The sequence below is a fragment of the Hippocampus guttulatus genome, chromosome 12 (assembly GCF_054856545.1).
Source record: "Hippocampus guttulatus isolate MCC_2025c chromosome 12, RoL_Hgut_1.0, whole genome shotgun sequence".
NCBI lineage: Eukaryota > Metazoa > Chordata > Actinopteri > Syngnathiformes > Syngnathidae > Hippocampus > Hippocampus guttulatus.
In genome coordinates this window covers 10,516,654-10,786,513 of record NC_141272.1, presented here as the reverse complement: position 1 = coordinate 10,786,513, position 269,860 = coordinate 10,516,654, and the positions used below count along the sequence as shown (strand labels likewise).

General features: G+C 42.1%; 11 protein-coding genes across 20 annotated transcripts; 7 read left to right on the top strand and 4 right to left on the bottom strand.

Annotated features, from left to right (window-relative positions):
* The first annotated feature begins 45,440 nt into the window (after positions 1-45,440).
* Positions 45,441-95,991, top strand: npas1 (neuronal PAS domain protein 1). Of its 2 annotated transcripts, none has more exons than XM_086126236.1 (12): positions 45,441-45,541; positions 58,442-58,618; positions 61,820-62,058; positions 73,167-73,234; positions 75,991-76,080; positions 85,132-85,312; positions 85,383-85,495; positions 87,245-87,441; positions 88,076-88,182; positions 89,771-89,918; positions 91,999-92,111; positions 93,284-95,991. In XM_086126236.1, exons 2-12 carry the CDS (start codon positions 58,524-58,526, stop codon positions 94,336-94,338), a joined length of 2,406 nt encoding a protein of 801 aa, XP_085982362.1. In that variant the 5' UTR covers positions 45,441-45,541; positions 58,442-58,523; the 3' UTR covers positions 94,339-95,991. The 2 variants fall into 2 exon arrangements, with proteins under 2 accessions (XP_085982362.1, XP_085982361.1); XM_086126235.1 differs by having other exon boundaries at positions 85,380-85,495.
* A 9,017-nt stretch (positions 95,992-105,008) lies between these two features.
* tmem160 (transmembrane protein 160) lies at positions 105,009-108,638 on the bottom strand. The gene is made up of 4 exons (XM_086126347.1): positions 108,322-108,638; positions 108,212-108,236; positions 107,232-107,324; positions 105,009-106,809 (listed from the first exon to the last, which is right to left on the bottom strand). The coding sequence occupies exons 1-4, from the start codon at positions 108,535-108,537 to the stop codon at positions 106,487-106,489; spliced, it is 657 nt and encodes a 218-aa protein (XP_085982473.1). The 5' UTR covers positions 108,538-108,638; the 3' UTR covers positions 105,009-106,486.
* Positions 108,639-112,740: 4,102 nt separating this feature from the next.
* Positions 112,741-126,418, top strand: egln2 (egl-9 family hypoxia-inducible factor 2). 2 transcript variants are annotated; one of them, XM_086125486.1, is made up of 6 exons: positions 112,741-113,019; positions 113,501-114,928; positions 122,212-122,331; positions 123,124-123,260; positions 124,338-124,405; positions 124,520-126,418. In XM_086125486.1, exons 2-6 carry the CDS (start codon positions 113,729-113,731, stop codon positions 124,570-124,572), a joined length of 1,578 nt encoding a protein of 525 aa, XP_085981612.1. In that variant the 5' UTR covers positions 112,741-113,019; positions 113,501-113,728; the 3' UTR covers positions 124,573-126,418. The 2 variants fall into 2 exon arrangements, with proteins under 2 accessions (XP_085981612.1, XP_085981613.1); XM_086125487.1 differs by lacking the exon at positions 112,741-113,019 and having other exon boundaries at positions 113,026-114,928.
* Positions 126,419-141,973: 15,555 nt separating this feature from the next.
* Positions 141,974-151,782, top strand: slc1a5 (solute carrier family 1 member 5). Its single transcript, XM_086124887.1, has 8 exons — positions 141,974-142,636; positions 144,607-144,649; positions 144,744-144,812; positions 144,900-145,066; positions 145,262-145,495; positions 145,876-146,070; positions 146,156-146,290; positions 148,073-151,782. Exons 1-8 carry the CDS (start codon positions 142,122-142,124, stop codon positions 148,287-148,289), a joined length of 1,575 nt encoding a protein of 524 aa, XP_085981013.1. The 5' UTR covers positions 141,974-142,121; the 3' UTR covers positions 148,290-151,782.
* A 388-nt stretch (positions 151,783-152,170) lies between these two features.
* fkrp (fukutin related protein) lies at positions 152,171-157,067 on the bottom strand. The gene is made up of 2 exons (XM_086124886.1): positions 156,474-157,067; positions 152,171-155,481 (listed from the first exon to the last, which is right to left on the bottom strand). Exon 2 carries the CDS (start codon positions 155,415-155,417, stop codon positions 153,819-153,821), a length of 1,599 nt encoding a protein of 532 aa, XP_085981012.1. The 5' UTR covers positions 155,418-155,481; positions 156,474-157,067; the 3' UTR covers positions 152,171-153,818.
* A 274-nt stretch (positions 157,068-157,341) lies between these two features.
* strn4 (striatin, calmodulin binding protein 4) lies at positions 157,342-181,154 on the top strand. The gene is made up of 18 exons (XM_086125327.1): positions 157,342-157,826; positions 166,650-166,753; positions 166,899-166,975; positions 167,110-167,188; positions 168,573-168,755; positions 169,003-169,180; positions 170,929-171,085; positions 171,593-171,688; positions 171,951-172,069; positions 172,178-172,353; positions 173,395-173,442; positions 174,205-174,326; positions 174,411-174,578; positions 174,654-174,794; positions 174,882-174,980; positions 175,061-175,147; positions 175,966-176,155; positions 176,928-181,154. Exons 1-17 carry the CDS (start codon positions 157,506-157,508, stop codon positions 176,133-176,135), a joined length of 2,325 nt encoding a protein of 774 aa, XP_085981453.1. The 5' UTR covers positions 157,342-157,505; the 3' UTR covers positions 176,136-176,155; positions 176,928-181,154.
* Positions 181,155-182,250: 1,096 nt separating this feature from the next.
* On the top strand, positions 182,251-223,657 carry prkd2 (protein kinase D2). Of its 6 annotated transcripts, XR_015102439.1 has the most exons (20): positions 182,251-183,070; positions 201,082-201,220; positions 201,295-201,426; positions 201,543-201,739; positions 202,678-202,861; positions 203,733-203,804; positions 204,089-204,248; positions 204,334-204,445; positions 204,990-205,067; positions 205,156-205,462; positions 206,361-206,413; positions 206,549-206,621; positions 206,818-206,924; positions 207,639-207,800; positions 207,957-208,055; positions 210,184-210,451; positions 210,536-210,621; positions 211,529-211,764; positions 215,304-215,364; positions 223,535-223,657. XR_015102439.1 is itself a non-coding variant. In XM_086125270.1 (19 exons), the coding sequence occupies exons 4-19, from the start codon at positions 201,387-201,389 to the stop codon at positions 211,751-211,753; spliced, it is 2,223 nt and encodes a 740-aa protein (XP_085981396.1). In that variant the 5' UTR covers positions 182,951-183,070; positions 187,298-187,468; positions 201,082-201,220; positions 201,295-201,386; the 3' UTR covers positions 211,754-213,887. The 6 variants fall into 6 exon arrangements, 5 of the variants coding, with proteins under 5 accessions (XP_085981392.1, XP_085981391.1, XP_085981393.1 ...); XM_086125270.1 differs by lacking the exons at positions 215,304-215,364; positions 223,535-223,657 and adding an exon at positions 187,298-187,468 and having other exon boundaries at positions 182,951-183,070; positions 211,529-213,887; XM_086125266.1 differs by lacking the exons at positions 215,304-215,364; positions 223,535-223,657 and having other exon boundaries at positions 201,543-201,718; positions 211,529-213,887.
* On the top strand, positions 215,324-225,908 carry gpr184 (G protein-coupled receptor 184). Its single transcript, XM_086125271.1, has 2 exons — positions 215,324-215,364; positions 223,535-225,908. The coding sequence occupies exons 1-2, from the start codon at positions 215,337-215,339 to the stop codon at positions 224,545-224,547; spliced, it is 1,041 nt and encodes a 346-aa protein (XP_085981397.1). The 5' UTR covers positions 215,324-215,336; the 3' UTR covers positions 224,548-225,908.
* Positions 225,909-229,353: 3,445 nt separating this feature from the next.
* LOC147197342 (prolactin-releasing peptide receptor) lies at positions 229,354-235,725 on the bottom strand. Its single transcript, XM_086126398.1, has 3 exons — positions 235,263-235,725; positions 233,277-233,674; positions 229,354-232,063 (listed from the first exon to the last, which is right to left on the bottom strand). Exons 1-3 carry the CDS (start codon positions 235,723-235,725, stop codon positions 231,842-231,844), a joined length of 1,083 nt encoding a protein of 360 aa, XP_085982524.1. The 3' UTR covers positions 229,354-231,841.
* On the top strand, positions 233,651-256,042 carry LOC147197340 (uncharacterized). Of its 2 annotated transcripts, none has more exons than XM_086126400.1 (5): positions 233,651-233,669; positions 249,281-249,409; positions 250,657-250,770; positions 253,219-253,261; positions 253,337-256,042. In XM_086126400.1, the coding sequence occupies exons 2-5, from the start codon at positions 249,356-249,358 to the stop codon at positions 253,486-253,488; spliced, it is 363 nt and encodes a 120-aa protein (XP_085982526.1). In that variant the 5' UTR covers positions 233,651-233,669; positions 249,281-249,355; the 3' UTR covers positions 253,489-256,042. The 2 variants fall into 2 exon arrangements, with proteins under 2 accessions (XP_085982526.1, XP_085982525.1); XM_086126399.1 differs by lacking the exon at positions 233,651-233,669 and adding an exon at positions 247,131-247,218.
* gvin1l2 (GTPase, very large interferon inducible 1-like 2) lies at positions 238,688-247,749 on the bottom strand. 2 transcript variants are annotated; one of them, XM_086126397.1, is made up of 5 exons: positions 247,595-247,749; positions 247,362-247,490; positions 240,979-246,940; positions 240,733-240,890; positions 238,688-240,647 (listed from the first exon to the last, which is right to left on the bottom strand). In XM_086126397.1, the coding sequence occupies exons 2-4, from the start codon at positions 247,402-247,404 to the stop codon at positions 240,746-240,748; spliced, it is 6,150 nt and encodes a 2,049-aa protein (XP_085982523.1). In that variant the 5' UTR covers positions 247,405-247,490; positions 247,595-247,749; the 3' UTR covers positions 238,688-240,647; positions 240,733-240,745. The 2 variants fall into 2 exon arrangements, with proteins under 2 accessions (XP_085982523.1, XP_085982522.1); XM_086126396.1 differs by having other exon boundaries at positions 238,688-240,890.
* Positions 256,043-269,860: the final 13,818 nt, after the last annotated feature.

The window sequence follows — 269,860 nt, the reverse complement described above, 5'->3', positions numbered from 1 at the left end:
GCTTCGAATTGTCAAGAATTAAGAGAGTGTTGTATCGTTGTGCTTCTTAGAAATGAGTTGTATGTAAGAGCCTTTGATCAGCGAAATCAGTGCAAAATGGAGATGTATCGGTAGACTATGAGATAGTCCACAAGCAAAGAAAAAAACATGATCAACTAAATTTAGATCAGCAAAACATTGCTTATGTTATGAGTGTGTCAGGCAAATTTTCTGCATATGTGTGCATTTTTCACTTACTTCAATTTACAACGTTGGTACAGATTTTAGCGACAACCATGTGCCCCGTCTGGCCCCCAGCCCTTGAGTTTGATCAAGTTCAGCAAATAAAGTTTCCCACATAAACATATTGGTCAAGGAAATGGCAGTGTCAGTGAGTGTCTCTCAGGGAAAGAGTTTTGTGTGGTGCCAAATAGACGTCTTAGGTGGGAAAATTAAGGACGTGACTTCAATGAGTTGACGCAAAAAAAAAAAGGAAATGACCTTTTGTTCTCCGTACAGAAGCAAAGGCAGAATGATATTAACATTTAAATCAGGTCAGCCTGGAAAATGTGCCACAAGGTTGCATGACAATCAGCATCGTTTGTCAGTCAAGAGTTTGCAGATCGATACTTTGATAAAAGCGCCGGGCTATAACCTGCAAGTATCCTGCCTTGTCTTAGCTGCTGCCGCTACTTTTTTTTTGGGGGGGGGGTGGGGGTCTTGAATTCTCTTTATTTTAAAGTGGTTAGTATGTCCCCTCATTGTCTGAAGTGCACACGCTGCATAATGCGCAACAACTCCGTCGAGAGCTCCGAGTTGTGAACCCAATTTTCGTGACATCCTAATTTAAAGGACAAGGAGACAACAATGAGATTCGGCGGGATTTAAAAAATAAATAAACAAAGAGCCCAACTGCTCCCACCCCCACCTTCGCGCTTGTAGGGTCACTGCTTTGAGACGGGGACATGGGCTGGAGGTCAATGCGGCGCGGATCAGGGGTGCCAACATATACACGTGCTGATTACCTCCCCTCAAGTGGAAAAAAAAAATGCAAATAATAAATGTATGAGCAACGTGCTTGTTTTTGTGCTTGATTAATTATGCCGTTTAATTCCACATCCACCATGCTGCTCCTCCATATAATTTCCCAGTGGTCTCGGCTGTTTCTTCTCTCACTCTCTGCTCTTTCTCCCCCCCCGTTTTCATTGCAAAATGAATCATGGATCCGACTATGTGCACCCGTGGGAGTGCGGTTAGCCGGCGCGCAGGCTGACCAATCGTGGTCACTGACGGCAGAATCGCCAATGGAGGGAGTGTCCTTATCAGGTGAAAGTGTTTATGCGCTTTTTAACATCTTGTCTGAAAAGTGATAAACCTCCCATGACGAGAATGAGATTGACACGCGATATACTTTTTTTGCGTCAATGTTGCATGCATGTTGAAACTTGAAGTTGACTAATTGTTCATCGTGTGATTTTGACGTTTCATATTCCAATCGGCTAATTTAAAAAGGACTTTGGACTTGCTCGTTTGCTGCCGTCGCCGGACTATACCGCTTTGTGGGACAAGGAAAAGTCCGGCCAACGAGGCAATGCAGTCATCATCCAGCTACGTCAGTGGTTCTCAACCTGGGTTCGATCGAACCCCAGGGGTTCGGTGAATCGGTCTCATGGGTTCGACGGAGCCTCACCATGTCAATTAGTTATGACACGCCCGCTGCACATGATCACATTACATTGCTTGTCCAATCAGTGCTGCGGGAAATTTAGTTTGTTCAGTCGTCAACGTGTGACTGTCGTGATAGCACATTGTGTGATTTGTTTTTTAAAGAATGTTTTAATACATGCTAACCATGTCGAGCAAAAAAACAAAAAAAAAACAAAGCGGTCGGACGAATATGTCCAACATGGATTCACATGCATCACGGAAAGTGATGAGACTCATCGTCCTATCTGCAAGATTTGTCGTGGCAAGTTGAGCAACTGAAAACTGAAGGAACACTTCTTGAATCATATTTTTATGTTTCACTAATGAAGGGATCCGTGAATGTGCATATGAACTGGTTGGGTTCGGTACCTCCCACAAAGTTAAGAACCACTGAGCTACGTGTATCTGAGAGTTTGAAATGAAGATAGGGTGGATGGGAATAGCGGTTAGACTTGTTAGCTTTGGCTATTGCGATCAAAACTAGTCTCCAAAAATCCGGCAAGACCACGGGACTGGCGGCAGGTAACAAAGGTAGCACTCGCCCAAATGTTAGGGCCAATGCGATCTGAGTTGTGTTATTAATCAATTGTTTTAGTTGTTGCTATGCCGGCCCGTCGAAATCTCTAGAAGTCTTTAGGTGAAACTAGTCCATGTCGCAAAAAAAAGTTGGAATCAGTTTAATCGGCCGATTTGAGCTCTTTAATAATCAATTGATATACAGTCAAACCTCGGTTTTCGTCCATAATCCGTTCCAGAAGGCTGTTCGAAAACCGAAATTGTTCGAAAACCGAAACCACGCTCTTTTTAGAATAAAAATGTTTCCTGAACACGTCTGCTCACAATGGAAAGCAACATGAGGAAGCGTCACTTCCTCGTGTAAGGAAGGCGAGAGGAGTCAAATGGTGCATTCAAGTGTGCTCAGTTTGTTCGAGAACTGAAATTTGTTCGTCATCCAAGGCATAAAAAACTCAAGATTTTTGGTCGAAAACCGATTTGGTCGAGAACCGAGACGTTCGAAAACCGAGGTTTGACTGTATATTTTTTTCCAACATAAGACAGAGATATTCATTCAACCCCCCTCAACCCAAAAATGACCCAAATTTTCTAATGTTTCTCTTTTTTATTTTATTTTATATAATAATATTTTGTTCCACCGCTTTTCAGTTGATGTGTTTTTTGCGGGAATCCCGATGGGACCCTGACGGCGCTCCTCTTCCCAGCCCGGCCGACCTCCTCCTCAGCCTTTTGACAGCTCCAGGTTAGAGCCTCTATCCACTTCCCCCCTTGGCCCTCTTCTTCTCTGCCCTCCCGCTTTCCTCTCCGAACCTCCCGTAGGGGCCCCCGTAGAGACCGCCGCTCAGATCCACAGCCCCTCGCCAAAGCCCACCCTAATCCTCCCCATCGATCGCCCTGAGAATTTCCCTTCCCGGCGCAGCGGGCGCCGCTCGCCGCCATTCGCACGCCTCAACGGTGAGCAGCCTGCTCTTTTCATTTGGAGACAAAATGGGTGCAGGGCACATTACCTGCGTCCTCTCTCATCTTCTTCACGCTGCTTAACGAGGTGGTTTTAGCGGGGGGGGGGGGGGTGTTTTGCTCGGCTCTTCTTTCAATTCAGTTGTACGTGCCTAGTCTTTCTGTAAACGGATTTCTCTTCACACCATTGACACCACAACACAGGGATCTGTTGTATAATGTACACAGTGGCGTTCCGCAGGGCCAGCAAGGCCTTCTCTGCTGGCCTAAACATTCTCCAAATTTTTTAAATGTACTTTTCTGAGAATAACATAAATTTAATTTACTTTATTTTTATAAATATGTAAACAAAAGTATTCTCTGTATTCTTTACGTCATATTATTTCCACTTAGTCGAGTGGCTTATTTTAAATAACATTGAAAGCCACTCGATAAATAATTTATTTATTATGGTAGAGTTTTTAACCAATCATATTTCAGATAGCTTGTGTTGCTAGGTAAATTAAACTTGCTCGGGGCCATCAGATTAAATATAGCAGGCCAGTGTGCGCTGTAAATGAACGGGCACAGTCAACTTCCAACAGCCAATCAGATCAGGAGTCTGCGTACCAGGGTTTGCGAGAAGGGCTGACGTCGACACTGGACGCAATGACGTGCGCGTTCGGTGATTGGATTAGCGCCTGCTAGAGGGAGCTGTGGCTGCATTTTGACCCAAAATGACCGAAGGAGAAGACGTTGATCTGGTTGCAGGACTACTTTCCACACAATTTTCAAGACGGACCTTCCACTGGATTTACCAATTTAAGTTGTTTTACCAAGGCAGCAAGGAAAGGAGCACGGCTGGGCACTTACAAGCTACGGTGCGTTTAAAAACGTTTGGGGACACTCGCGTAGATCTGCAGCTCAGTGAACAGGCACTACATTGATGAGTAAATGAATTTTATTTTGCATTTCTTCTTATTTTATTTCGTTAGTATTAATAGTCACGAAATAAAAAGTTCAAAGATACAAAAATGTATCAAATAAATCAGCTCACCTGCAATTTATAATGGCGCATTGTAGTCAGCTTCGTGCACTAAAATTCGTTCAATCTCAGCTGCTCAACATTTTCAGTTATTTGCTGTTGTATTGCCTATTCTCAAAATGCAAATGATCTGTTAATTTTATTTTCAAAGAATAGTTTGTTATTGTGTGGTTGGTGTCTTATATGAAACTGCGACATTGCGCAATTTATTGGACAGACTGGTTTATGATCACACAGCGTAATTTGGGTGGCATTTTATTTTGTATTTTTTAAATCTTTTTATTTTTGACAATATCTGTACATTTAGTTTCCTGCTCTTAATTGTGAATGCATACTTGATGGTTTTAAATGCTCCTGAAATTAAGTGCTGCCTAACGAGCCTATATTGTGTTAATGTATGTGACGTCACTGAAGGCCGAAGGTTGAAATGCACGGCCCGCCACTGAATGTACACCAATCCAAATGACAGAAAATTGCACAATTAGGTACAGTGCCGTGTTGGTGCTTCCACTGTCAAGGGGACTAAATTAAGTGATGCAAAATATTCTTTTTTTCTTAATTTTCTAATCAACAAAGGCACAGGTTTAAATGGTATGGCGCCTCCAAGGAGCAGTTGTGAGCACTTCTGCCTCACAGTTACTTTTAGGGTTCAAAACCTGGGCCTTTATGCTTGATTCGCTTTCTAATTTTGTATTGCAAGCTGTTTTTTTTTCCAGGTAAAACATTTCAAGAATGCGGTTGATTTTCAGTTTTGCAATTCCGTGTGTTTTGATGAGGCGGAAAATGCTAACGTGAAAGCGGCTATTTCGAGCCTTGCGTACGCGTGTGCGTGAATAGTTGTTTGCCGATTTGTGACTCCTGATTTCATGTGAAATGAAATAATTGTCCAACTCGCTCCCTGAAAGTCTCCAATATGGTGGAGTTGAAGCAATTCTGCGAAGAAGAGTGGGCCAAAATGCTCAAACATGAATCACCAATGATCACAAACGCTTCATTTCAGTTATTGCTGCCAAGGGTGGCACAACCCAATATTAGGTTCAGGGGGCAATTACTTTTTCAGATAGAGACAGGTAGGTTTGGATTTTTGGGGGGGCCTTAATAACTTCAATTGGCATTTTAAAATGGCATTACAGTGATCCCTCGCTATTTCGCGGTTCGTTTATCGCGGCTTCAGTGCATCGCGGATTTTTTCAAACATTCATAATTTTTTTTTAAAATCATATACAGTACATGGAGTACAGTACTGTATATGTTGCTCTGTGTGACTCGCTGTTGTTTTATGGACTTTCACTGCTTCTCGTCGACCGTTTGCGGACTTTTTTAAAAAAATATGTTTATTGGTCGCTACTTCGCGGATTTTTGTTTATCGCGGGTCCCCTGCCCTGCGATTGGCTGGCAACCGGTTCAGGGTGTCCCCCGCCTACTGCCCGAAGATGGCTGGGATAGGCTCCAGCACCCCCTGCGACCCTTGTGAGGATGAGGCGGTTTGGGAGATGAATGAATGAATGGTTTTGGTCCCCATTAACCGTGATAAACGAGGGATTACTGTATGTATTTCCTCGGGTTGTCTCTGTGTGACACTAAAAAGTTGTTGGATGAACTGAAATCTTTGTGTGTGATAAATATGCAAAGAACACAGAAATCAGGAAGGGGCAACTACTTTTTCACCGCACTGTATTATGTTCAGCATTTTGTTACACCTGCCATTTTTTAAAAAGTGCCCTATAAATAAATTTGAGTTTTGTTGTCGTAGGAGTATGAATGTGCAGCTGAGCCCCAAGTTGCGCACGTATCATTACCAGAGTACACCTGGGAAAACCCCTCAACTAACAGTCTATCCTGTGTAACATTCCGGTACTTGGTCATCATTTATTTACAAGGCAAACTCACCCGCCTCTCTTTTGTGCGCGTGCATGTGTGTGTCTTTTACCACCAGTGTGGATGTGTTTCCTCCCTCCATTTTTGCCGTCTGTTTATGAACAAGTATCGGGCACAATAGATGATTAAACCTCATTCTTTATTAACACGTTGGCTGTGCTGCCAGCATGCTAAGAAACTGTCGGAGTTCATCCCAGGCAGAGATTACCGGTATACATTAGAGTGGGGCCTCGGAACAACTTGGAGCTCGTAAAAATGTGGAATTTGACCAGAATTTTTGCCTAACATGTTTACATTTTGGAGCTCATGCTGGCATCAGCGCACATCACGAGGCCTCATTTTTACAAACGCTGACAGATGCCCATGAATGTCTCATCAATGCAAATTTCATAAGATTTATTATTAAACTCTCTCGCTCGCTCTCTCGCTCGCTCTCTTTAAAAACATTTTTTAAACATATCCTGTAAATGTATTTTAACACAGAAAAAACCCCAGCAAGCATAAAATGTCTAAGAAATACTGCAGAGTTTTCGTGTCTGTATGGGCCTTTGAAAACAGCTTGGCGGGGTGGCGTGTTACCTCTTTGAAACCCTGTGTGAGTGTCTTGTTGTGAGCTGCGGCTGACAGAAGCACTTGTGTGCCGAAATGTGTGAAGTGCTTTGGCGACGTACGTTTACTATAAAAGCCATTAAAAAATAAGAACTGCCAGTCACAAGGCACACACACACACACACGCGCGAAACAACCATTCACACCGTCAGAGAGTGAGAACCGATCCCACGCTGCCCACACACAAGTCAGGCAAGGGTAGCACGTCACCATCAGCGTCTGACAAAGAGAGATGTTCCAACAAAATCAGTCAATGTCACGGGGCCGTGGTAGGTGAACTGCAATCCAGCTGGTAACAGCGTAATGCAAAAATGTTGTTTTGAAGGTCAAGCAAATCAATAGTAAATCTATGTGCAAAAAGATCTTTATGAATTAGCCCAAGCGTTGGAAAGTTTTTGTTTGTTTGTTTGTTTGTTGGTTTTTAAATCCAACCAAGCCCACCCAGCTATAGCTCTGCAGTCCATCTTCATGTGCCCTTCGTTTATTTTTTGCCTGAAGTAAACACACAGTCGGCCGCGCAGCTTTCATCCCCTCACTGCTAGCCCTCCATACTTCACTGCTCTTTTGCTCAATACTCCCCTCCCTTTCCCCCCCTTCACCCAACTCTCTGTTCCCCTCCTCTCGCGTCCGCTACCGCCACCCCCAGCCCTCTGCCCCCTCCCTCCTCTGCTGCTTTCTCTTTATTAATTTATTGGGTTGTTATTCTCCTTGGCTGGCTTCGCTAATGAAGGCGGGATGCAGATGAGGGCGAAGGTCGTCTCCGTAGCGATCGACCCCGTCGCCCCGCAGCATGGCACTCTGACTGGCATGGGTCAGTGGCAGCTGTCAATCAAAAGATACACGCACGCGCGCACACACTTGAGCATGCATATGTGCATTTTGTGGTCAGCCTCAGTATGTATGTGCCATCACTTTCTGATCCCTAAAACAAAGCAGACTTGCTGTTGTTGTAACCTAAGCAGAAAAAGAGGTTTTCTTTCAGGCTGGATTACATTGCAGGTTCAAGTCCCCAACTCCGCTTCATTTCAAATGACACATATCCGATATGGAGTCATGTACACTAGGAATGTACCAAAACGAATTCAAGTTTCCCGAATAGCTCGTCCTTTTCTTGCCTGTCGAACAACCACCCCCAGCCCGCTCCAGCCAAGTCCTACCCCCACCCTCATCGACGAATGGGTTTCATCGCCACCGAACCCCACGGTCGACAAATATTCCAGGGACGAAAATACATCCCCAGCCAATATTGTACGTATATACACATACCAGGACTCGAAAAAGTACTCCGATACTACACACAGATACCACAGACTCGAAAATCCTCTGCACAATTGTCGAAGAACTCCAATGATAATGATTAAAATAGAACACATTTTCACCATGATTGCAAGATACCTTGAAGAGGATCGGTCATTTTTAGTGCTGGTAATGATGCTTTTTCACATCCCTTGTATGTCGGCGTTCTTTGGATTCACATAATATTTGGCAAAAAGGAGCGTTGTATTTCCGGCGGTTTAGAGAGAGTCAATGACTCACTGCAATTTCTCACTTATTCAGTAGACTACTCATTAAATTTCAAAGTGATGTGCAAAAAAAAAATTTTAAAAAAGAATAGTAATAAGCCAGACCTGACAGCTGTACCACTCTGTTTGAAAACACAGAATTATGTTTTGACCTTTTCGAAGCAGCTCTTTAAGCTCCGCCGGCGTCAGTGAGATTTTGATCTTGGGATATTTGACAGTGCACTCCTCATAGATTTAGCACATGAACCAAAATTAATTCTATGTTACAAAACAAATTAAATTGAAAAAAAAATGGTCACTCTTCACGATGCTCTGCCTCCTCCGTCTCCCCTGACCATATGCAGGACCTGAAAATATTCAAGACCTTTTAGTTCTTTTTCAATTTCCAGAGCCCTCATGTTGTCGGTTTCACAACTGTACCAAGTGAATCAGTGTTCGATTTTGTTGTCCACTAAAAAGTGGGGAACCATTTCTTCAAATCAGATGCACATCCGTGTCGTCCAAGGTCAGATTCTGGGTTTACCATCCTTACTTTTTTCTAGCACATCAGGTTTTGGAGATATTTTCATTTTGCTTTGAAAGTTGACCTATGAAAGCTTGCACAACATAAATTTCACCTTTTTTTTACCCCACCTGTTGCTGAACCTAACCCTTAATTCATAAATATGACTAAATATACTGCTATAATTAGATACTCTATTATATTATTGTTGTTATCATTTTATACAAGATAAGATGTGCGAGAAAAAAAAATCCAAGGGCAGATTCGGAATCAGCGCACATAATTAGAAAAGTTGACTAGCATCTCTGATGAGAAAAATTTGACCAAAATTGTTTAGCGGGGTAATCAGTATTGTCATTTTACGCTTTTATCTCTTTGATTGTTGTTCGATGGTAAGATTTTATTTTGGTTTTCATCTTTTCATCTAATCATGTTTTTGGTCATTATTTATCACCGAGTGATACTTCCACCTCCAATGTAGCATTCAGTGCTGCCTTGCGGGACGAGTGACTTTACTTGACGAGTTTTGTTTGGATATTTTATTGTGCCCCCACCTACCCATTTACACTGCCATGACTCAAAGTCACATTGTGTCACTTGAACCATGGAATGGGAATCCGCCGTCACTTTCTGAAAAATGACTTTTAGAGGTCGGAAAGTTTCAAATCATCAATTTTTTGACATCATACACTAGTCTGTCGTCTGTCAATACAACATGATACAAGACGGCAGCTATGAAGTCAATTCTCATAAAATATCTTCACATAAAACATTTAGTACATCCATCAAGGAAGGATCCATCATCTTGCCGGTTGCATTGGTTTAATTAATAAAGTGGCCACATTTTCTTTTTTTCTTACAAAGCTTGGTGACGAGGCGTCTTTATGGTTAGCTGTTTCATGTTGTTTTTTTCATTATTATGTGAATTGTACTGACACTACTGGATCCGTGACTTTGATTCTAGGCCACCAACAGGCCAAATCTCTTAGTAATCCTCAGAATTTATCTATTTATTTTATTTTCACTATTGAATATATTTCTTGTTGAAAGACACACAGTTGACAAGATTAAGATTTCAAATGTTGGAAAGGTTTTTGTTTGAAATAACTCTAGGGGGGGAAAAAATTACCTGTGCTTCATTTTGGATGTAAAAGAAGAGATGTTAGCATACAAAGTTTTGTTAAAGAAGAGCATAAGAGTGTTTAGCATCCATCCATCCATTTTCTAATGTGCTTATCCGCACGAGGGTCGCGGGCGTGCTGGAGCCTATCCCATCTATCTTTGGACGGTGGGCTGGGTACACTCAGGACGCGAACAATCATTCGCGCGAACAATCACACTTCGGGACAATTCCATGAGCCTGCCATGTATGTTTTTGGAATGTGGAAGGAAACCGGAGTACCTGGAGAAAACCCACGCAGGCACAGGGCAAACATGCAAACTCCACACAGGAAGGCCACAGCTGGAATCGAACCCTGCACCTCTGTACGTTGAGGCAGACATGCTAACCAGTCGTCCACTGTGCCGCCCGAATGTTTAGCATTTAGCTCAAAAGTCTCCCAACACAGAATAACAGACTAGATCAAATACCATCGTTGTCTCTGTCTTTTTGTCCACCTGTCTGTCTTGTCTGCTGGCTAAAATACTTTTCTCTCCAGTAAGATAGCAACTTCATCTATTGTGGTCTCTGTTGGAGCTAATGCCGTAGTTCTCCGCTGCTTCGTCGCTCAGTCTTTCTGTATGCACTGTCCTGACTGTTAGTCGCATGCTAGCTCGCTCCGAGTCATTTTGTATGTCTGTTTGTCTCCCTGCTCAAATTCAGAGTTTTGTGGGATAAAAAACGGGATTACCATAAATCAGTTGAGTTTACTGTAACCCAATTATTTTCAAAAGTAAAGCCAATGGGCACCATAAAAGAGCTTTTTTTTTGCGCTAACACTGCTAATTCAGAATGCTTACACAGTACTCTAGCACATTTTGGGTCAGCTGAGATTAAGTACGTTTGCTAACAGGCCGCATATGCGTTCAATGTGCACGGGCCATCATAACTTTGTGGGTCAGGTTTAGGTCAATGTAATTATTTTGTAGGGTCGTGATATCTTAGCACTGGTGGGTCAAGAATTAGGATCTTTATGTTGCTTTGACGCGCGGACTGTTGTTTAGCGTATTCGTGCTCTCACCACCTGATTCATCTTCATACCTATCGCTGTGTGTGTGTGTGTGTGTGTGTGTGTGTGTGTGTGTGTGTATTTACAAAACATGTATCCATGTTGCGCCTTGTGTACATGTCAGTATTGCTTACAGTTTATTGTGCTGGATGTATTTATGGACTCTGACATGTTCATGAGTCTTCTCACCTGCGCGCGCGCGCACACACACACGTCTCTCTATTAGCAGTTTCATAGTGTTAACAGTGTGATGCCATGCGTGAACCTTCCCACCTTTGCCTCATATCTATGCAAAGCTGGGGTCTTGTCAATCAGTCACCTTGGTGACACGGAGCCCCACCTCCCCAATTAGAGCTGACAGGGCAGGATTAGGAGGGGGGCGGGCCCCCGCCGACCTGCCTACGTGTCAATCATGAGCCGGGCATCAGCGCGCCTGTTTACTGTCAGATCCCATCTCCGTCTGTCAGACTGCTGGCAAGCGTCGCCCAGGGAAGTGAGGCGGCGGCGGCGGCGGAAGGGCGGTCGTGGGGAGGAGGTGGAGGATATCTGATCGGAATTAACTATGCCTCTCCCCACAGAGCGGCCGTACTTTTAATTCATGAAAGGCACGAGAGGGAGAGTGGTAGAGGGAGGAGAGCGTTTAAAACCCAGAGCAGGGCCTTCTTTAGAAGTTTTCACACTGATGTTCCATCTCTCCTTGACAATCACTTTTGTGCGCTCGCTGACTCTGCCTCCCGTTGTTCTGCTTCGACATCCCTTTCTCTCTTTTCCACGACCTGCTTCCCACACGCCTTACACTCGCTAGCATCATCAAACCTCCCTCTGAACTTGTTATTCCTCTCTATTTATTTTTTTCTGTTTAACTCTCGCCAAGTCGGAAAGTGTTCAGGCGAGATGCGGCATCATCATTTGCTTACTAGGATTACGCAAAAAAAAACAAGTACCGAGTGATTTCATAAAACATTGGGGAGAAGTTTCATTAAGTTACATTTACCCATTTAGATTTTTGGAATTTACAAGACAAATATACAAAATATACCGTGGTAGATAAAAAAAGAGAATATAACATCTCACAACTGTGAGATGCTGATTATTAAACGTACTAATTTTTCACAGGTCGCTGCAGGTGTCTTTTGCAAGTCAAATTTGGCTGGAACAAATTTTGCTCTGACCAACCCATCACGGGACATAAAATCTGCTGAAAAATCATCAAGGGGATGAAGTTGAAATTTGTTGTTGGTTCAAGAAACGGTCCCCCCAGCTAATTTCGATTACGTGAGCCAGCACTGCTGATTCTGAAGGGCCTTGGCAGATTCGATTAATTTGGCCACATATGAAATGAAATCTGATTGGACATTACAATACATAGACTCGAGTCATTGATATGAATCGGTCAAAACGACACGATGCTTTTGAGCTTCAAGCCTACATTGATGCTAAGCTCACCGTGCTTCCGTTCAATTTTACGGGACTCGCTTCCCTGCCAACATGGATGCTATGAATATTCATACATTCCTTGTAAGGGAAAAGGCGCCCCTGCCAACATGGCCGCCACATTGGCGCCCTTTCGATACCGCTCTAGTCTTGCAGCCAATTGTGGCTAATTCTGAAACCAACAGACTTTGAAAGGTTCTGGACAAAGGAGTATTTGGACTGGACACCGTTTTCTGATTGTTAAATCTGTGGTCAGTTGGTTCCAGGCCCGTTAAATTGAGGTTCCTCATTAGTTTGTAGATGTAGGATAGTGTTTCTGATCATGTTTAGAACATTTTTGGTGAACAGTAAGTTGTCTGCTAATGTATGGACAGGCAAACATTTTTATATTTTTACTTTTGTTAGAGGAATTGATGTTCTGTTTTTCGCCAAATACACAGTCCAGATAACCGATATCCTCCGTGAACCCCGAAATGGCCTGTTAACATTCGGACAGACAAAAAAATAATAATAATAATAAGGTAAATGCTATATTTTTTCCCCCCCATTTTTGTTTGCAGTTCAACCTTGGTGGAGGTCTGCATGCTATCGAGTGTTGTTATACTTTTAAATTGCACTAATTTGTATTTGTCACATTGTTAAGGTCAGTGTTTATTTGTGCACGTCTCCGTCTGTGTTTCGGTACGTGTCTGGAGAAGAGGTTAGTGTGTCCGCATACAGTGTGTGAATACATAATGCTGTTTAGTCCTCTGTCTGTGTCATGTGTCCAGGGTTCACACAATGTGCGTGTGTGTGTGTGTGTGTGTGTGTGTGTGTGTGCGTGTGTGTGTGTGCGCGTGTGTGTGCGTGTGTGTGTGTGTGTGTGTGTGTGTGTGTGTGTGTGTGTGAGCGTGCGTGTATCCCCGGCCCTGAGCTCCCTGGCGTGTTTGCATTTCTTCTCTTTTGGGGTCTGTGGCACCGGCCTCACTTTGACCCTGGTGCCCCCACTCTAATCCTTGAGCAAATTAGGGGTTGTGTGTTTCTGAGGGGGGTGTTTGGGGTCCGGGCCAAGCCACGGCTCTGGGATTAGAGGAGTGAAGGTCTCAGGCTTGTGGAGGATGAAGTGCAAGGCAACAAAGGATAGTGGTGGATGGAGAAATGAACGGTATTGTCAGCATTCTGCGGGGCGCCAATGTTCATGTGGGATGTCTTCTTAAATCGAGCAAGAGGTTCAGTCCTTTATGTTTGCAGGATCAAAATCCAATGAAGAGATGTCAGAAAGGGCAAACGTATTTTTTCTATAAATGGTGGTCACTACTTCTACGATAGTTAATTGGGTTGAAAATTAATGTTAGCTGTTTCTGCTGTGTATTGTGCATATTCAATGTTGATCATGTTGCAAAGCGTTGCGATTGGAAAGCCAATCAATGCATACAAACAATGCAAAACACCATAGAAAAGTTAATGAACAGCAGTGTCACGGTGTTGTAACCATTTAAGCAATAGTTATTTGTACATAAATAATGGAGCAACACATGTAGACAGACAGCATCGCAATACTCACAGGCATATACTCCTTATGCTCTGCGAAAAATGACAATTATACTGCGGCTTACTGAAAAGCTGTGGCCGTCTTCGTTTGTGTCTTTATTACATTGCGCCCCCAGGTGGCCATGGTTTGCTCACCAGTTTTAGATTTTAAAATGGCCGTTTAGTCGGGCAGGCCCAAACTTATACAACGTGCCCATGTGGTTGTGTGAATTAGCACGCTTTTACTCTTTTTTTTTTTTTTTAACTCCATGGATTATTTCAAATTGTTAATTCCAAATTGTGCAGTTGTGAATAATGACTGCTGTTTTGCATTCTACTCTTCATAACTGATTAGCAGCACCTGCATTATATTAATTGTATGACTCATGTTTCCGAATGATTGTACCTGTACATGACTGAGTGTGCCATAGAGTGAGCTGTGGATTATTATTATATATTTTTTAATCTGTGGATTACAGTGTGGCCTTGAGATATGAGTGACTCCGCTTCACGTTATTTATTTATTTATTCATTTTTTGCTTTGACTTGAAAGTGCTGTATGGTGGCGTTGAACAGAACACGGCTCAATTCACTTGACAAGTTTGCCAAATAGTGAACAATTATTCCAAAATGAGGCTTGCCACTTCCAGTTGAAGTCTATTCAATGATGATATTCCTGTTCATTTTTATGAAGTACAATATTATGTGGTGCTATTTGTCCTTAAAATACACATCACATCATGCTTTATTGTTTCTCTGTCACTCTTGGGATGACATTTTATTGATGAATTTTTCCACCTTTGAATTCGTACTAGGCGGCCTGGTGGACGACTAGTTAGCCCGCCGGTCTCACAGTGCAGAGGTGCAAGGTTCGATTCCGGCTCCGGCCTTCCTGTGCGGCGTTTGTATGTTCTCCCTATGTGTGGGTTTTCTCCAGGTACTCGGCGGGTTTCCTCCCACATTCCAAAAACATGCACCATAAATTAATGGAGCACTCTAAATTGGGCCGAATATAAGACGTGTTTTTTTTTGCATTGAAATAAGACTGAAAAAGTGGCGGTCGTCTTATATTCGGGGTCTAGACATTTTACCCTTTCACGACGCTAGATGGCGCCAGATATCAATGAAGCGAATGCTGAACTTGACTCCTCAGGCCAAAGTGAACCCCTGCCATGAAGAATAAAAATAAAAATAGCGGTAGCACGAAGAAGAAAAATAAAAAATAGCGGTAAGAAGGAAAAGAGAAGAAAATAATAGAAGGGATAACAGAAAATGGAGAAACGTAGCGACAATGTGGAGAAAAGTGGGTCAACGATTGGCCAGGTTAACTGGCAGCTGAGGAGAAGTTATGATGTAATTTACATTTCAAAAACCAGAAGCGATTCATTTACGAATGTGATTGCACTTTAGATTTGAATGAGGCAAAATAGCATGCTTTTCCTCTCAAATATATTGTCATCATTCAATCATTTGTTTCAGATGTACTGTAATTATTTTCTGTATAAAAATTAATTTGGTGTTCAAAAAGTCTTTTTTCAAACTTGAGTCTTGAAAAAGAGGGGGTCGTCTTATAATCAGGGCCGTCTTATATTCGGGCCAATACGGTAGTCCCTAGGTTGGATTGTGACTGCGAATGTTCATCTATGTGTGCCCTGCGATTGGCTGGCAACCAGTTCAGGGTGTCCCCCGCCTACTGCTGAAGACAGCTGGGAAAGGCTCCAGCACGCCCGCGACCCTCGCGAGGATAAGCGAGTTGGAACACGTACGGGTGGTTGGTTGAATTACTACTCCGCAGCGTTATTGGATCCACGTGAGCGTCACGGTTGTGAAAGCAATTTATTTGGAATAACCCAGTGAGCATTTTTCCTCGGCCATATGCGCCGCTGACAAGCTGAACACGCATGCCGTCACGTCGGCTCGTTGCCGCGCGTTTGCAGCAGGTGTCGGTTGCCGGGGAAATGTGGGCGGAACATGTTTGCGCGTGTTTGCATTAGAGATGCATGGCGTGTTTGTTGTCTGAGAGGCGGCTCAGGTGTCTGTTAATGTCTGCTGAACGACCTCGCTGCAGGGAACGGGCGATCAGGCTGAGAGGGAGCCTATCATGTTAATTACTTTACACACCCCCCCGACAACTACACACAGGCGCGCACGCGCGGCGAGAAATCACTCATCTTTCTTTCATTTTGTCATTCCTCCGCATTCTCTCTGTTTGAAGGTCTCGCACGTCAATTCCCCTCTGCGTTCTGGAGAGATTGTTTTATATTCTAATCAATTCAAGTCGGTCCTGTGAAATTAATTGACATTCATTCAGTGATTCCAGATTCCTCCGAGGCTGCTTTTGTTTCCGCCTGTCAGCGAGCTGCAAGTGAGATTGGGCTAAATGTTTTGTCATCTGGCACTCCCGGGTAAGCCCACTCCAAAGCGTGAGCCCGAGGTCAGCTTAACCTCCTCACAATCCTGTCTTTACCACTCATGATCGAGAGAAGGTAAGAGGCGGGGAGCGAACGTCCTGGGCCAAGATCATTCCTCTGTGACGGCCTTTTAATGTCTCTGAAACCAAGATATTCAGAGATATTCAAACCGGCTAAAAGTCATCCAGTATGGGCTCTTTTTTTGCTTTTTTCTTCAAAAGTAAAATAAATCAATCAATCAATAAATAAATTTAAAAAAAACGCAGACTTCTACTGCAGTTTATTTTCGTTCGGCGCATTTGTTCTCATCAAAGGGGGTCAAAACGCGCTACATGTACCGTGTTGCATTTAAGTCAGTTTTGCGATAAATTGTACTTGTCAGCTTAATTTCAATGGAACACACTACGGAAACGGTACTTTTACTCCATTACGTTGAGCTACAATTCACTCACTACTTTTATTTTCTTGATCGGTTATTGGTTGTGTGATGTTTGAATTTTTTTTTTATGATTTCAGTTCAAGCAGTGGTCTCAAACTGGTGGCCCAGGAGCCATTCGTGGTCCACTCGATTACATTTTGCAGCCCCCCTACTTGACATCAAAGTGTAATGTCAGTGCGGCCCCTACCATCTTTGCCGTGACATTGCCCTGGGTGCTTTTTTTTTCTTCACTTATAAGCTGTCATATCTCAGGTTCATGACAGCTTTCAGCAAAAAAATCTGAAATGACACCAAATGCAAGGAAAAGATATCCTGCCCCCCCCCCCGTCCCAGTTATCTCTTTTTCCAAACCTGTTGTCAGGAGAAAGGTTGCCGATGAAAGCTAATTTCAAGGCCGAATGTTTTATTTATTTATTTATTCGTGATTTTATTTATTTTTATTTTTTTCAGCACGTGGCACGCCGACATGTTGCGCTGCTCAAGAAATCCGACGTCATTATCAATCCCCGAGACATGCTGAGGAGTATGCAAAGTGCCAGAGAGATGAGAGAGCGGACCGGGTGACTAATCCTGTTCACCTTCTGAAGAACGGTTCATGTTCTGATCCATTCTTCTTCTTTTCTAAGACTGAGAAAATTGAATCCGTTGTGCTTTTTTGGAATACTTAAATCCGTTTTGGGGGGGATACTTGATGCGGCCAAAAACACGCCGACCAAATCTCCAGCAGCACCCACAGTTAGTTGAGTTTGAGACTCCTGATTTAAAGTGATATTATTTGGGCAATACCTGAATGTGGATGTTAACCATTTTATATTTTTGTCTTGTTGACAGTCATTTTGGAATACGCATTTAAATTGAGGCTTATTAGAATATTGTTTTAAAAATAACGCTACTCATTATTGACCACAGATGAGGAGCAGTGATGGCAAACAGGAAAAGTGTAATGAAAAATGTCTGTACGTTCTCTTAACTGACCATTACTGCTTGGTCATCGGTAAAATCCACCCAACAGGATTTATCTGTTGTTTTCCGCGACGCTTTTTGCACAAGCCTGCGGTAGCTTTGGACAGTTTTTAACCTGTTGCAAAGGGAGTTTTGCCATTTGCTTGGTTACATGGGTTGTGTGGCTGCAGTCTGTTCCACCCGTCTCGGACGCAGGTCGGCCAGAAATGAGTGGTGTCTTTAAATGCTGAGTAGTTTTGCTTTATTTTAGTTTTATTCGATCGTGATTAACATCTCATTATGTGATTGTTCAAAATGTTCCACTGTGTTTTTGTTTTAAATGTGTGGATCCAGGTAGAAAGATGATGCGGTGTTGGGTGGGGGTGGGGGGGGGGGGTTGCTACTGGCCAGGGCAGGTAGATGCTGTTAGTTAAATGATGCTGGCGTGCACAAGAGGAATTGCTTTGGGAAGTCGTCATCCATCATGGTTTTAGAATGACTCAAAGCAGCACTCTGCTTGGAGGGTTATGGTCTGGGATCCATGATTGATGCGAGCTGGATGGGTGTTTTGCAGGCGAGAGTGCGAAAGAGATTGCGCGTGTGTGTGTGTGTGTGTGTGTGTGTGTGAGCCAATGATATGAGCTGGTTGTTAGTGTTGTTTTGGGAGCTTCTTAAAGTGACTCTAATCTGATGACAACAACCGTTTCTACCGAGGAAAAATATCTGGACTCATTTCCATGTAGTGGCCAGTCCATTAGGTACACATGCACGGTCCAAAATCAGCCGTGCCGTGTGAGGAATTCCTTTTTTTGTTGTTTAAAGACAATAATACTCAGTTTTAATTGAATGTCATCGGGGTAGTCATGTACAGTAACTATGGTTGTGTTTAAGGTTTTCAAAGTGTAGACCTCCATTGCCTCATACTTTGAGGTGATTCTTTTGTTTTGGTTTTCTCATTTAGATCCATGGAAGTACTATTCGGCTATTCGGGGAGGTCTTTATTTTATAAGTCGTGGGAAGTGACGTAAACGTGGGGAAATCACGTAAATTCCACCCAAGAGGATGGATTCGTACCCATAACCTGAGAACTGTGAGGCAGAGGTGCCAACCACGAGGTCACCAAGCTGCCCTGGATCAAATTTTACAGTAAAATTCTTTCAGCCACCTTGTGAAACCACCTGAATGTGTTTATTTGAGATGCGGCCCTTGTTTCAGTAGGAATGACACCCCGATGACTAACTGAGGGCGGAAATACTATTTAACGTGCCTAATGAAGTGTCAGTGAGTGTACCTCGTAATTCATTCTAATGACAACCATGGCAAAAAGCAAGGCAAGGCAGTTTTAGTCACGTAACGTGCTATATTCACATGGTAACACAAAGTGAAACAAAACAACAACAACAAAAAAAAGAGTTGCAGACATTTAAAGCAAAGAGATCAAACCTAAGTAGCTTACTAAAATGACAAACGTACAATGCAAGAACGTGATTTTGGAGATAATCATTTTAAAAGACTTTAATCATTGAGATATGGGGCGGGGATGTTTAAATGCATTTAAAAGCATTTAAACTTCTGACTTTTTTTGGCAGCTAATACCATTTGTGTGCAGCAGAACAACTGAATGTGGCTTCACCATATTTGCTTTGAACATTTGCTCAGTTTTGTGCAGGCGTACCTAATATAGTGGCTGAGTGTGTGCCTTAAATCCGCGTTTCCCATATCGTTACTGAGCCAAGGCATACACAGTCAAACCGCATGACAACCTACCTGGAGGGAAGATAACGAATGTGTACGTTGTAAAAGTAGTTTGTTATAACAATTGCCAATAAAATGCCTGCCAACTACGATGTCTCACACAGTATGAATATTTATAGATGTATAAACATGAACATGCAAAACAATGTAAACACGTCCATTACAAATGCGTGCAAAATAACATGCTTTTTCTCTCAACTATATTGTTATAATCATTTGTTTCAGATGTAATGTAATTATTTTCTTGAAAAACAGGGGATCGTCTTATAATCAGGGCCGTCTTATATTCGGGCCAATACGGTAGTTATTCTGCTATCAAATGGAAGTTCCTGTCACTGTACATCACTGGCGTAGATATAATGTTTGTAAATACATTTTCAGACCGATCAAGTAAAATTGGATCGCTCCTGTGTACACCTGATGACCTCTCATTGCAAACTGGTTGGGATTCTCTGACTTAAATTAAGCACTTGGGCACGCAAATGCAAAGAAAAGTGCCCGGACGTCCCGTATTGTATTTCTTTAAGCTGAGGCATTTAGTGTGCCTTCGCCTCTCTCATTCATCCATTTTCCTTGCGCACGCTTCACCTCAGTTCATTCTCAAGTTAGCCTGATCCCAATATTCAGGAAAGATCATGGAGAGGACCCAATACCGATCGATGTCCAATTAGTAAGACGCTACAGCCCGGAGTGTGGAGAGACGGGGCTAACGGGAGGTGAAGTTTAGAAGAGGAAAGAAGGGAAGAGGAAGCGAGGCGATAAAGAGGGTGGAAAAATGCAATGTCTGTGAGTGGGTGTGGGCAAAGGGTGGGTGAGGAGGGGGTGTCGTGGTCCGAGGAGGTGGGGGTGTTAGATGCTCAATCAAGCCGCGCGAGGACAGTGTAATTAATCCATTGAAGATGTCTGATTGCAGATGACTTTGGGAATACCAGAATGGTGTGGCTGGGCCGGAGGAAGGCGGGAACAAGATGGATGCACGGGTGCGGGGGGAGGAAACGCGGAAGGGCAAACAGAGGGAGAGGCGAAGATGAATTGAGACAAGGGGAGATACAGTAGCTTTTAAATGAGAAGGATGAGTTTCAGCCACAATGAAACAAAAATAGTTGATTATGTCCAGGTTAAGTCCGACCATCGCTCACGCTGCTGAAGGAGATAAAAAACCTCCTCCTGATATCTCATTTACATGAAGAGAAAAAGCTTTGTTGGCCAAAACAATCCCATTAGATGAACACGTTGTCTGCTGCTGACTCTACATTAGGGGCAAGCAAGGAAGTGCCCCACCCAATCCAGCAGACAGATTTTTTTTTTTTTGTTCTTTCCAAAATTCATTTGATCACAGGTGGGGCACTCGAGTCGACTCGAATCACTGATTTGATGACTTCGAGACGAGCTTTGCAAAACCTCTTGAATGACTCGTTTTACGTTAGTTCATCTGCGTAGCATGCTTTTTACTGCCCCCCCCTCCCCTGTCCGACCCCCCCCCCCCCCCCCCCCCACACTCCCGCCTCTCACGCTTCATCCATCCTAAGCCGGTATAATCTAATTAGAATTAATAAAGCAGCAGTCATCAAAGCATTATGTTGATACCCATCATGCTTACTTGCTGAGTTTGTTCGATGGCGATTCAGTGATGTCAGAAAGCGTTTCGTGGCGTGCGCGCGTGATTTGCTTTGAGGCCAACAGACAGCGAATTAAATGTGGTCAAGGCGGTAATGTGTGCGCGTGTGTTCACAGGCGTCAACTGGCAAAGTGCTGACAAAGGTTGAATCCTCTGCATGATTGACTTCTTTCATGGTAGAGAAGACAGACTGGACTTGACACGCCGGAAAAGCGTTTGTGGCTCAAAGCTGAGCGGCGGGGGGAAGGGGGGGGAGTCAAAGTGCCTGTGCATGAAGTCTGAAAGTAGTGGGGACACTTTTGTAGTCTTTACCCTTTTTTGGTTTCGGTTTTAAGCATAGCACTGCTACTTCTCTTTGTCTTCTTCTTCTTCTTCAAAAAAAATTATTGTTGATGGGTTTTTTTTGTCAATGATCACTGAAGCATGAAATCACGTTTGCTTGCGCAGTCTTAACGTTGCAGCACTTTGTAACAAACAGTCTGCTGCGTGATGTCACAAATCATACGAGTGGAGTTAACAGAACAGAGAGTCACACTCAAATTTTTACATCTGCCGAACCCCAGACACTGGCTCGTTGGACCTGGGTTCAATCGAACTAAATCTAAAACCGCACAGGTATTTCAGTTATCATTGCACATGATATAGGACACACAGATAAAGACAAAGTCGAACGGTTCAAATGAATGACAATTATAAGACCGTAATACCCCGTGTGTAATATTCAGAGGTCAGTAGACACTTGGGATCTTCTCTGTTGAGGCCTCCCCTGGCCTCTCACCTGAAACTATAAAATGGTGATTATTCTGGAGAGCCTGACCCTCATATGGATATAAAGTCAGTTTAAGTCTGAAGGTCATATTGGAAAGGGTTGATATTCATTTCCAGTCTGGAGGATGGAACCAAATTTGTGCCTTTTCACAGGGACTGGAGCACCGATGGAGCTAAATTCATAGTCAAAGTTATTGGATTTCATAAGGTAGTGCTTGGGTACCTAATAGAGTGACCAAGTGTAATTAGAGGTTCCGCACTCCAATTTCTGGGACTCTGTATAAAAGCATTTCATTACATTTAATGCACTGAATAAGTCACCGAAAGTGAACACCGTGCTTATGAATAAGGACTTCATAAATCCATAATATGCTGGTAATGGCTTATTAAAATCACCATGGTAACGGCTTCATTTGAGTCAGCCCACGACGTTTTTTCATATATATACAGTATATATATATATATATATATATATATAAAAAACCAAAGAAATAACTACAGTACATTGTCATTATGATGATATTTATGACATGATCTTTATCAATAATTATTCATTTTAATAATAATAATACTTGCTCTCAATTCCCGTATCAATATGTGTTTTTATACTGATAGTGGAAATGCACTGTATCATACTGATACAAGTGCATAATAAATAATCACACGCCGCATGCAAAGACGGGAGGCTGTCTGTCATCCATTCAAATATGTAAATATCCGAGTCCCGATGCCACAATGTGCCCTGTGATTGGCTGGTGACCAATTCAGGGTCTACCCCGCCTACTGCCCGAAGTTCAGACAATGAATGGAGTGATACCACATTCGCGGCCATCTAACCAGCCGGTTGGATCCCGGAATGTTGCGCTGTTAGATGAGGAAGAAGGCGGCGCTAATGCGCTCTCTCGTGTCTTGCCTGTATCACCTACAAAGACCACACACAAAATGATACCAGACCAGATATTTATTTAAACTTTACTAGATACAGGAGCTCTGTTTCCCCATAAAAACCTCAGCGAAGGAAATTATACTTTGTGTCATTAAAACAGACAAATAGCTTTACTTTGATAATGTCCATTTCGCTGAATGATAGCAAAAGATGCAAAATGCCATAGTCCGGCTAACGAATAGCGTTGGTATTAAATTGTTATAACCCTTTAAGCAACAGGCATTTGAACTCAAATGGTGTAGCAACACATGAAAACAGACAATATAACAACAACAGTATAACAATAACTGACAGCAAGATATTGTTTATCCTTTGCCAAAACTGACAAATATTGAGAAAAAATTGACTAATATTACAGTAGCTTATTCAATAATAATGCAACATAATGTATTTTGTTGTATTACTTTAAAAAAATATTTTTTGTATTCATATTTTTTCTTTTCTTTGGACTTTTATCTTCATTTGTAGTTTCAATTTTGTTAACTTTAGTTAATGTCATATTTTGCAGACATGCCTGATTTTCACATTCACGCGCGCGCGCGCACCCACCCACACACACACACAGACGTCACACACTTTTAACTCCCATGTCTTAAAGAGTTTCTCTCTATCGTCCAGCATCACCTGTTCATGCTTGGCCCTGTAGGTGTGTGTGTGTGTGGGGGGGGGGGGGGGGTGGTATTGTCCTAATGAAAAAAAATGGCAGCACAGTAGAAAATTAGTGGCGGGACCGATAAACAAGTAAGATGCCGCTCTGACAGCGAGATGGTGGAGATACAAGAGGAAAATGTCCCGGGTGGAGAAAAACGGTGACAGGCGGCGGCAGTGAAAGGGGGCCGGCGAGACTGGGCGGGGGAGCTTTGCTGTTGGATGTCGACCGGGCGAGCGCAAAGTGAGAGCGAGACAGGCAGAGACAGACAGAGCGAGAGATAGACAGTGACAGAAGGAGAGATAGACGAGCTGCGTGAGGATGCAGAGAGTGTCCCCCCTCTGTCGGCTGCTGCCAGAGGCAAACAGACAGCCTTTCTGCTGGTGGAATGCTAATGCAACAAGCTGCTCCTCGCGCTTCTTCTTTACCTGCCTTTAAGGCCCCCCCCCCTCCCCAAGCCACCCCTCTTTGCTGCAACTTTGCACACAAGACTCGTATGGAAGCTTCACTTTAATAATGGAGTGTCGGTCCCATCTGAGGAGATGCGGTCGCCGCAAATTAAAAAGTACGGGACAAAAAGTCCTACTTTGCCATGAGGGTTGGTGTTTTCGCAATTCTGATAAAGTCAGCCCTCACTGTGCGACAAACTCTAATCACTTCAAATGATCTTTAATCAGCTCTCCCCATTGAAATGAATAGAAATGCCATTCATTCATTCCAGCCCTATTTAAAAACATTTTCTTAACTCTTTCAATGTTAGCCATCTTCAAAATAGACAACCTCTTGAGGGCGAGCCAATTTCAAACATTCTGACTGGTCTATCAAGGCTCACAATATATTGTGTTTCATGCCGACTGAATGTAAGCACAGAAACCACCAAATGAAAGATTAGACCAGGGGTGTCAAACTCATTTTTGTCGCGGGCCACTTTGGAATGACATCTTCCCTCGGAGGGCCGTTACGATATTATACTTTTTAATCACCTTCAATGTACGTGTGCTGCTGCCCGTCTTGGCCACTTGCGCGATGTAAATATCAGACAGCCAGACATACTGTACATGGACCTATGTGCAGGTTCCTCAACACCTTTCAGCTCCGAATAGAGGATAAAGAATATATGACTGAGTACTATTATTTTGAATGCCTAAATGTTGCTGCACTGTGTTTGAGTTCATATATCAATTGCAGAAGGATTACACTAGTCTGTAATCCCCCCCCCCCACTCCCCAAATAAATAAACCAGCATAAACAAAGTGGCCAACAAAATTGTCTAGAGCAGATTCAGATGTCGAATCCAAATATTTAATATGTGTGTTTCTATATTTTCCCTATAGATTTGAACATTTGAACACCTCAGAACTATGAAGCTGACTTTCTAACCACTAGCTTCTTGTGCTGCTAAATGCTATAATGGTTATTATTTCAATAGTACCTTATTTGCCTTTGAGTATTCAGTGCTGTGACCTCTCCTCAGCACCTTCCTCAAGTCCAACAGTGACATTATGTTTGAGTGTCGCTCAGTAGCTATGGCAACTAGGATCACCATGATGAGGAGGGAACGTCAGGGGACCAATCGCGGGTCATTCAGCGGACCTTTCGCTGACTATCTTGCAGTCCTGATGGCCCTTGACCCCATCGGCGGAACCGCAACGCGACACTTGGTCGCAGACAATAAATGTCTCCCTCTTTATCGCGCGGCAGGCTTGTTAACTTCCCTCACGTTCAGACGCTCGCTGTGTGAGCGCTACCGTTGTTTTTGCCTCCTGGTGCCCATCATCCCTTCTCTGCTTCAGACAGGACGTAGCTTTGGTGCTACCCGTGAAATCGTCATCAATCCCGTCATCCGCCTAACCATCCATCCAACCATCCTTCTTTCCATCTATATCTGTCTGTCTGCACTGAGACGGCAGACTGTGAGAAATGGTGGCCCACTCTGAAGAAGTGTGATCCATTTAGATAGGGGTAAGGCTCCCCCCCCACCGACACACACACACACACACACACACACACACACACACACACACACACACGTGAAACACACATAACCCAGTAGAGACGCGGGCATGCTCACAACCATACATGTGCAGAAACTAAACGCTCTTCTTTCTGAACGCACACACACACACATACACAGACAGAAGCACATACGTGCACAGTCGCTTTCTGCAGTCTCTTGACATGCACTCGCTTGGCTTGACAAGTCATCTCAGATAAGCTTGAGTGACAGGTCGGGAATGTTGACTCCGCTTGATATCTCTGTCTTCTCCTTATTGCGTCGTATTTGTTTAATCAGATTTATATCGCTCCCTCTCTAAAACATAGACAATTGCTTCCGAAAGGGGCCGATTTGTTTCCCCCCCACTTTTATTTCCCCCCCCCCAACCATTCATCTTGACATTTCTTCCCTTTGTGTCATTGCGCTTGTTAATTTCCCCGCCACTTCTTCTATCTGCGTTCAAACACATTGCAGCGCCTCCGCTCCGTCATCTTGTGGGAATCTTGTCGTGCTTTTTTGGCAGCGGATGTATGCTCAAGCTATATTTTGAGGATTCAGGCCTTGTATACTCTCTCATTTACAACCCGCCGCCTCCACTAACCCCCCCCCCCCCTCACCCCCACCCCCCAACACCACATCATCCCCATCCCCTGGCCTTCCTGCGCTCCATTCCTCTTATTTCTTATCTACTTTCTTCTCCCACTTGCACCTCGATGTCATTGCAAAATCTCTCCTGTCTTGTTCTCCCTCACTCTGGTGTCTGTGTCTGTTTCTTTTCGCTCTCGGCTCTCTATCCGCCTCGCTATTCCCCTCAACCCCCTCCCCTTGTGGTGCACCGTGTCGTGTCCCTAATTTATTTATAATTAGTGCTCTTTGTCGGGATGCGCGGGGAATGTTAAAGTACACGCCACCTCACTCTGGGTACAAATGGGCTGGTGTTCTTCCATCCTTCACGCCTATAGCACCCCACGCACCCCTCCGCACCCCCGCCCCAGCCCGCCCCCGACCGACACGGCCGCTGGGATGGACGAGCCCTACGACTGCAATCCCGCACAAAGAGCCGGCTTGTTTACATTGTAAAAAGCTCCTAAAAGTCTCGGAATTCCTTGATAAAACAAGCTGCAAGCGGATTCTTCCCCTTTTCATAATTCGACGCAAATTAGTGTCTGCGCTTGCTGAATAATTCATACTTTCTGAAAAATTAAGACTTAAACTACACTGGGGCATCCCGACCGACTCTAACACAATCTGTTCTGTGACTCCTGCTACACTTCCAATTTGTTCTAATTTCACCACGCATTTTCCCTTAGGGATCAATTATAATTGAAATCATCGGTTCCAAAGTCAAACCGTGACCATCGAAAATCTTTATCAACTGTGCAGCCGATGTTTTAAATACAAGGGGCGCCTACGTTTAAGATTGAGCTCTGGTTCGACAAAAAGTATGTAACGCCATTTCGTATATGAAATGGAGCATTGCTAGCCGTTACTGTATTACTATCCTATGCTAACGGTCGAAGAGCATAATTATATTCAATATTTGTGTAGAAAGAAAAATAAATAAAAGAAAAAGAATTATTCCTACCTTTCCTCGTGTTGTTGACTTGCACACTGGAAAGGGGTCAAGTGCGGGCTGACGACATTATACGTAAAAATCAACAACGGAAATATGGTGGTTGACTAAGTACAGGAGTTTCTGTATGTTTGGCGCAAACGTAACACTCACTGCTCATCACCCAAAAATACCGTAGCTGCGGTGTAGCATCATGGTGATAGCATCATGATCAAACTCTGAGGCTTCTGCGAAGAAGCAAAAAAAAAAAAAAAAAAGTCAGGAAAAGCCTACTAGAACATCTCAAAGTGATTACAGGTTAATCCGTGGCAGATAAAATGGTGGCAGGTGTGTGCTGACTTCTCTTTAACACGGGTTTGAATGTGATTGGTTGAATCTGAACATAGCCACAGCCTACTTTGAAGAGCGTGTGCAAACTTGCGTGACCACAATATCTCGGTTGTTTGTTTTCAATCATCGGAATTTCAACAGTTTCCAGGGGTTGTATCGATTTTGTGAGCAATTTCACAAAGTTTTGCAAATGTTCAGGTTTGCCTATTTATCTTTTTTGCCTTTCGTGCCATGTCCAAATCTACTTTCATTGGGTGTATTTTTGTTGAATTTCGGCAAAAAATGCTCACTGCACATTCTTGTTTGATTGCCTGGTCTTGGAGCATTGTTGAATCTTAAAAGGCAAAGAAAACGTTAACTGAAAGCTAACGTTGACGTTTTGTTTGTTTTTACACATCCCGTTGAAATTTGACATCATTTGAGAAAGAATGGGCTACGTCACACTTTTTGGCAACATACAGTAGGTGTGAGTGTGAGCGCGGATGGTTGTTCGTCTGTGTGTGCCCTGCGATTGGCTGGCAACCGGTTCAGGGTGTCCCCCGCCTAATGCCCGAAGACAGCTGGGATAGGCTCCAGCACCCCCCGCGACCCTTGTGAGGATAAAGCGGACCGGAAAACGGATGGATGGATGAATGTCATATTCCTCATAAGAGCCAGCATTGAATTTCGTAAATTCCTGCTTTATTTGAACTGAATACTGGCGTCCAACAGGGAGATATCCTGTCACCTTTCCTTTCCCTTCTGGTTGTTGGTTTTGGAATGAGCCTACTGGACATAGAAGGGTTTGGAAACATCTGTGGAACCAGGAAATTGTTTGACCGGGACTTGGCTGATGGCGCTGCTTTATTTGCTAAAGACCCACAAAGTCTTGGAAGACGTGCAGACGTAGGCTAGTCATAAGTAATGAGTAAAATGCAATGAAGGTTGAATGGCGGCATGCTTCCAGTTTTTGCAATACAAATTTCCCCCCCCCCCCCCCAAATTTTTTTTTTGACTGCTTCAACTTTGAAGAAAGACAAATAGCAAGAAACCCCACAAAATAATGAGGTAACCGCTTAATAGATGAAGTTATGGTCACAAATGAATACCCAGCGAGTGATTGAAGCTGCAATACTTGAATGGAACACTGTATTCTAGAAGGAAATTTGCTGTCTAAAGTCAGTAAGCTTGGTCACAGTCATGGGTCTTGCAACAGGATAATGGCCCAAAAAGCACAGTTAAAAAAAAAAAAAGAGCCTATTTTAATGGGTATGAGAGCAGCTGCTTCAACTGGTGGTGAATCAAGTCAGTTCTGTTCATGCCCACAACAGCGCAAAATGCCTGTCTTTTTTGTTTGTTTTTTCAAACAACGCTAATCTGTCTGTGTCTTCAAAAATATCAAAACACAGTCTAGCCTGCCCCAGCACAGATTTGGACTGTGACTCATGCCAGATTTGTGTTTGTCACAAAAAATGGACCCCCAAAATGGGACAATGTTTATGGTGCTCCAAATTTGAAATTATTTCACTCTTTTAATCCATCCATCCATCCATCAAGTCAAGAACAACTTTATTGTCCAAACATTTTAGCACCAATCCCTGCTGACGTTGTACATGGGACCAAGTACACCCAGGACCGGTTGGCATCCAATCACATTCCCTCTTATTGATGGGGAGTTTGTAACACCCTGACTGACACTTGCTGAGATGCAGATTCACACGTTTTCAGCTGTGCTCACGTGGAGCGCCTGAATGCAAAACAAAACAAGACGGGACGACACGACACGTAATCTGAAAGTGTAATTTAGGAAGCATCCTGTTGAATTTACAGTCCCCCCTCCTCCAAAATTATATGTGTGAATGTGTATGTATGTGTGTGTGTGTGTGTGTATATATATATACAATTTTTTTATTTTTATTTTTGCCAGAGAGTAAATAAAAATAAAAAGACACTATCCTTATTTTTCCTTATTACACCACCTTAATGTCAGTGTGTGTGTGTGTGTGTGTGTGTGTGTGTGTGCATGTGAGATCAGCGATGAAGAGCTTTTGTCCTTGTGCTTGAGAGGGCACCTGGCTCCTCTTTCCCGAGCTTTGTGATCTTCGGGTTGCGTCTCTATCCCTTCTCTATCTGTCTCTTCCTCTTCTCCTCTCAACTCGGATCCCTTCATCCACCCTCCCCTTCCAAAATCCACCTCGCCGCCTCCCCACCCAGCTCACGTTCTCCCTCTCCTCTGCCCAAGGCGATGCCGTCCTGCAGGCTTTGATCAGGAGGCCAGGGACGAGAGAGGAAGTGGGTCAGAAAGTTGTGTTGGAGACTGCAGGAGAACAAGGCTGGAATATCGAGTAGGTGAGGATGGGAGCGGGTGCGAGAGATGGGGTAATATACAGCAGGAAAGGGGGTGAGATAGTTTGTTGGGGGGGCGTTCAAAAAAATACTGAGGGGTGGGGAGCGAGTAAAGAGGAAGGGAGGTGAAACAAGGCGACGGGAGCTGGCTGAACTAAACGAGCAGAAGAAGATAAAAAGAAAGTGAAGAGAGCAACAGGATGAGATAGAGGAGAAGGACGTGGGAAAGGAGAAGCGTCTTCATTTGGCGAGCAGGAGGAGGAGAAGAGAAGGCATTTGTCTTCAACGCGACGCTCGGCATTTAAACAGCGGGTCGGAGGATAAGGCCTCGTTTTAACTATGCTGCACAATGCGCGACGCATCGTGTCTATCGGAGTGTGTGCATATGCGCCTGTGTGTGTGTGTGTGTGTGTGTGTGTGCGTGTGTGTGTCCCAGCAGTATCGCGTTTTATTGAAGCTCTTTGTTTTTTTTTGTTTTTTTTAAAGATCATTAAGATGCATAGTTTATTAATATTCAGATCAAACCATTAATATTCACCGGGTGTTTTGGCTCTCCTTGTGTCGTCAGCTCACCTGGGACTGGGAAGGGCAGGTGGGGGTATAGTGGGAAGAATGGGAAAAAAAAAGGGGGGGGGGGCGGCGAAGGATGAGTTTAGGGGGCAAATGAAGGAGGGAAAAGACACGATGAAGGGAGGTGAGCGACAAAGTGGGAACAATGGAGACAATTTGGAGGTGTGAGGGGGGACGCAGGGAGCGGGAGAGACAGTGGAGGTCTAAGGAAGGGTTTGGGAATGGGGGGGGGCGCAACGGTGTGTATTGTGATCTGGCTTAAGTGGGTGATGGAAGTGGGGGGTGTCCCACCGTTGGGACTGCAGGGGTGAGTCGGGTGAGGGTTTTCTTGTCTGTTTTTTTTCTTTTTTTGCTAAAGGATGCAGGGAAGCAGACGAGCTTTGGTTGTGGAATAATTGGACCAATGGGAGGCTAGACATAAACACACACGCAGTCGCACACGCACTAAGTACAACAAATAATATAGTACACACACTCTCATATAAGCACTCATTTGCATTGCTATTTGGGAATACATTTGCAAATTTGGAGACAAAAGTTAAAGTAATATCGCATATTAGACAGCGACATGCATGTTAATTGTACTATCTGTCTGTGCGTGAGTGTATCATTCAAGGATGCACTATACATGCAACACGCACACCTCCCTTCGCATACACTTTTTATGTACCTTCACACGAAATACATTCGACTTACATTTACCGTTAACCTGCTCATCGAATTAATCAAACACATTTCCCTCCGTGCAACAAAAGGAATCCTATTATTCAAATTAAAAAGGCTTTAATACCATGTGATTTCTCCAGTCGGTCAGTGAGGAAAGGTAATCGTACAGGAAATATAATTATATTATGTAGATTCATCAGTTCATTTTTCGTAATAGTCACGTCAATAATTGAAATGGCGGAAATTTGTTGCAGTAGGAAAAAAAAATCTCATTTTGTCATTCCCTAAGGTCAAGGCTAAATCAAATATTGTCACTTAAATCATCAAAACAACCCATCAAAATTATAAGCACAATATGATTCAATTAAGACATTTCATTAGTCTTTCGAATTGGCTTGGTGGAAGTTGTGTCTGTATTTTACGCAGTGTAACAGTTCGATATTTTTGTTGTTGTTGTTCAAACTAATCTATACTCAATGTTGTGCGGTGAGGTCCTTCCAGGCCTCCTCTGCTGACCTAAACATCAAAAGCACTGACCTCTTTTTCCACCTTTCCAGCAGTCTATTAGCTTCAATTCATTGTGTGTCTTATCTGCTGAGCTTCCAGTAGTGTTATTTATTTATTTTGGGGGGATCCAATCCGAACTCGGCTTCTATGTGTTGCCATGTCAATAGAATCTGCCCGTGGCCCTCAGTGCCGAGAATGGTGGCCCCATGACACATACGCAATAATAATAAGAAATTATTATTTTTTTGGTTTGTTTGTTTTGTTTTCTGACAAATCAGAATCCAGATTCTCCAAACAGCGGCTCAAGGTGACGTCGGCATTTTCCGTCGTCTTATTGGTTGTGCTAAATAGAGAACTCCTCTGATTGGTCGAGCTAAATGGTCTCACCTTAACGGTGTGTACATCAAAATTCAACGCCAACAGTCATCGGCTTGGTGTGTTCGCAAGTTCTTGAAGGGGGGACGAAATATCGGACATGATGATAAATACATTTTCAAGAAAAATGTTACTTATTTAAGGCGGCCCGGTAGTCCAGTGGTTAGCACGTCGACTTCACAGTGCAGAGGTACCGGGTTCAATTCCAGCTCCGGCCTCCCTGTGTGGAGTTTGCATGTTCTCCCCAGGCCTGCGTGGGTTTTCTCCGGGTACTCCGGTTTCCTCCCACATTCCAAAAACATGCATGGCAGGCTGATTGAACGCTCTAAATTGTCCCTAGGTGTGAATGTGAGCGTGGATGGTTGTTCGTCTCTGTGTGCCCTGCGATTGGCTGGCAACCGATTCAGGGTGTCCCCCGCCTACTGCCCGAAGACAGCTGGGATAGGCTCCAGCACCCCCCGCGACCCGAGTGAGGATCAAGCGGTTCGGAAAATGGATGGATGGATGGATGTTACTTATTTATTCAGCACTTTCAGAGCAGGTCCTATTAGAGCTCCAGCAAGCTTACAGGTTGGAGCAAAGAAAGAGGGCGGCTTTGATCCATGAATAAATCAGCATCTCTGGGAAGTACGATGTATTTTATTTCAAGGTTTTATGTTTCTATTCGGAGGTGGCGAGTAATGCACCACATTTACGCCATTACATTTGCTAAAGCAGGGGTGCCCAAACTTTTTGGACCGAAGATCTATTTTTCGATCAACTAACCCAGTAGTGCGCAAACTACGGCCCGCGGGCCGGATCCGGCCCGTTGGTCTTTTTAATCCGGCCCGCCGAAGGTTGGTACACAATTAAGGTTCGATGTAAATGATTGCATTCATTTAATTTGGACTTGTAATGACAGGCATTTCAACGCCAGGTGGCATAGTTACTTGAAGTTGCAGAGCACAGGGAGGGAGGTGGAGACGACACGGAAGCCCGCAGTAGCGCCAACTCAAGCAACTCCCGCTCGATACGACGGAATAAGTGTGTCTGGCTGTCCGCGCCGCTATTTCTATCATTGGATCCAAAACAGCGACAGGAAGTGACTCTTTATTGCAGTGAGTTTTACTGGAATTGCGAACATTTTTACGTCCTGTAGATCATGGCATCCAAACAAAGAGGAACAGTCATGGCCGCGGAAGAGAAAGTGAAGTGTATCTCATTAAACGAAGCAGGTTACAAAGTACGAAACATTCAGGAGATGTTTGGAGTCTCAAATCTACGAGACTTTGAAAAACGAGGAAGCGATTCTTGCTCAGTCCGATTCTGGCTATTTCCATGCTCAGAGTGAATTGCTTGCGGCTCGACGGACAGTCGAGTAAATACACGTTTCCTGGTATGGCTTGACTGTTATCGTGCTCAAAACTTTCCACAAACTGGACCGCTAATAAGAGAGAAAGCGAATTCCATAACACCAACTATGGGCATCAAAGACTTCGAAGCGTCCCGTGGCTGGCATCAAAAATTCATTGCACGACATCAGCTGAGCAACGCTGTCTTGTGTGGTGATCGAGGAGAGGTCAAGTTCGAGACAGTGAGTGAGTGGAAAGAAACCACCAGGTCTTTTACTCGTGTCATTTTGTAGCAAATAGTCCTAACTTTGTTATATTTTGTCACCTACCTGTACTGTATGCTGCAGTTTTGGGGCAATATATTGTTTCACTTTGTTGCTTGTGTTGTCACACATGTATGTTGTTAACATACTTGGACGTTCATACAGGACATATACCACAGTTGTTTCACTGTTCTCATTCAAAAAAAAAAAAAAAGGTAACACTTTAATGCTTTTGTTCTGTTGATGTTTGGTATGGACTGTCAACATATACAGTTTTTTATATGAACCGTATCTTGTGCTGACCCGGCCCACCTGTCAAATTTAGAAATCAATGTGGCACCCGAGCCAAAAAGTTTGCCCACCCCTGAACTAACCTCACGGGATCTACCCTTACCGGCACGCGCGCGCACACACACACGCACACACACACACACACACACACACACACACACACACACACACACACACACACACACACACACACACACACACACACACACACACACACACGCGCCATGATGAGAAACAGCCTGAAACTGAGGCAGGCGATGCACTTTTGCAGCCTGTTAACTGTCGTAGCTCACACGTACCGTCTTAAAGTGCTTCCCTGGGCCCTCCTAGGTTCCTATTCTTTGCCCGTGCCCTCGTGTGAATTGTACACTAAGCAAACTCTGAATGAGAATAATGTCGGTAAAAGATAGATCGCAACAGCTCTGATCACAAGCTACAATTGCAGACTGCTGAGCGCAAACAACTTCCGGTGACGTCATCACGCGCCACCATAAATTCAAGATTTACCTGCTTTATTTTATTTTTTAAATATTTATTTTGTGAAAAGGAGACTGATAGGATGATTATGGTGCAGTGTACATTAACACAAAAAAATATATTACTAACATGTACAAAGACACACAAATGGTTGTTTTTTGGTTTTTTTCTCCTCGACACTCTTCGGATCTACTTGGGACCTGTTTTAGATCTACCGGTAGATCAGGATCGACGTAATGGGCACCCCTGTGCTAAAGTAACTTTCGGAATTGTAACACTTGCGAAATGGTCCGGAAAAGAGTTGGACTCTCAAAAGTGTGAACTCAGAAGGCTTTGAACAAAAATAGTTTATTGATACAAAATTTTGCAAGACCGACAAAGATGACGCTGGCGACAAAACAAACAAACAAACAAAAAAAACCAGGAAAACGAGTCAAACCAAAAACGCTTGCAAAAGGCAAGGGTAATATAAACGTAAATAGCTTGTCATGAAAAGACAGAAGTAAAGCCAAACTGCGAAAGACAAAAAAAAATAAACCGAAACAACAAAAATACTCCGCCAAGGGAGAAACTAGGCGAGAAAATACGAACAAGAGAGAACATCTTAAAATGCAACACTTGAGACATGAACGAGATGGGAAATAATCCGACAATCGGTTGTCCTTTCTTGGCAAATTGAGATGCGCGACAGGTGCGCCGCTGGAAGCAACCGCCCACCACTCCAGCTGAAACGGAAATCCAGACAGAACAGAGTCATGACTCGAATAAAATGCCACAGAAATGTTCAGATGAAACTCAACTTTTAGCCTATCGCACTGAACTGCATTCAGTTTGCTACTTTTATTTGTTTCGATTAATTCATTGTTTGCTTGCTTGCTTATTATTATTATGTTGTTATTTTTTGGGGTGGCGTGTGCCTTGACTTCCTGCTCGGGCACCGCTCACCAATCAAACGTAATCACTTGTGTTCATCATTTCAGCCCGCAGAAACTCGAACTGTCCAATTTGAGATGGCACGTTGCAGATATTTCTCTTGTTCTTTACGTGCTTTGGCTGTGCATACGCTTTATTTTATTTATAGTTTTAGTTGCAGAGTCCTTGTAGGACAAATTTTCCCCCAAATATTTTATATTTATTGTTTGCTCTGTTGAAAAAAAAAATTAAATAAAAATAAACATCTGAAATTACCAGTTGTTATTCAGTACTTGGGTAGTTTTTTTTTTCAATGAATATTTATTTATGATCAAGTAATTATTTGGAGGCCTTCTTTTTACCTTAACTTGAGCTCTGTTATTCTCTTTTTACAGTTTTTGTCCACTCTAACCCACCTCTGTTTTTGTTATTCAGTGAATATTGATTGTAAATGACCCCAAATGAGATTGTAGGTTCGATCTTTTGAGCTGATTATTTATGTTTATGAGTAGTTATGACATTACATAAACCATACGACTGAATAACACGCAATGAAAAGTTGCAAACCATCTTTAAAAAAAAAAAAAAGACTGAGGTAGATCGATTAGCATTATTGTTGCCACGCGATATTTAAATGTAAATTTTTGCTTATCAATTATTGTAAAGCTGTTCAAATCCCACCCACACGGTTGAGGTGATGAATCCATGCATTTCCTTGCCCTTAGTATCCAGAAAGACGCACGCACGCACGCACACACGCACACACACAGATATAGATACACGTGCACAAAAGCAGGCAGCAAATTAAAGTGGTAATTACTTCTAAGCCAGGAAGGTGAAGGATTGTATGGCAGGGAGCATTGGGTCACTTCTGAATAGAGAATAACGGAGCAGGCAGACAGTGTGAAACGCAGATATGCATCTGAATGAAATATGGAGGAGCATATTCAACAGACAGCAAAATGGCTCTTTAATGGCCATGCGCCCTCAAAGAATTGTCTGATACATTTAGAATATTATCTCCTCTTACGGCATCATTAAAAGAACCTTTTGTACTCGCCGCGAACGTGTGCGTCTGCAGTCAGGATCAAACAATGTTATTCTAAATAAGAATATTATCAAGTGACGACAACGGAGCTTGTTCTCTTGTTTCTTTCCCCGCTAAATCGAGGAATATAGATTTTAATAAACGAGAGGAGAGACGACATCAATGGCGGAGCCGCCGCCGTCTGCATGCAATTTGTTTTTCCCTTTTTCAACGCCTTTTGAAAGTTAGAGCATCACTGATGATGATTTAATAAGAACACGTCTCTGATGATGATTTCAGAAGAATGATATATCTCATTACCTTAGGGATGCCCCACAAAAACTGCATTTACGCTCAGCTATAGGATATTAGCGCTAGCATTCATGCTAACATTACAGTTCAATGCTGCGTGCCGTGTTTGTACAAACTCACACTGAAATGGTCATACAATGTTGCTTTCAGAACATGATGTAACACAGAGAAGATGATTTTTTTTTTTTTTTTTTGGTCTTGGTTTGTGATAAAAAAAAATGTGCACGATCTGACTGAGGGACACTGCGTTCAGAAATCAATGACAGCAGAGCGCACTCTGCCATTACGAACATACCCGCTCGCAGAGTAATATGCAGGCTTCAGAGTGAATTTTCGAACGCGCTCAATTACACGGTACGTATTTAACCAGACTACATAACTTTGTCTTACAAAAGTCCTCTACCTTAATGCTAAGACAAAATACAAAACACTGTTGACGGGCTAAGAAAATTAGCATCGATGTTGCAGTGTTATTATAACAAAATGGTGATGCAACACAAGTAGACAGACAGCAGACAAAATAATACTCACAGGCATAATCAAATGAAAAGATGACATGAATTACAGCAGCTTACTGCAGTTTTAACCATCTTCTTTGTTACTATTATATACACGTGATACTGTCCCCTGGTGAAATCATGGTGCACAAACTGATTCTTTGCATTTTATTTAGTGATGTTTTTGTCAATTCAACTCAACTTTATTCAATTTTTTCCCTCATTCACCATTTGGAAAACTGTAAAGACTTTGTTTATCCTCAAATGTGTGTGTGTGTGTGTGTGTGGTCCACCCTCACTCAATAGGTGCCTCTCTTTTTTCCCATCAAGAATAAGAACAGTTCAAAACTGTAAATAGCTCAGTTCATGGACGCTGTTATTCATGCACAGACAACCCATTTGAACTTGGTTACAAACTAAAACAGCACCACCGACGAGTGTAAACAGAGGCTCAGATGCATTGAGGTGTGGAGTTGGAAATGAATTCTTCGAACAGTATAAAATATGATGTAGGATATGTGGAGACAAAATAAATTCCAGTAGATTTTGCTGTGGCCACGCCAGAATTTTGAGGGCATTCACGGTTTTGTTCCAGTGATATCAACAAAAGGCTTGATTTCTTAAAGTTTTGTCACACAAAACTTGATTGGATGCTGACCTATGAACCAAGTGCACTCAGGAACCGTCCGCAAATCCTCCACATTCCCCCAACCCCACTGATGTTACATCATTTTTTTGTTGACGTCTCCAAATAGTTCTACCTCCTCCCTTCTGAGCTACTATACATCGGAAAATATTTACTTCGGTAATCTATGTGCCACGTGATTTTTTTTTCTTTTTTGGGTGTCATTTGAATTTGCGCTTTGTGAGCTTGCGTGTCGCATCACAGATTCGTTCCTTTCATAATTGAAGTCTGTAGTTGTTTTTTTTGGGGGGGGGGGGGGTAATGTAATGAGATGAAAAGAGCGTTAGCGTGTTGACCTCACAGTACTAAGGTCCCAGGTTCAATTCTAGCTCCGGCCTCCCTGTGTGGAGTTTGCGTGTTCTCCCCGGGCCTGCGTGGGTTTTCTCCGGGTACTCCGGTGTCCTCCCACATTCCAAAAACATGCATGGCAGGCTGGTTGAACACTCTCAATTGCCCCTAGGTGTGAGTGTGAACGTGGATGGTTGTTCGTCTCTGTGTGCCCTGCGATTGGCTGGCAGCCGGTTCAGGGTGTCCCCCGCCTACTGCCCGAAGACAGCTGGGATAGGCTCCAGCACCCCCGCAACCCTTTTGAGGATAAAGCGAAACAGAAAATGGATGGATGGATATTATTAGATCACATTCCAAACATAGTGGGGAATGCAGGCTGTCTGCTCAACCAATATTCCACATGTCCTTGTTCCTGGCAGCAGTGGAAACTCCAACTTGCTTGTCACAGCCTGCCCCCTGTTGGAGCGACAAGTGCTCGTTTGCTCAAGTTAGTGACCCCGCTGAACAAACACACACACACACACACACACACACACACACGCACACACACTTTCTCTCTATTGGAAAGACACATATTCCCCTCAAGTCTGCTTCAAGGACAAATGGGGAAGACTTGGAGGACAAACATGCACAGACACTCTCTCTGAGTGTCTGTGTACTGCGAATGCAGACAGAACGAGACTGCACACACACACACACATGCACCCAGGCACATATACCGTACATAAACACAAACAGTTCTGAAAAGCTTTGCGCCTTCTGTGAGAAAAGCAACATGTCAGTCTGTTTTGTTGCTGTGGTGTAAGGTGTGTGCCAATGTGTGTGTGTGCGCCTGTGTTTGGGGAGGAGGGGGGGGGGGCTCATTGACAACCTCATTCACTCCCCCCCTCCTGCCTGCGCCGGCCGTGGCTGACAAGTCCCACAATGAGGTGGGAGGGAGGTTGTCGTACAAACCCCCCTGAATGCGTCTTCATTTGCCTGAACTTTTCACACGTCTTTTCCCTTTTGTCACCGGCCCGCCCGCTCGCCACTGTGCAGCCGGACCACTCAGGCCAGTTTCCGCTGCAGGCCAATCAAAGCAGCACTTTTCTTCTCATGCCCCCCCTCCCTCCCCATCCCCCCTTGCCTTCCTCTACTCCCCTCAACTCCCCCCCCCCCGCTCTTTTTTTGGCTTGACATAATCTGAAATGGTACTTAAGTGAATTTATGTCTACCTCCCTGCTCTGACTTGTGTGCTATTTGCTCCTTTATGCCGCCGCTTTTTCCAGCCGCAGAGACGGGAGCGAGCGCGAGGGAGGGAGAGATTTGAAACTCAGACCACGGACTAGACAGCCTATCAGTATTCAGCGGAGAAAGTGAGTGATGGAGGGAGAGAAGGAGAGACAGGGAGAGAGGGAGGAAAGGAAGACGAGGCGGGGGTGATGTATCAATATTCTGAGTAGCGTTTGAGGGCAAGGGGAACGAACAGAGGAGAGGTGGAAAGCGGGCGGGGGAGGGGTGGGTCGGTGCGCGGCGTAGGGGCCGTATTTTGGTATAGACAGTATACTTGAGTGAGTCTGAGTGTGATTATTTGTTCACGTAGACATGCATGGGCTGTTTACGCGCACAGTCTGGCATCAATACTCATCCATTTTGAGTTGCTTATATAGTGAGTCCTCATACTCATCGTTCTTGGACTTGACTCTTGATTTAGCAGCCATTTTAATCACCAACTATGTGGGAATTGTAAAGGTCAAAGCGCAAGCCACCTGTCAATCGCGGCACACATATAGAGGGCAAATGACCATTCACACTCATACAAACACCGAAGACACTCTTTTTATTTATTTTTTCGTCAGAGCATCCACGCCGTGGCACAAATGACGGCTGAATGGTTTTGGGTCCTGAATAGAATTTTAAAAATGCTGATTAAATATAAAAACCCAAAGCAGTGCTCTGAGGTCTGCAGACTTGGATTAATTAGTTGAGCGCAAAGTTCAAAGCAAACATGGTGAAGCAGCATTTAGCTGTTCTGCTGCACACAAATGGAATAAGATGCCCACAGAAGTGAAGTCAGCCCAAGTGTAAATGCTTGAAAAACGTTTTTCTCCCATACTTTTGATCAAGATCTTTTGAAATCAGTTTTACACTATGGTTGTTTAGAAACCTATCATCACTTTTAAATGCTTTTGACATTTCTGTGTATGTGTTTCAACGTTGTTGGTGTATGTTCTTTGAGTAATTTTGTTATACTAATCTATATTTGTTTTCTCCACTTTGCTTCTGAATGTCGTTCGTTGCTGTGTTTAAATGCTTTTTAGGTGTTGTGTCTTTGCTTGTGTGAAGCACATTGAGTTGCCTTTGTGGTTGAAATGTGCGATATAAATTAAGCTGCCTTGCCTCGCCTGGTTAAAAATGGCAGGGCATAAATCCCACCACTGCCGCCAATGTAGCGTATCGCCTGTAGGCCGTTTGTAAACATTCCTTAATGGACAAAAGTGCAATTCTCTCGGGAATCCTCCCTGGAAACTTCCTTTTGCGACTCCATACAGTATGTCGTCACTGTGCAACTATTCCCTTCGAAGCTTCACTCTTCGCATACGGCCACTTTTGGTAAAAGATTTCGTCAATCAAGCAGTTAGGCAAATGACGGATACGATGCTTCAGAATGAGCGCGGGCTTGAACAGTTTCATTGGTCCACCATGACATGTTTGTTAAGATTATTGGTGAGATGTGACAAGACTATCGATAAATCTATTGGTGGCCAAAACATGGTCCCTTGGAGAACACTTCAAGTTCATCGTCAAGAAATGTTTGGTTTTCGAAAATGTATCCAAGTACATTTTTTGTTTACCTTTTAAGTGCAATATGTTTCAACTGAATCATTATTTCAATGCATTCTTTTCTTTTATTAAGGCGCACTGTTCATGTTCAGGGTGTGTCTGATGTGACAGTGGCTTACAACATCATACATAACACAAAACTTTAGCCAGTTTGCCTGTATTGGTAAAGTACTTAAATCACTTGAATATGATTATTTTGATAGTTTTCATTAATCATATCATGAGTAGAGCCAAACATTTCTTTAAGCGTCAAGATAACGCTCAAGACAAATATTCCTCGTGAAGGTTCAGAGTCATTAAGGTTGACGTTTCATGCTTCATCTTTCACATGTAAACACCAGTCCATCTTTATTTGTTTTTGTGTTGATATATACTATATGTGCCACAATGTCAACTGATGCCCTTGCTTCTGCTATTTTCTGTACAATATGTCAAATATTATGATTTCTATCGCTATATTTAAAAGGCTCCAAAACTGCTACTGCGTCTGTGTGTGTGTGTGTGTGTGTGTGTCTCTCTCTCTCTCTGTGTGTGTGTGCGTCTGTGCTGTTCAGAGAAATACCACTACTGTTTATGCAGTCGTCATTAGGGAAAAGTACTTGGCAGACGGTGCCTATAAGCTTTATGAAAAATTCAGCTAGATTGGTGTACAAGTGTACCTAATGAAATGCCCTGCTCTTATCGCACAAAGCATCTCAAGGTTTATTTTCACAAGTGGCAACTTTTACAGTCGCTAGCCTATTAATCTCGTTTTAATGAAAGTGTTTTTAAAATCAGTTTCAGCATTTTTCTGCAATACTTATTCTGTTTTGATTTCCTGTCTAGTGTTCCGAGAGACGAGGAACATTCACTTGGAATCACTTGCAGTGATTAAAGCACAGATTTCCCATCCATTTGTTCTCTCTCGCACTTGTGCTCTTTCGAGTCACAGGTGAGTTGGAGTTTTTCCCACCTGACTTGAGTCGAGAGCCAGACTACACCCTGGAGAGGTTGCCAGCACATATAGACAAAACAACACATCAAAGTAACAGTCACCCCTTTTGCACAATTTAGAGTAGGGGTCTCAAGCTCATTTATGTCACGGGCCACATTTAGCTTTTTTTTTTCTCAGAGGGCTGTTACGATTACAAAACCATACAAAATTTACAATTGCCACATGATATTATTACATATACACAACATATTGTTGGATAATTGGATTTGAAATCATGGAAATCCCCACGTTATGAAAATTGAGGACACTCACGCCACAGATTACCCGAGTGGGCTGAATCCATTTGGACATTTTGCAGCAGAGTGATCTAACGTTTTATGATTAGCCACCAATGGTTACCACTACAAGTTTAGTGCAGTCGTGGTTTAGTCCAAACATCTGTCAAATCTTTCATGAAAGAAAAAAAAATCATAAAAGATAATAAATGCCATTCACTTACCCAATTGTGCCACACAGAGAAATTCCAAAGGAGATTCAAACCAAGATCTCCTGACTGTGAGGCAGACTAGCTAACCACTATGGCGGCCCACGTTTTCACACTGAGCAAAATCCGCTTATTTATTCTGTTTCAAAGAGGCTACTGCATTAAAGGATCACTAGCCCATAAATCCCCGTTTTACATGTAAGCAGACTATTTTATAAGGCACTCAGTGAAATACATTATACGGACATTTTTACTTCAGTAAGGTTTCTAAATCACCCCAAATAGTTTTAATAATAATTTTAATAATGACATATCAGATAAATATTTTTTCTGCTTTTATTTGTTTATTAATTAGGATGTTTTCATTTCTCATTGTCTTTACTGATTCTGTCTTATTTTCCCTTCTTATTCTTATTTATGATTTTTTTTAAAATTAATTACCCTCGTCACTGTTCTTATTATGCAGAAGTCACTAAAGGTCTAACCTTAATTAATCAATTAAATGAATGCAACAATATGTTTATGATTGTGCTTCTAGTCGTGCAGAACTGCACTCCATCATAGTGACAGCTGTTTAATATTTTATTTAGCTCTACGAGAGGATCAAAACATTAGGAACAGCTCTCAGTATGATTCAGTGCACTTCTTTCCCCTCAGCAAACTTTGATAGTAAACATCCATTCATTTTCTCTTCCACTTTTCCTCATTATGTGCGTTCGATTCTATCTCACATGACTTTGGGCGAGAGGTGGCGCAAGCCCTGACCTGGTCGCCAGCTAATCAAAGGCCACATATAGTCAAGCAACCACTCATACTCACATTCACACTGATGGATAGTTTGGAGTATTCAATGAACCTAACAAAGCATGTTTTGGGGAATGAGGGAGGATGTCCACACAAGTATGGAAGGAGTCCCGAATCAAACCGCCCAAGGTTATTATTGTTAACCGAAACTAACGAAGTCACTAGAACTCAAATTGAAAAAAAAAATTCGCTAATAAAATAAAAACAAAACTGCATTAAAAAACAAAAAGAAAACTGAATCTATAGCTTAAATTTATAAAAATAAAACTATCGCAAAAATGTCCTTTTGTTTTTGTCTTTGTCAATTAATATCATACATGAGCTTCTGCTGTTAGGTCAAAAAATTGTTTCGGAACTCAGGTTTACCTTACTTTATTACACAATTCATAAGGAGCTATTTTTATCTTACATTACATCTTACCTTACATCTTACCAATACTATTAAAAATAAAACTAAAACTAAAGACAACAGAGACTAAACCAAAAAGATTTATTTATTTTTTGATAAAATGGGTCCTTGGTAATTCGAGTACCACGGTTCAAAAAAATGATTGAAGCATTATTTTCTTCCTTGAATACCCACTTATTTACATGTAAAGAAGTCAAGCTAACCGCAGCAACAATTGTTCATGCTATACATGACAGTAACATGCCGCCAACGCGGTAACAAGTCCAACTTCAAATCAAATAAACCTGAGTTACCATGAATGTATGAACAGCAATGTCTAGTTACACTTTTATTTTAAAGTTGTTCCTGGAAGCATTTTGCGACGTAATGGCGTACTCGACTCATTTTCCAGACTGTTTGTCGTTAATTGCTGTTGCAAATTGTTGCGTCTGACGAAAAAATGCAACGTTATCCTGATATAATGTTCAATTGCTAATTGATGGTGCTAAAAATAAAGAAAGAAAGAAAGAAAGAAAATGAATTACACAAACACGGCATGTATTGTACGGCATTAGCGGCCCGAGCAGCGCGAGCGGCACTGGCTGCGCTACATGCGGTAGATGTGCTAGCAGTGTTAGCAGGGCTGGTAGCATTCATGTTAATAGACCGAAAGGACTCTGCACCCTTTGATGCTGACAGAGTGACACCGTTGCCCTTCATTCCGATCACTTTTTAATGAGCCAGGCTTACTGAAGTGTGTTGTTTTAGCCGACAATATTACGACTGTTCTTCTGATATCACTTCATCACATTGACCAAAATCAATGGAAAAAGATTTATCTGCAGTATGTTTCAAGACAAGAAATTAGCGTACAGCTATGCACATGTTTAAATCTATGTATAAAATGTTCATTTTCTCAAAATGGAAACCAGTTGGCTGTTTATTATTAATTGGAAATGTGGGGTGGTTTTTTTTTTTTTTGGCTTCCGTATCTTTAACCAGCAGAAAATATGTGTTTGTATCCGAATACTCGATTATTTGATTCGAATTTTCAGTGGGATATCCGAATACCAAAAGCCTTAGTCAGGACTGACAAACATTCTTGAAAAAGTCAGTAAAACGAATTCAAATTTAACAACAAAAGCAAAAAGAAACGTTCATGACCATTCCCAAAGAATTATAACCCTGCCGAAGAACTATGAGGAACATCTCCTAACCACTATTTCACCGTGCTAAAACCAATAAACACATGTAACAGTAAACCAATCGAAATTGAGTGTGTCAATGAAAAAAACTGATCGAAAGGCATTTTCAAACGTGTTTCACGATCTCCTGTAGGTGTACCTAATGTTGTGGCCACTGAAGCCGGGACAGGACGGTTCACATCTTTTTTTTCTTTGGGGGGGGGGTGACGGAATCTCCCCACTTGTTTGAGTGGTTCACTCCTCCGTCGCCCTTCCTCTCCTTCATTCTTTCGCTCCGGCTGCTCATCAGCATTTGAAAGGCAACTTTGACAGTGAGAAAGAAAAAGTGTGGAGGGAGGGAGGGAGCGAGCGAGCGAGGTAGCTGGCTGGCTTGCTTGGTTGCTTGGTTGGTTGGGGTGTGCGGGGGGGGGGACGAGGAAGGTGGGGGATAAACGAAAAAGCACGCGGCAGGCGGAGAGCGAGAGAGCGCCAGGAAGAGACTGAGGCGAGGGGCTGAACAAGCATGCCTTTTATATGTACTAGGGACTGAGACAGCGAGAGAGGGAGAAGGGAGCAGCTGAAGGCAGAGACAACTGGTGTGTGCACAGCTTTCCCTGGAGGAAGCTTCGGCGAGAGGAGAGGGCTTGATCGAGAGACGGGGACGAGGAGAGAGCGAGAAAGAGGGAGGGAGAGAGAGAGAGAGAGGGTTGAAGAGATTCTCACACTGGCTGTGTCCTAATCCGAGTCCATCTCCTGGAGGCAGCGGAGCAGAGTGTTAGTGAAGTGAGTCTAAGAGGCGAGGAGAGGTACATCAGCTAGCTCATACACACACACACGCACAATACAACACGCACACACAACACAACACGCACACTTGGAGTCCACAATGTTTCCGGCTTTGCTTCTGTGAAAGTGAAAGAGGGAGGCTCAGGACAGACGCTGCCCCGGTCCCGAGCCCATTGGACGCCACACATACACACACACACACATACACACACGCACAAACAGAGTGTTTGTCTGTTGTGTTTAGGATCGACGTGGTGGTGGGGTGGGTTGGGGAGCACCCAGGACAGGGCAGGGCTGGGGCACCGGAGAAGAGGAAGTGAGGGAGACAAAAGTGGATCAGATCACAAGCAGCACATCCAAAGCTGGACATGCCCGTCAGGTGAGTAGATAATGCAAATTGAATCGCGCGCACGCAAGCACGCTTGCTTGGTTTCGACACGCTTTCTATTGGCTGTCTATGCGCACATGTAACTTGGATCAAACAGTGGAAATGTCGTAATTTTTGATTTTCCTTGAAAACTTTTTCTATGAAAGAGCAACTTTCAAAATGTTCACGATGTGACTGTTTTCAATTGATTTAAGAAAACAACAACAAAAAAAGAGAAAAGTCAAAATGCCCTTGAGCTGGTTACTTCCACACACATTCCGCTTGGACTTCCTTCTCCTCCTTTTTAGATCATTTTCGATTGGTGAAGGTTATCCTTGATAATTACGGCTCGCCACTTCCGGTGTGGATGTTTGCATGTGTGATGTATAGCATGCCGGGCAGTGGGTCCGTGTCCGCCTGCAGAGGCAGAATCGGTCACAGATTAGTGGCTCAGGAACGTGGAGAGCCTTCAGGCAGTCTGCAGCAGGTGGTCCGAGCTGGCACAATGATTTTGACGAACGCACAAAGTAAACAGCGTCAAAACACCACTTTGTGGTCCCGTCGCCGCTCCCACGGTGTCTTGCTTTTTTTCTCTCATTGAGGTGGGAAAGGATTTTTGCATTTATGTGCGCACGTCGCTCTGAGGGATTGGTATGCAACAAGCCCATATGTGCTTTCCTTCCATGTTTGCATGCAACTTCTTCTCTGGACGTGCCAAGAAGCTTTTTTTTTTTTTTGGTTTGTTTCTTAGCAGGATGACACATTTCACTCAAGAACTGATATTTGCTGTTCATCCAGGATTTCTTCAGAATTTTCCTCAGTTTCGGTCATGTGAATTCCGAATTCCATCGTGTGAATTGTCAAGTCTTGAAGGAGGTCTGAATTTGAGGCACACCTGCTTGAATGGCAGCTGCCATGCATAAATACGCGCACAACCTAGCAAAATCACAAGCTGCTTTATGAAAAGAATGCAGAAAAAGTTCCCTGCGGAATTTGCATCTTCCAAAAAGAGAGGAATATTTCTCTTTTCACTTTCACGTTGCAGTCATTTGACGCCGGGAGCGGCAATAAAAATGGGATTGCGCCCCTGACGAGAAACAGACCCGCGTCATCACATTTCGTGCATGGGCCCGCCGAGCCTCTGAGCCTTTCCATCCGCTTCAGTCCTGACATGTGCAAGTACATACATATATATATATATATATATATATATATATATATATACGCATATTTATGTATGTGCCTTGCCTGTGACCCACCTTTAGGCCTTTTTTATGAGGCCCCTGCTTCCTCCTCTGGATTCCATCTAAGGCGTCCCGTTCACCGCCAAAAGGCGTGCGACCCTGCCCGGCATCGTTTGGCGGTAGACGAGCAGAAGGGAATTTGAACGCCTTCTCAAGGCGGTGTCGAGAGAAGTCTCATTTTCCCCGCATCAGCACCTCTGTGTGTGTGTTTTTCACGATCACGCTGTGAGCTTTGCATCCTCTATGCCACCATTATAGCAAAAAGCTCTTTTGAGCATAACTAATCACCACACCGCGTGAATTCATGGAGAAAAAGCAATGCGAGAAATAAATGCAGTTCATATTTGATGAGAATTCCAAGGAAACCCCGTAAATTGGCCCGGCCGTCTTCGGGCAGTAGGCGGGGGACACCCTGAACCGGTTGCCAGCCAATCGCGGCCCAATCCAGTCTCTGATACGTAATTTCTGACAGGGACTGATGAAAAATGGAAAGAGGGTGTTTCAAGGTCAAACCATTGGAAACATTTTCAACTGTGCGGGCAGCATTTAAATAACATTTTGACAAGTGCTTATAAGACGTTTACTATTTTTAACAATTAGACATCATAACACAAACACGTTAGTTTCTCCATTCATGGAGACTATGGTCCACAACGGACATTTGAACTACGTTGCTCTCCAAAAGAGGATAACCTGACTATAAAACGGTATCTGAGATGACTCCAAGTGTGGAGGGAGACAAGTTCTCTGGATGCATGATAGATACTCTTTCATTTTGTGGAGACGACGCCTCTAACGACATGATCGTTTCAAAATGTTTTGTGTGTGTGCGCGCGCGCGTGTGTGTGTGTCCGTGGTTTTGTTCCAGGGAGCTCCACGCCTGATTGCTTCCATCTAGTCTGCCTCAATTCTTATAGTTTCCCCATAATCAATTCCCAGTTCGATCGTCAACTTTTCCCCTTTGCCATCACTGGCACGTTTTTATGGCGGCAAAAAAACTAAAACAAAACAACAACAAACGAAATAAAGGCAAACAATTACAAAATATTTGGTGCGATTAGGAGTGTCAGTTATTTTCAATATGGGAAACATAGTTATGGGTTCTGACTGTTCAACCCATAAATGTACAGTACAATCACCTCACCGTATTCTGTGGACGTCATTTTCCCGGAATGTGACTTATTGCTATGAATATTTTTAACAACAAATAGAACCGACTCAAAAAGGCAACCGAAAGCAGTCGAATGACTTGACAGCCTTGCACCGACCTGAAAGCCCAGAAAAGCAACTGATTCATCATGTTCGTCAAACACTAAATATCGCTTTGACGTTTTTGATGAGTGTGCCCGCAATGAAGAACTGACTTCGCACAAGTCAAGTCGTCTGTCTCTGATTGGTTGTTTTTCCTCATGCAAGGTGGCATTCCTGTGCTTCAATTTCGAGGCACAAGACAGCTGGCTGATTTATTATTTTTAACACATCATGTAATACTCTAGTCCAAAAAACTGAACAAATACAACAGAAAGTGTTTTTTCCCTTTTTTTTTTTTAAATTGAAAACTCCTCTTTAAGTCTTACATTCACGCATGATGATTTAGTGCAACTTTTGAGACACATTTTTCTCATTTTGTTGGTTAGATTCCAAACTACATGACCTTTAAATGCTATTTGACTTGTGCAGATGAATTTTAAATGTATTTAAGATTAAGGTGTGACCCGAGGAAAAAGATGCACACCTCTTCCTCTTTCTTATGGTCCTCTCTTCTCCACGCACACACTCTAAGGTGCTCAGTGTCTGCCGTATTGACAGACAGCCGCTCACTTCCTGCCTGTGTGTGTGTGTGTGTGTGTGTGTGTGTGTGTGTGTGTGTGTGTGTGTGTGTGTGTGTGTGCGCGCACGCGCTTGAAGAGCGTTGACAGACTGTGTGTGTGCGTCTGTGACAGAGGGTGTCAGCGCAGTGTCAGGGAGATGTGTTTAGTGTCACACTCGGCTGACCTGATCTCCGCTCGGACTGTCCACTCGGGCCCCGCGGCGGCTCCTTACATAACCCCCGCTGTCATTCACACACCGGCCTTGAGGGATTTACCGGCCATGGCACATACACACCCACACACACACCCACACACACACACACACACACACACACACACACACACACACACACACACTGCACTTTGTCACGTGAGGAATTGCATTTCTAATTTTCATATCTGTCTTGTTGTGGTCTATGTATGATGTGGTAAAGTCACACCACTTTACCGAGAGAGATACCTCATCTCCACTTTTTGGATAAAAGTGTGTGAGAATTTAGTGAGGCTGGTGGATGTTCGGCATCCTCCAGACACCTCCTCAGATTTTTATGAACGCTGACTTTTGCACCTAGCTAATTGATAGGTGCATGTGTGTGTGTGCGTGCGTGCGTGTGGATACGATTGTGACCCTGTGCGCTGCGCTTTGGCCTGTGGTTATTTGGAGGTCAGAACTGATGTGGTCCTCGCCTGCGGGAGTGGATTTTGCTTCTTCAGCCTGATAGAGAGCAAGTCAGTCCATAGTGCAAGTCTCCAGTCAGCAGATATTATGGATGCAGGAGTTCTCTGGGCAAATGATGCCTACTTTGAAAAATCTAAAAGATAAAACATATTCCGTTTGGATTTTTTTTTTCCATTTACCAAATAATGACTTAAATAATCATCTACAATGCAAAGTTGTGCGAATCACATCTAAGTATTATTATCACTTGATGTTGAGAAGGGATTTGGAGGGTGCTTAAATGCCCGTCATATGTGTAAAAAGGGAATACAACTCCGAGTTAATATTTTCTGCCAAGGTGATAAAGTAAACAAATCAATAAGGCAAGAAACGAAGTCGACTTCAGTGGGGGCCCCAAAAAATGTGACGGATATGACGTGATCTGGCCTTGAGTTCGAAACATCCGTTCGATGAATAGTGCGCTCACACACTTGACACACACTCTAAGGAGAGTTGTATCAAAAAGGTCATTTTTAAATCTTGTGGTGTAGAAATGCTGAAATTTAACTAATAAAATAACCCCAAAATATTAGCGACGTGTCAGGATGATGCTGAAATGTATTTTTTAACAATGTGGTAATGTAATTACAAGTGCATTTGTCATCAAATTGTTGTATAAATAACATCCGTATGATTTTCAAGTCGTTGAAACAGCTCCTCTATTGGATCTCATTTGGAGGATGTCGGTGTACCTAATGAAGTGTCTGTGAGTACAATAAAATTTCTACAATGGACTTGCGAGGAATTCCAATGTGAAGCTCTTTTGCCCTGCAGAGATTAAATTGATGTGTGCTTTTCTAATTGGGTCGGCCTTCTTTAACACCCACGACTCAATTCTATCACTTTTAATTGTTTTAACCGATTTTCTTTTTTCAACTCTCGAACAAATCTGCTTGATCCTGCATATTTGGTTTGAGTTGAAAGAGAAGCAACCTGCCGCCTGGATGATGACATTCTCATCTATGGATGAGATGACATTAGGCCACAAAGCCCTGAAGTATAACAGCTCGCATAATAACAGCCAAAGCTCTTCTTGTCTACAAGTCAGCCTGACCTGATCCAGTCGTCATGGGGAATAAAAAGTCTTCATCTTGCCTTTTCAAAGATAATAGTACTCCATTTTGATTGACACTTTCTTCGAGGCAATAATATAACAATATGCTAATTGTTGTGGTTGTCGACGCCATTCTGGGAGGACTCCGGAATGTTTCGGTTTCCTTATGAGAGGGGCAAAATACTGGATGATACCAATAGGACAGTTTTACGTGTACCTAATGAAGGGTGCAGTCGGCAGACAATCATTCCGACGATTCCGTGACATGAAAGCGAGGCTCACCAAAGCTCCTTGTAATAAAAGAGAAGGAGGAGAACTGTATTGATCACCAATCGCGAACATCAGCAACACCCCTCTTATCCCCCCCCCCTCCAACCCCCTCCATCCCAATCTTCATTCCTCCATCATTTCTCTCTGATTTGCCTCACTCCAGCCCCTCCTCTTTGCCCTTCTAATCATTTATTTATCGGCCGTGTCTTTATTCAGTTTTTCGCCAGTTTTCAGGACATTGCGACTCTAAGGAGCGCATCGTTCCTATACTTCAGAACCTCTGTCAAGGCACCCGAGGGCGGGCAGGGTCACTCCGGTCCGATCTAACGGTGTATTGATTCCATTAGATAATTAATGATCCAAGCAAGGGCCAAGGGAGAAGCAAAGAGGGCGGGGAGCACGAGGAGGAGGGGTCGTGGCCAAGGGGCTGCAGAACTGTGGCGGTGCGGCCCTTGAGAGTTGAAGAGAACCTTGGATTGGGAATGATCCTCCAGTCGTCAAGGTCAACCGCAGCGTACGGAGGCAGAATGCGGAGCAAGTGCGAATATGGAATATTAAGGGGTCGGGATGCAGTTTTAGGGCGAAAGGGTGTTGAGGAGAGTGCGGGGGTGGGTCTGTCATGTCCAGCAGCTGTCGATTGATCAGCAGCCGAAAAAAAAAATGTACGTTAGAAACTCTTTTGGCTTCCAAATCCTGAGGTCCAAGCAGGGCCCGTAATGCATGATAAGTAGTTTTTAGCCCTCCAACCAGAATACCAAACTTCATCCCCCCCGACGCTGCAGACACTCAATTATAACTACTCAACAACATGAAAGCAGAGCTGCAAAACCAGCAACATCAAATATTCTGTTCATGTGATTTCCAAGTGTGTTTTGCTCCATCTCCCGTGATATTGAACGTTGACTTTGCCTGAAATATTGACCTCCACAATATCTTCCATATGGCTTTTTTATGTGCACTCGTTTTACCGTCAATTGAGAATAATTATTAAAGACATCACAGTAGACTTGTGCACGCTGAAGAATGACAAGAATAAATGCCTTGTGTCCTTTGGTTGGTAAAAACATTTTCCCATTCTAGTTGGTAGAAGTAGAAAATGTACCACAAATTGCTGTGTGAATGAAAAGGCACACCTTAAATGTACCAGGTTTGCTGTAATTAAAGCATTCAATCGTTTTGGGGAAGAGACGTTTGACAAAGCGCAACCAAAGTGCTCCAAATTTGTCATTTGTCAGGCCACTCCAACACATTTTCAACTGAATTTTGGTCTGGATTCTGACTGGGCTATTGCAAACATTCATTTCATGCTTTTGGCCATGATGAAAGTTGAAATTCAGCTTCAACTTGAAAAGTTCAACCTTGGATTCATCAGACCATGATGGATTTTAGTAGCCCGCTGTTCGAAAACCAAATTAGGGCGCATTGTGATTTCCTAGGAAAGGTTGTGGAAGTGCTCCTTTGAAAATGTAAACACTTGCAGGATTTATAGAAATGGGACAAATACTGTTTGTTGTTTGTACGGCTGTTGTTGTGCCCATTGATCACTCTAGAATCTATTCTAGAGTCTAGATGAAGAGCGGTAATCATAATTAGAGGCGTTTAATACCACTTTTTTTCAGACTGATATCAATACCAGTGTTCAACTCTTGAGTATTCAACGATACTGATACCAAGTATCGATACCACTTGTACTTTTGATACATAAAATTTCCCCCAAAACAATGACAGATCGTTTTAGAGAGTGACCTCTATATCCCAGTATAGATTTTTTTTCCATTAAAACTGCATGATTTATTTTATTTTATTTTATTTTTTAACTTCTGTACATGTACTTACAGAAATTGCATCTTAATGGGCATCTGTCAGAAATGTACGCTATAGTTCCCTATCATAAAACGGCCCCAAGAATACGGCCGATACTGGTCGTGTCAAGTACCGATACCTTGAAATAAGGCTGGGTATCGGCCTGATACCGATACCTGGTAGCGGTACTTGTCCGTCCCTATTAATAACATAATTTAAGGTAGTGTCAGCAAATTGGTTATTTTAGAAGTGTGTATAAAATGTGAGCCCTTTGCTTTAATCAGTACCCAAGATGTAACTCCCTATTTCAAAATGGTTGGAGGGCCCTGGATTAGACAAACAAACATTCACATTCACCCATGGAGAATTTATTGTCTTCATTGAACCTAACATGCATGTTTTTGGAATGTAGGAGAAAGCTGAAGTACCTGTAGAAAATATCGCTGAGTGCCGGAAACACATACAAACTCCACACAAGAAACTGAAATTCAAACACTAAAACTGTTATGCAGACATGGTAACCACGAGGCCACTGTTCATGAAACTACACGATTAAATGTCTCCCACAGACGCAGGTATGGGGTTTTTGTGGCCACTTGCTCCGGGGCACAATTCTATTGTGCCCAACAGGCTAATGAAAAATAAATATGGATGGCAAGATAGGGGATGCGAAACTATGCCCCTGGACCAGGAGATGGCAGGAGGAAGAAGTCAGATGGATGCTTCCAAAAGAAATCAAACGAATAATAGAGCTGGATCAGGTTCCGAAATTATTATTATTATTTTTTTTCCATCCATATCAGTATTTGTAGTTGAGCTTCATTCATGCAGATTTCAATTCAGAACATTCCAAAAGAGATTCTCCCATCCCATCAAAAAAAAAAGAAAGAAAATAACTGATTATTAAATTTTATCATTGAGGAAGTGTAGTCCATTGGCCAGTCCGAGCAAATAATAAACCATCATAATCTACAGTTCACACAAAGGAAGAGATGATTGTCCTCTCTCGCTGTCTTGCGACTGCTCTTCACCTTTGCCTGATGGCAGCGCATTGTCAGTCTTGGCCAGGCTCTGTTCGGGGCCCCAGGGGTTGGGGAGATGAGGCATAAAACAACCATGTCTCCACCTCGGGGAGCCGGTGGCGTGGCAGCGAAGGGCTATTGTCAGTCTGCGTGCTGTTTGACTCAAATGTGTTCATTTGCCTGATGCCGCCGCCTCCCCGCGGGGTGGGCCGGCCCGAGGAGAGGAGGGGCGCGCTAACGAACCTCTGACAGCTGGAGGCCCTAATTAAAACGTCCCTGCAGAAAATAAACAAGAGCCTGAGCCAAAGCGAGAAGCCTACGCGAGGCACGCCTGCGAAAGCTCGCCGCAGTGCCCTCGCCTCTCTCTCGCTGCCGCCACTGTACCAAGAGAGGGCGACTCTATAGGGTCACGCACGCGCATGCACATCACACTTATGAATATGTATCAGTCCCGACAACACATTGGAAACACCTGCGGTCACACATGTACACGTTGATCTCGACAGCTGTTGGCAAAAGACATATTCTACCTGCGACCGCTTCATGAAGTCTCCCCTCCCAAATATTTCCTTTTACGGAATAACACGGCCGCGTAGCAGCAGATTGTACCGCTCTCCAGACGACAGCGCTGACATTCATCCCACTCTGCTGTTCCGTCGGATTAGCAGTCAAAGTGGCCGGCTCCATTTGGGTGAGTGCATTAATGGGCCGCCCAAACCGCCACAAGGTTATGAGACTGATTGAATAATTACCTGCGGAGGCCCTCTGTCCATTACGCCGATGTGACTGCCCGGATAGAATTGGGGAGATGGGAGAGATTGTGCGGGACAGGAAGATGGAGCGAGAGATTAGATAAGCAGAGATAAGGTCAATTAGGAGATAAACAAGATGAAGATTTAATGGGAAAAGTCTGCGCTTGTGTTTGTGAGGTGCTCAAATTAAACTCTCTTCTCTCTGATCTCCCTCTTACAGTACTTGATGAGCGTTTATCCCAGTGAGATAGAGAAGGTGACAAAGGTGAATGTTGTTCGACGGGGAAGCGTTTCCCGCCGCTTGACCCCGACACCTCTCCAGCAAACAGGACGCTCAATGAGAAATAGTCCAATAATCATGGCGACCAACAAGCACAAAAAAAAGCCTTCAAAGTTAGTCAGGACATAATGTAAGAGTCCTCGGAGAGGACTTTATTCTTCAAATAATGCTGATCTCTGCAGTTTAGTTATCACAGTAGTGAACAAAACTAGCACACATCATTAGCAACACATTGTCGGGGTACCTCAGGGTAGATGTTGGGGTTTGGATTATGTCAGTTGATGGGTGTATCCCATATCGGTTGCGCAAAAGCAAAACTGAGACCCTTTGGTTGAAAACCGCCCATCCTCCATCTACAAATAACAGAATTGGTTTTGTCTAACAAATCTGATCAACAAAAGGCACCGGAGTGCTATCAGGTGGCAGAAAATGGTTGACCACGGCTAACCTGAAGTGAAACACGGACTAAAGCTACAAAGTCGTTGTGTTTGCTGTTGGTTTACCAGGTGTACCCCAAAAGTTTTGGAAACTGTGGGTGAAAAGGATAAATGGAGTGGATGTCATTAGCAGTTGTACAGAGAAGATAATCGAGAGATCGTAGCCAAAGATAGTCCCTCAATGACCATGTTTATTATGTCTGAATTTCTATCAATTCTATCTCACTTTGAAGCAATTTTCCTCACGGAACATTTTTCGACTGTCACGTTTGAACCACGGCAGTCGAGGAGAAGGCTAAAATAGCCATCAGGGGCTTTGTACCCTGGTTTCTCAATCGCTCTACTTGGTCAAATGACATGCAAGGGTGTGTTTACTCATGCAGGCATTAGAGCTCACTTGGGCTTTTACAACCTGGAAGTCCATGTGGCATCATGGTGGAAGGATCTATACAATAAAGGCAATAGAATCTGTTTGCAACCGTCCCGACATACGAGAGATCCAAGGTTACAGACAACATGAGGTGAACTCGTCTGCACAGGGATGTGGCAATACTTCGTCACTCTACACAAGACATGTTCCGGCATCATCGTACTTAATGATTTTTATTTGCTTGTTTTATATGTACAGTATATGGCTTCGAAGTTTACTGTTCTAATGACTTTTAAGTTAGTGATAGATTATGGAGCATTCTGATTGACCTTCAAATTCGATATGGCAATTATGTGGTCACCGTAGATATGGAACTCGGTTGTAAACCAAGGACTCACTGACTCGTATAGAGATCAATATGTTTTCCACGCTCAATACAAAGATTCAGCCGTTGTGAAGTTTTGTTCATGGAAGTAGATATTGTTCAATGGTACTATCCTGCAATAGGCCGGCAACCAGTCGCAGGTTTGCCCTGCCTCGTGCCCAAAGTCACCTAAGATAGGCTGGGGATTGGATTAATATTGTGACACACCACCTTTTCTTTCAATCTTTTCTTTCCTGTTCTTTCTTTGAAATAACCCCATTTCCATCAAGCAAAGTCACTCACTTGAGTGCAATCCACATTGCAATCCATTGTAAAGGGTCCAAAATAGCTCCACCTGAACCAGCTGTTGAGATCCTGACCACGGTTGAAGTTAGCCACAATGTTGTTGACATTTTTATCCGTCTTCTACCCACTTAGAGTAGAATTAATTAAATGGGGAAGATAAATGTTGATATGATAAGATGTTGGATGACAGCAGGAAGAAGCCGCGTTATTTGTTTACACTGCATTGTACCGATTACATTTATTGCCGTCTCGTAACATCCTGTGAACTGAACAGGCCTGAGTTATACCACATGGTGGACCTGTGTCTTAAGTCACCCAATTTTGATTGCAGGCTAATGATCTCTGCCACTGACTTTGTTTTTTTAACCCCAAGCCATCACTTGTGGCTTACCACGGTTATAGTTGTAATATCATATACTTGAATTTTCTGTAGGTGTTTCTTTTCTACAAAATGGTATACTGTAACTGTCAAATTGTATACCCTGGTCTGACTTGTATTTTTACGATGTAAATATCATGACATCATACCAGTGAAGCATAGTGTCGCCCATCCATCCATCCATTTTCTATAGTGCTCATCTTCATAAGGGTCGCAGGTGAGCTGCAGCCTCTGCCATCTGGGTTTTGGTGAGAGACAGGTTTAACCCTGGGCTGGCCATCGGCCAATTTTATATCAGATTCCACTCTATTGTCTCAGATATTGCTCTTTGCTTTCATTACCGTTGATTCCCTGCCAACCAATCAGCAGCAAGCATCTAGTTCCACCCCTTAGGTATTCTACCTACAATATGTGGTTGGTACCATGACAATAGCCTGCGAGAAAGCGTGCAGGTTACAGTTTTAAAATATTTTTTTCCACACCCATTTACTTCTAATGATTGGTGGAAACGGTCTAAGTATTCATCTCAGTGTGATGTTGCGACCGCATAGACACTGTGCACACATATGGATCTATGTATGGATTGAAATGAACTAAGGAGACGCGGGGATGTCAAATGAACATTTGGAAGTCAGCCAATGACCCAACGTCCCTGTTCAACAACCAATCCATTTGACTCTGCTGTATTTGAACGCGGTCCAAGAAGTTGTCATGCATATATTTCAGCGTTGGCTAGTGCAGCTCCAGTGACTGTCAATCTCGCGTAGCTGCTCTTACTGTATTGAGCTAATCCAGCTCGGTCACAGTGTAGAGTGAGAACGAGAGAGGGTATCTCAGGCCCAAGGGCATGACACCATGGCGCCCGGGGCCACGTGAGCCCTTTAAATGTCAACACAGCACAAGGGGGGGATGAAGACGGTAACTTGGGATGTAGGAAGTGTGCTGTTATGGGCACAAGGTGGGAGAAAATGCAGTTCATCTTGAAGATGTTTCACGATGGACATGTCTGATTGGGACTTCAGTGAGGCTCATTGTTATCACTGTTTTTTTAAGCTTTGACGTTTTTGGCTGCAGATGAAAATGCATTGCTTGTTCAGAATATTGAATATTCTCTTTGTGGGGGGTCTTCACTGTTCGCCAGTACCATCATACGTTGTTCGAAAGTTTGAAAAATCCTGCAATGAACTAGTACATGCAGCGGCGTACGTGTATTGCAGAATCCTTGATTCTTCAAAACCAATGCTTTTCAGGAAATGACAATGAAGGAAAATCTTCCTTGAGTTACCAGACACCGCATCGTTAGATTAGACCTGCCCAGAGAGTGTCATAGTCAGAAATTAATCTGCACTTAAATGGCTTTCGATTGTATTTTATTTTCACTTGTTTTTGTCCAAAAAAATAAAATAAAATCTGTTTTTTCTTGAAGTGAAGTCAAGAAAAGGTGAACATCACTTGTCAGATGGCTGATGTGTCCAAGGAGTTACGAAATTTTCAAAACTTTAGATTGGGTAATAATTGGTTGGAATAAATACATAAATAAATAAAGACCACATAATGAATTGGGTGGTCGAGTGGTTAGCGAGTCAACCTCACAGTGCAGAGGTCGTGGGTTCGATCCTGGTTCCGGCCTTCCTGTGTGGAGTTTGCATGTTCTCCCTGGGCCTGCGTGGGTTTTCTCCGGGTACTCCGGTTTCCTCCCACATTCCAAAAACATGCATGGCAGGCTGATTGAACACTCAAAACGGTCCTTAGGGGTGAGTGTGAGCGCGGATGGTTGTTTGTCTCTGTGTGCCCTGCGATTGGCTGGCGACCGGTTCAGGGTGTCCCCCGCCTACTGCCCGAAGACAGCTGGGATAGGCTCCAGCACCCCAGCAACCCTTGTGAGTGTGAATGAATGAGTTATTGTTGATAGAATGAAATTGTCCATCTTTGGGTATACGAGCTTTCTGCCCAACAGCCACTGTGTGGTCATTCTGCACAAGAAAGCGCACTCACTTAACATCGGGATGACTGTTTTTGACTTGATTTTTTTCCCCCATCAACCTTCCCCCGATCTCAAAATTCCTTCATCAAAAATGAATAATAAATCATCTCCTTTTCAGGAAATCCAGATCCGAGTCTATAAGATCGCCTGCCAATCAGAGCCTTCGTTAAGAGCGGTGTGGGCGCCAGAGTGGGGGAAGGATGGCCACCATGCCGTTTGTCAGTGAGGGGAAGTGTGTTAGCGTGGAGTGGGATTTCCTGCAAGGACTTCTGGCCAAGCCTCCTACACTGCCCTGGTGAGACAACACATGCACACACACACACACATGCGCACACACACACACACACACACACACACACTGGTTGATACCATTTAAGCTTTGGCGCATGTCTATGAATTCATCTGCACAAGGTGAAATGGACTCACTGACACGTGGAAAACAAACTATATTGATGCAACACAATCTAGAGAAGACAACATGTAGTGTTGCTCACCTGCCAATCGCGCGCCCGTGCCGCCAATCTCCACCCCTTTGGTAAGAGATTAAGTAAATTTGGCAGGAATTATTAATGGGCAGTCAGTTACGGGCGGATATAAAAACTAAGCAGAATCAATGTGTGTGTATCGATTGTTCTCTGTGTCTGGGGGTCGTGGCTGTATAATAATGAGATGTTACAGGGGCTGACATACACGAACACACGATTTATACCTATTAGACAATAGCAAGGAGAAATGCAATCACCGTCACTCTGTCGCGGTACAAACAAACACAATGTGCAGCACACACGCACTTGCAGGGGGGATAAGAATCAACACCGGTGAGGGACGTGAGCTCACCACGCACTTGCGTGCACACACTTTAGACCCGTGCACAACGGCGACACAAATTGTGAAGTGGCGGTGACAACATAATTCCAGCGCTCAGGCCTCATTGTGGAGAGTCAATATCCAATCAGAGAGACAGGCTACCTGAGCCCGGCCCCGCCGACATCCCCCTCACCCTTTCAGTCACTGCGCCCCTCCCTCTCCTATTGATCCCTCAATCAAGGTCCCCGGCTCACAAGCCCGGGACCAGATGAGAGCGAGCCAGAGTGGGAGGGAAAGTGAGGTGTGTGTGTGTGCGTCAGTGAGCACGTACGGATTTGGAAGCGAATGGCATTATTAGGACTGTGCTGTGGTAGACAGAAGAAAAGAGTTTGTCTGTAATTACCAGGCCAATCTGCTGGAGATGGCTCACAATACAGATTGTTTCACTTGAATTGCAGCATAGCCATTACCATTCCACGTATTTACGAGATGAGCTTTCGGATTGACGCGGAGGCCCGTCTCTCGTTTATCCTGAGTGCGGTTCCATCAACAGGTGCTCAGCACACGTGTTTTTTTTTTTTTTGTTTTTGTTTTTTTTTGCCTTGTGTGTTTTCATGGGGAACGCTTGCCGCACACCGAGTGACGTGACCGAGTGAGCGAGTGTCAACCACCGGTTTTGCAGATGTAACGGCCAATCAAGATTGCTATGTCGTATGGCAGGAGAGCTTTCACAACAAAAATTACGTTTACAGGTGTGACACAGGATCCAGTTTATATTTCTATTCGGGGTACAAGTATATTAAAAACTGATTTAAATCGCAACATTGGTTTTGATCCAAAAGATGTGACAGCATCAGTACACGCCCTAATAAATGGGTGTCAATACAGCTTTAACCACTCAGAAACCAATCCAAAAGTTACGGTACAAATCGGGAAAAATCAGTTTGATGTTGCTGATCATTTGCTGTTTCTCGTAATTGAATTAACATGAATAATTTGGGATTTGGAGAGCTTCTACGTGTTCTTAAGAGAATATGACAAAAGCTACAAATACACTTCTTCATCTTTGACAAATCATTTTGAAAGAAATGTGCATCTCTTCACAAAAGACGGTGAGATGAGATTCTCGATACATGTGGTACGGTACGATTCAATGATATTACGATTTGGTTCAATTCAGCGGGATTACGAGTTGATTTGATGTGGTTCAACTGTCGCTTTTGTCTTGTTTATTCATATCCAACACGTAAAAACTCTCCAAAGCCCAAACGATCCAAGTTAATTAAATTCAAAGAAAGCAATGTCAAATATCTATCTGGTGTACACTGCTCAGTAAAGACAATTCGACACATATCTGGAGACGAGGGTTGCAATACGATTCAAGGATGCAACCATTCGGAAATCCAGGGATTAGATTCGAATCGTTTTTGTCACACCCCTCGCAATACTCATTTATATTTATAATTTCAGAAGTACCTGTGGCTAAATAGTGAAGTTTGGAGAGTCTAAGCCAGGGGTGGGCAATTATTTTCCCGGGGGGGCCAAATGAGAAGCAGAAGATATTGTGGAGGGCCGGGCCAAAAGTTAGAAATAGAAAATAAAGAAGATAGCACAATGTCTTTGTATGCCAGTAATAATATAACATTCCCCTCCACCATCACACTCAGCACTGGTTCTCCACTAGGATCTGTACTGAGCCCCCTGTTGTTCACGCTCTACACATTTGACTGCTCTCCGACTCTTATTAGCGGTCCAGTTTGCGGAACGTTTTTAACATGATAACAATCAAACCATTCTAGGAAATGTTCATTTACTCGAGCCACAAGCAATTCACTCTGAGCATGGAAATTGCCAGAATCGGACTGAGTAAGAATCGCTTCCTTGTTTTTCAAAGTCTCGTAGATTTAAGTCTTTCCGACTCCAGGCGTCTCCTGAATGTTTCGTACTTTGTTACCCGCTTCGTTTAATCAGATACATATCACTTTCCCTTCCATGGTCATTACTCTCTCCCTCTTTCTTCGTCTTCCCCTCCCTCCCTGTGCTCTGCAACTTGAAGTAACTGCGCCACCTGGTGTTGAAATACCTGTCATTACAAGTACAAACGAAATGAATGCAATCAAACCTTAATTGCGCACCAATCTTCAGCGGGCCGGATTAAAAAGACCAACGGGCCGGATCCCTGTGTGGAGTTGGCATGTTCTGCGTGGGTTTTCTCTGGGTACTCCGGTTTCCTCCCACATTCCAAAAACATGAATGGCAGGCTGATTGAACACTCTAAATTGTCCTGAGGTGTGAGTTTGAGCGTGGATGGTTGTTCGTCTCTGTGTGCCCTGCGGTTCAGGGTGTCCCCCGCCTCGTGTCGGAAGGCGGGGGACACCCTGAATGATTAGTTCATTCTAAACAAAACACCATCATCAGTTTTCAGAGGGTGTTCATAGTTTTCCAATCACATTTTCTCAGTTGTTTAATTTTACTTCTCTTTACTAAAAAATGTACAGGTTATGTCATAACTCTGGTGGAAGAGGTTTTGAAATGGTTTATTTTGTTTGTTTGTTTGAGGGTTGTTTTTTTTACAGGGGTGTGTAGACTATCTCTGTATCACTGAGCTGCACACGTTTTTGGGTTTTTTTTTGCACTCTGTGTTTTCAACTCTTTCGTCTCTTCCATTCTCCTACCTCCCACGATGTAGTCTTCAGAACCTACGCAAGGAGAAGTCGCGCAATGCAGCCCGGTCGAGACGCGGGAAGGAGAACTTCGAGTTCTTTGAGTTGGCCAAGATGCTGCCCCTGCCCGGCGCCATCACCAGCCAGCTGGACAAGGCCTCGGTCATCCGGCTGACCATCAGTTACCTACACATGCGCGCCTTTGCCAGCCAGGGGGACCCGCCCTGGAGCCCCCTGCTGGAGGGAGACAGCAACTGCAGCAAAGGTAGGAAACCGTTGTTTTCAAATTGTGGCTTCTCCTTGGTCACCGTTTTGGTTGATTGACAGCAGCACGGATGGAATGCATTTAGAATAGATTGTTTATCGCGTCGTCAGAGAGACTTATGTATTGGATCTCATTTGTCTGCGTACCTCATGTCGTGGCTAGCCACATGATTGCCGAGTGTGACAAAGCATCTGTTCTGCCCCGCCAACAGAAGGATTTGGACCGGGATCATTTTCAGTCATCTGTTTCCCTACACCATTAATATTGTTTTGCATTTCAGCACACACACACACACACACACACACACGCTCATTCACAAGCCTGTAAAACACGCACGTGCATATGCATTTTAATCACACAAAGACTTTCCATAGGCGTCCTCCTATCTGTTTGCGTGCGGCACGGCACACAAAGAAAGGGGAGACTATTGGTGCGTTTTGTAATTACAGGAATTAACTGTATAACAAGGACAGCGTAATTACACAGCCTGTCTAATTGCTAGTATTACTGAGGGGAAACCGTGCAGATACAATACAATTAGAGGTGTGTGTTTTCGTGTGTGTCTTTGTGTGTGTGACTTTTTCTTGTCTAATTTGGGGGGAAAAAAATATGTTGGCAAAACAAAATAAAAAATGAAACGAAAATCCCGATGCTAATTGCATGCATGTTTTTTGCTCTGTGTGTGTGTGTGTGTGTGTGTGTGTGTGTGCGTGTGCGTGTGCGTGTGCGTGTGCGTGTGTGTGTGTGTGTGTGCGTGAGACCAAACCACAATAAGATCAGCGCGTGTTCCAGATAAGACATAATGGCTTGAACAGTGTAATAAGTTTGGTCGGGTATGGATGCTTGTGTCAATACGCCGGCTGTGTTAAAGGGGCTCTTGAGGCTCGAAGGATTGATCGGCCGGCCCGGGAAAGGACACTTTGAGACAAGACTACCTTCATGTCCACGTTGCATTTATTTGCAGTTTCTTCACAGTTGAAAAGCCAAACTATTCACAGTATTGACTTTATATGATCAAGTACTTTCAGACTTTCCCTTAAGGCAACTGTGATGATCATAAATAATATTCACATTGCACACATGATTCAATTTCAGCATGCGTGTTGACGCTGTTCAGTGTCAACCGTGTAGTTCATATTTGTGTGTTCTTTTTGTTTGCTTTTTTAAACACAACTATCAATTATTTAGTAGCAGAAGTTGACATCTGGATGTCTTTGTGTTTTACGCATCTAAGCAAAATTTGTTCTTTCTCAACTGAAAACTCTTCTGAATTGAAGTAAAATAACTGCCGTCAGTGTCGTATTAAAACATGCTGTCATTTGTTGTTCAGCTGTACTATTTTGACCGCTCATCGATCGAAAAAAAAGTAAGAAAGTGGACTTACGAGTTTGTTGTACGATAGCGATGATGTCCGTGTTCTAGCAAGAAATCGGTCGGGTTTCATGCAAGCAGAAGAAGTTCTCATGTTGGCCACTGTAAAGTGGGCACTTGGAGACTGCCATCCGCCCCCTGATCATGTCTCTGTTGATTTAAGATCTGTGATATGCATTCAATGAATTGAGCTGTTCAATGATTCCGAGGGTTTGATACGGTTTCATCTATCACACATATCAGCTGAGCGCAGAATGTGGAGGCCTGCGCTTCGATTAACATCCACCATCGCGTTACACTGGTTGTGCCACAACTTAGACCTGCTTAGCATTTATCTGAGGTCAAGTCTACTTTCAGTCACCAATTTGTCCAGGTTCGGCGGGGGCATGTAATAGAAAACCCCCTCAAAATTATGGAAATAGTTCCTATACGAGACATAATTTTGGTTTGACGAACCTATACGCTAAATTCTCGCGACAACCCCATGTTCAGGCTGGTTAGAATGATGCAAAATTTCCTTTTTTTTGTGCTTTGGGACTCAGAGGTAGCAGGTGGCCATGTTGGTAAATACAAGTAAAGTTTTTTTTTTTGTGTTGAGTCAGTGTACAGATCAGGAGGCGGGGCAGGGCGGGGATGCTAGCCAATAAAAGACGACTCACTAATCTGAGACGGCAAGTTGAAAGTGCACACATTTACTTCATATTGAAGCAATCTTGGCTTCAGCTGCAAGCTTTATACTGTTGAAAATTACCATCAGGAACATTACAGCCCAAAATAAAGGAGGAGCTAGACTCAGACTACAAACAATTACCGGTATACTGTTTCCAACGTTGGGAATAGACTTGCATGCTCGTATTAGATTCATTCTTTTGAATTTCGGTCTGCCGAAATGTATATATCGTGGTTTTCTTATTATACCTAATGGCAAGGTACTTACTGTATACCGACGTGAAAAAATGTTCAATATTATTTTTGTTTCTTTTAGACGGTAGACATCAGGCTACACACTCACGCTGAAAATGTCATGCTAATTTGGACATCAGCTTGAACATACCTACCCACAATGCAATGGCCGAGTTTTAAGTGTGATGCATGACTTTAATTCCATAAGCGGAATGTGGCCGGAACGCGTGTGAATGGAGAAGAACGATGAGGGGATGGGACAAACGAAGAAAAAGGAAAAGTGCAAAGAGAGAGAGAGAGAGTCTGGCTTGGTTGAGTTCACATTCCTTCACGATCCCCCTTTTCCAACGGTTTTGGAATGGGCGAGATGCAGAAAAGGGAAGGAAGGAAGGAAAGAAGGAAGGAAGGAAGCTAGAGGAAGAGTGGGGTGGGGCCGCTGTGGCTTTTGTCTGCTTCCCACGTTTCAAAGCCAGTCTTGAAAAATGAATAGACAGAGCAAAATCAATTGCATGACCTTCACAGAGGGAGAGAGGGAGTGAGATTGAGAGAGCAGCGCATGAGGGAGGGGGGGGGGCAACAGAGGGAAGGAAGTGATGGACAAAAGGAAGGAAGGAAGGAAGGAAAGAAGTTAGGAAGGAAGCAAATGAAAAGGAATGTGTTCATTCTTCCTTCTTGGGCATTTGTCTTGACGCGTGTCTCTTTGATCAACTGTTCCCTTGCCACTGTTGCCGTAAACAGTAAGCGGACCCGCTCAATCGAAGGAGATCCACTACAATTAAAAGCCTACCTTCACAAATGGAAGTTTTTAACTCTTATTTCTGGTTAGTCCCACAATACGTGTCGTGTAGCTTTTACACTTTGTACTGGAGCAGAACTGCACTCTGTGACACTGAGCGATAGTTCTATGATTCGGTTCTCTCATTTGGGAGCCTGTGACGAATGAAAACGGTCCATTTTTATGTTTTAGTCCACGAGTTACTGGAATTGGACTATAAGAAGCTTATTTTAGTGAGCAAATGTTCTTTTAACGTTCTGTTAACGTGGCGCTGATCTTTAGTCTACATTGACATTGATTGATTCGCCTATTTTATAACGTCAGTCTACGGAGAGCTCATCTGCATAATATTGTCTCACCCGTCTTTGAAGCCCCATGCTAGTGTTTTATCATTTTCATTTGCATTTAGCAATATTTTCGAAAGGGATTTTTGTGTTGTTGAAAAACAACTCAACTGGAAAATGTGACAAGTATGTTCTTAATTGAAAAAGGCTCTCAATTCTTTTTCCCACCTGACTTCGAGCAAGATGCGGGTTGCATCCTGGACTGGTTGCCGGTCAAACAAGCCTTCACAGACATACCGGTAATCAAACCTGCACGGAAACCTTTGAGTCTTCAGTTAACCCAAGGCCAACGCACACCAAGCGACACAGGCTAATGTGATTGAATTGGACCATCGTGGAAAAAAATTACAGTTGGTGATTTTTCACCAGACACCATGTGATTGTGAACCATTACCGATACACTGCAATGGAAAAAACAGCAACCCTTTATCGGGTTTGAGGCTCCACATACAGTAAATCATTTTTAATTGAACCACAAAAACTAGTCAAGGAAAAAACGGATTGCGAAAAAATCGTTAAGTCTATAAAACGAGGCTTCTAAATCCTGAAAATCAGGCTATTGCCCCCGTTCTTGTCAGCGCTGAATGCGCTAAAACCACGCCCCTCGCATCCGTCTCATGCAAACACATTACTACTGTTTGAGCAGTGAAAATATATCCACTTAAAGACTCCAGTTGGTGGAACACATACGACCAGGTCATCGCCGGGCTTTTCCACGCTGTGACAACAAGGCGCTCTAAAGCACCAATGCCCAGGTCCACGCACTGGCTGTTGTCTTTTTTTTTTTTTTGGGTGTGGTTTTTTTCCTCTCTTTGCTTTTCCGTCTTTCTATGTGTGATGTGTGTGCACTTACTGCTGACAACGAGGCACTCTAAATCAGCCATGCCAGTGGACTAGCAGAAGGAAAGATTTTTGGCAGAGTGCAATTGCGCAATTATTTAGTTGATTAATCATATTTTTTTAAAAACATTAAATTTTCATCCCTGTGTTTGAAACCAGGACATTATTTCAAATTGACAGTGCACAGAAGATCCCAAAAGAATTAATTATGATTAATTGTCTGGTTTGGTCTGTAGCATGACAGAAAATTGGCAATAATGTTGATCATTGTTTTCCACAGTAAAATCAGACGTTTGCAAACATCTTATTTTGGGGAAAAAACACAAACATACAGGTAATCAGTCTGCTTTCACGGAGGAGTCATTGTATGAAACAAATTATCTAAACGATTAATCGATTATCAAAATAATCCATTGTTTATTGGATGATTGAGCTATAATTGCACCTCTACTTGGCAGGGTTTTAAAAGCTAAATATGACCGACCAAGAAAAGTAACCTGGAATCTCTCCGTAAAACCAAAAGTTGAAGTTGTTGTGCAATTTCAGATGAACTGTTGTGGGCAACGTTTTGCGCAGTCTTTGTGAGAACAAGCGCAAATCTGTCCTCAGTAACCTGATGCTTCGCAAGTGCTGCACCCAAATCAAAAGGTCTCAACTGCTCATAAAGCAGTCATGATTGCCGCATTAAAGTCTTTCATTACAAATGTGTCGCAAGTTGACAGGTGCAACACGGCAGCTGGCGCCCCTCCCCCCCCTCCCATCTTTTACAAGGTATTGAACAATGACAAGTGGGCTCCGGCCTCAAGTGTTTTACTGTCTCTGTTAGTGAGGTCAAACACACCTCTCGCCCGCCGAGCGCCACTGACATTGACTTTCACACTGCTCACAGTCGCTCTCTCTCCCTCCTTGCCTGCTTGCCGTCACCCCCTACAACCCCCCCCCCCCCCCCCACACACACACCCGCATCTGCCACCACCTCTAATTCACGGCGTTAAAAGCAGCCGGGGCTTTTAAGGCAAGTTAATTGCACTCAAATTATGTTCGACCACGAAAAGAGTGAGGGAATGACAGCGCAGAGACGGTGGGATGGAGAGAGAAGATAATTGTGCCGGAGTGGGAGGCGGCAATTAGGGTCACCCTTTCTTTATCTGCGCCAGTGTCAAGTTGATGAAACATCACAATCGGATGCGAGTAAACAACTTGGCGGTTGAACAGACTCTGTGTTTTGAAAAGGGTGCGAGCGCTGAACTTGAGAGAAAATGACAGATGAGGAGACAGTGGATGGAGAAAACTGCACTGACTGTTATCGGGTTACCATGGAAACGGGTTAAAAAGGTTGACCTGTGGGGGAGGTGCCTCCCTGTGTGTGTGTGTGTGTGTGTGTGTGTGTGTGTGTGTGTGTGTGTGTGTGTGTGTGTGTGTGTGTGCGTGCGTGCGCGTGTGCCATTAGTCATGAACTTAACTGGGACTAAATTATGTATTAGACAGACGTATAATGAAAATCATTAAAATGAAATTTCTGTCTTTTCTCCCTGCCGAGAGCCGGGGAGACCCGGAGAATTGACCTGCGAGTCAGACCATAATTAACGTGTGCAATGGCGCCCTGTCCCGCTTTTTCTTATTCCCACAATGAAATTAAGCCTTGCAGCAGAGTCCCAGCCGGCCATTCAAACACGAGTGTGTCGGAGAGCGATGAGCAAAGATCACACGAGCTCACACGTCGATGCTCGCACGAGAAGTCTTAGCTAGTGAACACTTCCTGTGTGGAGTTTGAATGTTCTCCCTGTGCCTGTGTGGGTTTTCTCCGGGTACTGCCGTTTCCTCCCGCATTCCAAAAACATGCACTCTAAATTGTCCTGTCTGACTGAGTGGCTTAATGCGGGTAACAGCTAACTTTAGACAATAGTATTGGGGTTGAGATCCTGGGAAGAGCGGATGGCTTACCCGAATTGGGGGGGGGGGGGGTTGTGTCAGGAAGAAGTTCTGTGGTAAAACTGTGCTTGACATATCATGCGAGTGACTTTCTGGGGCGACTCCTCACATGTAAAAGTTGCTTCTCCTTTGTGGAAAATTAGGGTACTGTAATAAAATGAGTTTTTTTCTAAACCACAGCAAAACTGATAACCTGGTAAGACATTTCTTGGTAGCTCTAATTCATCAGTGTGGAAAGTGTTTACCCCGTGTTGAATTAAAATATTGACCCAATGTGCTGGGTCAAATTCTCAACCCAAAGTGATGGGTGTAAACGAGCCAGAATGGCTTTTTTGGACCCAGCACTGGGTTAGCTGTTACACCCAATTTGGGTTCATTTGGATCTCACAGCTTTAAGGGTGAAAGTATTGGAAGTAAAAATGTTGCACTTTTGATTAGGATTTTAATTTATTTTTTTTGTTTGCTTCAGTTGTGAATGAACATTCTTTCACTTAGTTCAGGGAATTGTATATAGATAAGACATTTTATTCTGTAAATGTTGACCCACTGAGCAGTTTGTTTATCACCCGCTCATCATCAAAGTCACTGAATCATCTACCCGCATGTGAAGTAGAAGTTCACACACAACTGCGCCATAGAAGGATCTTTGTTCTCAGAGTGAGATACCGACACTTCTGTGGGACCCTCTCTTCACATGTGCGCACGATTGTGGAAATACACACACACACACACACACACACACACAGCATGTCCAGTGTTTTGGTTTCCTGGCCACCCTATTGTACCCTGGCAGTCTTTAATAAATGGCCCTCTGTGTATTTGTGAGTGTGAGTTTAAACTCATCCATCAGACCCCCACCACCTCCGCTCTAGTCCACCTCACCGCCAGACCCCCCCCCCCCTTCTCCCCCAGCTTCATGTCACATCAAGCGTTTCCTCTGCCATGTTGACACTAGTCAGCACTACTGATCACCCGCCATCACCTTCACTCCTCCTGGGACCTGACGCATGACACACACACATGCTGCGCGTCTATGTGTGACCTTTTAGATTGCTGTGATATGATGGGTGCTGCTTCCTCCACACTCTCCATCATGGCTGCCCACCCGCCACACACACACACACACACACTCTGACTGAGACACCCCCGCCTCCCTCCGTCCCTTCCAGGCACTGACTGGCTGGCTGAAGGGTCCCAGCACCAGACCCTCTTTCACAGTCCTGAATGGACTTGCCTTATTTATATTCACACAGTCACACAGGGGGGACCCCAATCTCACAATGCCACTGTGGCTTTGTCCGGCAACTCTGTATTTATGTGTGTGTGTGTGTGTGTGTGTGTGTGTGTGTGTGTGCGTGTGCGTGTGTGTGTGAGTGTGTGTGTGTGTTTTAGACAGGATAGGCTTCCGTGTGTTTTGTGCATGAGAAATCATTGCCGCGTGTATTCTTGAAGTGTGTGTGTGTGTGTGTGTGTGTGTGTGTGTGTGTGTCTATAACTCTAATGGAATGCCTCCCTCTTCTATTCACTGAACTCACATCACAAGCAAGCAGCTGGTTAATATATTAATAAATGTCTGTGTGTATGTGAGTGTGTGCGTGTGTGTGTGTGTGTGCGCGCGTGCGTGTGTGTGTGTGTGTGTGTGTGTTCCTCTCCCCCATGTTCAGTTGTAACCCAGAGCAGCGCTTTCGTTTTCCTGTCATAACGTGTATTGATTTCCTTCAGCCTTGCAGTGACACACATATCTAAACTAAACATATACCGTAAACACACACACACACACACACAGACGCACACACGCAATCTCAGCCCCCCCCACACACACACACAATCGCACACACACACACACACACACATGTAGGTGTCCTATGATTCCTAAAGTCATGCGCAAACTCAAATGCTCCAACGCATTACGCCCATATACACACAAATACACGCGCAGAGAGGGAAGACTGTTCAAAAGCAGCCCTGTTGAAGTGAGATTAGTTCCCCCACATACGGTCTCTACACACTCGCAGGTGTACTACCCGTACCCCCTCCCCGGCCCTTCACCCAGCCCCTTATTCCCTCCCACCCCCAACATAAAACAGTAAATTCGGCTGATTGGTGAATTAATCTTGCACGTCACCAAGGGCCCCTCGCGCCCCGCGTTGGCTTGGAAGCAAGTGATCACTCTCGCCTTGCTTAGTGTTTTCTCATTTTCCTCGCCTTAGCCTTGCTGTGGCTCTCATACCTATCTTCAACCTGCAACCCACCAACCCCCAATCCCCTCCACCTTCCTCCTCAATGTATAACACCCCCCCCCCTTCCCCCCGCATCCCCCCTGCGCAACCGCCTGCCTAACCACCTCCAACTCTATTTGTATTGTAATTGCCTCGGTAAACAGCACCACTTTGGCACCGAGCAGCTCTGATAGCTTATGTTTGGGATGCATTAAGAGTGGCGAAGCCAACTGTGTGTGTGTGTGTGTGTGTGCGTGTGTGTGCGTGTGTGTGTGTGTGTGTGTTTGAAAGATTGAGTGGAATGCATCCTGTTGTGTTTGCTCTTCAAAATGTTCCATTTAAAAAATATATATTTCACAATGCTTTTATTCTTTTGTTGTACATTCTGCGGCTTTTGGTGCCTTTTATTACAAGAGACGAGCTTTGTGAGATACAGTACGTGCAGGCATTCAGCTGCTTTTTAAATTTTTTTTACTTTTTGACAAAAACATTTGAGATACGGGTGTATGTTGACACACTTCACAACAATAAGCAGTTTGGCAATGAACAATTCTTCTTTACTGACACCCCCTAGTCAACATAAAGCAAAAAGGATTACACGTTGCGTATTTAAAACAACCACATGGCTTTGCCATATCTCAGTCAGTTTAGAAAAATGCTAACAAACAATAGAGAATGCCATAGACAGGCTAACAAATAGCACCAGTGTCACCGTGTTATAACCATTTAGCAGCACATATTTGAACACAAATGGTGGAGCAGCACAGAATCAGACACTATAACAATAGTTGCAGACACATATTCTTTATCTTTTGGAAAAATTACTATTAGTCAGTCAGTCGTGATAACTCTTCTTCGCGTGTGTCACTGTGTCTGTATTACACTGCCCCCAGGTGGCCAAGGCATACACACAAGAAGGAGCAGGACCATGTTCATTGAAGTGAAGCAAAACCATTTCGCAAAAACGGTTTAATTTTTTCCACTTTATTTATGTCGTTGTTACTGTATGTTTTTTATGAAGTACAATATTTTAGAGTGCTACAGTAGTGTACAGACACACACAAAAACGTTTTTTATTTCAGAGGCTTTGTACAAGCGTGGTGGTCACAGAACAGATTAGACACCGCTCGAATATTTTGGAATCACATTATTTGTCATCGATCTTGCGACTAAATGAAACACCTTTTAAACGAGCGCACAACGTTTTTTTTTCCAAGTGAATATGTCCTGGGGAAAATGAGATCGAAGCACACTATGAGAAGGTCCACAAAAGCAAAGCCACGGCAAAGATGGCATTCTCCAGTACATTCAGATCAGCAAAACGTCACTTTTTACTTCGCCTTGTTCCTGCTTGATTATGAGTGTGATGGGCATGACGTTTTTATGCGATCTAATGTTGACCGAGCGTGCCATCAAATTCATTTCAAAGATTTGCCGTGAAAAAGGCTCAATGGACTTATTCGTACATTTACATTTTTTGTATGTGTTCATCACCATGATTGCTTTGCGTATCTGCAACAATTTCAAATCTATGACAGAAATTGCATATTCTTCAAAAGCCCATTTGTTTTGTGAAGAGCAACAGTTTCTTTGAAATAATGGATCAAGGCGTCGCGGGGGCGTCATCCACAATTCAAATAAATACCCTGGTGGAAAAGGCACCTCCTTCTTCACTCAATCAAGTAAATAAATTAGGCGTGTGCATCATTATGTAAGTTTGTAGACGCTAGAATTCACATACAACATTAGTGATGTGTTGCGCTGCATGAGGAAAATGGTGATCATATTGGAGGCTGACTGGCTTTCTGTTCACCTCACAATAGAAAATGGATGGATGGATTCTAATTTAGTTTGTACAAACTTCTCCCCACAAAAAAAAGATTGGATTACGGAATTTCTTATGTGTACGAGGTTTTCAGAAGTACGCATGGAGCCTTCAAATCATATTAAAACATAATATCAAATGCTCGATAAGCTTTTCAATGTCAAGCTGCTCCCCATTCTTGCTTTTGTCTTCGCTAATGTAAAATAAGAAAATAACTCTTATATTGGAATAATTTCCTTAGCTATTTCATTTTTTAAAAATCCTATCTATTCCTTAGATATTACACTGTAATTAACTATGACAAAATGTGCTGAGTCTTCAGGGATGTTTGATGCCACCCACACATGACTGATACTGGCCCAGCTTGTTCTCACATGAATTGTTGGAGCGTCTGCAATTAAAAGTATTCATTTTACTTTGATGAAAATAATGCAGTCGCTGATGGCGAAGCCCGACTTGTGTGCGGGCAGTGTGGGATCGCTTCCCACTCAGTGACGGTGCGATTGTGGGTGTGAATGGTCGTTTGTGTCTCTCTATGTGCCCTTTGACTGCAGCTGGCGACCAGTTCAGAGGGGAGTGCGTCTTTTTCCCAAATTCAGCTGGTGCAGGCTCCAGCAACCACCGTGACCCTCATCAGGATAAAGTGTTGTTGAGAATGGATGGATGGACGGATGAAAATAATGTGGCCTCCAAGCATCATTTATTCATTTCATATCATTGATTACGAGAAGAATGTGTCTTTTTAGACAATACGGTAAAATCTCTGGGGGATGACTGACCGCTATCCTTGAGTCTTTTCCGCTTAGATGTCTTTATTCATTTGATGGGTTTTTTTTCCTTTTTTTTTTTTTTTTTTTGCCTTCATGTCTTCCTGATGTGTGTTCGTGTCTTTGTTTCAGTGAGACGGTCCTCACATTCTCTGGCCACTGACATCTTTGAACAGCACCTGGGGGCGCATCTCCTGCAGGTAACTGCCGCAACACTCACATCTTCCCTTCCCGCCTCCTTTTCAACACTTCTCAGCACGGATAAATTATGTTTTCCTTTCTGTAGCTCGAGGTGGGCAAACATTTGTGCTCGAGGGCCACTTTTGATGTCCAAAATGGACAGAAGGGCCAGCTTCATTCGTAGACGAGGTCAAAATATGTATGCAGAATGTGTAAAATGATTGTATTGATTTTATTTTATTTTTTTTGTAGTCGACGTTAAAGTGATGATCGGTGTGTCGAGTACAATCAAACGATGATGTCATTAACATTTGGTTTAATTGTCAACTAACTCAGTGTCGCACCTACAAACACAAGCTCACTCAGTCTCGCCATCGTCCTCAGTTGCACAGGCCACACCCACTGACCTGTTCATCCAATCACATTAAAGAGCATTGGTCATTCGTTCATATTCGGATACTCTTTGAAATGGTAGAACTTGAACAACAAATCCCCGAACAAAACTGCAGGATTGCTATTTGTTACAGAAAGTAAGATTTGCACAAATCCGCCTTTTTATTGATTTATTTATTTTTACTACAAGTACTTTTTTCTTGATAGTGGATCGTATTCTGAATCCGCCCTTGTTTCTTTCTCTGCACATCAAAAATGATAATAATAATAATAATAATAATAATACTTACTTTATAGCAATTATATAATATGTAATAGTATATTGATTAATATTTGTGAATTAAGGGTTAGGTTCAGCAACAGCGATTTTTTTTCTGAAACGTCATAGCTGGAAATGACAAGGCATGGTTAGATCTGTATTGCACAAGCTTTTGTAGGCCAAATTGAAAAACCCCAAACTGAAAATATCTCAAAAACATGCAAGAAAAAGACTTTGTCAAATATACGTTTAGGTCCATACTCTGATAATTTTCTGTTCACTGCAGGAGGAGCGAGTGTTTTGCATTATGTATTGTCGTAAACCTCCACTTGTGTTACAGAGAACGTGGCAAGATTTTCGAAAGATCTGACTGTTTGTCAGACCGTAAGGGTGTCTGTAATTTCTGATTGGATGAGGGAGTCGGGGGCTGTGGTCAGTGGAAGGAGGGGACGGGAATGGGAGGATGTGGAATGAGGGGGCGGGGGGGGGGGGCGATTCAAAGAAATGGGACTTGGATAATTTTTTTTTTTTAACATCAAGCCTGCCTGTTTAGATAGGCGTGCATTTGTGATATTTGAAAATTGACTTCTGGATTTAGTCAGCGACCACGCCAGCGTCTCATTTTTAGTCCAATATTTTCACATGCTCGAGGCACCGTTTGCCGCACAAAGCCAGCACCTGTTGATTTCAGCGAGCCGTCCATGTTGTGAAAGCCAAAACACATGGTTGGCGATGGATTGATTTCAAGCTATCAGGATCAGCGTGGAGTGCCATCAACGCGTCAATGCGTCACTCGCCCTCGAGGGCCATATTTCGCCCGCTCCTGCAGTAGCCGGCAACACATCTTCCCAACGATCTTCCCAAGACAGTAATGGTCACATCACTAAGCCATGAACTTCAGATGTTCAGACAGCGTCTTGAGCTGACCTGTGTACATTTTGCACAGGTGAATTGTAGGCTGGAGGAGTGTGGCGCAAGAGGGCTGCGGGGGGGGGGGGGGGGGGAGTGCAGTGTGTCGGTAACACCGCAGATTAGGAAGAGGCTGAGGGAAGGACGCCAGTTGGAAGAGCAAGCGCAGCAGCGAGGGATAAGGGGGAACTACACGGATTAAGGGAGGAATGGAATAAGGGAGGCGTGGGAGCAGGTGGAGAGAGGTTAGGAATTTCCAAGTGAGACAGTTTGTGGGGGGAAAAAAAAAGAAAGAAAGAAGCACACGTCCGCTGTCCTCTGGCATTTTAAGGAGGGGTGGGAGACTTAGGGAGCGGCGTTGATAGGAATCAAATTAATGCTGCGGAAGAAGAAAAAAAAACTGTATGATTCTTTCCTCCCCAGCCGTCCTGCGGCCGTAATAGCCTGATAATTGCACTTTAGTTCTCCGACATTCAGGCGGCTGGTTTTTCTCCTCGCCACGACACACGACTCCCCACACCCCGCACGGCCACACATTTGCATACTGAATGTGTCACTTGCATAAATTACCGCTGCCACTTTAAGCACCGAGCCCGCCAAAATAGCAATCATTCTTTATAGCGGACTGGCCCTGCTCTGTGTGTGTCTGTGTGTGTGTGTGTGTGTGTGTGTGTGTGTGTGTGTGTGTGTGTGTAAGCTTGTTGTGACGATTAATATTTTTCTGTGAAGCAGTCCTCTCTAATGGGCTGGTTGTATACCTTTCACTTCTCATTAGACTCACCGCAGACTGTAATGACTCTGGTTTTATCTGTGTCTCTGTTGCTGTCTGCATATGCATGTGCCTGTGTGTGGTTGTGTGCGCGCGTGTATGTGTCAAGAGATGCAGTGTTCTGCTTTAGTTGTGAGTTCATTACATCTGATTGAAGCAGCTCTGGTCCGTGTACTATACTGCTCTGAGTCTCCTCTATGCTTTTATCTTTCGATGTGTGCGTACGTGTGCGTATGCGTGTGTTTCCATGCGTGTAAGTGTGCGTGTGTGTGTGTGTGCGTGTGTGTGTGTGTGTATTTTTGAATTAAGAAAAGGCCGAGGGGTGACGGGTTGTTTGTTCCCCCATTGTAATTTGTTCGATACATACTAATTGCTCTAATTTGAATGTCTCATTGCCTTTGGTCGTGTGTGTGCCTGTGCGTGTGTGTATGTGTGTGTGTGCACAGTCTTTGGACGGCTTTGTGTTCGTGGTCAGCCAGGAGGGACGTTTTCTTTACATCTCAGAGACGGTTTCGATCTACCTGGGACTCTCGCAGGTAAGGCAAACTCAGCACACACACGCAAACACACACACACACACACACACACTATCATTCATTCAGTCAACTTCATCAATCTTTCATTCTTGTGAAACCTACTTTTTTTTCCAAAGAAATTCATAGAAATACAAATAATCAGGTACAGAATGCAACAGTCATCATGATAAACCCTTAATAGCGATTATTAATTGGCATGCAAGTTTAAACATGATTAGTAGTACTGGAGCTTTACTTTGGGACATACATGCACACACACACACACACACACAAATATGCAGCATCGTTAAGTTGCTTTAATGCGGACACTTCATTTCAGATTTCAGTGAACTCTTGACATGTTACCGTTTTCAACAGGAATGGGGAGTTTGAAATGAAGTCCCCCTTTCTGCGAAATTAATTAAACATAACTTTCAACCAGTAGCACTCCGCCCAATTTAACATTATTTCTAGAGCCCAAAAAAAAAAAAACCCAAACAAAGTGCTGATCAATAAAGCAATCATTAAAATGTGATGAAGAACAAGAATCCATTTTCTGATTCCTTTTATCCTCACAAGGGTTGCGGGGGGTGCTGGAGCGTACGCCAGCCGTCTTCGGGCAGTAGGCGGGGGGACACCCTGACCCGGTTGCCAGCCAATTGCAGGAATAACAATAATAAATAGATCAAATATTATTTTCTGACTAGGGTTACATTGACATTTAGCATACAGGAGGTGCAGACAAGACAGAGCAGCAAGATTGAAGTCTTCAGTATGAGGATGCCGAAATCATAGCGCTCGCTCATGTCTCTTCCCAGGATGCTGAAATTATAATCTCGTGATCACAGCCTCACTCACGTTTGCTCCAAGATGTGAACAAACAACTGCAGTTTTTAAACAGCCGATATGTTGTACATATACAAGACTGCTTCAATTATTCCGCTGTCCTATTTAGACTCATCCTGTCGTCGAGTTAATGAAGACCTCAGAATGTCATTTCACTTTTTTTTCTTTTTTTTTTTGCCTTTTGAAAATAATGGAATAGAAATAACCATCATATTTTTTCGCATGAAAACTCTTATTTTGGTTAGGAGGAACAATTTTAGCAATTGAGCTTTCATTAAGTGCTGGTCAAATTCCTTTTTTTCAGCACTGTGCAGCATATGTCATGTGAGTGTGAGCGCAAGTGTGCGTGTGCATCTTTGACGACTCCCCTCGCGCATGCCCCTCTTCTCAGAGCATCTCCGCTCTCTCTCTCTCTTCAGGTCCCTCGCTCTCCAGGTGCTCACCTCTGTTGATTGCCTGTGGCCTCTTGTACTGTGAATGTTAAGTCCTGCCATTTTGCCCAGATGCATAAATAATAACAGTAATTACTGGGCCAGCAATCAAAGTGTCGCCCCGGCACGCTGGGCCTGTCTAGGGGAACAAATCGATAGGCATCTTAAAAGCCACATTGATTGTAGGGAGGGGGAAAAACACCAAGGGGGATGGCATGATAGATAGAGACAGTCGGGAGGGGAAGAGAGAGAGGCGGGGTGTGGAGGGTGGAGGAAGGGGGTGAGGTGTGATAAGGGAGGAATGTTTCAAAGCGAGAAGGAGACAGTGTGTTACAGAGGGAGAGGGGAAAAAAAGGGGGCGGGGGGCGAAATGAGCTGATCGTGACAATAATGGATGTAAATTAGAGTCATTTTAATTGTGGGAATCGGCTGTGATTGAAGGTCTGCGGGCGGCCATGTTAACTAAGTTGATTTTTCTCTCAATCTCAGTACAGTAATCACACGCCGCGTATGGGCTGAAAGATCTTTGGTCATTGTGGTTGGCTCACGCCTGTCCTTTATCTCGAGTCCGTCCTAAGGTTGTGATCCAATTTTGCTTAGCTGTGCAAGAATATTCTCAGTGTTCTACCTGCCTGATTACGTACACTGTTCCAGATAATAACCACTGCAAAGGCTTTCATTGGTGATATTTGAAACATATATACAGTATATATATTTTTTTTAGAGCACAGACCTGTACACTAATGAGGTAAACTATGTCCTGTCGGCAGCACTAATGTCACCCGTCATCCAGTGGACCACGCTTTACAATAATATAAAATGATTGTTATTTTTTTTTAAATCTCTGATCAGCTATTTTAACCCACAACAGAATGTAAGATAATACAAATCAAGCAGAATGAAAAACAAAAAAATTCATTCATCCCATCGGTGATGTATTCCCACTATCAACAGAGATTATTCTGCAACGTCACTGGTCAAATTCAAATTTACTAGCATTGCACGCGGCAAGGTTAGAAAATGCAACATTGAACAATGTCATGACCAACATTGAAATACACGAATGTGGCCGAAATGTTTAGCAAAAAAAATTAAGTTGAGCTTTTATCCATCAAAAAGTATATTTCACTCTTTTATTCCCCATGACGTATAAATACGTCAAGAGAAGCCACTACAAACACCCGCCCATTTTCCTTTATTCATTTATTTGCATCATAGTGTGCAGAAGGGTCTGATCAGCCTCTGACTAAAGATCCGCTTGTCTGCATTCTTAAATCATTTAAAATCTGTCCAGCAGGTGGCAGCAGGCGTAAGGGATCAGCCAGAATCATGCTGCAGAACAAGTAGAAGAAAAGGAGGAGGGATGCATGGGCGGAGTTCTGGAGTTGCGTGTAGTCACGAGAGAGTGCATTTCGAGCCACTAACGATGGAGAAATCGACACAATTAACCCGTGACGATTGCTTTCGGGGAAGAAAAGCTTCCAGCATGACGAGGGAGATAGAGTTGCTCAAAGCAGCAGGATGCTTTCGCAAAAGTGACAAGCAGACATCAAAAGAGGCTCCGTGTGCACGGACATCGTCTGCCTCATGCAAAAGCCACACCCCTGCGAAGGCACCGCGAAGTGAAAACAGAATGCCCTTGTATCTTTGTTTGAGGGGTTTGCTCCAGTGAAAATGACTGGGATTCATTGAGTTACGTTGTTTGGCAGCCACTGGAACATTATGCACAGGATGAACATAAACACTGCATTTAAATGCAAAAAAATTAATAATCATAATAAAATAAAAAATAAATATATTGATAAAGATTTATTTGAAATTGAGAATATGTCCCTTAATAAAAGTTTCAAGGCAAACAGTTCTTAAAGGTTAAATACAAATACATTGTCCAAAAAAAAGTTAAATACAACTGAATTGTACCTAGGAAGTGATTTGTACAACAATTTAAGAATCGCCGCAAAATGCGACTTTATTGTGTATTCATTCATCATGAAAGGTGCAAAAATAAACGAATGGAGCCCTATTTTTGGAAAACTGGCATCCTTGTGCTTGGCGTCAAAACGGCCATTGTTTTATTTTCGTGCCAGCGCAAGTCAAGTCTACCATGTTTGGGGCCGTGTTGCATCTCTGCGTGTTCCGGCGCATGGACATCTCTGATAATTTGGTAACAGAAAGTAGACCGCGCTTGACGTAAAAACGGACACATCTCAATTTTGTTCCACCCAAGTGTACCTTTGCAAAGTCCAGTAAAACAAAACTCCACCCATGCACACAGTTAGACTGCGCTTTGTGCTAGACTTGTACTGGGATCAAAAATCGAGCCCACCGTTGTCAGTGGCACCCTTCCGATTGACTGAATGTCTGTTCGATAAAAGCAAGCAGGCTATCCATTCAAGATGCTAAATGTCCTCATCCCCAAGGGCTGGATCAACACTGCGTGCTTCAAGTGACACAAGTTGGATTTTTTGCACTCAAGCGGCACAATTGAAAAAAAGCATGGAATTGGATACCCGGATCAGGATCTGGCCTCTTCCAACTATGAATAGAAATCATATATGAATCAGATATATCCCAATGTCAGTGTAATATAAACGCATAGATGCGACTTTTGTTTCTTAGTTTGCAGAATACATTTATACTCGTGTTTTGTGATTTTCACATTTAGTTGTATGTTGTCCAGCCTAGTGTCCATTCTGTTGAAGAGAACTATCAACTGAAATAAAAACCGTTGAAATATATTTACTAAACGGTAGCCAGCTTGCTAACTGAATCATGTCGCGAAGTGAAAATCCACCATGTGCTCATAAAATGTGTTAGCATGAGCATGGAACCAAAAATGTCCACCTTGTCAGCAAGCTGCAATTAAATTCATTCATTTCTAAAAAACATGGGGAAACGTGACTCCTATGCGTTTCTAACAACAAATATGAAGATCGTTTTGAAATCTCAGATTTTCGGGGATGAATTGCGAAATTCTCAAAAGTGTGTTATGATGATATTAACACAGACAGTTGGCATACAATGAGGATTGCGCACCTGGACCTGCAGTGTAAATTCTAAAATCTAAAGACACGGGCGGCACACCTCTGCCCTTTAAATGATACTTAACATCAAATCAGACTCGCATTGGAAAGAGAGGAATTAGCGGAGAGAGGAGCAGACCTTGACGCTCTAGATTGACCCTCACATATAAGACACGCATGTCCATCGTAAAAAGGCATGAGAGAACCCCCCCCCCCCCCCCCAAAAAAAAAGACGAGCGAGGTAACAAGGGAAATTGACGGAGAGACGCTGGTGGAAGATGAGCGAGCGACTACCAGCGTGTAAATAGACTTTAAACGTGCGGCAGAAAGGGGATTTGCCGTGGGATTTCCGAGGTAAACAAGACAGCCGGGCTTGGGTGGAGATGCTAATAAAACAGAGGTGTTCTTATCGGCTGAGCAGATGGCCTAACTCATCACATCTCCTCAAACAGGACCTAAGCCATCAGCATCGCAGATTACGCCCCAAACCTTGAGCACACAACGTCCCGTTTACCTTCAGCAACCCCCTTCCACGCACCCCCAAAAAAAATAAAAAATAAAATGTAGGCTTTATTCTAGGAGGAAGGACATACATATGAGAGGCAGTGTGCTGGTCTGTTTATGGAGAAAAGACAGAGAGGGAAAGGTAAGTCTGGCAAACGCACACACAGGCACACACTTTGTTGCCGAGTGGAGGCGCTCGCAGGGGAGAGAGGAAGGACAGAAAAACAAACGAGTGCAAGTGTGTAACTGGTGGTTTCTTTTAGAGGGCATGTTGAACCCCCACCCCCTTCTGTCGGAAGGTGCGGGGGGGGGAGGGGGGGCCTCCCGTCCCTGACGTCTGACCCCTCTGCCCCCGGGTTCCTCCCCTGACAGTGGGGGGAGCGGATGCTTAACCGGCTTAGCCCAGGTCACACACCTTGACCAAGGGCACAGCCGGCCGGTCCCGTCTCCCCACGCCCCCCCTCCCCTCCCCCCACCTCGCCGAACCCACAGCTCCAACTCCCCAGACGCCCACTCGTATCATTGCTCCTCTCACCGGGGTCCCCCCGGCCTGGAATAAGGCCACGCGGCGGAGTGCATGATGGGAAGCAGCGGAGGGTGAGAGGATGGATGAAATCAAGGAGATTGGAAGCGGGAGGGACTTAACGGGGGGGGAGAAAGGGGATAAATGGGGAAAAGAGAAGAGAAGGCTGGATGCTCGGACCAGGGAGGAGAGGAGAATTGATCTGGGAATGGTTAGTATGCAGCCCCCGCTCCCCCCCCCCCTACCTTAACCCCCCTTTGCCCTCCCTCCCCACCTCTCTCCTCTTCCATCAGTCAGTGAGGACTGTGAGTGTGTTGTGGACCACTGCCCGGATGCCTCATACATATTAAACCCCCCTTGCTATTATTTATATCATGTCTCTCCTTCCCCCTGCTTGCTGCCCTCCTCCACCTCCTCCTCCTTTTGGTCTTCTGGTCCTCTTCCTCCTTCTCATCCCAGTGCATACATGCACGTGCATGTCTGCGCAGGGCACGCAAACAATGGCACACACAATGGTATTAAAAACAGGCTGTCTAGCCGTACGCACGCACGAGAATGATCTGGGTCTCTCCTCACGTTGCCGCACCCTGCCACCCAATTACCGCCCCCCCCCTGCAGCCCCGCCCACTGTGCGTGCCACATCCTATACCTGTTTTTTTTATGTCTGAGCCTGACTCATCCTCTCAATGGCTGCGTCTGATTCTCATCGCCTCCTCTCTGTCTGATCTCTGTCTTCAATCCCTCCCTTCTGCCGGTGATGGAGTGATAGTATTCGCCTAGGTCTTAAGCCCAACCCCCCCCCCCCCCACTCCATTGCCCCCTCATCGTAAAACCCATGAAGACAACATTGAGAGACAAACAGGACCTCTCAATGTTGTCTTCAATTCTTCCAAGGGGCGATGGGATTTTGCATCTTTCACTGGAGCGGAGGCAAACTTATTATCCTTCTATAAAAAATAAGCTATCTATCGATACCGTATTTTCACAATCATACAGCGCACCATATTTAAAGACGTAGTGTCAGTTACGGGTGCTATTTCTGTATTTACCACATACACAAGACGCATTGTATTATTGCATGGTAAAATATACGCTAGCTTAATAAAATACGGTTGTGTGCATGCTAGCGTATGTTTTCAAAAAGGCAGTGGCAGCAAAACTGATTTTGGCTGTACTATATTGAAGTATTGAATAATTTACTCACGTTAGATTTTGATCAATCCTCATCCTCAAATTCATCAAAGTCCCGATCTTCTGTCAGCTGGGCAAGTTCACATTCAAACACGTTAGGTTCCATCGCGTCATAGTCAGAGTCCCTCTCGTTGCAGTGCGTCTCCTCAGAAACGATGCCGGCTTTTGCGAAAGCTCGAACAACAGTGCAAGCAGAAATGTAAGCCCGAGCATCCACAATTCATTCACATACTTGCCCGGATGGATAGATGGCGCCGTTTCATAAAACAAAATCATCGACCACCATGGACTAGTTGATCTTGCAGCTTCAATAGCTTGCAGATTCAACTGTGTTTCGTCAGCGTGTCTCTTCATAGGTCCCATTTTCGGCATGTTGTTTTGTACAATTCACGTATCGGCAACTACTGGAGGACGTGCGTTTCGTGTCCTCATTCACACCCACCATTCTCATTTTAACATCCGCATGCAGTCCTCAGTTACGTCCGACTTTCCTCTATATAAGCAACATGTTACAACATCAGTCTGGTAAATTGTTTTACATGTGAATGAAAGCTAATAAGGTAACTGCCCTTTGCAGTCATGGTGTTTAGTCTAAATGTGATTTAGGAGTGTCAATATATTCCAATTCTCCAAATGATTTTATTGTGTGCAACCACCTGATGAAATTAAATTGAGTAAATTCAACATGCCATTTTGTCAGCCTAATGCCCCTTTCCCACTGCTGCAAAATCACGGGTAAACACGCTTTTTTAGCCTGTGGGAAAGGCTCACTGGCCAGTGTCGATCCGTGTCAATCCGTGTCAACCAGCACGCCATCGGAGGGGAGTTGTGATCGCCTCGGATCGCCTCCGCTTGCTGTTTGAAAGTCGAACACGGGTCTTCCCGACAATTACGTGATGACATAGGGCGGTACGTCATGAGTCATAACATCGCACGCCATCGACCTCATATATAGCACCACCCCCCTCAACAAAGCTAGGAGATCGCCCCTTAAGCTGTTGTCTCAGTAGTAGCAAAGAATTGATCCTCCGCTGCTTTTCGACCATTTTGAGAACGGTAAAAAGCATGATAAAAGAAAGAACACGCACTTCCATGTTGCTTTGTTTACCACCCAAAAATCTGTCGCACTGTCATCTACTCAATCACAGCGTGGTGACGTAACCAGACACAAAGTGGTGGTGCGGGGGGGGGGGGGGGCAGAATCACCTTCTGTTGGTCAATGGAAAAGGGACAATATGCCAATTGGTTGCGTGCTGCCACGGATCACTACGACCCGCGAGTTTCAGTGGGAAAAGGGTTTAAGTGTCTGTCCATCGTGGGAGTTGCATTCCAGGACCACATGCGTTGGCTGGATAGAGACCGTACTAAAAAAACTAAAAATAATTAACAATTTAAATATTACACTTTACGAATCACTGCTCTAGAACCTGCTGACTTTTTTTTTTTAGCTCCATGAGTCAGCAAAACACCAGCATGTTGCAGGCGTCAGAGTTGGGATGGAACATAAAATAACGTTAAGTCAGCAGGATGGACTATTTTGAGGAAGTAACAAAACCTTCAAATCTTAGGAGCAATATGATCACATTTCGAGCCTTGGTCGTGAGTCTTGCCAGTGAAGTGTTTCCCTTTAATACCAACCTATTCGAGGCAGTTGATTGCAAAAAAAAAAAAAAAAAAAAAATGGTCATACGCCAGTCTGTCGGAGACTCCCAACACCTATCCTATCACTGCTTGCAGCGCTGGGGCTGCTTTTCCCCGGCTGTCCTTGAGGGCCTGCTGAAGCTCCCATAAAGCCCGCAGTAAATGGCTCTAATCCGGTAATAAATGGCTGTGTCCTACAGACAAGGGTGTGAGGCTGCTGCAGCCACAACGTTATCAGATGGAATGCTATTGGCACACACAATCACAGGCGCACACATACCCCTTCACAAATGTAATAGAAACTGCATGTACATCCAACACACACACACACACATTCATTTACACGTTCAGCATCGGGCCGAGTCGCACCTGCTCCGATTGTGCTGCTTTTTATGGATGCCATGCAAGAGCGGCGCCATTATTGCCTTTAAATGATTGGAGATTTGACTATGATGTATTGTGATGATGGGATCACGCCGGGTGCTTTGAGCTCTTTATGCCTGTCGGGATGGACTGCTGGCGGCGACTAAATGAAGGAGCAGGGTGGAACACGGGCGAGGAAGAAAAAGAATAGTGATGCGACCTCCAGAGATATTTAGAGTTCAACCGTTTTTAATCAGGACATACTATTTGATTTTTATCTCGCCGGGTTATTTGAGTCATACTGGCATCACTTGCTCCTGTGAGACTTGGAACGTGTGTGTATGGGGGGAATGTCTTACAAGCGCCCGCCTTGCGCACTCCTTGTTGAAATTGTAACCCACAGCAAGGTTTTCATTTTCCTGTCATAACACGTATTGATTTTTCTTGGTGGGTGTGTGTTCAGTGTGTGGTTTTGGTTTGTTTTTTGTCAACAAGTGTGTGTGTGTGTGTGTGTGTGTGTGTGTGTGTGTGTGTGTGTGTCCGCCCTCAGGTGGAGCTCACGGGCAGTAGCGTGTTCGACTACATCCACCCGGCCGACCACGTGGAAATGGCCGAGCGGCTGGGGATCAGGCCCCACCTGCGAGCAGAGGCCGGCTGCCAAGTGGGCCCAGAGAGCGCTCCCTCCAGCTCGGCCTCCGCCTCCTCCCTGGCCGGCACGCCCGAGCCCAGCGGTAGGGTAATGACTGCGAGCGCATGAGATGAACAGCCATGATTAATCTCGCGCTCTGTAATCCTCAGCAGCGCCATCCAGTCCTCACTCTCCCGTTGATGAACCTCCTGACCGCGGTTTCTTCATTCGTATGAAATCCACGCTCACCAAGAGAGGGCTACACGTCAAATCCTCTGGATACAAGGTCACTCTTAATTTTCTACATCTAGTACAGCACCCTGGAAACTTCATTAGGTACACTATGATTTCCAATCCAGCAAAAAAAAATTTTTTTAAATTACAAAAGAAACTATTGCACAGTAGAGGTATTTATTTATTTATTAGTATGCTTTTGGGCCAAATGAAACATCATGCATCTTGCTTTAATTACCAAATACTGCTCCGTTAAAATTAATAGGATACCTTATGTTGGTTCTATACATACTGGCACAAGAAAATGCAATGGCCTTAACTAAGGAAAACAAAAATTGCCTGCGTGACTTGTTCACGATGGAGAATTGCCAAAAACTAAATGTTTGTGGTTTGATTTTGTATTTTTGGAACGCACAAGCCATTAACACACAGGGGAAGCAACCAACTTACCGAATGACTCTATGGAAACAGTCACGTAGGTTGCAGCCGTGAGCATCCGTCCATATGAAGCCATCGACGCCTCAAACACCAACATTACATCCTTTGACATAAACCAAAGCTCTTTTTAGTTTTGTGGGTAAACGGAGTTCAATAACTAGCCAAAAAAACTGCGATAGTCTCCTTTTTGAGAGCCCTTGTGTCTTCTCACCATCTTATTAGCCACGGTCTGTGTGGTCAGGCGGATGTACCACGACAGCATCTGTGACTTGCCCAAGTGCATCACCTTACAATACGATATTGACTTCATTAATTTCACCATCCACTACGTGTTTTGTCAGATCATTTTTACACGTTTGCCTTCAATCAAGGGTTCCCAAAGTCAAGACCCCAAAGTAGAAAGCTGGTTTCCGATCTCTGGATCTCCCAAATATAACACATCAAGTAAACCAGGGACAAAATGCAATATGATTGTGAATAAGCACAACATAATTATAAGATATTCTGATGATATTTGACAGCGATATCAGAGTTTGTATATGTTCAATTTATATTGTCGAGGCGGCCAAACTCATTCAAGGCCCCGGGATCCCAAAATATATCTAAAAATAACCCCCCCCCCCTCCCAAAAAAAATAATATAAAAAATACAAACAAAGAACATGAATTTCACATGACCAATTTGAATCAAAATGCTCTCTGCCAAGAACTGGTGCGCCTGCAGGAAACATTTCGGGGTCTTTACCCTGCAATTATAAGCCAGTGCAATTTATAGATCCATTTCCTATTGCACGGAGCTGGAGCCCATCCCAGTCGACGTTGGGCAACAGGTGAAGACTGGACTAATTGCCAGTCAATTGCAGGGTGCATAGCGGCAAGCACACATTCACCTCTATGGACGATGTAGAGATTTCAGTTAACATGCATGTTTTTACCGGGTACCAGAAGAAAACTTAGGCGAGCACAGAGAGAACATTCAAAGTCAAAACTAAGCATTTGTATGTGTTTTGTGGATGTCATTAGATTGCGCAGGTGTACCTAGTGCCATCAATGTCCTACATGTCCTTGTTTTTTGCATGAAAGAATAACAAGCAGCACCTTGTCACTTTGTTTTGCTCTGCTAGTGTTTCACAGCAGTGTCAAGATGGTCGTTTTCACTGTGTTTTATTGCTTTGACCTTATTTCACACTGAATAGCTGCGCGCTGCCTTTTATTGCGGCGCAAAGCCAGAGCTTTGCCTTCAATGGGATTCTATTCACTAGTTTGTATCCAATCATCTGAACGTTTTGTGTGTGTGTGTGTGTGTGTGCGTGTGTGTGTGATTGTGTGATTGTGTGTGTGTGTGTGTGTGTTTTAATCTTCAGGTGATCCACGTGACCGGGAGAATACGCTACCGGCCCGCAATCGTCCCTGGAACAGCGCGTTCAATGCCCCGGCCCATGGGGATGGTGGCGCTAGCTCACACACTCCCCCCTTCCACGCTCAATGAGGTCCGCATGGAGAGCCACATGTTTGTCTTCAGGGTCAACATGGACCTGCAGGTCACATACTGCGAGAACAGGTGAGGTGTCATTGTTATTTGGTCGTTCGTCCCTTTGGCTGAGTGGCTAGCACAGTGATTCTTCAAAGTGTGGCACGAGTACTGTACTGCTAATGGGTTGTGAACTCCCTCTAGTGGTACGTGAAAGAATCACTGAATCCAATGTTATAACCGTGCATAACGTTACAGTGGCTTCAATCTTTCTTTTAATGTTAAGTACAATTCAGTTGCAGTTAACCTATAAGTAGAATACGTTTGCGCAAGCACAAGGAAGCACAAAATGTCTTCCTTGTGCTTGCCTCGTTTTTTTTTTTTTTTTTTTTTACCGGCATAACGGCTTTCTCCAACATTCCAAATTCATGCTGAATGATTTTGAAAAATAATATTATTGCAATATTTTTTCCTCAATATTGTGATTTAATCTGCCATTATTTCTTCAAGGTGTGTGTGTGTGTATTATATATGTTATCCATCCGTCATCTAATTGACTCAAAAAGATTTCATGGGTGTGAATGGCTGTTTGTGTCTATGTACTTGTAATTGGCCGGCACTTCATCCAGGGTCCCGAATAAATGCAAGCGCTTTAGAAATGAACAGATGAATGGTCCCCTTCGTCATGTGGACATCTGCATGACTGACTTGTGTGCAAATGCAGGATATCCGACTATATGGACCTGACGCCCGCAGAGGTGGTGGGACGCACCTGTTACCACTTCATCTATGTGGAGGATCTGGAGAACCTGCGGCAGAGCCATGAAGACTGTGAGTGTCCTTCCAAGCCCGCACACGCTTTTCAAGGAGAGCCTGTTGAATCCTTCTTGTTGTGGTCTCTTTGGCGCCCTCTGCTGCCCTGTCCATGAAATGTTAGTCATAACCTCTACCCGAGAAGGTCATGCAAATGTGGAGCTGTTCGTCTGTGCGCATGGGCAGCACGCTGTACTAGTGGTGTGCACGTCTGTCTTACAGACCTTAGGTTCTGCGTGCGAATCTCAGTTGTGGGATTTCCTCGGTGGAGTTTACATGTTCTTTCCGTCGTTGTGTGTTTTTTCAGGTACTTCCTCCCACCTCCCCTAAACATGCATGTTAGGTTAATTGAAGACAGTCTAAACTGTCCATTGGGATCAATGTGAGTATAAATGGGTGTTTGACTGTATGTGCAAACAGCCCAAGGTGTCTGTCTGCCTGTCACCCAATAGGCAACTGGGAGAGGGAAAAGCACTATTGAAAATGGACCAACAGTTTCTTTTGCTTTTCACGTAACGTTGAATGCATCAAATAATTGTACGGATGACAACAAAAGTAGATGAAAGAAAAACATAATATGATAATCAAAAATATTGAGATCCAGAATAAAGTTGAATAATATTTTGACCAACAATAAATTTTCCCCAGTGGGGAACAAATAAAGGGTATCTTAATCTTAATCTTAATTCTATCAACAATGTTTTTTAGCAACGATTGAAGACTAATACCTGATTAACACGTGACAGTTCACATTTGCCCGTTCTCATTAAGAGTCTGTAATTCTTTGTTTTCTCCCCCTTTTTTGAACTTTTGTTTTTTCCTTGTAATAGTTTTTCTTCCATTGTTGGAGCTTTATCATTTACAATTATGCATGCAGTGGTTATAAAATGTGAACTGCCAAGTTTTTGTCATGTAAAAATGAGATCAAGATAAAGCATTTCCACCGCTAATGTGACCTCTAACCTGGAAAAGTCAATGGAAAGCACACACACACACACATTTTGATGAGGAAAGTAAACAACAGATTGAAATAATGCGATTGCACACCATGAAAATTTGAATGTTATTTGAAATGAATCAGACACACTTTAAACAGTGACTGGTACGTGCGCCGACTCCCATTTATCATCCCATTTGAATGTGATCAGTGAATTCTGAGCACGGCCACATCCCAGTTATAAGAGGGTGTGTATACTTGTGCAACCGCGTTATCACAATTGTTTCCCTTCTATTTCCTCTCTCCAAAAGATTTTTATGTCCACCGTACATGCTTACATTGCAATACATTTTGTATTGTTCAATTCTAAAGGTGCAATCCAATTTATAGTTTTCCCCCACATTTTTCTTTGTGTGTGTGTTTGAAATCCCAGTCGAAAGAAATATTGCAGTGTAACAATCCAACATCCAATATGAAGACACAACCAAAGTGCATCAGATAAGGTTTCAGTTTGTCGTATCGGTATAGAATATTAAACCATCTTGTTTCCCTGGATGATACTTTTTAGCGGTTAAAATCATAGGCTGAACGCATGACTTAATATGGAAGAAATATTGAAGGCTTTTTTTTCACACACACCCCTACCCTTCCCCCTTCTGCTCTCCCCAGTGTTGAGGAAAGGCCAGGTGGTGACAGGGTACTACCGCTGGCTCCAGAAGAGAGGCGGCTACCTGTGGATTCAGTCCACCGCCACCGTGTCCATAAACCACAAAGCCCCCCACGAGCGCAACGTCATCTGGGTCAACTGCGTCCTCAGGTCAGTTTCGGGAACGAAGCGGAGCACCACGCTGTGTTCACACCGGCTTTGAAGGCAGGAATGATGAAATGAGGTTTGACTGACTCCAAGAGCTGATGAGGATACCTGCAAAAAGTTTCTGACATGAAAGAAAAGTCATCATCGGGGCCCATTAGAGTTGATGGGTTAAGCGCTGACAGATATTCGATCGTGAAAAATGTGAAAATACCCTCATCTGCGGCCCCAGCGTTTTATCCCCTGCATAATCTATTAACCCATACAAAAGCTTTTATTCCTAAAATCTATATTTAATGTTATTGCAGGCCACTGTAACATTCACACTGTACTTGTATTGAATATACAATACAATACAATACAATACATGCTGATTTATATAGCGCTTTCACAACAGCGGCAGCTGTAACAAAGCGCTTAACAAAACAGTTAATATAAAGTAAAATAATAAACACAACACATATAGGAAAACATGTTTCAATTTTAACCATGTTCCAAATTGTAACCCTTTCATGCACCCTGTCACCTGACAACATGGTTAACTGTCCACGGTAGTAACCGCTGTCCCTGAAAGGGTTAAAACAGTGGTGTCAAACATACGGCCCGCAAGCCGGAACAGGCCCGCAGGATCATTTAAAAAGGGAAAAAATGCATAAAAGACACGGAATTAATATTTTTAATAAAATGCATTTCATGGATTATCCGCTGGGGGCACACTATTTTCTCTTTAATTTATAAAGTGCAGGCAGGCATTTAATTTAGATTTTATATGCACATGTAAATAGTTGGCGGTCCGGTAGTCCAGTGGTTAGCCCGTCGGCTTCACAGTGCAGAGGTACCGGGTTCAATTCCAGCTCCGGCCTCCCTGTGTGGAGTTTGCATGTTCTCCCCGGGCCTGCGTGGGTTTTCTCCGGGTGCTCCGGTTTCCTCCCACGTTCCAAAAACATGCATGGCAGGCTGATTGAACACTCTAAATTGTCCCTAGGTGTGAGTGTGCGCGTGCATGGTTGTTCGTCTCTGTGTGCCCTGCGATTGGCTGGCAACTGGTTCAGGGTGTCCCCCGCCTACTGCCCGAAGACGGCTGGGATAGGCTCCAGCACCCCCCGCGACCCTAGTGAGGATTAAGCGGTTCGGAAAATGGATGGATGGATGGATGGATGTAAATAGTTTAAAAATCCTTTCTTTATAAATCTTAAAATGCATGACTATATTTTACCATGTTGAGCCTGGTGATATAGTTTGAAATGTGTTCATGTAAGATGTCTCACAAAAGTTATACAACAAAGAATTTTTTTTACATATTTACACTTTTTGGTTGTTTGGGTAGAAAATTTCTTTTCAATATTTTGAATTTCTATGTAACAACTTCTCTATGGACCAAAACCCATCTTTGTTTTAATTTATTTATTTGGGGGAATTGTCTTGATATTATTTTGATATTATAGTTAGGATGAGCCCTTCATGTTAGCAGGTCTCAACTGTGGTGTGCTGAGTATAAATATGTAGAAAGTCACTTTTGCTAGTCGGGAATCATTTTGAAATCAATTACACAACGTTTAATGACTATTAGTGACACACTTATTGCACAAATGTTAGACCACCGCATAACCTCAATAATATATGCTCTCCCCCTTTTATTTCCTTGTTCGACACACACACACACATTAAGTGCATAATACTGTGTTAGGGCAGCTGAGCAGTCGCACAAAAACAAGAGTAGGCTGAATGTTGATGCTAATTGGGCTGAGGCCGTATAATTACAACAAACGAATGTCAGAATTTTGGGGCTTGAATAGTGTTTTAGTTCATTAAGCGCTGTAATTACAAGAGCTCATTAACTTCCCCAACAGCCTCCTCCATTTTGGAGAGGAGTCTGGCTTGTTTATCGGTGGGCTCTGTGTGTATTTCCCGAGGGCAAGGCCCGCATGCGGGTCTGTTTGCACGCGACACCGTGTAGCTGTGGTGGGCGCCAACGTTTGATGTTGCGTTGTGGCGGCGTACTAATTCGATGCTGTGACGAAGGGTGATTATTCCCTTCAGTCTGTTTTAGTTAGAATTTAGATTTTTTTTTCTTCACCCCCACCAGTCGAACGGAGCTGCCCGACACTCCTCTGGATCTGCTGCAGCTGCCAGAGAGCGTCAGAGCCGAACGACTTCGAGTGAGCTCCCCTCCCACAAACAGCTCCCCGCAGGCCCGAGGTAGGATGCTGCAACATCCTATAATACTGTAGCCAGGTTTGAATTTTAACACAGCGTAACTCCGGGCTTTTTTGCATTTGTTTCCTTCATTACAGACATGAATTCACTCGTGCTGTAGATTTTTTTTTTCAAGTTCAAGTTTTTCAGGATTACCGGTACTTTAAATCAGGATGTATTGGATTGTATTTTTCTTCCAAGGGCTGCTCCAAATGACTTTGCTTTTTGTAAATGGCACTTGTCGTTTTTAGTGCTTCAGCTTGTCAATTAGCGGGTACAGTATGTGTCATTGATATATTATAGTTAGTTTTGAACATTTTTACCGCTCAGCTTTCTGTTAAAGGTTTAAAATGGAGGGGTTTTCAGGATTTTGGGGATGCTCCGTGACCCAATATTTCACTCGAATACGTCCACCCCTGCATTGAGCAGCAGCCCAATCTTATCTACAGAACAAAAACAAGAGCAATCTGTTGGAAATTGACCATTTTTATACGTTACTTTTGACTCAATAACACAGAGCAGAAAGTGGACCCAACCATTTTTTGCATTCCGTCTTCACCATGATGATGAGAGTTGTTATTATTCTAGTTGTAAATAGTTTCTGAGTGTTTCCGCAGACCGTAGGAAAATGACTGGTATGGAAAAACAATTTATTAGTTGTGTCGATATTTTCAGTGCGTACCACGGGCTGCTAAAAATAGCCGCTAGACACAAATATTTAAACACATTTCATATATTGACAGAAAACATAAAAATATTGTCATAGTAATAGTGTAGTGATCTGCAACTTCAGCTTTTTTTTTTCCAAACTAACAAACCTAATTTGTAATTTCATGATATACATCAATAATCAATACGATATCCAGGATAAATGAACCGACAGTGATCACTTTCTGTAGGCGTAAAAAGCAGCATTACTTTTAAATAATTTTCACCCACAAACTAGGCTGTTCTGGAGGACTTACCCTTTCGCACTGTCTCAAACTAAATCATTGAGAGATGAAAGTGGAATTGCACCCAATTTTTACAAGCACCAAAATAGATGTATTAACTATAAAAAAATAAAAATAATAAAAATAACAGGACCGCGAACTTGCAACCCGTGATGGAGGGGGAGGTTACTGTACAATGAAAGAAAGATACCAAATGTTCCATTCCACTCCCTTCTACCTCAGGCTCCCAGCCAGCAAAGAGCTCAGCGGGAAAGAGCGACCCCGACACGAAAGCTCGAGAGAAGTTCACCACTGCCGCTGTCCAATCAGAGAACAGGAGGAAGCGCCTGGTGAGGTCCGAGCCCGAGGGCGCCCCCCCTGAGAGCCGCCGCCGTCTGGATGAGCTGAGGCACACTGAGGAGAGCGTGTCGGCCTCCTCGGACCTGGCCAGCGAGAGCGAGGGCGAGGACGAGGACGAGGAGGAGGACGAGGAGCCCGACTGGGAGCAGGGGGGGGACGGTGACAAATTGAAACAAGAAGACGGCGGAGGGAAGCCGAGCAGGGGTGCAGACGCCCCAACGAGAGGTGAGCGGGGAGGGCGGGTACACAATGGGCGAGCTGTGATCCAGCAGCTGAAGAGCGCGGTGACCCCGTCCGCCAGCATCAAGACTGAACACGAGGCCCTGGCCACCGGGGGGCGCTGGGGCTCACACAGCAGCCAGCCCCAGCCCTCTCACGCGCACACCCCCTCCAGCAGCCTCAACGGCGACAGTCCCAACACCCCGATACCCGACTCCTCCTCTAGCAGTGAAGCGCCGCCGAAGGGCCTCTTCACCCCTCCCTCCCCGGCCTTGTCTCCCGTCATGCCCGTGTCGTCCCCGCTGCCACGCGAGGAGCGGGCCGCCCCGGGGGCGGTTGGTCGGGGCGGCGGCCCGGGCTGTGGCCCTGACTTAGAGCTCCTCCAGAGACTCGCCGCGGGGGGTGCGGCGGGGCGGGTACTCTTCCATCCCCTTGCCCTGGGACCCCAGGGCCCCCAGAGCCTGTACGCCCCCAGCACTATCCGCTACGCTCCCCCCGAGCTGCCCCCCTCCCACCACCATGCGGTCGGACACGGAGACGGCCTGCAGTTGCGTACGGACCACCACAAGGGACCCCCGCCGGCCTTCTTCCCCCACCTGCAGCGACTGGCAGGCCTGCCGCCCTTCAGCGGGTTCTCCCCTTCGGACAGCCCATTCCCCTCCGGACTGCCGTTCTGTATGAACGGACTGCGGGGGGCCGCCGGCTCCGAGGAGGACTGAGATGATGAAATCGACGTCGACGTCAGGACATTAAGCCTCTGAGGATGTCGCTAATTGGACTTGAACGACTGCAATGTTAAAAGTGTGACAGGTCGCCGCTGGGGGAACATTTATTTCGCCACCGGACAAGCTGACAGTGACTTACTTACAAAAAAAAAAAAAAAACAGGATGCCTCGCGGTGGGAGCTCCCGCTAGACTTTTTCCAACGAAATAATGAACTGACTTTCAACGGACCACTTCTGTGTTTCTTCTACTCAGAGAAGCCATATTGTATATAGAGACAACAACCATGATGACCCTCAGCTCAGCAACCCCACCTCACCGTCAACCGTCGTCCCAATTAACCCAATTAACCCTCTCACCAATAGAAAGAAAAAAAAAAGAAGATGGACACTTGTCGGAATGGGTTTTTATTATTGCAGTACAGTATTATATAATTAATCTCTTTTTTGGTGACACTTTGAATCTAGAGCTTCAAAATAAAGGGAAGTGATTTTTGTATTGAAATTGAAAATCATTACAAAAAATGAGTCACTCATTAAAAGCACATTGTTGGGACAAAAATATAATTAATAATAATGCGCCCAGACATTCCATCGTATGTAAGGGAGGAAATGTAATTGAAACAAAATGCTTTTTTCTTTCGAAATATATTGTGCGTCATGCTATTTCTGTATGAAAGCAATATTTTTGTTATTTGTGTTGTTTCCACATAAAGCGCTCGAAGAGCAGTTAGGACGAAAATACTCAAATTGGGCAAAAAAAAAAAAAAAAATTACATTTCGGGTTTGATTTGTACAAATCAACAAACTCAAAACTGGGATGGAATTGACCCAGGGAGCTGTTGGTCTCTTTTTGCCCCAAATTTGTTTATTGTTGACACAACTGTTTTAGAGTGAGGCAATGAAAGGATCGAGGGAAATGCTCTACAAGCAGTTGGTCTAAAAATAACCCAAATTATGGGTCGAAAAGGGACTTTGACATGACTTTTGTTGTTTTGATCAAAAATATCCCCCAAAATTGGGTCAAATCCTTTTTGAAATAAACTGGGTTATGTTTGACCCAACTGCTAGTGAGGCAATGAGAGGAGCATTTACAGGGAAATGCTCTCAAAACAATGAGGTCAAAAATATCCTAATAATGGGTCATAAAGGGACTTTCACCCAACTTGTTTTGTAAAAGACGACCCAAAAAGTTGGATTGTTTTGACAACCCAAAATTGTTGTCAAAATTGGGTCAAATTGACCCCTACCTGGTTGGTCCCCGTTTGACCCAAAATTGGGCTATTTTTTACTGTGAAGATTTGACCGCTTGCACAATATCATCACAATTGATTTTATTATCATTTTAACAACAGGAAACGCTTCATTGTTAGTCTTTTTTTTTTTTTGAGCACTTAACTGAAAATTCAAACTGGAAGCACTTCACGCAGCTTAAAACAGAAAACAATGCAAGAGTGATCGCAATATCCGAGCTGTATCGCCGTGCAGCCGCGGGAATAAATAGTCATTGATGAAGTAACGGAGCATAAAAACGGGTCATAAAATGACAGCCATTAAAGTCACAGTCGGGTCAGGAGACACTTCCAGTGTCAGTCGACTGGGGAATAAAGCCCCATCCGTCATTTTTACATGTGGTGGCGTTTCACTCGAGTAGGAGATGTGGGGGGTGGGGGGGGGGGGGGGGTTTCAAGTCATTTTCACTGAAAAAAAGGGTACCCAGAACAGCTATAAAACTGTGAAAAATATGTTGAAATTTCAGTTATTCTTTAAATCATCATCTAGTTTAATTACTAGTAAAAAAAAGACGCCTCTTTGAATTCTGTAGCACTTTGAAAGCCTGAAAATAAGTATGTGAAGTTACGCCGATGTTCTTTTTTTTGTTTCTGCGGTGTCAGAAAAATGCCATACCTTTTTTATTTGTTTTCCTTCTCCAAATCTCAGTTGTGCTGTCTGTGAAATATACAAATTCAGAAGACGTGAACAATGTCTGACAGAGTGCACTTGTCACATGAGCGAGCACACAGATTCCGGAGAGTGTGTGTCTTTGCGCGCGTGTGTTTGTGTGTGTGTGTGTGCGTGTGTGTGTGTGTGTGTGTTGTTTTTAATTGAAGTAATTAGCTAACCCCTTTGCCTATCACTGTGAATCTAATGTTATCCTTGCATTCTTGTGAATACTCCAGCCGCTTATTGAACAAAACTGTATAGAGAAAAAAATGGGGGGAAATGCAGTGATACAGATGACAATAACAATAAAATATTCCAGGCAGTAGCGGAGATCAGTCTCTTTTCTGCTGTGTGTGTGTGTGTGTGTGTGTGTGTGTGTGTGTGTGTGTGTGTGTGTGTGTGTGTGTGTGTGTGTGTGTGTGTGTGTGTGTGTGTGTGTGTGTTTTAATGTATTTGTTGGCACAGATTTGGTTTGTCAGTTTTTGTATTTTCCTGTCCATAAACATTCTTCTGAGAACTCAACTTTAAAGTGTGCTTAAAAAAAAAACAACAACAACAAAATGCTGCACATCAGAGCCAACATAAAACACAGTTAAATAGATAATAATAATAATACTAATAGAACCAAAAAATAATTGTTTGTAATTAAAAAGGAAAACAATTCTGATACTGACCAAGAAGAAAAGATTTTATGGGATGTTTTTTACAGGTATAAACATGGTGTCACACTTTTTAAATACCAAGTATAATAAAATGGGGGGGGGGGGGTTCTACAAATGTTTTCTAAATTTAAAAATATGACATGCATTTTTGTTTTACAAGAAAATCAGTCCATACAATCATAAGAAAATATAAAATTTTCGAAAATGATGTCAAACACGTTCTTTTTCCATTGGATGTACATTTCTCTTCTGTCAGGATAATTCAGTCGTACTTTAATTACTAAACATACATTTTGAGAACAATACTTACAATTAGTTTGCTTTAATAAAAGTACAATGCACCCATTTTATCCCCACTTACTTTTATTTATGTTTTTATGTATTTATTTTATTACCTTGAACCACTTTAGATAGTAAATGTAGTGACACTCATGGACTGCGAGGAACAAAGGTTAACTATGCAAAATTATTGTGCTGCCCATCAACTGCACGCTACGTGTCATCACATTCACACAAATTCAAATAAAACACGCAACGAGTAAAAATCACTTGGGACAGCATGTGAAAGGCGGCTTCTGTCGTGGAAATATTAGATCCAAGTTGTCTACCGGCTGTTCCCTGGGGGGAACATGAGACAGAACAAGCCATGAAGCGTCGTACTGAGTTACATTTCTTGTAGGGAAAGAAAAGTATTCAACCTTGACACAAAGACACACGGTGGGACTTGATAGATTCAACAAAGACGAAATGGGTTTGAAAATGAAGACAAAAACACAATTTGTGTGTGCGTGCGTGTGTATGTGTGTGTGTGTGTGTGTGCGCGCGTGCACGACTTATGAGATGAGAGATCACAGGCAGGCGTGCCTCGCTGTTGCATGCCGGTGTGTGCGTGTGCATGTGCGTGTGTGTGTGTGTGTGTGTGCGTGTGTGTCAATGCGCACGTCTACGAGTGTGTGAAGCAGCCCCAGGGAGGGGCTCTGACATTGAAGACGGGTTAAATCCTGTTTTACATTCAAGTGGCAGGCCCAAGTTCATTAGAGTGAGGATCATTCCTCCTCAAGACCAAAGGAAGCGCATACTAAACAAGAGCAGTTGTTGGGGAGAAAATGCCATTGTGCGTGCTCAAGTGGATGTATGTGGCGTGGACCGGGGAGTGCAGGCGTGCTCCCGTTTTGCCTTTATCTTCTCGTTTCACCATTTAGTAGAAGTATAGACAACATTTGGACTGCTGAAATGTACACGGACAACATTATAACCACTTGCGCGGTCATGAGAGCCAATCCGAGAGCTGTATCAAATGTCTGATTTCAAAACGACAACAAGCAGGAGATTTGCTGACTTCCACCAAGCCACAAGAATCCCAAACATGTTGCTCTGTAAGGCAACATTATACACTCCAGTAAATATATTCAAGGGTTCTTGTACTTTATAAAAACACGCAGTCATGATAAAATTCATTAGAATGTAAAGAATTAAACAGGCTTTTTTGCTGCTCCTCTGGCATGTATTCCTTGGCCACCTCGAGGCAGTATATACAGACATATAAAAGTTGAATAAAAAACTTGAAGAAGAATGCCACAACTGCTCAGTCATGGATTCATATGACTGGATTATCAATCGGCCCCTTGTGGCTGGAGCCAGAGGGCAGCCATCTTACGTTGCCATTGTTACTGACCACTGTTTTCGCCGGAAAGACTGTTATCAGTGTATGTTTTAAGCTAGGTTTTATGCTATTCTTTAGCCTGTCTATGGCATTTCCCATGATGTGCTAGCAGCCTTTAAGGGAAGTTATGTGGTTGTTTTGAATGCACTTGTATTTCTTTTTGTTTTTATGTTTAGTTTGAATCTAAACTTAAACTGAGAGTGGCAATAAAGATCTTGAAGGCTCTTTTATGAAGAAATGTCCACGATCAGCCAAACTTGTGCTTGGTAAGTGACTTCAGTCAAGTTGCAAACATGAAGTGTATAGAAAATAGGATACAGTAAAGTATTGTAAAGTGCCGATTGCTGTGAACAGTCCAAAATGGCAGCATGTTTGTCGTTTGCAATTGTGTGTAGCTGCCACAAGATGGTAAGAAAAGCACTTAAACGGAGAGGATCATAAATCACCAACACCATACATCTAGCATGTACATAATCAAGATCCATAAGCAATTTTATTCCGTATTTAAAGTATTAACACAAACAAAGCACCTGTTATACATCAGTTAGCATCATTCCATCTTCTCTTCATCTTCATTAGGTTTGCGGGTGCGCTGGATTCGGCATCCAGCCGACTTCAGGCGAGAAGCAGGGGACACTGGTCGCCAGCCAATTGCAAAGCACATCATAGACAAACAAAAAATACCAAAAAAATTGCATTCACATTAATGAAAACACTTGTCACAGCTGGTCTGCTCCAAATGTAAGCCTGTGATCCATACTGCTGGCATTTAGCACCTGCGCGCACATGAGAAATCTCCTCTCAAGACGACGCATGCGAGGCCGCGCTGTTTTCAACTTGAACTACGACGGTCTATTTCCAAGCGAACCCGCGCTCTGGAGGTCGCAGATGGACGGTGTTTGTCAGTGAGCGCGCGTCTCTCGCCAGTAGGCGCCCTGCCCTTTAGACGCGCCAGGCCTCGCCAGCCCGCTGCATGTCAAACAGACCTGTGTGCTCAGATGCAGCCGGTGAGGAAGAGGAGGAGGAAGAGGAGCGGGTGAGGTGAATAGGAGGAGAAGAAGAAGGATGAGGGCGAGGAGGAGGAGGAGGACGAAAATGAGGCGGAGGAAGACAAGGATGAGGAGGTGGGAAGAGGAGAAAGGTAAGAGCGAAGAGGAAAATAAAGATTAGGAAAAAGTGGGAGGTGAGGAGGATGAAGAAGCAACACAAGGTTAAGGATGAGGAGGACAGAGAGGACGAAACCCTGATACATTCCAGGGTTCGCACTCTTCCATTTTTGCTTTTTATTTATGGACCTTTTAAGTACTTTTGAGGGCTAATTTAGCCATTTTTAAGGACCTTTTCTCCATTCAGCAGGGCCTGAATTTAATGAACGGTGGATTTAATGAACAGAAAGCCACTCACTGAGCTGGTGTTCAAATCATTGCTGCCAAAGGAAGGGTGCATTTTTATTTTTAGGGGCAATCAGCTAACCCCTTATTGTTTGTTTGTTTGTTTGTTTGTTTATTGAACATAAAACATATATACAGTAATAATTTGACAGAAAATAAGGTAGATAAAAAAAGTAAAAAGAAAGAAAACAATCTTCATTCAACACAGTTATTATGTTCAAGGGAGTAGGAAAAAGTAAAAAACTTATCTAGTCCTACCCCGTTATGTGATTGTATCTAATAAATCATTTTTATATCAATCAGAAAAGAAAAAAGTAAGAAGAAAGAAGTCTCCATTAAGGCTCATACTTTACCCTTAACCGTGATATTTTTACAACTTTTGGTTTGTATCGGGATTATATACTTCCACACCCTGACACTCTTGTGTCAATTTTCTCTTGTATTCATAATGGATATTTATATACCTTTCTCTATTTATCAACTTAGTTCTGATTTATCATTATATTTAATGTTTTGAATTTATCATTTTAACTCTGATTGATGTAGGTTGTTTGTACAATTTTTTTGAATTTGTTTTTGAACTCAGCAAGCGATTTACTCATTTTCAGGTCCGTTTCGAGATTATTCCACAGATTAACACCTTTGATAGATACACTTCTTTGCTTGATGTTTGTTCTTGTTTTGAGTTTTTTGAATAAATTGGTACCTCTTGAATCATAGCTGCTTTCTCGAATTTCGAAAAACTTCTGAATGTTTTGGCAGAGCAGGTTATTGTGTGCTTTGTACATTAATTGGGCGATTTTAAAGTCAACCAGGTCATAAAATTTCATCGTATTTAATTTGATAAATAGTGGATTTGTGGGTTCCGTATATCTTGATCTATTAATAATTCGAATTGCTTTTTTTTGTAGGTTGAGAATAGGGAGTGTGTTTGTTTTGCAGGCATTTCCCCATATTTCCACACAGTAGGTCATATATGGTAATAATAATGAAGTGTATAATGTGTACAAAGATCTCTTATTTAGCACTTCCTTGGTTTTGTAGAGGATCCCTACGGTTTTGGCTATTTTTCTTTTTACGTTATCGATATGTGGCTTCCAACATAGTTTTGAGTCTATTACTAATCCGAGAAACTTGGTTTCATACGCTCTTTCTATCTCAATTGAGTTTACCATAATTTTAGCTTGGTGTTTGATTGGTCTTGTGCCAAAAACAATTAACTTCGATTTTTTCAGGTTAAGTGACAATTTATTTCTGTCGAACCAGTTTTTTAATTTGTTTAATTCGTTTTCTACGGTTGTCAGGAGCTGTTTCAGATTTATTCCAGAACAGTAGAAAGTTGTATCATCAGCAAATAGGACACATTTAAATTGTTTTGAGACCTTGCAGATATCATTTATATATAAGATGAATAGTTTTGGACCAAGCACTGACCCCTGAGGAACTCCGTGAGTGATTTTCAGTTGATTCGTTTTTTTATTGTTGAGTTGCACGTACTGATATCTGTTTTCTAAATAACTTTTTATCCATTTATAAGATACACCTCTAATGCCATATCTTTCTAGTTTTTTCAATAATATACTGTGATCTATTGTGTCAAAAGCTTTTTTTAGATCTAGGAAAACCCCAACAGTAAATTCTTTGTTGTCTATATTAGTGGCTATTGCTTCCACAAACTCCATAACTGCCATTGAGTATTTGACATACTGTATGTCAAATTGGCCCGAAATGACCCGAAGTGATCACGTGGTCATCATCGGAACTGATCAGAGACGGCGGGAAAAGCAGAGCTGGAACCAGGAAGGCATGTAGCCCGACGGTGGGGTTTGACAGGAAGGGCACCAGGCGCACTTCCCGACAAAACAAAACCAAAGATGAGGTCACAAATTTTGTGAACAAAAAATTTTGGTCAAAAATTCTTTTAACAAAAATTTGTGACCACTGTTCAGAATTGTGACCCTAATTAGAATGCCAAAACCTCCTTCTGAACTCTACTTTAGTTTCAAAGTTTCACTAATTCGATTTAACATCACAACCACTTCCGGCGGTGATTTACACATTCTTTATGCAATAGCCTGGGGCCTTTTGTTTATATTTGTTTACATTATAAAAATGTCTCTGCCAACATCCCCTGAAAATGAATTTTTCAAGACTTAAGTGGATAGACGTCGGGGGTCGAAAGGGGTCGAGAGGTCGTGGGTGTGGGGGGGGGGGGTGCGTTTCCCGGTGACACGCCCCGGATACAAATCGACAGAGAGGAGGAAAAGGAGGGTGACGCCGGTGAACGCCGACGTATCGATCGCTGAATGATATCGCGGACCTTCGCCCTTGCCTTGTCGTTGCGTTTTCGCAAAAAAGACCCCCACCCTGCTCCACACACACACAGCAGAAGGCAGTTCAAATATTCATGCATGCTTTCAGATGCTGGCCTCATTATAAAAATTACACATGTACAGCATGCGTGTGGACAGTTTGTACATCCTGCTGCTTCTTATACACTGGATCTGAAAGTGTCTTCTCTCATTTTTACAATATGTTGGGCGCCGATTTTCATTTACACTTTCTGTTCTCCTCATAGAACTGTGAGATGAAAAGACACATCTGCCTAATCTGTATTTCACCCAAGGTTGCGATTTGTGGCAGGATGTACAGCAGTGGCGGACCCTCAGGGCCAGCAAGGCCTTCTCTGCTGGCCTAAACATTCATACAATAACATAAATTAATTCATGTTATTTTATTTTCATAAATATCTAAACAAAATTATTCTCTGTATTCTTTACGTCATATTATTTCCACTTAGTCGAGTGGCTTTCAATGCTATTTTAAATAACATTGAAAGCCACTCGATAAATAATTTATTTATTATGGTAGAGTTTTTAACCAATCATATTTCAGCTATCTTGTGTTGCGAGGTAAATTAAATTTGCTCGGGGCCTTCAGATTAAACAGAGCAGGCCCCTGTACACTGAAAATGAACGGGCACAGTCATGTTGACTGTGCCAATCAGATCACGAGTCTGCGCACCGGGGCCAGTTTGAATGTCTTACGTCGAGACTGGATGTGCGCGTTCGGTGATTGGATTAGCGCCTGCTAGAGGGAGCTATCACTGCATTTTAACCCAAAATGGCCGAAGAAGAAGACGTTGATCGGGTTGTGGAACTACTTTCCACACAATTTTCAAGACGGACCTTCCACGAAAAGCTGGATATTGTGCGAAGATGTCGCCCAACTTCTGCGCTAGCTCGCCTGTCCCAGCAAGGAAAAGGGGTTGTCCGTCATTTTCAGACGAGCAATTATGAACGGTACCCGTGGCTCACAGCCTCTGAGAAACGCTGCAAATGGTATTGTTGGGAATGCCTATTGCTTGCAACGTACCGATTTGGTGTTTGGAGCCACACTGGATTTACCCATTTAAGTGGTTTTACCAAGGCAGCAAGGAAACATCAGAGCATGGCTGGGCACTGACAAACTACGGTGCGTTTAAAAACGTTTGTGGACACTCGCGTCGATGTGCAGCTCAGTGAACAAGCACTACATTGGTGAGTAAATGAATTTTATTTTACATTTCTTCTTGTCATTTTATTTCGTTAGTATTAAATTAATGGTAACGAAATAAAATGACAAAGATACAAAAATGTAGCAAATAAATCTGCTCAACTGCAATTTATAATGCCGCATTGTAGTCACCTTCGTGCACTAAAGTTCGTTCAATCTCAGCTGCTCAACATCGTCAGTTATTTGCTGTTGTACAGCCTATTCTCAAAATGCAAATGATGTTAACTTTATTTTCAAAGAATAGTTTGTTTTGTTATTGTTTGGTTGGTGTCTTATATGAAACTTCGACGTTGTGCAATTTATTGGACAGACTTGTTTGAGATCACACAGCGTAATTTGGGTGGCATTTTATTTAGTATTTTTAAATTGTATAATTGTGAATGCATACTTGATGGTTTTAAATGCTCCTGAAATTAAGTGCTGCTTGACGAGCCTATACTGCATAGGTGTCAAACTCAGGTCCTGGAGGGCCGCTGTCCTGCATGTTTTCCAAGTCTCTCTGTTGCAACACACCTGATTCAAATGATCAGATCATCGGCAAGCTCTGCGGAAGCCTGACATTGAACCTGTTCATTTGAATCAGGTGTGTTGCAACTAGGAGACTTGGAAAACATGCAGGACAGCGGCCCTCCAGGACCCGAGTTTGACACCTATGCTATGCTGTATTGTTGTCATGTACGTGACGTCACTGAAGGCCTAAGGTTGAAATGCACGGCCCGCCACTGATGTACAGTATACCAGGGTCCCCAACCAACGGGCCGCGGGCCGGTATTGGGCCACAGGTCACTTTGATGAACGCAAAAAAATTCTTACATCTGGTTTATTTGTTATCCGTTGCTAAAAAAAAAAAAGCTTGTATTTTGAAAAGCGACCGGATTCTCTGCGTTACATCCGTGAGTGTCGGAGTATTGACGCATGTCAAGATGCTAATTTCAGTTGTGTAACACTACTTAGTGTACTTAGTATTAAACCCAAAAGCTAGTAAAATAAATACCAAAAATTGGATAGTTAATTGGATAGTTTGTTTGCAACGGCCCGGTGTGTATTTCCAGTGACAGGTGGTTACTGATCCATTCATGAACGAAACGCGTTTTTAAAAAAATGTTTTTTTTTACTATTTTAGTTATACATTTTCAGGCACGTTATATTTGTTCTGTGATGCTTTGTTGGCCCATTTCAGGAGAACTCTGCTAATGGTTACATAAATGTGTCTTCATGTTTGTAATATCAACAAAAGACCCCAGTTTTTATGTTTCTCGTATTATTCATGGCCTTTATATTTGTTCTCTGTTGTGTTGCATGTTGAAGCGTTACCAAAGTGGTCATATTAAAGCGTTGGCGATATCCTTGTCATGGTGTTGGAGTCACCAGTGACGGTACATAAAAATACACAATGGATTCGCGTTTGTTGTTGTCGCATTTTATTCGAGTTACCACTAAGAAACAAGCAGCTTTGCTCATGTAATGTTTTATTTCACTTTATGACGTGTACACTGACAGGAGAGTGTACACCAACCAGTAAACAATAAATACAAATAAATCCCCAGCCACCATGTACAACCACCATCTGAGAAATTGCAAGACTGCACTTCCTCAACTGTAATTCAAGGTTTTATTACAATTTGCACTGAGAAAAAAAAATAAACTGTGACTATACAACAGGAGCTAAACAAAGTGCTAAAGTTGTTTGAAAAAGAAAATGCGTACTCTACCATTAAAAAAAAGTTGCTGTAAGCCCTTGTTGAATCGCATTTACAAATAACATTTTTAAAAAAGCCCAACCTGAAACATGCACTCACCCACAAGCTCACATGAACGGAACAGCTTAGTAAACATAACTGCACCAACAGGACACTATTTGGGTATGACTTCACAATCTAGAGTGGCTATCAAAAGTGTCCAAAAATGCCAGATTTTTGTGAGATCAATAAATGAGACCAAGATAAACCATTTCAACCTTTCCTCTACCAAAAACGTGAGACATAAAGTACAATTTTTAAAACATCTTTCAACTCAACTGTATTGAGCAAGGGAAATTAAAAATAAAATAATGTAGTTCGAGTTCGTGGCCAGAATTAACAATTACATTCAAATTCAAAATTAAACGGTACTAAAATAATATTCACCTGTTCTAGTTGGCCTTTGGTAACTTTTTTTTTTTTTTTTGCTTTCCAGCAGAAGCCTAAGTTTTGTGCCAACACTGACATAGAAAAAAAAAAAATCCCAACACATGTCGTCAAATGTCTTCTGGTCAGAAACGAATTATGAACAGTTCCAAATAGCAGTCAGTGACAGAAAAAAAAAACTTCAGGCAAATATCAGGAAAAGCCTGCTAGTACATTTGTACTAGATTTGAGATCAGAGACACCTTAAAATGTGGCAGGTGTGTGCTGATTCACAATATGAATTTTAAGATGAATGGTAATGGCATATGTAACGTACACTTGTACAACCCCATTATCTCAGCTATTGATTTTTACTTCCCCTCCCTTTCATTTTATCTAATTGTACAATTTACGGGGCACAATGGGTGACATATCACTTATCTTGGTCAAATTTTTTTTCACAACAAATGAATATTTAAATAGGGGGGTGTAGAATTTTCAAATCCACTGTACATGCATATTCTCATTTTTGACACCGTCAAAGATTTTATGTCGAATTAACCAGTACATTTTGATGTTAATTGTCAAATTTTTCTGCATCAGAAACAGAAGTGCTTTGAGTACAATATTTCACTCCACAACAAAAAAATTGGATTTGTAATGAATCTCATTAGATTGTGCAGGTGTACCTAACGTTGTGGCCTGAGAGTGTAGATAATGATGCGTGGGGTAACTAGTAAAAAAAGGGCCCTGTAATTGAAGTCCATAGTTGGCTTTGGCCCTTTTAACACCCACATTTGCACGCACACACAGACTGGAAGACTTCTATTTGTCAGCCCCCTTGTTCTTCCCGTCATCGGCGTTGGGGTGCCTCCTGTCGTGGGGCGGGCCTCTGTAGCCACCGTGCTCGCGTCTATCGCGGCACTCCTGGCACTCTTCACCCTCGTCCTCGTGGATAATCTCCACCTCCAGGCGGCCGATGTAGAGGGATACGGCGCACAGCCAGAAAAGACCCACACTGCCCACCACGGCGCCCTGGATCAGCAGGGCGGGCACGGAGAGCAGCATCAGCCTCCGCAGGGTCAAGAGGCTGGCCACGTAGGAGGCGCCGCCGAAGGACACGCAGGCGCCGCCCAGGATGAAGAAGGCTGCGGGAAAATACACATTGTATTATTACATGGCAGGAAATAAAGGATGGATGGTGATGAAATGTAATGTGACTATGAGGCCAGGATGTAGGGGGCCAACAAAGTCAGAAACGTCAGAGATGTTGCGGTGGGTAAAATATTAAATCAGGACTACTGTGTATTATGGCAGCACACATTCTCACACCTGAGTTATTTAGTAACTACAATGAGATTCACATCCCGTATCCTGTATGCGACAATTAATTCATGATTAGCGTCTTATCTGTGAAGTGATTCTCTTTAAAAACTGTTTGTTTGGAAGCATGTATTTATGGGCAGTTTTCATTATGTGATATTTCTCAAAATTATAATTTCTGAGAGACACTTGTGATATTTTTTCCCTGTAAAATGCCACACGTGTTTCAGCTGCTTTGTTCATTTACCGTAGGCCGCCTCACGTCCCACTTCACTCTGCACGAAAGCAATGACGCCGATTCCCGTTGCAAGCAGACCATTTCGGAACCACGAGAGAAAACCTGCAAGGTAGTCAAAAAACAGGATTCAAGCAACTTGATGATATTAACACTGGACTTCTCATATTGATGACCACCAACGATAGGGAAGAACAATTTATATGAAAACGGCACTGGCACTAAAGTTTTATAATAAAGGCAAATTGTAACGTGGTATTGGGAGGTACAGAAGGAAGCAAGCCAGAAAAGCAGTTTTAAGGAAAGAAAGAAAGGAAGGAATGGAAGAAGGAAAGATGCAAAATAAAAAGGTTTCTGAGGTCAAATTAATTTGACCTCATAAAATCAAAATTTTATGTATAATAAATCTGATATTGTTTTTTTGTCATTCTGATTAAGCTATTACTTGTGTTTGTTTAAACAGATGCATGGGGAAAATGACCTTGAAAAAATTATTGCATACTGAATGACAATCACAATGTTGTGGGGGAATATTGCAGTAATTTTTTTTCGATATCATTTAGCCATAATTTTGAGTGAAAGAGTCAGAAAAGCACAGAAGCAGACGTCCTTGGAAATGCAGTACAGTACAGTATACAGTACGATTCATGGGTCAATAACCTTAAGTGAATTTCGCAGTTCAGCTCCTCTACAGAACAGCAAGTTGTGCTGAAAGAATGAGCAGTTACTCATATAATTTCATAAATTAAGTCAAACAGAGTTTCTCTGTAACGGATATACTGTAGTGAATTTTAGGTACATCCTAAAATTTCACCTGAAAGCACAATTAATAATGCTCAGAATGGCAATGTCCGTCCCTTCTGAACACAGAGGTAGACTTAAATAAACTTTAACGAATTAACTGTTAACGTTACATCAAGCTGAACTGCCGGCACAGCTTTTGCTGTCATTGTATTGAACTTTAGAGAGATGTGTTCCGCCTCTAGTATTACCTGTTTCGTGAGACTTCCTCAGCATCTGCCAGGGGAAAAAGTGAAATATTTTAAACCCACAACGAATATAAGTACGGGACCTGACAAAGACAGTAAACGCATTGGCTTACCAAAGCGTCCGCCTTGTCGAGGGCAGTGAGCTGATATTGCTGTGGTGGTAACTCCGATGACGGGCTTTTCCCCCACGGCCCCTTTTCCGTAAATTGCCGCCGCGTGGTGCCCGACTGAGCGCCGCCAGGAGGCCGCGGCGGTCTCGCGACGATGCGGGACAAGTGTGACGCGGCCATGGGCAACTGCCTCCGCAGGAACAACCGCAAGAAGGTCATCACATCGCTCGTAGGAGAACCGCCTAAATCGAAAGCGCTTTAAGTGGGTGGGGAGTATCAACACGACATCGACGTGAACTCTGAACTCTAACGGAGTCAACGATCAATCAGGAAGACGAAAGCGACGCCGCAAACTGGGTGAGTTGAATCGACGCAGCGCCCTCTATGTTCCAAAAAATAGAAGACAGCACTGATTTTATGCTGGTCATGAAACACACGGTGGCGCCAGAAAGTCAAACATCGATATATAGATAGATAGATAGACTGGTTAATCCTGACCACAGCCACATCTCTATTTACAAGAGGGTGTACATGTATATGCTTGTGCAACCATGTTGTCGCAGTAGTTTATTTTTACTTCCCCTCTTGAAAACAGATAGGTTATAGGTCACCATAATCGGTGGGTTTGGGGGGGAGTAACCGATTTATTTTGGTCTCATTGTTTTTTTATAACAAAAACCTGGCATCTGAACAGGGTTTTTCTTTTTATATCAACTGTCGATAGAGTCTATGTGAGAATCATTTACTATACTTACATGTCCTCATTTACGTAAGTTGACGTTCACTTCCTTAGGGTTTTTTTTGTTTTTTTTGGAGGGGGCTCTGGGAATTTAAAACAACTCTTCTTGTCATACCTGATTGCTCAGTTTATGAGGAGCTCTATGGGGGCTTTACATAGGAGTATTTGTGTGTGCGCCTGTGTGTTGACAGTAGGGTCTTTACAAGGGCCAAACGTTTGATGTGATTTACAGTTGACCTTCTGCTCGCTCTCACGCTACTGTCCCGAACACAATGGAACAGCAGGTGTTTGTACACGCAACACATGTTCACAATTGGTTACAAAGATTCTTTAACCTTGAAGTCTGTATATGCTCGGCCAATAACTTAAAGACTGAGTTATTTTCCCTATTTGTCAGGTCAGCATTGCAAACGAGAATATGTTCTGAATTGCCTTACCTGGATAAGCAAAGGCTACACCTAAAATAAATAAACACATACATTTCCTGTTTTTGAAAACATTTTCATTCTTGAATTTTTGTCCAATATGCTTGTTATGTCCTATGTCGGGCGGAGCAGCAGGCAGGAAACAAAAATAATTTTTATTTCAATTTCAAGCAGGAACAAATGTTGTTGCCTAACTAAAAATAATAGAAGTAACTCTTGGTATCTTGGAAAGCAGTTCCACATCACTGCTAAATCGGCATGAGCAGGCAATTGCCCGGGGCGCAGAGATGTCCAAAGCCATCCAATGTCTCATTAAAAGAGACTTAATAAAGTTGTCATCAATTTAAATCTATTATGATGCGCAGTCCTGAATCACTTCCTTAAGAACACATGAAAATACTTAATCTGTCATTGCTGTCATGTGCTCCCCCTTTTCTTCTCATGCAATGGACTAGTCCATTTTACTGCCATGTGCAAACTCATGAAGGGGGTTTAAAAATAAAACTCTTCGTGCAAATGCCCAAATGCGCTCTTGATGTCAACTACAACCACAATAATAAACATGTTGAATGAACATCTTTCTGACAAAACTGCATGTGTCTGTCTTTGTAAAAGCAGATTTTTGGATTATGTTGGACATTATACAAGCAATCCTAATCTTGTTGTGCATACAAAATGGGCTTTTAGGCCACTGGAAAAGCAAAAACAAACCAAGTCAGCAACCACTTGGCCTTCCACCTTCCTTTGACTTTCCACTGCCCTCTCGGCTTAATTCTGGCGGTGTGAAGAGGGAGATGAGGAGATGTATACGTGCAGAGCTGCACTACTCTGGATGGCTCCAGCCAGCTGTGTAGGGAGCGCTGACCTTGCATGGCAAAGACAACGCTGTTATTCGGTTACTGGAACAAACTCAATGAGAAAGTGAAGCAAATTTAATAACGGTGAAAAAGATGGGATGCTACTGCCTGGATCAAAGACTAAAACCTCTCCATGTTATCAAATCCTGTGAGAGCATACATTGTAAGACAAAACAGGATACAGGATGTGAAGCTCATTGTGGTTATTTAATAATGCAGGTGCGAAAATGTCCATGCTTGCAAGACCCCCCCCCCCCCTTTTTAATGATGTCATGATACACAGTAGCCCTGATTTAGTATGTTTACCACCGCAGCGACTCTGATGTTACTGACTTTGTCAGGCCACCTGCATCCTGCCCTGATGGTCACATTACATTTCCATACCTGTCAACTTTTCGGAGCGTCAACCTGTATAAACTACCAAAAAAATCCTTATAAAGAGCAAAAAATCCTTATAACATACCAAAGCATTTTATATGTCAAAATAACGGCAGAAAAAAACCCACGAAATTTTCAATGATATTTATTGTAGATCTCCATAATACAATGTCTGGTTAATGTCTAATCATCATTCTACTTTGTGGCATTACTGTGTTCAGAGTTGTATTCCTGCGTTACTTTTTTCACCAACTCCAAATGCTGACCCATCGGCTCGAAGTTACAGCATCCATTCATATTTACTTTCGAAATGAAAGCATTCGAGTAGACTATCACCATTCTGGGCAAAAGCAAACCTGTTGGGGGGCGGGGGGACGGAAATTTTCAGAATCCGTATGATTTGTGCGATACGGCCATATACGTAAGATTCACCACAAAATCCGTATGAACTATGGCTAAACCGTATGAGTTGACAGGTATGCATTTCATCACCATCAATCCTTCATTTACATGTAACTTTATTCCGGAGTATAACGCTCAGGATTCTACAAGCAAAAGCAACATGTTCATGTTGCAAGAATGTACCCTCCTTGTAATCCATCCAAATTTATGACTCACATGTCACGGAGATTTCTTTTCAAACAGCTGAAGATAAACAGAAACATACTCTTATCAGCATATACCGTTGTATGGGGTGTGCGTTGCAAGTTTAGCTTAATGTGCTGACCTCAAACGAGTACATAAAATGTGGTACTTTTAAAGACAAAAAAACAATGTCATTCACAAGGGAACGTCACCGCTATGAAATTTTCAATTCAGATTCAGATACAAATACAGAAATTTGCACTTGTAGCTGTCCTGAGACAAAATATAACTAAAGCTGTCTTTTTTTTAAACAACTCTTTCGGTGAAATGTTCGTTGCACACGCAAACGTGCCCGTCTGTTGTTGGGCGCACAAGGCCTTGACAAAACTTGTGTGAGTACACATTTGAGAAAAACTGGAATTTGCCAGTGTGAGCTTGTTTGCTGTTTATGGTCGACCCCTTGCAAACGATTTGCTGTGTAGCCACGATGGCGTTATTTTTCTTCGTGTCCTCCTTGTCCAGTGTGCATCTATTCATACCTGTCAACTCATACGGTTTAGCCATAGTTCATACGGATTTTGTGGTGAATCTTACGTATATGGCCGTATCGCACAAATCATACGGATTCTGAACATTTCCGGGTTTTTTTTTCACCAACTCCAAATCATTTGGAGTTGGTGAAAAAAGTAACGCAGGAATACCACTCTGAACACAGTAATGCCACTAAGTAGAATGATGATTAGACATTAACCAGACATTGTATTATGGAGATCTACAATAAATATCATTGAAAATTTCGTGGGTTTTTTTCTGACGTTATTTTGACATATAAAATGCTTTGGTGTGTTAGAAGGATTTTTTGCTCTTTATAAAGATTTTTTTGGTAGTTTATACAGGTTGGCGCTCCGAAAAGTTGACAGGTATGTCTATTGCCCAGCAGTAAATTACACAGGTTACGTCTCGTTGGACCCATCATGGATGTAACCGTATGTTGAAAATGTTGGCATAAACGTGAAATATATCAATATCGAAGTATATTTTATGACGGGTTTTTTTTCAACCAAAACGAATTAATTCCTATCAATCAAGTTACATATGTAAAGTTAATGAATCGTTCATTAATAATCAACGTTGACACGTACGATGCATTTTGTCGAAATGTTTTTGTCACGTTGTTGGATAAATATGAATAAATATTGATTCCGAACGGCTCTGGATGTACAGTATATGGCGTTGAGGTTTTTTGTATAGCATTAATGATTTCTATAATTGTGACATGATAGCAGTCGTATTAAGACGTGGATTAAGTAAGGGAAATTCATTGGTAACAAATATGTTCCTTTCTCCTGTGGTGGGCGGTCGGGTTCGCCACAGTAGCGAGCGACTGGCGGTCACATGGCCCACGCGCGTGGAGACGAGAGGGAGTGGACGTGGGAGTTGGGGGAGGGAAGATGAGAGGGACCCACATCGGGTCCACTCACAGAGAAACACGAGGACCGTCGAAAGGACCGTTTCCACCATCTCCCTTGGTCTTCCCGTGACGACCCGACTCGTTTCTTTTTTGTTTTTATCATCCTTGCGTGCATGAGCGTGTTTTCAATGTACGTGGGAAGGAAAGAACGCTGCGTGGACTGGAGTAGATAATTCCGGAAATAACATGCGTACACGCAGACCGTCACGTACGCTCGGGAGTGAATTTGCATTGCTGTGGGCTGAAGTAAGTGACAGCGCATCAGGATTATTTCGTCTCACTGTGTTTTATTTTCAACTCTCATATGTTGGTGTTTTCATGGACAGAAGCTATAGATATATGCATGCAACGCGAGTTTCAGGAATAACCCGATGACCAAAAGTTATTTAGCCGGTTGGCGAAGACGTTAACAGTTTGGAGTGTACACATCTAAACGAGTTTCTTTTTAAGGCTAGATGTATAATGGCATATTAGTGCCGGGTGTTATCACCTCATGTGAGAGTCAATAGAAATACCCGATTAACCAATTCAGTGGCAAAGATTGTTTAAAATAAGCTTCTTCTATGACAATTTGGTTGTGTGGTGACAATAATGTGCACTTTATGTCAAGATAGCTAGATAGATAATAAAACAGTAACTTTAACTCAACATTTATTGCCTGCTCTATGAAAAATGACCTGTGCCATGCTATTAATAGGCCTAAAGTGTATCAGTTTACTCTTCACAGATACACAACACGTCCTCAAAATGTTCCTGAGAATAATGCGAGCCGCTCTACAGCTTGGTTCCGTTCAGGGTAATAGTTGATGGTTGTCACGAAAGCAGGAAAAACAAGGCGAGGACATGAAAGTGGTTGCATCAGAGCTCCTCTCCATCAGACGACCCAGCCACTCAGCCAAAAGATGAAGGGCGGACATGGGCTACGTGCACATCCAGCGTCGCATGACGTGATAAAATGGAGAATTTGGGAGGCGCAGACCTCTTGAAGCCAAGCTCTGCCTCCTGCAAATCGGTAGCCGTTTCAGCATCTCCGCAAAGGAGGATCAGCACCCAGCAGCTCACCGCTACACCAGCCGAGATAGTGTGCGCGCACCCGACAGACATGGGGATCAACGGCCTGTGTGGGGTGCGGGTCGGGGGTCCGACTGCCGACGAGTTTCTGGCGGGTCTCGCTTCCCAAAGCGACCCCCGCGGACTCACAACCCCGACCAAACAATGCAGAACTGGCTTGCCACTCTCCAGCGTTGGTGTAGCGTCTCTGTCTGTGGAAGGAACCCCCGCGAGCGCTTTTGCCCACACACCAAAGCCTGCACAAATGAAAGAGACCTCGGGGGCCCCTGTGTGCCCCGTCACCAGCAGAGCCTGTCTGTTAGAGAATGCCGACCCTGCTATGATAAGGAGGATCAATAATGACATGAGAGCTCGACAGCAACAACAGAAGAGGAGAGGTGGGGAGAACCGGAACTTTGTTTCTGAAACTCTTACTGGGTCAGCAGGCGTGGTGGACCCTGTAGACACAGTTTTCACCTCCATGGAATCTGACTTGAAGCGAAGGAGATTGGCTGATGGAAGTATTCCTCACAATTTTTCAGGTGCTCGACTGACAGCTGATTGCAGTAAGAGTTGCTTGAGTGACCAGCTGATGACTATTCAGAGTGTCACTCCCCAGACTTCCTTCATCCCAACAGTCCCTTCACCCCAAATTATCCAGCACGACATATATCAGCCGGCCACCCTTGTCCTTCCATATGACTGCAGTCAGATCCCCCCCACGGAGGCTAATGGAATCCCAACACCTCCGCCGTCAGACGTGTCTGTCTGCTCAGCTGAGCGTGTAGCTCTTCAGTTCATCGTGCCCTGCATGAAGTACTACGGCATCTGCATTAAGGACAACTTTCTTGGCCCTGTGTTAGGCGAACGGGTTTTGGAGGAGGTTGAAGCCCTAAATCAGAATGGAAAATTCCGAGGAGGGCAGCTGGTGAGCCAGAGGGGCATTCCTTCACGGAGTATCCGAGGTGACCAGATTGCCTGGGTGGAAGGACGCGAGCCAGGGTGTAAGAACATCGGAAGTCTGATGTCTTTTATCGATGAGGCCATCATGTATAGCGCAGCCAATGGACAGCTGGGGGACTGTGTCATCAATGGACGGACTAAGGTGAGAGGGTATTTGGGGTTTTTTTACATTTGGAGTTTGATCATGGTCATGTCATGTCGGTCGCATATTTACTTCTCCATAAACGTGGTTGAAGTGCAGATTGCCCAGTGGGCATATTATTTCCTTCCCACCGTGGCTTTTTGCCTACATTTAGGCCTGCCTCAACCAGTGCCCTCATCATACTGGCACCCAGAGGAAGAAAAATGCATGTGATGCTGTATCGCCTGGAAATCAGTCCAGCCATCTGTGACTTTGAAGGCAACGCTACCCCTTCTTAGGTTTAACTCAACTCAACTCAACTGTATTTATAGAGCACTTTCAAACAGCCATCGCTGCATACAAAGTGCTGTACATGGAGCAACCAACATATACAACAGGAAAGCAACAAATCGGTAACAAAGACGGTAGAAAGCTCCCAACAGCAAAACCAAGAACAAATCTGAGTCATGCTGAGTCAAATGCCAAAGAATACAAATGAGTTTTGAGGCGGGTTTAAGTACGTCAACATGATTCTGTACTTGTCAGTAGGAGTCAATTTCTGTCCCTGTAGGACTTATTGTCAACGTTTAGGTAACTATTGTTGGGAAAAAAAAGCTTCCAAAAGCAAATGACAAAATGCGGAATCTGGTTGAAATGGTCACTGGAACCTGAGAACAACGCACCAAGAGTTGTGCAAATTGAATGATGGGTTCCAGTGAAATAGTTTTTGTGTTGATGGGGTGGGGGGAGGGTCAATGGGAAAGCCTTTTTGGGTAATGTTTTTGTGTGATATCGCCTACAGAAAATCCAGTTAAAATGTAATTCCTTCAAGTTGGAGTAAAACAGAACTTGGATTATTTCGCTCTTATATCTACTCGACCCTTTTGCTTTATCTGTTACCCTGGGAACCCCTTCTCCGATTGGGTGACAAGTTTCAGGTAAAAATATTCCCCAATAAGATCGTACAAGCTGAAATTTCAACGGGTTGTTGAGGTCGATGTGTCAAAATTACTGTGACTTTTCAAACGGCGTCTCTTGCCCTAAAAAGTTGACTGACATAATGCAAATGGAGCATTTGTGAGAAAGGCAATTCATGAGTGCCATAGACCTGGACATGTACTTTCATTATCCATTTTTTTTTTCATGAATTTCGTTGTTTTGGAGGATTTTAGAGGCCTTTGATTCGCTCTTTCCAGGTTTTGGGGAAAAGCATCATCACCGTCATCTGAGAATTGACTCCACCAATTGTCACTTGCATATTGATCTCCGCGTTTCATACAATTCTTACCGTCTAACAACTTAGTTCAACCCTTCTGTGTCGGACCAGTCATAGCCTCAAACCCTTGCCCAATCCGTTGCCATTTACATAAGACCGAGGCCGTGTTTAAACAGCGCCGCCTTCTCTTCGGCGAACTTTGCTTCCCCAGTACCGCAGCGCTGTAGGGGCACTCGGACGGAAGGATAGCGATACAAAACGGATCAGGTGGTTTTATACATGAGGTATTTAGTCTCTCAATAACTTTGGTGGGTTGCCAGTTTCCATAGTGTCCTTGTGAAAGACTGCGTAAGACATTGCAGCAATAGATATAGAAGAAGAAAAGAGGATGAAGGGGTGGGGTGTAACTGAACAGAAGGTCACATTGCGTTCCTTGGCAATGGTTAAATTCCATTTTTAACACCAATTGTAAATGTTTCGTCATTCCATCCAATTTCTACTGACTTGTTTCTGGCTCCTTCACTGCTATGTAATCAGAGCAGCTCACTTTTTTGGGAGTTGGAGGTTTTGCCTGGAGTTTCCTTGGTAACAGGCCCATACAGAGCAGAGCTCTATGTTGTCTGAAACATGGGCAAAAACAGTAGCAGCAGAACATTGCGTTGCTATGCCACACCTCTCATTGGTCAGCGGGAGTGAGGTTGTTCAGTATGTCGGATTTTGGTCAGCATTTAGTGTATGCAGTTTTGCAGTATGTCGGGTTATCTCATGATATGGGAGCCATGCAGCATAATCGGCGCCATTCTGAGAGCGTCTGCTGCAGCAAGCCTGTCCTCAGATGCCCTTCCGGTGCTTAGTAATGCCGGCTGAAGCTGGTAGTATCAACACGTACAGCTGTTATACAACTTGCAGCTCCAGATTTGAAATACAAACTTTCACTTTTAATTGAAGAGGTCTGACAAAAACGGACATTCACCATTCAGGAATAATTTATTTTATTCCAAGTACCTACACTTTCTAGGTCTTGGACAATTGACTAAGGAGGTTTTATTTTTAAAAAAAAGTGAAGTCATATTGCTGTAGCAGAAGTGATACATGCTCTAAACAGCAAGTAATTTCTTTCTCATTAATTTAAGCAGAAATTTTGCGAATAAAAAATGAACCATGAGAGAGTTGTACACATAGTAGGCTTCATCCATCCATCCATTTTCCGAACCGCTTGATCCTCACTAGGGTGGCGGGGGGTGCTGGAGCCTATCCCAGCCGTCTCCGGGCAGTAGGCGGGGGACACCCTGAATCAGTTGCCAGCCAATCACAGGGCACACAGAGACGAACAACCATCCACGCCCACACTCACACCTAGGGACAATTTAGAGTGTCCAATCAGCCTGCCATGCATGTTTTTGGAACGTGGGAGGAAACCGGAGCACCCGGAGAAAACCCACGCAGGCCCGGGGAGAACATGCAAACTCCACACAGGGAGGCCGGAGCTGGAATTGAACCCGGTACCTCTGCACTGTGAAGCCGACGGGCTAACCACTGGACTACCGGACCGCCTCATAGTAGGCTTTTATTCCTTTAATTATCCAACAGACTTGCGCATAAAAGAATACCGATAAGTATAAATCATGTCTGATGTTAATTCATGTAATATCCTCTCCGTTTAATTAATCCAGTGTAGAAATGTGATAACATGGCAGTCTCGTAGCATCATTCCCCACATGAAAATGACAAATGTCTTTGAATGTGACTTTTGACCCATTACTGAAGATTCATGACAACTCCCCGTAACTCTTAACTGATTAATGAGGGACACATTAAGTATTGACCCATAAAGAAATTAAAGCAGCACTGGTATTCCTTATCAAGTTTCACAATATTAGACTTTGTTTGGTGATGAGACCTTGATCATTGATTAATTGCGCCTTTTAAATTATTAATTTAACCACCGCACACAATTAATAATTTAAAGATTAAAGAAAGTGCAACAATTGCGTTGTCTTGCTTAAACCGGCAGAAAAACGTTGTTTCCTTCTCAACTAATTCAGAACGTTGAGGAAAAAAATATTCTCCCTTCCCATCAAAAATATTTGAAAATCACAGTTGATATGTTGCTAGTTTTGGCATGAAGGACAAGTAGTTAACGCCTGCCCTACAGTTTTGAGTTTCAGGATTTGAATCAGGCCTTGCTTTCTGTTTGTAGTTTGCATTTTCTCGCCGTGCTTGCTTGGGTTTTCTCCGGTACTTCAGTTTTCTTCCACGTTCCAAAAGTATGTGTCTTACGTTTAGTGAAAGCGTAGAATTGTCCATTTGTGTGAATGTGAATTTGAATGGTTGTTTGTGTGACTGTGACTCGCGACCAATCCAGCGTGTCTCAAGTTGAAGTCGGCTGACGCAGGCTCCAACTTACTCATGATCTTAATGAAAGCATAATGGATGGATATTGTTAATTTTTCTCATATTTGTCAAAATAAATCTTGTCGAATACCAGTCCCTCTGGGGACAGATCATGCAATGATAAACATTGGGAACAAGGGTTATTACTGGAGATTAGTTAGGGACCTTCTCTGCCTCTTGCTTTTATTTACATGCTGCATCTCTTCCATTCGACCTCAGTGCTGCCTCGCATCTTGTGGCACAACTTTGTACCATACTGACGGTGACTTAAATTTGGACTTTTCTGCAACTGAAACAAGTCAAAGAGAAGAATTACTTTAAAATACGGTACACAACATAGCAGTGCTATGAACGATAAACTGTAAAATATGCCGGTAGCTTCTAGAGCCCCCGGCACCCGTCTCATAGCTGCTAATCACAAAATGCATGCGCCCTTTCAGTTTACTTTTGTTCTTGTGCAGAAGAGAATCTTCTGCCTGACCAACCGTCTCCGGATCAGGTCGGGCATGTGGCTGGCACACGTCGGTCGTCAATGGCGGTGTTCGTCGAAGCACGCGTTGCATGGGGCCAATTAGACTTCAATTTACTGTGGGCACTGATCTCAGCAGAGATGTGACGTGAACCGAGGACCCTTAGATCAGATTGCGGCATGCTGTGTCCTGCCGCATGACGTTTGTTTCTGTGTGTGTGCGTCGGGTCACTTGAGTCCATGTGTGAAACTGCATCACTGATGTTTACTGGAGTAAATTGGTTGATTTAGCTCAAATACCATCTTCAGCGGTGGGAAGTAAGAAAGTACAAATACATAATTGCTATATTTGCATCAGTAGTTTTTCAGGCATCTGTTCTTTATTGAGTATTCATTTTTTAAAATGTGATCACGATTTATTTTTACATCGGATATCTGTACTTTCTACTACGACTTACTTTGTCAAGATAAGTGATCTTGTCTGGCCAGATTCGGAGTTGAAAGATATAACCCCATACATGCTAAGAGAATTGTTGGATGTTTGTAATTTTGAGAGCACAAGTCAAGCAAAATGTGACGTTCCATGTAATTGGTCGTATTTCGCACTACGAGCAAAAGGTAAATTTATAAGAGGGATTTTTGTTTTCGGTTTAGCTATGATTTCAAAATTGATATTGTATATGATTGACACTAAACGGAATTCGAACTTACTGCTGATGTACATTTCAGAGTCCTTTTTCTACCTCAGTGAAGGAGTTGAATCACTACTTCTACGTGAGACTAATCTTACACAAGTATTTCTACTGATATTTGACTACATACTCTGAGTACTTTACCCACCTCTGAGCTCATAACATCTGTGCATTGATATACATGTGTATATGTATACAGTATATACGTATATATATATATATATATACAGTATATATATATTTTTTTAATACGTAACTTTTTTTTCATGTAACATGTTTACGCTGCAGGCAAGAGATGCACTGTCTGCTGGTGTATTATGTTAATTGTACTTGATAACAGTGCTGTTATCAAGATTGCTATGTGCGTCATCTTTTCTGATCCTCTTTATCCTCACAAGGGTCGCGGCGGGTGCTGGAGCCTATCCAGTTGTCTTCGGGCAGTAGGCGGGCGCCACCCCGGACCGGTTGCCAGCCAATCGCAGGGCACACAGAGACGAACAGCCATCCACGCTCACACTCACACCAGGGGACAATTTTAGAGTGTTCAAAATCAGCTTGCCATGCATGTTTTTGGAATGTGGGAGGAAGCCGAAGTACCCGGAGAAAACCGACACAGGCACGGGGGAGAACATGCGAACTCCCCACAGGAAGGCCGGATCCGGGATCGAACCCACGATCTCTGCACTGTGGGGTCAATGTGCTAACTAACCACTGGACCACCAGGCCGCCCACTGTACTCATTATAAAAAAATAAAATTAAAAAAAAGGAGCTGTTATTTGGTGTCCCTCACAATATTTAATGAGATGCAGTTGAAAAAATGTTTTCGTAAAGGTAGTCATGCACAGTTTTGATTGGCGCCATCTGACAGGTCTTAGTTGAACACTGTTTTTGAGTTGTAGGGTACAGTCATGTAGAACTGCAGTATTAGTTGTGTTTACATTTTATGTAGGCGACACGGTAGGCGCTTGCTGAACACGTTGGTCTCACAGTGCAGAGGTGCAGGGATCGATTCCGGCTCCGGCCTTCCTGTGTGGAGTTTGCATGTTCTCCCCTTGATGGTTTTTTTCCAGGTACTCCACTTTCCTGCCACATTCCAAAAACATGCATGGCAGGTTAATGGAATACTCTAAATTGTCCCGAGGTGTGGTTGTGAGCTCGGGTGGTTGTTCGTCTGTGTGTGACCTGCGATTGTCTGGCAACCAGTTCAGGGTGTACCCCGCCTACTGCCCCATGACAGCTGGGATAGGTTCTAGCACGCCCGTGACCCTCGTGAGGGTAAGCTGATTAGAGAATGGATGGATGGACATTTTATGCAACTCATTTCTACTTTTGTGTTTAAATTCATAATGCGAATTCAAATGTATGGAAAAAGACAGCAGCATTTGTAATTTGGCCGGAGGTAGGCCAATAGCCTCATGATTAATTAATGGATAGGCTTTACCTCACAGTCCAGAGGTCCCAGGTTCAAATCTCAGTTGTTGTCCATCGGCCAGCGAGTGCCAATGGTGGTTTATATCTGCCCCGAAATCAGCTGGGATAGCCTCCAGCTAAACGCTAATCAGAACAAGATGGATGAATTTAAAAAAATTCTGAAGGCCATAGGCTGTTAACTATCTATCCATCCATTTTCTGATCCGCTTACCTCACAAGGTTTGTGAGGGGCTGTTAACTGGCAGCGCAAATTCAAAGTCACTTGGCTGCGAATGCCAAATATGAGTTGGATGCACTTAGGTCCCACCTCACTAAAAGCCACTGACAGGTGGCGGTTATGCTACAAATCTTTGTTTTGATTTCCTCAGGTGTTCAACTCTTGTTGTCGCAGAACATCGACACTGGTGTCAAGCAAGCCGTGTCGAATCAATATTGCAACCGCCCGTAACCTGTTAGTCATGAATGACGCACGGCTGCAGCCGACTTGTGGTTGATCTCAAAATTACTTTTCCACCCCAGAAATCTAGACAAGCATACTTTGCTACCGCTGCTGCTGGCTATCATTATTCAGCATCTCTCCCCGCTGCCAGCCAGTACACCAGTCTGCTGTTGTTGTTACCCGCCAATCAGCGGAGTTGTTTAGACATTTTTTCTGTAGCCTGCACTCATGGCACCCTTTCTTGCAGTTTTCACTTCACAGCACGTTTCAAGGCCATTACAGGCAACTTTGGTGTTGGAATGCACACTGACTTAGAGCAGTCACGCAGGTCTGCGCTTACCCGTGAGAGTGACCTCCCGAACTGCCTTGCTGGCTTGAACACGGGTGTCAAGTGGGGGAAATGCCAGCGTGAGAGCATTGTTTCGATTGGGGATTTCAATGTGAGGATCATAGTGTTGACCAGTTGCTGACCTTCCACATATTTCTGTGCATTTGGCACTGTGGAAACCTCACTAGCTACAACATTAGTACAATTGCAAAAATAGCCAATACGAGATCTGTGTCAAAAGATTTTACAACCTTATAAATCTTTGATACCCACTGCCGCTCTAAAAAGCTGTGCTGAACAAACAAAACTAACCATCCTGTTTCCTCTGTTATAGGCCATGGTTGCTTGTTACCCAGGTAAAGGTGCCGGATATGTCCGCCATGTGGATAACCCAAATGGTGACGGGCGCTGCATCACATGTATCTACTATCTCAACAAGAACTGGGATGTTAAGGTATGATAATGAAGTGAGGCCCCACTATTGATGATGCATAAGAACTGAGCCATGCCTAAATTAGGTCACCACAAATGGGTTTGTAATAGTCATAAATGCCACAAAATGGCACTAAAGCACTTGAAATAGACCGGATTATTATAAAAGGGGTTGGCGGATGTCTACAGGAGTTCAGATGTTCAGAGTAGCAAGGTACAGAGTTACAGCATACACACGCACACACACCAGATATTCCGTTTGGATTGGTGTTGTCACTGCGGTCTGTGACAACACAGATAAAGATAAATGAGCAAAGCATCAACCCTCAGTGTTCTAGTGGTCTTTTCCCACCCCAGAGGTTTGTGTTCAGTCCTCGGCCATTGCGACCATGTCGAAGTGTCCTTGAGCAAGATACTGAACTCCCAATTGCTCCTGATGCTACGTCATCAGTAAGTGAATGAGGTAACAGTGTGAAGCACTTTGAGTACCCAAGGTAGAAAAGCGCTATTCAAGTGCCAGCGCAGCCCACCATGCATTTAGAATGTACACAATCATGACCCATGAATGACTGTAATCAGGCTAATAGCTAACTAAATTATTGCTATTCAAAAGTATTAGGTAGCTATTAGCCTAAATAACATGCTAGCAAAAAATGGCTTGAGAACTAGCTTGTTTAACAAACCGCCAACAGAAATTGGCAATTTCCAAAATTCTGGACGCAAATATGTGTGGGTTCACTGTACTGATTCGTTACTGCAATTTTTCCTTCCATGTAGTTTGACTGAAGCCAAAAGTTTTTTTTTAAATTCACAGACACAAGGAGGAGTTCTGCAAATCTTCCCCGAAGGCAAAAATGTGGTCGCCAACATCGAACCCTTGTTTGACAGGCTGTTAATCTTCTGGTCCGACCGCCGTAACCCACACGAAGTCAAACCGGCCTATGCCACTCGGTGAGCTTCAACTTGGAACATCCATCCATCCATTGTCTAATCCGCTTATCCTCACAAGGGTCCGGGCATGCTGAAGCCTATCCCAGGTGTCTTGAGGTAGTAGGCGGGGTACACTCTGAACTGGTTGCCAGACAATCGCAGGGTACACATAGGCAAACAGCCATTTGCAGTCACAATCACATCAAGGGACAATTTAGAGAGTTCCATGAACCTGCCATGCATGTTTTTGGAATGTGGGAGGAAGCTGGAGTACCCGGAGAAAACCCACCCAGGCATGGGGAGAACATGGAAACGCCACACAGGAAAGCCAGAGCTGGAATCAAACCCTGCCCTGCGCAGATGTGCTAACGCCATAGGTGTCAAACTCAGGTCCTGGAGGGCCGCTGCCCTGCATGTTTTCCAAGTCTCCCTGTCGCAACACACCTGATTCAAATGAACAGGTTCAATGTCAGGCTTGCGCAGAGCTTGCTGATGATCTGATCGTTTGAATCAGGTGTGTTGCAACAGGGACACTTGGAAAACATGCAGGACAGCGGCCCTCCAGGACCTGAGTTTGACACCTATGTGCTAACCAGTCGATCACTATTCCGCCATTTTACAACATTTTGAACAATTTTCATTGACGCCACTGAAGAGCATCCATCTTCTTCTCCTAGCTAGGGGGTGGGGAGGGGGCGAGGTGGGGTCAGAGGCAGGAAGTATGTGTTTCCTGAAAGGGGGGGGCATGCCGGTGGGGAGGAAGGTTCAATTGCAGGGCTCGTGCTGGTGAGGCACATACATGAGAGACAGGAATAAACAAAGCAGCCCCACAGGAGTGAGGAGACACTGTGGAAATTAACCCCTCAGTGACCGAGACATCAGCCTGTACTCCACTAACATCCCAGAATGAACACAACTCCTGTCATTTACCTGCATTGTACTATTTCGGCTACATTTACACTATTGCTCGAAATGTAGTGTGGGATGCAATTTTGTCCATGCTCTTCTCTGCATTCAGGTTTTGTTAATTTTTCTCATAGTCTATCATAGTACCCATGAGATGGTTTTCTAATAATTCAATGCTTGTTTGTCTTTCAGCTATGCCATCACAGTTTGGTACTTTGATGCCAAAGAGCGAGCAGAAGCGAAAGAGAAATACAGGCTAGGTGAGCTAATGCCCAACACACACACACACACACACTATCTTTGTTAATTCTATGTTAAATGAGTCGGGTTATATTGTGACAAATGTGCTCTATCTCTGCTACCTGTGTCCATAGCAACAGGACAGAAAGGTGTTCAAGTGCCTGTCAGTCAGAACAGCAGGACATGAATCCCCGCTAATCACCGGAGAGCCAGCATGAAAGCACCGTGTGCCTTTCTGAGCTCTTAATGGATGCTATAAAAGGACTTAAGGGAGTTAAACTATCACTGGCTTGTGCAGAACAGACCGCGCTGCTCTAGTAAAGGTCAGCCCGCAGTCCTCCCCCGTGGAAAATGAAAAGTTCCTGGTCTTTAGACATCTCACTGCTTCCTTAATGAGGACAATTAACTGGAAAAAGGACTCCTGTCTATTTTGTATGTTTGTTACTTTGCCTGTTGTTAGTAATGTGAGGAATGCTTTCCCAATTTAAAGAGGAAGAACATTCTGATTCCAGTCGGAGATACACAAGGAGGGTCAATCATCAATGGGACGATTTGATCCTGCGATCACTTCCTGCATAGATGTGAAATGGCCATAATGGAAGAACTGTGACTACTTGACAGTAAGGAGATGGTACTTGTTTACTCAGTACTGACCATCCACACTAAGCTGAATTGTCCACTGAAGATATTGGAATACAAGGTGGCATAAGCGTTTCACTTGCTCTCAATTCAATGTAATTGCTATCTAACGAGAGTTTCAGCATGAGGGAAAACTTTTCACTCTGCGTTTAGAAGTGATGTGGACAGACACCGCTTCATAGCCTCAACCTCAAACAGGGTCTCATTTAAAAGTGTGTTGTGTGCATGTGTGTGGGTGTGTATGCAAAGCCACTTGAAACTCATACTTGCTCCAAGAAAAGAAGTACAACATGCAGATGTCGACCACATGCTGACAGATAATATAATCTATACTTAGAATTAACAAAAAAAAAAAGAAGTGTTTATCAAACTGGTTGCCCTTCAAATTAACCAGTACACCGCTACTTCTAGCTCCGTTTCAAAATGGTTGGTGAACCCTCCTCAAATTTTATTGAGCCAAAGCACATTTTTTAAGTATGAGAGTAAAAATAAAATTAAAAGAAATCAACTTTTAAAAAAAACAACTAAACAAAGGTGAATATTTTTCACAGATTTATAAAATAACACATTTTGCTCCTTAGTTGTAATTTCTGGCCAGAAGATGCTAGTTCGTATTTTAAAAAATCAATTCAAGATATGAATCTTTTAGGGTTTAACTGTATTAATTTAATAATATAAAGATTATTGTAGTTGTACTTTGCAGTGGTGTAGAACCGCACTGCATCACGAAAAGGCTAGTACTGAACAGTAAATAAAAGCTTTTCGTTATTTGCCCCTCTGGTGTAACCAAAATAAGGCAACCAAAATGAACAACAATATTTATCCAAACTGACAATTATGGTTTGAATACAGATCTGCATGGGATCTTATTATAATGTGCATGTGCTGCTGAGTTGATATGCTAATTATTATTGACACGACTTTTATTTCCGGACAGAAACTTACACAGGAACAATACAATCCTAAGCACAAGGTTGAGCACACACACAAACCGTTTGTGAACTGCAGCATTGAACTGCCTGTGTGTGTGCATGCGTGTGCATGCGTGTGTGTGCGTGTGTGTGTGTGTGTGTGTGTGCGCGCGCGTGAAAGAGAGAGACTTTTTCCAATGGGTATTTGCACACGTGATGGATCTACTGTCTTGACAACGGTTACCTTTGTTTGTGTTAGCCTGGTTAAAGAGGTTACTTAACAACAAAAGCACTTTATTGAGTGAACTGAATGAGTGTTTGTAAAGAAAACTGAGCCAGATAAAGGAGTTACTCTTAACTGGCTAGTTAAAGAAAATGCAATAATGCTTGTTTGTCTTTTCTTTTTTAATGCTTGACAACAATCACAGCAATTGTGAAATTCTGTGACAACGGAGGGGGGAAAGAATTAAATGCAGACTTTCATGTTGTGGCACTTATGATTTTTAGAAAACACAGAGAAATCGCTACAATAAGACGAATAAAGCAAAACTCAGCCAAGATTAGCATTGTCCTTTACCTCATTTTGTAGGAACATACCACCCTTTGTAAACCCAGAGCGCCCCAAAAAAAGTAACAAGTTCCCTGGTCGACTGATAGAAATAGCCAAAGTGGCTACCCCAATTAAAACAAACAAACAAAAAAAATTAGGAGCTGGCATTTAAAAACCCCGTAAAGTGAATTCAGAAATTTGTTTCCAAGTGCATATTACATGTTTGAACATAGTGGCTGTAAACATGTCCAAAAACAGAATGAGATACAGCATTAGCTAAACTGGGCTTTAGGCTGGCGTGTCCACTTGAGAGCACCTCCTTGTCAACCTTGAGTCCGTCAGGCAGACACTGGTGGAAGAATTAGGATGGGCAAAACCCCCCAAAAAAACGTCCCAATGAGACAGCCTGGTTCTGGATAGGGGTTATGTTATTTAAAACCATTTTTTTTGGTGTGTGTGTGTGTGGGGGGGGGGGGTTGGCGATTAACGGCCTTACCATTCATTTCAAAGGGCAAATATGATTTGTGATCCAAAAGTATTGAGTCATGAGCATGGTCATGGACTTAATTAAACTCATATCTCAAGGCACGAGCGTACTGTAAAATATTTAATATCAAATATTTTAAACACCTGAATTAATGTAAACCATTCAAATGCACATAATGCAATGGTAGCATAGTAGAATTTTGACAATGAACACTGACCAAAAAATACACACTACTGAGTACATTAGAGTGAAAATAAACAACATAAATAGCTGCTGCATCAAATTAACACATGGCTTTAGCGACGTTTCATACATCCTGATATCAGGGCAGTGTCCTCGGATCCTGAAATGACCCACTTTTGGGCCTTTCCTCTAGCACTTCCTTGTGGCTCATTTGCTCCATAACAATTCACAAACAATTGCATATGTAGTGCAGTGATCAACCATTAGGGGTCCCAATAACACATGACAAATGAGTCACTACCCAATACAGTACAGTAAATTGCTTTTGGGTGGGTTTTAATCTGTCAAATCAAACATTAATTGGACATACAATGTTTCCATTATTTGAATACATCTTTATTTCAATGTATTAAGAACAGTTGAGTCACGATGTCTGCTTTTGCGAAGATCAGAGTGTGATGGCTGTCAAACAATGATATGGGAAGTCTATTGATGAGTCCGTACGCTAGACTGATATAAATCAACAAGATAGCACTTTTAGTTCGTCGATGATGCGGTTTCTCTCAATTGTTGCTCCTCACGCTAAGTGGGGCAGATCTGTCAAGTGGAAGTGCAAATACAGCTGTTGGTTCAGGGTGTGTCCCCCACTCCCTCTCTCTTTCTTTTTTTTGTTGTTGTTGTTTTTTTACAACTAAACAATTTTACATCGATCATATACTAAGTATAGTGAGTGTAAAAAGTCTAAAAACCCTTTTTTGTGTAATCCAAGATTAATCATTTCAAAACTTTTTCCACCATTAATGTGGGGGTAACTGAACGCATGTAATGGCGTTACGTATTCAGAATACAAAAAAGGAACTGGAATAAGTTACAGTTCGGTCCGTTTGTGTATTTGAGCCCTGGGCGCAACACATAGATAAATTGTCATTATTCGTCTGGCTCATATGATGGATGGCTCCACTGACGCAGTCTTTCCGACTCGGGTGACCATTCTCTGACGTGTCCTCCACACGGGGCCTGTTTTGAAAGCAGGCAGCACGCAGGAAAGCAGCAACACACTCATTGGAGAACTGATTCATCCTTAACTCATTCACTCCCAAAGATGTTTTTAAACGTCTTTTCAGACTTGTTCTAGAATTGGATGGGACTGAATGAGTTAACAACATTTACAAAGAAAAGGCGAGCTGTCGCGAAGACTACTACATATGTCTGGGCTATAGCTGGTAGCCGCTGCACCGCTAACGTAAGTTAAATGTTACCCTCCTGTCACAGAACACCCACAGTTTTGCTCTTTAAACACTACATGAACAATAAAAATGGCTGAACTTTTCACTGGGATGAAAGTGTGTTTTTGTTTTGCAATGGCGTCACGCATCGTCATTATTGTATAACTACAGTCCGTGTACACGCATACACGTGTCTGTGTGTGCGTTTGTGAGTGGGGGCTACCACTACTCGTAGAAAATGTTGCCTTCTTAAGCTTATTTTGTCCTCTTTCATCCTGTTTTTCCCTTTCCACTCTTTATAAAAACAAAAACAACATAGTGGAGCAAGCAAATCTAGTTTTCCTCCTTTCTGTTGTTCTTTCTGTCTGTCTGTCTGTGCCTACCTGTCTGTCTCTGCCGGGTGTTGCCTTCAGGGACAGTTAAAAAAACAGCCTACCGCTTGCAACTAAGCAATTGTTTCACATGGCCTTCAATCAAGTAATAAATTCCCATCTATCTATTTTTAAATGTGCATATGAATAAAAATATTCACGGATTTTCGCTGTTCGCCAGCCGGTCCCTATCCCCTGTGAATAATGTTTTTTTTTCCTCCATTTATTTATCCTCATTAGCATATTTGGTATTGGGGCACTCCGATGGTGATTAAGAGTACAGTAATCAAGTTACATTACTTTAATATTATGGTATTTGGATTATGCTGCAAACTACATTTTCAATAGCTAACTACTAACTATATAAGAATACATTTTAAAAGTAACCCTCCTAAGCCTGCCTATAATCTTTACAATTTAATTGAAAATAAAAATGGTTTTCGAGAACAAAGCAAAGTTCAGTATGACAAGTAATACAGTATCAAGAAATGCGTCAACTAAATGAAAGTGTATGCACAACAGTAGTCAAAAGATAACTAAACCGGGTATATTTTCAATACCATCCGCAACGGGGACTTAAGACAGGACACCACAGAGCAATTTTCCATCCATCCATTTCCTTATCCGCTTATCTTCACAAGGGTCGCGGGTTGAGCAATTTTCCAAGAAAAAAACCCCCTTCATTTGTATATTCATTAGCAAATACAGGAAATTCATATCCATTTCTTCACAATGTGTCACAATGTAGACATTTCCTCTACTATGTTCTCACAAGGTTTTAAAAAACCCCTACTCACTCTGTGTGTAATGTGAGTAATATGTGTTTAATGCTGGCTGCAATATTTGTTAATTTACAAAAAGATTCATTTGTTTCGCAGTTAATATACATCCTCATAGAATCTCGACTATTTTTAACTTCTGAAGGTGTTTCTAATTTAGTCTGCCAATGAGGTGCTCTTTTCAGTGTTTTGAATTGATCTAAATTAGACCTAAGTGATAAACTATTAAAAAGTGGAAAGATACAGGATGTATTTTATCATGCCTTGGCAGAACTGTTCATTCTCTCGTTATAAATTCAGTTTTTCTCGAAAACTGTCTTTGTTTTATCAAAGTTTAGTTACAGTTAATGGCAGCGCAGTGATTTTTTTAATTTTTATTTTTGCAAATCGCAAGAACCACCTTTAATGTCCTCCACTCTAAGGTCACGTCTGTAGTTTCCATGGTGATGGCCTCCTGCTCAGTATTCCTCTTGTACAATTACTAAATACTGTGCGTTCACGGAACGTTTGGTACACCTGTATATCATTCTGAAAAAACGAAACAAAACACAAATGAATCATAGTAAAAGGTGTTTCTGACATTACATGAGAGGGAAATCTCTCATTTTTATTTATAAAGCAGAGCATTTGTATTGATTGTACAGCTGTACCTAAAGTTATAGCCAGTGAGTGTTTTCAATGACCGAATATGAATCTCTCCTTTGTGATGTCTACTTCCAGTCTAATCGATAGATTGCGTTTCATGCTTGAGGTTGCACGCATAAAAGCTCCATCACACTGGCACAGGCTCACACTGATGATTGCATCCTGTGTCTCGCAGTCACAACTGAGAGGAATGATTGTGTCTAATAGTTTCATTTGGTCAGTTTGTTACAGAAGAGTAAAAAAAAAAATAATAATAATAATAATTGAACACTTCAAACTGCAACCGGATTATAAATGAAAATACTCAATTAATACCTCCCTCACTGTGTCAATCAAAATCAAGCGATATGATTTATCCATCCGTATTATAAAGAAGGTATGATTAAGAGCGATTTTTTTGCTCTAACTGTTTTTAATCTTGTTGATTTTATTGTTTCTCTTTCTGTCGTCACTATGACGGTACTTATGGGACGGCTTGTGCGTGGGCATCTATCCCATGAGCCAGTGGCGGACCCTCAGGGCCAGCAAGGCCTTCTCTGCTGGCCTAAACATTCATACAATAACATAAGTTTAATTCATGTTATTTTATTTTCATAAATATGTAAACAAAATTATTCTCTGTATTCTTTACGTCATATTATTTCCACTTAGTCCAGTGGCTTTCAATGCTATTTTAAATAACATTGAAAGCCACTCGATAAATAATTTATTTATTATGGTAGAGTTTTTAACCAATCATATTTCAGCTAGTTTGTGTTGCCAGGTAAATTAAACTTGCTCGGGGCCTTCAGATTAAACAGAGCAGGCCCCTGTGCGCTGAAAATGAACGGGCACAGTCAGATCGACTGTGCCAATCAGATCACGAGTCTGCGCACCGGGCCCAGTTTGAATGCCTTACGTCGAGACTGGATGTGCGCGTTCGGTGATTGGACTAGCGCCTGCTAGAGGGAGCTATCACTGCATTTTAACCCAAAATGGCCGAAGAAGAAGACCTTGATCTGGTTGCGGGACTACTTTCCACACAATTTTCAAGACGGACCTTCCACGAAAAGCTGGATATTGTGCGAAGATGTCGCCCAACTCCTGCGGTAGCTCGCCTGTCCCAGCAAGGAAAAGGGGTTGTCCGTCATTTTCAGACGAGCAATTATGAACGGTACCCGTGGCTCACAGCCTCTGAGAAACGCTGCAAATGGTACTGCTGGGAATGCCTATTGCTTGCAACGGACCGATTTGGTGTTTGGAGCCACACTGGATTTACCCATTTAAGTTGTTTTACCAAGGCAGCAAGGAAACATCAGAGCACGGCTGGGCACTGACAAACTACGGTGCGTTTAAAAACGTTTGTGGACACTCGTGTCGATGTGCAGCTCAGTGAACAAGCACTACATTGGTGAGTAAATGAATTTTATTTTACATTTCTTGTCATTTTATTTCGTTAGTATTAAATTAATGGTAACGAAATAAAATGACAAAGATACAAAAATGTATCAAATAAATCTGCTCAACTGCAATTTATAATGCCGCATTGTAGTCACCTTCGTGCACTAAAGTTCGTTCCATCTCAGCTGCTCAACATCGTTAGTTATTTGCTGTTGTAAAGCCGATTCTCAAAATGCAAATGATCTGTTTACTTTATTTTCAAAGAATAGTTTGTTTTGTTATTGTTTGGTTGGTGTCTTGTATGAAACTGCGACATCGCGCAATTTATTGGACAGACTTGTTTAAGATCACACAGCGAAATTGGGGTGGCATTTTATTTAGTATTTTTAAATCATCTTTTTATTTTTGACTATCTATAAATTTAGTTCCCTGCTCTTAATTGTGAATGCATACTTGATGGTTTTAAATGCTCCTGAAATTAAGTGCTGCTTGACGAGCCTAAACTGTCTTGTGTTCATGTATGTGACGTCACTGAAGGCCGAAGGTTGAAATGCACGGCCCGCCACTGACATGAGCATATCCAACACAGGGGCAGGCTGAGACAATCTGATCCCTCTGTCTGACCCCGGGTCCCCCTTATGCAAGTCCCCAGCCTGAGTCAAATCGATTATTTCAGTTCTGGTTTGAAAGAGAGAAAAAAAGATGATTGTGAAATTATGTCGCTCAAGGCTGATGCATTCCATGCAACGCCCACATGCTGGTGCAATTCATGGCTTCGCACTTGGCTTCTTTGCCTAGTATGCAAAACCAAAGTTGCCTTATTTTCTCTTAGTCCTCGACCAGCTTTGCATTTTACATTCTCGGAATACTTGTTCATTATAGCATTGATAAGAATCTTTCAGTCCATCCATCAATTTTCTATAACACATTTACTCACTCATCATTTGCTCCCGGGGAATTGCTTGTTTGACAGTTGTATGCTGTTCAAATGCTGAAGTATTGCCTGTAGAATTCACAACAATTTTTCTCTGAGAGTTTGCTCTGGTTCACATTGTTTCTCACAGGGAAACTGTTTCCAAAAAAAAAATAATAATAAAAAAGGCACAAGATAAACCTGAGCAAATGTTCTCAATAAGTGGCAGTCCACAGAGTAATCCTTGCCTGGAGAATAAGAATAAGAAGAACAAGAAGATTAGACCACTAAGCATCTGGTCCAGATGAAGAGGATCATGCCAAAGGAGTAGCACGCTAGTACTGTCGTCATTTTCCACCTGTTGTTCTTCGCGGTGGAGAGAACTGTCATGTCAGCTCTCCGCATTGTACAACAATATAGCGGTCAGGCATCTAATCAACATGACAGCGCTACGGTCCATCCGTTACCAGCAAAGGGTCAGAATGATTTGTCCCTAAAGGGATTAGGTTTCCATGAGTGCTCCGTGGGAAGGAATGAAGTGTGGCTGGGGGTTGGAGGGTTTCCGCTTGCATTTTAAACGCTGACTTTACTTCACCGTAATGGACATTGAAATTGAAGCCTGTTTCATTTTAATGTTGTAAGACAAAAATACCAGCAACAGCAGCCTAAATACCTTTTGGAAATTAGTTACGGAGAAGTGAATTCTTGAATAGGGCTGGCCAACAAGGAGAAGAATGTTTGGCAATATTGCAGGACTCAAATAATGAGGATTTGGATGAAGTGATGTCTTAAAGTGGGATCAGAACACATGGGAATATGTCTGCAATGATGGGAAATTAAGCGTTTTTACTTTACCGTTATGAATTCATCCTGGTTGAATAAAGATTGATTGAGTGATTGATTGATTGATTGATAATGGATAAACCAGAAACCCTCTTGAAGATAAGCGGTTCGGATCAAGGATGGATGGAATTAAACAATAGCTCACTCGGTGGTTTATCTTGGACCAAAGTATGGGTTGTGACATTTGTGCATCTGTATGGATTATTTTTATCGATCGGACCATCCATTTTGTACAGCTTTAGTCCTTGTTAGGCTAATGGGTGCGTTGAAGCCAATCCCAACTGCACCTATGGACAATTTTGAGTCCTGATTTAATTTAAATAGATGCTGCTGGGCATGATAAACATCGATTTGCATACAAAGCGAATAGATCAACAGTCATCAGCAGCCCTACACACAGTTCTTTCACACCTTGAGGCCTCCCCTATGTCAGGATGCTATCGGTGGATTTAGCTCTGCATGTAACCCTCTCATTAAATCAACAGGATGGATGAGATTAGAAATGAGCTCATTGGGGGGTTTGATAGCCAAGGTTAGATGTTTTGGGGGTAAGATTAGAAAGTTCGAGAGCGTCATCTTAGATGTTTTGGACACATGAGGATAGATAGCGGGTATATCCGCAGAATAGTGATGAGTATGGAGCTACGGAGAGAGTGAGCAAGAAGACTAAAGAGAAGGTTGTGGCGGGGGAAGAAATGAGGGTCGCTGGTGTTTCAGAGGAGGATATAGAAGATGGACTTCAATGGTAAACGATGAAATGCTGTGACGACCCTTAACTGGAGAAGATGAAAGGAAAAGAAGAAGTTGTAACCTTGTCATTACGAATCTGATACTCGAACAGAAACTGACCAACCTTGTTGTGGTCAGTTTTTCGTTTTCCAGGCTTCCTCAGAAATAGACCACAAAATGCATTTTCGGGAAGTACACATCATCTGTTGCTTTTAATTCTTAGAAAACGGTGGCAATAAATTTATCTGGTAACCTATTTCTTGGTAGTCCTAACTCAAAAAGTGTCAAACTCAAGGCCCGGGGGCCAGATTTGGCCCACCAGGTCATTTTATGTGGCCCGTAAAAGCAAATCATGTGTGTCAACTTCCTAAAATCTGTACCCAAATGCCAAATTGTCATGTGTAATAAATAATGTTGAGATTTTGCAATGATTTTGTTTCCCTGTTTACCCTCACTTGAACAATAATTGAACAAACTATTTTAATCGACTTGACTGATTTCAAAATTAGGAATCTATTCATTTGTTGTGTAAAAGTAATTTTGTCTTCAAACTCCAAATCGGTCCGCGACTAAAATGAGTTTGACACCCCTGCCCTAACTCATCAGGATGGGTAGTTTTTTCCCACTTGTTGGATCAAAATATTGACCCAACGTACTGGTTAAAACCCTGAACCCATTGCACTGAGTATTAATAACCCTGCGTTGGTTCAGACACTTTTAGACCCAGTGCTGGTTTCACCATTTCACCCAATTTGACTGAAGCTGGTGGCCACATACTGAAATTGAAGTAAATTTAAAGTAACACTCTGGCGGTTACGCAATATGCTACCAGTCCATGAAGATAAATGGTGACTTTATATTTGTTCGTCTTATCTTGATACCTCATTTTGTACTTCACAACAATTAAAGCTTTGAATTGCTCCTTCAATGCTTTGTCTTTGTTTTGGATTCCAACCGGTCACAGATTGTTCCAGAGATGAGACAAATTTGAGAGAAATGAAGCTGTAATATTCTGGGATACATTCTAGGGGGGGAAAAAACATCATCACAGCAGCATTTTATTTACCCCCGGAGCTGCTGGGTCTTGGCCTCACAAAGTACACATTTTTGTAGTTACCCTCAAAAGGCCCCTCTGTTGAGCATGTTAACGAGACCAAGGACTTGTATGTTCCACATCCCAAGTCATTAAAAAATTCTTTGCATAACATGCCTTCACTACACGAAAAAAACCTGCAGCGATGTTTGCAGTGTACACGCAGTATGCTATAAATGTTCTCATATAATGCAGTGTTACTGGAGTAACATTTAAAGGGAATATTGCTAAAACAATTATTGCTCTTTTTTTTCCAAAAAGACTTATAAATTACTAACGCACTCACTATTGAAAAAACATGTCTTTATAAAGAAGTATTTATGTTTGTAAAAATAAGGCAGACAGATTGACCTGCTGTATTTTCAAACTTAAAAAAAGATGGAAAAAATACAGAATTTCACATGGGCTTCAGTTTAAAAGTAAAAATGAATTTATACTGTCTTCTGTTACTGACATAGCTGAATACCCACTTTGATAACTTGGCACCATGGAAAAAAAATGCACTCATTGGTTTCAGTTCCTTATGAATTTTCATTGTACTCATGCTGAAAAGAATAAAAAAAGACATGTTCAATTACACCGCTCCTTCTTTTTTAAAAATAAGAGTTACTTCGCGTTGACTCGACTTATGCTATCAAAACGACATGGTACCATAGCTTTAGAGTCATTGTGAAAGAAGTAAAAAAAATAAGCCAAAGTAGCTAATTCTAACAATGAAAAAATACACCTTACTTGTGACTGGGTTTTTTTTTGTCCAGTTGGTTAAAGATTTATTTATTTATTTCTTGCCATGCAAATGGCACAGTACATCCGTCATTTATCGTTCCAGCAGTTGAACATCTCTCTTTAAATCAGGAAAATCGATAGGGAATATTTTGCATCGTTCTTGTTGATGCTCACATGTTTCACGTTCTTCAATATCACTGCTGTCTTCTGTCAGTTATTGTAAAGATCCCAAAATCTCAGTAAATCAAGATGCGGTTGACTCCCCTTATTTTAGTGATGTCATTTTTACATGGTGTCATCATCGATGGAATGTGAAAAAAATTAACAAGAAGCCAATTTCGAAAAACTAAGGGAGTCCAGTTATCTGTTACCAAATGTGCAGAGTAAAAGTAAAAAGTCATTAGAAAAATAAATATTCATATAAAGTACAAAGGTGCGGCCTGGTGGTCGACTGGTTAGTGCATCGGCCTCACAGTGCAGAGGTGCGAGGTTTGCATGTTCTCCCCGTCCTTGTGTGGGTTTTCTCCGGGTACTCCGGTTTCCTCCCACATTCCAAAAACATGCATGGCAGGCTGATTGAACACTCTAAATTGTCCGTAGGTGTTTGTGCGGGTGCGGTTGCAGTTTTTTTAAAATAATTGCTGTATGCAAGTCTAATTTTCACACAATAGCTATTATTACAACATACTATGGATGAAGTACAGTTTTGTGCAAAAACACTTAAACAGAAGAAATGAACCTTCACGGATTCTGAGCAGCATATTGATGGGCGAGAGAATTTCCTCTGGCAAAAAGTGCATGCTTTATTCATAATAGAGATAATACTGGACATTTCGATCCCCACAGGTGATAGAATGCCAATTTCCATCCATTTATTTTATCAATCTTTCAGATCACAATAAAATTTTCTCAGAGATTTTGTTGTGATCCAGTGAAATCGAGGATGAACTTTTTGCCCATAATTCCAAAAGGTATTTTTGGTGCAAATATAACACTGCTCATCACTCTCCCTACAGTGAAGCATGCTGGTGGCGGCATCATTCTTTGGGCCTTTATTTCTTTAGCTGAAGTCATTTGGACAGAGGTGTGTACACTTCTTACATCCACTGTATTGACAATCAAACAAACAAAGACCCATGTTCAAATAATATAAGTACTGTGTAAATGCCGTGCATCAAAACAAATGTAAGTAGGCATTCCAGGAGCGGTGATGTACTGAAATGTCATGAGATCGAAATCTCATGACAGCCTCCCCTCCTCTCTTGCCTCTTATTATTCCCTCCCTCTGCCTTCAGTTTACAATGCGATGCAGGCTAACAAGAGGGCATCAATGGCAATGTGCCCTTGAGTGACATCCACGACAGGAACGCCCCATTTGACGCACTGCATGCATAAGAGGAAGGACGTTAGGACACATAGGAGCACATGGGAATGAATCACAGTGATAAATACAAAATAGAAGATAATATTAAAGTCTTGCTTGTGTTTAAAGGGGGCAAATGAGCCTGCTTGCTCTCCATTATTGATTGACCTCCGCCATAATCATAACACTAGCCATGTCTCTCAGTGGTTTTCCACAAAGTACCAATAGAGTGGATTTTTATGGTACACATTATATTGTGTCATAGGCTGACAAAGACACACGTTGCTAAGCTACGGTGTCATGTGACAGGGCGTGTTTTGAAACAGCCCCGACTAAACAGACAGCTGTGACCTCTAACAGGTAACTCTATTGCTATACAAACATACTTGGAGTGCCTCGTTTGACATGACATGACATTCAATTGAGAGAAATGATGGGGGGAAAAAAAGTGTTTATTAAATGCCATTCTGTTAGTTTTCCACCAGATTTAACAAGAAACAGTTTCGAGGCTAGTTAAACTTGGCACACACATTCAAAATGTGTTACTAATAAGTGCAGAACAGCCATCATGGGTCCTCAAACAAAACAAAAAAGGGCTGTGGAAAATTAAAACCCTGTTGACAAACACATGGTCTGCTTTAAATTCCTTGTACTCATTGCTTATTCACATGCAAATCCAAAAAATGTGTGTATTTATGTGTGTATATAATAGGGCCTGACTGATATGGATCTTTTGAGGCTGATGCTAATTCTATTTGGCAGAATAACATTCTGAGAACCAATTAATCGTCTATTAATCAAAGCTATATACAATGAATAAAATAATACTTTTTTTGGAGCTGTCAATGCTTAGAACAATAAAAATATAAATTACAGGTCGAACATTTGACTGCGTCATGGTACTTCGTCCTTTGGTTTTTTGAAATTGAAATTGAAATGGATTTCCATGGGACAGGAGAAGTGAACCAATCTCTTTTTTCGTCAATGGATGCTACAGCTTCTCGTTGACTTTGAAACTTAGCTTGTAGCCGACGTGTGCACATTTTGAGCATGACGTCTCTGATCCACTGGTTAAAGGACACTTTGATTCTCTCCTCTTTCATCTCAAACTGCTTCAAACAACAAAGCGTGTGATGGAAAAGTGGTTAGAACTGCATGACTGTCCGTGTTTTATGTTGTGTTGTGTTTATTATTTTACTTTATGTTAACTGTTTTGTTAAGCGCTTTGTTACAGCTGCAGCTGTTGTGAAAGCGCTATATAATTCAGCATGTATTGTATTATATTGTATTTGGTAATTGTTCGACTTTACGACAGAGAGAAAAATTAACGAATATTAACATTTGTGAGTCAGTTAGATAGGTTTTTTTTTAAAGCGGAGCGGGATATATGAACGTCATACTTGTTTGTGTAAAACAAAAAAAATCCACAAAAGTCGGAAGATTTTTGACGATTTTAAAAGCTAATATCAACCGGCCGATTGATCGCTCGGGCCCTAGTAATAACGTACTACAGGTTTTCATTTAAGCATCACTACTGTGTCAAGTACATAATTATGTTAAGACATTCTGTATAACTATTGTCACACATTGTGCACTCATAAATAACGGAAAACATCAAGTAATAAAACGCAAAAAAATCCTAGTCACCTCACTTTTGAAACACGCGAAAGCGCCTCATTAAAAGGGCTCGTAAACTATGTTCGTATTTGGACTTCCTAAACGGAATGGTCCACGCTCACCCTCAGTCGCACTACTGAAATTCCCGTCGAGGTGGAAATAGTCTGGTGTTCTGTTTGTAGATTAAAGTGAGGTGGAAATGAAGGGATGAGTGTGGAAATCAAGTCTGTGCGGGGTGCGCGTTAGCTGTCAACCCGTGCGCTCACGTGCGCATCTTGGAGGAACCACTGAGTCTTCAGATCTCATTGTACCCTACACAGATTCAAGGGTACAGAACTTAACTAAGCCTCCTCCATGTTTCATAGTGGGAAGAGTGTTCTTTTGTTGATCGGCTTCATTTGTGCATTTTTCAACATGCACACATGTTGCCGAAAAGCTCCTGTTTTTGTCTCATCTGTAAAAGGCCGTGCGTACAGAAGTCAGTTTCAAGTTCTTTTCATGACCATTTTTAGTTCTTTAAAGGCAATGAGCATTATGAAAATGGATGGATTGATGTATGGATGGTCCTATCAATACTGTACTGCACTTCAATGTACAAACATAACAAGAATCCCACACTGAACCATACACACTGATAAGGGCTCTTTTGATATAAAAAATGATGACCTTTAGCGAACTATGAATAAAATATCGCCTCACCACATCGACTCAGTGATGCATTTTCATCACGATATGAAGCACATTCCTCCCTAATAATAAGCAACCTTCGAAGAAAACATGTTTTGCAACTTCTATGTGGTTTCTGGACAGCATAGATAAGCAATCATGAAGGGCCTGAATTAAGTATGATGCTTTTCCGGACCAAATACCTGGTATTGAGTTACATAAAGATTAGGATAGATCAGCTTCCTTTCTGTCTCCGCCTTGGCAAAGTGTTCCGTGTTCGTCTCTGCTCGTGACACCTGAGACAGCAGAACTGTAACTGTTCCATGCTTTTTTTTTTTTTTTTTTTTAGATGCGTGTCCTACTTTTGGTTGTTACATGATCACCCTGACAGCTTCTGTACACATAGTTCCACCAGCAGTTTGTCCAAAAGCGATTCAAGGACGAATTTAACATATGTTGAAAGTTCTCCCATTTCCAATGGGAAATTAGAAAATTGCACAGAAAATAAAAAGCGAATATTTCCTCATTAGGTCACATTTCTGAACATGTTTTAGACAGAATTAATTTGACAAAATCCACAGCAAAAGGGAGTTGCCGGAACAAGAGTTATATTGTGTATTAATGATACAGGCAATTCATTAAACACCATTTTAAATTGGCGTACAGTTGCTGTGTGTGTGTGTGTGTGTGTGAAAACTGCACTGTATTATAAGATAAGATAAGAAAACCTTTATTAGTCTCGCAATGGAGAAATTCCCAATTCACAGCAGCAAAGTTATGAAAGGAAGAAGTAGAACAACAAAATATAGGAGCTGCTGGAAAGGCAGCCACTCCCGCGGCGCCATTTTGAAGTCAAAATAACAAAAATAACACAACACAACACATAGGACACAGACAGTCGTGCAATCTTCACCACTTTTCTGCATACACTTTGTTGTCTGAAGCAGTTCTAGATGAAAGAGGAGAGGATCAAAGTGTCCTTTCACCAGTGGATCAGAGACGTCATGCTGAAAATGTGCACACGTCTGCTACAAGCTAAGTTTTGAAAGCAAACACGAAGCTGTAACGATAATGATTATAATTATTGTATAATTATAATGATAGGTGATCCTCTTATTTAGTCCCTCACATTTATATAAATAAGATAACCAACATTCCTTTTTTGCAGTTTGCTCATCCACATTGCAAATATCAGATGACCCTGTCACAGGAACACAAAAGCATGTGTGTCTCATTTGCTACTTGAATGTGTGTTTGTGTGTGTGTGTGTGTTATTAAAAATGGGGCCTACTATGCAAACTTGTGTTGCCGTGTTTGAGGAGTAAAAACACGCCACGTTTTATTTTGAAGCGTCACGGTTATGTTGCAAGTGAACGAAGAACCAGTTTGAAACAGCAACATCAGTGCAAAGGATGTGCATGTCAAAGTTGTTGTTCTTGTTTATGAACCGAGATGAATAAAGGGGACATAATGTGGAGAATTGACTTTTTAATTGCTTGTACAGTGGTCCCTTGAGTTGACCCAACCTATGTGCTTTTCAAGGTACGAGCCATAATTTGGCTGACTTTTTGCTTTGAGTTGTGAGCAAAAAATTGTAATACGTGCTCTGTATGATGGCAGTGAATCCATTCCAACTCACGTCACAGAAGGAGTGGTTTGGCAAAAGTGAAGACATTTTCCAAAAAGAGGCTTCAAGTGTTTTAATGGCACCTCCAGTTTACTGTCAAAGTAAACATAAAACAAAGTCTTCCTGTCGTATCTTGATACTAACTCATAAAACCGGTCAACAGCAAATTTTAATCAGAGATGGCTTCATGTGTCCCCAAATGCGTTTTTTGTGCTGATTTCAAAGGACATAGTTTTTGAGATATTTTCATTTTCTTTTTAATTTTGACCATTCAAATCTTGAATATGGATTTTATCCATGCGTTATAATTTATAACGATGACATCTCAAAAATCTGCTGCTGACCCTAACCATTCATTCATAAATATTACTAAATCATTACTATACTACATTGTATATTATTGAGTACTGAAACCCTGATGTGCTGGAAACGGAGACTTGTAAACTGCGAAACAACATTCAAATACATACAGAGAAATACCCTATATACTTTTTTGGGGGGGGGATCCCCCCATTCCTCCCCATTCCCCTTCGTTTTTTTGTGGAAAACTCATCCTTTTTTTTTAGAACATTTTAGGTTTAATTTTTATCTTGTCAATGCGTTTCAATTGGTGTCGATTATACGCGGATTTTTGCTATTCGTGGGCCGGCCGGTTTTCATCTATGTAAGCAAGTCCTTGCCATTTTATACACAGGATTTTTTTTTTTGAATAAATATTTTTCACTTGAATGTTGAATTTAAAGGCTAAAAAATCTGTGTTAGGAATTTTGATGCAAAAGAAATCTGTTTGAAATTCAAACTCAGTTTGGCCCCGCCCCTTTTTTGACGTAGGTGTCTTTCTGGCGACGTACTATCGGTGTGTGTTGCTTTGTCGCTTCAATCAAGAAAGGAGCGACAGTTCAGTTCACCTCGTGTGTTCTTCACAACTCGAACGGTTGTTTTCAAAGTTGGAACTTCGTCCCAGGTCAACTTTTAACACGCCGTAACTATGTCTGACAAGCTGGAAGACGTCAAAGCGCACAACGGCGGCGAGGACCCACTGCCCAACGGTTCGTCCCGTGACATGGGGCGACCTCTCTCCCGACGTGTGAAGCGTATTGTTATGGACAATCTCCTGGTAATCTTGACCGTGGCGGGCGTTATCATCGGGGTCTTCATCGGTCTCGGCGTGCGTAACGCGGAGCTCTCCCGCACTCAAATCATTTACATCGGCTTCCCCGGCGAGCTGCTTATCCGGCTCCTAAAGATGATTATCATCCCGTTGGTGGTGTGCAGTCTGGTCTCGGGGGCAGCCAGCATCGACCCCAAAGCCCTGGGCAGGCTGGGCGGCTGGGCGATGCTCTTCTTCCTGGTGACCACGTTGATCGCTTCGGCCATTGGGGTGGTAATGGCGTTCATCATCAAGCCGGGCTCGGTGACTCTAACCAAACCTAAAGTGGCGGGCTTGGATGACGGCGTGCCCGAATCCAAAGAAGTCATCGACTCCTTTTTAGACTTGATTAGGTGAGTGAAAGTCTCCAATTTTCCAAGTCCAACGTTGTTCACATGCCCAAAGGGCTTTTTCTCGGCCGCCTCCAGTAAGTCCACGTGAAGCCCGAAACCACATGGCACGGTGTATATCTTGCTGCAATGAAGTAATGTAGTTGCGTCAGCTCATGTTGCTACGGGCTAAATTAACACTCCTGGCCCAAATGGGGCCGGGGGGGGGGGGGGGGGGGGTCTTATCACACTTATCAGTCCACATGCGAATGTTGCTCTTATTTTATGTATATATATTTTTTAATAACTGACAACTAAAATAAGCTCATATCAGTCACGTTTGGCAGTGGAATAGTTAAACAAGCACATGATGTAACATTAACTGTTGGGACAAACCTGTTCATTAAAAATCAGGAAGAAGCTTAACAGTGCGGTGTCACTATCTGGAAACAAATTTACACAATTAGACTACGAATAGAAAGGGGGACTTTGCATTGTTCATATGTTAATTGGTGGCTCTAGTTTGTTATCGCAGTTGTATGCAAAGGATGTGGTATCAATCATGTCTTAACAGGTTTTCCCATTGGAAGTAATGTAATCATGTGAAGTGAATCAATTTATTTTGTTGCTATCATAAAACATTTATTAACATTAATATCACGTATACAAGTAGTATTTGAACTGACATTCCTAACTGTCACGTGGGTGTTAAGTATAACTACCACTAACAGTGTAAAACACAATCAAACTTGTTGCTAATCTTAATTTTTAATTAGCAGTATGTACGCTACACTCTGTGGCCATTTTAGTTTTTGTCATTGAAGTGTAATTTTGTGAAAGAAATGACACTAACTGAAACAAATGACATGTATTACTTGTCGTTTAAAACTTTTTTTAACCGTTACTCTTGAGGTTTTAACTATTTTTAGTCAAGGTCAAATGCTCTTGAGGTTCAATTATAGCCCGCAGGCCATAGGTTGCTTAGCCCTGACGTAGAAAGACATACATATGACTAAATGTGACCTCAAATGAACACTGTTACTTCCAGAACAATACTGTACTTGTATGGAAGAACACTAGTTTAGACATTTGGCATGGAAATGTAGACATTGTTATAGTTTTGCTAACTTGTGCAAGAGGGCTGGGGGCTAAATGAATAACGAGGGAATGCATCCAAGCGGTATTCACAGTAGCTCACACTGAGCCTTCATGATAATAGAACAGCAAGACAAATCTCATTATAGTGAGCCCTCTTGCGTGGTTCCCTGCCGTCTTTTGACAAGAGAGCTCATGTGGCAGCATGGCTACTGCTGTTCAACCAAGTGTAAAAACAAAACAAAACAAAGAGGTGTCTTGCAGGTTCGACAGTCTTTTATTTTGTACATATCACTGCAACACTTTCTGGAGACAGACTAGACACACACCCCTGTTGACTGTTCGCACCTACTTATGTTTACTTTTCCCGCTGAAAAATCTCAACAGGATAAACCGTCAAACCACTAGCAACAGGTAATGAGTAGTTGCTTGTTATTGATAGTACTAGAGTAGCCTGTACTACCGGGTTACACATTCTACATACTTAGCCCATAAAGATGATTCAGATTCTCTGATTTTGATTAATGAGCTCAGAAGTCTCTAGGGACGTGCATCTCTTGAGTAAAGACGATTCAATATGTATCTGCATAACGGGGTGCGATACGATTCAAGACAGTACGTTTCAGTGGAATGATTTGGATCGATTCAATTTAACACATCTTTTCAATCAAAATTGACTTTTGAATTCAAATTAATTTTTGTTACACTCCTAGTTCCTTCCTATATTGTTGGGGGAGTTGCTTGAACGTGTGTGGCTTTAACTGGCCTGACATTGCCAATTCAAATGAGTTACTTGTTGTCCTTTTAATAAATGCAAACAGGACTTCATCTGATTTTCATCAGGATCATGTGATGCTCTGGAATGCCATGTTTTTATGATTCTTTTGTTTGCGCAACAGAAACATCTTTCCCTCCAACTTGGTGTCGGCTGCCTTCCAGTCGGTATGTGCTGCATCTTATAAAATTTTAACGAACAAGTTCAAAAGGTTTCCTTGAGTTTGTCAAGCTGACAAAGCAAACTGTCTCTCCTTTGCAGTATGCGACAAGCTACAAGCTGGTGAGCACAAATAGCACAAATGGAGTCCGTAACATAACAGTGGAAAAGGTGCGTAGGGCAACATGATTGTACTCAATAAATTGCTTTGAGAATTGTTGTTTGAGTGTGTACTGACAGCCTTGTGTATTTGTGCAGGTTCCCTTTGGCACAGACCAGGATGGGATGAATATTCTGGGTCTGGTGGTGTTTGCCATTGTGTTCGGTGTGGCGTTGAGGAAGTTGGGGGCGGAAGGCGAGATCTTGATTAAGTTCTTCAACTCATTCAATGAAGCCACCATGGTGCTGGTCTCGTGGATCATGTGGTAAGGCATGTCTCTACTCGCTGTTGACCCTTTTCCATTGGCAAGACCATGTAGTATGTCCAGTACCTGATTAGCTGGTGTTACAGTGATAAGAGCTAGGCAATAATAATCATAATAATGATAATTTAAAAAAACAAACAAACGCCATGACACCTTCCCCTTAACAACCTTTAATATCCTCCCGTCTCTCCCCAGGTATGCCCCTTTCGGTATCATGTTCCTTGTTGCTGGCAAGATTGTTGAGATGGAGGACGTTGGTACATTATTTGCCAGTCTGGGAAAGTATATAGCTTGCTGCGTTGTTGGGCACGCTATCCACGGCCTCATTGTGCTGCCTGGCATCTACTTCGTCATTACAAGGAAGAACCCGTTCACCTTCCTATGGGGAATATTCACAGCTCTGGCCACAGCCTTTGGGACAGCCTCCAGGTAATGAACTTGCTCATTCTTAACAGTTGGAGCCAGTGCAGAACAGTGATTCAGTGTTCTCTGTAATGGATAGCATATTGGGGATGATGCACTTGGTAGTGTAGTTGTTCAAATTCAAACAATTCTCAGTGTGCAGTCTCCCTTTAGCCCTGAGTCAGCTAGGATAGGCTGCAAATCCACCCTGTATACTATGCCTCAATGGAAGTAAGCAGATTATTGAACAGATAGGGCCCAAGGACAAAAGCCTGTGGAACACAACTCCTTGTATAAAATTGGTTGGAAACTAAAGCAGCAAACCAAACCAGGGATTTTGGATTCATGTTTTTGTTTTGTTTTTTTGTACACCCACAATGGTGTCCTCTAATACCCCCCCCCCGCAGTTCCGCCACGCTTCCACTTATGATGAAGTGCGTGGAAGAAAATAACGGCATCTCCAAGCAGATCAGCTGCTTCATCCTTCCCATCGGCGCCACCGTCAACATGGATGGAGCCGCCTGCTTTCAGTGCGCGGCTGCCGTTTTCATTGCACAGCTCAACGATTATCCTCTCAACTTCATCCAAATCGTTACAATCCTGTATGTATCCCACATACCCGCAAAAGATTTTGTGATGGTCGTGAATTTTGGAGTTGTTGATGCCTTTCTTCTGCCGCCTAATCAGCGTGACTGCCACAGCATCCAGTGTTGGTGCAGCAGGAATACCCGCTGGCGGGGTGTTGACCTTGGCTATCATCCTGGAGGCAGTCGGTTTGCCCACCAACGATATCTCCCTAATCCTGGCAGTTGACTGGCTTGTGTGAGTATAGAACACTGATAGCAGCATCACATTTTCCACTCATCGGTGTCTTTTGCGTTTGTCATTTTTGACACTTTTCCAATGGAAAAAAAACGTACTACAAGATAGTGTTTGTATTACCTGGTCAGCTGGAGTCAATGCATGCTGGGGTGATACCAAATGGATGATATGAAACCCACTGGTTGTCCATTGGTTGAGCAGATTTGACCAATTTTAGCTCACCTGGAAATGTGTCTTGGCTCTGAATGCACCATTATTTGATTATTTTCCTTCCATTATGTTTTTGTGGAATGTGTCTGTTCAGAAATCCTGACTATATTGAGGAAATATGTGGTTCATAACTTTTTGTTAATGGGCTTTGACATATATATATCATATATATATATTTCAATGCCCTCGTATTTAGAAAAAGAGCACCACAGTCGCTGATGCACTTTTCAGTCCATAAAACACGAACACAATGAGCACATTCATGCAGGAGCTGCTGTCGGCTTATGTCCAGAAACTCTCATGCCACTCCACAAGGGCCTGCTTCTTAGGATGGATGGTAGTTTCTGTAGATTTTACACTTGAAATGCTTTTGTGTGTTTAAATACATTTACAATCAGTTTAAATGTAGCTAAGGAGAAGACTTCTTCAAAAAAGAGGCTGAAAGCATTTGATTCCACTTCCAGTTGAAGTTCACTGCCAAACTAAACGTAAAAGAAGAGAATTACATCGTGCAAAAAGTCCCACTGTGTAGCTTAATGCTAGCCAACAATGCAAAACGCCATAGATGGATAACGAATATCATCAATGTCACTATGTTACTGTATATCCCTATCAGCGATCAAGTTGTGGTGTACACGGAGAATAATCGCAACCAGTATATTCCTTGTGCTTTGCAAAAAATGACTACAATTAATGCATCTGACTGACTTGATCATGAAACTGTTCGTTTGCCTCTATTTCTGTATTAAACTGCCCGCAAGTGGCCAAGGCACACACAGCAGAAGGAGCAGCACAATGTCCAAGTGAACTGAAGCAAAAATTGTGACCAAAAACTGTGTAATTATTGCCATTGTGTTCATCATGAATATGTCCTTTGATGAAGTACAATACAATACATGCTGATTTATATATAGCGCTTTCACAACAGCGGCAGCTGTAACGAAGCGCTTAACAAAACAGTTAACATAAAGTAAAATAATAAACACAACACATAACATAAAACACGGACAGTCATGCAGTTCTAACCACTTTTCCATCACACGCTTTGTTGTTTGAAGCAGTTTGAGATGAAAGAGGAGAGAATCAAAGTGTCCTTTAACCAGTGGATCAGAGACGTCATGCTCAAAATGTGCACACGTCGGCTACAAGCTAAGTTTCAAAGTCAACGAGAAGCTGTAGCATCCATTGACGAAAAAAGAGATTGGTTCACTTCTCCTGTCCCATGGAAATCTTATATTTATATATATATTTATATACGGAAATAATATTTAATATTAAGTAAATATTAAATGTTCAAGACATTTGAACAAGAAAAGTAGGTCTTATGACTCTTGATGAGTCATACGGTGCTCGTTTCAAAGTGAAGAATAAATGAACGGAACAAATGTAAATCAATAGCAAGAACTCTGTACAACATAGGAGGATTCTGAGTACTGTATGTGTACATGCCCGTCAAGAATTGGAACTTTTCAGACGCTGTCTTTCACTCGGTATCGCGAACACAATGTGCTTGTTTTCATGTACAATTCTTAACTGGTTGCTGTTAATAATTTTACCATCTTTGTTATTCAGTGACCGCACATGCACAGTACTGAACGTGGAAGGCGACGCGTTTGGCGCAGGACTCCTGCAGTTTTTCGTTGACCGCACGTCCAAACGAGAGGAAAGCACGGACCTGGGCGAGGTCAACAGCATCACGCCCCCGCCTGAACACTCGCCGCTCATTGAGATGAAAGGTGTTGAACAGACGGACAACAGAAACACCCAGCAGGGCTCTTTGGCCATGTAATGGAGGTGCGGAGATCACAATACCGTGGAAACTGCTAATAGACACGATGGACCTCTACCCATCTGAAAAAGTTTTGTGGAAGCTGCCTGTTTACGATTTTACGAAGTACATCTATACTTCGTAAAATCGTAAACAGGCGCATTCTGGCATTTGGACAATCCATCAGGGATATATGAATGTTGAAGAGCAATGATTTCCTTTATGGCAGGGGTGTCAAACTCATTGTTGTCGTGGGCCACTTTTAGTTAGCATTTCCCTTGGAGGGCCGTTATGACTGAAACCAAATAAAAAAGTCAATAACGGTTTATTCAACTATTGTTTAAGTTACTGTAACGAGGGGCTTGGTTACAGGAAGATGCTTACAATATGTCTGTTATTATATATGAGGATTTTAGCAAGTCGACACGCTTGATTTGCTTCCACGGGCCACATAAAATGACTGGGTGGGCCAGATCTGGCCCCTGGGCCTTGAGTTTGACACCATGCTTTAAGGTACTGTATGTCCCAAATAGTAATTTATTGAAGGTTCTTCTGATACAATTTACATCTCCTCTCCTTTACTCTTGCGTCGCTGGCCCCGCGCAGGATAACCATCGATGATCACGTTTTAATTGAGCTTAACAAAAAGGTTTATGGCAAATGAGCATTGGGAAGCTGCTTTTCTTTTCCATCATCTTCATCCCTAACTGCTGTTTTTGAAAACTTCAAAATGTTTTATTTGTGTGATATGGTGTTTGTACTGTAGCAGTGACTAGGTCTAGCATACGGAGTTTCCATATACTCCACTCATAACATTGGGAATATCTGTCCTTTAAAGGGGGAGTTTGCAGTTTTTAGCCTCACTTCACCAATCGCTAGTCTGACCGAAGCTGTGCCTCTCACTGCATGAATGAGCGCCATTCTCAAAGACGGCGATTCATAATGGTATGCATTATAAAGGAAGTCACAAAAAATGCTGTCCGTCTTTACCAAGCTAGTGTCAAAAAGCCGTCCGTGTTAGCTGTCCATGGTTGCTATGTTAGTAACATGACTTCAAACAAGATAGTGTCAAGAAGCCATGTTAGCTTTTGTAGTGGAGGGGATTTGTCCATTTCCTTATGGTCCTCCTTGGACACAGGTTCTTTTATTTCTCTATAAGGTGGAAGAAGACCCAACACCACATTGTCTTTTCTGCAGTTTATCACAACACTATACGAATTGATTCGGGCTCCTGAGAGTCTGATTTCGTCAAGAATCGAAGGAAAAATACAGTCTCACGTTTATATAGGCGTAGTATGTTAATAAGGGGCGGGCAGTCCTTCCCCTTATGTAAAAATCCAGACTTCCTCCTGCTGTGCGTAAATCCCAAGAAACTTGACAGCCTTGGGGGACTCAGCAGAGATGGGGGTGCGAAAGAAGACACTTGGGGGGGCTGTTAAATCACTCAAAGGGGAATAGGTTATAAACTTAACACCACACTCTTTGTTTTAACAGATGTTCAGGAAAGAGACTGGGATCAATAGTACTCATAGCAAGGCGAAATTCCGCCACATCAGCAACACAGATACTCAAGATAAACATGTCCTCTGGAGAGGTCCTAAAAGTGGTGGGGGTCGAGGGGCACTAAAGGTGATTGTAATCACAGTGAGCAGTAAATACCTTCAACATTTTTTGTTTCTTTCAGATACAACTAACAGAGGAATAATTCCTTAACACTAGCCATGGTTGCTATGTTAGTAGTATGACTTCAAACAAGATCGTGTCAAGAAGCCATGTTAGCTAGCTATGGTTGCTATGTTAGTAGCATGACTTCAGAGTAATACAATGTTACTATTACACTAAATATGTTATTTTAGCAAACAAGGGATGAGAATTAGAATTATTTTACAGAGTTAGATATTCCAAATAGTTCCAGAAAAGATCCTGAATCCCAAGCGAACAGGACAGTCGAGGCCGTGCCGGTCACTGGCATGCCAGTTGAAGGCAAATCTCTCGTCTCTGATGTTTTATTCTTCCTCGGGTGCGCTGGTTACTAAAACAAACAAACAAAAAACAAAACTGCAATCTCTCCCTGAATGCTTGATCTGTTGGACTGTTTAAAATAAGTGATTTTGTTTTTATAGGTGGGAAAATTCAATGTTCTGAATGTTGTTTCAGCCCATGTTTGACTCATCGCTTTTCAGAATTAGGGATACATTTTTTGGCATGTCTTTGCATATTGCTCTTATTAAGGCATGGTGTACGCACACATAACGGTACTCAACGAGAATCACGATTTTTGTCTCACCAAACCAGCTCTTGTTGTACCAAGACTGACCTGTGAGTAGCAGAATGGCGCCACACAAAATAATATAGAACAGACGTTTAGCTAACTGTTAATGTGAGTTAGCTCAACTGAACTTTGCGTAAACCTACACCACACACACACACCTTTATTTGCATTGAAAAGGTTAACATTTACAATTGTTGGGCCCAACATGCTTCTGAGAGAATTGAGGAGGAAATATCTCTCACACAGCACAAGATAATGGTTTAGGATAATCTTTTAAAGACAATCAATTGTCTGGGCTGAGCTGAATTTGATCAGAAGGGTACTAAAAATGCTCATATTTGGCCTGATTCTCGGCAGGTTGGTACCATGCTTAAGATGACAAAATTGTAGAAGAGTCAATCAACAATGTTTCACTTGTCTTCAGTCAAGTAGTGCACTCACTAGTGTCTAAAGATGCATTCGATTTTTTTGTTTTGTCCTCGGAACTGTCATACAGTCATTTTCCTGTGCATGGGGGGGGGGAAGCGAACAATAATGCTAATGCTCTCTTCTATGAGCTAATGTACCAAAGCCAAAACGCACAGTGGATTACAAAAGTCAGATGCCACTATACCTCAGGTTGAACTCTGGCTTGCAGACTGTTCTTTTCTATTGAAGACCAAAAAAATCCCATTGAATCACTTGGCGAGATTGCTTAATTTATTTCATTTTTTAGCACAAAGGTTTTGTTGGCATTATTTATTTAGTTATCTCGCCCAAAGGTTTTACTCAAATGAATCAAATATCCAAAGACTTGTTCTTTCGTGTGCCACCTCAGAGCTGATTAATTTATATGCCATATGGTAAATATTATTTGCTATAAATACATTTTTAATGAATATGGTAACTTGTCAACAATCCATGTCTACGAGGTGCTTCCATTTGGTTCCAGGAACCCCCCACCTCTGCTTTTTCTCACTGTCTACTACAAACAAGTTTTACAAGGGAGTGGCAATCTCACAAGTTGCAGTCGAATTTCCCGTGGTTATCTTTGAAAATATCAAATTGACTAATGAACCAGGAACTAAATGAAAGGTCACATTTCTCTTACCTCTTATCTTTATGCTGGTACAAATGTGCGGACGCTATAGGTGCAGCCAATACAAAGAACTCCATTGTTTTATATTTTGATGTCTACATATGGGGAGTGTGGGTAATGAAGTATTTTTAGGTGGAAACAATAAAATTATTTTTTATCATTGATTGGTTTTGTGAAGCATCATTTTTACGGTCCTGCTGTTTCTTTGCAAACTAAAGATGTCTGAAGCATATTGCCGTTTATCTGTGAGATTATTTTCCTCCAAAGCTCCCCCCAAAACACTTGCGATGTCTGCCTTAAGTCAGAAGTACTGTGCCAAATGGTAGCCTACATCCAAGCCCTGCTGTTTATAAATTGAGCAATGATAGGAATGGGATCAAATATATAGTGTACTGCATCGACAGGTGCAAAGCTACTGACTGGAATTAGGACGCCCTGTGTGCTACTTGGCAGTGACAAAATATACTATCACATCTTATGTAGTACACAACTCCTCCCATAGAATGCGCCACCTTGTGTTCATGAGCAAGTCTAACCACCATTATACAGTCGAATGGATGGATGATTTATTTATGACAAAAGGTTTAGTTTTTTTTTCACAAGCAGGAGACGCAAACATTGCTTTGGTATAGTGCACTTATTTTTCTCCATACAAGCACTCCAAACTACCAACAGCAGCAAAGTTCACCTGGAAACAACAATGTAGTCACAGATTCAAGTGAGCAGAAAAAAAAAAAAACATTTTCTCAAATCAGTGCAAACCAAGGCAATGAGTGATATGAATCCACATAAAAAGGCATGTAAGGGTGAAACATACCGGTACTTACTCTTACTTATTGTCCAGTAATCAATAGCGAAAATGTACACCATATAATTTTTACACTGTTGTACCACATCCACATTTAGAACATGTATTGTAAACCACATATTTGCAAAAACAGACATTTTGACAATAATATTTCTAATATAATAATAATATAATATATAATAATAAAAATAATACATTTCATTTATAAGCGCCTTGTGCTAATCAGTCGTCTACCGTGCCGCCCACTGTTGCTTTTATCCAGAGGTGGGCGTGCTATCAGTCTGTCACTGTTTCTGTCAGTAATTCATGGCGACTCATGGCAGTCCGTCTCTTGTCGGATGATGTTTTACTGTGTGTCAGGTGCACGGCACCTGCGTGTTTATGTAGTACCGGTAAGTCCGTTCTCTATGACGTCTGGCTGTCGCCGACGACTTGGACTGACTGAGCCGACCTGAAATACTGACGACCGCTCATTGACGGACTCACCGGACTGCCAATGTCCACCTTGGCTTATATCTAAAGCTCAATTCATCAGTTCTTGCTTTTTGGACTTGAAAATTCTTCTCTGTTGTAAAGATGAACAAATTCTGAATGACAAAATATTGTAAAACAGTCAAATGTCTGTAATTCACATCTTTGTTGTAAACATTAAGGGACCAAAAAATAAGTTCTTATTCATTATATCATCCATCCATTTTCTGAACTGCTTATCCTCACTATGGGATAAATATTTTTTTCAAATAATCGGCCAATTAATCGGGTCTAAATTTTTGTCTTTCTGCCAAATATGATACCGGATAATTGGCAATTGGCATCTCAAAAAATCGTAGTAGCCGGACCCTAATTAATGATATTTCCATTCATTTCAATGGGAAAAGATTATTTGAGATACAAGTAAGTGGTTTGAGTTACCAAAATGGTCACAGAACAAATTAAACTTGTATCTCAAGGCACCACTTTACTGTACTGTCAAGTCATGATCACCTTTTTAACAAACTGGAAAAAAAAAGATTTTGGGGAGAAAATTGGACATTCGTCTGTCTCCCTTTGTTCGTGTATGTATTTGTAAGCAACCAGTACCAAACTTGACCATGCTCAAAACATCGCAAAGGTAAGAAACATGTGTCTAGTGGCCTGAAGCTTGGCACCTAAGATTGTCTATCTACTACCTTTTAAATGGTCTGGGCTGTCACTTACATAACACTCTTCTATTTTAGGTACTCAAAACACTTCCTGTTTACCTACTGACGCAACATCAGGAGCAACTGGGGGTTCAGTCCCTTGCTCAAGGACACGTCGACAACGTCACAATGGCCGGGTTTGAAGCCCCAACCTCTGGGTCGGGAGACGACCACTCTACCACCGAGCCATACCAAACATACAAATATGCTCTCATAATTTGGCCCGGTCCAGCCTTCTTTTGGCAGGGTTGGGGTACTGGGGGTTCTCGACAACCCCTTCTCCGAACTTGAGCTCCAAGAAGGCGCGGTGGTTATTCGGACCATAGGCATTGATGCCCGCAAAGGGCATGGGCACGAGCGGCTGCAGGAAGTGCTCAGGAAACTCCATATCCTGCTTGTGCTCGGTCCACGTATCTTTGGTCATGACGCCATTACGGGGGTAGAAAGGCCACAGGTCCACATGCAGGTGGTTGACCTCGCTGTACTGCACCCTGTAGAAGTCGCCCTCCACCGCACGTTCCCACACATAGCCATTGGCGTCCACCAGCGAGCCAGAATCCAAGTTCTTCAAGTGATCACAGTTGGGCACGTCCTCCAGGTAGATTCCCAGGTCCACGTCGTAGTCCCACGGGATGATGTCCTGGTGGCGTACGGCGCCTAGCAAAGTCCCGCCTTCGAGCCAGTAGCGCACTCCAGAGCTCTCCAGAATGTTGATGACGTATTTGGTAGTTTCTCGAAGTGCGCGCAGGCAACACGGAGGCGTCCAACGATCCAGATAGAGGTAGTCCGGCGTATCGTCCTTCACTGTGCCGAAGCAGCGGGGCGTCTCCTTGCTGCAGCCGTGCCACTGCTCCTTCCCATCTGGCAACATGAGACGCTTCAGACCGAAGCTCCTCATCAGCTTGCCCGTGGACTCCTTCAGGCGAGTGTCTGCTTTCCACTGGTTGTGAGCTGAGCTGAAGAGGGGCCGGTGGTTGGCTGAAAAACACGGGCTCTCCAGAAGCTTCACCTTCCAGCCCCTCAAAGTGGTCTGGATGAAGAGCGAGGGGAAGAGGGGCCGGCCGAGCGGCACCGAGAGATTAAAGAGATCCTCCGTGCGGATAAGTACCACGGCATCGCCATGCAAGGCCGTACAAACGCTGCCACTGCTCCCGGACGCGGCGGTAGAATAAGTGGCGGTCCACTCGCGGAGGTTCACCCTCAGGTGGAGACACTGCACGGCGGATCGAGCCAGAACTGGTGAAGCCACCAGCCTCACAGGACCACCACCCTCACCTTCCAGCTCCTTAATCAGCCTCTCAATAGCTCGAGATGGCTCCAACTCTACACCGTCCGGTACGAGAAGCACAAAGTCCGTCTGGACGTGAAACTCAGGCCTGTGTGCTTGCGGTGGCTGGTCTGGGCTTGGGGAGAGCACCAGCATGCGGCAGCCATCGGGGAGCTCCAGAGGCGGGTACGGAGGCGTGTCAGCCACAACCAGGAAGGGAAGCTCAGGTCTTTGTCTCAGGAAGGAATTAGCGACATCCCCGACGTAATTCTCAAAGTTTTCAAACTCGCGGAGGAGCACAGTCACGCGTGGGCTACGATTATTATTTGACACGCCGGCAAGTCCGGGCTCACCTCTCGGCCCGAGTAATCCGGCTACGCCTCCCCCCAGAGCGGGGGCGGGTAAAGCAGCTTTCCTGGTGGCCCTGCCATGTTCCTTCCTCTTCTCCATCATTTGCTGCTGTGCCCGAGACACATAGTAAAGGATAAGGAGGTTGAGGACGATGGCCCCAGTTAACACACCTTGGCATAAAGTGATCCGCATGGCTACAAGGTACTGTTTGAAAGAACTCCAACCCTCAGGTCCCCATTGGTGTCACAGGACAGGGCTGGAACAGAGAAGAAAAGCATTTGTACTATGTTTTCAAGGGCGCTTAGCCTCATAAGTGTTGAGGATTTAAGATGAAGCCAAGATTTGAACCCGCATCCCTCGTCAGAACGAACTTTTATCTTCTTGTTTTACTTTTTAAATTAATTTTTTTTTAAATGGAATCTTATATGATGAAGGCATGCTGCAAAGGTGACCCATCTCATGTTGTAACATTCTGCATGATTGCATCGTCAGTTGTCACTCTTGGTAAGTATTGGGACACTACTGGAGTACATCCGCTTATTTCACATATCTTCTCTACGTTTTTTTTTCTTTTCTTTGATGTTTGCTGTGCTGACCTGCCTGCCCATTTGCACACACACATTCCAGCAGACAATTTAATGCAGTGTGTGTCAAAGTGTGGTGGTGTGCAGTCTTCCTCTTGTGGTATGCAAAAGAATCATCAGCTAAAAACACTACAGTTGTATTTAACTTTTTTTGCACATTACAATTACATTTAAGCCTTTTAAAATGTTTTAATTAAATCGTAATTTATGGAATTTTTTCCCCTTAAGTGCTCTAATGTTCAAACTGTCACATTTTGCTGGTGCGGGGCTCAAACCTTCAATGTCTAAATTTGGTCTATGTTATATATTTTCACAAATCCATACTATTGATCAATGCTCACTTCGGTATATAATTCATTTCTTTACAAATTGTTAAAATGACCTGCACTCTGACGATGCAATGTTAATGGCTCAACAAGCATGCCGTTGTTTTTTTTTTTTTTTTTTTTTTTTTACTGAAACGTCATGTTTTGGAGATGTGAGGTTTCTGCCCGACGGCGGCAATTGTGTGTGTTTTTTTAATTGTAATCTTATAATTTCACCTCACGTGACAGAAAGGTTCTTATTAAACAAATTATTTCATTGTTAAATGGAAAAATCCTCCGATGCAATATTTGAGTCTTCACATAGGTTTATTACTATCATTTTCACTGTCATAACTCACCAACAGTTGAATGCAGTCATTATTTCTTCTTTGCACAAATTTGTAGATCGCCTGTCAATTCATCCTGACTTGAATCAGCTTCACACGAGCATTACATTGGGTCACAGCTCTGGTAATTTTGCTTTTTTGCCTAACGTGGCAAGGGCCTGGGTGTCAGTTAAATGGCATTTCAAACTACATCTTGTCCGGACATGGCAAAACGTATTTAAGCATCTGTGCACGGGGCGACGTAGAGGAAGTGGAAACAGACTGAGAGCAGCCGTCCAGTGTTTCGCCTTAGCTAAAAGGCTAGCTTTCGATCGTCAGCATCGCTACACTGACAACGGAATTGCTTCCGGTTTTTGCAATTCAAAATATAAGTTAGGACCTAAATGAAATTGACCGGTCAAAATAGCATAGTGTTAAAATGCGCTAATCTAGATCCAATTTGGATATTGGATTAATAAAAGTTTGTCGCCACAAAACCGGAAATCAAATTGTGTGTTAGTCGTACAAACTTCACCACCAAATCATTCCTTGCTTCATGAAATGGCAGGAAACGATCTCGACGGGCGACGCACTCGTTGTGTATTACAGAAAGTCTGGCCCAATATTTGTCCCCTACAGTTGGGTATTTCCAGTAGCAAACACATGATAGGGGAAACAGATTAAGGATTATCAAAATAAGAGTCAAATTAAAATGTTTACATTTCATATGGGGATAATTCAAAGCTGTGCTGAGTCTGAAGTTAATTTAAGGCACAGGATGAAGTATTATGATGAAATTGGTGCACCCACGACCTAAAACTACACTTGTGTGACTAATAAGCGATTCAAATGTGTTTTATCGTGACGGTTAAAAAGCGGATGTGTAGTATTTTACCGACGGCGTAGTTATTTTGCTCCGTGCGTGTGAGAAAGGGAAGAAAGGAGGCAGCCTACAACGAAGTGCGGTTGCGTTGCAAGGAGGGCACTGGCGATTTATCATTGTTATTGTTTGTACACTTCGCCCGTTTCCCCGTTCTTAACCTGGCGCAGGGTTGAACGGTTAAAATGGAGGCGGACAGATCCGGTGGAGGACCAAACCCGAACTTTGGAGGCGGCAGCGGCGGAGTGGGGCGCAACCCAAACGGGCCCAAAGCAGCAGCACCGGGGCAGTCAACACCAGTAGCCGCTACTGGGGGTATGGCAGCAGCAGCCGCGGCGGCAGCGGCGGTGGTCGGGGCCATGCCCGGATCGGCACACTTCCGCGAATCACAGCAGGACGCCGATTCGGGAATGACTCTTCCCGGGATCCTGCACTTCATCCAGTACGAGTGGGGACGCTTCCAGGCCGAGAAATACCGCTGGGAGGCGGAAAGAGACGAACTTCGTGTAAGTGTTTTTATTATTGACCCCCTGCATTTAGACTGTTGACATGAATTGAACCATACTACACCATAACATTAATTCTACCTTTTTGCCGCTGTTTTGGGAAACAATACAGTTCAATATCCTTTACACTCAGTCAATCAGATCACAACATGCTAAAAGGCTAACGTTAATCTGAGCTGCTGCCCCATCGTGATTTAGGCAATAAAACTCTGCATAAAGGACCTCTTCGTGTGATATAAACCATTTTCCCACAAAACAAATATAATCTGGCAGTTTCCCTGTCAAACATACACAAAACTAATAGAATGACAGTCTGAATGTGCACAATCACTGAACCCTGCAAAATAAGAGTACTTTGGGTATGTACAGGCGTGTTTAAAAGTATTGAAATGGCAAGGTCAGTTTCTTTGTTTTTTGTTTGGTACTCAATACATTTTGGTTTCGGATCACAAGATGAACACGAAACTAAAGGTCAGAAGTCCGACTTTAATCTCATCCATCCATCCATCCATCCTTTTTCAACACTGCTTATCCGGAACAGGGTTGCGGGGAGTTGCTTTAGCCTATCCCAGCTAACTTCAGGCAGAAGGCAGACTACACCCTGAATTGGTCGCCAGACACACAAGGGGTGTTCACACGGCAAGATTTGGTCCGGTGCTATGCCGGGGCTGCCCCAGTAGAGCGTTCACACGTGCAAATTAGCTCCGGCGTAGCCCCGGAAAACAGCTTACACCGGACCAAATTTGATCCACCTCAGGGAGGTGGTTTAAAAATTTGCTCCAGAGCAAATGCTCGTTAGCGAAGCAGCACCGCTGTAAATTTGCACGTGTGAACGCAACTGGGTTAAATTTGCTCCAGAGCAAATGCTTGTGAAGAGTTTACGTACGGCGAGAATGCGTTGCTTTCGTGCTCTGTCGAACTTCCGCCATGTGTTTGTTTAATAACGACACAAGACTTGGCTGGTAACATCTTTCCTTTTGTAGAAGACTGGACTGTCTCGGAGTTGTTTGTGTAGTTTGTTCATTTGTTGTGTGTTCACAACCCCCCGCTCCCCATATAATTTATTTTGTGATTTCCTCTCTTGATTTTCTGTTTGGCGCATTACGTGTTTGCTTTTCTGAGTGTCATTCAAGTCATCGTTGATTTACGTTTTCGGGGGCGGTCACTCTCGAGCAGAAGGCACGGAGACCGAGAAGGAGAAGGACGTTCCTGTCCAGTAGTCGCTTGAGTTGTGTGTACGTTTTAAAAAGAACCAACACGACAGCTCATTTGTTTTCTATCGTTTTGCCCCGCTGCAGAAACTGCCGTGTGAACGCAAGTGGGGCTGCACCGACGCTGTGCCGGTGCAGACACGCTCAGCGGCTTTGTACGTGTGAACGCTCCACACAATTTGCTGCGGTGCAAAATATATCGCAACAAAATACATCGGTGCAGCGCCGGAGCAAATGTGTGCCGTGTGAACACCCCTATAGAGACAAACAACCATTCACATCCATCACATCCACACAGTCACTGAGTGGGAATTGATCCCACGCTGCCTGCACACAAGTCAGGTGAGTGTACCACTATACCATCAGCGAATACTTTTATTTTGATGTTGAGAACAACTCAGGACAGAGCACCACTTGTTTGTAGCCACCCACTTTTCAAATGAACAGAAAAAAACATGCTACAAATGACTTTTTGTCGTTGCCTTTTAGATTTGATTGCTTAAACGTTAGATAGTGTTTGTTTTTGGCGTGGAGTTTCACCTGTGAAAACTGTATTTGCTGTTACGCAAACTGGAACACCAGTGTGCTGTCTATGGGAGAGAAACTATTTTGAAGCTGAGAGAAGAGAAAAATTGATCAGAGCTATCGCACAAACATTGGGCATAGTCAATACAACAATTTGGAATCTCCTGAAAAGAAAGAAACGACTGATGTCCTGAGTTACAGACATCAAACCGATCGGCCAAGGATATCACCAACAATTGATGACAGAAACATTGTGAGAGCTGTGAAGAAACACCCGAAGACAGCAGTCAGTGACATTATTGCCAAGTTCCACAGGGCAAGCGTGAAGGTACTGATCCACTGTTCAAAGGAGACTTTGTGAGAAGAAATATACCTCATCAGTGAAAAGAATCAGAAGGCCAGATTGGATTTTACAAAGAAAAACAGAGATGAGCCACAACGTTTTGGAACAAAGTTTGCTGGACTGATGTTACCGAGATGACCATCTACCAAAGTGATGGAAAGGCCAAAGTATGGAGAAAGAAAGCATCTGCTTATGCCTTAAAACATAAAAGTTCACCTGTGAAGGATGGCGGAGGTAATGCCATTGCGTACCTGTTTCTGGAACATGCTCACTAGTCTTTATTGACGATGTAACTTGTGATGGTAGCAGAAGAATGAATTATGAAGTCTGCAAAACTGTTTTTTTCCAACTTACCGAAAAAGGTATAAAACTAATCAGGGCAGCTTGATAAAATAGATGTGTGTTTTGGGCCATTGCCCTTCCAAGACTTCAACAGAGGAAAAAATCAGAAGGTCTTAGACTTGCCCTGTTAGTCACCAGACCTTAACTCAATAGAAAATGCGTTTCACCTCCTGAAGAGGAGACTGATGGGAGAAACGCTCAGAAACAAACAAAAAAACAAACAAACCAAAAAAGACTTTCAGTCAGGAAAAGAAATGCTCAATAGGTCCCAGGTATGACACAAATGGTGTGTGTGTGAGTCGTAGCATTGCACAAACCACGCAGAGACTGTGCAAAATATTTGAATCAATTTTTCTTGCATTATTCTGATGCTCTTCATAAATATTATACAACCGGGACTTGTGACAGCACATTGTTACTTAACACTTTTACTCACCCTGCTTGGATGCCCTCCACTCCTATCTTGGTGGGTATAAATAGAAGCTTGATAAAATATGGATGAACAATAATGCTGCGCTCGACGCCCTTATGGACGCCGTTGTGAGAATAGCCCTCAGAAACAGGCCATCGCCATGACCAACCGGGCCTGTTATGGAATTTGTAATGGCGTGTTTTCCAGCGGTGTTCTTGGGTACAATTAGCGCTATCCTCTGTGAGCACAGGCAGAGATGACCTCGCTTCCATTTAATCACCCCTATGGCCACACGCCTATGGTTTCGGAGCACTCAACATGCTAGTTAGCGTGCCTCACCCCCGGCCTTTTGTACTTGCCAACATACGTTGGCTCACGTCAGCTGCACTTAACATTAATGCCTTGTAAAATACAAATGTTAGCTTCCTGTTATATGTCGGCGCCATCAATCATCTTACGGCGGCGTGACTACTCGTGGGAAGTTTTTTTTTGTGTCCATGACAGGAAAACCCTGTGGCTTCCCCCCCCCCCCCCCCCCCTTTCCTCTCCCCATGTGGAAGGCCACCTGTGGTTGCATGTCTTCTCTGTCAAGGCAGGAATGACACCCCCCCCGCCCCCTCGCACTGGACCAGGTGGGACATCCCAGAGGAGACAGGTGGTAGTGGCCTTGTTCTTCTGTCTCACTGATACACAAGAAGTCTTTGCCAAACTTGTCAGATTTTGTCTTTCATCAAAGATCATCTGACTGGAGTGAAGAAAAAGTTCAACGACCGCTAAAGCTATTTCACTTACACAAACTGGAGGAGATGAGGAAACATGGCTTGGACTACAAATTACTCTGAAAATGAAGGTGCTCCAAGTTCATTTAGTTCTGCAGTTCGGGAGCATTCTGGCTACCATGTTGAGAACAAAGCTGGAAATCGATAAGACCCAAACTACCAATATATGCCATAAGTGCTTCCAAAAAACTCAAAACTATAGACATCTTGCACATATGTTTATAACTTTGCAGACTTCAAATTGGCCCCGACTCAGATTCAAAATCTGGATTTTTGCATTGCATGCCCAGCTCAAGTTAATACACAAGCAGACTGAAGGGAGCCGCTTCCCTTTTCTTATGCGAGATGTGTTTTCTATTTACGTTAATGCAAGCGACGAATAGATTTCTGGAGGCCCATAGGATTCCTGTTCTTGTTTAGCTTGGCTCAGGGGATCCCTGGATGCACATCAGTAATTCATAGGATTGTGCTTTCAGCAATGACACACATACGAGATCCAGACGTACTACACAATTTATGGCATGCGCCTTCCTTCTGCGCTCCTCTTCTGTATGTTTATTTACATGCGTCCCTCTACAAGTCTTATTGTGGATGATTCCCATCTTATTAAGAACTAATACAGTGATCCCTCGCTATTTCGCGGTTCGTTTATTGCGGCTTCGGTGCATCGCTGATTTTTTTCAAACATTCAAAAAAAAAGGTTGTTTTTTTTGGTTTGTTTTTTTTGAAGTCCGCAAAAATTAGTGTGTAAGTGTTGTTTATTATGCGTGCTAGTGTGTGCGCACTCTGCTCAAGCGCGGAAGGTCCACGTGGGGCACGTGTGTGCATGCATGCCGTGTTGCTGAGATAAAGAGAGAGAGACTTATAACAAAAGCAGGTCTCTCCATCCTTAATTGTCGAAACAACCTTAATTGACTAATCATAAATACTCTGCTGCAGCCAGGGGGGATCGCTGGCTTGTGTGTGTGTGTGTGTGTGTGTGTGTGTGTGTGTGTTAGTGCGCCCTGCTCAAGCGCAAAGGCCCACGTGGGGCAATTTATTTATTTATTTTTATATACATGTTAATTGGTCGCTCCTTCGCGGATTTTCGTTTATCGCGGGTGGTTTTGGTCCCCCCATTAACCGCGATAAACGAGGGATTACTGTACTACACATACACTTCAGTGAAGCACAGTGGCCCAGAAAAGTTCAGCGCTGTATTTTTTTTGGGATGCTCTCTCGGGATGCAAGGATGAGTGGATGAGGAGATGGAGCGTGGCCAGTGGAGGAGGAATTCTGCCCTTGACCCTCTTTTATTTTTTTTGCTTTGGCCTTCTTCAAACCTTGTTCAGGCCATCAGCAGCAGCAGTAGTGCATCACGTGGAAGAAATCCCGCCCACAGGAAGGAGAGATCAGGTGGCACGATGGGTTTGCTTGCATCGCCGCTCCTTTGTATTTGAGTCTTTTGTTTGTTTTACCCTCATGACACAAAAGAAATGACTCGAGGCTCAAGCCAGTTTGGATTCGATGACTTCCAAAGTGCAAAGAGGTCATATTCTACCTGCTGGTTCTGCTGGTTGACTTTAAAAGTCGCAGTGAATATGTTTTTTTGCAAATGTGTTGCTCACCTTTGTTTCTCAACAACCCCCCCCCCCCCCCCCCCCAACTTTTTAATTTTATTTTGAAGGATCAGTGCTTCGTTTCTTCTTACCGTCCAATGAATCACCCATGACCTGGCACGTGTCCCACGCATTAACAAGAACAGGCACGTCCCAAACTGAAACCAAAATCTGGGCATAGGCGTAGAAGGAAAGAACAGGATGACGTCTTTTCATTGCCATACTATGACATTCCATAATAAGCATGTTGTGGTTTTCTGGAGCTATGACACTCAAGATATATGAAGTCTCAAAATTACGTCTCTTTCCCTCTCAAGATAAACGATTGTCGTCGTGTTTCTGTCGTTTGCCAACTTCACTACAACCTCATCATGCGCTAAGGTGCCGGGTTCTGAGCCCCTTGGGGTCCTTCAAAGGGTGTGGTTTGAACTTGTAGCGCTGTGTGCGCAAGCAGGTGTCGGCTTGTTTTTTTTTTTCCTTTATTTTTTTCTAGGCAGGTATGAGTTCATGGATTGGTCTAAAAAAAACGGACGAATCCCACGTTGGAAGTTATGCAAATCAATTTGTTTTGCAAAATATATTGGGACCTGCCTTTAGTTGAGCAAGTGTGTGTTTTTATCAGTTTTTCTCGGTTGTTTCATTTCTTGTACTGCAGGTTGCTTGCTGATATTTGACTACTTGCTACTTGCTGCCACCAAGTTATGATATTTGATCGAATGCCATTATGTCTCGCAATTGTGCTAAAATTAGAGACATCCAGGAGTCCAAGTAAATTGATATAAGTATCTGACGATACAGAGTCCCAATGCAATACCTCTGCAAGGCATTGGGAGACCACATCCAAATGTCTCAATTGTCGCCGGCTAAAAGTGTTAGTCCCCGTGTGTACCTTGAAATAGCTCAACAAGGCTCCTACCTAAGGTATATATCAGGCTGTTGAGGTGGTATTGGTTTGCACTTTCAGTGCATCGTTATGATTAGGAGTCCCGTACATACATGCAGTATCTGCACCAGTACAGATACTGGTATTGGTAGCATCACTAGTTTATGGGAGGTGGGCACTCCACACAAGAATTGTGAGGCAGACGTACTAACCATTAAATGCTAACCCTGTGCTAACTGCAATGTGACCTTGCTGCTCTGTTGCTAAATTTGTTCAGAATTATTTTTACGCGTTATTTAATTAAATGAATCTGTTATTAAATGTTTTCAAAATCACAACCTTTTTTTCCTGCTCAACGATCTCGTGGTCTGACACCAGTTAGGTTTATGGTTTTACAATTTACCGGTAGTTGCTTGGAATTTAGCACAACATTTGTATCTGTGTCAGTCAGCCATTGTAGAACCCGTTTACTGACTTATTTGAATATGGAAGAACATCTCATGATTTTGCCATTTTTTCCTACAAATTGCCTCATCGTTGTGGTTTGGTGCATTTGGAAATGCTCATCTAGCCGAGCTGCTATCATCGACCACAGCATTTAACTCATTCAGTACCATGCCAATTCTAGACCAAGTCTGGAAAGACGTTTAAAAACGTCTTTGGGAGTGAATGAGTTAATATTGTACTCGAGGTTCTTGGGTAATACCCCAAGGACATGTCTGGCCTAAAACAAATAAATAGGTATCTGTGTATGATCACGTTGCCAGTGTTTACGAGTTGGCTTAGACAATTATCTCCAAAAGTCTGCAATAAGCATAGAAAATCACATTGCATTAAGTGGGATTACTCTGCAGCCACATCAGTGAGTTTGGTTGGCAGATTCTCCAATCGGCCTCCTAGTTTGTTACATGACTGTGTGTGTGCGCGTGTGTGCGCGTGTGTGTGTGTGTGTGTGTGTGTGTGTGTGTGTGGTGCAGTGTGATTTACTGCCCTCTCAAGTAGACCAAGTGGTTGTCTCATGAGACCATGTTTTGAGATTGTTCTACTTCTTCCAGAAGTGACTATGCATGTGGGGGCAGGGGAAGGCCTCTAAATGTGTTTGTTCTAAGCAGGGGCACAAACACAACACTACTGTGCATGCCTACCTGCTTGTACTTGCTTTATGTGGCTCCTTAATCTGCTGGAGGATGATGTGTCGTCCGTGATTAGAGATACATCATCATGAGCTTCACTCGCACTCTATGGAGGGCAGATCTGCGCCAAGGCCAATTGTACAGCTTCATGGATACTTTCTGCATATGCCTGAAACGACATTTTACGATGACTCCATTAGTTGCTCAGACAGTGAGGGAAATGTTGAAATACCTCAAATTGTTCCCAAAAAAATGACATCATGGAGCAAACCTCCAACCAAATTGTGCAGGTTCTTTATTATTTGGAACATAACTCACTCATCCATAAAATGTGTTGAAAGAAATGTTCTTGAGAGATCCAATTGTGTACTTTGGGAACCAAACTTCAGATTTCAACATAGGCCGAAAATGACATCGCTTTCTTCAATTATTATTATTATTTTTAAACGATTCAATGCCAGTCGATACTAATGTTATCCGCTTCATTTGAGTTGATTGTAACGTAACCTGTACTTTTATGTTATATTATGCAGGATGGTAAACAAGTGGTGGAGGGTGTCTGGTGGAATAAATATATGGTATTCATGTTCTCGTTTGGCCGACTCTTGAAATTTTTAAAAAATGTATTGTTTAGTTTGCGGTGAACGTTGTACAGTATTCCATCCGGCCTTTTTTTTTTTTATTGGTTGACACATGTTGGGTTGGTGACCACTTTTTTTCTCAAGGTAAGGTTTTTTTTTTTTTTTAATCTGCTCCCCGAGGAAGGAAATTGACGGAAAAAGAGAAAGGAAGTGCATAAAGGAAGGATGTGTCCTAAACGTGCACAGCCATTTGAATCTGGCCGGTGTTTCTTGTTTTCCCCTCTCGCGCAGCTGCGCACTGAGGGCTTGGTTAGGACAAGTTTAAAAATAAAAGCTGTCTTCCACAACCCTCTACTCAACATGTACTCACTCAGTTCTCATAAGTCGCCTTTGGCAACCTTGTCATCTTTTTGTGTTTGATCATGGCCTCTTCGCAGTTACCAAGTTCTACACTGAAAAATAACTGATGCAGTGCTTATTTTTTAATAGCAGTAGCACTCATGTCCCCCCCCCCCCCCCCAGCCTGTATTTAGAAAATACTACATTGCAATGTCGAGTGTAATGAATCTGTTTCTGACCCAAAAACCAACCACAATTTAATTACGTGTTTTTGATCAAAGAAAAATGCAAATCACTGTAGAGTATATATGAAACATAATGAAAGAAAAGAAATGAAGTGGTCTTAGGAAGTGTCATTATTAAACTGGAGGGAACGCACGCTCACACACTCACGTCATTGCTTGCAAGAAAAGGCCAAAAACTGTCTGAGCAATGGTTCATGTCTAGACAAACGCTTAAGTCTGTGCCCTCCCAAGTCTAGATACAATTCTGTTGTTGAATTAATAATTCTTGAGTGAATAAATCAAAACTGAAAGCATTATTATTTTTATAATGGCAGAGTTTTTGATTCAGCTCTTGCATTGGATCTCATGTGATTCAATTGTACCCAAAATGTGTGTAAATGTATGCTGCGGCTGCTGGGACAAATCCCCTAATGCGTTCCTGTGTGTTTTCAGGCTCAGGTAGCATTCCTGCAAGGTGAGCGGAAAGGACAAGAGAACATGAAACAGGACCTAGTAAGGCGGATTAAAATGTTGGAATATGCCCTCAAACAAGAAAGGTAAGACGGGCTGCCAGAGAAGTCCAAGTTCACTGTGTTTCACACAGTTTACTGCCCTAGTCTACTTTCAGAGGGTGATTTACACACAATCTTGCCAATGATCCTTTTGTAATGGGGCTCTCTTGTGTATTGCGCATGTGTGCAGGTCTAAACACCAGAAGCTGAAGACAGGAAATGACTTGAGTTCAGGTGACAAGAAACCAGAGATGGAAGCAGAACCCAGTATGTTTGTGTCCTTATCTCTTCTGCTATTTTTAAATCATCCTCCATGTCTATTGTTGTATCCTCCATTGCTGCTGCAATGTTGTCCCTGTTCTCCCAACCACGTCCTTCATTTATCCTTACAATCTCTGCAGTTCCCAATGGCCCGGCTGAGGCAGATTCCGAGCCAGCCAATCAGATGTCGTGGAAGGAGGGACGTCAGCTACTACGCAAGTAAGTTTGGTGTCATCACACCATCTCATCTCATTCATCTATATCAGCCATCATTGGTAACTTTTCGTTGTTATGAATGCTGAGAGTAGCATTTACGTCAAAGACAATGGTGAGGGTGTTGGGTTTGTCACACTGGGTGCCAAATAGCAAAAGAAAAAAAAATATATAGCAGAAGGAATAGTGGTGACTTTTTTAAAGGTAGGAATAGCCCCCCCAGTCCAACTTTGTGGTGTGCTGTCCATTATGTCCAGCGATTCAACTCCGCTTTACATTTGAACGTTTACCAGTGACCCTGAGGAGATGGAAGGTTTGTACATTCTGTAAGGCCATTTCACTATGGCAACAACGGAATTGACTATGGTAGCCTGTCCGTCTCCCCCCCCCCCCCCCCCCCTTTCTCTTTCTTAACCCCCACCCTCCCCCTGCTCGGCTTCCCGGCATAGCCGTGTAAGCCGTTTACTTCTTCCTACTCCCTTGAACATAATAACTGTGTTGAATGAAGACTGATTTCTTTCTTTTTACTATTTTATCTACCTTATTTTCTGTCAAATTATTACTGTATGTTTTATGTTCAATAAACAAAAAAAAAAGTCTGCACGCAGATTTTTTTTTATTTTTAGATTATGTATCTGTGATCCTGTTGTCCCCACTGTTTATACATACAAGTACAAGCTATTTCGAGGTGTCAAAAATGCTCAATTATCAAATTAATCTACAACAATGTGGAGAATCGATTAATCGTTTATAGCCATTGCTTGACCTAAAATTGTCCGGATGCTATGATTAAACAATGGCTTATAAATTGTTGATCAAAATAGTTGTTGATTGATTTGATGTTCAATTAATTGTCTATTAATCGATTATCAACTCTGGTAAGCAGGAAGTGTCAAAAGTGACCAAAGGGATAACTGGCTTGTGATGGGCCTCCCTTCATATTGACGTTGCTTTTTGATTCTTGATTTAAAACCAAAAAAAATGGCTTCCGACATTTTAAAAAACTATTTTGGGAAAGGCTGCTTGGTGCAATTGTGATTTGAGGCGACAAAATGGTGTAGCCATCTTTAATTCACATGATGAAACAGAAGAATGAAGCCTTACCTTAGAGTCCTCCTCCTGGACATTCAGGCTGGCACCATATTTTAAAGTTTGCCTGTCAATCTTTAAACAAATCTGTACTATTTGGACTTTAAAGATGACATCACGGACACAAAGCTAAGTGAAAATGATGCCATTGTCACGCCAACAGATCACACCATTGCCCATTCTTCAGCTAAATGCTCCTTCTAGTATCATATTTGACACTAGGTGTAATTGTTATGATGTACTGTGATGTATTCATTTCTTGCTGTGTTTCTGATGGCTGTCTTGTTTCCTGTGAACATAGATATCTAGAGGAAGTGGGCTACTCGGACACCATACTTGATATGCGTTCGAAACGAGTGCGATCCCTGCTCGGGCGGAGCAGCCCTGAGGCCAACGGGCCGCCGCCACCCGAATCCTCGCCGGAGCCTGAGACGCGAGCTGGCGAATCCTTGTTGGTCAGACAGATCGAAGAGCAAATTAAGAGGTAAGCCTAAAGAGGAAGATGCTCATGCCTAGCCGTACAAGATGTTTTCCTCTTTGCACTGGTATTGAGCTTTTCAGCTCAGTATGATGATGATGAAGTTCTAAACACCCACAATAATAAACATTGTTCTAACCTTTCTGACAGTGTCAATTAAAACCGAACTGAATCTGAATATTTGTTTTGGATCTCATTGCTAAGTGTCCAGTCAGTGACCTACGGAGAGGCTGACTAATTTATCCATCGGTAGGAATGCAGGCAAAGAAAGCTCTAAGGAACGTCTCGGTGGCTCGGTGCTCGATAAGATCCCCTTCCTGCACGGATGTGAGGATGATGATGAAGATGACAGTGACGAGGAAGACGACTTCCAAGGCATGGCAACAGATTGCATCGATGGCCCTCGCAAGAGCAAAAAGTCTCGAGTAAAGGTGCGATCACACTTTTGATTTGAAAGTTAAGTAATAATACCGGCACCCACTTAAAAGTAATATTTTGACAACAATAAACGATTCTTTTCCTTTCACATCTCCTCAATATGCTGGCCATGTCTGCTAAAATTGGCTATATCCCTAGCCGAGAAAATATTCAACTAGTTATATACAGGTGCAATTTCTTGCATGTTATCCACAGTTTTATTTCAGTTGGTTAACTCAAAAAGTCACACTTCATACGGATCCATTAAACACACAGGAAAAACTTTTGAAAAAGGCAAATTCCTACTGAAGTTGTATTTAAAAATCATTTGATTGTTTCTTATGTAATCAGATTTCTTTAGATGGTGACTATGGAATCAAAATTAAGAAAAAAGTGTTTAAACACTTCACTGTATGCTATAAATCTTTCCAAGTTTCTCTTTTTTTAATTGCACATTGAGCTGCCTGCAACACACTACAGAAAAACTTAACTGAGATGGTTAGCTCGCTGTGTGTGGTTAATTTTCTGCCTCACAAGGCCTTGAGATTCATATCTAACATGTTTAATTTCTTTGCCTGGCAAAGCGAAAAAATCTGCACATGCCAATTGAGCTACAGGCTGAGGGCAGAAATTCTGGCGGCCAATCTAAACACATCCTCCGTTCACTTGATTTCAAGACCATGGCCTGTCAAGAGCTCCATTTGAATGGATAAAGTGGGCAGTATGTGGCCAGATTAAACCTGGTGTTGCCATCTGAATGACCCGCAATCATAATGCTAACATAAAGGGAAAACCGCACTGATAGTCACAGATTAAAACCTATTAAGCGACAAATAATATCTACTCTCTTGATTTATGGCATAACATTACTCACATGCATATATTCTTCATCCTCTCTGAAAAATGCCTAATACAGCATGTTATCGAGTCACTTAAAATATAATAGTACAAGTACAGTCTATTGGTCGTTTGTCTGCTTGACTGTATTATACTGCCTCCTGGTGGGCAAATGTGGAAAAGATGTGCGAGCAGCTAGACAATAAATTGAATTGCAGCATTAAGTCATGATAATAATAATAATAATAATAGATTTTATTTATAAGCGCCTTTCAAGACACCCAAGGACACTTTACAATAACAAAAAACACAAAACAATACGGGTTGAGCAGCGGCAGCCAAAACGCGCCAGCGTTCACTCAACCCGAAAGTCAGAAAGAAATAAGGGAGGGAGAGGGGGAGAAAAAAAACCCCACGCTCGAACTACCCTCATTTGAGGATAATTTGAGTGAGGCAAAAAACTCCTGCACAAGCATATGACAGTTACAACAGGTCACAAGACATAAATAATTCGCGCATTAGTCAAGAAACGGCATCGTGAACAGATTTGAAATAGCCCGTAGTGTCTGCCCAAGTCTTTACGCGGAGATGGGTAAGCAGAACTGCATTCTTTATATTCTTAACATTGCAGTTGATTGTTAATGTGCTGACTTTTCTAAAATACAATATTATCGTGCAATTTTCCCTCATTTAAAAAATAGTGTTTTAGTGGGGGGCTGGGGTGAAATGGATTAATGGCATTTCCTTCCGTGGTCATGAAGCAAATTAAACCTGTATCTTAAGGCACCACTGCATTATTTTAACCAAAATAATCAAACGGCAATAATCAAACCTTTTGTTCTTTATTTCCAAACATCTTATTGCATGTAATCACATGTAATCTTTTTTGGGGGTTGGGGGGAATTCTTACTTTTTTCCCTTTCAGATTGGTTCGGAGTCTATGACCACAGACCTAGACCCCGACGACGAGGAGGATGAGGATGACTCAGAAGACGCCCTCAGTGAATTTGACTTTCTGGGCTCCGGGGAGGATGGGGAGGGGGCGGGAGAGGCCAGGATCTCTGGGGACGGACGGGAGTTAGGTATGCAGCTACCATAGCAAACCATCACTTCCAACTTCCCTGCCACCATTGTATCGCTCTTTTCTGACACCCCCTGCCCCATTTTCCCACATGCTCACTTTTTTTGAGTTACTTCTCATTATGTTTCCACATCTCTTCTTGTCAATAAAACCAACCTCTTTCCCCAACTGCCTCTCTTTGTCTCTGTCTGTGACTCCTAGCACTGTGTCGCTGTCATCTGTCACTAGATGTTTTCTCTCTCTGACTCTCTTTCGCTCTCTCACTCTTTTTCTCTTTTTTTCTGATTCTTACTCTCTCTCCTGGGGTGATTTCATCATGAGTATCATGATGTGCAAGTATCATGCATGCAGCCTTTACATGTCCACGTTGTCTCCCGCACATGAATCCATATTTGAAAGAATGAAGTCTGAATCTTTTGGTCTACGTTTGGCCTTCAAACTTCAAAATCATCTTCCATCTCTCCGCATGACTGGATATGTTGTGTGTCTTTCCTGTCGCCGGGTTCAGAGAACCGCAGGAACAAGTTACAAGGCATGATGTCGGACTTCCCCGCAAAACCTGCTCCGCCCCCCTCTTTATCAGGACAAACTCGCTCGGGCGAAGGTAAGACTTCTCCTCAGAAAAAAAAATGGCGAGTTCCGCTTCTCATTCTTAGTCTTCCACATGCATGCTTGTAGTTTTGAAACCCAAATAAGATGCTGTGGGGTAGAGTTTCTTCTCCATCCAAAAATAAATGCTTCCAGTAAGCTAGCTCGATGGAGGGTAACAGGATCCTGGTATAGACAAGAATCACTTTCCATATTTTGCTGTTCTGTTTCTGAAACTGCGACGTTGGCGGGACTGACGCCACATTCCAAACCTGCAGGTGGCGCCTTGGGTTTCTCCTCGGATGTCTTCATCATGGATGCAGTTGGAGGTGGAGACATGAACTTGGGTGAACTGGCTGATCTGACCGTCGCCAATGACAACGATCTCTCCATGGATGTAATTAACACATTTGCTCTTTTCGCGACACCTGATGCGCTTCAACCCCTCAGAATCAGTGAGCTGGATCCGGTTTTAATGATGTAACTGCGCGTGTGGGTGTTACAGATGCAGGATAACAGAGAGGAGTTCAAGAAGACGTGGAACCCCCGTTTCACGCTTCGCAGCCACTTCGATGCCATCCGTGCGCTGACGTTTCACCCCAGCCAAGCGGTGCTGCTCACAGCCTCGGAGGATGGAACACTAAAACTATGGAACCTCAACAAAGCCATGCATTCCAAGAAGTAGGAACCGCCTGACCTTCAGTAAAATCAAATACAGTGGTGCCTTGAGATGCGAGTGACCCAAAGCTGTTGTTTCAGACCAGTTTTCACTTTGACCTTCGAGCACAAATGTAATCAAACCCTGTACGGTGGCGTTAGACTCAGCTCGGGTCACAACAAGCAGCAGTCTGGCAGATAGAGAACAATCTCAGATGACTCTTCCTGTAACATAAAACCAAAAATTTCTGATACACAAAGTGTAAATCAAACAACCACACAGCTTCAGCTTGGTAGCTTAATGCGAACAAACAATCACAATGCCATAGACAGGCTAATGACTGCCATCTGTGTTGAGGCGCTATAACTGTTTAAGCAACGGATATTTCAAGACCTGGTAGAGCAACACATGTAGAAGGATAATATCGTCCTTCTGAAAATAATTGCTCACAAACACAAAAAACCCCAACTAAATACTGATTGTATTCATGAATAATTTTATTTACGGCAGTTGTTTACCTAAGGATGTAGCTGATTCTAGCAGAGCTGATCAAAATCATGTGATGCTTATGGCATTTTTTTTTTTTGTCAAAATATGTGAAGCCCATATTTTAAGCGTGTATTTTTTTTAGCCTCTCCAAATACGACTAATGTAGCAGCTTAATGAGCACCATGAGGATCAAGTACGCCGATGTATCTGCATTATGCATCCCTCAGGTGGTCAAGGCACGTACACCGAAAAAAGCAGCACAGTGTCCATTGAATTGAAGAAAAAAATACAGTAAAGCTCTTTTAATTCTTTACATTGTATTATTTATGACATTGCTGTATTTGAAATATTCTAGAGTGCTCTTTATATTCATAAAAATAGTCTTTTGGGCCAGAGGCTTTAGCAGATCATATCGTATCCATTCATTTCAATGGGAGGAATGAGTTTTTTTCAATTATCGCAAAGTACCACTCTATTTAATGTAAATGTCACAGAAATGTTAGTGTGAAATCTGCAGTGTGTAGTGTAAATGTGACCTCTTACAGAATCAAGTTAAGCAAAGTTTTTCTCCACAGAAATGCTGCTTTAGACGTTGAGCCCATTTACACGTTTCGAGCGCACAGGTGAGTCCAAATATGTCCAAGCACCATACTGAGCAATAATAATTATGAACATCATCCACCCATCCATCCATTATCTGATCTGTTTATTCTCACGAGGGTCACGGCGTGCTGTAGCCTATCCCAGTATTCTTCAGGCAGTAGGCGGGGTACATCCTGAACTGGCTGCCAGCCAATCACAGGGCACACCAGTGTTAACCAAACTCGTGCTAACCATTCGCAATAACCATTCGCGTTTACACTCACACTTAGGGACAATTTAGTGTGTTCCATTAATCTTCCACGCATCTTTTTGGAATGTGGGAGGAAACTGGAGTACCCGGAGAAAACCCACACAAGGCAGCGTGAGAACATCCACATCCACACAGGAAGTTCAGAGTCGGAATCGAACCCTACACCTCTGCTCTGTGCTAGCCAGTCGATCACCATTCCACTTATGAACATCAAATGGAACTGATTGTTTCGTCATATCGATGTTTATTCATATTGAGCATTTTTTCACGATTTAATATAATCCTCAGTTATTTGGGTGACATGCTTTTGTGATATAATGAAAGGATCAAGAATGACTTTCAGACTTTACACACCCTGTTATTTTGTCTAGCTGAATGAGACTCGAACCATCTTGTATCTCGATTCACTTCATATCTCTAGTCAAGTGAGCTCCTGCTCACCCTGCCCCTTACAGTGCTATGCCACTACTGAATAGCATATTGATTCAGAAAGGTGGTTCAATGAATCTTACACGTTAAACTCTTCATCCAGTGGCGCTGTTTTGTCACTGACTATGGGAGAAGATGGAGAATCCTGCTATAGTGGAGGCCTGGATGGAAGCGTAAGGTGTTGGAAGATGCCAGACTTCAATGTAGATCCTTACGACAACTACGGTCAGTGAGTCAGCTGCGCAGGATGGTCACCAGCTACCTTAAATGAGCTGTAATATCAACGGCATGTTGTGTCACCTTAATTAGATCCTGGTATAGAGAGCAGCGTGCTGGCAGGTCATGAGGACAGCGTGTGGGGTCTCACATATTCCACTGTCCACCATCGGTTGGCCTCGTGCTCAGCGGACGGCACCATTCGCATCTGGGACCCGCGGAGCTCTGCCCCCTGCCTGTCTGTCATCAATAAGGAGAGAGGTAGGTACAGGCTTGTTACTTGAGCTTTTCCGTTGTTTACACATGTAATACCTCACACTCTCGCCGTCTTGTCAGAACACGGGACGCCCACATCGGTGGCCTTCGTGGCTTCTGACCCCAACCAGGTGGTGGTGTCGTTTGACGCAGGCGAAACCCTGCTCTATGATCTCAACACGGAGCAGAGCATCACAGCACTCGAGACGCAGACCAAGGATGGTACGTCCAAGACGCTTGCCCCACTTAATGAACTGTATCAAGATGTTGTCACGCATCTGACATATGGTTGTTTATTGTCCTTTGCAGGAAGTGAACTAATTAACCGTGTGGTGAGTCACCCATCTGAGGCCCTCTCCATCACCGCACACGAGAACCGCACCATCCGCTTCCTAGACAACAAGACTGGTACCCGCATTTCTCCCTCTAATGGGCTAGTGTTTCGCGGGCTGCTAGAGGATGTCAGTATTCTCCTTTTTTTTCTATAGGTAAAGTGGTCCATTCTATGGTGGCCCACTTGGATGCAGTTACATGTCTCACAACAGATCCGAAAGGCACTTACCTCATCTCTGGCAGTGAGTTGCAACCAAATCAGTAACATTGCTATAACATTTACTTTATCCCACATCCACAGTTCCTTTCATTGAAATTCAGCTTGTGACTCAATATTTAAATAACTTGTAATTTATATTGTGTGGTTAGTGGAAGTCAAGCAGTCAGTATTATTCACTGACAAAATAATTGCCTTTGCACTAGTGATGCACAATATGAGAAATTTCAACCGATACCGCTAATTTCCTGCTTTGTATGGCTGATACTGCAAACCAATGTTTTGTATACTAAAAATATATCTGGTGTTGCGACGTGATTGAATAAATGTTACAACCATGCCACTTAATATAGTGGGGTTGGAGGATGATATAAAAAAAAAAGAAGGTTGTCAGCGACAGTGTACAGTCACTTGTTTTGCTACTTGCTGAACTCTTGTCACTTCAGACAGTGAGGTGATGAGCAATCTCAAAAGCTCCGATGCGTATAGTACCTTTTTAATAAAGTTGGTCCCATTTTGTTATCACCCCCTAATTGTGTTTCTCTGTGCGCAAGCCTGCACCGGGACACTGTTGTCCCTGCCTGCCTCTCTAGCCTTTATTCTCTAGCAAAAAAGTTGCACAATCATGCATTTAAATACTCGTTCGAGTTTGTTGTGTTTAATTTCTAACCACCACCAGTGTAAACCAAACTTGTGCTCACCAGTCGACCACTGTGGCGCTTTGATCGAACATATGAATCCATATTCTTGTTATCTTTTGCATAGATCAAGCAAATTTCCGCCCTTGGATGAATTTGAGCTTCCCTATTCCTTATTGGTAAATATGATTTCCCCCTCCTGCAGGCCACGACTGCTCCGTGCGCCTGTGGATGCTCGACAACAGGACGTGCGTGCAGGAGATCACGGCACACAGGAAGAAGCATGATGAGGCTATTCACGACGTGGCCTTCCACAGTTCGCAGCCCTTCATCGCCAGCGCAGGCGCCGACGCACTCGCCAAGATCTTTGTCTGATCGTACCGCGGTTCCATCTGGTGAGGCCGGAGCGGCGTGTGCGAGACTTTTCACGATTCATCATATTTATTGCAAACTATGTGGAGGAATACTGCTGAAAATATCTTGTTTCTACTTCCAGCTTCATTTGAAAAATCAGTCCGAAACTTTTCTATGTAGCAAGGGTTCTCAAACTTTTACATCAATTACAACCCCCACCCCCTCCCCCCCACAAAAAAACCTTATTCAAAGCATCATCAACATGAAATTGAGTTCCCCCCCAAATTGCAGCCTGTGTGACTTGAATAACTCCAATGGGATGACGATTTCAGTTGGATTCATTGTTCAACTCTACACATTCAGACAAACGTTGAAGAGTTTGGCGTCGAAGAGACCCGTTTTTTTCCCCTTTTTTTCCCCAGTTTAACTCATGGTTCAACTGATTGTGGCAATAAACTGCTTGAGGAATAGTTCACTGTACTGCAAACTGCTGCTTGCTGTTCAATGAGTTCAATTGGCTGTCAGTTACTCCCACTTGTATCTCAATTTTTTGCTCACACGTCAAAGCAAAGCATCAGCAGTTACACGGCTTGTATCGCCAAAAACTTGAAAGAATAAAATAATTGTAGTAAAAAAAAACGTGTAAAGACAAACACTTCTTGGAGATTGAAAAATAATAACACTTAACTGTACTTACGCAGTGATTCTTTCACGTACCACGAGTGGGAGCCCGCACATCACGCTCCACAATCACTTCAGTGGAGCACCAACATACCTTAAATGTGACCATGTTTCCCTTTTTTTCTTTTTCAGACACCCTCGACTGTGCCGAAAGAGACTACAATGGACACAATTTCCCCTTCATACACACAAGCGCGTGAAAACACACACACACACACACACACTGTTGTCCTGCATCCCACTGGCTGGGTTATTGTCACAGGACGTCACCTCCCCTCACTTCCTCACTGTTTTATGCCTCAGTGACTTCTTGTTATACAAACCACACTGCTTTGTTTTGTAACTCTAGAAGCTCCTATCTGCGGCTTAAAAAAAAAATCATTTCTACACTACAATACGCTTTTCCGCTTTTGTTTTTCTTTTCTTTTTTTTTTTTAATTCCGAGTCTACCGATTGTTATGTCAAGGTGGCATGTGCACTCGAGCTCTATGAATTACTGCTCATGTTTTAAGGAGAACCACCAATTAGACTCGTGCATGCCGTATAAATGCAAAGTGTAAATCTCGTGTGGCTGACCAGTGGGATGTTGGTCAGCTAATCGGGGGAACATGTCTGTATGTGTCACATTCCAAAGACTCAATGAGGAGTATGTGGTGCATTCGGGGGGGGTTGTTGCTTTTTTTTTCCTCAAGGTCCGACAATGTTCAACATGCCAATGTTTCAACTTAATAGCTTTAATTTCAACTTGGCCACGACCCATTTTCACTGTATAGGTGTTGTATGGAATGTGAATTTGTCTATATTTAAAGTGGAACTGAACCCAAGACGTTCAAAGTTTTGCTTGTCAGGTGCCGTTTCAAGTAGTTTTTCAAAAAATGTGCATCAAAACAATGCATCTGCTCTTGCGTAATCGCTTCTGGGGGCTGCCATTTCTTTCAGATTTGCAAGAATGTGACCTATTTGCTCGATTTATTATGCAGCTTTATTTAATAGAAGAACCACCCAGAGTTAGTACAAACTCAGTTAGTTGCTCCAAATCAGTAGTTTTCAGTAAGTCCCAAAAACAGCATCTTGCTTGAGGTTACTAAACATTGCATCGTTCAAGTTAGTAATATACTTTGTATTGCTATCATATAGTATTGCGCATGAACATCAACACACCACCACGAAATTCATGTTCAATCGCTAATTTGATACTCTGTCGTTGATTAAACTGGTGGAATATGGTGATCGCCGACTAGACAACAAAGCCATAGATACTTCCAAAAAGCAAATGACTTTGGTTACATCATCTTCCCCAAACACTTTTTCAAAGCTCCTCGAGCCACGAGGCAGCTGACGTTTCCTTGACAGAAATATGTTTTTAAATGCATCTAACCTAACTATTTTCTCAAGTTATTGCCTTGAAGAAAAAAAAAAACACTCAATGTTGAGGCGACAACCATGACGTATGGCTCCGAAGCGTTCATGAGCCTTTATGCATTTGTTTCCACAAACTATTTTCTAAACTTTATAATGTTTAGTAATGGGTAATATAAGATACAATTGATTTGGGGACAGACCAGCTTGCAAAATTCTTCGCTTTCGAGAGCCTGTTGGCCGACACAGTTCAATGGAGCATCCTGGTTGCAGGTATCGCTCTGATCACACATGGCGTCACATCATGACTAGCTGGTAATGATTAGGCCCAATGTGGTGTCGCGGCCTCCTTATGTTGATGAATAATTCTGTTAAATTTATACTCCATTCACATAATATTGATTACAGTGCTGTATTTTGACTAGCGCTGGTGCAGACAATGTATTCTTGCTTTATAAATAATTGGGTTTAGTTCTTCTTTAAGGCTGACAGTGCTCTTGTATATCAGTAAGGTGAGAACACAGTTAAAGGTTGGGGAGTGCGGTTTGAGGCCAATCTGGGCGTTCCCAGCAAATTGGGTTATTTGCTGCTTTTTACTGTACAGAGGAGTGTGTGTGCATGCGTACGCACGAGTGAAATCATGGTGCTATGAAAGCTTGCGTTAGTTCAGGGATTTTTAATTTTTTTTGGCGCGTGGTAGAGTAAGACTTGCAGTGTTGACGCGTCACTGTTGAATCACTTCGTTAACTTGCCATGCATTTCACAATGTTGACTTTTCTAAATTTCTCCTCGGTGGCATGTGTGAGTGCAAGAGAGATCCTTTGTCCCGCCCGTCCGCCCCCCGTGGAATGTCTATTTGTGGGCGTTCTGCATTCAGACCCCCCCCCCCCCCCCCCCCACAAAAAAGAGCAGGACACCCTCCTGAGATTCCCTCTTGTTCTTGTTATGGCGCACATGAATTTGCACCGTGGCACGTTAGGCATGCCCAGGAGAAACAGCTCAGAGGGGGAATGAAACGATCGTTTTGAATCTGTCACGTTTATCACTACACATAGAAAGCGTCGTTTGGGAGCTGAGGTGCTTTGTAAGAATGTCAGTTTAACTTAGTAACTGTTGATCAGAGCCCTAAAGTGTCTGACCACTGTGTTCTGGTATTTGTCAGGGGAAGCCCTAACCCGTCATGGAGAACAGTTTTCCGTAGGGTTGTATTTATGATTCAAAAACAACTTTTGGTTTAATACCTCATAGGGATGGGCATTTTCATATTAATTGTTTAATTATGGGGAAATGGATTAATCAATTATGTCTAAATATTTTTAATGGAATGGGCGAATCTTTGAACGCTTTTCACTCTTCATAGTAGTTGCCATATTGTCAATGTTGGGCGGAAACCTTTGTTCAAATTCGGTCAATTTCATATTACTTCATAAACTGGTACGGTTGGTCGTGGATCTGTTATTTTTGAAAATTATTGACCAATCTAAATGATTCAAAATAGCCTACTCTCTTTGAGGATGCAATACTAATGGCTGAACAATTGTGATTTTATTTTTTATTTTTTTTAACCGAAAAGGGAATGTTTTGGAGTTTACGAGGATTCTGCCCAATGCCAGCAGTATGATGTGTCTGGCTCAACTTGCCATGCCTGATATGGTGGGGGTTCTTTTGACATCAGATCTGAACAATCAGAATTCATTGTTATGCCCATCCAAGTAATGACTGAAAATAAATTGTGACAAAAGTTGTCCCACTTGCAACTCTTAAGATAACAGGGTACCTTTACGGTCACTTTATTATTATTTTTTTCTCATCATCATGAGGTCTCCAGCATTCAGATCTCTGGGTTTATCCTTTATAACCTACATTGAAAAACTGGAAAAAAGCGACATGCGACTACATCAACTACCGTAGCGGGACCTCTTAGAATGGCTGATCTTTATATGAAGCATTTTTGTGTTTTGCCATTCTCCCTTAACCTTTTCCACTTTTTTTCCAACCTAAAAGTATTATTATTTTCAGAAAACGAATGAAAAAGTTGTTCAGTCACAACCAAAACAGTCGCGGACCGTTGATGAAGCAGTGACAATGATCAAGATAATGACTCTTTTTCAACATAAATTGAACTATTGTAACCGGAGTTTAATTATTAGTTTATGCGAGATTTTAAATTCAGATAAGAGCAATGCCAACTGCTGCCCTGCCGCGTGTATTAGTGTTTCCAGTCATTTGTGCAGGTTCCTGTGAAAGGTCTTTTGACAGCCCCTTTTTTTAAAATAAACAAGGCAGCCAAGTAAACAAAACTTTAATCTGGACTAACAAATGTCAATTAACAACAACTAGCCTGTGAGTTTTGCTAAAGGGTGCCCTGTAATTTGTGATCACTTTGGTTGGGCTCCAGCTCACACGCGACCAAAATGCAGACGATAGCAAAAGGATGGTTAGCTCAAGGCCAAAACGAGCTCCGTCTGAGTGCAAATCACTCAGATGCGTAGCAAAAAATGAAAATGGTTGTAGACTTGCTGTCAATATCTAGCATCTTTTTGTTTTCTTGCGTCTGCTTTGACTCTGAACGCGAAGAATTCTGTCAAGGCATAAGTTAATCATCCTCTCTTACTTGGCGTAGGACTTGCTTATAATTGCTAATGACATTTTACAACTTAATTTAAAAGAAGTGCGTAGTGCAAAAAAAAAAAAAAACTCAACAAAATGCCCAAAAATGTGTTATCAGTCAGAGGCCAAGGTAAATGACCCATTGTATTTTTATTTTTATTCGCAATTTATCACTGTGTGATACTTTGTACATCATTAAGCTCTATTCAAACAATTTCCTCGAACTACAAGGGATAAGAGACCTGCTTTTATTAATTTTGATTTATCTATTTTTGAACTGCATTCTAGCTTGTATCAAATGACTGTTTTTTTTTTGGTTGTTTTTTTTTGGATGGGTCGCTTGTTGTATGTCATTAAGATAAAAGGATAAAAAATGATTTTGTACAGTAACTGTGTATATATCATCATTCTTTGCCTTGCCGTTTGCAATTACTAAAGCAACTCAAATTTTACACAGTTATGGTAATACCAGTACAGTCAAAAGAATCACCTGCATCTGCACAATTTAATTCTGGTACCTTGCTGTATGGAGTGTGCATGTTCCCCCGGTGTTTGCAGACCCTTTTCTCCAGGTATACACCACGTTCTAAAAACATGCATGTTCGATTTATTGAGGACTCCAAATTTTCCATCGGAGTGAGTGTGAATGGTGTGGTTTGTAATTCACCAAGTATGTATCAGACACATTTCAGTTTGCAAACATCATGGGTGATTTACCTTTTTTTTTTAAAGTCCCAATTCGAACCTTACAACAAATAATTTGAATTTACATGTTTCCTTGTTTAATCCCAGTCCTCCTTTGGGTTGAATTATTTCTTTGCTAATGTTTACATGACAGAAGATACAGTGCAAGTCATTGGATTTTTTTTCCCGCCTCAGATTTATAGCTTCTTCGTTTCAGGCATGAAAATATTTTAGATTACAAACATGGTGAATAACTGATTATTGACGTGTTGAATAAGATATTTTTAACTCCTTAGCTCCTCAAGAAGTATTTGAAACACGTAATTTTGACATGACAAAAATGAACATGTTTTTAAGATGATTATTGCTAAAATGACAATCAAAAGTTGGTGTGAGTATTTCGTTCTATTGAATGTCAGGTGTGGCTGATGTTTTGGACCTCCCCGAACCAACCACAGAAACAAGTGTCGTTAAGTAGGGTGAGGTGTGGTGCTGCTTTTCTCTTTGGCCATTGGTGTGTCTTGAGAAAGTGCTGGCTGAAGTGTGTCAAGAGGAGGGAAAGGGTGGAAACAAGAAAAGGAAATGCATTTTAACGGAGGGACGTAAGGAGGAGAAGGAGGAGATTGGGTGTGTTTTTCCAGTGTGGAGTTCCCCCCCGAAGTCTGTGCAAGATAATCGTTCTGCGCAAGGCTGCAAGGATAGGGGGGGACAGGGGGAGGAGCAAATAGTGAAGATAGCCCCGCCCTTAAAGAAAGCCTATTGGCTGACGAGCGTGTCAATCATTCCACTTCCTGTTGGGCGGTGAGTATGGTTCCGTCACTCAGCTCTTTCTTTTCTTTTAAAAAATGGTTGAAACTGAATGGTGAAATGAGCGCAATCTGTCCTACGTTTTTATTCTCACCGATTCCTGTGCGAGGGGAGGCCATTTTGTAACCCCGAATCAACTTTTGTACTTGTTTCTTACTTTCTGTTTCTCTTGGTTTGCCTTCACATTCAAGTTTGTGGACTTTCTCATCAACAGCACAAGGAGGAAAAACTGCCAGCAAAGAAGGAAAGAGTAGAAAGAGGAGGAGGCTAGTTTCCCTCCTTCAGTGAGGGTGTTTGTTTCTCACGCTCATGTGAAGGAGGGATAGACACCGTCAAGGAAGGGCACAAAGCACTTCCTGCAGTGAGGGATCCATTCCTTTATTCCACAGGGAAGCGAGGACTATGCTCAGTACTGCTGTGTGGGTGAGCCTGTGAACGAGCGTGTCTTTTCTAGAAAGTGTTGAGAGGTTGAAAGCACAGCTTGGGAGGTTGCGAGGATGGCCAACGCCAGCCCCTGCATGCCTTCGGGACCCGTGGGCCAGGTCTTCTTTTCTCCGGGGACCACCTCACTGCATGGTTCGCCCGCGGTGACCCCCCTCCCCGTGGCCTCCGTGTCCCCCCAGGGTGGATTCAACGTGATGGACTTCACCCACGGTCTGGGTGCGTCGGGGGTTGCAACGATGTCCCCGGGGTCCCCGGCTTCAGGGGTGTCTTTCAGCATCCAGATTGGCCTGACGCGGGAGTCGGTGCTGATGCCACAGACTGCAGACCTGGCCTACGTGAAACAAATTGCCTGCTCCATAGTTGACACCAAGGTAAACACGCACGCACATGCTCATATCGCGTTATACCTCCAAATTCATCACTTCTCAGGAGACCCCAAAACAGCATTAACATTGCATTTTCAACACTTAGACCAGTCAATAATGTGAACAAAATCACACCCACAAGTGGACAGACCAATAGTGTAGAATTATGAAAAAAATGACTTTTACCAAATTGTTACGTTGGAGGCTTGGACCCGATGCCAGCAAATTATGCACCAATGCACACTTTTGTGCGGTTTTGTCCTTGTATATGTGTGCGTTTGTTGCCTGTTTTGCATCACATTCGAGCAAGAAATTTGTTACCAGACCCTGGGGAAATTTGACAATTTTGCTCTTACTAAACAATTACAATTAAACTTGGCTCAATTCGGCAGCTTTGTTGTGCTCCGTCCGGCACCCAAGGGCAAGAACGCTTTTATTGTATGCCAAGAACAAACATTCCAACCCATTGATGCTGCAAGTGTCTAGCCATGTTGCTGTTCCATTTTATTGTGTTCTTTTGTTCCCAACTTAAATTGTTTAGATTTCTTTTGATATATGTCTGAAAAGTTCCAAGACTGGTGACGTAAAAGATATACCCGGTAATAGGAAGTGCAAAAGTAGGGATACCGTTAAAAAAAAAAAGAAAGAAAACATGAACTGTATTTTTTGCACTTATCATACAAAATAAAAAATATACATTCATCATATACTCTCACTAATTTCACCGATGTGCATGCTAGTGTATATCTACCTTTGGTACCCCCCCCCCCCCCCCACCCCCCTGTATTTTTAATAGCCAAAGCCCAAAGACGACTGGGATAGGCTCCATCACGTCTACGAACCTTGTGAAAACAAGCATTTTGGATAATTAATGGACGGATGGACATCCAAACTACTACTTGAGATACTGACTTCAGAGCTTTTTGAGAGACAGGCCATCATTTGGCCAATTTTTGTTATTTTCTTGTGAGCAAAAATTTGTGACATTCAGTAAAAATATGATTTAACACCGTCCCCGACAGTGTCAAATCAAAAACTGGTTGTCCTAAACTGGTCGTCTTGGTTCCCCAAGTGTGTAGAAGATGAATGTGTGAGTTGTATCATCAGCAATACATGTGATTTTCAGATTAATACAGGCGTGGTGAAAAGAGGCAGGCTGCGAAAAAGTGAGAAACAATCTGCAGACGTGAGATTGTTTACATCCTCTTTGCTGCAGGATGTAGCATTGTGGGAAATACGGTCTTCCTTTACACCAGTAGTAGTTTATTTTCACTATGCAGGGGCATACCATGTTTCAACCTCATGAGAAAACGAAAATACCAGTGCTGAAGTTTTCTTAAAATGAGGTGTTTTTAAGATTGTTTGGAGCACGAGCTTTGCAGGGGCCAATTAGGCTGCTATGCGATTATATCGACACATTACCAAAGCCTACGCTGATCAGCTTTGTGTACATTTCTTCACAATTGAAAATCTGCAAGGTGGATAATCTCTTGTCATATTCTTGTTGGCTCTCGTGTTTTGTGGGGGAAATTATACAAAAAGACACTGTATTAACTAGACTTTTCTAGCAGCAATAGGCTCATCGCTCACTATGCTGATGTTTACCTTGGAGTTTTTCAAAGGAGTGTTAAAAGCTGACAAAAGCAAACGTTCTTTACAGAATTCCAGGCAAAAACCGCTTCTGAGAGAGAACATGAACTCAAGAGAGCAAAAAATGATGACGGCGCAGTTAAAAGTTAAATGTAAAAAACATTTGTATTCTTTACTCTGTACTTTGTTTTTTATATTATGCGCAACTCTCATTTATTGCGCAATGATCTAATTGTAACGTTTACTTGTTACATGTTTAGATGCATTTTTATGCTTTAGGAAACATTTACGTCTGAATTTTGAGGGGCTTGGAACAAATTAGGGCATTTACGTAGAAAACCCGTCTCTACTTACAAAATTTTCTAGTGAAAAAAATTCTTCCAGAACCAATTCATTTCGTAAGTAGAGGTACCACTGTGTGTGTTTGTTTTCTATTCTATTTTAATGTAATCTAATAACCTTAGCATACACAAGAAATTGCTTTTCATCAAAGTACAATTTCTTGCTCGGAAAAATTAGCATTGCTCGACATTGTGAATCTTTCTGGCATGTGCGTGACCAACTCCTCTTCCAAAAGATAACGTAACTCTATGCAAGAGACTCACCTGCCTCTTACGCAGAGATCCCGCAAAATTTCCGCAAATTTGAATGTTATTCGCCTTTTCTTTTTCATGCAGAACTCCGTCGAGTTGGCTATTGCAAATGCAATAGTCTGGTTTCCATATTTTAGAAATGATCAGTACGTTTGTTGTTGGAATGTGCACTGCGTTTAGGATGTGTGGCCTCACAGGATGTTGCGTGCCGTGTGCGCACGGAACTCAAGAGATGCACAGTGCTAAACTAGACTCGGTGAAAACACACACGAGCATGGGGTGAACATGCAAACTCCCGAGATGAAAGCCCCAGATTTGAACACTCAACCTCAGAACTGTCATGCAAATGTGCTAACCACAATTATAAATATTTAACTTTTTTTAGGTTCCCAAATATGGTTCCTTGCCCGATAAATACAAAATATTATAGTGGTATTTATTATTTCCCTAATCCTATGGAGGAACTATAATAGCAAACAGATGTTTTCAATACCGTAGTCCAAACAGAATTGAGCTTCTGGTTTAACACCAGCTTGGCCACGTGCAATGAAAGTAAATGACAGTACTGCTGAGTGTGGTGGATGGAGATTAGTCTGGAGTGAGAACGATTAGGAAAGAAAAAAAAAGAGGACCCTGAAACTGTTTATTCTCAAGTCTTACCACATGAGCTGCACACCCACACTTGGCAAGAAATGCTAAAATCCCCTAAATACGAAACTCCAGCTCCGCTAGTGCCGAAGGATTTAGTTGAGGGACGAGGACAATAGGCGGCTTGTCCCAGCCGCGGCACCACACGAGCTTGAGTGCCCGAGTGTCGATGTGCAAGCATGAATGCCTATACAGTATTGCTGTGTTTTTAGAGGGCTTGCGTGGTGCAGAGTGCACCCCTGCACCCCAACCATCGCCCACGGTCATCTCACCCATCCCAGAAAGGGTGAGTCACCGGCTCTGTTTATTCACAGGCTCCCTCCTAGTACAGTATTCCGTTGGCACGTTTTTCCATTCACTTCCCGTCTCATGGTGCACGCTGGTTTCCAACACGAACCTTCACTTTCCAAACATGACCCCTTAACAGCGAATGCCCACTTTCCTGTCAATGTTTCAACTTTTTCTGTTGCTTGGAATCCCAACGTGTATTTCCGTCAAATCATGCTGCAGCTTTTGTGTCGGACAGGCCTCAATGGTGACTTTTAGGCATGTAACAAAAAAAAAAAGATTTCAATCGGAAAATCGGTTTTGATTTTATTGGAAGCATTCTCACCCATAATATATATCTCACGCACACACAGAGTCAGCCGTGACTCAGAGCCCCTGCCCTGGCCATTGTTTCCATCTCCGTTCTGGGAGACACGTGCGTGTTTTATCGTCCTCCCAAGAGAAGCTGTTTGGCCTCAGGATTGGGATCACACACACCACCTCCTGTTTACCTCACCCTTTTGCATGTGTAATCCACACAAAAACACGGTGAGGTCATGGAACAGCGCGACAAACTAGGTTAGCATTATGCATGCAGCGGCGGAACCAATTTTAATGAGATCCGCTGAGTTTATCGTGGGAATACTCGACGATTGCTAGGAAGTGTCCTCAGATCCTTTTGTCAGTCACAGTGTGCCATTAACACAGATTGGACCAGAGTCCCATGGAATTGGGTGTGCGCTAAATGTATTCAACTTCAACAAAGACTGAATAGAAAGGTGAATGGTGTACAGCTGCATCACCAGTTGGATTTGGAATCCAATTGAACATAATGAAACTTGTTTTAATCAGGGGTGCAGCATGGTGACTTAGTGGTTCAGTCTGTCTCGTATTTCGGCTCAAGCCTTCCTCTGAGTTTGCATGCTCATCCCCGGTTTTTCTCCAGGCTCTCTGATTTGTTCACATGGTCCCAAATCTTTTTGGACAATCATCTTCTGAAGTTTAATTTTGAAAATAATGTGCTTAAATGATAAATAATGTGCATAACATGACAAAATAATACAAAACAACATATAAGACACAGACAGTTGTGCAATCTTAACCACTTTTTCTGCATACACTTTGTTGTTTGAAGCAGTTCTAGATGAAAGAGGAGCGAATCAAAATGTCCTTTCACCGGTGGATCAGAGACATCATGCTGAAAATGTGCTCACGTCTGCTACGAGCTAAGTTTGAAAGCAAACAAGCAGCTGTAGCGTCCATTGTCAAAAAAGAGTGATGTGAAAGTCATCGGGAGGGCCAAAAGGTTTGGGAACTTCATTGTCCGTATTTTTACGTGGTATCTGGAAAATGTTTTAACATGTTGTGATGTATTGACCGGTGTTATTGTTGTCGATTTCTTTCCTTTGGCATCTCTCAGGACCAAGTCTCAATTTCTGCAGCAATTTGCACCATATAGTCGCAGTCGTCTTCATTTCTGCCATTGGTTGCGTAATGGTTCACATAACTGGCTTTTATCAGAATCGGAATCGGAATCATCTTTATTGGCCAAGTATGTAGAACACACAAGGAATTTGTCTCCGGTACAACACGCTGCATTAGTATCATCGTAAACAACAAATCATTGAACCATTTTAGAGTAACCAGTAGCAGTATTTGTAGTACAAGAAGAGTGACTACGTCAGTGACTGTTTAAGGAGTTAATGGCTAGAGGGAAGAAGCTGTTTAAGTGTCTACTGGATTTGGTGCGCATGGATCTGTAGCGTCTGCCTGAGGGGAGTAGCTGGAAAAGGTGGTGGGCGGGGTGCGGGGGATCCAGGAGGATTTTCCGTGCCCTTGTCTTGATTCTTGCAGTGTGCAAGTCCTCAAGAGTGGGTAGGGCGGTGCCAACGATTTATTAACCTGGTGTGGGATCAGTTCATAGGCGCTGTGGTCTTAACAATGTCGCTGTGATGGAATGGCAACCAATCCAGAGTGCGGTCAACTTTTTTGGCCTATGTCAGTTGGGATAGGCTTCAGCTCTGTGTCATAACCCTGACTAGAAGGAGGCATCCATTTGTCATACTGTGTGTCTGTGTGGTTATCCCACTTGATTTGCATGTTAGCGAAACGACTCCACATCACTGACCGTTGCCCGTTGTTCCCTTGCTATTTGTGGTGTGCTGCAGAGGAGGAGGTTTAGTCAACACTTGCACATTTGATTATACAAAGCACCGCACTGCTGCCAGGAGACCACAAGCAAGGATGCGCAGGGGTAGTTGAGAAGTTCAGATGACACGATCCATGGAGATGTTTGTTGCTTGTATCCGGAATTGTTACTTTGCGGCTGGAGGCTTGGAGCTTTTGTAATGGATTATACAAGTGTGCCTATTGAGGAGGCCTGTGAATGTGGGATGATGGAGCGAGATCACCACATTTTGAGTTTGGTGCTAACCAGTTTTGTGCCGCACCCAGAATCTCCTCCTGTCTTGCACATATTTACACACACCCAGCATTGTATATTTTATTTTCCCCCTTTTGCTTCCTCCTAGATCAGCAGGTACTTAATGATCAAAACTTTCTCCACCCTTTTAATTAGACTTTTGCGCCATGGAGAGATGACAAGTATTGAACCAAATTCTACCTATTAAGTTCCTCGTTCACTTCCCTGTTGATGTAGGAGACAGTAATAAATGAAAAATGTAATGACACATTTTTTCATTGACAAATATTGTATTTAATTAGTAAAACGGACAACAAAATGAGACCAGAGCTGATTTAAAACGGGCCATAGTTTTGTCATTCATGCAGTCGAAGGGCCCATTCACCATCACAGACTGGTCTCCGTTCGAGAGCCTGCTCCAGAGCTGCCAACTTTTAAGGATTGTTTGTACTTTGAGTAAATCTCTGTACGCAACCTCATGAAAGCCGGAAAAGAAACCACATGGCCAAAACAAAAAAACTACTCAGTAGATCTATGATTATATGCGATCTATGTTTTACAACAAGCTGCTTCCACGCCGCTTCTGCCGGTGTCGCCAGTGACCGAATGCATCGCTGCAGAAGCTAGCAGACAAGTCCAAAGTTAGCTGAAAGCTAACGAGTTGAGGCTTATCACAATCGCTGCCAGTTTTAAGAGATTCATAGCTGCGGCGACAAACAAAGTGAAGCTTCTTTGGCAAATTATGTCCATCGGCGCGCAGACAACCATTGTGTACGAACGACAACTTTATTCATTATAGAATAACAAACAGCGTCTCACTGCCCTGTGTTGTAAAATTGTCTGTTTCAAAATAATTGTCGGAATATGCCAAGCGACCACGGTGAGTGGCATTTTTACTCATTTGTTTTTGTCCTTTCAAGTCTTCTCTTCACATGAATGCTTTCATAAAAACGAAAATAATAATATGAGTTGCATGTCCTTGTGTATGCAGATGCAATGGGCATTGTCAGGATGTAATTCCAAAGTAGCTATTTTCACAAATTTTTTTGATTGCTTTACTCTTTGTATTGAACAAAATATGAATGCTTCACTATATATATATATATATATATATACACACACACAGAAAATACGAGGGGAGCTTTGTTGTTGCGTGGCATGAAGATTATCCGATCTCAAAAGGTAATTATCATTCATATAATACAATGAATCATTTAAAAAAGAAGTCAGGTCGAAAGTGTCATCGTTTAAAATTGTCAACGAGAGTTGTAGCTGATTTTTCGCCTTGGTGTTTGTTGAAACTGAAAACATGTGAAAGCATATTGTAGTTGAGTAGGACCTGTGTTATTCAGTAATTATAACACACTCTTTTAGGATTTTGATCAAGGTTCAAGGGGCCATGGATTTTTGTTCCTTTTTAGGCTACCGTGACTCATGCAAACAGTTGTTAGTCATATGACTGGGGTTCTTCCATGTCCCACGTTTGCCACTCGTGTTTTCTTCCAATTAGAATCCGAAGCCATAGGGGAAGAAACGACAGCTTTTACGTAAAGGAGCTGGAGCGTGCATGAAAGGCGGTGGGATGACTCACGCTTGAACTATGTGTCTATTGTGGCTCTAAGCATGCAGCTTGGTGTGTGTCTGTGTGTGCGTGTGTATCATAGATTAGTTTCAGTGTGGCTTCTGTTGATGATAACTTTGGAGAATTAGGAATTTCAAGTGATGGCCACGTGAAACCCGGCAGTCAAAATCATTTCCAGAGATCTTTTTAAGTTGTCCTGTGGTTATCTTCGGTGCTTTATTACACGCAGTGTTCCCATCGTGAGACTGATACCGTGTTCAGCGGCTGACTATTTAACGACAATGACTGCATTGTCACGCTGCCATTCATTCACAGTCCGGCAAAATGATCAAATGTACCGCTTATCGCATGGAACACTATTGTGGCTGCAAATGACACAAATTATTTATGCCCCATTAAAATATCTTTTATGTGCACGGACAAAAGTCTGAACTGCTCATAATATAGGATGAGATAATATAGAATTCAACATTTTTAATGTCTTCAAATGTCGTCATTTTACTTATCAAGACAATTAAACTTTACAAACATCCATAAAATGGAGTCGAACTATTCATCATCATATCTTGTCGCGCCAGTACTGGATCCATTGCTTGGCAGCATCACTTGTGTCTAAGAGGTCTTGATCTATTGATTGAACTATTGATCGCTTGTCATGAATCCATCAATTTTTCATTGGCACACACAGTGGCTTGATTCCAAGCTTCTGATCAGCTTACCTACACTGGGGCAAGCCACTTGCTGGAGATGAGAATAAGTGACATTCAATATAGCATTGCGTATCTTCTTTATCCTTCAGTCCTTCTATCCTGCCAGATCACGCCTCAGCCATTACCTTTCCCACCCTCCTGAAATGCTTCAAGCGAGATGAAAAGCTTTGTATGTCTGCTTGTACGCACACAGCCATTCGTGTGTATTTTTTTTTTCATTATATCCTACACCATCACTACCATCACAGCCTAGCCTACAGTAAATGTCACCATGAAACCTACCTTCAAACAACCAATGAAGGTGTGCCAGAATTTGGGTGTGCCTGACGCATGAGTCTTGAAATGAAAGTAGGACATACAAAATAAGTGCACCATGTTATTTAGCAAAATTCACAGCTGCCCTCGCCAAAGGGGAAAATCATATTCACAGCCTTTGAATTACAATTTTAAGGAAAACACATCAACTCCTTTTGTTGAAGATAGTCAAAAGATTCTCTGCATTTATGCCACTGGATAAATTCGGGATGGATGTATTGTCCCAAAATTCATATCACAACAAAAAAAATCAATACAAAATCTATCATGAAAGTATTTCAGAATTTGGTTTCATAGGCCCAAAGCAAAATGTATATTGTGTTAAAAAAAAGCAAGAAGTTACAACAAAACAAAGATATCGTGCAATTTTCAGAACATTTATTGTATTATGTATAGAAAGAGGCTTTCAACCTTTATTAGCTCTAGTTCTAGTCAGACTGCTACAAAAAGTGAACTGTACCACCTAAACACTTTTTGTGATGTTTTGCTAATGCACATTTTAAGTTAGCTTAGTAGCTAGCATGACTTCTCCATCATCTCCTGCCTTCTCTTCTTGCTTGGTGCCTACATGATTCGATAATACTTGCCCACCATTAGCTATAACAAACTTGTTAGAAGTGTGGCTTATTCACCGTCATAGAGGCGAGGTTTAGTGTATTTTAGGAGTGGCTGTGCCACCTTGTTTAACCGCTCTGGCTAGCCGCAGCTAGCAGCTGGTCTGGAGCAAGTTAGTTTAGTGCCTAACATTCCCCCAATAGGTCCCGACTAGCTGGGAAAACAGGGAGCATGATTTATGTCGACCAATGTACGGCTGGCAGCTCCTCCAGCTCCATAGTCAGACATGCTCAAAGCCATTTTTGCACAGAGGCAGGTGCAGTCGGAGAGCAAATGTACAGTATATTATATACCTCACATCCCTACCATACATATTTTTTTTTCCTTCAGCAGTCACATCTCTGCCATTCAGATTTACAATAGTTTTGGAATGTTCATTTTACTTTTTATTTCATTTTGAGGAAGTTTTTTGGCTTTTTTAAAATTTCGTTTCAGAGTGGTACAATACATCACGGTATGTATTGTGTAACAAAAATATATTAAAAAATAAAACATCCACAATCAAAAACAGCTGCTGGAAAGCATCCACAGATGTTGGAGTACAATAAGTGCGGCATGTGCACAACTTTTCTTCTTCCAGCTGTTGGCCGCGCTGTAATACCGAAATAAAAGCATTTAAAATCAATCCCCAAGCTCATCTATTATATTAATTGCCAAAGATGAAAACAAAGGATAGATTCGTGATTATTATAGATAGTTTTGAAAACCTAAAATGAAGGTTCAGTTAGTTTTTAAAAGCATTTTCGTTTTTATTTCGTTAACATTTTTTTCAATTTTAGTTTTAGTTCAGTTACATTTAGACTGCATATCCTAATGCTCAATTTGGATGTTGGGGTGAAATCCAATTCTCTTGTCTAATTTGGATCGGACATATGCGATCTGTCCCTTCAGACTGAGGTCGCATTGCAAAATATCCAATATGTATCCGATCTAGGGCCACATATAAAGGTGATCCAGGTTAGATTTTAAAATCGGAATTGAATTGTTCTGTCCGAACAAAAATCAGATACAGGTCACGTCTGGGGGGAAAAAAAAAATCCTATCTTCGTAATATTTGTCTGAAGTCTGAACGTAGCCTTATTTCGTTCGTTTTCATGAACTAAAATAACCTTGCTGCCATTGCGCAAGATGTAATGGCTACATGTTGTATAACATGCTATACAAGTTATGGTGTTTAATTAATTGAGATAGTAGAGAACATTAAAAAAAATTTTTTAGGTACCGGTACGTGAACACGGACAAGCTTTTTTTTGGAAATCCCATTAATTATAGAAACGTAATTAATCCGTGGATTCTCCACAGATAGCATTCTCAGATTGTATCACAGCATGCACAACATGCGCAAGTAAATATTTAATCTCATTTGCTCAATTAATAATGGCAATTACCAAAACATGTACATTTTCAGACAAACAACATAAACAGGTTAAGAGTCATCAAGTTAGAGCAATGTGGGCATCACACCGGAGTTTCCGAGGCTTGAGATGTTATCTCTGCTTGGCTCAGCATGTTCCCTAAGAACAAACATATTTCTTTGTCGCTCTCAAGGCATCTCAGGCAGTGGCGGTTCTGGGGGGGGGCCAACGGGGGCCAGTGCCCCTGTAGCACCGATTCTGGCCCCCCCTGTGGCCCCCCCTCCGAGCGCAGATTACGCAGTCGTGCCGAGTCGCCGACGCGAAAGGTGGAACCAAAGTGCGTGATTTAACATTCTAGACGGACCCTTTAGTGCGCTGCGCCATTTAAAAATGAGCGGGAAAATGAGAAGCAGTCCGCAGAGAAGGAAATTACCACGACACGAGTGCTATTTGCGTGTGTGTGTGTGTGCGCGCGCGTGTGTGTGAGTGTGTGTGTGTGCGCGCGCGTGTGTGTGTGTGTGTAACTTTTTTAGTCTCCCTTTTTATTTTAATTTTTATTTAACAGGATCAATATATAAGACATTGCCTTTTAAAATTTGGATAATTATATGCATGTAAAACATCTAGCTTCAGTGTATTTGCAATTTTTGTCCCCGGCAGGCTGGGGATCATCCCCTGGCTTGAATATTCTCAACAGACGTATTGTTACGCTTGCAGACATTTTAGCCCTCCTAATACTGTTTTTTTCTCATCACTGTAATGTTATGACTACAATTTCAAAGTCTGAAGAAATAAAAAGTCAAATAAGATTTTGAATCTGTCTTTTTAGCCCTGGGTTGAATGTGCCCCCCCATCAAAACCCCTGGCCCCAGCCCGGCCCCCTCAGTGAAATTGATCCAGAACCGCCCCTGATCTCAGGCCATTTGTTGTTTTGGTCCTTCTGGCATCTTCGAGTGGGAAAATAAAAGAAGGCATGCATACCAATTCTAATGAGGGCCATGCTCTTCAATGAACTTCAGATGGCAACACAGCCCCCGTACACTCCAAGCACATGGGTATTTTTTATAGCAGCCGATTGTCAGGCTTTTGCTCTTTCTTAAGCCGCACAACATTCGGTAAATCATATTGTAACATTCGGTAAATCATAATGTACTTTTGTCCATTTTACTGAATATAGAGTAGCAGTCAAAAGTTTAGAAACTCCTTCACAAACAAATGGTGTCACATGCATTAAGAGGTCAAGAAATTCAAGCAAAAAGTCAGTCCAAGTCATAAAATGTCATAACTGACTGAGGGGAAAATATATGTAATTACTGCACTTTTTTCTTTTTAAACAAAATGATCCAGAAAGGTCAAAATGGCCCAAAAATGTCAATTTTTGACCCAAACATCAATGCATCATGCTCTGAGGCACTCCTAATATTTTATTTACCTAATAAAGATAAATGAGAGAAATAATGAAAAATAAAAGAGAAAGTGCAGTTATCGCCACTGCACACACTACAACCACAATCATCCACTTATTGGGATCTAAATACAGGATAATTTTGTTTTGAATTCTGTTACACTGAATGTACTTTGCAACAGCCTTGATTAAGACAAAAAAAAACCACTGCGTTGTTTTCATTTGCTCTCACTTAACACGTTCACATCATGTATTGATTGAAGCGTTATTTTATGTCATCCCCTTTATTATTTATCTTGAGCTCCACTGTCGTAGCAGAACAGAGGTTGATTGAAACCAGAAAGATCCCTTTGCTTTTAACATTTCAACAGAATCCAACCTAACTGCAGAGATGACGGGCGCTGATTGACATCTGGTTCAGTGACATCACGGAGTAGATTCATTCAATGACCCTTACGCCTGCATGCGCACGCACACACACACACACACACACACACTTTCCATTTGTTTGTTTACCCACATTCCCTTTTAGGCCTACCAAGCCCAGCGAGGGACTGTTGTTATGAGCCTTTATGCAATAAAAATGTCAGTCACCATGCCTGTGATTTGATGTTTGGGAAAGACAGCAAATCATGAATTCTCTTTGTGTTGTTAAATCCAGAAAGTCCACTGTAAATACTCCAATCAGGGCAGTGGGAGGAGCACCATTAGAGGAATGACGAGCATTTACGTTGTCTGCTCCATCGTGTGACCTCACTGGGCCTAAAAATAGCAAGCTCATTTTGTTCCATTGTTGGAAGGAGGGGAGGGCATTCTTGCGTTGCACCAGGTTGCTGTGAGGATCTAACGATGGCAGGTCTTTGACGTCTTCACGTGGATGTTGCTACGGAAACGTCTCATTACGCCACTGATGACTTCCATAGAGGTGGTGCTCTTCTTCTAATCCAGTACATGTTAGCAAGGGGAAGAAGCGCAGCCTGACACTGAAGGAAGCAGCGATGATGCTGACTTCATTTGAACAAACACACTGTCGCTGTCAGCCGATTTGATTGATTCCACGGATGCACTTGGAGGTTTAAACAATGTGTGTCACTTGAAGGGATGCAGTCTGTTTCCTTTTGCCTATAAAATAACTTGGATCAGTTTTCTGTTGCTGTAGTCACTTCTGCTGCAGAAACATCATCGCCTTGTTGTCGCGCCATGTAGGGCCAAAAAGTTTCTTGTTGAGCTTCAGCCAACAGATTCTACAGCATTGCAGCGTCTCTGGGATACACCGCATTGTCCAAATACAGAGCCTTGCCCGTTGTTGCCGTGTAACATCTCAACCTTCCCCTCACTCAGTCATCACGCTTTGATCTACTGCAAAAGAAATGTGAACGTTTTGCATGCATCAAAATCTAGTATCAGTTTACATCAGTGTGAACCACAACCCAGACACTTCCCTCAATGTAAGAGGTTTGCAAGCCGTTGAAAGTCAATTGTATTTGTTTGACTTTTAGGTCTGACACCTCATTAGAAGGTATGCTTTGAACGAGTCAAGATTTTTTTGGGTTGTCAACTATGTGATGAAAGTCGTAATACAAAAATAACCTCTTTTGCACCATGGACCGGTTTCACATAAAGATGCTTTTTGATGAAGGAGCATAGAAACATTGACGATGAACCGAGCTCTCGCTAGCACACAATTGTTCTTCTCTGTGTCACTTGACCAACATTTTAGCGGCTAAGATTGGGCTACGATTGGAGCCACTACCTGTGTTCCTCGCCGCCAGTCCTAAGGCACCGCTGGTATGAATCTTTTAAGGGGAGCAGGGATCGGAATAGCCGAAGCTACTGATGCTCTTCCACAAAATAGCCTTTTGTACGCTCGGACCCACACAAGTGTAAGCCGACCATGTCCTCTTTCACTGCTTCACAAAGCGTTTTAGTCTGTCGACGACGGCATTGAACACAATTGGTTTCAAGATGAGAGTGAACCTCTGATTTGTTTCAATTTCAAAATGTTTCCATCATGGAAAATAACCGTAACATTTTTCCATTCATCTTAACATACAAATGTGAAAACATGTTGATTTCCATATGTGAAAACGATGACACTTTCAGTCATAACTTCAATGGTGACTGCGTAACATAACCGCTGTAAAATGTGCAATACCAACTTTGAACAGGGAGGCCATATTTGGACTTTAATTACATAAAATTTAATGCTGCATATGTTTCATGTTCTCGTCATGCCACTTTTTGAGGCTGGTTCTTGTCAGAAATAACTTGGAAAAAAAAAAGCACAAAAGGCAAAGGAGCCTTTATTGTGATATTGACATCAATATTTGGGTTGTTTTCACAAAACTCTTCAGTGATGCTGTGAACGACAGGTTTTTTTTGTGTTTTTTTTTACCCCCCTGTAGTATGCGGTTGTTCATCTGGCAGTGAAGCTGCCTTCATCTGATATCATGTGAACGTTCACACCTGTGTTTGTGACGGCTTGACTGCAGGAGGGGGAAGTGATGGGGAGGACGAAAAGCAGAAGCACACACGGCTTCCTCAGCAGCGCGCACCAGTCATTGTCTTCCTTTGTTGTTCTTCTTGCTCACAGTGCATCATGACATCAACCGAAGCGATTGTTTCTAGAATGTCACTGAATGAACATGACATCAACCAGAACTTGATGCAGGAATGAGGTCTTTTCACATTCACATCCATCCATCCATTTTCCGAACCGCTTGATCCTCACTCGGGTCGCGGGGGGTGCTGGAGCCTATCCCAGCCGTCTCCGGGCAGTAGGCGGGGGACACCCTGAATCAGTTGCCAGCCAATCGCAGGGCACACAGAGACGAACAACCATCCACGCCCACACTCACACCCAGGGACAATTTAGGGCGTCCAATCAGCGTGACATGCATGTCTTTGGAACGTGGGAGGAAACCGGAGCACCCGGAGAAAACCCACGCAGGCCCGGGGAGAACATGCAAACTCCACACAGGGAGGCCGGAGCTGGAATCGAACCCGGTACCTCTGCACTGTGAAACATGACCTTTTTTTTTTTTTTTTGCGGACATCGAATGACTCACTTCCACATCGCGTCTGTGATGTCACCTGCATCATATGACCCAACGTTGGCGGTCAAGAGTTGCACTCAGTGTGGCATTAGATTTGCGTATGTGACAGAATATACAATATAAGATTAGCAAACCTTTATTTGTCTCACAATGGAGAAATTCCCAGCCCCAGTCATTTGCCGCTCACCTTTCACTCTCAATAGCCGCACTCCGTGACCTCACACTGATATATCGCTGTCGTGATTTCATCCGATGAGAAAGGCGGCTTTACGTGTGCATTGTGTACACAAAGATGTTGAGTGGATTTTTAATAAAGAGCTGACTGGACTATGCTTTGTTGACGTAATTGGCCGCTGCACTAAGCAACGGCAACACAAAGGGAAGTTGAATTCATGGTCCTTTTTATACCTGTATTCCATATATGGAATGTACTTCCCATGCCCTTTTGCCATACACGTTCTTAAAGTGGGGGTACGGTGCAAACAATGCATTTCTTGCTGTCATGATGAAGTGTGAATACCATCCGGTTTATAGAATGCAGATTGTAACTATTGAATGTGTCGTGTGCAATTTATTAACTCTGCCATATAATTTTTTTTCCATCTGCATTTGTTTCTGTTAGCATGGAGCACTACATTTTTTCCCCCCCAAAATAGTTTGTGGAGAGGTGGGATTCACATTAAGAAAGAAGCAATGAAATGTCACATTTTTATGACAAACTCAGATCGGAGGTGGTTTGAATCCAAATTACAAATTTTCAGCCGAGCTGGAAGTCACTAGGCTCTACCGTGTCACATTCCAGTTACAGTTAGCTAGCGTATTTGCAAAAGTTGAATGACTTCAAGTGTGACTGTAATAAAAAATACTGTGTAATGTATTTATAAAAAGAGGCATGATGACGGATGATAATTATACTGTCCAAATGTCATGTGACTCGATAATATGATCCTAAGACAAGGCTACTGCACTTGTGGTTAGAACGCTGTGTATGTTTTGGATGGCCTGGACGGGACATGTTAACCATATGTTTACATCTAAGGACAAGGGGTCATAATAATCATAAACAATCATAAAAATGTCAAAATTACAGCTTAACTTGCAGTTTTGTCATATTTTATTGATTTAGATTGAAATTACGTACATGAATAGACTCGACATGATACTAAGGTCGTTCAAGTTGGGCGCGAATTATTTATTTATTTATTTCCCCCCACCCCACAATGTTTCAGGAAGTCAAGATATCGATAGATTGAATCTACAAAGTCCAGTCTGTACTCACAAGACCGTGATTCCCAAATGGAAGAAAGTAGGTCAGTCAAGTCATTCGTCATGATAGCCATCACTGGCCGCCTTTAACGTGACATTAGGTTACTACACGGGACGTGCCTGGCTAAATTATCAAAGCGTCTTAACATCTTTTTCTACTTACAGCCTCTCTTAAATTTCCTGCCCTTATTACTTTTCGGTGCATAAATATGCACAGCTCGATGAATGAGTGCAAAAGAAGATTAGAGATTGCTTGAAAGGATCCAAAGAAAACGGGAGATGTTGATGGAAGGGAAACATGGGAGGGCGGGGGGAGGTGGAGGTAAAGAAGGCCTTATTCATAATTCATTTCAGGCATAATGGCCTCGTTGGCCCGAAGAACTGCAGGTATAGTGAAGAAACCTAATCCCCGGTAACCCAAATCCAGGCCAGAGACACAGCCCAGTCTCCAAGATAAGATATCTACATGACACCATATAGTGTACACGCACGGATTCTCCAGCCTATTTGCTCTCTGTGGACTGCACATCTCTCTTTCAAAAAGACAGCTAACCTCTCACCTTACAATGTTCACGCTAACATTGGCCGCTCATTTAATTGCAATACAAACAACATCCCTTTCCCCTGATGACTCAGTCTAAAGTACATTTCCCACCACTCTCTCTATCTGGTAGCTGTCAGAAAAGGAAAAGAAAGCAGTTAATTTTCTCAGAGGCGACTAGAATACTCCCCACAGACGAACACCAAAGACTTTTGGGCCGCTAAGATGTTACTGCTGCCATTGTGGTTAGCACACTGTGTATCTTTTGCGTGTCCTGGACATGGCGGCTTGCTTTTCTTGGCTGTTTGGGCATGATGAGCGCACTAATAGTTGCAGCGCGGAGTTAAAAAAAAGAAATAAAGGAGCTGGGACTCAACTACTGTTCTGAGGGCTGTGGGTGATTATAATTATGGGTACACGTATTAGTAGCTGCTATTTCTTGTTTGTGTCAGTGCTGGGCCCTGATGCATGTAGTTTTTATATTTCGTGTGTTTGTGTCTGTGTCTGTCTTTTGGAGTCTGGTTGTGGGGGGAAAATATTTATATTTTTATTAAACTGTATTACACATTATATGGCAGCTGTGGTAAGCAATAATGCAGATACACATTTTGCAGGGACGCTACTTTATATTGGTGAGTCTTTGACTGCAGCTGACATGACTAATGAACATACAATTACCCATGACCTCTTAATATTCACTCTCTTGATATTAAAAGATCCATCCATTCGTTTTTCTACCCATTCTCCTGTTCAGGGTTATGGATGAGCTTGAACAGGCACACCTATATACTCTCACTTTCACACTTGTGGGTATTTACAGTCTTCACTTGACCAAATGCACATGGTTTGGAGTAAACTGGAGGACCCAGAGATGAATTCAAAAACATGATTTGAACCCAGACATGCTAACCACATGGTGTAAATCTGGGCTGTCTGGGCCACTTCTAGCACCGCTGATAGACAAACCTTCAAGCATGCGGCAGACATTTTCTGGAACCACAATGCTGATTATACTGTATATTTGTGTGCGTTTTTGTGAGAAAAAGATGGGTGATGCTGTTTTAAAAGATGCTGTGTGCCTTGGTAAGGGATTGTGTCCATCCGAGGCGTAGACCAGGGTTATGCTTCCTGTATATTGCTAACTCTTGACCATGGGGTGAACCTTGACTCCAACACAGGAAAACAAACAGCATTCCTCTTCTTGCCCCACATGTATCATCTTGGATGTGATATTGTTGGGACTGTCAAACTGGTTAGCCTGAAATTTTACTATTATAGGAAACAGCTCATAACTAATGTCTGCAAGCAGGGCTGCACAATACTTTGTAATTATTGTGAGCCTGCTTAAATTGCTACATGAAAAAAAAATCGTATTTCTTTCATTAGAGCATGAAAATTTCATTTCTTTAGTGTATGTTAATTGCTATGTTCAACACCCATATTGTGCATCGTATGTTTGTGGACACTTTCCATCGTGTATTACTGAATATGTGATATCTTCTGTGATCATTTTTAATTTAATTACCTTTTTAAGAATGAACTAGTAAAAAAACATGCCTCGGGCAGCTTGAAGAAATAATCCAAGTCTTGTTTTGCAATTTCCACACAGCCCAATGAACAGATGCGTTCTGTTCTCATCTTGTATGTTACAGTTCCCCGAGTGTGGCTTCTATGGTATCTATGATAAGATTTTGCTGTTTAAGCACGACACATCAACCAGTAACATCCTGCAGCTGGTGAAAACTGCAGGTGATATTCAGGAGGGAGATCTGGTGGAGGTGGTGCTTTCTGGTAAGCAGCAAAAAAAAAAAAAAGATTTTTTATATGTTTAGACCTTATCTATAAATGGATTCTTTTTCTTTTAGCGGCAGCCACATCAGAAGATTTCCAGATTCGGCCCCACGCTCTCAACGTACACTCCTATCGGGCCCCTGCCTTTTGCGATCATTGTGGAGAGATGTTGTTTGGACTAGTCAGACAAGGGCTTAAGTGTGATGGTGAGAACACTTTTTTTTTAATCCGTAAAATGATGTCACAGGATGTCGTCCTCACATTCATCACTCTCCCTTGCTGTAATAATCCCCGGTTCCTTATTTTGTGGTTCCCCCTGCAGGGTGTGGACTGAACTACCATAAGCGGTGCGCATTCAGCATTCCAAATAACTGTCGCGCTCGGAAGAGACGCCTGTCCACCACCTCTGTGAACAGCAGCCAGTCTCTGCGCCTCTCGACCAGCGAGTCCGCTTACAGCGTCGGGACCACGTCTACCAGCACCGAAGACTCTGGCCTGGTCCGTTCACACACGCAAATGGTACTATTAACCCTTCAAAGTACCCACACGGACATGCTTGGGAATTTAGAATAGTCTTTTCCAAGATGCTTGGTTGTTGTCCAATTTAGAAAATAAAATCTGTGAACAGGGGAATGCATTTTAAATTTCTTAACTGTCTAACATAACCAACCCAATCTAACATAAAACCCACTCCATTCTTTAATCTGTGCATTTATATTATCAAAAGCCCCGTAATATTTGAATTAGGAGTGATTATTTTTTTAGAATAGGTTAATTATATTTATTATATTTAGTACTTTTTAATTAATTTACTGTATCTCCTTCAACAATTCATTAGTTGATTTATTATGAATAATACAAGAAATGTATTGTTAAATCTAAGAGTTTTACATAAATCTAAGTATAATTACATAATTTACAATAACAATTTTTTTCATGAAAAAGAACTATGATTATCATTATTATTATTAAAGCAAAATATTGTCAAATTTAATTGTTTAAAAAAATTTTTTTTTAAAGCTCATCACCTGACCTGGCCCATTTGTCTATTTTAAAAGTCAGTTCTGGTCCTTCAGCACATAACTTTTCCAAGCTCTGATTCAGAGTCTTCAGTGAACCTACTATGCATGTTTTGGGGATAGCTGAGGACGCCTGAGAAAAACCTTGAAATCGCGGGGAGAAAATGCAAACCCCATAGAAGGACAGGAGCCGAGATTCAAACTCCAAAGCTCATTCTGGAACTGGGACGGATGCTCACTGTTAATGTTAAAACATAAAAATAATTATGGATTGAACACCAAGTGATGCATACAACAGCTAAAGTACAGAAGAAGATGAATGTTTATGATGTATAAAGTATGTGCTTTGTAGCCAAGTCTCTTCATGTAAAGAAAACACACACACACACACACACATATATAGCCTCAATCCCCTTCTTTCCTCCCTTTTTACAATAGCCTCGGACCCCGAGTGAGGCCCGGCGCTTTTACACGGGCCGACCCGTGCAATTGGACAAGATCCTGATGAGCAAGGTGAAAGTGCCACACACGTTCGCCGTCCACTCGTACACGCGTCCGACAGTGTGCCAGTACTGCAAGCGGCTCCTTCGAGGGATCTTTAGGCAGGGCCTGCAGTGCAAAGGTGAGTGCAAATATAATAGTATACACACTCACACACACACACACACACACACACACACACACACACACACGTCACACTATATTTAGGGCTGAAACAATTAATTGAATAATTCAATTCCGAAAAAAAAAGTCAGAGCAAAATTTCTGCCACGAAGCTTTGTAGTGATTGTTTTTCCGCACTTTCTAATGTTACTTCGTATTCACCCACAACTCTGAGTATAAACGTGGCGCAATGATGGAGATCTAAGCAGGAAAGAGGGCATAAAAGACAAGGCAATGTCGAAAGTTTGGGAGATTTCAAACTTCAATAGACAAAGTGCAATATGTTTACTGAGAAGCAGAACTATCTACTGTACCACAACAGCAACATAATATAAAGATGTCGCTAATTTAATACTGTATAGTCTTCCACCGTTAGTTGGAACATATTGTAATGCGCCCGCAAGTGGTCAAGGAATAGACACATCCGTCGGTGCCATGTGTTCAACAAACATAAAATAATACAAACCACATTCATACATAAGCATCGATGGCCATGCAGGCTGGCTATAAAAGTTAGTTAACTGCTCAGCTCTTTGCTGACTCCTGCTTACTCACCAGCGCAGGGCCCCACCTTTTAAAGCCACACACACTTAAAGGCACAGCTATGATAGTGAGGACCATAGGAGGGACGGCAGCCCCAAGGGGACCAAAAAAAAACGCTCCTCACATGCACGTTTTGTTATTTAATCATGCAAAATTAATTTGTATCCAATTAACTGATGGAATAATCCGTAGACTAATTGATTTAAAAAATGTTTGATACCAGCAGCTCTCTCAGTATGACATCAATCTTTTTTTTTCTTCTTTTTTTTTTTGCCTATTGTTCTCAGACTGCAAGTTCAACTGCCATAAACGGTGTGCATACAAAGTTCCTAATGACTGTCTTGGTGAAACCATAGGAGGTAGGTGAACATGGAGACGTAATAATTGCTTTGCTAGAATGCTAACCTTGCTCGAGTTAGTAAAAAAGTCACATTTGCATGCTTGTACAAATTAATAACCTTCATGAACAGAACTGGACAGGAGCTCATTCCCACAAATCTCAACCAGAAATAACAGCCCTAAGTCTGCATGCATGCGTGCTGATTGGTTGTCATCCAAATTTAAAAAACAAACAAACAAACAAATCAGGCTTTTGTAGAACACATTTGCACTCAACTCCGTTTTCCCTTTTTAATGCTGCCAGACATGTTGAGTCCCACCGCTGACCCTGAGGTACCCATGGACTACACCAGCGACTACGACGCCTCAGACAAGTCATCTATGGATGACTCGGACGAGTCTTGCAGCATCCCAGGCTCCTTTTCTCCCAAGAGCAACCAGGGTGGAGTCAGTGCAGACCAGAGGTATTCAAAGAGAACATAAAACATTTCCCACATTGAGCCTAACTTCATATTCAAATGAACACCTGCATTCGATGCTTCTTCCCAGTGTTTACATTCCACTCATGAGGGTGGTCCAATCAGTGAGGCAAACAACTCGTCGATCCAGCACAGCTATCAAGGAGGGCTGGATGGTTCACTACAGCAACAAGGACACACTGGTACCTTCTTACCATTACAAAATGATCTCAGTTATGTGGTTCCCTTTTTGTCCTTTCCTCTAGCTTCCTGGTCTTTCTAGTCCTTTTATCTCTGCTGTTTGTTTACTTTTTTTTTTATTGGTTAGCACGACTGTGCCAAAAACACACAACTAATATCTATGACACTATATTTTTCATGCCTCTTGAAAACAAAATCCAGACATACACAGTGAGGAGGTGGGGGGGGGGGGGGGGGTCTATCTATGAACGTGTACCATTTGGTGGTGATCTACTTTATAATCATACAACCTTGGCAGAGGTTTGCACTGGATTTCTCATTCTAGTTTTTACTTACAGTATTTTTATTTCTATCTTGCTGCACCGCTAATGCTTGGTCGGTCATCGCTCTCTTTTTTTCTTTCTTCTTTCTTGTCACTCTTAATTTCTCCACCTCTTAGCCTTCCTATCACCTGGCCATTCTTCTTCTTCTCTTCCTCCTAGACGTCAAGTGTCAAACTTTCCCACTCCTCCCCTGACATATCCTCTTGGTGCGCTACCCTAACAGAGAAAGAGACACTACTGGCGTCTGGACTGTAAGTGCATCATCCTTTTCCAGAACAACACCTCAAACAAATACTACAAGGTAAGTCCAGAATGCTCAATTGCATTGTAGAATGTCACAATTCTTGTATACCACCATTGTTTTGTGTCATCCTGGATCTTCCATGTAGGAGATCCCTCTATCTGAAATCCTGGAGGTGCGACCTGCCGGCAACTTCACCCTGGTGCCCTCCGGTACAAACGCGCATTGCTTCGAGATCATCACGGGCACCATGTGCTACTTTGTGGGGGAGGACTCCAACACCCCTGCCCCACTGTCCCCTCAGCATGCCCAGCCACCTCCCTCCCCTAGCCAAGTGGCACCCAACAGTGGCATTGGGCGTGAGGTGGCCAAGGCGTGGGAGAGCGCCATTCGTCAGGCCCTCATGCCGGTCATCTTCCAGGATGCCCCTCCAGCGGAGGGAAACGCCACTCACAGTGAGTCACGCCTCCACTGAGGTAGTTTTGTCAAGAAAAGATTTGGTTGTTGCTGAGTTTGGCAAATACATGTATTTACACTTGGAACCTGCATATACAGTAATACAGGGTCTCCTAAAAGTCACTCTACAGTGCACTTCTTTTATTTGATTTCAATTCAGGTATCATTCTTACATGTGACATTTGACAGCCTAAGTGTTGCAGTATTTATAAGCCTTGCAATGTCTTTCTGTCCCCTACTGCTTGCTGTTCAGCGCCACTTTGAAAAGCTTTATGGCCGTCACACTGCTCCAACACAATAATAGCACAGTTTGTCCTATCCATGACAATTTTTTCAAAGAATTATTCCCCCCGACATAATTTTGATCAAAGTGTTCAAGCAGAAGCGAATGTTCAACACCTTGAAGTCGGTACAGATAAGGCTTTATAACTCTCTGAAGCATCTACCAAATCAAACCTTTGTAGATGCGGAGTTCCATTGGCATCTACTGGGTGGTTTTTAAAAAACGGATCTTGTTTTGAGAAACTTGCTATGCATATCCTAAGTCGGAGCAGTGTGAAATCCAAGAAGCTTCTCAAACTGGCACTGAACTGCAGCCGGGAACAGAAAAACGTCATCCCACCTGGCAAGTTTGCAGTGCTGCCTCAGTGTCAATTGGCGAGACATCAGCAAAGGAATTATATGATTACAAAAATTGCAAAGCCTCATGTCAGTCTGAATGACACCTGAAACGAAATAGAAAAGGTGAAGTGTATAATGACTTTTAGCGACACCCTGTATTGTATATTAGCATACTGCTAATACTGTAAAGGTATATCAAAATTCCCCCTTCTCAAAGTTTTGGGTGGTTTTTTTCCCCCACATGTACGTCACATAACATGCACATTTCCTCTTTAGGACAAGCCTCCGTTAGCATTTCTGTATCCAACAGTCAAATCCAAGAGAATGTGGTAAGTTGTTGTTTTTTTTTTGTCCACGAATGTCATTATCCTCTCGGGGGGTGGGGGGGGGGGGGGGGCAAAGACTCATCTGAATAATCACCTACCATATATGGTTGTTAATGCTTTTAATGTGCCTTCCTGCAGGACATTGGAACAGTGTACCAGATATTTGCAGATGAAGTTCTGGGTTCTGGACAATTTGGAGTTGTGTATGGAGGTATGACCCTTGACATGAGCTTTCACGTTTAAAAAAAAAAAAGTCCAGGATGATTGTGTAAAATAACCATGCAAATACACCTCCTACCCTATCAAGTCAAGTTAGCTTTTATTGTCAAATATGCTCTATGTGCAACATACTATCTGTTTGCTAGCTGAAATAGGTATAGTCCTAACTGCCAAATTTCTCCCATCAGGTAAACACCGGAAGACTGGGAGGGACGTGGCCGTCAAAGTTATTGATAAGCTCCGCTTCCCAACTAAGCAGGAGAGTCAGTTGAGGAACGAGGTTGCCATTCTACAGGTAAACGCAAGCTACACTGCTTCAAAACACACAATAGAATCTTTGTTGTTGTGTTGTGCCAGTTTGATTGATATTCTTATCAATGCTTCTGTTCACCTATTATGAGTATAAACGGAAGCAAAAGCCAAATTCAACTTTACCATTACTTAAGAGTCAGTTTGGGCGTTATCTTTGATGCAGGGATGGGCAAATTTAGTGCTCAACGGCTGTGTTTGACTGATGGGCCAGGTCATTTATAAATGAGGTAAAAGCAAATGTGTACACAAAATATGTTCAAAATTTAATTGAAATGCATACTAACTGTTTGGCATGGCATCATCTCAATTTTATCAGCTCTTGGAATGAAAATGCATTTACTCTAGTCACGTAAACATTAAAACTGATGTTCTGATCTTTGTTTTAGACACAACATAGTCAAAATGTTTTGATTCCAAAAAAAACAACAACACTTTTTGTAATGTTAAACACTGCTCATATATGACCAGATGGGGGCGACAAAGGCTGATATCGCTCCATTAAAAATGTGTGTAGAATCAATAACTGTCATCCCCTGAAGTTTAGCAGTCATTATCTTCCCCTTGATTGTTGTCACTTATCTGTCCTCTTTGCCAAGATTTATATTCTCCCTCTTCAGTGCAATGTGCATCTCAGGCTTGCTTAGCCTTGCCTAGTGCCTTCTAAATCACTAAAAACATAATTGGAATCTCTTTTCAGAGTTTGCGCCACTTGGGCATCGTAAATCTGGAGTGTATGTTCGAGACCCCGGAGAAGGTGTTTGTTGTCATGGAGAAGCTCCATGGCGACATGCTCGAGATGATCCTCTCCAGCGAGAAAGGGCGACTGCCTGAGAGGCTCACCAAATTTCTCATCACTCAGGTGTGCATGAGCGCCGGCATACACGGAATTGATGTCATTACATATGCTTGTGTGCGTGCTGCTTGTGGTTTTGCTCTCATGGTGTCAGACACGATGACATTTGAAAATGTGTTTCTATGTGACCTCCTTTGCGTGTGTGTGCGTGCGTGCATGTAGATTCTTGCAGCCTTGCGACACCTGCACTTTAAGAACATCGTTCACTGCGATCTCAAACCTGAGAATGTGCTGCTTGCCTCTGCTGATCCTTTTCCCCAGGTAGGAAAACAAGTCGCAAAAACATCCATCAAACAAAATGATTTTCTCTTCTGTTTTTTTTTGGGACTGCAAATTTATTTTTCGTAATTCGTGGACATGTTACAAGAAAGTTACTTAGTCGAGCAGTTATCCTCAACCACTGCGGGAAATGTTGAAATTTCACTTAATTGGACAATGGCAGTTATGGAGTTTGTGGAAGCAATAGCCACTAATATAGACAACAAAGAATTTACTGTTGGGGTTTTCCTAGATCTAAAAAAAGCTTTTGACACAATAGATCACAGTATATTATTGAAAAAACTAGAAAGATATGGCATTAGAGGTGTATCTTATAAATGGATAAAAAGTTATTTAGAAAACAGATATCAGTACGTGCAACTCAACAATAAAAAAACGAATCAACTGAAAATCACTCACGGAGTTCCTCAGGGGTCAGTGCTTGGTCCAAAACTATTCATCTTATATATAAATGATATCTGCAAGGTCTCAAAACAATTTAAATGTGTCCTATTTGCTGATGATACAACTTTCTACTGTTCTGGAATAAATCTGAAACAGCTCCTGACAACCGTAGAAAACGAATTAACAAATTAAAAAACTGGTTCGACAGAAATAAATTGTCACTTAACCTGAAAAAATCGAAGTTAATTGTTTTTGGCACAAGACCAATCAAACACCAAGCTAAAATTATGGTAAACTCAATTGAGATAGAAAGAGCGTATGAAACCAAGTTTCTCGGATAAGTAATAGACTCAAAACTATGTTGGAAGCCACATATCGATAACGTAAAAAGAAAAATAGCCAAAACCGTAGGGATCCTCTACAAAACCAAGGAAGTGCTAAATAAGAGATCTTTGTACACATTATACACTTCATTATTATTACCATATATGACCTACTGTGTGGAAATATGGGGAAATGCCTGCAAAACAAACACACTCCCTATTCTCAACCTACAAAAAAAAGCAATTCGAATTATTAATAGATCAAAATATACGGAACCCACAAATCCACTATTTATCAAATTAAATACGATGAAATTTTATGACCTGGTTGACTTTAAAATCGCCCAATTAATGTACAAAGCACACAATAACCTGCTCTGCCAAAACATTCAGAAGTTTTTCGAAATTCGAGAAAGCAGCTATGATTTAAGAGGTACCAACTTATTCAAAAAACTCAAAACAAGAACAAACATCAAGCAAAGAAGTGTATCTATCAAAGGTGTTAATCTGTGGAATAATCTCGAAACGGACCTGAAAATGAGTAAATCGCTTGCTGAGTTCAAAAACAAATTCAAAAAAATAGTACAAACAACCTACATCAATCAGAGTTAAAATGATGAATTCAAAACATTAAATATAATGATAAATCAGAACTAAGTTGATAAATAGAGAAAGGTATATAAATATCCATTATGAATACAAGAGAAAATTGACACAAGAGTGTCAGGGTGTGGAAGTATATAATCCCGATACAAACCAAAAGTTGTAAAAATATCACGGTTAAGGGTAAAGTATGAGCCTTAATGGAGACTTCTTTCTTCTTACTTTTTTCTTTTCTGATTGATATAAAAATGATTTATTAGATACAATCACATAACGGGGTAGGACTAGATAAGTTTTTTACTTCTTCCTACTCCCTTGAACATAATAACTGTGTTGAATGAAGATTGATTTCTTTCTTTTTACTTTTTTTATCTACCTTATTTTCTGTCAAATTATTACTGTATATATGTTTTATGTTCAATAAACAAACAAAAAAAAAAGAAAATGTTTGTTTGTTCACAGCAAATGATGCATCTTTGCCCGTTTTACACTGTATATAATTTGTCTTTAACTAAAAACAACTCAACAACAGGCGTGGCACTTTACAATTATGTTCGATAATATAAAAAATATATATATAATCTGGCTAGCCATTGTTTGGATGAACTGTTTTTTTTAGACTGAGTAAGTAATATGCTGTGTATATTATTATGAATAAAAGTATTATGCTATTGATATGTTTCTATGTTTGTTTCCTGTATGTAATGATGTATTTGTATTTTGGAATGTATATGTAGTTTCCGTGAAACTGTAGTGCATACACTGTTACTAAAGTGTTCCTGCCCTATTTCTCCTCTCAGGTAAAACTGTGTGATTTTGGCTTTGCCCGAATCATAGGGGAGAAGTCGTTCCGTCGCTCGGTGGTCGGCACGCCGGCCTACCTCGCCCCGGAGGTCCTGCTGAACCAGGGCTACAACCGCTCACTGGACATGTGGTCTGTTGGCGTCATCATGTACGTCAGCCTTAGCGGGACGTTCCCTTTTAATGAGGATGAAGATATCAATGACCAGATACACAACGCTGCCTTCATGTATCCTTCCAACCCATGGAAACAGATCTCCTGCGATGGTAGAAACATCTGTGGGGGGGAGGAGTTTTTTTTTGTTGTTGTTGTTGTGTGAGCTTTGTTTATATTATCCCTTTGGTTTCCAGCCATTGATTTGATCAACAACCTGCTGCAAGTCAAGATGAGGAAGCGCTACAGCGTCGACAAGAGTCTCAGCCATGCTTACTTACAGGTAAAAATGCTCCGATCCTACGCCCCAATCAAAAGCCGACAGTGTGTCTTATAATCCGATGTTTATATATATGGATCAATATTTAGATTTCTTGGATGTACTATTTTAAATGTTCTCTAAAGCGCCTTGCTGCAGCAGTTGTGAAAGCTCTATATAAATAAAGCTGTATTGTATTGCATTGTATTGTAGCTTCATCTAGTGGATACATAATGCAACCACAGCCACTATTGTAGCTTCTATTCTATGCACCTTATAATGCAGTGCGCCCTAGACATGAAAAACAGTTTTAAAACAGTCCATTCGTTGAAGGTGTGCCTTATACTCTGAAGCGCCTTATAGTGTGGAAAATACGGTATGGTATGAAAATGCGAAAAACATACTTTAATGAACATTTAGAACAAATATTAAAGGTGTAATTAATTTAAGATTGATCGCAAGTTATGGAAATCATGGAATTAATTACGATTAAAAAAATGTACGACTGAAAGTCGTGATATGTGAATATACTTAATTTCGCTCACAAGATAAAGTATTTTTCGTAATATTTATTTTTCTTTCGATCTATTCAGACAACATTGCATCATCCATCCTTCCATTTTCGAAAGCGCATGTCTTCATGAGGCTGCGGCTGAGCTGGAGCCTATCCCTGCTGACTTTGAACGGTTATTACTGCAAAAACATACATGAATAAACATATTCTAAAAGCTACAAAATTTGATCATGACTGGGATGAATGGCAAGTGATGATTGATGAGGAAAAAAATTGTTTCGGGTCATTCAAGTTCTCATCGACACACCCTCACTCAGACGGCCTCGAATGTGCTGGCTCCATGACACACTAAAAGCCCCTTTCAACTTTTGATCAAATTCCAATGAGACTCAATCTCCGTTGTCTCGTCCCTCTCAGGACTATCAGACATGGCTGGACCTGCGAGAGCTGGAGACCAAGCTGGGTGAGCGTTACATCACCCACGAGAGCGACGACAGCCGCTGGCAATCGTTCGCTCACCAGTACACTCTGACGTACCCCGCTCACCTCGTGGCCCCACCTCCCGCGCCCGCCTCGGACGACGAAGAGGGCAAAGAAGACACAGAAGTGCAAGTCCTCACTGAGCGGGTCAGCATTCTCTGAAGGTCCACAAGGTGTGTTAGGACCAAGTTGTTCTCCTAATAGTGTTTACACAGTCATCACAGTTATCAGCCGTATGACAGCACTTCATTTGTCACAAGTCCAATTTTCTCCAAGCAGCCTCATTCCAATCATCTTCTTTTGAAATTGCTTTTGGAAGTGTTACTTTTTTTTTCTTTTGTTCATAAAGTTATCCGAATAAATCAACGAAAAGTAGTAATATTTTGGTATGGGATCAATATCACGATAAAGTGCCTTTGGTGACCTCATCAGAATGACTCCGTTGTCATGAAAATGTAGCGGGAAAATGAAACTCTGAGATTTCATAAAATAACAAAACATCTGCACACTAACCAGTACAATGATACATCTCTTAAAATGTGTTTCCTTCATTTAATTTTTTTTTTCCTTCAAATTGGATGCATGTGATTTTTGTAATTTCCCACACACTGCTCTGCTCGCTACACCATTTGTAGTCAGTGGTTAAATGATACTAAATCAGAAATGTTTACATAGCTTTTTGGTACGCAAGAAATTATTTGATGAAACCGGTCATTTTGATCACGCATCTCCTATTTTCATCATCATATAGCTGTCCATTATGGAGTAATTGCCCCTTTAACAAACCCACTGACGTCTACAGTGACATAGCTGCCGGCATTTGTGTTTCCGCAATGGAGCCTGAAACAGTGGCTACTGTACAGTAAATATTTCCACTTATGTTTCAGACTTTTCGTATTACGATTGTCGTTGAATGTTGTGAAGCTTAACATGTCCACTCTGTCGTAGTGAAATATCAACTGATATTGAGACCATTCAGAAATTTCATGACGACTACATTACAAATAATTGTGACCTGAATCCTGTTGCTAAGTTTGAGTCACACATGAATGAAGTCCAGTTCAGGTTTTTGGGTGGGGATAAATTCGATCTTATTTTGTAAGTCATTCACCACATTACAAAAACAAATGCAACTTGTAATATGAACGGAGTGTGTTTACAGAAGCAAATATGGCGCCACATTTCTGGTAGTTTAAGGATTTCGTGGTTGGACTGACCAGTCTCCCCATATATTTATCAGTTTCTGATGTTTGATGACGTATCGGTCGAATCCGCTCGAAATCAGCATTCAGACTGCAGTCGCATCGGTTACTGAACCGATTAACTTGCAAGTGCGAAAGAATTTTCGGAATTGTACCGTTCACAGACACACGAAAGAAAATCTGATAAACATCTCACACTTTATGGGCAAAACAAATCAGAGTTGACCCGGAGGATGAACAAAGCCAAAGTGAAGGTCAACCATGTGCTCATTTCATGCTAACATTAGCAAAAGAGCTCACATCTTCTGTTGTTTGCATGTATATCGTCTGCTTGCAGAAAAGCTTGACCGGGGGTGCGTTTCTTACAGCATGTCATCGACTGAAAATGAAGATTCAATGGAAAATCTCGTTTTGTTTGGTGAAACGCGAAAGCCTCAAAGGCACCTTATGGTGATATTGACTTGTAGAGAAAAAAAAAAGAATATCTTCCCATCAGTTGGCTCCATGAATGGAAACATTTGGATTGGTCGTGTATTATAATGACGTGAAAAATGGTGCCACTAAATGGTGAAAAATAGCAATTGCATGATTTGATGAGGCGCTTTGAAGTGACTCAAGATTTGCGTGTGTTGTGGTCATTTCCTGTGCAACTGGAAGTATTGATTGGGTGACAACACGTCTTCCTGTAATTAATACAAACCACAATCATAACACTCTTTGGAAACTTCAAACGTTTCTGCCAGGAAGCAGGCGGGCAGTGCTTGCAGTGATTTTTTTTTTCCATTTTCCCTCACCGTTTAAATGGCATTCTTTGTATACGTGCGCGAGAACGCGCCTTCCCTCTGTTGTGGTAAGGATCTATCTTTTGTAGCGGGAATGTAACTTGATTATCTATTATCTGCCATGCCGATGGGTTGCATGTTTGCATAGCGTCCAGTGATGTCGATTCAGTGTAAAATGTAGTGTTGCTTTCATTATGACAGTCCTCTGCATGTGTACCGTGAGGTTGGTGTAGTGTCCAATTTCTCGACAAAAAGTGGATGATGATGATGATGCTAGACTTTGTAGCACAATACAAACCTAGAGAATGACTCTCTTTTTGTTTTGTCCTTTTTTTTTTTTTAATCCACTTTCATTCAAATGCAAGGGAAGATGACAAATAAACAAACACTACCACAAACAGCTGCCACTGGAAAAGTGTTTTGACAAAATAACATGTCATAACCTTCGCGGTCACCTTAACAGTATCGTGTTTTGTCGCTTCTCTTTTTCCTTTCATGGATCAGACATCTGCAGACAACGTTTTCAATATCGAGTCATTAAGATGTCCTTTCGGCTCAGAGCAGGCTGATTGTGTGCACAAAGAAACTAGTTGTTAATATGTCTGAATATTCAAAAAGAAAAAAAGATCTATTTATTCATTCATAGAGCACTTTAGAAACAAGCTGCAGACAGATTGCTGTTCTTAAAGTCATAACCGGACATGGAAAAACAAAGACAGTTAAAACAATAAACCACATTAAACAGTAAATCAAATAAAAGAACCCAAAACGACAGGAAAAACAAAATAATTGAGTTTTTAATCACTTTTCTAGATTTTAGATGGAAAAGTTAAAGGCCAGGGCACCCCGGTGGTCTAGTGGTTAGTGCGTCGACCTCACAGTGCAGAGATCGTGAGTTCGATCCCGGCTCCGGCCTTCCTGTGTGGAGTTTGCATGTTCTCCCCGGCCCTATGTGGGTTTTCTCTGGGTATTCCGGTTTCCTCCCACATTCCAAAAACATGCGTGGCAAGCTGATTGAACACTCCAAAATTGTCCCTAGGTGTGAGTGTGAGCGCGGATGGTTGTTCGTCTCTGTGTGCCCTGTGATTGGCTGGCAACCGGTTCAGGGTGTCCCCCGCCTACTGCCCGAAGACAGCTGGAATAGGCTCCAGCACCCCCCCCCCCCCCCCCCTGCGAACTTTCAGTGCTTGTTCAACTCGGGTAAACACAGTTTGAACATAACTCGTATAAACGGAGCATATCTTGACTATAACATAAACCCAAAATTAACCCTAACTCATGACCTAACATTACATTCCATGATCAGCGGAAGACAGACGTAGTTGGACAATCATCAGTTCATCGCTGGGTGACATCATCAATCAGGTCACTATTCAGACACGACACTGGATGAAATTGTTTTTTGTATAAATGTCCAAGCGATAGGATTGTTCCATTTTTGCCAAGAGGAGTAGTTTTGAATCCTTCTTTCAAACAATTGTAATTCTGCTGATGTCCAAGGCATGCACGAGTTCACATACGAGAGCTGCCCTCAGAATAATTCTACACACATTTCCTAGGTGCGGGTGACCAACAAGGTTTGTTTCCCATGTGGTAATTAGCACACTTGAGCCCACTCTCGGGCAGTAAGAGCACTCCTGGGCCGCCACTCAAGAGGGCGACCGCCATTGTCGACTTGCTTTTTGTGTCTCCTCCATGCGCTGCCACCTTTTGTTCTTATGCCTTCAGCGCCTTCTCCAGATGTGCTTCAATCCAAAGGAAATGAGCCGAATCCATACTAAGCGTCCAGGTACAGTCTCAATTTTCACATTGTTTTTTTTATTTTTATTATTGGTCTGACTGTCTAATCTAGTAAACAAAAGCAACATTGCTCTTTGTGGTTTACCTGGGAGGGGCAAATGGGTAAAACATCTCTTGTAATAATCAGTTTAGTAAAAAAAGAAAAAGAAGGCCACTCTTTTAAATCTCAGTGAGGATTTTAAACTCTGGTAATATGAAGCAAAATAAACGGAGTCTGTCTTTTCGTGTTTCACGTTTCATGCGCCAATAATGATAACATGATAATCTGGCCACTGTTGTAACCGCTGTCCCTGAAAGGTTTAAACCCCCCCCCCCCCCCCCCCAAAAAGGTCATCAAGCATTAGTCAAACAAAAGTAAAATTCGCCTTCGGTTCTCTCCCAGCAGCAGTCACAATAGAACATTATGAGGAAGTGACTCAAAGTACACCAACTGCATTATGGCAAGGTCCCTTATCTTTTTCCACTTAAAAACCCAAATTACAAATGTGGCTTCCTGTGACCCGCGCTTTCTTTTAATGTGCACTTCTTTACATGAGACACATTTTCTTCTCAAGCCTTTATTGCGTGAATCTCAGCAATTCAATTCCACATGGAGAAAGTGTACACAATTCGCCTTTGATCCAAAGTAGTCAAATTTGATTCGACCGTGCAGGTGAATCTAATATTTTGCTGCGTGTGTTTAGCGCAAGTAATTATTAATATCCTCTGAATAGTCCCATATGTCCAGTGACCTGAAACACTGCTGCCGTGTCCGCCAGACACATGTCAACATATTCTATCCAGAATCCTAACCTAAGCCTCTGCCCTACACTAGCCTGTTCCAACTTACCGTAGTTTCCGCACTAAAAGGCGCACCTAAAAGCCTTCCATTTTCTTAAAAGCTCAAAGCGCGCCTTAAAATCCGATGTGCCTTGCGTGTGGTTATTACGGTAATATGTCAACCCCAAAATGGCTCCTTGCTAGAGACATGCTTACAACGCAGAGTTCAAACTTAAGGCGATCGGGTGACGCAGTTTAACACGGAAATAGAGCAGCGGTAAGAGAGTTCAATGTTAACGAGTCAATGTTATAACTTGCTGTTGGTTAAGTGAACCGTGTCGCTGCTTTATTAACGGTTTACTGACATCTGATCGTGCTGTAGCAACGCCACTCAAAAGCTATTTAGCACATTCTCATCAAACATGATCATACGTCTGCAGTCGTGAGTCATTATAGCTCCAGTAAAATGTCAATACGTGTTCTCTCACACATTGAGTACAATTGTCGGAATGTTTGGCCACAAAGTTTCAGTTTCCTGTTCTTGCGTCCTGTACCCGCACCGTTTTCAACCACTCGCTATTTTGCTTCAAGAAACCGAGATGAAGGAGAGTGTGCTGCTTCCTTTCAAATGAAATTTCACCCAACCTGTGTTCGAAGACCAAAAACATTTGAGCAATCTTCAATGGAATTCATTAGTAGGAGCCTCTGATGGGTGATTTAGTTCAGTAATAAGTCATGGGAGTAGTAATAACCGAATAACCCGGCACCTCCCAAATGTGGAATCTTTCTCCTCTGAAACTAAAAACAAAACACGCACACAAGTTGTCCTATAAAAGCAGAGTCCGTAATTGTGTGGCATGGTCACAAATGAATCAAACTTTCTTGTTCAATCAGTGTGCCCGTGGAGCCATTTCCTGTCATTTGGCCATTAAAGACACTAAAAGGCTTTGCCTGGCAGCGACCGAGCTTGTCCTTGCACTCAGCCCTAATGAGTTTCCAGAGACTCCAGCAACAAACTCTGTCTGACTCCAAAGAAAAAAAAAAGCTTTTGCTTCAGACCAATTTAAACGTTTCACATGATACCAAACACCACAACTACTGTAGCCCGTGCTCAGAACGTGGACGTTTTGTTTTGTTTATGAGAACACTCTTGGACTGCAAGTCTGCAGTTGATCCACAAAACGGTCAAGTAAACATCCATGGCAGCTGGGAATCCACAAGAATTCACAAGGCTCTCACCTGACTTAAATGCACGCGCACACACACACACACAAAAGCCCTTTTACGTTTTTACACAATATTTGAATAAAATAAAAAAATCCTGCAACGTTAATTGTTGTATATGAAGTATTTATACAGCGCATATTCACATTTTCTAATCACATCAACTGATTTAACTGTGATAATTAATTAATTATCATTAATTTTAAAAAAAAAAACACAATGTTGGACTTAAAGACGTTTTGAAGAGTAGTACCAAAAAAACCACAAAAAAAAAACCCTGCCTCCCACCAATTGGATGCCTCTTTCAGGAAAAATAAAAAAGTTGCAGCACAAACATTTCGACCAGTGGCTCTTAACCTTGTTAGAGGTACCAAACCCAATCAGTTTATATGCACATTCACCAAACCCTTCATTAATGAAAAACAAAAATATGCTTTTTTACAAATTCTACAAATTTACAAAGACTTTTAAAAAAAAAACAGAAAAAAAGGAAATAAAATTTCAAGACTTAAGTATAAGTTTTGTTTTTGAACCAGCCAGTGATGGGCAAGCGGGCGTGTCATAACTACCGGTAATTGACATGTTGAGTCGGGTGTGTCTTAACCTCCATGGCAGAGGCGACCCCCTGAGACCGATTCACCGAACCCCAAGGGTTCGATCGAACCCGGGTTAAGAACCACTGATTTAGACAAATAAATGCCTCCGCTAATAGATGCTCGATACAGCGATTGGAAACATTTTCCTCATATGGATTTAATCACTAAGGGGTTACGGGAGGGACAGAGGATCCCCCCCGCCCCCGCCCGCCTGATTTATGAATCAGTCTTAGCACACTCACCTTGAACTCTTGCTGTCCCAACTGAAGCAGTGAGTCATATGTCAAAAATATACCCACCTGTTTCCAGTTTCAAAACGTAAGACACAACACTACCGTGTGACGCGATAAACGCATTGTAAAATGACTACATTGCTAGCAGCAATCGTTTTTACACCTGCCTGACTGAGAACGTTTTTTTTCCTTTTCTTTCTTTCATTTGCTGTCAGTGTAACTGCTGATTTCCCCTTCGTCAGAATGAAATTAACTGTCGCACAGTCTCCTCCACACTCGCCGTCACGCAACTTGATGTCACTTTGTAGCGCTGCTTGAAACGAGGAAGAATTCATTCTTACCACTTGATTGAGGAGTTATAGAAAAGTGATTATCGCTACTACTGTGCCCTGAGATTCAGATTCAGAAAACATGTTTTTATCCCTGTGAAGCAATTTAAGGGAGCTTAGATGACCGATGAAGCCTACGCTGATGATGGGATGAACGGTTTCGCCTCTCATCGGAGTAGGCTTCATCGGTTCATGCAACAAGGCTTGATTAGGACCGCTGACATCCTAACTCGGACAACCGGAACAGTCCGGTTGCGATCGATTCAATGCCTTGAGAATGAAATGACCTGGATGAATGATGATATTCACGAGCATCGCAGGGGAACATTCCACGATGGGCTCCAGCTTACCCACGACTCTTAACGTGGACAATTGTTATTGACAATGGATGGATAAATATATTTTCCCTTTTATACAAGTAGCAATGTGAACCAGAGAACATTTTGAGGTTTGAGCTCCGCCTTCCTCAAAGGGAAAACCTTTTTTAATATGGCCGTTTGTAATGAATCTCATCAGAAAGTGCAAGTGGTCGTAAAGTTGTGGTCACTCGGAGGCCCATTTACGGGAAGTTAGGTGTCAGTGTGAAACACAATGTGTGATCACATGTCATGTTCTGTTCCCTGCGTAAGTTAAATGTGGCTCACATCTGTTGCAGTCTGGTAGCCTCCCCCACCTACAACTCATGCAGTATTTCCTCCTCGATACATGCATGCAAAAAAAAAAAAAGGCAGACGTCCCTCCTCTGCATATGGGCCCTCCCCTCTTTTAGCATTCTCACCTCCACACACTCCTCGCTGACATTTCAAAGCATCTTCCAAAAAGAGATGAGAGACAAAAGCTTATTTACCTCCGATTCCGATCGCGGTACATTTGTGATTTTGACACTGGGACCTCTTCCAACTCCCGTCCTCGCGCACCCCCTGGGACTTGAATTTTCACTCCCCAGGACTTAACAGTGAAGACACATCAGTAGGTAAGCCCCTTACCACTTTTATTTTTTTGCCTCTCAGTAAAGTTATTTTTTTCTTCAATTATCAGGATTCACAACGTTTTGTTTGAAATAAATCGACTTCATTTTCAATAGATGACAACTTTTTTTGTGTAAAATTGCAACTTTTGATTTTTTTTGCTTGTGAAATGCTTTCTATCCCCTCAAATTTTATTTTCACCTGGTAACAGTATGAGTTGATTCTTGTCATTTAATTAATTTTTTTTCTTCCGTTATGTCCTCCATTTTTTGTTGCGCATCTTCGACATCAACTTAAATCTTTTGTGTTTAACACAATGTGGCTGGATGGAACCTACAAATAATCACACGAGTAAATTCAGATTGAGGTACAATCAAGCCTGAGAGAAACGGTGAAAAGTGTGGTCTTTTCAGGCCACGCTTGAGTAATAAACGTGGCTTAGTTGAGTTTACAACATGAACAAACACATAGTTGGCTCATGTGGACAGGGAATCAAGGGAAGCTTGGCTAGTAGTTATGAAAAGCAGGCCTAGTCTGCATTAACTGTACTGAAAAAAAGCACGCGAACACCAGTTAACACTTAACCTATTTCCTTTTCTGTCTAAGGATATTTTATTACACAAAGTGACCTTTTTTTTGGCCTTTGAAGGGGATGAGTACCCAGCTGTGGAATAATTCTAGACATCATTTGTCTACAAAACTTTCCAGCCACTTACTCACACACACACACACACAAACACAAGAACACGCACGCGTAGCCACACAAGGGTTTATATTAGCATTTGACGATGGGCAGACTCAAATGGCTTGCTTCTCCATTATTGAATTTAGATCGGAGAGAGCATCTCTGGCGTGGACCTTAATGGCATTATATGCTTCCTGGCTTTTTGAATGCATCTGGAGCAGGCTTGCATAATTTAATACGAGAAATGTTGTAAGATCTGTGTAGAACTTTTATGAGACCCTCACCTAAAAAAAATCAGGATCACAATTAATATTTACAGTAAAATAGGAGCAATAAAATAAAGAATAAGAAACAATGTTGGAGATGATTTGATAGTTAGCAGTAGCCATTAGAAGCACAGAGTGTGGCTACCAGTGATTGGTGGAGAACTAGGAAGTGAGTAAGATGGAGTACACACTTGAGCATTGAGATGTGATACTAAATGGTTACATCCGTAAGGGAGAGTTGCTCGTTCTTTGATTTTGATGGGTAGCATGGGTGTGTAGCTGTTCGCACTTTAGCCTCACCGTTGAAAGGTTCTGGTTTCAAATCTTGCCTCAAGCCCTCCTTTAGAGACTTTGGATGTTCTACCAGTGCTTGTGTGGGTTCTCTCGTGGTACGCTAGCTTGGTCCCACATTCCCAACACATGCATGGTCGTTTTAATTTAATTAGAGATTGTGATTGAGTGTGGTCTCCCTTCGGCCCTCCCCGCCAAAAAAAAAAAAAAAAAAAAGATGACCCAAGAAAAATACTTTTATAATTCACCGAACAATTGTGTTTACTTTTTTGGTCTTCCCAAACTCTTTTTCTCAGGTCTTACAGACATGAGTCATGCAAAAAGAACAATAATGTTCTCACTAGGCAGTCTAATAAGTAGCAATTAATCTGGACACAAGCTTATTTTTAACCAATTTTTAACAAAACGGGCGTACGTAAATTCATCTAACCCTAACGGCAGTCGACCCCTGCTATTCGTGGAGGAAAGGGACCAGGCCAGCGAGTGAAAAATAAATAGATACATTCATTAATTTAAAAAAATTCAACCCCCCCCCAAAAAAATTGGATGTACATTTTCCATGGAAAAAAGAAAGGGTGAAAAAATCATGGAAAAACAAAAAACAAACAAAAACCTTCAAAAATATAAAAACAAACAAAAAAATTTACATTTTGAAAAAAATAAATCTGTGAATATGTGAATTTGCAAGTGCTCAACCATGAGTATGTGGGCTCTGAACTGTATTTGGTTTCGATATTGTCCCCCCCAAAAACTCCCGGGGGTGAAATGATCAGGTACAAAATGGACACCTTTGTGTGAAACAACTGGCTTGTTGACGAGGCCCAAATCTAGAGGGGCCCCAGATTACTGCGTTGAGGATGCCCTGATGCATGCTCACCTGATTTTCCATAACGCCAAACCCATAGTCGTGCCTTGGAGATACAAGTGACCCAATTTTTTAAGATGAAATCTATCTTTCAGATGAGTGATGGCCTTGACTTGCAAGTGCAAAAAGATGCGAGTGTTGTACGGTGGCAGTCTCGGATAGAATGAGTAAATATTCCTCTCAAAAGAGGCTTCAATCTGTTTATTGCCTCTTGCAGTTGAAATTTACTATCAAAAGAGAATCACACATGTATTTAAAACAAGCCTTTATTCTTCTATTTGGATGCTAATGCTAACATAAGCAATGGTTAGCAGCTTTGTGTCTGTGCTATCACCATTTCAGCGATGGATATTTGAACACAAGCATTGCAGCAACACATGTAGACAGACAATATTATAGTACTCAGATATAGGCATAGATCATTTCAATTGAGAGAAATGTAGTATTATGAGTTACATGTGTATTGAAGGAATGAATTAAACTTGTATCTGGTTACTCAGTTATGCTTGCAGACATCTTGGATTACGTAATTCTTGTCTTTACAATATCCTGCCCAGGGAGTGGCACAGATTAACATCTGGGTAGAGTTTGTATAACAGTTTCCCCTTACTTCATGATTCTCTGACTGTGCATCTCTAATGCTCATAAGCGACTTAAGTCGGTGATTGATTCATTTAGTGCTGCGCGGTGCTTAATGTGTTTGCTCAAGCAAGACTTGCATGATCACCCCGCTTCTGAATATATTATTTACGGAGGCTGCAGCCGCTCTCTGGGAGTTCATGTAAAGAAGCATTAAGAAGATTAGTCAGGGTTCAAGTCAATGTTCTTCTCAATGAACAGACAAAAAGTCTTCCCAGAAAACTCGAAGCTGCAGTGCAGCTGCAAAGTTGGAAAAATAACGTGGAGGTTAGCAGTCAGAAAGAAAATGAACGTTAGTTCAGTGGAATCAAATGTAAAAGAAGCAAATGTTAATTCCACTACATCTTTTTTTTGTTTGATCAAGTTCTTTCTTTAAATAAAAAACAAAGTATTATTTTTAAAAAACAATGGAACTTAAAAATGGATTTGTTTACTTCCTGATTAATTCACACATTCATTCCATGAATTTCTTTTCTTATGCCCTTTCTGTAATCTTTCCATTTGTTTAATATGCAGTTCATCCCAGAGTTTGAGATAAGTGTACTTTTTTACATGTCGGATGTGTATCACCTACTCAACGTATCTTAAAATGTCACAAAAGTGGTGTAGATGTGCGAGGAGAAACCTTTTTCATGCCAGCTAAACATTACAACAAAAGACTGTATTTAAAACAGCCTTAAAGTCTACTAGCTCAACACATAACGGCAAATGCCATAGATGGGCTAACGAGTCGTATAGATGGCCTTAAGGAACGGATATTTGAGCACAAATGCTGCAGCAACACATGTAGACAGATTATACAGCATAACGCAACTAACAGGCACACTATGTTTTTCCTCTGCAAAAAAACAAAACAAAAAACGCGCAAAACTCTTATTTATTTGATTTGAATATATTAGTGTCAGGCCAAGTCACACACAGCAGAAGAAGTTGCAATGAATTCATCATGATGCCCAAATTGCTTAATTAACTCTTTACATTTTATTGAAATATCTCAGTGCTGTGTGTTTTAATTCAATAGCATCAAGTGCTATTTTCCTTACTAAAAAACACGTTTTTTTTTTTTGTTTTTTTTTGCTGGAACGAATTAATGGCATTTCCATCTCATGGCGCTTCTTCACATTCCTTGTGTGATTCTGGCTATCCATCCATTTTCTAATCGGCTTATCCTCACGAGGGTCTGGGGCGTGCTGGAATCGATCCCAGCTGTCTTCGGGTACACCCTGAACTGCTCGTCAGCCAATCACAGGTGATTCTGACTAATTGTGTGTTTTTTCTTTGTTTTGTTTTTACTTTCACCCCAGCAATCATGAACGCGACCGGTACGGGAACCCGGACGACGGTGTGCGTTAAGATCGGTGACAGCATCATTAGCGACCTCCTGATGAGCGTCTACATCCTGGCCTTTATCTTCGGCTTGATCTTCAACATCCTCACCCTGGGCCCCATTTCGCAACAAGTGCGCAGGCAAAACGTCCTGGGCATCTTCTTGCTCAGCCTGTTGCTCTCCGACATCCTTTTCATCTTCACCATGCCCCTCTGGATCAACTACTACCACCAGAACCATCACTGGCAGCTGGGCGTCATGTCGTGCAGCGTGGCCGGCTTCTTCTACTACTCCAACATGTACATCAGCATCTACCTGCTGTGCTGCATCTCGGTGGACCGCTGCCTGGTGGTCACGTACCCCTTGCGCTCCAAAACCCACCGGACGTCGTGCTACGCCTGGGCGCAGTGCGTCAGCATCTACGCGGTGGTCATAGTGCTGCACGTCATGGTGCTGTTCAACGACAACCTCCCCGACGCCCACGACGGCCGAGACGACCGCTGTTACGAGACCTACCCCATGGAGAAACCCGTGGCCTTGTTCAACCTGCTCCGGGTGGGCATCGGCTTCTTGCTCCCCCTGCTGGTGCTGGCCGTCAGTTACTGGAGGGTGCTGGCGACGGTGGGCCAGAGTCCGGGCCTGAGCGCCCAGGTCAAGAGAAAAGTGCGCCTGCTGTCTTTCGGGGTGATCGGGATCTTCTCCGTTTGCTTCGCGCCGTACCACATCCTGCTCCTCACGCGCTCGCTCATGTTCTACACGCGGCCGCACGAGAGCTACTGCGAGTTTGAGCAGCGGGTGCACTTCGCCTTCTCGTGTACGCTCGCCTTGTCCAGCCTGAACTGCGTGGTGGACCCTGTGCTCTACGTGCTGGTCAGCAATGGAATTCGGGAGGATGTGAAAGTGTGCTGCCAAAGGAACAAAACCACGCAGCTGAACGAGCGCGCGCTTTCCAGACACAACACGGCAAAGTTGAATAATCAGATAATATGAACGTCCTCTTTGATATTCTTCTCACTCGGTCCTCCAGGATGAGACAATCGGATCCGTTGAGAGTGACGCATTGCCATATTTGTGCAACCCCCTCGCCACCTCCTTCGTATTCTGCTCACTCGAGATGAAGAGGCAGATAAGACCAGTATGACATCCACAAGTTATGTAGCTGTTATCCATCACAGGGATTCTCCAACCTTGTAGGTCCAGGGACCACTTACAGGGAGACACATTGTTCCAAGGACTGAAAGCTTTGAAATGGAGGGTATTCGGGGGCCCACTGTGAACAGGAATGTACTCATCCATGGAGCACATAAATATTCAGTTTTGCTCTATCAGGGCTCAGAGCCGCTGACGTGCACCCGACCATGCACAGTGCAAGGTGCACGGTTGATATCCTGCCTCCCTGTTTGTTTGTATAGCAGGAAGCCAAAGAGAAACGAAGTTGGTCCCCCACGCAAAACAACAACAACAAAACACTCCATCTCCATAGTGTGGACTTGGTTTGGGTTTTCCTCAGAGGTCAAGTTATTTGCAAAGTTTGCCGAGACTCCATTCGGACGTCGGATGGCAACACGACAAACCTATTTTATCACTTGCGGGAATAGCACACAAAACTACGCCAATAGCCAAACAAAACGGCGATCGCCAGAGGATTGCAGCCGCTAGCTCCAAGCTAATACGGCCTACAGTAACACATTCATTTAACAAGGGCGCTCCATATTTAAAAAAAAAAAAAAAAGGAAGTGGTGGAAATTCAAAAAAAATTTTTTGACCCAGCACACTGGGTCAAAAATTTTCCTCCAAAAAAGGGTTTAAAACTACATGCACTGATGAGTTACAGCTACCAAGTAAAAGGTTACCGGGTGAGCGGTATAACTGTGGTTAAAAATAGGACACATTTTATGACCAACATGTTCGAAGAAGAAGAAGCAACTTTCAGAGGTTACCAATGAGTTACTTGCACGGGATGTTCTTCCTGATGCAAGGCTTGACGCGATGGTTTGGAGGAATCACCATGAAAAAGTGGGGGATTTGCATCTGATAGATGGGCAAATATTCATGTAGTTTTGTGTAAAATGTGGCATAATGCTGATGTATAGTCTTACATAAGAGAGAAATGTTGACGATACGACCAAATATTTTATGGGAAATGTCATTTTAAAAACTAAAACAATAAAAATAGAAATTGTCTGAAAAAAAAGTTAATGGTCTTTTTTTGTTTTGTTTTTAGTGTTTCATCAAACCCCAAAAAGTATCAAGGTCACAACCAAACAAGAGAAAATTTGATGACAAGCTGAAATAAAATGTTTGGTTTGTATTCGATGCTTTATTTCACAGGTGTCAAACTCAAGGCCCGGGGGCCTGATCTGGCCCGCCACATCATTTTATGTGGCCCGCGAAAGCAAATCAAAGATGACAACTCCCATGATGTTTTGCTAAAATGTGTTCCAAAATTTCAAATTCTCATATGTAATAAAATAGAGATATTGTCAGCATTTTCTTGTTAGCAAACCCCTCATTGGAGTTACTTAAACAAAAGTCGAATAAACCATTATTCTCGACCTATTAATAGGGTTTCACAGTCATAACGGCCCTCCGAGGGAAACGGTAACTACAATGTGGCCCCCGACAAAATTGAGTTTGACACCTGTGCTTTATTTTAAAAATCGATTTCAGTATTAACAGTTGCTGGTGTTTTACATTACTGTACAGTACAAGGAGTAGGACCTGCACGCACGACTTAGAGAGTTTGAACAGAAACATCATATTGTTTAATAATGGGTTAAGTTCACCCGCTGCATGAGCAATCAGCCATGCAGGCTACAGCATCAAAAAAGGAGCGAGGCAAAATGCAACGTCGATAATCAAACAGGAACTAAGCTCACTTTAAGTCACTGGTAAGGACGAGGAATGATGGAAAGTGACCAAATGTTCCAGCGAACTGATAATGAGACAGAATGTCGCGCAAGATTGAAATGCATGATGTAATCAGGAAGAATGAGGCACAGGTGTGGGAGGGCACAATCAGGAACGGGGTGAGCTCAAGACACGCACACCCACACACACACGCACATCGTCGACAGACGACTTCAAAAAGATGACAGAAAAAGAACCTGTAAGTGCAATATAATTAGCACACGTCCATGTTTTTCATTTTGTAATCTTTATTCAATTATTTTGGAGTTAGGTATTGACTTGAAAGTAAAAAAAAAAAAAAGAAATAATCTCCCCTCATTAAAAAAAAAAGTCTTCACAAATGCTACTCAATATTATAAATCCATTACGTAGTGCACACAGGGTTGAATGTGGTAATGTGACTCCATCAACAAGTACTTCTGAGCCATCCTCTAGGGCTGGGCTAAAAGTATGTTATTGACAAACTATTCTGAGACAAAACATTTCTCTCTTAGTGTCAAACAAAACAAAAACCTCCAGTGACTGAGCAGCAGCCTCCATGATGGACTCATTTTCTTAGACTTCTTGTCTGGCCCACAATAGTAAACACTATGCTCAAGCATAATTGTCCATTAGTGCACTCTGGCTGTGCCTGGAATGTAGCATCGGGTTATTGACATCACCTATCGCCTACTTTAGTGATCTATCATATTTTTATGATGGGCAGGTCTGTTGTTTGCACTTGTTCACACACAAAATTTGCTCCGCAAAGAAAAAAAAGTAATAATAATTATATACTGTATATATCCAGACATGATGGTACAACTTGGATAATTTGTCGACATTCAGCACGTATTTAACAGTTTGTATTGCTCAACCAGCGTACACAGACACCAGTAGTCAATAGAGGGCGCTAGATTGCCGCCCGACCACTGGCGGTGCTCTCCACTTTACTTTCGTTCAAGGCAATAAGTTCATCAAAATCTTGACGATCAAATACAAATATTACGAAATGAATGTATATCTGTTTTTTTCATGAGCAGGATAAGTAAGTTGCTGTTGTAATGTGAGTAAAGTTACTTTGTTCATCACTGATCATCGATGATGACGCATTTCCGGTCTGCGGCGCAGAAATCTTTCCTCATTGAGGCTTGTTAAGTTTGGTGCGTGTAGTGGTTTCTTGATTTTCTTTAGAGACTTTCAGCGAAGTTAGTCATAGCCTGCGGGGTAAACACGTTTAACAGTATGAAGTAATTAATTACGTACTTTGGACATTATAGCGGGTCATTGTCAATTAACTCAGCTCAAGAGTACCAACAAGAAAAATAAAAGTACATACAACTTTGTAAAGAAGGCTCATTTTATTTTACCGTTACAGACAACGGTAAATCAAAACTATCTGTAATTGAATTAAAAGAATGCAATATATCAACTCAAATGAGGATAAAGCCATAATAACAATTTGAGCAAGATGAGGGGATGAACCCAAATTAGGACTATAAGAATAACACTATATTAAAGGCCTTTGCCATATATTTCACTATTGAGACTTCACGTGGCTTGTGTTCTCATTGTTCACTTCTATTACATGTACGAATGCACATGTAGTAGAAGTCGCAAGGCACACTTCTTGTTTACTTTTTGCACACGGATCTGTCTGGTGGCAGGCTGTCAGGCTGCTCACTATTGCCGCCCTCCTTGAGGCAGAGGTACTGGCTGCCTCAAGGCAAGCAGTTTCCCTGTGGATTTATGTCATATCGGCTGACCATGCCTTATCTCTCGTCTATGAAGAAGTCTCCATTTATTTAAGCAGGAAATACAGAATTTTAAAATACATTAAAAACCACACCAAATTCATAGTCCAGAGGACAAATATTCATACTTGAGTTATTTTATTATTTTGTTTCTTTTTCCTCTCATGATTCCTCTCTGCCTCCCCTGAACGCACATCACTAATTTAGTAGTGTCAAGCATTTCACTAAAAACAAGTGACCATTAACTTCATATAATACATTCTCAGTCCCATTTTGAAATGTTTGAAAGTGTCGAGAGTTCTCAGGTTGCCGGCTCGAATCTTGACTCCAGGCTTTCTGCGTGAGTTTTGCGTGACACTTCGCAAGCTTTCTTGTGTTTTCTCTTCTTTGGCTTCCTTGTACACTCTATATATGTGCATATTATGTTACTTGTCTGCTCTAAATCCTAACTGGGCAAACATTTGTACTCAAGGGCGTAATTTGATTTATTAAGAAATACAAGAGCTTCTTTGTGAGAATCAATATAATAAACATAAAGGCCACAAAAGAACTTGAGGAGTAAATCTGATTTGAGGCGCGCTAAATGCAGTCTCAAGGTTTACTTAGGATGAATAAGCTTGGCTGGCCGGCTGCCAGGCAACAGGCAGCGTGGTGGATTGCTTGCAAAGAGACAACATTGGTGGCCCATCGATGCAAAACTGAAATCCTGCCCACTTGACATGATGTGTCACGACTTTGGACGCAGTGTAGCATTGAGCAGCAGGTGTAATGAATGCTTTCTGTGGATTAAAAAAAAAGTCTGCATGTTGAAAAGCCAGGTAAATCATTTCAAAATGTTACCACTCTTAATTATGACCCATAAATTTTACATTTCAAATGAAATCTTTTCAAGACGGCAAGTAACAAAAAAACTGAGACTATATGGTTGCAAAAGTGTACACACCCTATGATAACTGCCGTTGTTGCTGTGCGACCAGTTCAGGGTGTGTCCCCGCCTACTGCCCGGAGGCATCTGGGATAGGCTCCAGCACGCCCCCACGACCCTTGTGAGGATAAGCGGATTAGAAAATAGATGGATGGATGGATAAAGGGATGGACTTCTTATATCCACTGCCTTACTTTATTTTCATTAACTTTGCAATCAGGCTGATAATCACATAGTTGCTAAAGATAGGACAATAAAAAAGAAATTCCATATACTGTACATGAGAATATAATACAGCCGTAAAGCCATTCCTTTATGATACATCGCTGACAAGTACAGCTGGTCTCGTAGACGTTTTGTGGCCTATGCACGCCTGTGCGATCACACATGCAGTTGGTTATTTTTACCTCCCTTCTCAAAAATCGACACATTTTTCTGAATTGCATTGCAAGGCAAGGTAGCTTTATTAATACGACAGGTTTCATGTACAAGGCCACTCAAGTAAGCAAACACAACACCTAAAAGCGTTTACAAACACAACAGTTAACGACATTCAGAGGGAAAGCAGAGAAAACAAAAGTATCTTTCCAAAATTAGGAGTACATTGAAGACATTGAAACATATTAACCGAAAACATTTAAAAGAAATAAGAGTGAGTTTCTAAAGTAGCAACAAGAAAAAGAAAATATATACTGTACAAAAAATAGAAGACCTTCATCAAAATTATAGGGAAAAAAAGTTTTTAAACTGGATTCATAAGCATTTATACACATTATTCAATTTGTGTGCAGCATAACAGCTAAATGCAGTTTCACCATGACTGAACAAAAGGGGTCCAAGGACTGACCCTTGAGAGACCCAACACGTCATGGCCATTCGATCAGATTCAGAACTTCCAATGGTCACAAAGTATCTCCTTTCCTCTCTCGGGGACTTGAACCATTTTAGGACTGTTCAAGTCGATCCCATTCAAGTTTCCAACCTGTTCAACAGTATGTTATGATCACTTGTATCAAATGACTCACTGAGATTGAATAAGAATAATACTGACACCTTCCCTGCATTCCTTGCCAATCTTGGCTAAAAAGCTCGGGTTTGAGATATCTATAATTTGCTAACGAGGAGAAAAGAAAACTCGCCTGACTGAAGTGAGCAGTTGAGACCGTATTTGCTGTAAGTCGGTTTGAACAGATTTCATTTTGACTTGGTTATGAGTCAAGACAGCTATTGTACGGGTTAAAGCTCACAATCATGGTGGAACAAAGTTGTCATTTATCTTGGTGTCATTTTTCGTATGGCAAAAACACGCATTTGAACAGGAGTGTGCCGATTTTTTTTTTTTTTTAATCAATAGCGTCAAGACCTTTCAGTACACTCAAACATGATTAGAATTCAAGTCACATCGTCACCATGTCTAAGTGTGCTGCCCGGCTTGTGATAAACTGAGCACTTAATTTTGTTAGACACCATAATTTAAGCCAGTGCCCCTCTCGCCAGTTTATGATCACCGCCACCGCGCATAATACAAATTAGAATGAAACATCAGCGCTACAAATAATTAGTACATTTATTCATCCATTTTCCACAGTAGTTGTCCTCATTTGGGTTGTGCGTGAGCTACAGCCTATAATTTGCATGCTCTCCCCGTGGTTCCGGCCACATTCCAACGTTCAAACCCAGAACCCGAGAACTATAGGATAGACGTTACTTACCACTGTTCACCGAAATGCCAATAAATCCATCCAACAATTTTCTTTCCTGCTCTACTGGAATCCCGGTTGACTGGGTGAGAAAATGGCTACACACTGTCACAAGGCATAGAAAGAGTCCACAAAGTCAAATCAGGTTTTGACATGCACACGATCATGAATTTGCATGAAATAAGCCACAATTGTTGGGGATTTTTTTTTTTGTGTGCGTGTCTGTTGTAAACCAAGAGGGATGCACTGTTTGTACAACATTTTGGAATTATACAATACACTACTCTTGCTGTCTCTCATTATATGCGTTTGTATTATTTCAAAGTGTACTTAAAGACCTTCAAAAAAACATGAATGTGCTGTAAACATCTTTTGGTAATATTCAAAAGTGTCATTTTGCTCTTGGCGGAGGTGATCTGGAACCAAAACCCCGCAATGGAAGAGGGGGGATTAGGGTGGATGAGCCCGGGTGGGAGGCAGAGCAGGTTATTGTGAGTTCTGGTAGTTTTTCCTTGGTCACAGTGGTTTTCATGCGGGATCTTTTTACTGATGTGCTACCGTCAGATCATATTGTTAGCTTTAACAAGCATCAGAAGTGAAACCTGTAAACTCCCCTTTATGTTTGTATCAATACGTAGCTCAATCCAAATGCACACATAAAGGGCGAAGTTCAACCGTGTCGCTGAGTGAACGATAACAAATGTGGGGATGAATAACAGAGCGGATTGGAATGTCTTTTTTTTTTTTGTCCATGATTTTAATGTAACTGCAGTAAGCCCGCCTGTGTGAAGTCATGCATTTCCTCTCCAGGGGGTACGTAAGTTTCGATCACAATGTCCATGTAGGGCAGAGCGCTTTCATGTTGGCCTTTGTGCGTATTGTCTCTCCAAAGTTGTTTCCAAGAATGATCATGTGGATCTTTTTCAAAGTCAAATGTAAAAGTGTTTGGGGGGAAGAGAAATTCCAAGTAGGTTTATGGTAAACGAGTTTCCATGATACAGATGGATGGACAATGATCAGATCCTAGACAAGGACCTCTGCACCATCCTTTGGCTTTGACAAGGGCACAGGTAGCCCCTCAGGTGTTTGCGTACCTTGCTGTGCAGCGAGGCGTAGATGAAGGGATTGTAGCAAGCCGAGCTCATTGCCACTAAATGACAGCACACTTGTAAGACGTTAATGTAGCGCTTGCCGATGATGTCGCAGTCTGGGTCCAGGTCCAACAGCAGGTTCAGAACCTTAAAATGACATGATCACTTAAGAAACATGCAGGATACTGTATTTGTAGTACACATATCTCGGGCTGGGTAAATATGTTTCTCTGAATGATCAAAATAAATGTACATTGTAACTTTTTGGAAAAGATGTAAAATTTAAGAAGCTGTTATTTGTTTGAAACGTAAAGGTAAAAGTAATTCAATTGAAAGTAGTCAATACGTTACGACCAGGATTAAATAACTAGTTACCTTCAATTGACAGCAACTGTTAATGTACACCGAATTATATTTTGGAAGTCACACTACCAAAGCATGCATCCATATTCGATGCGATGTATCCTGTTCCGAGTCACATTAGGGGAAGCTTCAGACTTAAATGAAACTGAGTGACAGACACAGTCGATTCCATGCAAGCAGGATGAAAGTCAGCTTGGTAAAGAACAGAAAAAGCTAGAAACTTTTTTTTTCTCAGAGTGAATGAAGAGAGTTGTTTTTGGATGTTGGAGATCTTGCATTGATATTATGTGCGTCTTGTATGATTTGTCAAATTTCTCCAAAACAATATTGAGAAACTCTGGCAGTGAATGGGTTAATTTCATTGGTGTAGGGCACGTGTCAAACTCAAGGCCCGGGGCCCAGATGCTGCCCGGCAGGTCATTTTATGTGGCCCGTGAAAGCAAATCACGTGTAGGAACTTGCTCAAATCTGTTCCGAAATGTCAAATTGTCATGTGTAATAAATAACTGAGATTTTGCAATCATTTTGTTCAATTGATTGAACAAAGTACCGTATTTCAATCGATTTGACTGATTTCAAAACTAGTCATCTATTCATTTGTTGTGTAAAAATAATCATTTTGTGGTTTCACTTTCGAACTTTTCGAATCCTGCAGGGTTACTTCTTAAAGTGGTCGTTTGGGTAGTTTGTTTCCTAAGCCCCACCGGGTGGTTTTCATAACCCATTTGGCACAAATAGCGCTTGAAAAAGACATGCCTGCCTTCCCGTTTCCACTGATGATCGACTCTTTTGCATGGCTCATTGTGGATCTAATGGCGGAATGGTGAGAATCATGAGCTTCTCTTCTAATATTGTCTCGAAAGCTCATCTTCATGCACACTTAATCCAGTGTGTGGATTTCAGAGCCGTAATATGTCTCCAAATGGGCTCCGCGAAGCATAAAAAAGTCGAGTCCATAAGAAAGGTTAATGGAGTCACTTTTTGAACATTATCTCACCTGCAAAGGCAGCCAACACAGTGCAAATGCAAGCACTGAGGCCACCAGTAAAGTGAAGGTCTTTCTCCGCTTTTGCTTCCAGTGCTGTCCCCTGCTCGCCTGCTCCCCGGGCACAGAATAGCGTGTCAGACTGACGCTGATGGCGCAGTACGAGATGCTCACGGACAGCAGCGGGATCATGTAAGAGGTGATTAGGATGAAGCAGGAGTAGAGCAGTCGTAGGTTGCCGCTTTCCGGCCAGAATTCTTCGCAAACAACCAGCTCGATGCCACTCGGCCGGAGGTCCAAGTAGCGCGTGTAGAAGGACGGAGGAGCGGCTAAGGCCAGAGATAAAAGCCACACGGCCAGCGTCACTGCACCGCAACCCCACAAAGAGATCCTTCGACGCACTGGGTGAGCTGAATGAAACAAATGTTAAAAAATTTCAGGATTTTGGTTAGCCAGCACGCCTAAAAGCCAGTAGAATAACACTGTCAGCCAACCCACAACAACAACAACAACAACAACAAAAAAGGCACCAGGCTACTTTCTGTTCGATTGCTTATCAATCAGCATCAAATATGCTATATCAGCCATCACCCTGGTGAGGAGAAGGCGAATGGAAAGTTAGGGCCTAACTGATTAATCGGCCGATATGAACTTTTTAAAATGTGACTTTCTTATTCTAATTATTATATTTTACACATTATAACATAAGTAAAGTTCGGCAAAAATAAAAATAAAAAATCCGATTTTTTTTTTCCCCCCTCAATACGAGTGTCTGTTGTCAGGTTATACAAATACCATCGGAAGTACCGTAATACTAAACAGTCAAATGTTCTGCCTGTAATCCATCCATTCATTTTCTGATGCGCTTATCCTCACAAGGGTCGCTGCGGGTGCTGGAGCCTATCCCAGCCCTCTTCGGGCAGTAGGCGGGGGACATCCTGAACCGGTTGCCAGCCAATCTCAGGGCACACAGATACGGACAACCATCCGCGCTCACACTCACCCCTAAGGACAAGTTTGAGTGTTCAATCAGCCTGACATGCATGTTTTTGGGATGTGGGAGGAAACCGGAGTACCCGGAGAAAACCCACACAGGCCCGGGGAGAACATGCAAACACAGGGAGGCTGGAGCCGGGATCGAACCCACAACCTCTGCACTGTGAGGCCACCCCTTCTGTCTGTAACTCATATCTTTATTTGTGTTCCTGTTAAGGGACCCCAAAATAACTTATTTAATTCATTATATATATATTAAGGTAATTTGCTGATTAATCGGAAATTGGATCCAGCGAAATATTGGCATCGGATTTTAAAAAATCCTTATCGATCAGGCCCTAAATTAATGAATGGATGGTTAAAATGTATATTCACAGTATTTGACAACCTATGTAACAGACATGTTCTTAACACCTTGAAAATGCTTTAAAAAACTGAAATGCGTGATTGGCCTTTGAATAGAACACTCAAGAAAATGAATACCCCAACGAAGTCCTACAATGTATCTTAATTTACCAGAGTGGTGCCAGAAAAGTGTGCTAATGGACAGGATCAGAAATGAGGTCATCAGAGGGACAACTCAGACAGGGAAGTTTGGAGAAAAAGTTAGAGAGGCCAGACTGAGATGGTTTGGACATGTACAGAGGAGGGACAGTGGATACATTGGTAGGAGAATGTTAGAGATAGAGTTACCAGGTCGGAGACAGAGAGGAAGGCCAAAGAGGAGATTCATGGATGCAGTGAGGGAAGACATGCAGGTAGTTGGAGTCAGAGTAGAGGATGCAGAGAACAGGGAAAGATGGAAATTAATGACTCGCTGTGGCAACCGCTGAAAAGGGACGAGCCGAAAGGAGAAGAAGAAGAAGAGGTTCCAGAAAAGTCTGCTTGCGCTGCGCTGATTGGCCCTGCGTTGCCGGGGGCGTGGCTTATTAAAAGAAGAACTGAGACCAGTAAGGCGCTGCCAAGACACCTCCAGGCATGATTTGCAATCATTTGTCTCACCTAGGACAACGTATCGATCCACCGCGATAGCTGTGAGGGAGAGCACCGATGCAAACACCGTGGCGCATTGCACCAGGGGCACCAAATGACACAGGGGTCTCCCGAAAGCCCAGCCGTGGCTGTCGAAGGCATAGGACATGGTCAACGGCACGCAGCTCAAACACATCAGCAGGTCTCCAGCGGCCAGGTTACCGATGAAAAAGTTACTGGCGTTGTGGAGCTTCTTGTCCACCAAGATGCAAGTCAAAAGGAAGGAGTTCCCCACGGTGGCTATGAACCCCACCAGGCAGTAGAGAGGCATGAAGAGAAGTTTGAAACGAAGCAGAAGCTCCATGCCAATGAATATTTCCACCGGGTCACTTTGGTTCAGCGCTTGACTTTTGTCCCCTGCCAGTCTGTCTTGTTGCGTTTGGTGGCTGGTGTTGACGCTCGCATCAAAGTCTTCTTTGATGAGGATGTCCATGCTTGCCTCTGGAGAAGCAGGACAAAAAGTCCATCATAAATCAATTGGAGACAGTGTGGTCGTTTACACGTCTATTTTCTTGAAGCAGGTGTCAAAGTGAAGGCGGGCAGAGACCTCCCCGACATTTACATTTGTGTGATCCAATTCAGCAAATGAACTGCGTCTTACTTCATGTGCATTTCATTCTCAATGGATTCGTTATTCTTCACTTTGGTCGAAAATCTGTCTGATTATTTTTTTTTCACTAATGTCACACACGTTAGTGACATTTCAAGCCGACACGCATCTAAAGTAGCAAAGCATGATTCCTCATGGCAAGGTTTTCACTGAATGTTCATCCGGGATCATTGACATCTTATTTCCTGTAATATTTTGAGCCAGCAAGCAGCAGGCCATGAACGAGCCTTTTTCTTGAAATAGCGGTTCAAGGCCAATCAATCCTATCACAGCCCGATTTAGGGGTGCCCACGCTTACAAGGCGGGTGGCATGAAATATATCAGGACTAACAGTCTTGCTATCATGTTGTCTGCTTTTTTTTGTTTTGTTAAGAGTCAGACTGCAAAAATAATATTTGTTATTTAAACGGTTACAAGCGATCATGTGCAAAAAGGCGTAATGTTGGTGCTGATCTCTGGAGCTGAGCGTGCTTCTTTCTCAGGTGCCAATTACATGAAGCACAAAGGTTGAGTAAAGGACAGATGCTCGTTCGTTATCGATCTTCCCTGTAGGAAGTGGCAGCGCTCTTCATTATTGAGGGAATCTAGTTGAATCTTTCAAAAAGAAAGATGGATGTTTTATTAATCATTGGAAAAACGTTTTTATTGATCTGAAACGCTTATCGTATCAAATTGTCAAATGTGGACTATTTTTTTTTTTGATGAATTGATCATAATTAGTTTTGTCACACAAACAGTGCGCCACAGTGGGCGTCTTTTTTCCTGCTTTTCACTCTTGGCCGAGCATTCATTTAGCATGCATTCGAAGCTCATCGTGAGAGAAATTCACGCAAGAAGCACTTAATGTTGAAGAAATTGATGCGATTTTTTTCCCCCATCATATCTGCGTCGAATGAATAGATTCAGGAGATAATGTATGCTGAATATTTGCTTGATAGATCAGTCTGGCATATTCTTTTCAAGTTATGTGGAAATGTGCTCCTTTTTCTGCACAGTCAATTACCAATCCCATGGATATTTTTTCCAACCAATTAGTTCTCACTGGTCTCCAGCCCACTTGCTAGATGGGGGCTTTCAACTCCATCTGTCTGTCTGCACTCATATATATATATATATATATATAATGTATGTATATATTCTTTTTACATAATTTTGAATGCAAAAAAATCAGTCCAACCCAAATCAGTTTGAATTTGATGCCTTTCCATAAGATAAGATAACCTTTGCAGTCTACAGCAGCAAAATTGGGAGGGAGTGGGGGGGAGAAAAAACCCCCAAAGTGTTTCATTGCACAAAATAAATGTTTCAGAAAGAACTGAACACAGTTCAAAAAACACCAAACACCACTCCATAGGATAGGGTTTGGAAATGTATCTGATGACAATGAATTTGTTCATATTATGACAAATCACATAAATGGGGCATAGCACACTAATTCATGCAGCATCTTCTTTCGCAAATGGGAAAGCCAAACCACGGACTTGTAAAGACAAAATGTAGTTGACTCAAGTGGATTTGAAATGTTTGCCTTGTTTTAATACTCTTTTGAACAGGATATGCCTCATTATTACATTTTTGAATCCCAGACCAACATTTAAATGCTCATGATTGACATCTATATTACAAAAAGAGACATAAGATGAATGACTTACTGTAGCCGATTAGAGATGCAGAGAAAGCCCTCTACACGTATGCAAATGATGTTTTGTTCTTCTTCCTTGACTCTTTTATTCAAATACAGACTAATACTCATTTAACAAAAAAAAATTAACTAAACAAAGAAAAACACCCCTGCAGACATAGTACAGTAATGCACTTATGCACCCGCAGTGAAGGGCAGTCAGTCAGTCAGGAGGACTCACTGAGAGTGAGTGAGTGAGTGAATGCGGGAGCGAGGAAGGACCAAAACGCAACCCACGTAACCTCTCTCATCTTGAAAGAAGAGAGGAGAGGAGTTTGTCTGCTCCCCTCCCGTCTTGAAATGCAGGAGCAAATCAATGAAGTGTATTGAAGTCTTTAAAATGACCAAGTCCTGCCCATTTTGATTTGGCATTGTGTGGAAAGGCTACCTGCTGTGCTGGTACAAGTCATCTTCCTTCTAGTGGATGAATAAATGGTCATTTTTAGCTCAGAGGCATTAAAAAAAAGGGCAGAGGTACAGGGAACCGGCCTTCCTGTGTAGATTTTGCATAATTTCCCTGTGCTGCGTGGGTTTTCTCCAGGTACTCTGATTTCCTCCCACATTTGCAAAATATGCATGGCAGGTTGATTGAGCACTCAAAATTGTCCGGGGGTGTGAGTGGGAGCGCGGATGGTTGTTCGTCTGTGTGTGCCCTATGATTGGCTGGCAACCAGTTCAAGGTGTACCACGTCAACTGCCCGAAAACAGCTAGGATAGGCTCCTGCATGCCCAGCGACCCTTGTGAGGATATGCGGGTCAGAAAATGGATGGATGGGTAGATGTTCAGCCAATGCAACTCATTTTGTCGAAATGTTGCTAGCTAATGCTAACATATAATGCAATTGTGTCAAGCAAATTTGCATAGACGCTACAATAATTAAAAGTCTTCAAACAAATTATGTCATCATCTGGCTTAAAATGGTCGCCTTTCAATGACAGGGCACATTTAGACAAAAAAACAAGTAACTTACTGCAAGTGACTTTCAACCGGTTCATGATGAAGACAGCTGGGATTGGCTCCAGCATGCCCGCGACCCTCGTGGGGAATAGGCAGTTCAGATATTGGATGGATGGACAAACAATTTTCACTGGACCGTTCAGTCATTCGTTCACCTAAAATATGTTTTATTTCAGGAAATTGAAAGACAGTTGCAAACAATGCCAAATGCAAGGAGTAGGACCTGAGCCGGATTTGAACCTCTAAGTGTGAAGTAGACGTGTTAACCTGTGTATAGCACGCTGCTTTGTAATATCAGGAACAAAAGGCTTCTTTGGCAATGTCAAGGCAGCACTCTTATTACCGAATGTAATTGGTCCATAATATCGGCGGACCAGACAGCACACCTATCATGCTGTGTTACCAGCAGGCTATGATAGCACCCTTGTTCAGAGTTGTTTGCAGTGCCCGTGCAGACAGGGCAAGGCTACCTAATGAAAACACGACACCTGCGGGAGCTCAAAAGGAACAGCAATTCCTTTCATGAATATTTACAATAAAACATTCTTATTTGATCTGACTCCAAATCTGAACCCTAACATTCTGAAAGTGTGTCGAGTTTCAACAACCCCTTGAAAAAAGATTAGTCTCTTCTCTTCACGGCATTTCTTTTCAATTTATTTGCCCTTTTTGCTGTCGGGGGTCTCTTTGTCTGAACTATTACAGGGAGTGTGATAAAGGTCTGTCGCTCAAAGTCTCACTCAACTGTTCTCCTTCGCAGCCATTTTACACCCTGGTCCAAATGGGGTAATCAATTCGGTGCAGATAGAGCGCTCAATAGTAAGTGCCATCCAGGTGCGACCATGGATGCTCATAGGCACATGAGGGGCCAAATGACCAAGCAGTGCATATTGATTGAGATATCTCAGAATTCTGAGGGGAGAGCATTTTGCAGAGAGTGAAGCAAAACTGAATTTGCGGCACTAGCACCTCCATCTCTCCAGCCTTGAAATTCGTCATCGTTTTAGATGTCATCACCGTCATATTTGAAAAATGTGCATGTTTTCATACATCAATCAAATGAATTACCAAGTTTTTAATCTGTTTAATTCAGTCTAGTCTAGTTGTGTACATGGGCATGGCCATTCGTGAGAGTTGAAGCTTACCTACTTCAATAATCGAAAGCACGGTAGGCCCACCTCCATACATATATTCAATCATAAGCACACTTTTTCTTACCGGTAGATTATTTCACTGGAGGCAGCACGGTAGTCGACTGGTGAGCACGTGTGCCTCACGGTGCTTTCTACCGCCTTTATTACCGATTTGTCTTACTGTTTATTGTGCATGTTAAATTGCTCCATGTACAGCACTTTGTATGCAGCGATGGCTGTTTGAAAGTGCTCTATAAATACTGTTGACTTGACTTGACTTGACGGTGCAGAAGTGGAGGTTTTTAATATTATTCCCGTGCCTGCGTGAGTTTTTTCCGGGTGCTCCGGTTTCCTCCCACATTCCGAAAATGTGCATGGGAGGGTAACTGAACACTCTAAATTGTCCTTCGGTGTGACTGGTTGTTTAAGTGTGCCTTGCAATTCGCTGGCAACCAGTTCAGGGTGAAAAAGACAAGTGGCTCAACCTAGCCCATTCTCCCCTATTTGGTTCACAGATTGCAATGACATTCATGTCAGTGACTAATTTACAGACAGCCTCAATTGTCAATGACTCACACCTCTTCTCATTCACAGTTTAGGTGCAATGGAAGTGTCAGAATTCAGAGAAATGAAAAACGAAAAGAGACATTTACAGTCGATGCAAGCTGGAGAATCAGTCCCTTACTATGCACGCCATGTATGTTACAGCTTTACAGCCTGTGTCTATCTGAAATCAAGACGTCTAATAGCAATTTTATTTCTCGAAATTCAATGAAAACACTACAATAATGAAAAAAACAAAAATCATTCAGACATCTTTTTTTTGTGTGTGTATAGGTGACACATAAAAGTTTTTTTTGAAGGACTTGAGGAAAAGATGTTGTCTTGCGGGTTGATTTAATAGATTTTCATTCTCACCACCACCACCCACTCACGGCGCTGTCCAATGACAAGCAAACTTTGGTCTCTTTGTCTAGAACACATAAAAATGAGGAGAAAGAATACATTTCACATACCAGAAGCTACAATAGCAGTACAGAATGCAGTGGATGTGTTACATTGAGATCGCGTTCAGTCCTGTCTGCTGAGAAGGAAGTTATCCTTCAGACTGTCCAAGGCCTCCTCTTGTGTCATTGTCTTCCACTCTTCTGGGATCACCGATGGCCTCTGGTTGTATTTGTCTGCAAACCTCTCATTAAATCTTGCTAACACATACCTTCAAATGAAAGATAAATGTTGTTATTTGACACGCATGGCATAAAGGCTGTCACCAACAAAAGACCAGTGATGACATCTGAGCATACCTCCAGTAAGGACTGGGTGTCTGACTGCTTGGCTCTTTGGTTGGATGATTCCAGTCTGGGTAGAGGGGCTGGAGTTCCCAGCAAGCCAAAAGGACCTCTGCTGGGTCCAGCTCATCAAGGGTTGTCCTCTCAGGCGTAGTCAGAGACGTGGGCCCAAACATGTATTTGGGCCTGTGGAGCGAGGCCTCGTGAAACTGATGTCCAGTTTGTTGTACTTCACAAGGTGCACCGCACACCGGACATCGGGCATCACAGCCTTTTACTTTGTTGAAAAGGAAGTCTCTTGGTTGAGTGGGAAGGCACTCCAATAGTTGGTCGCTCCCCATCTGTTGGGAGAAAGCCTGGGCAAGCTCCAAACGCAATGCTGCTAGCAACTCCATGAAGCATGTGATAAAGCGATCCCATTCCGTGGTGATACTGTAGAGCGGTCCATCCAGAGCCTCCCAGGGGATACATGCATCTCCGTCCTCCAGAATGACACACACTTGCTTCAGCATTGGCTTGGTGTCAGTCAACACCGCGCTGGTGCCTACTGTTACTTGGCTCACAGCTGCTGCCACCTTTCCGATGATCTCTCCTAGGCGCTGTTGCCTCCATGCATTCATATTCCAATCTGACAAGTAAGCTCGTACCGTCTCCTGGATTTTCCTTAGCCTGAAGCTGTCGTAAGAAAGCAAGTACTCCACGAAGCTTTCAAAACTGTCTTCCTTGATGAGATCTTCTAGCAAACTCTTGTGGAAGGCCTGTTGGGAGAGATATTGTGGGGCCTTACATTGGATCTCGTCTGCGATTTGCATCCCGAGTGGTTTGTAGACATAGTCCATCACTGTGGGTTGGATGATGTCAGAAATGAACCTATGAGCCAACCTCTGACGCTGGTGTCTCTTCCTGTACTGATATATGAAATCCACCATGAGCGTGCTCTTTTTGCCTTTAAAGGACTTCAGAAGATCTCCATCCTTGGCGAAGCGATTGTGGACTCTTTGGAAGTCTCTGCATGCAGCGTTACATACGAAGACTTTCAGATCCACCTCAAAGGCTGCTCTGATTTCCAGTTGCGCTTCTTTCAAGGTTTTATCAATTATCTCTAACAGTTCTGTGATATAACTGTCGGAGAAGTCTCCTGGTAAGCTGACCTTTTCCAAGACAAACTGCTGGTAATGCTCCATGACGTTACATGCAAGTTTCTGAGCTTTACTCTTTGGTGATTTGTTGTTGCTTTCAAACAAGTTTTTCATTCTGCTGCTGTAACCAAAGTACTCATCGTGCACGCTAAAGATCGTAGTTTGATTTTGGCCAAAAGCCGAAAGCTTATTCAAGTGCTTTTGGAGACCACGGCTGTTGAGGTTCGCCGCGAGAATGTTCATCACCCTTGTGGTAATATCATCTGTTTCTGAAGGCCTGAAGTCACATTTAGACAATGCCTCCTTCCACACACCCTCAAATTCCTCTTCTAGCGCTTCATCTTTAACGAGCTGGTTTTCAGATTCTCCGCTGTCTAAAAGTGCCTGAAGCTTGGCATTTTCTTCAATTTTCAGTGTGGTTTCCATTCTGTTGAGCTGAGTGGAAGAAAAATGGTTCTCATTTGTTATTTCCAGTCTTTTTATTGTCATTGAAGTTACTTGCTCTTCCAGGTCCATCATGTTGTTCAGAAGGATAGTTTGGAGTATCTTCATAGACGAATCAAATTTGTTTTTCTTCAAACTGGCCTTCACACGTGACTTTTGTTTGTTTATTTCCCGTTTGACCTCTCTTCTCGCTTCATACTTTAGCTCACACAGAAAGTCGTTTTGGCTGGCTGGGTCCAAAGCATCTGGCTCGGTGGAATAGATTGTCTTGGTTGCTTGTGTTAGCCAGCATTCCATGTGTTCCAGCAAGCTGTCCTCCCATTGAGAAAGCTCAGTGCAAAACATAGAAAAGATCAAAGCGATGTCTTTATTTTGCAGACTAACAGAAAAGGATTCTGCTTTTACGACCTCCCAAACAGAACACAAACGGCCCATAAATTCAAGCCAACCACATGGTTTTGACCGAGTGGCTGCCTCTTTCAGTGCCCCAAATAGGGTGCGCTTTAACTTCAGCATAGCCTCACTATGCTGAGTGTCAACTGATTTTGAGAGGGGCTCAGTGTACCATGGTCTAACATAGAGAATAGAGTTCTTTTTATTTGACTCAAGAATCATTGTCTCAGCATCTCTATGGGTTCTTTCTCCATTCTTAGTCTCAGTCTGCAGAATGTCGGATACACGTTTTAACTGTGTGGCTTCTAATATAGCATTGATACCTTCATCCTGGACGAAAACTTTGCAAATGGGCATGGAGCCACATTCTCTGATGCGCAAAAGAGCATTGACTGCAACTGTGAGGCTTGTCTCAAGCTCAGAAGCTGTACGTGAGTAGAGGTTTTGCATTAAAACATCACTCATTCCGGCTGCAACAGTTGCCATTTCATTATCACTGACCTGAGTGCTTACTTGACGGTCTGGTGGAGGAGAGCAAAGACCCTCTACATCAATCAGTAGGAGAAAATCGCAGTTTAGCTTCTTCTTCAACTTCAGCGGTAGTTGTAGGGCAATCATGTACACCCCTCTTGTTGACCTTTGACATCCGTCTGGAAATTTCACCCCAAATAATGCCGAAAGGATCTCGGCATTCGTTGCATGACGCATTCCAACACAAGTCAGAACCTTCAAGCGGTCTCCAGGAAAACGATGTTTGATTTCTGCAAGAACACTGCCAAGCCAGCGCATGGGAATATTAGAAGCATCTCCATCCATGAGTTCAAGCGGAATGCCGCTGAGAATCAAGTCAGCAGCAACACTTGGGAGTTGGAGCACTTTATGACTCCCACTACCAGGGGTGATGTGGGTGAGTTCAAAAATGAGGCCTATCTCACGCAGAAAGTGCTCAAGTCCTAACAAAAACGGTTGTGTTGATTTTGCTGCCGGAGCTCCGATAGAGGCGGCTTGTGCCTGTTCTTCTGCAGAAGATGTCTCCTGACCGGTCGCTGCACAGAAGTCATTTATATGAATCTTATCCGTTCCATTATCTCCGAAAACTGGGTCCAAACAATTTTTCTCTTCAAGTATCGTTTCAATGGACGTCTCTTCTTCATTTGAGGAGTCAAAATGCTCATTTTGCAGAGACTCTGAGTCCTCATTGCCTGTGCGCTGAGGAATGTACTTCAAACCTACTTCACTCTCCGAATCGGTAAACTCATGATCACTATCTGTAAACTGCTCGAGCTCTGGCAAAAATGGCTGTGCAGATGTTACAGCCTGATCTTTAACTGAGGGATTTTGAGATGGTTGTTCTTCAGAAGTCGCCCAAAAGACTGAATCAGTGAAGTCATTCCCATCAACCTCGAAGGGTGCCTTTTCGCTCAACAGTGGGTTTGAAGAAAAATGATCTTTAAGACTCCTTTCAGCCAGGAACTTTTTGGAATCAAAATGTCCATTTTGCAGAGATTCTGATTCTTCATCATTTGTGCTTTGAAAAATGTGCTTCATGCCTACCTCGCCCTCTGAATTGGCAGCCCTGAGATTATTTTTAAGAATTTCTTCACTTGGGAACTCCTCTTGATTTTTGGGGTCGAAATATCCATTTTGTAGAATTTCTGATCTTACCTTGTTTGGGGGTTGAAAACCGTGGTCACTGTCCGGATCAGCGACCTCCAGATCATGGACAGTACGCTGCTTGAATCGCAGCAAAAATGACTGTGCAGATGTAGATGTCCGACCTCCATCAGAGGCATCCTGGGACCTTTGTTCTTTCCTCGAAGAAGGCCCCTTAAATGTTGATGCACTGAAGCCAGTCCCTTGAACGTCTGAGGTTCCATTTTGTACGAACACTGAGTTTAAAGAAACATTACTTTCAAGTAAATCCTCACCGAGGATCTCTTCTTTATCTGGGTGGAAATCATTTTCCATTTCCAGAGATTCTGTTCCTTCTTGAATTCCGGTTTGAAAACTGTGCTTCAAACTCTCTGAATTGGTGACCTCCAGATGATTATCTGTGTGTTGTCTCAGACTAAGCCGAAGCAGACATGAATGCACAGATGCTGCTGACTGACCTTCGGTAAACGCATTGTGGGATGTTTGTTCTTTTGCAAAAGTCTTGTGAAACACTGATTCATCAAATTCTTTACCGTAAACATCTAGCTTTCCATTTTCTTTCACAGTTTGGTTAAAAGAACCATTATTTTCAAAAATCTCTTCACCTGGGATCGCTTTTTCACTTGAGTGAAAATGTCCACTTAGCAGAGACTGTGATCTTTCATTTCTTTGCGTTTCAAAAATGGTCTTTAAATTTACGTCATTCTCTGAATCTGCGACCTCCTGCTCGTTATCTGCAAGCTGCTCTATTGTGCCATCCTCAAATGTTGAATCTGTGCAAAAGCTATCGCTATCATCCCTGGCATCATTGGCTGCATTCTGAAGCTCTGATTGTTCAGAAATGCCGTTGTTGTCTTTTGTGTGCTGATTCATCAGTAGATCTTTAAGGTCGATTTGTTTTTGCATTTGCAGCAGTCTGAGTTTCACCCTCATCCAACTGAGGAAATACATCCTCTCCGCTTTGTCCGTGGTTGAAACAGCATTTGTGAAATTCTTCATAGATGGCGTCTTTTTGTATCTGCTCAAATGGCCCAGGATGTCTTTTCTCTCATTTTGTAACCGAGGGTCAAACTCATTCCCCTCTTTCTTCTTTCGACTTTCCTCTTTCTCAATTTCAGTCAACCTGCTCCACATGCTACCTTGCAGTGGCAGCTGTTTCTGCCTAAACACAGCAGATCCCTCATGTAAACCTTTCAGAACTTCCTCTGCCATGCGCATTGATTTTTTACAGACTGTCCCTTCATCGCAATGAAGTCCAAGCTCCACTGCTAACTTTGCTGCTCCTTCGATTGTCACAAGTTTCAGGTCTGGCAGCAAATGTTTGACGATATAGCAAAGTACATTAGCAAGGTTCTCTGCGTTCAAAGCTCTTCCTGACACGATTGATGCATCTGGATGACCTATCGCCTCCGCCAGGTTCATATCGACGAATTTCACCGCTTTGTCCTCCATAGTCTCGGCCTCTGAGAGGTCAATCAAAATGAGCTTGGCAGTCATATCTTTGCAAGAGGCGAGAAGTAGCTTCTCTTTCTTCTTTGGATTGCTACAGAACAAAATAACCACCGAAGATGCTTGGCTGAGAAGGGAGAGGCATTTCTCATGCGTACTTGCATCTCCCCGAAGGTTAGAGAACACCACTGGAACCGGGAAAATGTCTCTGTTTGGGTCTCCAGTCGGAAGATACCATGCAGTCTCCACGAGACCGTTGGAGAGGCTTCGTGGTAGTTGTCCTCCTTCCATTCCTTTGTGGATGAATGTTTCACTGCTGAAGACGTGATTTAGCACCTCAGACTTTGAGACACTGCAGGGGCCAAGCCTCGCACACGAGATCATTGGCATGGAGGTGCTCGCCAAAACAGCTTCTTGGATTTGTTGATGACTATCTACAGACTGGGGTTGCCATTGTCTCACGACACCTCTCAAGGGCCAAAGGAGGAAGCTGCTTGATTCTTCGTCATCGACATGCGGAAGAATCAGGGGTACGGCAAACTGGCATTGCAGCATATGTGCTGTGATTTCTTGCTGAAGGAAAGTGTTGGCACATATAAAGACAGCTGTCACTAGATCAAGAGGATTGATGGAACAGGAGCGTAATTCTTTGAAATCAACCCTCTCACCAGGACTGTCCATTATGCCTGAGATGGGCTTGCAGCAAGTACTCCGAGCATCTGGGCGAAGCAGCCACAGCCTTTGAAAGAAAGATTTGGGCAGATCATTGGTTTCTCGCGGTGTTAGGTTGTCCAGGATCCAGGTACTGAGGTCCAATATCGATGCTAGTTCCAGTTGGGAAGGATAGAAATCCTCCAGGCCAAGTTGGATTAGAACGTCGGATTTATTCTTTGGAGGCTCTGGTTTGAATGAAGCACAAACAGTTAGGTTGTTGTAGACACCTAGTTTACAATTTTTTTTTCCCAATGCGTGCTACCTACTCTGGTCACCTTGTCGCTACAGTACTCTAGTAATGCTTTTCCTTTGTTCAGGGTAGGTACTACCAGATGATATATTGTACTATTTCTATAACCTGGCGAGCTGGGATGTCTTGATGATGGCTTAGGATTTTAGTATGGTAGTACATTACATTCAACATTTTTTTTTTTTTTTTACATTTTGGTGAGCGCACTGACAGGTTAGTATTTAATCACACATTGGACATTGAACTGATTAACACATTTAGTGTCACAGGTGGTATCGGAAATGGTATAAAATAACCCCACTACTTTAAGAAATAATGTGAATTGAGCAATAATAGGAACATGAAAATCAACTTACTTTTCCTTTTGCTGCTCAGCCTCTTTGAAACTTTGGTTGACATGATGAACTTCCTTTTTTAAATTTTTTTAAAAAACTTTTTCTTCTCTGTGTTCTCCACATCACATCATTGAATGAAACTGTTGAAATCTGTGATTGAATTTAAATTCACTGCGTTAAAATCACTCGCGTAAAAATTATTTGACCTAATTTCAAATGTTCTTTTGAAATGTGTAGATTGTGCATGTTCTTACCTATCTCTCCTCATATATTTGGTTGAAATTAGCTGTTGTTGTCAGAAAAGACGGGACATATTCCTTCACACATAATGAGTCAGAAGTCAGTGGCTGTTGCCAACTGGTGGAGCTATTATAGGCATCTGTCCGCACATTCCTCGTGTTGTCTTCTATCTCCAGCATTCATCATGTACACTAGGTCTATTAGTCGCACGCATAAACGCAAGTAAGTGGCACCACTGGTTGTGTCAACTTTCTTTGCCTGGCACAAAAAAAAAATGCACATACAAATATGGTTGGAATTTGGCTGGAAACTAAATGAGTCAGACTTGATAAATCTTCATTATCACATTGACATACTCATGTACCTGCTTACATCTTTCATTCTACATTTGATACCTGTATGTAAAAACGTGTTGAAACATACATTATTATTATGATTCGTTTTTTGTTTTTTTTTAATCTGAAGTACACACATGCGCACAAACACACGTCTGGTAACAAAGTGGACCCTTGTAATTTGTGGCAGTTGATCCACAAAATCTAGAATAAATAAAGAACAGAGACATGAATGTGTTTTCATTTTTCACCATTTTGAGTCTCTGTGGTTACAGTATTTACCTTCTACCCCTAGAATGGTGCACTCCCACTTTCGAGCAGGCTACACGGTCACCTGGCAGTTAGTGTGTGGGCAAGAGATTCTTGCGCGTCTGTACTCATACTCAAACTCAAACAAATACGCCGATACCATGGGACTGATACTTTTATGTAAAAACAATTAGGCTCTTCAAAATGGATGAACTCCTTTCAAGTAATGACAGAGGCCAAGGCCGAGATTCTCAAGTCAGCTACCCTCCCGTTTCAAAGCCACAGTGTGGCACATCGAGTAAAGAGAAGTAAATCACAGTTTTCCTGTCGCAGTCTTATTTTGTGATAAATTGTGGTATTCCAAAGTAGCAGTCTTGTTTCTGTGATTCCTGACTTTATTTTTGTAGTTAACACAAAAAGCACCAAACTCGATGTTGTTCTTCGCCTATTATTTCTTCTTCATCTCTTACCTACTGAATGTAATTCATCTACAGAGTGCCCCCTAACGTTCAGACTGAGACACTACACAACTGAAACTGTTATAGGTGTGAGATGTATGCCAAGAGTGTAAAAAAAACATGCAGTTGGCTGTTAAAATATCATTAACGGCCAGTCGTTCCTCTAAAAAGTTGTATATTTGTTTGAAACTTGGCCCATGTTCAAGACAAGCTTGTGTTCATGAACCAGATGTGATTACAACAAAAGCTTTTCATCAAAATCTGCGGTAACGATGCATCCCTAATTTCCACTTCCAATAACAGAACTCTTTGACTTGACTCGCACACAATTTTGTGAGTTTTGACGACTGCAAAGGCAAACAATCACTCACGTGGTGTGTGTTTGCACTGTGGAGAAAGATGCGAGCGCACCTGAGGGATAAATTGTTGGGCGGAGGACAAAGATTAGCTCCTCTCTATTTGTGTCTTGCAAAGCTCTTTAACGTGTCCTGCAAAGCTCAATTACCTTCATGTGTCAGACACTGTGGGAATAAAGTGTGTGTGTGTGTGTGTGTGTGTGCTTGCGCGCGTGCATCATGGAGCAAGTGTGAGCTGCCATAATCAAGACAATTGTCCTTGTGGAGCCGCTCTTCAATCTTCCCTTGGTGTGCCCCCATAGCTTCCCTTCAGCGGCACCGTGGAAAACGAGCTGAGGGCACAAAGGACCATCATCGTGAACGCCGAAGTGGTCAAGATGTTGATTACCATGCTAACAGCCATCTACGTGATGGTCCGAGTCGCAGAATCGGTAAGGCCATGACAACGGCTTATGAAAGATCCTGTCATTTATGTTAGTGGTTGCAATCAGATTGAATAAGAGGTGACAAAAGTTCTCCGATTCTGTACTTAAGTAGAAGTATTTGTGTCGGGAAAGACGTGTGTAAAAGTTAAGGCACTGGTTTGAATCCTTTACTTGAGAAAAAGTAAAACAGTATGTACTCTGCATTGTACTTAAAAGGAATTTTACAGTCAATTACTTCCAATATCTGTTTTAATAACTCGGGGAAAATGAACAATTCTTGTTTTTGTTTTTTAATCCGAGAGCTAGTTAGCTCCCATATCTTAGCTAACGTTTTGAATTGACGGAAACAAACTAAATGCAAAATTAGCGACTCGGATTTTGCTTTACAAATGAGAATTTTTGAATACCAGCCGTTTTTTTTTAGACTGACACAAAACAACACATTCATCACAAATCAATTATGTTGATGTGGAATATGCTATCTTGCTTTGTTGCCGTCATTACTGCTATCGGGTTCACATATCTCCATGTTGCCGACATTCCTGTTATTTTATTTATTTATTTATTTTTGCTTGATAACAGACCAAGATCTCAATCAATCGATCTCAACTGTGGTTGACTTTACCTCTCACTAGTTATGTTGTCATCGGCAGTGGTTAAACAAAGTCAATAATTTCAGCAAAGCAAAGAGCTGAAAATTCAAATACTCTTTGTTTTTTTAAGTGTATGTATACGTCAAAATATGCTGTAAAAATAAATGCTGAAAAATTGACTTAGGTACAATAGCAAAGTAATCTAAAATCTAAACATAACGATGTGCCGCCTAATGCTAAAAGTTGTTTCTGATGTTTTATATATAGTCGAATACGTTAGGCTTTTACAATATGTATGCAGTATATATAGTCAAGTAAGACGAAACATATATGAAGCAGTTCTACACAACTGAAAACTTGTATGTGTATATACTGTACATGAGAAAAGACTTGCAACCTTACAGTTGAAATTATATCTTGTGCCAGCGTTAATTTGATGTTTTTCATGTAAAGAACTCAATTTAAAGTTCAGCGCTTTTATTACACTCCTACGCATCGAGTTATTTAAATACAAACAATGATTAAAGAGAGAAAAATATCTGGCGTCAAGGGAAATAACACTACTACTAATAACGCATCATGAGATCTTAGTAGGCGCATTTAGTATTTCGAATGTGTTTGACCTTTTGTGAGTCTAATTACTGATGTTTGCGTTTGCAGATAGGGGAGCACTTTGCCCGTCAGCAGGAGCCTCTGCCTTACATGGTGTCCCAGCCTTTGCCTTGGCAGGTGCATTCGGTGTCACACAGCCGCAGAAGCAGTAAAGCAGAAGAGGTTCGCAAACGCTTGGTTCGCATTAATCCTAACGTAGTGTCCTTGGGTCAAATTTGAACCGTTTTGATATTTGGTCGCGATAAAAGGACCTTAAATGTCATTCGTTCACTCAGAAAGTGGAAAGACTTTTCCCAAAAGTGAGCCAAAATACACAAACATGAAAATATTTTAAAATGTCTCTCGTTTCTAGAGGTACTACTCTTTGAGTACGCTGTGATTTTTGCAGATCAAATTTGACTCATGTCCTTTGTAAAATGGAGTTTAGATTTAGAAATGGTGGTCATTTTGAAAATCTGAACCTGGATACTGTATATGTTTTATGGGTCATACAGTATGTACCTGTGTTCAAGTGGGAACATCTGAGAAAAAATAAAAAAACCTGTTAGGATTCTTCCTACCACATTTGCGCCGGTTGCCTCGTAAACATGCCGCTGTTCGTTTTTTTGAAGGGTCAGTGGGGGTTTTCAAATCAGTGAAAGAGTGCAAGTCATCTGTTTTTGTATTTTTATGGGGCGAACAAAAAATGTCAGACTGTTATTACGTTTTGAAATAAGTATTTCAATTTGATAGAGAATTATTGTGAGGAAATTCCTGTCTGGGATCAATATGTGCACGGAGAATGAACAGTATGAAAGGGTTAAGCAAATACCGCATACACGTACTGCACACAAGGCCCATCGTGCACTCTCAAAAATGACTTTTCACATAACTGAAGGTTTCTGAAACACCGCGTCTTGTTCATTGTGCTGTTATTCGCTCATCAAGATCGCGGATGATGACTTGAAGAACTACTTTAGAGTGGAAAAATTACATTGACCATACTGTGATCAAACAAAATGGATGTTGAAACCAGTCAGGCTGAAGTACATCTGTCATCACTTTGTGCATACTTTTTTGAACTGCAATTTTCCTCGCTCTGCGCCTTAAATTGATTTAGTTGAGGTTATTCCGATCATCCAAAGTGATGTTTGATGTTCCAATCACTGCAAAATGAGTTGCAACATGTGACTGAAGCCAAAACAACACGCCGACCATTTTGTAATGGGGAAAAACACCTGACTTTCCTCAATAGGGCGGCACATACCATCCTGCAAATGGAGCCTGTTTGATGACTGGTACTGCTTTGACAGGCGTCCAAACAGGCTCTGATACATAGCATTTAACTGCTTGACGAACAAGGATTGGCTGTGAAACAATAATGGAGAGCAAACAGCCCCAACAACAATTATTTAAAAAAAACAAAACAAAACATGGAGAACAGTTTGCAACAAATGGAGTTCCCAGATAAGGTAAAAGTCAGCCTAGCTTCAATTTCTTCCTCTTTTTTTCGGCGAGCTGAATGCTTCGTGACACAATACCGTTTCTCACAGAATCAAAATGCTACTACGCCAAACATCTGATTGAGGGGCCTTGGAAGATGTGTACTGTATTGGTCATTTGGACTACACCGCGCACAATAAGAAACTGGCCGCGTGTTGTCCTCGCCAAGTGTCGGGCGCTCGTATTTGAAAACTCATTCAAGATGGTAAAACTCACTACGTGCGTACACGGCTTAAGGTGACCTTGGGCCTGGTGTTTGAAGTCAATTGTTGTGTGGTGCGACAATCAGAGCGGCCACAGAGGCAAGTTAGTTAGCTGAGCAGCTCTAGCCTTTAGCCTTTAGCGTTCAACCTTCAAGCTTCTCCTGCTGTGCTTCGGCTGCAAATCCCAATCAAGGCGATTTGTCTTGGAGGTCATTACTTAAAGTCTGCAAATCTCTCACACACGCGCGCAGACACACACACACACACACACGCGCACATGCATGCACAGACACAAGGCTAGTCATGCACGTGGCACCACGGACACACGCTGTCCTTCAAGTAAGCTGGGTATTCTTCTTGCGCACATCATGCATTCCAGCTCATCTTATCTGATTTGAGAGTTGAAAATATGTGAAGAATGTTTAAGCGGACTTCTCGGTCACATAGCAGTACTGATGCTGATCACAATGGTTTGTATCTGATGCTTCTGCTCACGCAACTCAGCATTCGCTTCTTCATTTGGACATCACTCCTCGGAGACTTGAGTGTCAGATCAGAGAGCCAAAAATGGAACATTTTGTTAGGACCCTTGTCGGCAGCGAGACCGATAAAATCATTGTCAGAAGGGAATTGGAGCCAAGTCAATTGTGTGTATGTTCTTAGAGTCGCACTCTGTCTGAGGTCAGTGAGGTTGTTTTTTTTTTTAATATAAGTGAATTACAATGTAACGGGGCCAATAAACAAAAAACTTACTGTACTGTATTATAATTACACGAAATCTGTGAAATAATAAATACCTGAGGTGTTCTTTTACTATATCGTCCTTTATCAAAGGGTGGAACAAAAATTTTGATGTGCTCCCCTACTTCACTAATTGGCTCAACATGACTCTGCTCACTATAGTTTGTCTTGATCTGTTTTGCAGCTCGATGGCTTTAGAAGGAACAGCATGGGCGTGTACAGAAAGTGTAAGTAACACTCTTTTATTTTTCGAAAGACATCATTTTGAAGTACAATAATTATACAACCAAAATATTTGTCAGACTCCAACGCCAGTAACGGCACGTGTTGCACCGAGCTGGTTGGCCCACCTCCCCACAGCCCCGTGGAAGCCAACAAGGCCGCCGCCACCATCCAGACTCATTTCAGGAAGTTCCAGCAGAAGAAGCAAAAGAATGGCAAATACACCAGTTGAACTTCTTGGACACATGCACACACACGCACACACACACACGCACACACACACACACACACACACACACACACACACACACCCTTCATACTACATAAACACCACAGGCTGTACATTAAAGCTAACAACATACCTTAGCACGGTTACATTCAGTAAAACATCGAAATCAATTGTGTGGTTAGCGTACCACTAGCGCTCCCTCTAGTGGTACTTGAAAAAAAATCATTGCCCAAGTACAGTTCAACTTTGCTCACTTTAAAGTTCAATACATTTGCATTTGGTCATGATAGCTGTTTTTTTAAAAAAACATGTATTTAGTTATGATTAATTAATGTGCAATACATTGAATTGGAATTATTATTTAAATGCCATTTTTCTATTTTCCTATACTGATCTTATTAGTCTCTCTCTGTACACATATTTTATTCTTGTGAAAAAATTGAGATCCCTGCGTTGTCATTTACACTTAACTTGTCACTTCATCAGGAATAATTGCACAAGCTAATGAGAGTCAACAGAAGCGCTGCATCAAATGATTCTGCCTTCACAAAAAATAACATTTTAAATGAATTATCATATAATACACTGTATGTTGTATAGTGCAATAATGCATGAAACTATAAATAACTACTTTTTAATCAATTCATTTTACAATGTTTAGGGTGTAGTTTACAAAATATCTAAGCACTTTAACTAAACGAGAGGGAGGTAACGTGAATACAGATTATTTTTTATATTTAGTATCAATGTCACGGTCGGCATGATGGAACAGAACCATGACAATTGATTAATTTTTTTCTTTATTTTTTCAGAAAGATAAATTTGTTCAGAATAGGAGCAGTGTGTAAAAGCAAAGTGCAAATGTGAAATGGAATTCAGTGGTCCTGGGCTTGTCGGAAGTTGGTCTTGGACGTGCAACACAGAACCAGTTCCTACAAACACTGCTTACAACAAGGGTGCCCAAACGTCGATCGCTCGCTGACTGGTCCCAATTCGATCGCGAGGGGTGTAGAGGGGGGGGGGGGACCCAACTCAAAATATTTGTGTGTCTGTATGCGTGCTATTAATATGATATATTCTTGTGTTAGTGCAGACTACACCCTTAGCATCCTATCAGTCTCGCTTTCACGACAAGTATTTTAAAAAATTAAATAAATTACAAAAGCAGGTCACCTTTAACATGCAGTGGCGCGTGACGTGCATCACCGAAAGTTGTAAGCGCTCAGCAGTCTGCAATTGCAGCTTGCGGTCAGAGCTGTTGCGCTATATTTTTATTGTTGTTATTCTACTCATTCAGAGATGTTGTTCATCTTGGCATGCGTGTGTACCTGCGTGCGTATGCGCACATGTGAGGTAACGGGTCGAACGCGGCAGGGTGATCGATCGAAAAGTAGATTTTCGGTCACAAAAGGTTGGGCACCCCTGGCTTACAATATACTGAACAACTTGATAGTAGAATGCAGACACTCCAGCCGTTCCTGTTATTCGCATACATACTTTATCAACTACTTACTGCTCCTTTTTCTTTACTTTCTGAAAAAGGATACCACATTGTAAATTTCCCCAGTGTGGGACAAATAAAGGATATCTTATTTGAGGCATCTCTTGCTTTCATTCAAGACGCATTTTGTGAGTAAGCGCTGCTATTATTTTGAACGCTGCCATAGCCCTTGTGGACTATGGAATATTGTGATCCTGTACAGGCACGTATTGATGTATGTCTATGAAAGCAATCACCTTAGTGTTGGCAAAATAAATGCAGAAATATGACACAAGTGTTCATTTGCAGTCCGCCCGGTGGATTTCTCGTTTATTTGCAATGTGGCGACCTCTAGTGGAAAACGTAAGGTATTACGTGCCTGCAGGAATAGAAGGAGGAAACAAACAAAAACAAATGAATGCTACATTACTGATTGTTGACGCAGAATCAAAATAGCAAGTGCTACCTTTGTAGCCTCGACACCTTAGGGACTGGGCACCCTTTTTGGCCCAGGTATAGTAACAAGCAAACCAATAATTAGCCCATTAGAGTAAAGAGTACAGTACTTGGAAGACCAAGTTATTCTTGCTGCGAGATATACAGTAGTTTTCTCCTAACGTCAATTGCAATTTAACATTGTCATTTTTTAATCTCACCATAAATGTTGTGTAATTATGAGTGATTTACGTAAATATTTTTTTCCCGGCAACGATCGCAGTTTGACCATCACCGCCATTGTTGTTTTGATCTCGCGTTAAGTAATCTCTCGAGACGAGATTGGCGAGCTCGGCCTTCACCTCGCCAAGTTGTGTAATGTTAAAACAAGTGTTGTGAACAAGTGTTGCGAAAGTTTATTGCAGAGATATCACAGAGGAAGCAGCTAAAGTTGGATAGCTTTTTGCGATGATAAGTTGACTTTGAGAAAGCCTTGCATCATTGGAACCAGAGAAAAGAGAGGAGAATTTATGAACTCAAAGACTGAACCATGGGATGAAATTTCTCAGCAAATCTTGCATGCCTGAATTATTAAAACATTTGCAGCATTTGTTTATAAGAAATAAATCTATGATCAATGTATATTGTTGTTGTTTGTGTTATTATCATATGCAATTGAAGAAGTAGACCATTTCAGAATTCGAAATTTGGGACTCTCTAAATGCATAATGGGACTCATATTTTTCTGATCAGTGAGTCCCTTGGACTCGCAGGGCTCAAACTATAAAATGATCACTGTAAACATGGTCGTTTTTTTGGACCAAAACACCTGACGATGCAGGATCTTTTTTTTTAGGCCAGAAACGCCTGAGTATACATGGCCGTTTTTTTCGGCCAAAAACGCCTAACTATACATGGTCGTTTTTTTAGTCTAAAAACACCTTACTATACATGGTCGTTTTTTTCATCTAAAAACACCTTACTATACATGGTCGTTTTTTTTCCGTCTAAAAACACCTTACTATACACGGTCGTTTTTTTTCGGCCAAAAACGCCTCACTATACACGGTCGTTTTTTTCATCTAAAAACACCTTACTATACATGGTGGGTTTTTTTTTGCCAGAAACGCCTTACGTCCTCGGACACACAACAGGCCAGTCCCGACATTTCACCCGCCGCCGTCACTCGTCCAAATGGCCACCCTGAGCCTGCGGCGAAGCGTTTTTCCCGTTTCTCTTTGCGACCCCGATAAATGTCCAAGCCGTGCAAAATGACGGGGCGAGGTCACTTTGGTCAAATAGAAAGCCAATGTGGAAAAAAGGGGTGCCCGTGCCGGCGGGAGACCTCGCCACTCATCCAGTCTTTGCGTTTGCCTTCCAGAGTAAAGACGGACAACTTCCTGGTGAGACTTTGATTTCGCCAGCCATAAACTCAACGCAAAATGCGCGCGCGGGCCCACGCGGCGACGCCGAGGCCGACTCGGAACTCATAGACATGGTTGTTTTTTTCAGCCAGAAAAGCCTTATTACAAATGGTCGTTTTTTTCAGCTAAAAATTCCTGACTATACATGGTCGTTTTTTTTTTTTGGGCCCAAAACGCCTGAATGTACATGGCCATTTTTTTCGTCTAAAAAACGCCTGACTATACATGGTCATTTTTTCATTGAAAAACGCCTTACTATACATGGTCGTTTTTTTTTGCCTAAAAACGCCTTACTGAACATGGTCGTTATTTTAGGCTAAAAACACCTTACTATACATGGTTGTTTTTTTCAGCCAGAAAAGCCTTCTTACAAATGGTCGTTTTTTTTCAGGTAAAAACTCCTGACTATACAGTACATGGTCATTTTTTTTATTGAAAAACGCCATACTATACATGGTCGTTTTTTTTTTTTTTGCCTAAAAATGCCTTACTATACATGGTCGTTAATTTAGGCTAAAAACGCCTTACTACACATGGCCGTTTTTTTCGTCTAAAAACGGCACACTATCCATGGTCGTTTTTTTCCGCTAAAAACGCCTTACGCCATGTATAGTAAGGCATTTTTAGCTGAAAAAAACGACATAGTATAGTAAGGCGTTTTTAGCCCGAAAAAAACGTTATAGTATAGTAAGGCGTTTTTAGTCGAAAAAAACGACATAGTATAGTAAGGCGTTTTTAGCCCGAAAAAAACGACATAGTATAGTAAGGCGTTTTTAAGAAAAAAACGACATAGTATAGTAAGGCGTTTTTAGCCGAAAAAAACGACAGAATAGTAAGGCGTTTTCAGCCCGAAAAAAACGACATAGTAAGGGGTGTTCACACGGCAAGATTTGGTCCGGTGCTACGCCGGGGCTGCCCCAGTAGAGCGTTCACATGTGCAAATTAGCTCCGGCGTAGCCCCGGAAAACAGCTTACACCGGACCAAATTTGATCCACCTCAGGGAGGTGGTTTAAAAATTTGCTCCAGAGCAAATGTTCGTTAGCGAAGCAGCAGCCGGTGTAAATTTGCACGTGTGAACGCAACTGGGTTAAATTTGCTCCAGAGCAAATGCTTGTGAAGAGTTTACGTACGGCGAGAATGCGTTGCTTTCGTGCTGTGTCGGACTTCCGTCATGTGTTTGTTTAATAACACACAAGACTTGGCTGGTAACATCTTTCCTTTTGTAGAAGACTGGACTGTCTCGGAGTTGTTTGTGTAGTTTGTTCATTTGTTGTGTGTTCACAACCCCCCGCTCCCCATATAATTTATTTTGTGATTTCCTCTCTTGATTTTCTGTTTGGCGCATTACGTGTTTGCTTTTCTGAGTGTCATTGAAGTCATCGTTGATTTACGTTTTCGGGGGCGGTCACTCTCGAGCAGAAGGCACGGAGACCGAGAAGGAGAAGGACGTGCCTGTCCAGTGGTCGCTTGAGTTGTGTATAAGTTTTAAAAAGAACCAACAGGACAGCTCATTTGTTTTCTGTCGTTTTGCCCCGCTGCAGAAACTGCCGTGTGAACGCAAGTGGGGCTGCACCGACGCTGTGCCGGTGCAGACACGCTCAGCGGCTTTGTACGTGTGAACGCTCCACACAATTTGCTGCGGTGCAAAATATATCGCAACAAAATACATCGAAGCAGCGCCGGAGCAAATGTGTGCCGTGTGAACACCCCTATAGTATAGTAAGGCGTTTCTAGCCGAAAAAAACGAAATAGTATAGTAAGGCGTTTTTAGCCGAAAAAAACGAAATAGTACAGTAAGGCGTTTTTAGCCGAAAAAAACGACATAATATCGTAAGGCGTTTTTAGCTAGAAAAAAACGACATAGTATAGTGAGGCGTTTTTAGCCCGAAAAAAACGACATAGTATAGTAAGGCGTTTTTCGCCCGAAAAAAACGACATAGTATATAGTAAGGCGTTTTTAGCCGAAAAAAACGACATAGTATAGTAAGGCGCTTTTAGCTCGAAAAAAACGACATAGTATAGTGAGGCGTTTTTAGCCCGAAAAAAACGACATAGTATAGTAAGGCGTTTTTAGCCGAAAAAACAACATAGTATAGTAAGGCATTTTTAGCTCGAAAAAAACGACCATGTACAGTAAGGCGTTTTTAGCCGAAAAAAACGACATAGTATAGTAAGGCGTTTTTAGCCCGAAAAAAACGACAGTATAGTAAGGCGTTTTTAGCCCGAAAAAAACGACAGTATAGCAAAGCGTTTTTAGCCCGAAAAAAAACGACATAGTATATAGTAAGGCGTTTTTAGCTTGAAAAAAAACGACATAGTATAGTAAGGCGTTTTTAGCTCGAAAAAAACGACATAGTATAGTAAGGCGTTTTTCGCCCGAAAAAAACGACATAGTATAGTAAGGCGCTTTTAGCTCGAAAAAAACGACATAGTATAGTGAGGCGTTTTTAGCCCGAAAAAAACGACATAGTATAGTAAGGCGCTTTTAGCTCGAAAAAAACGACATAGTATAGTGAGGCGTTTTTAGCCCGAAAAAAACGACATAGTATAGTAAGGCGTTTTTCGCCCGAAAAAACGACATAGTATAGTAAGGCGTTTTTAGCCGAAAAAACAACAACATAATATCGTAAGGCGTTTTTAGCTCGAAAAAAACGACCATGTATAGTAAGGCGTTTTAAGCCGGAAAAAACGACATAGTATAGTAAGGCGTTTTTCGCCCGAAAAAAACGACCATGTATAGTAAGGCGTTTTAAGCCGGAAAAAACGACATAGTATAGTAAGGCGTTTTTAGCCGAAAAAAACGACATAGTATAGTAAGGCATTTTTAGCCCGAAAAAAACGACATAGTATAGTAAGGCGTTTTTAGCCGAAAAAAATGACATAGTATAGTAAGGCGTTTTTAGCCGAAAAAAACGACATAGTATAGTAAGGCCCTTTTCGCCCAAAAAAACGACATAGTATAGTAAGGCGTTTTTAGCCAAAAAAAACAACATAGTATAGTAAGGCATTTTTAGCTCGAAAAAAAACGACCATGTACAGTAAGGCGTTTTTAGCCGAAAAAAACGACATAGTATAGTAAGGCGTTTTTAGCCCGAAAATAACGACAGTATAGTAAGGCGTTTTTAGCCCGAAAAAAACGACAGTATAGCAAAGCGTTTTTAGCCCGAAAAAAAACGACATAGTATATAGTAAGGCGTTTTTAGCTTGAAAAAAACGACCATGTATAGTAAGGCGTTTTAAGCCGGAAAAAACGACCATGTATAGTAAGGCGTTTTAAGCCGGAAAAAACGACATAGTATAGTAAGGCGTTTTTCGCCCGAAAAAAACGACCATGTATAGTAAGGCGTTTTAAGCCGGAAAAAACGACATAGTATAGTAAGGCGTTTTTAGCCGAAAAAAACGACATAGTATAGTAAGGCATTTTTAGCCCGAAAAAAACGACATAGTATAGTAAGGCGGTTTTAGCCGAAAAAAATGACATAGTATAGTAAGGCGTTTTTAGCCGAAAAAAACGACATAGTATAGTAAGGCGCTTTTCGCCCAAAAAAACGACATAGTATAGTAAGGTGTTTTTAGCCCAAAAAAACAACATAGTATAGTAAGGCATTTTTAGCTCGAAAAAAACGACCATGTACAGTAAGGCGTTTTTAGCCGAAAAAAACGACATAGTATAGTAAGGCGTTTTTAGCCCGAAAAAAACGACAGTATAGTAAGGTGTTTTTAGCCCGAAAAAAACGACAGTATAGCAAAGGGTTTTTAGCCCGAAAAAAACGACATAGTATATAGTAAGGCGTTTTTAGCTTGAAAAAAACGACATAGTATAGTAAGGCGTTTTTCGCCCGAAAAAAACGACATAGTATAGTAAGGCGCTTTTAGCTCGAAAAAAACGACATAGTATAGTGAGGCGTTTTTAGCCCGAAAAAAACGAATAGTATAGTAAGGCGTTTTTCGCCCGAAAAAAACGACATAGTATAGTAAGGCGCTTTTAGCTCGAAAAAAACGACATAGTATAGTAAGGCGTTTTTCGCCCGAAAAAAACGACATAGTATATAGTAAGGCGTTTTTAGCCGAAAAAAACGACATAGTATAGTAAGGCGCTTTTAGCTCGAAAAAAACGACATAGTATAGTGAGGCGTTTTTAGCCCGAAAAAAACGACATAGTATAGTAAGGCGTTTTTAGCCGAAAAAACGACATAGTATAGTAAGGCTTTTTTTGCCCGAAAAAAACGGCATAGTATAGTAAGGCGTTTTTAGCCGAAAAAAAAACAACATAATATCGTAAGGCGTTTTTAGCTCGAAAAAAACGACCATGTATAGTAAGGCGTTTTAAGCCGGAAAAAACGACATAGTATAGTAAGGCGTTTTTCGCCCGAAAAAAACGACCATGTATAGTAAGGCGTTTTAAGCCGGAAAAAACGACATAGTATAGTAAGAAGTTTTTAGCCGAAAAAAACGACATAGTATAGTAAGGCATTTTTAGCCCGAAAAAAACGACATAGTATATATAGTAAGGCGTTTTTAGCCGAAAAAAATGACATAGTATAGTAAGGCGTTTTTAGCCGAAAAAAACGACATAGTATAGTAAGGCGCTTTTCGCCCAAAAAAACGACATAGTATAGTAAGGCGTTTTTAGCCAAAAAAAACAACATAGTATAGTAAGGCATTTTTAGCTCGAAAAAAACGACCATGTACAGTAAGGCGTTTTTAGCCGAAAAAAACGACATAGTATAGTAAGGCGTTTTTAGCCCGAAAAAAACGACAGTATAGTAAGGCGTTTTTAGCCCGAAAAAAACGACAGTATAGCAAAGCGTTTTTAGCCCGAAAAAAAACGACATAGTATATAGTAAGGCGTTTTTAGCTTGAAAAAAAACGACATAGTATAGTAAGGCGTTTTTAGCTCGAAAAAAACGACATAGTATAGTAAGGCGTTTTTCGCCCGAAAAAAACGACATAGTATAGTAAGGCGCTTTTAGCTCGAAAAAAACGACATAGTATAGTGAGGCGTTTTTAGCCCGAAAAAAACGACATAGTATAGTAAGGCGTTTTTCGCCCGAAAAAAACGACATAGTATAGTAAGGCGCTTTTAGCTCGAAAAAAACGACATAGTATAGTGAGGCGTTTTTAGCCCGAAAAAAACGACATAGTATAGTAAGGCGTTTTTCGCCCGAAAAAACGACATAGTATAGTAAGGCTTTTTTTGCCCGAAAAAAACGGCATAGTATAGTAAGGCGTTTTTAGCCGAAAAAAAACCAACATAATATCGTAAGGCGTTTTTAGTTCGAAAAAAACGACCATGTATAGTAAGGCGTTTTAAGCCGGAAAAAACGACATAGTATAGTAAGGCGTTTTTAGCCGAAAAAAACGACATAGTATAGTAAGGCATTTTTAGCCAGAAAAAAACGACATAGTATAGTAAGGCGTTTTTAGCCGAAAAAAATGACATAGTATAGTAAGGCGTTTTTAGCCGAAAAAAACGACATAGTATAGTAAGGCCCTTTTCGCCCAAAAAAACGACATAGTATAGTAAGGCGTTTTTAGCCAAAAAAAACAACATAGTATAGTAAGGCATTTTTAGCTCGAAAAAAACCGACCATGTACAGTAAGGCGTTTTTAGCCGAAAAAAACGACATAGTATAGTAAGGCGTTTTTAGCCCGAAAAAAACGACAGTATAGTAAGGCGTTTTTAGCCTGAAAAAAACGACAGTATAGCAAAGCGTTTTTAGCCCGAAAAAAAACGACATAGTATATAGTAAGGCGTTTTTAGCTTGAAAAAAAATGACATAGTATAGTAAGGCGTTTTTAGCTCGAAAAAAACGACATAGTATAGTAAGGCGCTTTTAGCTCGAAAAAAACGACATAGTATAGTGAGGCGTTTTTAGCCCGAAAAAAACGACATAGTAAGGCGTTTTTCGCCCGAAAAAAACGACATAGTATAGTAAGGCGCTTTTAGCTCGAAAAAAACGAAATAGTATAGTAAGGCGTTTTTCGCCCGAAAAAAACGACATAGTATATAGTAAGGCGTTTTTAGCCGAAAAAAACGACATAGTATAGTAAGGCGCTTTTAGCTCGAAAAAAACGACATAGTATAGTGAGGCGTTTTTAGCCCGAAAAAAACGACATAGTATATAGTAAGGCGTTTTTAGCCGAAAAAACGACATAGTATAGTAAGGCTTTTTTTGCCCGAAAAAAACGGCATAGTATAGTAAGGCGTTTTTAGCCGAAAAAAAACGACATATTATAGTAAGGCGTTTTTAGCCCGAAAAAAACGACAGTATAGTAAGGCGTTTTTAGGCCAAAAAAACGACCATGTATATAGTAAGGCGTTTTTAGCCCGAAAAAAAGACATAGTATAGTAAGCCGTTTTTAGCCCGAAAAAAACGACATAGTAGAGTAAGGCGTTTTTAACTCGAAACAAACGACATAGTATAGTAAGGCGTTTTTAGCTCGAAAAAAACGACACAGTATAGTAAGGCGTTTTTAGCCCGAAAAAACGACAGTTTAGTAAGGCGTTTTTAGCCGAAAAAAACGACATAGTATAGAAGCCGTTTTTAGCCCGAAAAAAACGACCATGAAGAGTAAGGCGTTTTTAGCTCGAAAAAAACGACCATGTATCGTAACCGTTTTTAGCCTGAAAAAAAGAAAATATGTTGTAGTGGAGAGGCACACGCGCCGGCTTTCCGTCCAGGCTCCCTGGGTTCAAACCCCGCTCAGTCACATGTGAAAGTAAAATACACCAAACACTTTGCTTTTTTTTTTTTTTTTTCTGTAAATTCTCCCTAGTGAATGCCAAATACGCCAATAGTGCAGGGAAAGTCACAGTCACTGGCAGTGTAGGGGTACACATGCAGGTTTTCGGTCCAGACAACCCTGGTTCGAACCCCGCTTGGTGATGTGTGAAAATACAACACCAAACACTTTTTCTTTTTAACTGGCAACACTCCATAGTGCATGCCAAATACACCTATCGTTCAGGTCAAGTCAAAGTCACTGCCAGTGTCGGGGTACACAGGTGTTCGGTCCAAGCAACCCCGGTTCAATTGACCGTTTTTTTCGGGCTAAAAACGCCTGACTATACTATGACGTTTTTTTCAGCTAAAAACGCCTTACTATACTATGTCGTTTTTTTCGGCTAAAAACGCCTTACTATACTATGTCATTTTTTTCGGTTTAAAAACGCCTTACTATACTATGTCGTTTTTTTTCTTAAAAACGCCTTACTATACTATGTCGTTTTTTTCGGTTTAAAAACGCCTTACTATACTATGTCGTTTTTTTCGGGCTAAAAACGCCTTACTATACTATGTCGTTTTTTTTGGGCTAAAAACGCCTTACTATACTATGTCGTTTTTTTCTTAAAAACGCCTTACTATACTATGTCGTTTTTATCGGGCTAAAAACGCCTTACTATACTATGTCGTTTTTTTCGGGCTAAAAATGCCTTACTATACTATGTCGTTTTTTTCGGGCTAAAAACGCCTTACTATACTATGTCATTTTTTTCGGGCTAAAAACGCCTTACTATATTATATCGTTTTTTTTTTCGGCTAAAAACGCATTACTATATATACTATGTCGTTTTTTTTTGGCTAAAAACGCCTTACTATACTATGTCGTTTTTTTTGGCTAAAAATGCCTTACTATACTATGTCGTTTTTTTCGGCTAAAAACGCATTACTATACTATGTTGTTTTTTTCGGGCTAAAAATGCCTTACTATACTGTCGTTTTTTTCGGGCTAAAAACGCCCTACTATACTATGTCGTTTTTTCGGGCTAAAAACGCCTTACTATACTATGTCGTTTTTTTCTTAAAAACGCCTTACTATACTATGTCGTTTTTTTCGGGCTAAAAACGCCTTACTATACTATGTCGTTTTTTTCTTAAAAACGCCTTACTATACTATGTCGTTTTTTTCGGGCTAAAAACGCCTTACTATACTATGTCGTTTTTTTCGGGCTAAAAATGCCTTACTATACTATGTCGTTTTTTTCTTAAAAACGCCTTACTATACTATGTCGTTTTTTTCGGCTAAAAACGCCTTACTATACTATGTCGTTTTTTTCGGGCTAAAAACGCCTTACAATACTATGTCGTTTTTTTCGGGCTAAAAACGCCTTACTATATTATATCGTTTTTTTCGGCTAAAAACGCATTACTATATATACTATGTCGTTTTTTTTGGCTAAAAACGCCTTACTATACTATGTCATTTTTTTTGGCTAAAAATGCCTTACTATACTATGTCGTTTTTTTCGGCTAAAAACGCATTACTATACTATGTTGTTTTTTTTCGGGCTAAAAATGCCTTACTATACTATGTCGTTTTTTTCGGGCTAAAAACGCCCTACTATACTATGTCGTTTTTTTCGGGCTAAAAACGCCTTACTATATATACTATGTCGTTTTTTTCTTAAAAACGCCTTACTATACTATGTCGTTTTTTTCGGGCTAAAAACGCCTTACTATACTATATCGTTTTTTTCGGCTAAAAACGCATTACTATACTATGTCGTTTTTTGGGGCTAAAAACGCCTTACTATACTATATCGTTTTTTTCGGCTAAAAACGCATTACTATACTATGTCGTTTTTTCGGGCTAATAACGCCTTACTATATATACTATGTCGTTTTTTTTGGCTAAAAATGCCTTACTATACTATGTCGTTTTTTTCGGCTAAAAACGCATTACTATACTATGTCGTTTTTTTCGGCTAAAAACGCATTACTATACTATGTCGTTTTTTCGGGCTAATAACGCCTTACTATATATACTATGTCGTTTTTTTTGGCTAAAAATGCCTTACTATACTATGTCGTTTTTTTCGGCTAAAAACGCATTACTATACTATGTTGTTTTTTTCGGGCTAAAAATGCCTTACTATACTATGTCGTTTTTTTCGGGCTAAAACGCCCTACTATACTATGTCGTTTTTTCGGGCTAAAAACGCCTTACTATACTATGTCGTTTTTTTCTTAAAAACGCCTTACTATACTATGTCGTTTTTTTCGGGCTAAAAACGCCTTACTATACTATGTCGTTTTTTTGGGCTAAAAACGCCTTACAATACTATGTCGTTTTTTTCGGGCTAAAAACGCCTTACTATACTATATCGTTTTTTTCGGCTAAAAACGCATTACTATACTATGTCGTTTTTTCGGGCTAATAACGCCTTACTATATATACTATGTCGTTTTTTTTGGCTAAAAATGCCTTACTATACTATGTCGTTTTTTTCGGCTAAAAACGCATTACTATACTATGTTGTTTTTTTCGGGCTAAAAATGCCATACTATACTATGTCGTTTTTTTCGGGCTAAAACGCCCTACTATACTATGTCGTTTTTTCGGGCTAAAAACGCCTTACTATACTATGTCGTTTTTTTCTTAAAAACGCCTTACTATACTATGTCGTTTTTTTCTTAAAAACGCCTTACTATACTATGTCGTTTTTTTCGGGCTAAAAACGCCTTACTATACTATATCGTTTTTTTCGGCTAAAAACGCATTACTATACTATGTCGTTTTTTCGGGCTAAAAACGCCTTACTATATATACTATGTCGTTTTTTTCGGCTAAAAACGCATTACTATACTATGTCGTTTTTTCGGGCTAAAAACGCATTACTATACTATGTCGTTTTTTCGGGCTAAAAACGCCTTACTATATAGACTATGTCGTTTTTTTGGTGCTAAAAACGCCTTATATACGATGTCGTTTTTTTCAGGCTAAAAACGCCTTACTATACTATGTCGTTTTTTCCGGGCTAAAAACGCTTTACTATACTATGTCGTTTTTTTCGGGCTAAAAACGCCTTACTATACTATGTCGTTTTTTTCGAGCTAAAAACGCCTTACTATACTATGTCGGTTTTTTCGGCCTAAAAACGCCCTACTATACTATGTCGTGTTTTCGGGCTAAAAACGCCTTACTATACATGGTCATTTTTTTTGGGCGAAAAACGCCTTCTATACTATGTCGTTTTTTTCGGCTAAAAATGCCTTACTATACTATGTTGTTTTTTTCGGGCTAAAAACGCCTTACTATACTATGTCGTTTTTTTCGAGCTAAAAACGCCTTACTATCTTATGTCGTTTTTTTTGGGATATAAATGCCTTACTATACATGGTCTTTTTTTTCGGGCTAAAAACGCCTTACTATACTATGTTTTTTTTTCGGGCTAAAAACGCCTTACTTTAATATGTCGTTTTTTTCGGCTAAAAACGGCTTACGATACTGTCGTTTTTTTCGGGCTAAAATCGCCTTACTATACATGGTCATTTTTTTCCGTTCAAAAAACGCTTTACTATACATCGTTGTTTTTTCTGGCTAAAAACGCCTTACTATACATAGTCGTTTTTTTTCGGCTAAAAAAGCCTTACTATACATCGTCGTTTTTTTCGGCTAAAAAAGCCTTACTATACATGGTAATTTTTTTCCGGCTAAAAACACCTTGCTATACATGGTCGTTTTTTCGATTAAAAACGCCTTACTATACTTGATCGTTTTTTCCGTCAAAAAACGCCTTACTATAATTGTTCGTTTTTTTCGGCTAAAAACGCCTTACGATACATGGTCGTTTATTTCAGCTAAAAACGCCTTACTTTGCATGGTTGTATGTTTTTGTGTTAAAAACGCCTTACTATACATGGTCGTTCTTTTTCGGCTAAAAACGCCTTACTATACATGGTCTTTTTTTTCGGTTAAAAACGCCTTACTATACATGGTCTTTTTTTTCGGTTAAAAACGCCTTACGATATATGGTCATTTTTTTTCCAGCTAAAAATACCTTACTATCCATGGTCGTTTTTTCAACTAAAAACGCCTTACTATACATGGTCGTTTTTTCGATTAAAAACGCGTTACTATACATAGTCGTTTTTTCTGTCTAAAAACGCCTTACTATACATGGTCTTTTTTTTCGGTTAAAAACGCCTTACGATACATGGTCGTTTTTTTCAGCTAAAAATGCCTTACTATACATAGTCAATTTATTTTCCGGCTAAAAACATCTTACTATACATGGTTGTTTTTTTTCGGTCTAAAAACGCCTTACGATACATGGTCGTTTTTTTCAGCTAAAAACTCCTTACTATACATAGTCATTTTTTTCCCGGCTAAAAACACCTTTCTAAACATGGTCGTTTTTTTCGGTTAAAAACGCCTTACGATACATGGTCGTTTTTTTCACCTAAAAATGCCCTACTATACATAGTCAATTTATTTTCCGGTTAAAAACACCTTACTATACATGGTCGTTTTTCCGGCTAAAAACACATTACTGTACATGGTTGTTTTTCCGGCTAAAAACACCTTATTATACATGGTTGTTTTTTTTCGGTTTCAAAACGCCTTGCGATACATGGTCGTTTTTTTCAGCTAAAAACGCCTTACTATACATGGTCGTTTTTTCCGTCTAAAAACGCCTTACTAAACATGGTCGGTTTTTTGGGTTAAAAACGCCTTACTACACATGGTCGTTTTTTTCAGCTAAAAACACCTTACTATACATGGTCGTTTCTTTTTTTGCCTAAAAACGCCTGACATGGTTGTTATTTTGGGCTAAAGCCGCCTTACAATACATGGTAGTTTTTTTTCGTCTAAAAACGCCTGACTATACATGGTCGTTTTTTTCGTCTAAAACCGCCATACTACATGGTCGTTTTTTTCGGCTAAAAAGGCCTTACTGTACATGGTGTTTTTTTTCCGTCAAAAAACGTCTTACTATACATAATAGTTTTTTCCATCTAAAAACACCTTACTATACATGGTCGTTTTTTCTGGCTAAAATCCCCTTACTATACATGGTCGTTTTTTTCGGATAAAAACGGCTTACTATACATGGTCATTTTTTTTTCAGCTAAAAACGTCTTACTATAAATGGTCGTTTTTTTTCCCCGCTAAAAACGCCTTCATATACACGGTGGTTTTTTTATATTGAAAAACATCTTACGATACATGGTCGGTTTTTGGGCTAAAAACGCCTCACTGTACATTGTCGTTTTATTCGGCTAAAAACACCGTACTATACATGGTCGTTTGTTTTGGGCTTAAAACATCTTACTATATACATGGTCGTTGTTTTCAGCTCAAAACGCCTTACTATACATGGTCGTTATTTTTGGCTAAAAACGCCTTACTATACATTGTCATTTTTTTCGTGTATAAACGGCTTACTGTACATGGTCGTTTTTTTCTGCTAAAAACGCCTTACTATACATTTTCGGGTTTTTTTGCCTAAAAACTTCTGACATGGTTGTTATTTTGGGCTAAAGCCGCCTTACAATACATGGTCGTTTTTTTCGTCTAAAAACGACTGACTATATACATGGTCGTTTTTTTCGTCTAAAAACGCCTGACTATCCATGGTCGTTTTTTTCGGCAAAAAACACCTAACGAGACATGGTCGTTTTTTTCGTTGAAAAATGCCTCACTATATATGGTCGATTTTTTCCATCTAAAAATGCCATACTATACATGGTCGTTATTTTGGGCTAAATCCGACTTACAATACATGGTCGTTTTTTTTCGTCCAAAAACGCCTTACTATATATACAGTACATGGTCGTTTTTTTCGGCAAAAAACGCCTTACTAGACATGGTCGTTTTATTCGTTGAAAAATGCCTGACTATACAGTATATGGTCGATTTTTTCGTCTAAAAACGCCTTACTATATATACATGGTCGTTATTTTGGGCTAAAACCGCCTTACAACACATGGTCGTTATTTTCGTCGAAAAACGCCTTACTACATGGTCATTTTTTCGGCTAAAAACGACTTCCTATACATGGTCATTTTTTTTCGTCTAAAAATGCCTTACTATACTGTACATGGTCGTTTTTTCCGGCTAAAACCGCCTTACTACATGGTCGTTTTTTTTTCGGCTAAAAACTTCTTCCGATGCTTGGGCGTTTTTTTCATCTGAAAACGCCTTACTACATGGTTGTTTTTTGTTTCGTCTAAAAACGCCTTACTTCATGGTCGTTTTTTTTTTCCGTCTAAAAACGCCTTACTATATACATGGTCGTTTTTTGGG

Coding starts and splice junctions, on each gene's coding strand:
- gvin1l2 (XM_086126396.1), bottom strand. CDS start 247,404: ATGTCAACCAAAGTTTCAAAGAGGCTGAGCAGCAAAAGGAAAA. Junction 246,941..247,361: donor GCTGAGCAGCAAAAGGAAAA/GTAAGTTGATTT, acceptor CATTCAAACCAG/AGCCTCCAAAGAATAAATCC. Junction 240,891..240,978: donor ACACCCAGTCCTTACTGGAG/GTATGCTCAGAT, acceptor TTTCATTTGAAG/GTATGTGTTAGCAAGATTTA.
- fkrp (XM_086124886.1), bottom strand. CDS start 155,417: ATGCGGATCACTTTATGCCAAGGTGTGTTAACTGGGGCCATCGTCCTC.
- tmem160 (XM_086126347.1), bottom strand. CDS start 108,537: ATGACCTTCTTGCGGTTGTTCCTGCGGAGGCAGTTGCCCATGGCCGCG. Junction 108,237..108,321: donor TCGACAAGGCGGACGCTTTG/GTAAGCCAATGC, acceptor TTCCCCTGGCAG/ATGCTGAGGAAGTCTCACGA. Junction 107,325..108,211: donor GAGGAAGTCTCACGAAACAG/GTAATACTAGAG, acceptor ACTACCTTGCAG/GTTTTCTCTCGTGGTTCCGA.
- egln2 (XM_086125486.1), top strand. CDS start 113,729: ATGGAGAATTTGGGAGGCGCAGACCTCTTGAAGCCAAGCTCTGCCTCC. Junction 114,929..122,211: donor TCATCAATGGACGGACTAAG/GTGAGAGGGTAT, acceptor CCTCTGTTATAG/GCCATGGTTGCTTGTTACCC. Junction 124,406..124,519: donor GAAAGAGAAATACAGGCTAG/GTGAGCTAATGC, acceptor CTGTGTCCATAG/CAACAGGACAGAAAGGTGTT.
- slc1a5 (XM_086124887.1), top strand. CDS start 142,122: ATGTCTGACAAGCTGGAAGACGTCAAAGCGCACAACGGCGGCGAGGAC. Junction 145,496..145,875: donor GCCTTTGGGACAGCCTCCAG/GTAATGAACTTG, acceptor CCCCCCCCGCAG/TTCCGCCACGCTTCCACTTA. Junction 146,291..148,072: donor CTGGCAGTTGACTGGCTTGT/GTGAGTATAGAA, acceptor TTTGTTATTCAG/TGACCGCACATGCACAGTAC.
- LOC147197342 (XM_086126398.1), bottom strand. CDS start 235,725: ATGGACATCCTCATCAAAGAAGACTTTGATGCGAGCGTCAACACCAGC. Junction 233,675..235,262: donor GGATCGATACGTTGTCCTAG/GTGAGACAAATG, acceptor TGTTTCATTCAG/CTCACCCAGTGCGTCGAAGG. Junction 232,064..233,276: donor TGTGTTGGCTGCCTTTGCAG/GTGAGATAATGT, acceptor TGTCATTTTAAG/GTTCTGAACCTGCTGTTGGA.
- npas1 (XM_086126235.1), top strand. CDS start 58,524: ATGGCCACCATGCCGTTTGTCAGTGAGGGGAAGTGTGTTAGCGTGGAG. Junction 58,619..61,819: donor AAGCCTCCTACACTGCCCTG/GTGAGACAACAC, acceptor CCCACGATGTAG/TCTTCAGAACCTACGCAAGG. Junction 92,112..93,283: donor CAGCTCCCCGCAGGCCCGAG/GTAGGATGCTGC, acceptor CTTCTACCTCAG/GCTCCCAGCCAGCAAAGAGC.
- strn4 (XM_086125327.1), top strand. CDS start 157,506: ATGGAGGCGGACAGATCCGGTGGAGGACCAAACCCGAACTTTGGAGGC. Junction 169,181..170,928: donor GCAAAAAGTCTCGAGTAAAG/GTGCGATCACAC, acceptor TTTCCCTTTCAG/ATTGGTTCGGAGTCTATGAC. Junction 174,327..174,410: donor AGATCCTTACGACAACTACG/GTCAGTGAGTCA, acceptor CACCTTAATTAG/ATCCTGGTATAGAGAGCAGC.
- gpr184 (XM_086125271.1), top strand. CDS start 215,337: ATGAGCCGAATCCATACTAAGCGTCCAG. Junction 215,365..223,534: donor AATCCATACTAAGCGTCCAG/GTACAGTCTCAA, acceptor CTTTCACCCCAG/CAATCATGAACGCGACCGGT.
- LOC147197340 (XM_086126400.1), top strand. CDS start 249,356: ATGTTGATTACCATGCTAACAGCCATCTACGTGATGGTCCGAGTCGCA. Junction 249,410..250,656: donor TGGTCCGAGTCGCAGAATCG/GTAAGGCCATGA, acceptor TTGCGTTTGCAG/ATAGGGGAGCACTTTGCCCG. Junction 253,262..253,336: donor CATGGGCGTGTACAGAAAGT/GTAAGTAACACT, acceptor AATATTTGTCAG/ACTCCAACGCCAGTAACGGC.
- prkd2 (XM_086125265.1), top strand. CDS start 182,753: ATGGCCAACGCCAGCCCCTGCATGCCTTCGGGACCCGTGGGCCAGGTC. Junction 206,622..206,817: donor ATTTGGAGTTGTGTATGGAG/GTATGACCCTTG, acceptor TTCTCCCATCAG/GTAAACACCGGAAGACTGGG. Junction 207,801..207,956: donor CCAAATTTCTCATCACTCAG/GTGTGCATGAGC, acceptor GCGTGCATGTAG/ATTCTTGCAGCCTTGCGACA.